The following is a 243793-nucleotide window of genomic DNA, read 5'->3' on the forward strand; positions in this document are numbered from 1 at the left end:
TGTAAGCCAGGGGTCTGAAGGACTGCTTGCAATGCAGCCAACTGAAGTTGTTCAGCCCTGCAAGATAGTTAACTGTAGATATGTAAATACAGCTCATTCTGGGATGGGGAAGGAATCTGGGGTGTGGTTATGTAAATCCAATTCAGCCAAGGCTGATGGAGGATCGGTTGTTAGAATGCATTGTAACTATTTGGGCTCTTGTGGGGTCATAAACCATGCTACCCCTAAATGTGGGAACTGTAAAATATGACACCAGTGCTTGCAGGAGAGACACTATCATTATAAGGGATCTCAGATAAACAAGCCTCCCCCTTCCAGAGTCAAGTGAACTGAGTTGGGGGGAAAGGCCTTGAGCCAGCCTGCTTCATGCCTGCCAGGTGTGAGCTGTAAGACTGGTTCAACCTGCCTTTTTTTCTCCCTCTCTCCTCCCCCATTCTAAGGATAGACCTAAAGCAAATTCCATCAGGAGTCTTTTTGTTATTCCAGTGGAAGCTGGAATCTTTTGCCAGCATAGGTGGTGGCTAAAGAGTTGAAATCACTAAGAGCTGAAGTCATTAGTTTGGCCTGGAGCCAGACCCATTGCGGCCATTGTGGGAGCAACTCTTGGGCAACCGGTAGAAGTGATGGCAGGAAGCCAGCAGAGTGGCTGGCGGGTGGCCACCAGAAGAAGCATCTGGCAGAGCAAGCGGACCACAGGAGCAGCACAAAGATGGCATGGCCTCAGGCTTAATGAGTGAAGTCATCAGGGTGATGTCAGGGTCCTCACTGACTAGACAAGAGCTGTAAGTGGAGTGTCTGAAGTGGGGTACGGAGAAAGGTTGGGTAAGTTAATGGAACCCTTACATTGTTGGACTAGTAAGCCTGAGAGACAAAGGACATTGCTCAATCTATTTGAGTTGGGACTGTTACTCGTGGGGGATTATGAACTCTGTTTGTGGTATTTTCCCAAGCTAATGCCATGTAACCTCTCTCCCTCTTTCATTAAAAGTTTCTTTTCTACACTCCGGGTACGTCTAGACTACATGCCTCTGTCGCCAGAGGCATGTAGATTAGGCTACCAGACATAGTAAAATGAAGCGGCAATTTAAATAATTGCCGCTTCATTTAAATTTACATGGCTGCCGCGCTGAGCCGACAAACAGCTGATCAAGAACAGCTGATCAGCTGTTTGTCGGCTCAGCGCGATAGTCTGGACACACGGGTGTCGACATCAAAGGTATTTGTCGACCACCCAGGTATGCCTCCTGGAATGAGGTTTACCTGGGTGGTCGACAAATACCTTCGATGTCGACACCCACGCGTCCAGACTATCGCGCTGAGCCGACAAACAGCTGATTAGCTGTTTGTCGGCTCAGCACGGCAGCCATGTAAATTTAAATGAAGCAGCGATTATGTAAATCGCCGCTTCATTTTACTATGTCTGGTAGCCTAATCTACATGCCTCTGACGACAGAGGCATGTAGTCTAGACGTACCCTTAGACTCTGTGCTTGCGAGTGGGCAAGCATTGCCTCTGCCAGAGGCGCTCAGGGGTGTGTGAATTTCCCAGATTACTGGGTGGGGGCTCGAGTCAGTTCTTTGTGAGATGGATGAAAAGAGCCTCCTAGATATTGAACCCAGCCCTGGCTGCTGCCGGCACTACCTGACAGAAGGGTTACAGTTACATTGTAGATAAATGTGGCATTTTTCCTTATCCCCCTAAAAAGATCCTGTAAAATTATTTCAAGTATAACAAAACATACCTGGACTAGCTCTGATCCAGCTACATCTGAGACTCTGGGTACATATTTGAGGTGGCTAGTCCCTCTCAAAGCTCATGCTGCCACATGTATAGTTCATTAGCTTGATCAGAATTAGTACCAATGTACCTAAGAGTACATTCTTTCCTTTGAACAATTTGCTTTTAGTTGTATTCATATTAAGGCCACTTCCTCTATTGTACCTAGTATTTCAGCAGCACTGTGAAGCAAAAGGCTTCTTGATCCTTTCATTAGAGTTGGCTTGTGGTAGTCATTTCTGAGTACTAGATATAGCTATCTTCTTAGCCTCCTATACCATACTTTTCATAGTGTGCAATTTCTGTTTCTCTGACAATTGATAGCTCATAATATATCTGAATTGACTATTTCAGCAAACACTTTGGAAGACATCTGTGACGTTTTATCATCTCCTCTGATAACTATACTATATTGAATATCCATTATGTACCAAGTATTGATTTCATGTGGTTTATTTCAGAACCATGTTTAGTCTAAATTCTGTTCTTTCCACTAATTGTGATCAAATGCCAACTATAGAATTTCCTTTAAATTAGACAGGATTAGAGATTACTCTTTCATGTCTCGTTTTGCATGCGGACTTGAAGATATCTAACTTGTCTAAGCAATTTTTAACTTGTTCTTTCCCTATTTGAGATGCTGAATCTACCCCATTTTCACCAGCATTCATTATAGTAGGTGTCCAATCACCACCAACCTTCTTGATGAAAATTGCATCTCTGCCATTTCCACATTTTTCTGTTGTTTTTCCATCTTAATTGAGGAATTGCCTTCCCCTGTCCTTGGTCTTCCTCTTACTTCTCATGTCTTTGTAGAATGTTTTCTTGTTACCCTTTATGTACCTTAGCCTTTTTAATTTTGCCTCATATGCTCATGTTGTTTGTTTATATTCATCCTTTGTAATTTGACCTAGTTTACACTTTTTGTGTGATTCTTTTTTATTTTTATATTATTCAAGATCTCCTGGTTAAGCCAAGGTGGTCTCTTGCCTTATTTTTTATCTTTCCTACTCAGTGGAATACTTTGCTCTTGTGCCCCTTAAAAATGCCTCTTTGAACAATTGCCAACTCTTCAATTGTTATTCCTCTTAGCAGGGATGGCCCATGGCTATAGGCCGACTCGGCCATTGCCTAGGGCGCTGCCTTCAACGGTGCCCAATGATGATGTCACGAGGCACCTGGGGTGCCTGATGATGTCACACCATTGACGGCCCATTGATGGCCGTGCAGGCGGGGATGCCAATCGCACGTTCCACCTGGGGCGCCAGCTGACGCAGCCTGCCTCAAGCTGCTCCTACCTCTTAGACTTGTTTCCCATGGGTTCTTACCTACTAACTCCCTAAGTTTGCTAAATTCTGCCTTCTTGAAATACATTGTCTTTCTTTTGCTGTTCTCTCTCCTACTGTACTTTAGTCACTTACTCCATGTGTAGTCCAGTTAAAAACATTAGGTGATGCTAATCAGCATGAGTAGTCCTGGTACAATCTGGTCTTCTATGGCGGAAGACATCTTTCTGTCTTTTTTTGTTGTTGTTGTTTTTGCTATTGAACCACGTAGTGAATCAGCATGGCTGCCCGCTGACCCAGAAGGGGAAGGCCTCCATAAGACCCCTTGGTGGGCATGGCCAGTGCCACCCAGCCTCTCCCCCAGGAAGCAGAAGGGTGGGGCTGGGACTAAAAGAGCAGAGCTTGAGAGCTCAGTTTGAGCCCAGAGGGCAAGCAGGGCAAACCTTCTCCCTGGCCTCCCCAGGAGGAAGGCACGACCTTCCCAACATGTGAGGGATGACTGGATAGGACCCCCGGGACCACTGCCTGACCCTGGAGTTGGGCCAATGACACTCCAAATCCCAGCAGGCACCGTGGACTGGCCGAGGGGACCGGAGCCCACACCAGGCCCTGGAAACTGGGCTGCATTGCTGGAACCAGGGAGGGATCCAGGCCCCAAGTCCATGGACACACTGCCAGCACTGGAGCTCCCAGAGGACCCCGAGAAGTCACGCCAGGTAGGGCCACAGGGGGGAATAGGAAGCAGCCCAGGGAAAGCCAACCCCACACTGGCTGAGATGGAGGTCGAGTGGGCAGCATGTTGCAACCTGGATCCCCACTAGCCCACAGACCCAGTCGGCCTGTTGCAGCCTAGATCCCCACCGACCGAATGGCCGCTCATGCTGCCACTCAGCCCTGGGCTGAGACACAGTGGAATGGGTGGGCCTGCATCCCCCTGTCACTCCGCTTGCAGTGACAGGTTCCCCCTGTAGGGGGCAAAACCCCTGCGCTTGTTGGCTCTTTGCCAAAGCTAGGAGAGCTGACCCTGACTCAGCCTGCAGACAGGCCTGAGTCTTGAACTATAGACTTATTTGTTTGTTTGCTGCCCCGCCCTGACCCAGGGCCATGGCTGCCAAACTGTATAGCTGTCTGGCTGTTTGTTGCCCATCCTGACCCAGGAACGAGAAATTCCTATTATGCCATTATTTACCTGTACTGTAGTGTCCAGGAAGTGGATTTCTCATGTGAACTGGACCAGGCTGAGGTTGACAGTGAGATGGAAGTTGTTGAAATCTTGTGGAATTCTTCAAGAGTCTCTTTTCTGTGGGTCCATATGATGAAGATGTCATCGATGTAGCGTAAGTAAAGCAGAAGTGTTGGGGGAAAGAGTTGAGGAAATGTTGTTCAAGTTCAGCCATAAAGATGTTGGCATATTGTGATGCTATATATATTGGACAAACTGGACAGTCTCTGCGGGAAAGAATCAATGGACACAAATCAGATATACGTAAAGGAAACATACAGAAACCTATAGGTGAGCACTTCAATCTTCCACATCACACTTTTCGAAAGATCTCCAAGTAGCTGTCTTGTCACAAACCAGTTCTATAAGCCAGATCCACAGGGAAGCATTGGAATTACAGTTCATCCGCAAAGTCAGTTCACATGCTAATGGACTCAATTGCAATGAAAGTTGGTTGGGACATTACCAGTTTAACAGCCATTGAAGGTGCAAACAGCTCTCTGTGTAGTATCCTTCCTGACAAGGGAGTCTATCTATTGACTTTGATTCTTATCTGCTTCAGTTTAACTACCCAATCTTCAGATACGTACTGATGCTCTCAGTCTCCAACCCCCACCCCCCCTTTTTCTTCCCTTCCCTATTTATTTTGGGTGTATACATCCTAAATTCATAATTCCGGTCAGCTGAAGAAGTGGGTTGTGCCCATGAAAGCTCATATTACCATCTACATGTTTTGTTAGTCTATAAAGTGCTACCAGACCATTTGTTTTTTTTTCCCTGTAACAGACTAACTTGGCCACCCCCTGAAGCTTCTAAACAGAATTATGTTACTCAAATGTCTTCTTCACTGAATATTTTAGGAGATGATGGGAAGAATTAAAAAAACCAACCCTATCATTTAGTAGCTTCAGGATATCTTCTGTACCAGAAAGTACATTTTTGACCTACTGCAACATAAGTAATAGCAATACAATATTATAATTTGATAAGAATTGAAACTGTACTATCTACTGCATTCACATACGTTCCATAAGAAAACATCAGAAAAGAGATCACTGCTTTAAGGAGCTTAGTCTGGAGTTATGTTAAGGTTTTCTTTAAATTGACTCTATGTAGTTACAATTTTAACACTACCGAAACCAAGCATGGTGGTATGTAATGTGAATGAGCTGGCTGAGGTGCATGGGAATCTTTCCTCTAATATGTCCTCAGCTACATATTACAGCAACACTCCCTTCAATGAAGTAGGGCATAGATTCTGGTGCAAGCCAAATTATCACTTACCATTGCTTGAGACCACCAGGAACTATTACTAGAGAGCCACACAAAGAGTTATACTAAATGCACATCCATGTGAGTCCCTTCCCTGTATGCTGAGCATCACTTTTGCCATAGGGAGACGTATTGCAGCTTCCTCCCCCATCCTTCTACCTGCAGAGATGGCACTAGCCCTTTGGAATCACATTGGTTTTGCTGAATTTGGGTGACAGATTGTAGAAAGCCATGTACAGAGAGTCCAACCCTCTGTTTACATCCCTCTCTGACACACCACAAGGAGATGCCTACTAGATGGGGGAACCAGGCCAAAATAGGCTTCATGTCTTACTCTCTAAAAACACAAACTTGAAAATACTGAAATGTCTGAAAAAGTGGGGGGTTTACTCTGAATAAAATATAATGTTCTATTCTGGGAGATGGCTTTTCCTCCGAGTGTTCCTGTTTGTCTAATGCACTTGCTGAAAGATGGGATATTATCTGCCTACACAGGAAATGCAGTAACAGTATTATTTCTCTAATTTGCATTATTCATCCAGCACAAGAAAGCTTTGCTTGTCAATAGGAAGCTCATTGAACTGGCTTGCTCAGCCTATTATTCATAAATAACACTTAAATACCTAAGCATAGAACATGGGGGTTATTAATGGCTGTTTTCTGCAACCCTCTTCCTTAATCTCTTTTATGCTTCACTCCACACAGTCCATCATACCTCTTCTCCCCTGCCCTGTTCCTCACTCATTCCCCTTCCTTTCAGATTTCGGTCCCTCTGGCTTAAACCAAAACAAAACGAAGTGGAACAAACATGACACTTAGTGTCATTGCATTGTTCCTTCCATGTATTATATGAGAACTCTTGTTTATTTGAGAGTAAGCTCTTCAGAGCAGGAGCCAAGGGCTATGAGTTCGTACAGTACCTTGCACAACAGTCTGATTCTTGATAACTTTTAACCACTACCATAATAAACATGATGATTAATAATAGTAGTTTAAAAAACAGAGCCGAAAGAATAATTACAACTTTGAGTTAACTTTTTTATAAAGAGACACTACATTTTACTTAGAGTTGGAGACTAGATTTGCCCCAATGGCTACGGAGCTGATGCATTTCCCCTGCACAAAAGGGAAGAATGCTTATAGAAGGAATGCATCTTGTTTGGAGTACCAAAACATAGTTCTGTGGAAGCTTTCTCAATGACAGTGCATGGGAGGCAGGTGCATGAATAACAGTAGCAAGCTGGGATAGGAACAGAGTCAGATGATCCATTTCTCAAAATTGTATTCCTTAAAGCTGGAGTCTGCTAGTAACTAGGTCTTCAACAGAGCACAGTAGGAACAATAACCCCTCTGGCAGGATCATGAGACTGGCACTAAGAGCTAGTTTAATGGTCCTAGCAAGCTTATGTAAGGAGGGTCTGAATCAATGCTTGCATTCCCATTCCAGCTGTCTGTAAAGGAATCCTGGGTGTGGTTATGTTCACTCAGTTTGCTTAGACCTGCTAGGTATTCAACAGCTATGTAAATACAGTTTATGCTGGACTGGGAAAGAGATCTGGGTGTGGTTATGTAAATACACTTCACTTAGGTAGGTTGCCTTCTAGATATTCAATTATTAGAATGATGTTTTGCCCATTGTAACCAGTTCGGCTATTGTGGGGCTATGAAACTGTGCTAACAGTAAAAGCAGGAATTGTAAGATATGACCACCCATGCTTGCAGTCATGGGGAAATGCACAATGCAGAAAAGTCAGACAGTTTTTAAATCAAGTAGAAGGAAAAGACCCTGTCAGTGTAAATACACTTGGATGGACAGAGGCTACTCTTTCAGAGCCTATAAACTGGGGAGGGAGTCAGCAAGCTGCATGACCTCCAGGCATGAGCTGAGAGACTGGTTCAACCTGTTTCTCCCCACTGTTTCAGTAATAGAGTTAAAGAAAGGCTCCATCAAGGGTGTCTTTTGTATGTAAATGTGATCTGGTGTATGCTGGAATCTCTTGTGGTTGGACTGTGATTTGGGCCAAGAGCTGAAATCACTGAGAGCTGAAATCACTAGGTTTGTCCCAGAGCCATATCCACCACAAGCTAGCAGAAGATGCAATGAGCAGCTAGCATGGGGCTGATGAAGAGGTGTGAGGAGTGGCTAGCAGAATGGCAGCAGCACGGGGTGACGAATGGCCAACAGAGCAGCACCAGAGAGCAGCAAGCAGGTGGATGGCGAGTGACCAATGGAGTGAGAGATGCCTTCTACCCCCACCCCCTGCCCAACTCAGAGGGGAGGTAAACCCTGCTGATGCACCTTTGAACTCTGGTCTGCCCTGACCACAGGCAGTGACTGAGTGAGGTGCAGAGAAGGGTTGGGCATGTGAAGAGGACATCTACATTGCTGGACTTGAGAGCCAGAGAGGAAAAGGACATTGTCCAACCTACCTGAGCTGGGATGTTTACTCGTGGTTTTGGGTTATGAACTCTGTGGTGTTTTTCTATGGACACTGTCTGTGGTGTTTTTTCAAATTAATACCATGTTACTTCCAGCCCCTTTTATTAAAGGTTTCTTTTCTACACTCAGACTCTGTGCTTGCAAGTGGGGAAGAATTGCCCCCCAGAGGCACCCATTGGTGTGTGAATTTCCCAGCTTACTGGGTGGGGGCTCAAGCCAGTTCAGTGTTGGATGGATGGAGAGAAACCCCCAAATACTGAACCCAGATCTGGCTGCTGTTGGTGCTACCTGGCAGAAAGGTAGTTCTGATAAATTAATAATTTATCATTAATTTTATATTTATAAACCTGGAAATCAATTGACATACTTGTAAATGTATCCTTGCTATTTTTATATTTTGACATAGTTAGAGCAGAGTAGTAAAAAACTAATTCATACAATTAAGTCTTGAAACTCTGCTGCAGAACCCCATTTATAATGCTTTTATAAGAAATTATATTCAGGAAAAATGTGTCTTGTTAACGTGTCTATGTATGCATGTGTTCAATCAGCTATTTTTTTTAGGACTTGAGAGAAGAAAGGAAATGAGGAGTCAGATCACTATATAGTAGAGTCCCGATAATCCATCCTAAATGAGACTGATAGGTGGTCGGATTAAAGAAAATGTCAGCTAATACGGAGTACAGAACATTACCTGTAGTTGATTCAGGTGCTCTGGGTGAAGGGCAGCAACACCTTGGGGATGTCCTGCTTGGAGGCTGCCGAGAAGGGCGGCAGCAGCAGGGGCAGCAGCAGCAGCGCCCGGAGCAACAGGGCAGCGAACGGGGCCATTCTCCCAGCCTGTCCCCGGGAGCTGCAGGGAGGGAAGGGGCCAGGCAGGAATCAGCCTCCTGGGAGGCGGGCGCAGGGAGGGATGGGGACGAGCCCAGCTGCACCGTGATCAAGCTGCAATTCAAGGGGTGTCAGCGGCTGGGGCAGGGGAGACTGGCCCGGTCACATGGTGGGTTACATGGCAGGCAGCCAGCAGCAGTGTGGGGTTTTAGTTTTGCTTTCAGGAGCTGCTGCTGGAGCCTCTTCATCCCGAGAGGCTGCATGCGGCATGGCAGCACGGGTTGGCTGGCCTTGGGGGCTGCATACTCACACTGCTCTAGGCTGGCTGGGGATTTCTCGCTGAACCCCAAGGTTTATCCGGCTATGTCGGATAAAGCGGAATGTTGGATAAGCGAAGGTCGGATAAGCGGGACTCTACTGTATATGTTGTTCAAATAGCAGCACGTTTTCTCATCTGTAAACTATTTACCCCTCTCTGATGAGAATACTGGTTTGATTTATGCACATCTTATGCATCCTTGGACTCCATTTTCTTCCTTTACACAAGTAAGAGTTTAAGTTGTGAAGGATCAGTTTAGTGAATAGAGTACAAGATTTGCAGTTTGGAGATGTTGGTTTTATTTATGACTGTCACCAACTTGCTATTTGACATGAGATGGGTCATTTTATCTCTCTATGTTCATTCTCCTATCTCTAAAATGGTGATAATAATAGCTATTCACCTTTTGTAAAGTGCTATTTATGGATGAAATATCGGTATACAAAAGCAAAGCATTTATCATTATTATTGGATGGTTAGACATGGAAGCTCAAGACAAACTGCTGGCCAAGAATCTTACTTTAGTTATGTGTATTATGTATCTATTATATATTTTGAAGAGTAAGTTTGTTTGTTTTTGTTTGTTTGGGGATTTGTTTGTGAAAAATAAAGGTATATTTCGCGATTACCTATAAATACCAAATTTGCATAAACAATCCTGCCACTTAATTTAACTGAATGTGCTACTTTTTGACACTGGAATATGTTGTGTGAAAGGTTTAAATATTTATTTTTGTTTTTTAGCAGAAAAAGTCATGACTATTATGATTACAGTTCATAAAAATATTTGCTAACAAGATTAAAATAGAGTTGCCTATTTAACTGTCACTTTAGTGCAAAGAACATTTTTACTATTACAAATCACAAAATAATTCAAATTAGTTACGGAAAGAGCAATGGAAACTATAAGAGTTTCTGATTCAAATGTGCTATGCATGTTGATTTATTCATTTTATTGAATAATGTTTGTTGAAATCCTACAAATTTAAAACTGTTCTTTTTACTTCCTTTTTGCAAGTACATTAATAAAAATTTCTATTACATATATTTAATTTTTTTGAATTTTCCTGTGTAATCTACATAAGATTACTTTGCCTCACCTGCTAATTGTCTATAATTTGATGTACATATGTGATTATGCAGCTCTAGTCATAATGATGTACTATATTCTGATGACATTATGCCTGTTAAGTTTCATTTGACACACATGGCAAAAATGTTTAGTGTAGATGAGCAACCTTCCTAAGTCTGTATGTACCATTTTTACTGTGGGAAGTCCCTTCTGTTAATGACACTCTGTTCTACCATGCCTTTGACTGTGGCTGTGAATATTCATATGCCCATAGATATTTGTGCTACAAAAGGGACAGAACTCATGGATTATTGATAGCCAGGTTCCTTTCAACAAGTATCTGGAAAATATAAAATGGCAAAACATGTACTGTATTCAGTTACTCTGTATGGAGGTAAGATTATTTCAATAATGGCTATAAAAACCAGCTCAAGCACATTGATAGATCCTAAACACAGCAGAATAGTGTGTGCTAAGTGTCATTTGATATTTAATAACTGTTTAGAGGAAAATACAAATTAGCCTTAAACATGTTATTCTTGCTGCAGATTATTTTTTCTGTGTCTTGTGTGGAAATGGATCTGCTTATGCCTAGTCTCAAGAAGGCACTGAATAAACTTATACCATCAAAATATAATGCATGATGTCCCAGAACACGATGGTGGCTATTAAGCAGCGACCGCTCTACTTTTTTGAGGCCCCTAGGTTATTGTCCCATTCAGAAAAATATGAAAATAAATGTAAATTAGATGCTGACTCATCCAGTGTAGAATTCCATGAAATATCTGTGCCTGGCAGGTGTGTCAGTGTCCTGAAAGTGTAGTACATAATCTAATGGACAGTGGAGCACGTTCCCAGTTTCTTTAGTTTCTGACTAAAGGCAAGTGACATGTTAATATTAACAGGAGAGCACTACTGGCATGTATTCTGTCCACTCTTCTAGAAGTTCTTCAAATGGGGGACTTATTCTCCCTTCATCCTTCTGTAAAATCCAATTTACAGCAAATAATGTGGCCAGTAGTTGAAGCATTTAATGTGGTGGTGGAGTGAAGCACGAGTGCCAATGGGCCGGGAAGGTGTTTGAACAGACAGATTGGTCTGATGTACTATACACTAAAGGAGCATGGGAGTTATGGAGGTATCAAGGAAGCTACCGCTTCCCGCAGCTCTCATTGACAAAAAACAGCAAACAGTGCCAATGGGAGATGCAAATGGGCATCCTTGCAGACAGATAGGTAAATATAACATCCTGCAGCCTGCTAGAGGCCAATCCTGGCAAACCGCATCCGGCTTCGTGCCGCTTATTGCCCACCTGTGTCCTAGACACACTGACATGGTCTGCTAGAAACAATTGGGTAATAAAGATGAAGGAAAGAATTTTATTTTGTAATCTCAAATTGAAAGTTTCCCTTTTTCTATTCATCCTGTGATGCAAGGATAGATATGAGCAGAAAGAACATTCACACCCCAAAGTATAGATCTTATTTTTTGTTGATATCTATAGATAAAGAATTTGACTGGTCTTTATATGCTTTGCAGTGCCAGTGTTGAAGTAGTGATAGAAATGTAGCCGTGTTAGTCTGGGGTAGTTGAAGCAAAATGCAGGACAATGTAGCACTTTAAAGACTAACAAGATGGTTTATTAGATGATGAGCTTTCGTGGGCCAGACCCACTTCCTCAGATCAAAACAGTGTTGAAGTAGGCATATTTGGATTAAATAAAAGGATTAATCTGATCACCTTTTTCTTCCAGCAGTTGAATTCTCTGCAGATCTATGGCATTGTTGCTTGAGGATATTGTGTTACCTTTGGACATCAGAGGAGGAAACTAAAGCCTTGAGAATCTTTAGGGCAGGAAGTTTTTGAGAGTTTTTACTCAAGACAGCATAGCCCAGGGCACAGTCCACGAGGGTTCCAAAGGCAGATGAAGATGTGGGTACGTGCGGAGATGGGGAGGGGAGAGGGAGAGGAGTGAGTGAAAGAATGGTTTGCAAAAGAGGGAAAAGTACAGTAATCAGTAAGGCAATTAGCTATATGTTAGCAGACCTCTGATAGTTCTTTCTCCTGGAAAGGCTATTAGTTTTTTTTCCTAATGGTCCATTAAGCCCCTATGTAATTCTGAAGCCTTACATTAAGGTCTCTTCTTCTATCTCATTTACTTCCAGTCCTCCTTTTTCCGGAATGGCTTTCCACAGATGAATGATTTTATACCTTCAAAATTTTAACCCTGTTGTTCTGTGTCATCTTAAATTTTTGTTTCTTGTTCATTCACCTCTTGTCATGCACTTCCCAGTGATCCCAATCAAAGCTTTTTACATACTAAACTAAAGCAGCAAATTACTTTTATTTGTTTAAAACAGCTCTTGCACGTTCATGATCAAGACTGGATGAGCTTTCATGGGCCAGACCCACTTCCTCAGATCAAATTGTGGAAGAAAATAGGCATGACCATATATACCAAAGGGATACAATCAAAAAAAGTCAACTTATGGTCATGCCTATTTTCTTCCACAATTTGATCTGAGGAAGTGGGTCTGGCCCACGAAAGCTCATCACCTAATAAACCATCTTGTTAGTCTTTAAAGTGCTACATAGTCCTGTGTTTTGTTTCAACTAGACTAGACTAACACGGCTACATCTCTATTATGATCAAGAGTAACTTTCACAAATGATCCAAAGTCATCCTTATAACAAGCAGTTGGTCTTTCCAGTATATATACTTGCTCTGGTTGCATTAGTCATACAAATTATCAGATCACTGTCATAAACTAGAAGAACAATGCTATCATCAGCTCCTAGTATTCTATTACTGAAATTGGTAATTAAATTTTTGATCTTCTTATGTGATAGGGGTTCTCTATAGAATTTACAGAATCTTACCATTCTCATTCAGAATAGTAATAGAGATGTAGCCATGTTAGTCTGATCTTGCTGAAACATAAGAAAGGACTATGCAGCACTTTAAAAATTATCTTGTTAGTCTTTAAAGTGCTGCATAGTCCTTTCTTTTGTTTCATTCTCATTCAGTTACTCATGCCAGGGAAATAAATTCCCAAACATCTAGAAATCTGAGTCAAAAAGTGATTGGCTTTTTAAAAGTGCAGAATGATAAAACTATTGATAAAACATTTGCAACAAAGTTGCTGAAATTCTTATCCAAGAAACAAATTAAACCACAGAAAAATTGAGTAGCATTAAGGGTGCATCTACACAGCAGCGCTAGCTCGAAATAAGCTACGCAACTTGAGCTACGCAAATTGTGTAGCTTATTTCAAGCTTATTTTGAGAGTTTATTTTGAAATTTTTGCTATCTATACAGTGCCAAATTTCTACATAGACCACTATTCCAACATGTCCCTTAATCCTCGTGGAACGAGGTTTACCAGGACATCAGAATAACAAGTCTTTTATTTCAATTGCATTTCGAAATAATAGGCATGCTGTTAAGACATGGAAAACTCTATTTTGGGATACCGGACATATCCTGAAATCGTGCTGCTGTCTAGACGTACCCTAACTGAGCACACTATAGCTATGGGAATTAATGACAAAAATCTAACTACTAAAAAGATAATTATTCGATGTTTTCCCCTCTTGATTTTAAAAAGAAAAATTGTTCAGCTCTTGATACTAACAAAACCATGACTTTTTTTCCTATTTTTAATACACTATTCCGTGTTATATTGCTAAACACTTGTTTAAAAAATAATCACTCTTAGTTTTGCTATTATATAGCATTTTTTGAAGTTAGCATACATTCTGGTAATTAGGCCACCTTGGCTGTACGTCTGGTCTGAAAAATATAAGGGGGCTTAATTTTAAACAAGGAGACAATTCTCCACACACAGCCAATTATTCTTTTCATCTGCCTAAAATCTAAGTACCAACATGTAGAAAAGGTAAATTATAATATAACATAACCTATGATTTTCTTCAGACAATAGAATGTGACGAAGGGGCTTTTGTTGGGAATACAAAAACATTAGCATACTTCTGTTTGTCATTTGATTATTTACTTGATTAAATCAGTTGAACTTTATTTTACAACATGAAAAATGTATGCCCTTTACTTTATTTACCATGGAGTTTGTTTTTCCAAGCACATCATTAAAAATAACTTTCTGCGCAGACAGAAGCACTGAATATAACACAGTGCAGTCTAGGTAAAGGCCCATCAACAGATTAACTGTAGATTATCTGGATTATATGATTACCGCTGTGAAATGTAGGTGTGTTACAAGTTAAAAATTAATTAGATATTACAAAATCTATTATTAAATAACTGTTATCCTACTTTTTTAAACTTGGAAAGCGTTTTAATGATTGTATAGTTAACAGAATGAAGAGTAAAAAGACTAAACACAAATGCTTAGATTTTAAAAAATACACTGAGTGCACTAAATACTGCTTGAGAAGTTTTGTTGTTGTTACTTGATTCATTTTCAAATGAATTTCAAATATGTCTGTCCGTAACTACTTTCCCCTCCTCTGACATTCCACCAGTTTTGATAAAGCTGACTGCACATATATTTGGCAAGCTAGTCTTGCTTTTTCAGTGATATGTTACAAATATAGGTCCATATGCTGCCTTCCACTATATGAATGGAATGATAGCCAAATGCAATACGATGGATCAAAACCGAGAGCAGTGAGGCCATAGTTTTCTCATGAGATTGGGACTTCACTGCTTTGAAGAGGGGAAAGCAGTCCCACTTCATGGTATACTCCCCAGCAGATCTGCAAGGCTAATTTAATACTTGGCACAAGCAACAGGTGCCCTGTGTAGCTGTAAAATCCCCCACTGGGGAGACGTATGCAGGAGATGTGACTGATGAAGCTGAGAAGGAGGACAAGTGGGAGCTGTGTGGAGACTGAGACCCCAAGTGCATGTTTTTTGCCTCCTGTAGGCATGCCAGTCTTCAGGATTACAACATCACTACTAGCATCATCATGTCCTGAAAAGAGACCAGAAATGTGCAGAAAAATAGCCTGTGCGCACAAGTGGTCAGTGTTGAGCTGTTTACCCTGGAGTCATTGCCGCTTGAGAGTGACCAATTGCATATGTTGACATAAAAATTACAAATGAAAGATCAAACTTTGCTCATGTAAACTCATATGAGAAACAGTGATGACCACTTACAATAAAAATGAGAGAATTTGATCCAAATAATGAAACATAAAGCATATTTGAAAATCAGGCCTTCATGTTAACTGCTTTTGAATTAAAGGGTTTGTGTTTCTTCTGCTACTGATAATGGCATATTCTCCATGAACTACTGTTAGCAATGTTAACATTTTCAAGGAAAACACATTCTATGGAATTTATGACGTGGAAAGTTGAAGACAATTTTCAATTCACCTTTAAAAGACTTTTATTTGTGAAGCCTACATATGCTGTTAGTGATTTAAGATTTCAACCAGCTGATTTTTAAAGCAAGTTGATTCATTTTTAAACATTTGACTATTGATATTTCTGTGTCTTTTAAAATTATATGCTGCCTGGTGGGTTATTGCAAAATACACTTCTGCAGGCAGCAGTTCCATTATTCAGTTAACAGACAGTTCAGCATGGATGGGGAAAAGAATATTGGATGATTCAAGCACCAAGAATAATCTGTTCAACTAGCAGTTATGTTGAATGATAATGGCATTAGTTCCAACCTGAGGAAATATCCGTTGTTTATTACTTAAGATAAGAGCCTAATATTACAAAGGGCTGAGAGCCCTCAACCTTGGTCAACTCAATGCCTTGCAAGATGGAGCTGCAACTTTTCAGTTATTAAGCATACAAAACGCCCACTGACTTAAATGGCCATTATTGAGCCTATATCTGCAACATTGTAGCCTATTGTGAGAAATACTAAGTATTTACCTTCAATCCCCATTTACTTTGAAGAAAGTTGGGGCACTCAGCAGATTGCAGGTGTCTGGACCCTATGTGTATCTAAAGACTATAGTGTCTGTCCTTAATTAGCGTATTGGTCATTGTGTGTTTCATTTTATACTGGGAGAAAAGCAGTCATTCTTTTACAAATATTAAATACTAATTAGTGGAAATGAAGGTTTTAGAGTTAGAGATGACTTTTAACTATCTTGTTTGCCACTTTGATCAGTTTTAACCAAAATAAAATATAAATAATTGTAAACCTCAGATTTTCTCAGTCATCCTTTAGTTGTAACTATGTATAGAAGTACTGGTATGTTATGACACCAGCATATATGTCTCTAGGATTTATTATTAGGCTCATGTCTGCTCTTTTAGGGATTTCATCCAAGAGATTCTTCAACACAGTGTCTTGGAATGTCTCCCTTGTGGGAGTTCAGATGCAGTGAGCTGCATCAGCAAATAGCTGACACTCAGCAAGGGAGCAACTGTTACATTCCAGCATAGTTTGATTTAGTGCAGAATTTTATACATGTATTCTGCTGTAACCCTTCTATTTCCATTGTATTACATTATTCAGATTTAAAAGCAATTCTGCAGAGGTTTAGAGATTGCTGGAATTTTATATTGCAAATATTACACATCTCAGTGGTGATGTAATATCTTTTGTATAGAGAACAACCCCTAGAAGCTCCATTTAAAAAAATTACTGTTTTTCCTGTAACTGTTGAGCACGAAACATCATGGTTATTGAAGCTGAAAAGATTTTTTGATCAGATTTACAGAAAAAGCAGTCTAAGTTCTGTGCACTCACACTTATAAGTATAATTGTGGCAATTATATGTGTAATAATTTGCAAGCCAGGTAAATGTGTAGGCAAATAGCCAGCCAGGCACCCAACCCTTTATTTGCATGCAAAAAGGTAATTGTGTGTGACCAGTGTAACGGTGTAACTATGAAAAAGTTCATTAAAATAAAAGTGTTGCCTGAAGCTCTTGTTTTTGGCAGATCAATATATAGTCACTATATAAAAATCAGATGTGGGGGTTGTGTGTGAGTACATTGCTAATTCACAGCAGTCAAATCTCATTAAACTGATCTTTATTTGGGAGGGAGGGAATGTATATCGACTGCCTTAATAGAAGGACAAAGAGGTAATACTTTATGGCTGTGTCTACATTGCAGGCTTCTTGTGCAAGAATGGCTATTCTTGCGCAAATACTTGCCGAGCGTCTACACTGCATGTTCTTGCACCAGTAAATTTACAGTATAGCGTCGGAAAACAGGGCTTCTTGCACGAGAGCTCTGATGCTCCGTATCAGGAAGAAGTCTTTTTGCACAAGCATTCTTGCTCAAGAAGGCAGTGGGGACAGGCAACCAAGAGTTTTTCCGCAAGAACTGGCCTCCGCAAGAACTGGAAAAAAACTCAACTGGACGCTTGGATGCTCCATACTCACAACTCCTTACTTCCTGGTAGCTGGACTCCCCCACCCCCCGCCCCTTAAAGTCACACACAGCCTGCAAATGTCGCATGGCAGCAGCACCACAGCCAGCAGCTCCAACATGTGGCTCTTCCCTGCTGCACCCAGGAGCCCAGATATCTGCTCCACAGGCACCCTGTGAGCCAGCACCCTCCTCCCAGCAGCCACCCCAGGGCTCCCAGCAGGCCCAGCACCAAACAACATGCTCCTTGCTGGTCCCGGGCTGAGGTGGAAGCCCTGTTGGACTTGTGGGCAGAAGAGGAAGCCCTCCATGACCCCTGTGCCCATTGCTGCAACACGGACATTTTCAGCCACATGGCCCAGATGCTCTTAGACCAGGGACATCTGGCCCAACTCTTGAACAGGTCCGGGCCAAGGTCAAGGAGCTGCGCCTGGGCTATGTCTGGGCCACCGAGGGTGGGGGGGCAGAAGCCAACACCTGCTCCCACTACAACTGCCTCCATGCCATCTTCGGTGAGACAGCAGTCCCAGGACCCTTGGTGCCAGTGGACACTGGCCTGCGCCCCTCAGTGACCAGGCCACTTGACGTGGAGGAGGAGGGTGACCTGCCCATCGGGTCCGGGTCCAAGGATGAGGGTGATGACCACAGCAGCACTGTCACCCTGGACCTGGAGCCAGTGCTTAGCAGCCAGGACATCTCCCGGGCTTCATCAGAGTCCGGCGATGGATCCTCTGGTGAGTGTTGCACTTCTCACTCAAAGGGCTGGAGGAGCTGGGTGCCCAGCGGGGCGAGGGAGGGAGTGTCACTCAGGCAGTTCGAGCTGCACGCTGTGCAGCAGTACGCAGCATGTTCAACCTCGTGCAGCCTGACTGTGTGGCATGTGGACGTGGCAGGCAGCTCCAGGGCACACCTGGACCCTACTGCTTGCACACATCCTGCCCGGGGGAGGGGGGCAGAATGTAGGCTGGAAGCAGCCAAGGCCCCAAGAGCTCAGGCCAGACCCCACACCTCTCAATGGTGCCACCCACAGACAGCATGCAGCCATGCCTGGCTGTGCGACACAACAGCTGCTCCTGGGAAAACTGCAGTGAGCCGGCCCTATGAGCATGGCCCCCATGGAGCCCCTCGGTTGCTCCCGGCCCGTAGGCTGCCCCAGAGGGAAGGCCCTCACTGCAGCCACACACTTCCCTGGGCTACTTGTGAGAGGGCTGGCAGGAGGGGGAGTGGGGAAGCAGCCAGCCTGGGCCTATGGCCACTTGAGTTTTGCTGCAAGGATGGTACACTCCCCAGTCGCCCCGTCTTTGTCTCCGAGGACATCAATTGACAGGGGTCCGAGACCCCAGACCTTGTCTGCCACACTTGCTCCCAGGCAATGTGGAGATGCTATAGTCATGTTTGCATACACATCAATGGCTCACAGACAGTAACAAGAGTCGAAGTCATGTGCTCTACCTTGGGGAGGGAGTGTGCACAGTGCAATGCAGACATACATAAGAACATAAGAATGGCCATACTGGGTCAGACCAAAGGTCCATCTAGCCCAGTATCCTGTCTGCCAACAGGGACCAGCTGCATGAGGTGCCCGGGGGGGGGGGGGGTGGACCAAAGACACTGATCAAGTGATTTGTCTCCTGCCATCCATCTCCGGCCTTTAACAAAAAGAGGCCAGGGACACCATTCCTTACCCCCTAACTAATAGCCTTTTATGGGCCTAACCTCCATGAATGTATCAAGCTCTTTTTTTAACTCTGTTATAGTCCTAGCCTTCACAGCCTCCCCTGGTAAGGAGTTCCACAGGTTGACACACCACATGCCAAGTGGCCAAGACACAGACAAGGGGTCTTCATTCACACTCTCTCACAAGGGTTACAATCTATGGAGGATCACTTTAATCCAGGGAGTCCTTTATGAGAACATACACATGGGATCGAATGGGCCCAAGCCACAGTTGTGTGGTGTCACCTGGGGCGGAGGGCATGGGGTTCAGGGACAATGTGGGCAGGGCTGCCTGACTGCCTCATCATTTTCTCTGTAGCAGGACCACCTAGGAGCAAGGGACCCTCCAGCCCTGCAGCAGCGGCACCACCAACCAACCACCCAGGCACAGTCCAGTGGGCCAAGCAGTGGAACCAGCTACTCTGATGGCACATCCAGGCCATTGAAAGGATTGAGGCGGCGGTCAGCAGAAAGATTGAGGCTGACCTGGAGTGGCGGCAGCAGGTGTGAGGGCAGGAGCCACCCCTCCCAGCAATAGCTCCCCTCCCAGTTCAGAGCCCCCTCTCACTGCCCACCCTTCTTCCCTATTGCACATAAAAATAAAATGTTCCTCTTGTTTGAACAAAAAACCTGTTTTGTTTATTGGGAGGGGAGGGGAGGAGGGGGGTGGGGTGGGAAGGAAGGGTTGGGGATGGGAGGGAGATGTAGATGGGAGACAGAAGTGACCCTACTGTGGGGCCTGGGAGAACATGTCCTTCAGGGCTTTCCGGATGTGCACCTCATCATGGTGCGCCTGGCGGCTTTGCGGGGCTGTTCAAACACCCGGCTCTCAGCTGCCATCCACGCCAGGAGGAAGGCTTCCCCCTTCTGCTCCACTATGATGTGGAGCACACAACATGCTGCCATAACCTCAGAAATGTTCTGCTCATCCATCTTGAGACGGGTGAGCGGACAATGGAAGTGTGTTTTCAGCCATCCAAAGGTGCACTTAATCTGGTTGCAGGCCTGGTTCAGGTGCTGATTGAAAAGTTCCCGGCGGGGGTCCATCCGTCCAGTGTATGGTCGCATCAACCAAGGCATGAGGGGTTAGGCCATGTATTCCACAATGCAGAGAGACATGTGGACGTCCCCAACTGTAATTTCCCACTAGGGGAAGAAAGTGCCTGCCTCCATCCTGCGATACAGGCTTGAGTTATGGAGGATGCGGGCATCATGTGCCATGCCGGACCACCCCACATAAATGTCTGTGAGGTGGCCACAGTGGTCCAGGAGGACCTGGAGAACCATGGAGAAGTACCCCTTTCAGTTTATGAAATGGGCTGCTCAATGTTCTGGGGCATGGATGGGGATGTGGGTCACATCCACTGCTCTCCCGCAGTTGGGGAACCCCAGGGCAGCGAAGCCAGCCACTGTTGTGTCCATGTCCCGCAGGCAGATGACCCTCTGGAGCAGGATGTCATTGATGGCACGGACAACCTGCAAAAGGGCACACAAACATGAGGAATGCACCGAATGAGCCAGGGTAGGTGCATGAGACCTTGGGGGGGTGCCTGTCCTGCTGTGATGCCCTCTGCTGCCCTCTGCCCCGAAACACACCAGGGCCGCCTCAACCCAGAGGGCCCCCCCATACCAACAGGCCTGTGTGAGGGAGGGATGGCACAAGCCCCTGGGTGACAGGGCTTCCCCCACTTCCCACACTCCCCGAGTATGGAGTCTTCCCTTCCCCTGGGCAGGGAGTGCAGCACCCTCCCAGGACTTACCTGCATCAACAGAGCACCGACTGTGGACCTGCCAACCCCAAACTGGTGTGCCACCGAGTGGTAGCTGTCCGGGGTGGCCAGCTTCCATAGGGCGACGGCGACTCTCTTGTTCACAGGGATGGCGGACCACAGCTGTGTGGCACGTCTCAGAAGTGCAGGGGTGAGCCAGGGACACAGCTCCAGGAACATCTGCTTTCGCATCCTGAAGTTCCGGAACCACTGCTGGTCATCCCATTGATCCAGGACCAGTCTGTTCCACCAGTCAGTACTGGTATCCAGTCTCCAATATTGCCTCTTCACGGTCGGGTGGGGATGCCACAGGGATGCCACGTCATCCAGGGAGAGGGAGTCCAGAGCAAGCTGCATGTTGAGCTCCTGCAGGAGTAGTGCAGCAGCTGCAGGCACTCCAAAATGGTCGGGTGGGGCCAGAGCAGGCACAGGGCCACCCCTGGCTACATGGCACAGCAAGGAGAAGGCAAAATGCACAAAAGGCACTAGAGCACAAAGCGGTGGTGTCCAATAAGGCAGAGGGCAACCAACTAGCACTGCTACAGCTTTCAGTCCCTACAAGAAGTCCCAAAGCACACAGCAGGAGGGAAATGGCTGTCCAGAGAGATCCCTTTAAGCACACGTCTCAAAGGAGCTCCAGCCCCCACTCCTGGAAAGTCCTGGTGCCCTTTTGCCCTCTCCAAAGTAGTTCTGGGGAGAAGTCTTTGTGCAAGAGCGTCCCATCCATGTGGACACTCTCTTGCGCAAAAGCGCATGGCTTTTGCGATGCACTTTGACCAGTGTGGATGCGCTCTTGCACAAGACCTTTTGCACAAAATGGTTCTTGCACAAGAAGCCTGCAGTGTAGACGTAGCCTACATGTATTACTAGTGGTAATGCCTTCAGTGTTGAAAAGGAAGAATTAATAGCCAGAAGTTAGTTCAAGCGAAAAAGAATAATAGCTCACATTAGCTTGTTTCACCTAAATATTAACAGCCAGTTGAGTGTGTGTGTGGGGGGGGTTCCACTCAACTGGCTGACAATAATGTTTAGGTGAAACAAGCTAAATACATTTGTGACATTTAAGAAGAAAGGAAGGATTATTAATTTCATGGTTAAAGCACATCTTGGAGTCAGAAGATGTGACTGCTTTTCCTGGCTCTGCATCCAAGTTTCTGTATGACCTTAAATAAGTCATTTAGGTTGGGCTCCATCAGTGGATTTAAGTGCTGAGTGACACTGCAATTAACATAGATGCCTGGAAAAATCACAGGAACAATGTTGTGATCCACAAAGCCAAGTAAGCCACCTAGGTTCCCTATACAATACATGTGGGGGGGAGAGAAGAATCTAAAGGTATGTCTACACTTGCAGGTAGATCATCACTGCTGCAATCAATGCAGCGAGTGTTGATTTAGCATGTTTGGTGAAGACATGCTAAATCAATGGGGAGAACACTTTTTACCTCCCTGAGAAGCATAAGGGAAGCTGATAAGAGAGCCTCTCCCGTTGATACAGTGCATTTGTTACCCTGGGACGCAGTAACGATTAATTTAGAATTTAATATTGGACACGCCCTGACTTATATTAGAGATGGTAACTGTCCCAAATCCCAGAAGCCAGGATCGCCTGAGGCCGATTGCTCGTGGCCGAATCTGTCACCGGCGCGTGGTTTTCCAAACAAAAGGAACTTCGAGTCTTAATTTGGGGCCAAACCATATATTGTAAGGTTAAAATACAGAACAATTGTAAATTTAAAATAGAGAACAGCATGTAACAATTTAATACCTAAATCCCAGGAAATAAAGCAGACGGTGAAGACCCCTAGGCACAATAGGGTTACACTTTACACACGCTCTCGTGGCCTAAGGCAGAGGAGGTGCTCACGACCTCAATGCCGTAGCTAATTGGAAGCCGTGGCAGAGGAACTGTGAGGAGATCCCACGATGTCACAGGATCTGGCCTTCTAGTCGGGCAGCGGGTGAGGAATGGACTATGGATCAAAGGCCTTCCGCTCCTTGATGGTAGCTCAATGGGTTGTAGCCTGTAATCCCCGGGAATTCTCCACAGGTAATAGGCAAACCCAAAATACCCAGCACACTCACACCAACCTTACACCGTCCAGGCTCACGCTATCACTCTCTCTCTCTCTCTCATTCACCCTACCATTCATACTACAACAGAGGGACATACACAGAACCGCACGTACTGGAACCCAGGTAGGAAAAAAAAAGGAACCCCCAACTGCCACTGAATTGGGGTATTTTTAGCTCTCTCCAGTGGGAAGATTCCAAAGGTGCTGAGTGCACTCTTTTGCGGGTGGGGTGCATAACATTCTGAACCGTGTGCAGCTATTTGGTCCCGAGTGCAAAGAATTAGAATGGGGTGCAGAGCACTAGTACCATGTGCAACTAGGGAAAAGGCGGGAACCCCTCCCCCCCCTTATGGCAGGCTTCCTTAGTTCGAATTAGCATTCATAGTTCGATTCACTGCCTTAGTTGGGTCAGGACAGCACTCATAGCACTACACCTTCCCATCCGCACAATCAATAAACATATAACATACAAACTGAGGTAACACATTGTTGTCACCATGGAAAGTGGATCTAACAATGTCAACTTCAGTGACATTATTCAAATGTACTTGAAGTTATGTAAGTTAGATTGATTTATTTCAGTAGTGTAGACCAGTCCGAAGACACTGATCCACAAAAGCCATCATGCAGGGAGCCTCCTAAACAAGCCAACAGGATATGGTAAGGAGAAGGGGACGGAGGGGAGGTGTGCTAAGCCCTTTGTCTCTCAGAGAGAGGTGCCTAGCTCTTATTAATGATCTACAAATGGGCAGCTGCAACCCTATACCTAGACTTTAGTAAGGCATTTGATACGGTCTCGCATGATATTCTTATTGATAAACTAGGCAAATATAACTTAGATAGGGCCACGATAAGGTGGGTGCATAATTGGCTGGATAACCGTAGTCAGAGAGTTGTTGTTAACGGTTCTAAATCCTGCTGGAAAGGGATAACAAGTGGAGTTCCTCAAGGGTCTGTTTTGGGACCCGTACTATTCAATATCTTCATCAATGATGTAGATATTGGGATAGAGAGTACTCTTATTAAGTTTGCAGATGATACCAAACTGGGTGGGGTTGCGACTTCTTTGGAGGATAGGGACATAATTCAAAATGACCTTAGCAAGTTAGAGAAATGGTCAGAGGTAAACAGGATGAGGTTTAATAAAGAGAAATGCAAAGTGCTCCACTTAGGAAGGAACAATCAGTTCCATACATACAAGATGGGAAGCGACTGTCTAGGAAGGAGCATGGCGGAAAGGGATCTAGGGGTCATAGTGGACCACAAGTTGAATATGAGTCAACAGTGTGATGCTGTTGCAAAAAAAGCAAATATGATTCTAGGTTGTATCAACAGGTGTGTTGTAAGCAAAACTCGTGAAGTCATTCTGCCGCTCTACTCTGCACTAGTTAGGCCTCAGCTGGAGTACTGTGTCCAGTTCTGGGCGCCACATTTCAAGAAAGATGTGGAGAAATTGGAAAGGGTACAGAGAAGAGCGACAAGAATGATTAAAGGTCTAGAGAACATGACCTATGAAGCCAGGCTTCATGAACTGGGCTTGTTTAGTTTGGAAAAAAGAAGATTAAGGGGGGACATGATAGCGGTTTTCAAATATCTAAAAGGGTGTCACAAGGAGGAAGGCGAAAATTTGTTCCTCTTGGTTTCTGAGGACAGGACAAGGAGTAATGGGCTTAAAGTGCAGCAGGGGAGGTTTAGATTGGACATTAGGAAAAAATTCCTAACTGTCAGGGTGGTCAAATATTGGAATAAATTGCCAAGGGAGGTGGTGGAATCTCCCTCTCTGGAGATATTTAAGAACAGGTTAGATAGACATCTGTCAGGGATGGTGTAGGTGGAGCTTGGTCCTGCCTTGAGGGCGGGGGGCTGGACTCGATGACCTCTCGAGGTCCCTTCCAGTCCTATTATTCTATGATTCTATGATTCTAGAGCAGACAGCTTAGACAAGTCGGGCATTTCTTTGGTGAGAATGAGGTAGGCAGGTGCCTTGGCACACACAGAGGCTGTGTCTAGACTACATCTCTCTGTCAACAGAGAGATGTAGATTAGGTATGTTGAAATTGCTAAAGAGGCAGGGATTTAAATATCCTGTGCTTCGTTAGCATAAACATGGCCGTCGCTTTTTTCGAAACAGAACTTTTTCCCAAACAAAATGGTAATCTTTGGAAAAATAAACCCTTTTTGAAAGATCCTGTAAACCTCATCTTTTGAGGAATACAGGATCTTGCAAGCGTAACTGCAAACATGCTCTTTCCCTTCTTTGTTAGGTGGATCCCATCTCTTCCTAGCAATCCTTGTGCCCAGAACAGCATCCCATGGTTGAAGAAACCAAAGCCCTCTCTCGGACACCACCTGCGCAACCACACATTCATTTCCATGATTCAACTATCCCTACCTGGACCTTTTCTTTCAACAGGGAGGATAGAGGAGAACACCATTTGTGCTTCATAATCCTTGATCCTTCTTCGCAGTGCTACATAATCTTCAGTGACCTCCTCAAGGTCATTCTTGGCTGTATCATTAGTTCCTACATGGAGAAGTAGGAAGGGGTAGTGATCCGAAGGTTTGGTCTGTCTGGGAAGAGTCTGTCACATCCTGCATTCTAACTCCTGGTGAGCAGCGCACTTCTTGAGATTCTCAGTCTGGATGGCACAGATGACTCTGTCCCTCTTAGGAGGGAGTCCCTGACTGCCACCACCCATCTTCTCTTGTAGGTGGTGGTCGTGGAACCCCCATTCTAGGACCGTGCATCCCATGCCTTCCAGTCAATGGAGTCTTCTTTGGATCCCTTCCCTGAGAGGTCTCTGCCAAAGTATTCTCCACCATTGTCTCAAAGCCTTGCCTCTAATCCAATCAGCCCCTGAAGGCCTACCTGGAACAAAGCACTCCCAATTCACACTTTTCAAATTTTTCAAACTGCCTCTCTTTTCAAACTGCTAAACACATAGTCAAACAAATGTTCACAGACACTTTCCCAATTACCTCTCCCTTTCTCTCTAACAATCTGAAGAATGAAGAAAGCAGTACTGGACTGAAAGGAGTTCAGTCAGTAAGACTGATGTGATGTGTCGTGACAGACACCTTTGATTTGAATTCTCTTTAACTTGTTCAATTAGTCATTAGTTGTGACTTCCTTCTATGTTCTTGTAACCAATTCTGACTTTTAGGCCTCACACCTGTAATAATTGAATCTATTTTTCTGTGCTTAGTAAACTATTTTTACTGTTTTAGCTAAACCAGTGTGTTTGGACTGAAGTGTTTGGGAAGCTTGATTTGAGATAAGATTGGTTCATATTTTCTATTATTTATTGACTTTATATGAGCTTACATTGTCCAGGAGAGTGCTGGGTAGTACAAGGTGAAAATTTCAGGGAAAAGTCTGGGATTATGTGTTTCCTGGTGTTGCCCTGTATTATAAATAATTCATGAGTGCCTGGCTATAGCACGCATACAGTACAACTGGGAGTCATTAAATACTGTAGGCTGTGTTTGAGTGGAGCAGGAGTGGTTGCTCACACAGCAAAGCAATGTAAAAAGCACCCCTTGTTGGAAAATTGAGGGGACACAACCATTCATCGTGCCAGATTATACCCTGGGTAGCATCACAAACTTTCTATAGTTTTTTGGCCGCAGTATCATATTGTGAACAATGAGTTGAACGTGCTCCAAATGACATCCACATTTTTCAGAACACTGCTTTCTTAGGATAAAGTCCCTAGTCCTGAAAGTATAGCCTACATACTTTGTTTCTTAAAATTGTTATTAATGGTATGGAAGAAAACAAGATCACTGATAACGATTGCAGATAATGCACTCTTCCTACCCAATACACAGGCCAATAATGATGTGGGTCATCGTGTTTACCGTTTTTTAAAATTGTTAGAACATTAGCTACTGTCCAGTTGTCTGAACCCTCCCCGGCACTCCAAGACTTACTGAAAATCAACATTGATGGTCCAGTGAGCTCCCAAGCCAGCTCTCTTTAAAACTCTTGGCTGCAAGTTAACTGGACCTGCTGATTTTAAAGATGTCTAACCCCTTAGCAACTTCTGCTTAACATCATCTAGAGATACTAATGGAATGATGAAAATATACAGAATTTTTATACAGCAGATATATTTATTTGAATTGTCTGTCTTTGCTGCATTATTATTTATAATTCTACCATTTCCATCTAGTAATGGACCAACACCATTAGGGGACCGTAAAATCTGTGTAAGTAGTGCATAGAATCAAGAGTAATTTGAAATGCCTTTATAATGGAGAGAGAATAGATATAAAAACCACATGTGACACAATGCAGGGCACTGCTAAACAAGGACTTAATTTCAGCTCAGTTTCACTTCTCCTTGTACAAATGTTCAGAGAGGGCCTGGTTGAAAGGGTAGAGAGGAAAGGCTTTTTCCCCCAGATACTTTGTATTGCATCTTTTCTTGCTTATATTATCTTATTTTGACTTCACAAAAGCTAGACCCTAATTTAAAATCTTTGCTGTGTCTGTTTTTCTGGGTGTGTTTAATTCTGTCAGTTTATACTACAATATATCAATGGCGGAGGTTCACCTGAGCTCCTTAGTAACAAGAGTCATTCTTTTAACAGGGCTCTGTAAAGGATCATCCAAGATTGCATTTAAAAATAGATTGTTTATAGACCTTTTGCTTGTAAAGATACACACTTATTGCTAAGATTGAAAGAAAGAAGTAGCTGAATGTGGTCCAAAGACCCCCTAAATGCCAGTTGGCCAGAAGGTATATACATTCAGAATCACCAAAGAATGTTCTGTGGGATCTTAAATGAAAGTAAGGTCATGCTATTCCTAATATTGTTGTGTAATGTATGTGTACAAATACTTTGTAAGGAGTTGAGTATGTACAATTTAAATGTTTTAAGTCTCTGTACCAAGGCAGAGTTGACAAACAGGTTTTCGGTCACACAAAAGATGTTTGTTCACCTGTAAATATATGTACCTGTTCAGGATGTCAATTAAGAATTGTCAGCTAATATAATGGGTCAAAATCAACAAGGCAACAGCACACAGGAAAATAAACCACAGGGGGTTTTCCTGACTTTGAGCTCAAACAATCAGTTTTGGGGATATAAGTGCAAGCCAAAAAGACACCCTGTATCCTGCACTTTGGAAGTAAATGGACAGTGCATTTACATTCATGAAAACAGGATCTCTGTCTACTTTAGAGTAAGACACTGCAAAAGACCTTAGGTAAGAAAGGACTGCTTTTAGACAGGAGGTTAACTTATTATGATTTTGTTTTATATGTAAACCCTTCGTTTCAATATTAAAGAAATAGTAAGCATAATAGACTCTTGTATGAACTTTTTGTTTTCCCTATAGATATATTTTACTCTTTCTCTCTCTCTCTGTCTGTGTGTGTGTGGGAGGGGGAGAGGTATTAAGCAAGAGTATGATTCTCAATTAAATCATATAGGTTGGTTTATACACTGTACCCTTGGGGACAGAAGACTTGGTATTTCTGTAAATGTTCAGTGGAGAAAGAAATGGACACAACAGGGGAATGAATGCTTTAAAGAAACTCAGGGACTATCAGCAAAATAAGATTTGCATAGCCCAAAAAAGAGTGCTGGATTACTAGAACAGCTGCTGGTATTAGCAAGCTGACACTTAGGGCTTATCTCTATGTACAGGGAGATCAACACCACGAAGATTGATCTCCTGGAGTCCAGTAAGCAGGACTAAATCGACTGTTGATGGCACCCCCATCAACTCCGATACTCCACTGGGTCCTGATGTGTATGGGAAGTTGACAGGAGAGTTTTCCCCATCAACCTTCCACAGTGGGGACACTGCAGAAACTTGGCCTATGGTCATTCGCATAGCTGAAGCTTAGTATCTTAGGGCTGACTTTCTCCCTTAATGTAGATCTGGCCTTAGTTGAGTACAAGCAAGTCTCTCTTGCAGGGTGGAGGGGTGGGCTAACAATGTTCTGGGTACCACAAGAACTATCACACTAGTTTCATTCCTCATGAGACACAATCCTTGCCACAGTTCCTTGGGCTGTAGAGTGCAGGGTACACCACTGATGAAGGAATATGCTGTCCTTGAAAAACTAAACTAGGGGCACAGTCTAGTGCACAATGATGGGATAGTACCATGGTCCCATGTCTTCCCCTCTTCCAACTTTCAGGTCACTTGTACCATGGGTTAGTTCTGAGAAGTAGTAGGCTACCTAGTGCCCCAAGCACAGTGACATACAAACGGGTTGGGAGAGACTATGCTGTCCACATCCCCTTCATTCACACAGTGGGACCAAGTTATGTCTGATCCTAAACTACTATTATATCGTAGCTTTCATGCTACGGTAAGGAAGCTGAGAGGGTCTGTTCAACAAAAATAATCTCCAAGGGCTTTAAGCTAACACAGGCACAATGCCTTTGGGGCCATCTGGGAGAGTCCAGACTAAATGTGAGAATAGGACTGCATCACTATTTAACAGGGTTCAGTGCAGAATCCCCAAATTCATATATGATCTTACTCCAAATTTGGGAGCATTTGGATCCATGGTTTTATTTCAGGACCATCTCTATTTATAATTGTTTTAACTAAGAAAGGTTGACAAATGCCATTTTAAAGATGTATTCTTATAAAGAATGTTTACAGCCTGTACTGGCATGCTTTTCAGGGATAGGTGTCATTTGATAAATCAACAATACCTAAATAAAGATAAGCCTAATTACTCTTTTTTTCAAGCTAATCAGTGTTCTGTATGCCTAAAATGCTCACCATTTCATGCTCTGCTTTGAAATCAATTTTGAATTGGCTATGAATACTGCCCATTTTCATTGGGAGGAATAGTAGAAGATAGGTTGTTTTAAAAATTCTATTTAGGGAGCTTTTTAGGAGGAAGCTTGATCTATCATAGACACCTTTAGGGTAAAAAAACCTAGCTTCCCCTTTGGAGGACCCTTTTAAAACTGAAACAGAGTGCTTTCTATTAAATATTTTACCTTGGCATTATGACTGAATGGAAAGTCTGTCGTACCAAGAAGTATTTCATCTCTTTATTAGGGAAACTTCATTCCTCAGCTTCGGGAGTTTTGTTATTGGATTCCAGATTTCACTTGTAGAGTTTAGCAGTAACTACATTATAATTTAATATTACATTAAATTTATATTTAGTTGGGGTTAGTCCTGACTAGATAACCTCCAGAAGTCTCTTCCAAACTTAATATGCTATGATTCACCATAAATCTTCTATAGAAATGGCTTTATATATTGCAAGTTGTCATGGTTTATTGTAAATTCTAATTGTAAATTGTGTATGTTTTATTTTGTACTTGTAAGGAAAAATCTTTTATCTGCAACACTGAAGTATTTTGTCGACAGTTTTAATAGTTTGTGGTATCTACTTCTGTCATGCTATTTTTTAGCCTATAATAGTATTAAGAAATTATTTATCAGATATATATAACAAGGAATCAATTTGTCTATTTTTGTATGGCAATGACTATGCACTTTGGGACTAACTGGATTAGTAATCATATTTTTCCTCATACACATAGTCTGAACAATCACACTCAAATGAAATCCAATCTTGATAAAAAATTATAACTCTAACTGAGATGATTATATATTGAAAGAGTTTGGTAAAAAATGTTTTAACATGTATCTGACCTGAGAAGAAAAATTGGGTCCAATATGTAGAAAAAACACTGTGTTTTTATTAATGTAGCCCCTTTCTGGGGCATCCAGATCCTTAAGTGAGTTAGAGTGCCTTATTCTTGCCTTTTCAAAAATGTATACCCCAAATTAGTTGGGGTATACAACTTAAATGTATACCCCAAATTAAAAAACATAGTAGGAGACCTAAAAAAGAGTCACCGTGGCTTAACCACCATGTAAAAGAAGCAGTGAGGGACAAAAAGTCATCTTTCAAGAAATGGAAGTCCAATCCCAGTGAGATAAATAGAAAGGAACATAAACACTGTCAAATTAAATATAAAACTATAATAAGAAAAGCAAAAAAAGATTTTGAGGAACAGCTACCCAAAAACTCAAAAAACAATAGCAAAATGTTTTTTAAGTACATTAGAAGCAGGAAGCCTGCTAAAAAACCAGTGGGTCCCCTAAACAATCAAGATACAAAAGGAGCAATCAAGATGATAAAGCCATTGCGAAGAAGCTAAATGATTTCTTTGCATCAGTCTTCACGGCTGAGGATGTTGGGGAGATTCACAAACCTGCACCGTTCTTTGTGGGAGATGAATCTGAGGAACTGTCCTGGATTGAAGTGTCATTAGAAGACGTTTTGGAACAAATAGAAAAACTTAACGTTAATAAATCACCAGGACTGGATGGCATTCACCCAAGGGTTCTAAAAGAACTCAAATGGGAAATTGCAAAACTGTTAACTGTGGTTTGTAACGTATACTTTAAATCAGCTTCCGTACCTACTGACTGGAAGATAGCTAACATGACATCAATATTTAAAAAGGGCTCTAGAGGTGATCCCAGCAATTACAGACCGGTAAGTCTAACGTCGGTACCGGGCAAATTAGTCGAAACAATATTTAAGAATAAAATTGTTAGGCACGTAGAAGAACATAATTTTGGGGGCAAAAGTCAACATGGTTTCTGTAAAGGGAAATCATGACATACTAATCTATTAGAGTTCTTTGAAGGGGTTAACAAACATGTGGACAAGGAGGATCCAGTAGATATAGTATACTTAGATTTTCAGAAAGCCTTTGACAAAGTCTCTCACCAAAGGCTCTTGTGTAAATTACATTGTCATGGGATAAGAGGGAAGGTCCTTTAATGGATTGAGAACTGGTTAAAAGACAGGAAACAAAGGGTAGGAATAAATGGTAAATTCTCAGAATGGAGAGGGGTAACTAGTGGTGTCCCCCAAGGGTCAGTCCTAGGACCAATCCTATTCAACTTATTCATAAATAATCTAGAGAAAGGGGCAAGTAGTGAGATAGTAAAGTTTGCGGATGATACTAAACTGTTCAAGATTGTCAAGACAGAAGCAGACTGTGAAGAACTTCAAAAAGATCTCACAAAACATTGGGCAACAAAATGGCAAATGAAATTCAATGTGGATAAGTGTAAAGTAATGCACGTTGGAAAAAATAACCCCAACTATACATATAGTATGATGTGGGCTAATTTGGCTGTGACAAATTCAGGAAAGAGATCTTGCAGTTATCGTGGATAGTTCTCTGAAAATGTCCACACAGTGTGCTGCGGCGGTCAAAAAGGCAAATAGAATATTAGAAATGATTAAGAAAGGGATAGAAAATAAGACCCAGAATATCTTACTGCCCTTGTATAAAACTATGGTACGCCCACATCTTGAGTACTGTGTACAGATGTGGTCTCCTCACCCCAAAAAAGATATTTTGGCCTTGGAAAGGGTTCAGAAAAGGGCAACTAAAATGATTAGGGATTTGGAACAGGTCCCATATGAGGAGAGGCTAAAGAGACTGGGACTTTTCAGTTTGGAAAAGAGGAGACTGAGGGGGGATATGATAGAGGTCTATAAAATCAAGAGTGGGGTGGAGAGGGCGAATAAAGAAAAGTTATTCATTAGTTCCCATAATATAAGGACTAGAGGACACCAAATGAAATTAATGGGTAGTAGGTTTAAAACTAATAAGTGAACGTTCTTCTTCACACAGTGCATAGTCAACCTGTGGAACTCCTTGCCAGATGAGGCTGTGAAGGCTAGAACTATAACAGACTTTAAAGAGAAGCTAGATAAATTCATGGAGGTTAGGTACATAAAAGGCTATTAGCCAGGGGGTAGGAATGGTGTCCCTGGCCTCTGTTTGTCAGAGGCTGGAGACGGATGGCACAAGAGAAATCGCTTGATCATTGTCTTCGTTCCAGCCCCTTCAGGCACCTGGCGCTGGCCACTGTTGGCAGACAGGCTACTGGGCTAGATGGACCTTTGGTCTGACCCAGTATAGCCTTTCGTATGTTCTTATGTTCAAGGGTTTGGTGACACATATTAGGACAGTAGAGGGCTGAGGGAATGAGGAGTCAGGGCAGGGGACTGGGCATGGGGGTTGGGGCAGGTAGGGCGAGGGGAGTTAAGGAACCAGGCAGAGGAATGGGGGTGGGGATTAGGGAAGGGGGCTGAGGGATATAGGAGTGAGTGTGGTGGAAGGGCAACAGCACCATTTTGGGGTGGGGGGGTGGATGGCTGTAGCCACAAATACTGGGTTGCTGCTGCTCTTCTAATGATGATGATGATGATCAGACAGCAAGGTTGGGTGATGTATCCTCTGCCCCTCCTCTGGGCAGCCAGGAGCAAGACGAAGGCACAAATGCTGCACACTTTCCCCTCCCTAATAGTCAGGGGAAGAAAAGCAACAGAGTTCATGCTGCTACAGCCCACCCCCTCCTCCCTCTGCTTAAAGGTTGCAGGGTAGGGGGGATGTCTAGGGATATGGGTAGCTCTGAATTTGGGGGAGCGGCCCACACCCCAGCTATCCCGTTTTAACCTGACTGATTGCCTATTGCTTAGCAAGGCAGCTTGAAGGAGAGACCCAGGAGTCAGGCTGGAGCAGCTGCAGCAGAGCACCCTCCCAACTTCTCTGGATTCGACTGCCCTATGGCTGTGGGCATGCGCAGCATGTCCTGCATGCTCCTTTGTTTTGCGCCTGGGGCAAAATGGCTGTGGCTGCTCCTGATTCTCTTCAGGTGTTCAGATCCAATTCCCTGAAGCCAACTTCCCCCCCCCCCCCCCCATGTCATCATTAACCCACTCACACATTAGGGCAGTGCCTGTCATATGCATGCTTTTTATAATGTGCAGTTGGTCACCTAGGCATGCCAGTCATGTACTGGTCCCTACTCTCCTTCCCCTTTAAAGTGCATCTCACATGTCTAGGTGAGCCCAGCCACGAGCCAGGCCTGCAATGGGTTGTTCTGTTTGTCAGTTAGGCTCATGGTCCAGCCTCCATAGTCTGTATCTTTCCCTCAAATACAGGTGAGGCAAATAGTCTCTGTTGCAATACCAGTATTTGCCCCATGTCAGCTGCTTCTCTGAAACCCCCAGACTTGCAATGTACTTGCATTAGGGAAAAAATTGATACATTCCTATCTTAAAAGGAACCCTAAACTACTACATTAGAATATTGTTGTCCCTTCTAGCCTGGCTAGCTAGCCAAAAATGTGTGGTCTTACAAGTTGTGCCAGGTAGGAGGAGAAGTTGATGATGGAGTCACTCTTATTTGTTCGCACATTTGTTGTAAAGTTGTTCTTCCTTGAACACAAGAGTCATCAAACAAGTTAGGATGGAATCTTTGAAGTGTAGCAAAAAAACTATTAATCAGCACGAAAGCATCTTGTCCATATGCTTTTTCTGCAGCTTCCCTTCTCTGTGTGCTTCTTTCTTGTCTTTCCTCCCACCTCTCCGCCCCATATGTACACCAGTGTCTCTTGTAAGCTGAATGAATGGGTGGCCACCTGGGAAAGATGTAAATGTCACGTAGCTGATTAGCAGAACACTCAGAACCAGCAGCATTTGTTTCTACTAGTGGCGCATATCAGCACATGCCTTGGTGCACATAACATTTATTCTGCAGTTGAATGGAAAAAATTAGAGGGAACACTTATGTACACCCCATTCCAATAATATGAAGACCTCCACCCACATAGCTCACATTTCTAAATGGCCTTAGATGTGCCTTTGTTTTTGGTGGTAACATTTGCCTAGGCTTTGATTTGGGGACTTGTATTATTTCCTTAAGAAACTTAACTGTTTGTACTATTGTAAAAGGCACTCAAGGTATTCCCTTGTCATGTCATCCTAGGGTCACCTTCACCAGCAGGTCTCAGGGGGTCAGGAGGATGGCACAGGAGGTGTAGCACATGCTCCACTCAAAGCTGGTCCAGCTCTGAAGAAAAGTGACAAAAGCAGTCATCCCAGGAGACACTGTATATGAAGCCTAGCCCTAATCTCTGGGCCAACACCGAAAGGTCTCAGTTCAGATGACGGCAATGAGCTTCAAGCAAGGCCATCTGTGGCCTAGACAGTGGGCACTTTCCTGCAGGGGCATGGACGTCCCAGCGGAGCCTCGCTACTCCCACATCCCAGGGACAATCAGGCATGAGAAGGTGCCAGCCTGGCCAGGAGCTTGTGGGCAAGAGGGGGGAACATGCTGGCTCAGTTTCCCTCTGTGCCACGCCCATGCTGGGTCCAGCAGTGGTGGTGTCCCACAGGGAGAGAACTGCTATCCCTGCCCACTGGAGGTATTTGGAAGTGGTATTTGTGAGCGGCAAACGCTGCTTGCTGGGAATGGTGCTACTGGGTTCCCCTCCATTTCCTTCCCCTAGCAGGTACCCATGCAGCAGGTCAGTATCCTCTACTTCACCGCTCTTGACCGGGAGTGGATGCTGCCCTGAGACCATGGGCATGAACCTGTGCCATGTGCCATTTTTCCAAAAAAACTTCCACACTGCAATCACGTTCTTTCAAAAGGAAATCAAAAGAATGCAGGGATTCTTCCGACATTGGTAAACCTTTCTCTACGAGGAAGAAGCCTTTTTTCTGAAAGAGTTCTTTCACAAAAAGGCGTGTGCAGATGGGGAAGAGGAAAGAGGAAAAAGCACAGGTGCCCTGGTGGCCACTCCTCCCATAGTAATCACAGCTTAAATGTGAGATAGCGTCCATTCAGTGTGGACGCTATCTGTCGAAAAAGCAGATCACTTTTTCAATGTGTTTTGGCAGTGTGGACACTCTTTCAGAAGAAGTTTTTTCGGAAGATCTCTTTCAGAAAAGCTCCTTCCAAAAGGATCCTGCAGTCTAGACATAGCCTGAGTGATCTTCTATTCCCAGCCTACTCCTTGTCCATGGAGGAATGCTGGAATAACTTATATACTGTAGGTGCTGCTGAGAGACATTGAACCAAACTGTAAACCTTGTATATAATGGAAACTACTTCAAACCAGAAGATGCAACAGCACCCCTAGAATCCTTAGTTAAAGCATCTATGCTCTCCCTGAACTTTTATCTATTCTCCTCTCAATCTTCAAAACACCCACCTTTCCTGATTCTTTTTCTCCATTATGGCCTCTTTATCCCTTCTTGGATCTTAATCCTCTGAATCTACTGTCTTGACTTCCCCACTATTTTATTGATTTCTGTACTGGTCACCCCTCTTTCAGCCCTGCTGCCCTAGGAGAGAAGATCTAGATAAGATAAAGGGATCATCAGGGGTACTACTCAAGTGAGTGCATTCTCACAGCTGCAGCTCCCCCTGAAAATAATAGAAGGGACCATCAGGATTGCTAATGGATTTGGCTCCTACTTTGCTATTGCTGCTTTTCTCTCTGAGAAGCAGAGAACAAGGGATTTTCAGAGTCTGCCTGTGATTGTTGTACTTGGGTAATGGCAGAGGTTGGGAATTTGCATTCAGTAAATGGGCTTTGTGCTAGTTAAAGACCTCATTACTGTGAGTTGAGCTGGCCTTCCCTACCTTTCTCTTTGTCTCCATCTCTGACACATTATTAATCCTGTTCTGCTCACAAAGGAGGGTTTTATACATATTCTAGAACTGAGTGGTGGTAGTAGCCACTATTAGAGATTGTTAGGAGAATTGATTAGATTCCTTCAGTAACTAGAACCAATGGGAAACAATTATATGTATTCAACTAGAATTTCCAGGATATATGGTGCCTCCTAGACAATTACATCTAAAAAGCTGCCTAGTTCATTTATACCTGCAACTAGACCTGCCAACAGAGATAGCAAAGGGGGCAGTTGCCTTGGGGTCTGGTGATTCAAAGGGGCCCTGAGCTCCTGTGGTACTGGCAGCAGCTGGAGCACTGGGCCCCTATGCATTGCTGGTGGAGCGCTACTCCTCATGGCTCTGAGGGTTGGGGGGAATTTGCCGCAATCCTGTATTTTAAATTAACAACTAAACTGTACTTAAAAAATACAAACTTAAGTATTGGACATTGTACTTTGTTTTTTACATGTGCAATTCGGCACTTATTGCATAATACAGCAATCCATACTTTAAAACCAAAAGAGCGTATCGTACAGTTAAATTAAAACACAAAGCCACTTTTTTTTGAGCGATATTATAGGGTTACCAGGCAGTCTTAAAAAAACCCAGACACACTTCAAAGGGGAGGGAGAAGGGACCGGCCGGGAGGGGAGCGGAGCTGGCCAGGAGGAAGGATGGATGCTCTTGCGCAAGAAAGCTATGATGACCATTCACAGAATGGCCATCAAAGCACCCGTGCTTTTTCCGACAGGGGTTTCTTGCGCAAGAAACCCCTGTGGAGTGTCCACATTGGCCTTTTTCTACAAGAGTTGTCACGCAAAAAGGAATTCCTCATGGGGAGAGTGTCGTGTGGTTCGATTTATTTTAGATCCAAGGGAAACCAGTACACTTCAGAGCTACTTAACCACTTTCTTATTTATTGCAAGCTTTAAGCAGTTAATACAGTTACAAGCCTTTAGAACAATTACTATACAATTTAAACCTTAAATACTATAACTTCTAAAGCAAATAATACAGTGCAAAGCAATGCAAAAACAGTTACTAAAAGATCTACTATATACAATAATAAAGCCTAATTCACTTAGGATATGTCTACACTTGCACCCTTTTTTATCACCCTTTTGCACAGCTGTTCTTGTGCAAGAGGCCAGTGTAGACAGGTAACATGAATTTCTTGCGTAAGAAAGCCCTATGGTTAAAATAACCATCAGAGCTTTCTTGCGTAAGAGAGCATCTACACTGGCATTGATGCTCTTGCACAAAAGCACATACCTTGCGCAAAAGCACATGCCAATGTAGATGCTCTCTTCTGGAAGAGTTTTTGCACAAGAACTCTTCCGCAAAAGAGTTCTTGCACAAGAAGCTGCCAGTGTAGATGTCAAATACTCTGACGCTCCCACTCAGGGATAAGCCCTCTTGTGGAAGTATTCTTGTGCAAGAGGGCCAGTGTAGATGGCAACATTAATTTCTTGCACAAGAAAGCCCGATGGCTAAAATGGCCATCGGAGCTTTCTTGCACAAGAGAGCATCTACACTGACACAGATGCTTTTGCGCAAAAGCAAATCTTTTGCGCAAAGGCACATGCCAGTATAGACGCTCTCTGGCGCAAATACTTTTAATGGAAAAACTTTTCCGTTAAAAGTATTTGCGCAAAATCATGCCAGTGTAGATGCAGCCCATGAGGAGTCTTTTTGCTAGTCCAGTGGAAGCTGGAATCCTTTGCCAGTCTAGGTGGTGGCTAAAGAATTAAAATCACTAAGAGCTGAAATCACTGGTTTGGCTGGGAGCCAGACCCATTGCAGCCAGTGAAGTGGTGGCGGCCAGCAGAATGGCTGGTGGGAACCACTGGCAGGCGGTTGGTAGGAGTGGTGCCAGGCGACCAGCGGACCATCCGGTAGAGTGGAACGAGACAGTTGGTGGAGCATGGCGGAGTGGCTCGCGTTAAAGACTGCAGCAGAACCCTATGGAGAGGTGGGGCCATCAGGCTTGGACCATGTAAGTTGCCCCCTATCTATCTCCCCACCCCCATTTCTACCCAGGTTGGGAGGTAAAACCCTGCGGGTGAACTTTTCGACTCTGGGTGGCACTGACCAGGGACAGAGACTTTTGGGGTGTCGAACTTTGGGACTTCGGGTGATTCTTGGCTGGAGGGAGGGGGGAGTTAGCTCATGTTTGGGCTTTGAACTCTGTTTGTAGTATTTTCCTAAGTTAATGCAGTATGACTTCTCTCTCTGTTTCATTAAATGTTTCTTTCCTACATTCAGACTCTGTGCTTGCAAGTGGGGAAGCATTGCCTCTCAGAGGCACCCAGGGGTGTGTGAATTTCCCAGGTTACTGGGTAGGGGCTCGAGCCGGTTCTGTGTGAGATAGACCCCTAGATATTGAACCCGGCACTGGCTGCTGCCTACCCGGCAGAAGGGTTACACGCATAAAAGTGCTGCATGGAGATTTTATGTGTGTTGAGGAAAGGAGGATTTACTATAGGTATAACTGTGTGGAACCATGTATTAGAATTGAGCAATGGCTGAGACAATGAGGGAGCTGTGATAGGAATGTATGTGGCTGCCTTTATTGGGCCAGGGGAAATAGGACTATATGTGCAGTGCACTGTCAGAGCACGGTGACTTAGGTGTGGGGACACTGTTGAAAGGAGTTCAAATCACTTTAAGAAACAGAAGCTTGTGGATGGAGGTGTTGCAATATTACCATCCCATGGCTACATCTAGATTGCATCCCTTTTTTGTAAAAGGGATGCAAATTAGACGTATCGCAATTGCTAATGAAGCGGGGATTTAAATCTCCTCCGCTTCATTAGCATAAAAATGGCTGCCGCTTACACTGTCTCCTTAAAAGCCTCCCTACAGCTACTCGGGAACAAATCCACACAGAAACACCTTCTGACCGCCGACCAGGATTGTTCTATCTGCTTCCCAAGATCCATAAAGCTGGACACCCCAGACGTCCCATCATCTCTGGTATCTGCACACTCGCTACTGGTTTATCCAGCTATGTAGACTCTCTTCTCAAACCCTACGCAACCAATACCCCCAGCTATCTCCGAGATACTACTGACTTCCTAAAGAAACTACAAAACATTGATAACCTCCCCAATAACACCATCCCTGCCACCTTGGATGTAGAAGCTCTATACACCAACATCCCACATGAAGACGGATTACAAGCAATTAGAAACACTATCCCAGAGGACACCACTGCCAATCTGATACCAGACCTATGTAACTTTGTTCTCACCCACAATTATTTCCAGTTTGAGAACAACTAATACCTCCAGATCAGCGGCACAGCCATGGGTACACACATGGCCCCACAGTATGCTAATATCATTATGGCTGACCTAGAACAACGTTTCCTCAACTCCCGTCCTCTTTTACCCCTTCTCTACAGGGGTAAGACTTAAACCTTCTCTACAGGTTTAAGACTGAAATACGCTTTCAGTCTTAACTCTTGGACACATGGCCAAGAAACACTGGAGACATTTCACAGAGATTTTAACAACCTACAACCCACCATCAATCTCAGCCTGGACCATTCTACACAAGAGATCCATTTCCTGGACACGACAGTACAAATTAGCAATGGAAAATTAGACACCACTCTCTACAGAAAACCCATTGACTCATACAGTTACTTACATGCCTCCAGTTCCCATCCAGAACACACAATACGATCCATCATCTACAGCCAAGCCCTTCGATACAACCGCATCTGCTCTAATCCCACTGACAGAGACCAGAAACTTCAGGATCTCTACCAAGCATTTATAAACCTCATCTACCCACCCGGAGAAATAAAAAAGCAAATTGAAAGAGCCAGACGAATACCTAGAACCCAACTACTTCAAGACAGACCAAAGAAAACCAACAATAGAACACCACTTGTCATCACCTACAGCCCCCAATTTAAACCTGTCCAACACATTATCAATAAACTACAGCCTATACTGGAACAGGATACTAAACTCCAAGAGGCTCTGGGAGACAGACCCATAGTCTCCTATAGACAATCACCTAACCTCAAGATGATTCTTACCAACAACCACAGGACATACCACACTAACATCAACCCTGGTACCTTCCCTTGCAACAAACCCCGTTGCCAGCTTTGTCCACATAGTCACTCTGCTGATACCATTATTGGACCCAACCAAGTTATAAGATCAAGAACACATATTCCTGCGCATCCAGAAATATAATTTATGCAATCATGTGCCAAAAGTGTCCGTCCGCTATGTACATTGGACAAACGTCTCAGACACTTCGCCCAAGGATCAATGCCCACAAAACAGATATCAGACAGGATCACAAAGAAAAAACAGTTTCTTGCCATTTCAACCAGAAAGGACATTGTCTCAACAACTTGATTACCTGCATCCTTCTTCAAAGACCTTTTAAGACTTCACTTCAAAGAGAATCCTCTGAACTGTCATTCATGCTTAAATTCGACACTTTACATGCAAATTTGAATAAAGACGCTAATTATCTTACCTATTACAAAGATAGCTTCCCCAATTATCACCTCTAATATCATTAGCTCACAGACATTTACCTCCCCCCCTTCCCTTTCCCCTCCATACCCCTTCTGTTCTGAAATTTGATTTGTCCTTTTTATATGTGTTAATTTTTTAATATTGTATCCTTTGGTATATATGGTTGTGACAATTTTCTTCCACTATTTGATCTGAGGAAGTGGATCTGGCCCACGAAAGCTCATCACCTAATAAACCATCTTGTTAGTCTTTAAAGTGCTACATAGTCCTGTTTTTGTTTCAGCTGCACCAGACTAACACAGCTACATTTCTACCACTATTCCACATGAAGCTGGGTCCTTAAGAAACAGACCATGTTATATTGCAAGACTCATAATAAAATCTCAAGAGGTGGAACCAATCCAGGAATGTGGGAACCTCTTAGAATGGTGTTTGGAAGAAAGGGAAGCTTTGTAAAAGAGGACTGTTTGCATGTGGGACTCAAGGGGCCTGGGCTGATATTGACTGGGAGATAGTGGACTTGGTGTATGGAGATGCTCAGTGAGGGGGGTACTTAGCAGGGAGGGAAGAGACTGGGAGTGGGCTGTGTTTGTGACTGTGTAGGGCCTGGCAGGCAGGGGAGTGTGTGCTTGTGACTGTGCTGTGGGTGGGAGACAAAGGAGCAGGCTGTGTGTGTTTATGACTGCAGGGCCTGGGAGCCAGGACTCGGTGTGTGCGCCGGGCCTGGGAGCCTATGGAGTGCCTACTGGTGTCTCTGAGGGAAGGAGGCAGAGGCTAGAGTTAGGGAATGGGGCTGGGGCGGGGCAGCCATTTCACTTTCATCTCCATCACACACCCAGGCCACATGGCGCCGCGGGAGCCGCCGTTGCCAGGGTTACAGGCCTGTAGAGCCCCAGCGTGCCGGGCCCCGCCCCCCAATCCCGCCCCCGGACCAATGGGACGGGCGGTGGCGGCGAATCCTGGTTCCCTTTGTTCAGCCATTTCAGGGGTTGGAGCCGCGTTGTCTTGCCGGGCGCCGAGACGCAGCGGCAGAGGACGGGCCGCTCCCGTCCCTCGCCACTCGCCTGCCGCCGGGCTCTGGGATGGTGTGGGTAGGTGTCTGAGCGCCGGGGGCGGGCGGGGCGAGGGGCGGCGGCAGTGCAGACACGCCCGCGATCCTGCCTCCTCGAGGCATCAGGGGTGAGTAGCTCTAGTGTCCGCAAGGCTGGGGCGGGGAGCCCCTACTCTGGGCTCAGGCACCGCGCTGGTTAACGGCACTGACGCGGTGTCTTTGCTCCAGGAGGCTGGGGGCCCTACAGGGCTGGGGCTGTGTGCTAAGAGCCTGCCATCGCGATGCTGCAGCCCAGGTTGATGTCATGCCCAGGCTACAAATGTAACCTGCAGAGTCAAGAAACGAAAGTTTCCTTTGTAGCGTAGACTTTGCCGTATTTTCTTTTGCCTTGCTCCCTTCATGGTGCCTGTCAGTGTCTCCCCTGCTATCTACATTTGGTTGTGTGGATATTTTGTTTTCCATGGGAGAAAAGCTAAAGGGGCAAGTATTAGGGATGTAGCTATATTAGTCTGTATCTGCAAAAACAATTAGGAGTCCTGTGGCACCTTAAAGACTGACGTTTATTAAGGTATAAGCTTTCGTGGGCACAAACATCTGACAAAGTGGGTCTTTGTCCACGAAAGCTTATGCTCCAATAAATCTGTTAGTCTATAAGGTGCCACAGGACTTCTTGTTGTTTATTCAGATTCAGAGTAACAGGGCTACCCCTCTGACACTTGTTTCAAAGGTGCCATAAGACTTAGTTGTTTTTTAACGGGCAGAAAAATCCATCACTGATTTAGGTATGTATTCAGCAGGCTTTGCTCATAGAACTTGTAAATCCTTTGCACTAATGGAATAGTGGAAATACAGAGGACTGGAAGGCTTTTTGGTTTGGTACTAAGTGGCTTGCTCCATTTGTAATCACTACTGCTTCTTGCTCTGAAGGTATTAATATCTCGAATTCACAATCTTTAGTTTCAGGAGTGGAATTGGGAAATTGCACACACAATGCTGTATATTTTTGTACATGAATAGACTATATTATCTAACCGTGCAGGTTGCAGTTTAAGGAATTTTCATTGCACATTCTTCCTTATAACTTTGCCTATTTAATTTTTTATCTAGTGCTTATCTTCATTGTGTTTGAGCACTTTACCAATATTACTCTGTGCTCAAGGATACACAGGCAGCCTGTGGCAGAACAGAATTAAACCCAAAGCCCTTGTCCACTCTTTTAACCACAGTTTAAAAAATTGGCAAAACATGTTCTATTGATGAAAACTCTTTCTGCATACCATATTAGAAATTGACAGCTATTTTTGAGTTATGCTTGGGAGCATGGTGGTGATGGGGAGTCATATGTTTTTACAATAAGAGCAAACTCCTTTTTGTAAGTATGTGTTGTTTATAAAATGGCTGGAAAGTGGACATCTTTTCCCCCAAATTAATCAGTAGACCAAACTCAAAAATATTTAAACACAAAGAGTAATTATTGGCATTATGAGCATGTGAAATTGATTAGAAATCAGTTATTTTCATCTTTTAGTTTAGAAGTTGTGGCTAGCATGAATATTGATTTAAGAATCAAATTCAACCATCACATATATGCAGAGTTCTTAACTTCCAACTCTAGTCTTGAACCTGGACTGCAGCTGGATTGTATTTGACATAGCCTGAGGGAAAGTGACTTTATGGTATCTTGGCTTGAGGGGAGTGAGCTGAATGTGTTTATTTTCCTGCTTCTCAGTTGGGAGGCCCCATCTATGAGGGTTTTTTTCCCCCTGCAACTCAATTGGTGGCCAGGTGAGTGAGTGTGGCACCCGACTGATATTTTGGTGTCCCCCTACCCAAAAAGGTTCTCCACCCCTTTAATGTAGTCAGTTGCTGTGTCTCTTTGTGGAGGGAGCTGTCCAGCAGCCCTGAATAACTTGAGTACCATGTAATTTGGGGATGCTTCCACCTTTCCTATATCTCTGTCTTCCCAATCATGCCCCTGGTGTACCCTAATGCTAGGGCTACAAGGAGAGGTAACATAAACTACATTATACCGTTTCTGCACCACTGAGGAATCCTTCCAGAGCTAGTGTACAGCAACTGCAGTGGAGGCCAAAATCCAGGCCACTCTGTCTGCATTGAGCTTTTACTCTAAAATCCCCCATAGGTGCAACTTCACTAATGTAGTCTTGATGTTGAGGAGCTACACAACAGAAAGGTAAAAATGTTAGCAGCTGATGTGCACTAACTTTATCATCAGTATAGCTTTTCCAGTGGTAGCGCAACAGTGAGAGATTGAGAATATAGCTATTTAATTAAAGCTTGGTGAAGACAAGGCCCAGGAGCCCAATTCATGCATCTGAAAGAAACATTTTGCTATAACTCTGTCTTGTCACTCTGCCCCCAGATAGTGATTATGTATTAAATTAATCCACTCTTGCAGATTGTCTGGGCAGGTAAAAATTAAAATACATCTAAAAACAGTATAATACTTCGCCCACTGATTACTCGTCTCACTGTGGAAAATTTTGAGTATTGTGCATGAAATATTTTATTGACTCATTTATCCTCACAGACAAGTAGAAAATGGCATATTTTAATGAGGCAGAGAAGTAAATTAGTACAGAACACTATCAGCATTTTTTTCCTAAACCAGACTCAGTGTCAGTGTTGCCTATAATTTAATGTATTGTTGAAATAAATTTATAACCTACTATAGATTGGATGTTTCTGAAGCTGAGAGACTGAGGCTACGTCTAGACTGCATCCCTCTGTCAACACAGGGATGCAAATCAAGCACGCCCAAATTGCTAATGAAGCGGGGATGTAAATATCCCATGCTTCATTAGCATAAACATGGCTGCTGCTTTTTTTCAAAACAGCTTTTTAAAAATAAAATGGCAGTCTAGATGCGGATCTGTTGAAAAATAAACCCTTTTTCGAAAGATCCCTTATCCTTCAAAAATGAGGTTTACAGGATCTTTCGAAAAAGGGTTTATTTTTCAACAGAGCCACGTCTAGACTGCCTTTTTTTTTTCTTTCGAAAAAGCTCCGTTTTGAAAAAAAGCGGTGGCCATGTTTATGCTAATGAAGTATGGGATATTTAAATCCTCACTTCATTAGCAATTTCGACATGCCTAATCTACATCTCTGTCAACAGAGAGGTATAGTCTAGACACCACCTGAGTCTAGATTTTGTACTTGTAAAATCTGACACATGGCATATGATTTAAAACCTTTATATAAAAGTGCATTATGTTGGAGTATATTATGGAAGCATAGGGTGCATCTGCACTGCAAGGTTTAACTCAAAATAAATTACCAAATTGAGCTATGTCAATTGCATATCTTATTTTGAAATAGCTTACAGGCAGTCCCCGACTTACGCAGATCCGACTTATGTCAGATCCGCACTTACGAACAGGGCTTTTCTCGCCCCGGAGCTCGCGGGCGGCGGGTCACCACCGGTGTCCTCCAGGGTGAGAAAAGCTTCTCCCGGTCTCCCTGGTCTGCTGGGGGGGTCCAGCAAAGCCGCTGGACCCCCCCCAGCAGACCAGGGACACCCGAGCAAAGCCGCCCAGGCAGCGGGACCCCCGCCGCCTGGGCGGCTTTGCTCCTGTCCCCCTGCTCTGCTGGGGGAGTCCAAAGCCGCTGGACCCCCCCAGCAGACCAGAGACACCCGAGCAAAGCCGCCTTCAAAGTAGGAATAAGAGATCCTCCAGAAAAGGGCTTTATTCAGGAGGATCGCGCCAGTCTAGACACTTTTTTCCGGCTTTTCCCCAAGCCGGAAAAAAAGCGGCGGCCATGTTTATTTAAATCCCCCGCGATTTCCCTATTCTAAAGTTGGAAATTAACATGCCTCTTCCGGAGAAGGGGCCAATGTAGACGTAGCCGTTGTGTGAATGCAGTGATGGAAGAAGGTTTTCTTTCTCTGTAGGATGACTACCTCATCTAGTGATGGTAGTTAGGTCAACAGAAACATTATTCTCTCCATCTACTGTAGTTTCTACACTGCAGAGTTAGGTTGGATTTTTTCATGCTTCTGAGCACCAAAGATGTATTGAACAGGACTTATTTAGGTGTAAGAGTGGCTTATATCCATTTAGCTTAAGTCAAATCCTTACTCACTAAAGCAGGGGTGGGCAAGAGGCTGCCAGTAGGCTGAATCTGGCCCGCCAAGTCACCGGATCTGGCCAGTGATTGCCTCGCTGGGACCCTTAAGCACAGCGGCAACCACTTTAAATGTAGTTGCTCTATTCTGGGAGTGAGGAGGGAGGCTATATACTCTGTCCAGCCCCTCAGCAAAATCTCTCAGCTCCCATTAGCCAGTTTCCAACCAAGAGCAGCTGAGAGATTTTGCTGACGGCAGGGGCAGCCAATGAAGCCTCCTCCGTCTCTCCCCCTCCCCTTTACCCTACCTGGAACAGAGCCACATGGAGCAGCTTATGACTGTAGCCTTCAAGTTCCTGCAGGGTTGCTTACTGGAAGCTATCTAGGTAAGCGCCTCCCAGCCAGAGCCTGCCTCTGGCACCCCCACCCTCTCTCTCTCTTCCCAACTACCTCCCCTAGGCCACCACCCAAATCCTCTGTATGCCTTTCCCCCAGGTCACAACCCCCTCCCAGAACCTGAACCCTCTCCTACATCTTTTCCCCAGGCCAAAATCCTCTCTGGCACCCATACTCCCTCCTTGACCCTACACCCCATTTCCCTGCTCTAAGACATCACCCAAACCCCCTTCACCCAGGTCACAACTCCCTCCCAGATCCTACACCCTTTCCTAGAGCTCCTCTCCCAGGTCAGAATCTCTCCTGCACCCATACTCCCTCCTGGACTCTGCACCAGATCACAACCCGCTCCTTCACCAAAACTCCCTCTCAGATGCCACACCCCCTCTTACACCCTATTCTCCTACCCCACACTCCCTTCTGCACCCAACCTCTGTCCCAGATTCCACACCTCAGTAGAAATGTGGCACTTGACCATTAGCCAAAATCTTGGAGTGGCCCCCCCATTAAAAATTATTGCCCACCCCTGCACTAAAGCTAAATGAGTATAAACTCTTAAACTGAAATGACTGTCTACACAGGTCTTTGCACCCATTTAACCAAGTTGATTTTTAAATAGATTTAAGTTAAACCAATGCAACTTGCTGGTGTAGACAAGCTGTAAAGTGCATGAGAGGAAACCAGGAGTGACTCCAGTGAATTTCACTGGGTTACAGAATAGGTATGTGAACGTGTAGCTGTTTACACGATTAACTGCTGTAGCTCTTCATTGAAAGAGCTTGGGAATTGGCGGGTAGACACATTGGCTTAGTCCCAGCTCATGCTGGGTCTGGCAGTTAGTCCCACTGTGGCTCTGCATTTAAAGTCTTTGGAAGCTGGTGGGCAGGCATGCTGACCCAGTCCCAGCTCATGCCAGGTCCTGGCAGCTACCCCTGCTTCAGCTCTGCATTTATAGTCTTTTGGGAGCCAGCCAGCATGCCTGCTCACTGACTTTACGGAGTGTTAAAGTTGATTTTGGTACTCCTGCTCATCAAGAGGAGCAGTGGTAAATTTGACCTTGCAGAGTAGGGATGTAAAAATGCCTGAAAAATAGTAAACATGTAAGCAATTAAGTTTAAATTGGTTACATGGTTAAACAAGCTTCATAGACTGCCAGCCTCATGAGCTCTTGGTGCTGCCAGCCTCAGGGACTTCTGGGCTTGCAGGCTGTCATACCCACCGGCTTCACTGGATCCTGGCCTCGTGAGCTCCTGGTGTTGCTGGCCTCATGGGCTGCTGGCCACACTAGCTTTGTGGGCTGCTAGCGCTGTGAGCTCCCAGCTTTGTGGGCTGCCAGCCTTGCTGGCCCCACCCAGAGCTTAACTATTACCTGGAACCGATAAGCAGGGCATGACAATTAAGGCAATCTGCTCACCTGTAGCAAGTAGATTTTAGCTCTGCGCATGGTCAGCGTGCGGTTCTGCACAGCTGGCGAGCAGGGCTCACTGCCGCTTGGTGAGCCCTGCCGATAAGCATTAACTTATCGGTTACCAGGTTAACCAGTTAAACTCTTAACACCTCTATTGCATAGTCGACTTTAGGGTAGTACAATTGCAGTGCTATGAAAGTTGACATTCTTGGACTCCACGAGATGTTCCACAGTGCCCTAAAGTGACTGCTCTAGCCAGCGCTTTCAACTCTGCTGCTCTCCAGGTGCTCAGGAAAAGACTCAGGAAAATCTGAATTCCATTTTCCGTTTAACCAGCATGGTGAGTAGAGCAGACAGCACACCTGACCACAAATGCCCAGGTTCACAAACTAGCTACAGAATGAAGTGTGCAGGAAATCCTGGACCTGAATGCTGTGTGGGGATTTGTTCAGTCAAAACTACGAAACAGCAGAAGAAGCACTGATATCTATGACAAGATCGCACTGGGCATGGTGGAAAAAGGATATGCCAGGGATACTCAGCAATGCTATGGGAAAATAAAGGAACTCAGGCAAGGATACCAGAAGACAATGGATGCAAATGGACAATCTGGGTCAGCACCGCAAACATGCCACTTCTATGGACAGGTATATAGGATTCTAGGGGAAGACCCAGCCAATGTCCCAGTCCTGTCTGTGGATTGCTTCCAAGAGATTCTTCAGGCAGCTTCAGACAACAGTGGGAAGGACTTTGTGGATGAAGAAATGGAGGAGGAGGAGGAGGAGAACGGTCATCAGGTGAGCGGAGCATCCAGTCTCACCAACAGCCAGGACCTTTTTATAACTTTGGAGACAATTCCCTCCTCCCACGACGTGTCGCTGCTGGCCTCTGATCGTGGGGAGGGCACTACTGGTGAGTTCACATTTTTAATCATGCTACAAGTGGGTTAAGGAAATTGGGTGTGATCTGTGGTGGCCACTCTTCCTATATAGAGGGAACTCCCAGAACAGTTTGTTAATGTGTCTGGATTCAGAGCGGGAATCATCCCTGCACATGTCCATAAAGTTCATAGAAGAATTGTTTCACTCTTTTCTCAAGGTTTCTGGAGAGGTCTGTCTTATTCTGTCCCCCATGGTAGGACACCTTTCCACACCAAGCCAGCAGTAAGTGATCTGGCATCATTGCAGCTCACAGTCCAGGTTTCTGGCCACATTCAGTCAATATCCATTATCGTTCTGTGTGATTTGGAGAAGACTGATATTGCACCTGACAACCTGGATGAAGCAGGCGAAGCTATTAACTGATACCACTGAGGCAGTACACCTCCATTTGCTCATCCCCAACAAAGCATGATTTGCTGACTGCGTGAGCCCCTGCCCAGCCACTGCACTTGAACCCCCGCCACACCCACTGGCAGACTCCTGTGGGAAGGAAAGTTGCATTCTCCCAGTAAATGGTGGGTACTGAACACACAGCCATCATGTGATCCGCTGCCCTGCTGCCACATCTGGCCCCTCTCTCCACAGCAGGGTCCTGTGGGAAGGAAAAGTTGCACTCTCCTTGCAAATGGGGGGGGGGCGAACGCATGGTGACCACATGAGCCCCTGCTGTATCTGGCACTTCTCCCCTGGTACAGTACCTCAGAACCGTGGCCTCCCTTTGTAAACAAAGATGATTGCCTGGCTGTGGTAGCTGCCATTTGCAGCCACCCTGCTGTACATACTTTCAAAGTGGAAGCAAAAGAGCGAACCCCAATCTGGTCCTTATCATACCTGCCACTATATTAAATCCAGCTGCTGCTCCCTTAAGATGAGCATGATATACCTGCTGCCTATTGAGTGCTTAAAAACATAACTTAGGCATTATACATAACACATGCCTATTGTGTCGGACAGATATTCTTTCATCATAAGAGATTAGCTTCTGTGCTCTACAATGTACATTATCTAAAGTCTGCTCTTCACTTTTTCTGTGTTCTTCCATGTATCTACTCTAAAAGTCTGCCCTTCATGTCTTTAGTTACAGTGCGTGCAACAGTGATTCTGTTGTTCACTCCTCCAGCTGTTCAGCTATCACAGATCAGATGGTGGAAAAAAATGTATTTAGGATGACATATTCAATGAGAAAATGGAATCTGCCTGCATGGACAGGGCGCAATTAAGTGTGTAGAAGAGAATGATGCTGCAGGAGATGCAAATGGAGCATGAGGAGAGGCGAATGTGCAGTAATGTGAAGCCAAGACTCAGGAGGAGATCTTGAGCTTTTGGGGCAGCAAACAGAGTTGCTAACATTCCTGGAGAGGCACAAGAGATGCATATGGAGCACAGAGCCCTCCTTCACACAGTGCTGACCAGCCTGCCCACCTCACTAATTTCCATAGTCTCCCCTCACAGGCAACCTAGAATGAGGGCGGGGGCGGAGGAGAGTCAAGGGCGGGCTTCCATTCAACTCTTAGTGGTGTCTCCAGGAACAGAAGGCTGCTGTTCTCACATCTGATTCCAAAATCTGATGGAGTGGGTTTTACCCACAAAAGCTTATGCTCAAATAAATCTATTAGTCTTTAAGGTGCCTCAGGAGTCCACATTGTTTTGCAGATACAGGCTAACACGGCTACCCCTCGGAGACTAATTCCCACACCTGTGATGCCCTTGTGGTTTTATGTACTCTTTGGCAAGGTGGTCAGGTGCCAAAATAGGGATATGCATTCCATCTATCACCCCACTGCAGTTAGCATACCCCTTCACTATGTCCTGCACATTTCCTATAGTTACTAGCCTTCATAGTAGACAGGTTTGATTGCCTTCGCTTCTTGGCTCACAGCAGCCACCACTGTAGATTTACTCACTCCAAATCGATTCCCAAGTGACTGGTAGTTGTCTGGTGTTGCAAGCTTCCATAGGGCTATTGCCACTTGCTTCTCCACTGTCAGAGTGGGTCTCATTCTGGTTTTGCTCCACTTCAGGGCAGGAGAAAGCATTTTGCAAAGTTCCATGAAAGTGGCTTTACACACATAGACCACTGGTGGTCACCCCACAGTTGTGTAACTATGCAGTCTCACCAGTCTGTGCTTGTTTCACAGCACCAAAACTGGTGTTCCATTTTGTCAAATTGAATTGACTAGCTACCAGCATCTTCCAATTGCTCCACTCAAGACTTATACATGTCTGTGTTCATGCCCTCCTCACATTCTTCCTTGCTACTGTGGCTCCTGGCTAGGCTCTGGACCAAGGGTGGGCAGTAATTTTTGAAGGCGGGCCACTTCACAAATTTCTGAAGTGCTTACAAGCTGCCTGGAAGGGGTGGGGCCTCAGGTGGAAGGGCTATTCCATTGTAACATGGTTATCCTTCCTTCCAGGCACTGCATGAGAGACAGGTTACAGAAAGGGTAAGTAACAGCAGCAGAACCATTTGTGTACAAGGGAGTGAAGACTTCAGGAAGATGCATTTCCTGCTTGTGGTGGGGAGGGGTCAAGTTGGAGAGGAGCATGCATTCATTGGGTCAGGGGCATGACTGGGTAGACATGCCTAAGCAGGGCTGGTGGACCCAGCTCTTTCTCTCTCTCTGTGTGTGTGTGTGTGTGTGTGTGTGTGTGTGTGTGTGTGTGTGTGTGTGTGTGTGTGTGTGTGTGTGTGTGTGTGTGTGTGTGAGAGCGCAGTTGGTTCAATATGCAGATTGTAGAATGTGATATGTCTTAATGTCTAAATGACTACTGTCTACTAACTCCTACTAACAACACGTCTTTTTCTGTTTAAAAAACCCCCTAGGAAATTCAATGGAAAAAAGCTACGTTATCAGAAAGTCAGAGTTGCTGGGTAATATGTTGTCCCCTTGCAGAATGCTGAGTTGAGGAAAACTAGGAACTATACAGCTAAGGTAGCCCTGGCATCCTTAACTCTTCCCTGTCTCATCAATGTCCCAGCTAACCATTAACACACATACCTTTATCCCACAGTTGCTGAAATGTACAGGCTCTTCACATCCTTTTATGACCTATTCACTCTCATGTATCTGATTCTATATAATATTATCAAAGGACAAAAATGGAGGGGGGAGAAAACATGTTGCACACCATCTTCCTTCTGCCAGCAGTGCCTGAATATCTGTAGAGCACATATTCATACTGGCTATTAGCACTATAAGATTTGGAAGTGTTCGTATCCTGGCATACACTCTCATGCTTTGCCAACTACCCAGAAAAAATACCAAATGTACAGGTTAAGAACCATTTTACAGTCTTTTATAGATCCCTTGTCCTGAAGGTATGTCTACATTTGAGTTGGGAGGTGTGATTCCCAGCTTGTGTAGATGGATCTGTTTAGCTTGACTTGAACTAGCATGATAAAAATAGCTACACAGAGTAGCATGGGCAGCAGCTCAAGCTAGGGATGTTAAATTTAGTTTAATCAACTAATTGACTAGTTGATGGAATTTCTATTGACTAGTTGATTAGTTGATAAGCTGGGGAGCCACAGCGGGGTTAGATCCCAGCCCCTGCTGCAGCCCAGCCAATAGGCTCTTAATACATTGAAAAGGCTGGTGCGCAGCGTGGGGGATCCGGCATGAGCCGGGAATCAGCTGTCTTGCTCATGCTGGGCCCCCCTCTCCCCCCCCCCCCCCCCGCTGCACTTCTGCTTTTATAATATATGAAGAAACAGCAGGCTCTTAATACATTTAAAAAGCAGAGGCACAACATCCTGGGCCTGGCATGAGCCGGGAATCAGCTGATTCCTGGCTTGCACCTGGTCCCCGCTATCCCGCTGCCTCCCTTGTCCCCCGAAGAGACGGTGCTTGGGGTAACCAGCTTTTAGGCCAGCTCCCCCCAGCACCAGCTCCTGCTTCCGACTAGTCAAGGGACTTGTCGACTGTGTGATCAGCTTATGCTTATCGGATAGTTGACTAGTCAACTAGTTGCTTACATCCCTATCTCAGGCTAGCTATCCAATTACATATACAAGGATTCCAGGCAAGTTTGTACTCAGGTAGCATGCTTGAGCTGCTGCCCATGCTACCCTGGCTGAGCTGCTAGTTTTAGTGTGTTAGTGGTACTAGCTCTGCTCAAGCTATGTCTACATGAGCTGGTAATCACACCTCCCAGCTCAAATGTAGATATACCATTACTCACAGGATACCATCTCAACCTATATTTTCACTTAACTATTATTAAAGCATTAGAATCTTCTTTTACTCTTCCTCACTGCTGACAGTATGCTTCATAATAAAAGACCTATCTCTTGACAAAACTTAAACAGTTTTTTATAGAAATGTTGTGTACTGCATCCTGTAGGGATACATGCACTGCTTCTCTTTCCTCACCCAGGAGAGGATGCAAAACATAGATCCTCATATCACAATCACAGCTTTATCTCACATGTTAAGTAACCCACAGATCTTGGAAACACATTGCTGCTATGCAGAGCTAACTACTGCCTCCACCATTCAATTCAGCTCTGCCTCATTCTAACAACAACTAGCCCATTAGCCCGTCATAAGACGGGATTTTCAGGTCTCTCCTTCATGTCGGTCTTCTCTCCTGAGCCTCCAGTCTCTCGCTCCATGTGTGTTTTTTCTCTCTCTCTCCTCCTCCTCCTGCCTCCCCTTCCCTCCCTCTCTGTATATTTCTTTCTCTTCTCCTCCCCCTCCTGCCTCTCCCTCGGGGACCGCGGAGTCCAAACGGTCACTTGCACCACTTGCTCCCATGCGGTGGCCTGGCTGAGCGTGTACGTCAGCGCCCCAGCCCCCTTCGCCTCCCACCGTGGTACTCGGCTGACTTCTGCATCACTCAGCCAGGTCACTGCGGGGGAGCAAACAGAGCAAGTGGCCGTTTGGGCTCCCCCGCGGCAGCCCAGCTGAGTGGCACAGAAATCAGCTGAACGCCACGGCGGGAGGAGAAGGGGGGTGGGTCGGGGCAGTGACGTACAGGACCAGGCCCCGCCCCCTGGCCAAATATGTCACCACCCAGCCTCCTTTCCCCTTCCCCATGCTGTGCTGCATGGGGACCGTGGCGCCCAAATGGCTACTTGCGCCGCTTGCTCCCCCACGGCAGCCTGGCTGAGCGGTGCAGAAGTCAGCTGAGCACCACAGCGGGAGGAGAAGGATTTGACTCAGGCAACAGCACCGCCCAGAGGAAACAGCCAGGGAGGCAACAGCACCGCCCAGAGGGAACAGCCAGGGAGACAACAGCACCGCCCAGAGGGAACAGCCAGCAGAGTCACAGACATTGGGTTACTATATATATATATATATATATATATATATATATATATATATATACATCAGTGGTCCCCAACACGGCGCCATGGTGCCCGGGAGGGCATTTGTGTGCGCCTGCCAAGTGCTCGGGGCTAGCCGGCCCCGGGCACGCAGCGATTTGGCTGCCCGTGCCTCCGGTGTGCAGCGCATGGGGAGCACCGGTCCTGGGTGCACAGCAAATTGGCCGCACAGCAATAGGGGGTGCCGGCTCTGGGCGCGCGGCTCCAGAGGGTGCTGGCCCCAGGCTTGCGGCGAATGGGCGGCCCCGCCCGTGGCCACACAGCACATGGGGTTGCTGGCCCCAGGCACGTGGCTCATGGAGGTGTGGTTTATGCGCGGCCCCGTCCCCGGGCGCACGAGTGTCCCCGCCCTCTGGCGCCCAGCCGGCGAACGGCCCCGCCCCCTGACGCCCGGCAGCTCCAAATGGTTGGGGACCACTGATCTATATGGATAGTCTACCAGGAGCATAGACAAACAAATGCTTAAACTGCTCCCACATTTGTAATTATAACTGGGGAATCATTGCTAACAGAGCCCCACAGGGCTTATTTAACATTTTTATCAATACCTGGAAGAGAACATATTTCAGCTTGTTACTGATAACTAGCCAATTAGCCCACCATAAGATGGAATTTTCAGATCTCTCCTCCAAGTCGGTCTTCTCTCCTGAACCTCTAGTCTCTCGCTCCATCTCATAGACTTTAAGGTCAGAAGGGACCATTATGATCATCTAGTCTGACCCCCTGCACAGTGCAGGCCACAGAATCTCACCCACCCCTCCTAGAATAATCCTCTCACCTATATCTCAGATATTGAAGCCTTCAAATACTTTGAAGACCCCAAGATGCAGAGAATCCTCCAGCTGTGATCTGTACCCCATGCTACAGAGGAAGGCAAAAAACCTCCAGGGCCTCTGCCAATCTACCCTGGAGGAAAATTCCTTCCTGATTCCAAATATGGCGATCAGCTAAACCCTGAGCATGTGGGCAAGACTCACCAGCCAGACACCCAGAAAGTTCTCTATAGTAACTCCTATCATCCCTCCGTTGACCTATTTACCACTGATAATGAATGGTCAATTAGTTACCAAGATCATGTTATCTCATCAAACCATCCCCTTCATAAACCCATCTAATCTTGAAACCAGATAGATCTTTTGCCCCCACTACTTCCCTTGGAAGGCCATTCCAGAACCTCACTCCTCTAGTGGTTAGAAACCTTCGTCTAATCTCAAGTCTAAACTTCCTACTAGCCAACTTATATCCATTTGTTCTTGTGTCCACATTGGTATTAAGCTTAAATAATTCCTCTCCCTCCCTGGTATTTATCCCTCTAATATATTTAAAGAGTGCAATCATGTCCCCCCTCAGCCTTCTTTTGGTTAAAGTAAACAAGCCAAGCTCCTTGAGTCTCCTTTCATAAGACAGGTTTTCCATTCCTCGGATCATCCCAGTGGCCCTTCTTTATACCTGTTCCAGTTTGAATTCATCCTTCTTAAACATGGGAGACCAGAACTGCACACAGGATTCCAAATGGGGTCTCACCAATGCCTTGTATAATGGCACTAACACCTCCTTATCCCTACTGGAAATACCTCACCTAATACATCCCAAGACCGTATTAGCCTTTTTCACAGCCATGTCACAATGGCGGCTCATAGTCATTCTATAGTCAACCAGGACTCCAAGGTCTTTCTCCCCCGTTACTTCCAACTGATGTGTCCCCAGCTTATAAATAAAATTCTTGTTATTAATCCCTAAATGCATAACCTTACATTTTTCACTATTAAATTTCATCCTATTGCTATCACTCCAATTTACAAGATCATCCAGATCTTCCTGTATGATATCCCGATCCTTTTCTGAATTGGCAATAGCTCCCAACTTTGTGTCATCCGCAAATTTTATCAGGACACTTCCACTTTTGGTGCCAAGGTCAGCGATAAAAAGATTAAATAAAATTGGCCCCAAAACTGATCCCTGAGGAACTCCGCTAGTAACCTTCCTCCAACCTGACAGTTCACCTTTCAATATGACCCGCTGTAGTCTCCCCTTTAACCAGTTGCTTATCCACCTCTCAACTTTCATATTAATCCCTATCTTTTCCAATTTAACCAATAATTCCCCAGGTGGTACTGTATCAAATGCCTTACTAAAGTCGAGGTAGATTAGATCCACTGCATTTCCTTTATCTAAAAAATTTGTTACTTTCTCAAAAAAGGAGATCAGGTTGGTTTGGCACGATCTATCTTTTGTAAAACCATGTTGTAATTTGTCCCAATTGCCATTAGCCTCAATGTCTCTAACTACTTTCTCCTTCAAATTTTTTTCCAGAATCTTACATACTACAGATGACAAACTAACAGGCCTATAGTTACCCGGGTCGCTTTTTTTCCCTTTCTTAAAAATAGGAACTATATTAGCAATTCTCCAGTCAAATGGTACAACCCCTGAGTTTAGAGATTTATTAAAAATTTTTGCTAATGGACTTGCAAGTTCATGTGCCAGTTCCTTTAATATTCTTGGATGAAGATTATCTGGGCCCCCGATTTACTCCCATTAAGCTGTTCAAGTTTGGCTTTTACCTCGGATATGGCAATATCTACCTCCATATCTTTAGTCCCATTTGTTATGTTACCATTATCCCTAAGCTCTTCATTAGCCTCATTAAAGACTGAAGCAAAGTATTTATTTAAATATTGGGCCATTCCTAGATTATCCTTAACCTCTACTCCATCCTTAGTAATTAGTGGTCCTACTTCTTTTTTTGTTTGTTTTTTTCCTATTTATATGGCTATAAAACCTTTTACTATTGGTTTTAATTCCCTTTGCAAGGTCCAACTCTACCTGACTTTTAGCCTCTCTCACGTTGTCCCTACATGCTCTAACCTCAATAATGTAGCTTTCTTTACTGATCCCTCCCATTTTCCACTCCTTATATGCTTTCTGCTTTTTCTTAATCACCTCTCTGAGATGCTTGGTCTAACACACCTGCCTATAATTTTTTTCCCTTTTCTTGGAATACAGGCTTCTGACAGTTTCTGCAACTTTAACTTAAAATAATTCCAAGCCTCCTCCACTTCAAGATCCATAATTTCTTTAGTCCGATCAACTTCCCTAACTAATTTCCTTCATTTATTAAAGTTAGCCCTTTTGAAATCTCTCTCTCTCTCTCTCTCTCTCTCTTAGTTCTCTTCCACCTTCTGCCTCTCTCTCCGTCTCTCTCTTTCTCTTCTCCCCTTCCTGCCTCTTGCTCTCTCCTCTGTCTCCATTGGGGATGCACACTCATCCAGGTCCCGCCCCATGGCCATGTATGTCACCAACCCGCCCCCCTTCGCCTCCTGCTGTGGCTCTTGGCTGACTTCTGCGCCGCTCAGCCGGGCCGCTGCGTGGGAGCAAGCAGCGCAAACGGCCTCTCTCTCTCTCCAACTGCCTCACCCTCTCTCTCTCTCTCTCAGCTCTCGTCTGCCTCCTGCCTCTCTCTCCCCTTCTCTCTTTCTCTTCTCCCCCTGTGTTTCTCTTCTCCTCCTGCTGTGTCTCTCTTACTCTCTCTCTCTCTCGCTGTCCTCCACTTCCTCCGTTCTCCTCTCTGTCTCTTTTGCATCCGCTCTACTTTCCTCCTTTTGAATCCGGCGCCCTTTCCTGATGTCAGAGATGCACGCTCGTCAAGGCCCCGCCCCCTGGCTGTTCCCTCTGGGCAGCGCTGTTGGCTCCTGCCGTGGCGCTTGGCTGACGTCTGCGCTGCTCAGCCGGGCCACCATGTGGGAGTAAGCAGTGTAAGTGGCCGTTTGGGGTTCGCGCTCCCCATGCAGCACCCATGGAGTGCGGACCCCAAATGGCCGCTTGCGCTGCTTGCTCCTGGACGGTGGCCCGGCTGAGCAGTGCAGAAGTCAGCCAAGCACCATGGCGGGAGGCAACAGCGCCGCCCGGAGGGAACAGCCAGCATTTCAGCATTACAGAGTCACAGATATTGGGCTGCTATATATATATATATATAATGTGATACCTTCTGTAATAAAATCCTTGTAATTTATGTAATGTTCACAATTCTGCATTGAAATCATGCATATTGGATCCTTAAGGTACATATGCAGCTCTTCCCTTTGCTCACACTGGTGGATACAAAAGATGGATTTTTCTTATATAATAATCACAGTTCTGTGTCACAGTTCAAAGCAGAGGTGACGTGGGGTGGGGCATGTGGGGTCATGTGTCCTCCCAATTCTGTCCTATTTCTAGCTGCTAGAGAGTTTGCAAGGTGGAATCAGTGCAGTCCAGGAGTCTGAGCAGAACGGGCTAAGTCCTGGCGCTTTCCATAGAGGGACCAACCAGCTGGGCAGCACATTGGGGCGAGGCAGGGCTGTTAGAGCAGGAAATGGTAGCAGGCATAGCAGGGCTGTTCCTAATGTATTGCAGCAGGGAGCTGGGGGGAACCAGCAGATCCATTCCCAATTTCTCTGAAACAACCACCATCCCCAGAGCCCAGCCAGAGGTGGCTCAGCTGAGGAGGGCACCTTCTGTTGGAGGAACGGGTGCTGCATGTGGCTTCTACCTCAGGTATAAAACCTAGGGTGGAACAGCCCCACACTCACTGGAGTCAGGGCCTGGGCCTATTGGGGTAGCAGAGGGGCAAAAAGGGCTTTAACTTCTGCCCGGGACTGTGCTTGGGAGTCAGTTTGTTTGGGTCAGGAACAAGCTGGAATTTGCTTCTCAATTACTACACTTATCTGAGAGGTGGAGAGGCTGCCCATCTGGCACTGCATGTGGCTCCACATGCTTTAGGCATACGTAGAGCTTGCCTTCTCCTGGGCAACACCCTATGTAGAAGGATCTCAAGTTTTCCTAGGTGCTAAGGGCAGCAGGGAAGGAAAGCTGCAGATGTGCCTAGTGTTCCTACCAGGAACTAGTTCTCCACACTGCTGAGAGCAGGATGTGACCCGTTGGGTTGTGAGGCAAAGTGGAGAGGGGACTTATGAGACGGAGAACTGGGGGGAGGAGGTAGCAAGGAGGGGAGCATGCAAGGGGCCAATGTGTGGGCAGCTAAGGTTGGTCAGGTGGCCTCCACTATAAACTGTTACAAATTGTCTGCTTCATACAGACATTGAAATAGGCCTTGCTGTTACCTATTAAACATTTAATATGTAAATAGTGAAAACAATTATATTAAATTGTCATTTCTGTTTACAAACATTTATCCATTCAGTGAGCTCTGTTTATTTTGGGGGCAGGGAAACCATTATTATTTAAAATCCTCTGCATATTCAGTTTGTGTTTCATTATTTATTACTTTTTTGTGGCATTCTTCTCACTTATGGAATTTGGACTAAACTAATTCATAACTGAACCAAATAAATGCACAATAGAATTTTTATAGTGAACAATATAAACAAAAACCTATATTAAAATATTTAAGAGTCTAACAGAAAATATTTGGAACTCACAGTTCAAAGTAGGGATGACAATTTTTTACAAATGATTGTCACTATTTGACAATCTGATTCATTTTGTACGACATATATTCATATGTGATTAAACATTATCTTTAAACTAAAATAACTGCTAACTGGATGAATGGGTAGCACTAGGAAGGTTTGTTCATTTTAGTTGAAGCTGCATCAGCTCCCAGTTTGTATATTGAATGTTTGCATTAGTGTAGAAACAATGATTTAGTTGTGTTGATGCAATCTCCTAATACATAATAAAGTTCTGGTCCAGGACTAAGGCTCTTAGGGTATGTCTACACTACAGAGTTAGTTCGAACTAACGGATGTTAGTTCGAACTAACTTTCATAGGCGCTACACTAGCGCTCCGCTAGTTCGAACTTAATTCGAACTAGCGGAGCGCTTAGTTCGAACTAGGAAAACCTCATTTTACAAGGATTAAGCCTAGTTCGAATTAAGGGGTGTGTAGCCCCTTAATTTGAACTAGTGGGAGGCTAGCCCTCCCCAGGTTTTCCTGGTGGCGACTCTGGCCAACACCAGGGAAACTCTATTGCCCCCCTCCCGGCCCCGGACCCCTTAAAGGGGCACGGGCTGGCTACAGTGCCCGTGCCAGGTGCAAGCCTGCCAGCACCCAGCCAGCAGACCCTGCACCTGGCACGGCTCGAGCCAGCCACCCGATGCCCCCCAGCCCTCCCACTCTTCCCGGGACCAGGCTGGCGGCTCCCGGGAGCTTGCCCGAGACCGCAAGAGGCGGGCACCCGCCTGGGCTAGTGCAGACATCGTGGACCTCGTCCACGATCTCCGCACTAGGCACAGGAAAGTGGCCGTCTAGGGCAGGAGACCTGCCGGCCTGGCCACCCAGGAGCAGGTGTGCATGAAAATCAAGGGGGTCCACTGAGACCCCCAACCCTGAGCCCTGAGCTTACAATGGCCGTCCTGGGTCAGACCAAAGGTCCATCTAGCCCAGTAGCCGGTCTGCCGACAGCGGCCAACCCTAGGGACCCTGGAGGGGATGGACCGAAGACAGTGACCAAGCCATTTGTCTCGTGCCATCCCTCTCCAGCCTTCCACAAACCTTGGGCAGGGACACCACTCCTACCCCCTGGCTAATAGCACTCCATGGACCCAACCTCCATGACTTGATCTCACTTCCCTTTAAACTCTGTTCTAGTTGTAGCCTTCACAGCCTCCTGCAGCAAGGAGTTCCACAGGTTGACTCTTTGCTTTGTGAAGAACAACTTTCTGTTACTAGTTTGAAACCTGCTACCCATTCCTTTCCTTTGGTGTCCTCTAGTCCTTCTTTATGGGAACTAATGAAGAACTTTTCTGTATGCACCCTCTCCACCCAACTCCTGCTTTTAGAGACCTCTATCCTGTCCCCCCTCCATCTCCTCTTTTCTAAGCTGAAAAGACCCAGTCTCTTTAGCCTCTCTTCATATGGGACCTGTTCCCAACCCCTGATCATTGTAGTTGCCCTCCCCTCTCCCACCCTCTCTCTTCCCCTCTCCCACCTCCTTTTCCCAGTCTCCCCCAGTTTTGTTCAATAAAGACAGATTCCATTTTTGAACACAATTATCCTTTATTTTGTACATCAAGAAAAGGGGCTAGGGAAGGGTAAGTGGAAGGAGATGAGGGAAGAATGGGGTACGAGCCCCCGATGGGGAGGACTGGGCTGGCTCTGCAGGCTTCTGGGGGTGGAAGCTCTCCTGCAGCCCCCAATTGCCCCCTCTCCCCAGATGGCAGCCTGCGGCAAGTGCAGCCAGTCTGATGGCTGAGTGGTGTGATGTGCCCAGTGTGGGCACTCCGGGCACTCCAAGCCAGGACTGGTTTGCAAGCAGGGCACCCCTGAGAACTGTCTGTCCAGGGTGGGGGTCGGGTCCCTTTAAGCACAGCCCTCAGCTAGCCTGAGACAGCATCTCCACGCTCTAAGTCCTCCTCTGATGCCCTGCCGGCACTGTTTCCGGCCATCCTTAAGCCCGGTTCAGGGTCCACTTAATGTGGACATGCTAGTTCGAATTAGCAAAACGCTAATTCGAACTAGTTTTTGAATTAGTTCTGTATTAGCGCTGTAGTGTAGACGTACCCTTAGAGATTACAGTAATATAAAAATCGTAAGAATTAGAGTATAAATACACAAGAATAAAAAAAGATTTAGACCAACACTTGTGCAGCACATCTGTGCAACACATCTATAAGTTTTTACTGATACACTTACATTGGTGTGGCTCTTCTGTTGTAAAACACACACATACACGCACACGGTGGCATACATTAAAAAAATTTAACATCACAGGTTTTTTTAATTACTTCCCACACACAATTGTCTTTTACCAAATACTGCATGTAAATATATTCCACTAGAATTATCCAGTGATCTCTGAGGTCTCTTAGCTTCAGAGGAAATTCTATGCAAATCTACTAACAAATCTTCATAACTCTGTGAATAATTTACTCTTAGCTTTTGCAGTTTCTGATGGTTGCTTTTATTGTAACAACTTGAATAATTATTCAATAGAAAGTGCTATACTTATCCTTATTCTGATGTTCAAATGTCATTTCTGAGAGTAATTAGAGTGAGAGAGTATCATTGAATGGAAAAAAATTGAGGAAGAATGCTTGAAATAGAAATATATTTTGGTGAAAATGTATTTGTGGCAATACATTTAAAGTGTCAATTTTCTATTAGATATTCTGCATGCATCTGTTCACTGAAATAATTATTACTATTGAAAGTGTGCTGATTTTCTCATTAGTCAGATTAAGCACTAAGATTTTATTGTTTCTTTCAGCAGAGACACTGAAAACAGGAAATCTTAGTGAATTTTAATTTCTAATGATAATTTTATTTTACACTGTACACTTGTATTATTCATAGTGCTTCCCTCTGTACTTGCATAGTATTGTTTTGATTCTAATTTTTATATTACATTTTTGAATTTGCAAAGTGCTGCAACTCTTTGCCTTAGTTCCTTCTTATGCTCACAGCAACAAGATGGAACTAGCAGCATTCATTTGCTATCCCTTAGAATTTTTTCTCCTCTAACGTAGCTAGTTAGGACTAAATTCCTTTCTGTTATTCTTGATTTCTTATTTTTTCCAGGCAAACCGTTTTTAAAGACAAACAAAAAACTCTCCAACTTTTCTTTTTCCTTTGGCACTCAATGCCTTTTCCTGCACTGAATGATGGGCTCAAACTCTGATTCAGGCTTTAAACCTTGCTCATCCTGTAATGATTTAATTTATCTGAGCAACAAACAGCTGCTGTTTAGTCTGCCTTGGTAAAAGCCACATTCCAAATTGGTGCTAAACATGCAAATCTTTCTCTGGCTGGACACAGAAAGCCAGGAACAGAAGTCCATGAAAGTCCTTGGGGGGAGAAATAGCTCAGTGGTTTGAGCATTGGTTTGCTAAACCCAGGGTTGTGAGTTCAATCCTTGAGGAGACCATTTGGGGCAAAAATCTGTCAGGGATGGTACTTGGTCCTGCTGTGAAGGCAGGGGACTGGACTCAATTCAATTACCTTTCAAGGTCCCTTCCATTTCTATGAGATAGGTAATCCTATCTGAACCTGTATCTCCTTGAACAGTCCATGTGGATCACTTTGGACCTCAAAGAGAGAGGATTGTTTTCTACAGTAGATCCAGTGTCTAAGTCCTCCTCTTCTGCAAGTGCCCCTGCCAGCTGGTATTCAATCTCCAAGATCAGTATCAACAAAAGATCATTAGTGTCAGGAAGGGATCCAGCAGTAGAGTTCCTAGCACCAGCACAGATGACCATTATCTATAGAGCCTCTTCTTCAAGGCAAGAGAGGCCCAAACATAGGGATAGACATGGCTTCTGGTCTGTGCTTCAGTCTTGAAAGAAAATTCTGTGATTCTCTTCTGTCATTGTACTTCTGGAACTACCACTCATAACTGATACGAATGCAAACTAGGGTAGCTTCCCCTGGGTCTGAGGAGCCCCATAGCAGCAGGCAGCAGGTCTGTGCTCTGCCCATTTCACTCTTTGCATCTTGGTACCACCTGCCACAGGTTACACCATGCTCCAACAACTGCAGGTTCCCTGCTGGTGCTCACTGATCCAATAATAGCACAGATCTTTGGCTGATTCCCTAGCACACCCTAGTAGTAATCAGAGCACCCTCCCGCTTTCTCAGGGTGGTGAAAGCCTTAGGCATGCTACCAAAGTCTGCACTGCTAGATCTTGGACAAAGCCATTTCTTCAACCCCAGTACTGTTGACTGATTTATAAACATTTCAAGAGTGTTCTTCATAATTTGTGAAATTCTTGATATTGAGACACTTGTCAGAGGCAAAACTCACTAGCTTTTGATATTCTGCACTTACTTGCTCCTCTCAGGAAAGTGTTGGCATTCTAGATCCAGCTACGATCCTGTGCAGACATTAGGTACTGTACTGCTCAATGGCCAAAAGTGCAGAGAAACATTACCAGGAATCCCTCAGGGAGTTGACAAGCTTTATATTCACCCACCAACCTGGGGTTCCTTGGTTCCTATACATACCTATCTCTGCTGTGCATACATAATCTAAGCAGGCAAAGAGCACTCTCAAAGATAAAGACCTGCCCCCGAGAAACTGAGTTATTTGGGAGAAAGGCCTGCTTTTTCAGCATCACTGCAGCTGTGAACCACAAGTTACTAGGTTCTCCTTGCAAAACATTGTCAAGACTGTTACCCACTCTGGCACTCCCAAGTGCAGAAGGTGGGGACCTGGAAGAGATTTTAAAAGCTACCTTGTCACTAAATGCTTGTGTTGAAACTCAACACACACCCTGATTCACCCATGGTGAAAACCACCCAGACTGGCATCCAGCCTAGCTTCCACCATGCCTGGCACACTGCCTGGCACCCTTCCTGACATCAATCCTCCCTGCACACCACCTTGCCTGGCACCCAACCTGGCACTCATCCATCTTGGCATACATCCTGTCACCAAACCAGCCTGCCACCCGGCCCGTCATCCCCTGTATGGCACTCCCAATCTAGCACAGCTGGCACCTAACCTGGCATCTAGCCTGGCACCCTCCAAATCTGGTACCCCCCCATCTGGCAGCCCCTGGCTAGTTCCCAACTGAGCACCCACCCAACCTTGCACCCTCCCGTCTTGGCACCTTCCCAATCTGGCACCATGCTTGGCAATTATCCATTCAGCCATCACACCTGGGACCCACAGTCTGCCACCCACCCTGCCATTACTGGCACCCAGCCCAGCCTAGCACCTGCCTGGTCCTGAGAAATAGGAGGCTCACAAAGGTACACCCCTCCCTGGTAGGTGCTGCGTTGAATCGCTCCCTGCAGGTGCCAAATTCGGGAGGACAGCTGCACCACGGGTTCAGTTCCATCCCCGGCATATGGGGCAGCTGCTGGCCACATGGCCCTGCCTCAGGAACAGCCAAGCAGCTGGCACACAGCCCTGGATCCAGCTTCAGCCATTCCCCAAGGCTAAGCAGTGACCAGGGCTGCATGGTGGCTGCTTGGCTGCTCCTGGGCCAGGCTTTGGTGCAGCTGTCCCTGGAGCTGGGGTACACCCTTGCCCTGGCCCCTGGAGCAGCCATGCTACAGACCAAGCTCCATCTCCTGCAACTGCCCACCACGCAGCCCACCCGAGGAACAACTGGGCAGCAGCTCCAACCGTAGGGAAGTGTGGCAGGTAGTTGCCCCCTGCGTCGAGGCTGGAACTGGGGCCATGGAGTGGCTGCTGCACTGCGCCCCCAGCTCCAGCTCTGGCAGCCGCCATACGGCCTGCCCTAGCTATAGCTCCAGCTCTGGGGAACGGCTGGAGCTGGGGCCAGGGCCACGTATGTGGGCTGCCCAGATGCTCTCCAGGCAGGGCCGCGTGGCGGGTGGCTGCCCGCCCTGTGTGCCAGGGCTGGAGCCAGCACCCCGACTTCAGCCCTGACACATGGGGCAGCTGTCCACCACTTGGCTCCACCCCTGGAGCAGTTGAGCAGCCACCACTCAGCCCTGGCTCCCCCACTCTCCTACAAGCCTTCCATCAGCAGCTTATCTTCCAGGTCCGAGGAAGGTGAATGCTGCCACGCAGGTCTGATGAGGAGGTGGGCAGGATTAAAATTCTTTGTGTGCGCCTGTGCAGGCACGCACCCTAGAGGGAATTTAGCCTTCCTCCCCTATCATAACAAACATTAGAAAGGTGTCTCTTCATATACAGATTTCCACATGACGCCATAAAGGAGCTGCAATATAGCATTAAGGAAGGCCAGCTAGTAGCCAAGATGTCATTACAAGCAACCATGGACACCTTAGACACAGCAGCCAGATCTGTGGCCAATGGCCACAAGTTTAGTGCATCTATGATGAGCTGCAGAACACTACTGAGGTCTTGCCCTTTGAGGGAACATAACTATTCAGCAAATGTACCAACACCTTGAATTACCTCCAGAAATTTCAGGGATACCCTATACTCCTTAACCATAGGCACATCAGCCCTAAACTGCAAGCCTTTTAGGTATCAAGGACAATCTAGTCAGAAGATGTCTACCTACTCACATCTGATGAATACTAAACTAGGAAGAAGCCTAGATATTCCAGAAAAAGACTGTCTCCTTTCTTGACCAAGGATGTGTTCATACCTGTTTCTAGGCAGCATTTTTTATATGAGGGTTAAGACCAATACTGTAACCTCTCAAGAGCCAATCTGTTTTGAATGCTGCCTTGTCCCTTTCCATCAAATGGACAGATGGCTGGATATGTATGTAGATATGCTGGTCTATGCCAGTCAGTTTCACTTAGACCCTATTCACACTTTTTCTGACCTCCTTCAAGAGTCCTTCTCACAAAAGGTGATTAAAAGAAGTAGCTTTTCCATTTTGACTGGGAGCCATAGAAGAGTACCTCTGGGAGTAAATAAAAGAGGATTCTACTTTCTTTGTCTCAAATAGCAACACCTTCTTCCAATGAACCTGAAAGGAGAGGTTAAGATATGCTTTTGAGCTGCAGGACACATACTTTCATATCCCACAGGCAGTATCTGTGATTTTGAGTGGGGCCCCAATCAGTAGCAACACAAAGACTTGCATTCTCTCCACAGTACTGAGAGCCTTGACAAAAAGCATAGCAGTAGTAGCAGCACATCTGAGAAGAAAAGACATCTATGTCTATTCATATGTGGATGATTGCCTATCAGACACATACTTGTATAAAATATTATATAGTCAATGGGCCAAAGAGTAAAAGAGAGTGAAAATGAGAAGGTAGCTCAGTGGTTAGGGTAGTGACGTGGATAGGAGAAACACTTGAGTTCCAGTTTCTTATCCAGTGACTATCAGGGTGGCTAAAAATCAATTACTTAAAAAAAACCCCAGACTTTATTTTTTATTTTTTTAATCAATAAAATACTAAATCTCTTTCATGTAAGCAATAAGTTATAATTAAATCTCATCACAACATGCTAAACCTACACTTGGTGTCTCTCAAAAATGAATTAACGTCTCTAGTAAGTTCAGCCTATCTACCAGCTCTTGCCTCTTGAAAATTCTGGGCTTTCATTATCTGTTTCTCAAGCAAACTACACTTACATGTGCAAATAAAGACACGGTTTGGACAAGATTGTATTTGTTCTCTGCTTAGGTTGTGGAGGAGCTGGGCCAACCACAACAGAGGAGTTAGTTAAGACATTGTCTCAAAGACAAAGAGACAATATATAGGAAAGGATGGGGACAACATAAAAAGGAACAATGGAGTGGACTAAAAACAAAAAGAGAAGACATTATTCAGCACACACACAGCTTCCTATGTTCCCACACACTTTTGCCACAGAAAAACTGTCATGGCTTCTTGGTGTAAGAGAGACACTATCTGGGAATATTTTGAAGAAATTCCTGGGTAAAAAAGGAAAACGTGTCAATTGTAAGCAATGCAAGAAGATAAGGCATAGTCTAATTGCTAGAATAAAACATCATAGGGAAAACTGCTTATTGGGAGAAAATAATGTGGATGAAGACGGGGCTATGTCTAAAGAACAATGTGGATCAGTTGGTTAATAAATTAAATATTTCATTTTGCAATGCAACCATTCTTCAAGATTCTCTCTATGCCTTTTAGTATAACTTTGTGTAAGTGGAGTCGACTCACTGCCACAACACTTCTTGCTGGTCACATTGGGGTGTAACGTTGACTGTTGGGTGTGCCATTTTCTGGCTGGTGTCTCACCCCTCATCACTCCACTTTCTCTCATGTCCCAGTGGACTTGCATCTAGGGATGTGAACGACTAGTTGACTTTGATAAGCAAAAGCTTATCAAAGAGTCAACACACTAGTAGACTAGTCACTTCCCCCCCCACCCTTGCTGCCTCTTTGAGAAAGAGGCAGCAAGGGGACAGAGAGAAGGGGGTGCTTCAAAGTGGCAGCACCACATGGAGCCTGGGGTCTGTCGCTTTGAAATGCTGCGTGCAGCCCGGGGTCCTCAGCTGGCCTGGGCTGCACATGCCGTTTCAAAGTGGCAGTGCTGTGTGGAGCCCAGGGTCTGCTGCTCTGAAATGCCATGTGCAGCCGGCACGCAGTGTTTCAAAGAGGCAACACTGCGTGGAACCCAGGTTCAGCTGGGGACTAAGAGTTCCCCACTGGTCCTGTGCTCCTCGCAGCGCTTTCACTTTGGGGCTGTTGCTACACTTCAAAAGCAGAGATGCCCTTATTGACTAATCAAATAGACTATTTAATTAGCCAGTTAATCAAAATTTTACATCGTGACCTGCATCACTCCCTGGACTGCGGTGTCCTTTTCAGGGCACTGCCCTCCAACAGTGCCCACCACTGTGTTCTCTCCCCGTCCCAGGGTGTATTGGTAATCTTCAATCCCACTCCTGGCACCATAGACAACTGCAGCCAAAGTCTAGCCCCTCGCCTTGGGCAAACCACAGTTTACAAAGGCCATGCTTTGTGGTGGCTAGATGTGGTGCAAGAAAGAAGCAGGGGATATAGGCCCACTACCCTACCCAGGGACCCTCTGGTGGCAGCCTTATCCTGCCTTCATTTATTCCCCCTTTACTGCTCATTCTCACTGGATCATTTTCCCATGACCTTTGCACCTGGTAGGTACCAGTCCAGAGCCCCGCTCTCTGTTCCTTTAAACCTGCCCAGCATTGCTACCCCTAAGGTACTTCACCCATCGAACCATTCCTGTACCCTCCCTAGTCAGGACCCAATTACCCCCTGCTTTCCTGACCAGCTCCTTATGAATGGGGCTGTCCCAGCAAGCCACCCTCTGATTGGCTCCCTATAAGCCCTTTGCTGATTGCTTGTTATGTTATGCAGGCACTCACTAGCCTGTTTTAATCCCATCCAGCCAGAGTGTGGCAACTGTCCCACTACAGTATGATTTAATAAATAAGTTTCCATGCTGTTTGCTATGTTGGATGTTGCTAGAAAAAAAAGTTTAGCTTAGCTAGAGTTGCCTGTGGTCATCATTTTCTTTTTTTATATTACATAATACAACCCCTTATTTTGGAACATTAGGCCACAGATCATAATGGTGATTCTAGAAGTCTGTTCCCTGTTTTATTTCAGTTTAACTCAGCTTTCCCAAGGGAACCTCATTTTGTACTTGTTTTCTTTAATAAAAAAAAAAGCCAGTGAGTTCAATGTGGCTTACACCAGAATTCCATGCACTGTAAGGGCATTCAGTCTTCTTTGGTAATTTGAAATTGGATCTCCATTCTTGCTGAAGAAAATGTAAACGATTAACTGAATAATGGAGTGAACATAACAGCCATACTGGGTCAGATCACAGGTTCATCTAGCCCAGTATCCTGTCTTCCAACAGTGGCCAATGCCAGATGCCCCAGAGGGAGTAAACAGAACAGGTAATCATCACGTCATCCCTCTCCTGTCATCCATTTTCCATCTCTGACAAACAGAGCTTAGGGACACCATTTCTATCCATCCTGGCTAATAGTCATTGATGGACCTAACCTCCATGAATTTATCTAGCTCTTTTTTGAACCCTGTTAAAGTCAAAGTGAGAAGGACAACTATTCAAAATAATTTTTGAATTTTGTTTTAGGATTCCTTTTACGCGTAAGAGACTTTGACTTTATATGCAACAACTTCAGAGTCATCTGTGGGCACTTTTAGCAGCAGTGTTGCAACTAAATATATTTCAGACAACAAAGTATTAGTAGTAAGCAAAAGATTTAAATCATCCTGTAAAATCACCACCATGAATAGGCTTGTAGTGACGACCAACAAATACCAAGATGACGCCATAGGTTCATTTTTGTCATTAATTCTTCTTTTTGCATTTTTAACAATAAACACCTTCATTGACATGGTGAGTCCTTATGACCAGACTACACTCCACCTAATAGAGCAGACAGTGGTGGAAAGTTGCTCAGTACAGTGGCTGAAAAGGAACTTCAACTGTGTGCAACAAATATGGAAGGAAGAATTCCCAATTTAAGCCTCAATGGTGGAGCAGTGTACACAATGATACAGTAATGTGTCTTTGTGACAACAGAAGATGGAGTTGCATATTTTTCTGAAACTATAGATATATCAGGAAATGCCCACACCATGGAATATTTCAAAGAAGCAACAGTGAAAGCTGTAACAATCATGAAAAAAAAAATCAACTGTTACATGCACTGTTTTGTCAGCGAATGCTGCAAGTACGGCCAAGATGAGAAGATACTTAGAAGAAGAAAGGGAAGGGTGCTCATTAATAAAATATCATAGAATCATAGAACGCTAGAACTGGAAAGGACCTTAAGTGGGTCATTGAGACCAGTCATCTGCCCTCATGGCAGGACCCAGTACCATCTAGAGCTGTGGTTCTCAAACTTTTCGGCATCATGCCCCCCTTTTGATTTTTGAGAAACCTTCATGCCCTCTGTAGCGGTGTACCCATCCCGCCACAGCGCCACCTGCTGTTGGCTCGGGGAATTAGATCTGCCGACAGGTGGTGGGATCCCCTTTCAGGACCCTGCCCTCCGGCAGTGCCCACAAGAGCTTGAGCTCCTCCCCCTTCCGGGGGTGGTTTGTAATAGGCCAGTAGGCCTTCAGAAGGCGGTACCCCCGTCTCCGGCATGGGGTGATACGCCTGTCTCAGCGCACTACCGTGCCTTACAATCGTCCAGGCCAGTGAGTTTATTCCCGACCTTGCCTCAGGTCGGGACAAGAGGTAATCGTTCGCGCGCCCGGCCTTACTTCAGGTCCAGGCCGCATAGGACTAAGTTTACCACTTGCAAGTCTATTATCACCCAGTTCTGGGTAGGGCAACCGTTCGAGTCCCGTTCTTTAAAAGCTCCCGCCTGACACACGGCCGGTCCCCAACGTATTATAGGTAAGCCCAAGCCCTCGAGCAGGGCGGGCAACCAATCCAGTCTATAAGGCCTGGCCCTCGAGCAGGGTGGGGTAGCAAATGGCAGCCAAGCCCTGAGGCCAAGTGTGGCTGCAAACAAACACAAGTTTGTCGAAGCTCCTCATTCAGGAGCGGGGCCGGTAGGGCACCTGCAGCAGCGGTGAGGGGGAGACTGCCACCCCATTAGTGGATGGCAGGGGGGGCGCAGGCCCACCCACCTCACTGCACCCCGGCCCAGGGGCCCTGAATGCAGCAGTGCCACTGCGACTGGCTCAGCAGGGCTCCAGTCCGTAACTTGCTGGCCTAGGGCTGCTCTCAGCCCATGCTACCCCCTGGGCCACTTCTCATCTCCCCCTTTCCAGCTACCTGTTTTTTCAGCAGGCTAGGGAGCCGAGGTCAGTGTAGTCTAAGCACAGTCTGGGCGGCCCAATCCAGGCTTCAGTGGGTGGGAACCCTGCAACGTCCGGCAGGTCGGCAAGGCCCCAGGGTCCCGGCAGGCATCGGGGTTTGAGCCTGTCCGCCAACTCTGGCAAGCCCTCGGGGTCCCCGTCAGTCTGTAGGTCCTCTACCTCTGGCAGGACCTTAGGGTCTCCGATTGTCCACAGGCCTTGGGCTTACGCAGGACCTCCGTTCTAGGCAGGTCCTCCAGTTCACCAGGTACCAGCAGAGCCCCGGGGTCCTCTGAGTCAGAGGGTAGCTCTGCTGGCTGGGTTGGCCAGGCCTCAGCAGCCCTAGCCGGGCCGTCTTCCCTGGCTGCGTGGAAGGCAGCTGTGGCAGCCCCAGCCAGGCCTCAGCCTCCAGGTCAGGGAGCTCAGGACAGGCCTCTGTCTCCCTCAGAGGCTGGGCCCTGACTGCTCTCAGCCAGGCTTTTTATAATCCTAGCCCCGCCCCTTGCCTTCCGGTCAGGTGACTGGGCGGGGCTATACTGCCCCCAAGATGGCTTCCGGAGGGGTATTTTCTCCCTTCCGGTAGTGGGGGCGGTCTCTACCCCACTATACCCCCTTACCTCTTCTTTACCATCATCCATCCTTTTAACAAAAAATTCAATTTGTAATTTAAAATAAAAAATAAACACAAAAACTTGGTATAAAAATTATTTAAAATTAAAAATATGTACAAATAGTTTTTCTTGGCACAAAAATTTAATAAAAATGTAATTTAACATAAGAAATAGCAGAAACAAATTAAATTTAATGTGAAAGATGATGCTGCATTTTCTTCATGAGTTGGGAAATCCTAGGTTTGAAAGATGAAAGTGCGCAATGGAAATAGTTTTTGACATCCAGTCGATTTCTTTGTTTTGTTTTTAATATGACTAAACTTTAAAAGCTTTTTTCACAGAGGTACGTTGATGAAAATAGAAGAATAATACATAGCACTTCTTCTCCAACTTTCAAGTACATTGGGAAATATTTTATCCAAAATTCCTCCTAGCTTGTGTTTTAGAAATTATCTTTTGCATTTGAATCATATTTTATTTCGAGTGCTTGTTCTTGCAATACTTCTGGCAATGAATTGACATCAATGTTGAATGGATTGCATACTAATTTATAAATGGGATTGCCAGAAAAGTTGTCTGGAAAATAGCGGATGAATTCGTCAGTAAGGTAGTCCAGGTGAAACACAATTTTGTTCTTCACATCCTCTTTATAAACTTCTTGGAAACCTTCATTTTCAGCAAGTGATGAAAATGTCGGAAAAAAAGAAAAGTTGGGCCTCTGAGTTTGTGTTCGACATTTCCAAAGCTGCATTTTTTCTGTAAATGCTTTGATGGCATTGTGGTGTGCTATAATGTTTACAGCATTGTTTCCTTGCAGCTTCAAATTGAGGTTGTTCAAAGATTCAAAAATATCCATGAGGTATACCAGTGAAAGTTGAAACGTCTGGTCCACAAATGCGTGATATAACTCTTCTTTCTTCTGTTGTTTGAGGAAAATTTCCACTTGGTCTTTCAGTTCGAATAATCTCGAAAGCACGTTACTTTTGGAAAGCCATCGTACTTCCGTGTGAAACAAAAGAGTTTTATGATCCGCTCCCAAATCCGTGCAAAGAGCATCAAAAAGTCTCATATTTAAAGAACTGTTCTTCACAAAATTGACAACTTTGATGGCCAAATTCAATGAGTCATGTAGGTTATCCAGAAGGGTTTTAGCAGCCAACACTAGTCTGTGTATGACGCAGTGAGTTGTGGTTACGGCTGGATTTTTTTCTTTCACTGATGTCACAAATCCAGAGCGAGAGCCAACCATTGCTGGAGCACCGTCTGTGTATACACCAATCAGTTTTTCCCATGAAAGTCTATTTTCTTCAAAAAAGTCGGAAATCGTTTTCATAATATCAGAAGCCTTTGATGTTACAAAAAAGCAGTTCTTCTTTCACTGTTCTATTGTTAATTAATCGAACGTCGACAAGCAACTGACAGCATTGTTCTACGTCAGTGGTATCATCACCCTGAATAGTGAAAAAAGGAGAAGCTAACACTGCCTCCACAACTTGAAGTTTAAGATCTTTCGCCAGCTCATCGATGCGACGTTTCACGGAATTGTCAGAAAGCAAAATTCCCGATAGTTTTTTCTTGCTTTCGACACCAAGGACAATATCAGCTGCTTTCAACAAGCAAGGCTTCACAAGAGTTTCTCTGATTATGTGCGCTTTCTTGGCTTTAGCGATGAGCAATGACAGTTCGTAAGATGCTTCTACCGCTTTGGCCAACACTTCATGAAAAGCTACCGTAGCGTTTCAAATGTTGAAGTTTAGCAGCAAAAAAACTCTTTTGATTTCTCTGTCAAAGCGCTGTGGTTCTTTGTCAAGTGTCACTCAAGGCGACTAGGTCTCAAGGCGTCATTGCTAAGAACTGTGTGGCATACTACACATTGAGGATGATCGATTCCGTTTTTTTCCTTGACAGTGAAGTCATACTTAATGTAGTCTTCATCATACTTCCTTTTCTTAATCACCGCCATAATATATGAATGTAAAAAAACCTATAAAAATAATTTTCCCGATTAGAATAAATTTAATGGATGCAAGTTACTTTGATAAGTTATTGCAAATGTTTATTTACTACTACTATTACGTATGGACACGTGCTGCCTTATATATACCGCACCATCAGTAACTGCACAAGACTGGCTACCTACTCCCATGACAGAACAGTCCCAAACACTCCCACAAGCATGCTAGAAAGTTTGAAAAAGTTCCATTGCCTTCTACATCGTTCTTTGGTCTCTCCACCAACTGAACCAGTACCCCTACATGTCGAAAGACAATATATATATACAGGTCTTGACAAACAGTGGCGAAAGCCACTTGCCAGCCCCGCATTGCGCATGCACAAGAACCGCATTGCGCATGCGCGTGCAGCCAATGAATGGGGCGCGCGGCTGAAATCTACTCGCCACAGGCGAGTAGATTGTATAGTTTGTTGATCCCAGCAGATATATATATTCACATTTCATGGTACGAAATTTGAAAATTAAAATTTTTTTAAGGTAGTGTCTCCAATCTTTTTACACCCAAGATCACTTTTTAAATGTCAGGACAAGCCCTCAGATCCCACCCCTTTCTAGAGGTCCCACTCTCTCCATTTCCATCCTCTTCATCATTTGCTGTCCCCAGCCCTTACGCATTCTCCCTGGGTTGAGACAGGATGTGCGGGCTCTGGGGTGGGAATGAGGGATTTGGGTGTGTGAAGAGGTGAAAGATGCAAGCTCTGGGAGGGAATTAGGGTGCAGGAAGAGGTGGAGAAGAGGCTTCTAGCTCAGGGAGGGGGCTCTAGGCTGGAGAGTGTTGGGGTCAGGTGGAGGGTTGGGGTGCTGAGCAAACCATAGGCTTGTGGATGTGAGGATGCAGGAGTCCAGGTTGGGGTATATGAGGAGCTCAGGGCAGGGATTTGGGAGTATGATGGGCTTCAGGTTGGGAGTATGATGGGTTCAGGACACACATTTGCAGTGTGTGGATTGTGCAGTAGTGTTGTGTTAGAAGACTGGGGATGTAAGACGCTCAGGACAGGGGGTTCCATTGTATGATAGGCTCAGGATTGAGGTGTGTATGGGGATACAGAAGTGTTATGATGCTGTGGCCCAATGGGGCCTTGTTGGCCAGGCTTAATTTTTAAATAAAATATGTCCAGCACAAATGTTTCAGCCTTGTCTTTATTTATGGGAGGAGTGGGGAACCTATTTTGGGTCAGAGGTCACTGACCCACAGAAAAATAAGTCAGGAAACACACAAGTGAAATGTAAAAAAAACCCCAAACCCTCCTAGCCCCCCCAAAGCCCACTGATGTGGCCTCAACTGAGACACCTCCCTCCCCTGGGACCCCAGACCCATGGGGGGAGGGTAGGTAGGACTGAGGTTCAAGGCATCAGGCCAGATTAATTCTTCTGGGGTTCGAGAGTTAGTGGAATTTGTGGGCCCCTCTACACTCTGAGGTGGGGCCAAAAATGAGGGATCCAGTATGTGGGACAGAGCTGCCAGTCAGTGAGATAGAGATGGGGTGCAGAATCTGGGTGGAAAATTGGCTACAGCAGCAAGCTGGGGGTAGGTGTCTGGCCAGGAGGTAGGTGGTAGGAGCAGGGTCCTGGTGGGGCCCTGAGTAGGGGGTGGGGCAGGTGGGGCCCTGGGCAGGGTACTCGTGGGAGTCTGGACAGAGGGGCATGGTACTTGTGGGGGTCTGGGCAGGGGTAGCAGGATATTTGTGGGGATCTTGGTAGGGGGGACGTGGTATTCCTGGGGGTCTGGACAGGGGGGCATGGTACTCGTGGGGGTCTGGGCAGGGAACTTGTGGAGGTCTGGATAGGAGGGCAGGGTACTTGTGGGGGTCTGGGCGAGGGGAGAGGACAGCTAAGTTGGTACCTGGGGGTCCCGCAACCAGGTCCGGCATCTGAGAAAGCACGTTTGGCGCTTGTTCCCAGGGCTGCTTCCTTTGAGCTAGCAGCTATTTGCAATTCTGTCCCCATTCGAGCCTTTAATCAATGATTATTCAAGGAGCCGAGCTCCAGGGCCCCTATTGTCCAGGGGAAATGAGCACCTTTTCAAAGTCAGCTCCAAATTAGCACCTTTTCAGAGTGGCTCTGGGGCTTGTCTGTAGCCTCAGAGAGCAGGAGGGAGACAGACCTGGGGAAGCCACCGCGCAAAACTTAACAGTTAAAGATGAACTCTGGATGAGGTAATGCCAGTGCGGGCTCTTTCTTGAGGAGAGCGGAGGTCTGGGTCACCTTGTACCCCCCCTGGAATTTCTTCATGCCTCCCAGTTTGGGAACCTATGATCCCTGATAGATGTCTATCTAACCTGCTCTTAAATATCTCCAGAGATGGAGATTCCACAACTTCCCTAGACAACTTATTCCAGTGTTTAACTACCCGGACAGGAAGTTTTTTCTAATGTCCAACCTAAATCCCCCTTGCTGGAGTTAAGCCCACTGCTTCTTGTTATATCAGCAGAGGCCAAGGAAAAGAATTATTCTCCCTACTCCTTGTGACACTCTTTTAGATATTTGAAAACTGCTATCATGTCCCCCCTCAGTCTTCTCTTTTCTAAGTTAAACAAACCTAATTCTTTCAGTCTTCTCTCACAGGTCATGTTTTCTAGACCTTTAATAATATTGGTTGCTCTTCTCTGGACCTTCTCCAATTTCTCCACATCTTTCTTGAAATGTGGTGCCCAGAACTGGACACAATACTCCAATTGAGGCTTAATCAGGGCAAAGTAGAGTGGAAGAATGACTTATTGAGTCTAGCTCAGAACACACCTGTTAATGTATCCCAGAATCATGTTTGCTTTTTTTGCAACAGTGTCACACTGTTGACTCATATTTAGCTTGTGATCCACTATAACCCCTAGATGCCTTTCTGCAGTACTCCTTCCTAGACAATCGCTTCCCATTCTGTATGTGTGAGACTGATTGTTCCTTCCTAAGTGGAGTACTATGGCCGCAGTGCCCATTTAATGCATCTTTTAGTCAAAGACTCAAGTATGTTTTCTCCAGAAATAAAAGAAAATGTTGTTGAAGTCACCAAATACTTCCATAACAACTGTTTTGGTTCAGCTTCACTGAAAAGAGCAGGAGGATCCAAACTAATTTTCCCTCAAGATGTTCAATGGCATCCTGTGGTAGATTGTTTTGAACAATTAAGAACTGTCCCATTCTCATAAAACTTTGTGAAAGAAACAGTGATTAAATAGATGGAAGTTTTTCACTCAAAGTAACATTGGATTAAAGAGGAATGTAGAGGACACGCTCAGTATACTGAAGCCTATAGCCATAGCCATAAATAAACTTCAGAAAAATTGCTGTTACATTGCTGTTGCTGTCAACATTTGGAAGGCACCTCAAGAGACATTGATGAAAGAAATACCTCATCAGAAAGTTAAACTGTGGGCAATAAAGAAGTGAATGTACCAAACATTAACTGCATCTCATTTTCTTGTGAAAATTCTTAACCCCAGTTAGGTAGAGGCCTAACTTCTGAATATAATGCTGCTGCTATGGCATCTCAAAATCACTCCTCAGTTATGCCAGTCATAGTAAATGTTAGGGCTGGAGCAAAACCATTTAATCAGTACGGGCTCGTCTACACTGGCCCCTTTTCCGGAAGGGGCATGTAAATTTCAGCAGTCGTCGTAGGGAAATCCGCGGGGGATTTAAATATCCCCCGCGGCATTTAAATAAAAATGTCCGCCGTTTTTTTCCGGCTTTTAAAAAAGCCGGAAAAGAGCGTCTAGACTGGCTCCGATCCTCCGGAAAAAGTGCCCTTTTCCGGAGGCTCTTATTCTTACTTTGAAAAAGCGGCGGACATTTTTATTTAAATGCCGCGGGGGATATTTAAATCCCCCGCGGATTTCCCTACGACGACTGCTGAAATTTACATGCCCCTTCCGGAAAAGGGGCCAGTGTAGACGTAGCCTACATGTTTACTGATGATGTTTTGAACAAAGTCACTCGCCTGAATTGGTGGAATTCATTAGACAGGCACTTTGAAACAATTAAGCCAACTTTTTACAGCAGTAGCTTCTTCTGCAGGCACAGAAAACATATTTTCATTGTTTAGTATTATTCACTCAAAGCTAAGAAATTGATTGGAAGTTGAAAAAAGCAGGAAAACACCAATTTCTGTTTGTCTATGAATCAAAATGACAGTGGGATGGAGAAAATGAGAGTGAGTTGTAGAAGTTTTAAGGACATGGTACATTTAGTGTTGTGATGACTTGTCTGTGAGAGTTAATAAAATTTGAAAATTTAAAAAAGAAAGTTTAAGGACAGCTAATAGCTGGCACCTCAGGAAATTGCTGCGATTGCAAATGTGAAACATTTCTGTAACATTTAAGATTTAGTTTAATAAAATGTAAGTGCTATTGTGTTTGTGTGTGTGATTTAGTTCTTACCATTCCTAATGTATTGCTGCTGCACCTGCAGTTTGACACAGCTATTAAGTATTATGTACTATTTCCTAAATTAATATAAATCAAGTTATCTAAAAAATCACACAAAGTATACAATCCTAGAAGTTGTAAAATGCTATACTGAGTTGTAAATTAAAATGTTTCAGTGATCAAATTTGCACCATTGTTTAAGAAATATGTAAAATTCTAAAAGAAGCTACTTTTAAATCCATGATTGAACCACTAAGTAGGTTAAAATGTTCCCCTATTCAATCATGGATTTAAAAGTAGCCATTTTTTCTATGAAGGAATTTCCCTACCCAATTACAGAGAGAGACTGAAGAACTGGAATTCATCTACAAAATTGACATTGTTATCTTGGGCTTGAATAAATACATAAATTGGTTAATGCACTACAAAGCCAATTTCCCCTGCCTTTGAAATCCACATTTTCACATGAAAAGCTATGAATGGGACACATCCAGCCCACTTAATTAGCTTAACACAGGTCCTACAATTGACAGATACTTCTTTTGCTGTCCTCTATATAAAAGATTATGTTATTTCCACTCCCAACTCATCTGATGAAGTGGGTCTTACCCATGAAAGCTCATGATATTATATATTTTTGTTAATCTCTAAGATGCCATAGGACTACTCATTGTTTTTAAAGTTACAGACTAACACAATTACCCCTCTGAGACTTTTAAACTTTCAGGTGACATCAGTGTTATTACTATTTATGTTCCAGTCTATGTCATTCAGTGAGAAAATATTCTCACTTTTTGGACTACAGGTTGAACCTCTTTAAACTGGGACCCCTCTGGTCTGGCAACATCTGTGGTTCGGCAGGTGGAGGTGGAGGGCTGGTGGCTGGGAGCCCTATGGCTGGCAGGGCAGTGGGCTGCTGGCAGTGAGTTGCCAGAAGGGTGGGAGCTTGCTGCATCCCAGCAGGGCTGCCTGGATGGGCTATGAAGCCCAGTGGGGCCAGCAGAGTAGCAGGATTGGCAGGAGGCTCCAGCTGGCAGCTGGGCCAGGTCTGGGGAGGCTGGGGGAAGGGGGCCAGAAATGACCTCCCCATGTCCTGCAAAATCCCTCAGCCAGGACCTGTCAGGTTCTGAAGGTGCTGGACCAGGCAGGTCCAACCTGTACTGCTATTTCTGTCTTATGTTTCATTTCCATTTCCATCCTCTTCTCTGTTTCTCTCCTCTCTTCATCTGCATTTCTTCTCATGCACGAAATCCTAGTCGGTTTCACTCTCACCACATATTATACAGTGATCAGCTATGAAATTAGTGTAACTATTAAAATGTAAAATCTCCTAGTTAAGATTTAAAATTAACACTTCAATACCATCAAAAAGGGATGGAGATCATTCACACCACTTCTGACCTTTGAGTTTAACTCAGTTATACTCAATTGACTTTTGGATGGCTGACATTAGTACTCCTGAGAGAATTCTGTGACAAAGTATTCTGCAAACAATATGGTAAAGTTAGGGCTGTTGATTAATTACCATTGTGATGTGATTAATTCAAAGAATTGTGATTATAAATTAATTGCTGTTTTAATTTCACTGTTAAACGGCAGAATATCAATTAAAATTTATTAAATATTTTGAAGCTTTTCTACATTTTTCCATATTAATTTCAATTACAACACAGAATACAAAGTGTAGATTACTCACTTTGTATTATTTTTATTACAAATATTTGCAGTGTAAAATTAATAAAACAAATAGTATTTTTCAGTTCACCTCATATAAGTATTGTAGGGAAATCTCCTTATTATGAAAATTTTGTTACATTGCTGAACTCAAAAACAAAACAATGTAAAACTTTACAGCTTAGAAGTACACTCATTCCTACTTCTCATTCTGCTAATTGCTAAGATAAGTCTGTTTACATTTAAGAGAGGTAATGCTGTTTGCTTCTTATTTACAAGCCTCTCCTGAAAGGGAGAACTGGCATTTGCAAGACATTTTGTAACCAGCATTGCAAGTTATCTGTGTGCCAGACTTGATAAACATTGATTTGTCTTTTCATGCCACCATTCCAGAAGACATGCTTCCATGCGGATAATGGGTTCTGCTGCATGGAAATGGGAGATCACCCTGAAGCTCCCACACAGACAAGGAGTTAAGGATTAGGCTGTACCCAATCCTGACACAGCACAAGAGTGGGCCTACCCCAGAAACACCTCAAGTTCCCGAACTTTTGCATCAGATGCACCAGGCATGGGCGAGCAGGCAGGTTCAGCTTAGCAGAATCCGAGAGAGGAGGGACTTAGCATGGGGGGAATCAAAGTGTAGCGTGAGTGGGTTCTGCGAGGTAATCTGGGTGGGGGTGGCTCAGTTATGGGAGGGATCTGGATGCAAGGGGCTCATTGGGGGTACAGGAGCTGACTCCATAGGTGCAACTCCCCCTGGTTGTTTAGTTAATGACATATGTTAAATTGACAGAAGTGCTAGTGTAGGTACAGCCTGTGAGTCTTTAGAATTTGGGCGACGTAAATACATAAAGTGGGTTAGATCTTGCATGCCCACTAGGTATTTGACACTTCACTACTAAAATATGTGTCCCTGTGTTCTGGGAGAATATGTTTAGATGATTAGTTTAGGATTCCTGTTTCACTGATGTAGCAAAATATCTTCAGTCTTGGTTCTACAGAAATAAAATCAGAACAGGAGTTTCTGGAGGGAGGGAGAGAGAGGAATAATTTGTTTGTGAAGGTTGCTGAAATTTAAGATTAATGATGGAAGCCATTGTGCCAACCAGCAAGAATAATTCTAGAGGGAAGTTGTTAAAGAATCTGGTTTGGAGGAGGGAAACCTAGGATCCAATTCCTCTACTCCATTATCTAGCACCAGTAGAACGACTTCAACAGGAGAGATGGAAGGAACGTCTTCCCGCATTAGAGTATTCCATAGCTAAATGTTTAGAGCAGGGGTGGGAAACCTTTTTTAGGTCAGGGACTGCTGACCCACAGAAAAATTACTTGGGGGCTGCACACAATTGAGAAGCACAAAAATCCCCTCTCACTGACATGGTCCCTGAATAAGAAGAAAGACACTCCCTACATTCCCCTTGCACATCAGAGCCTAGGGGATCGCAGGCTGGTAGATTCTGTATGCTCCAGCCCAGTGCTGGGGAGAGGGAAGCCCTGAGTTTCGGGGGGCTGGATTCAGGCAAGCCGAGGACAGCATCAGGTCCCCGGATTCCCCACCCCTGGTTTAGCATTAGACTTTGCCCTGTTCAAATCCTCTTCCCCTCCTTGCCTGAAGAACGAATTGAACTGGGGTCTTTCATATACCAGATGAGTACTCGTATCACTGGGCTAAAAGCTACGAAGTGGATACTATCACCTGTTCCTCTTCTGACTATTTGGGTGGTGTCAGATGCCTAACATACTCTTACATGAAATGCTTCAGGTACTAGAGACACCAACTTCTTTTGTGCATCACTAAGGAGCAATAAAAATGTGTCTCTGAGAGGGGCACTTCTTAGAACCAATGTTTGCTCTTAAGTTTTTCCATCCATGCACAAAATACATTTTGATATGTGCACCAGGCAGGTGTGGAAACACATGCTGGCATTGTGGGTGTTCTGCTAATCAGCTGGGCAGTACTTAAATCTCTCCTGGATGTCTGCAAAAGCACTCTGCTTAGAGGGAAAACTGTTTAGAACCAACCCCCTTTGCATCTCCCATTGGCTTGCTTATGTGACTCCCCCACCAAGGGTCACAGCCTCAGCCTTTGGTGAATGACACCTTAGTCCCTGCTACTGTTCAGAATATACTCTCCTGTATAAATGCAGTGTTTTCAGGTATGAGGGGCAATTGCTACAGTTATTGCTCTCTCGGGTTCTGTAGTGGGAGGGGTTGCTATCGCTCTCTTGGCTGTTTGCGGTGGAATATGTATGGGGTGCTACTGAGGTGGCTATGGAAAGTGCATAATACCTCTTGATCTCAGGAGAAGAGAGGGTGCTGCACTCCCAAGTTGCTGAGAGTGGGGCATAAAATAGGCCAGACTCCCGCTGCTGGACATTGTCCGATGGATCCATTGACGCTGCTTGATAGATCATGGGGTTTAAGTCGATTGTTTTATTGATTCCCCTCACGCGGAGTGCGGGGGATGCAAACGGAACCTTTAGGGCAGTGATCACCAACCAGTAGATCGGGATCTACTGGTAGATCTTGGAACCTCTGACAGGTGATCCTGAGAGGTTTGGCCGGGAGGCTATCAAGTGCTGGCACTTCATCTTCCCCTCTCAGCAGTGCCGTGCTGCTCCTGCTTTCTGCCTTGGAGGTGCCCCTCACCCCTAGGAGTCTCCTGCTTGCCATACAGGGCACAGGAAGAAGGAGTGCTGATGTCAGGGTGTCCCTCCTTCCATCCTGCACCCCATTTCCACAGAGCAGAGGGGGGCAGGGATGGAGAGAGTTTGCTGGCTGCTTTGGGAGTGGTGCAGGATCAGGGTAGGGGTGAGCTTGTCTTAGCCCCCTGTGGTAAGCGGTGCCCAGTTGGAGCTCGCATTCCAAACCCCGTCCCAGTCCTGAACCTCTCCTGCACCCCAAGCCCGTGCCCCCAGCCTGATAAAAGGGAGTGAGAATGGGAGAGGCAGGACGGAGTGAGCGGGGGCAGGGCTTCAGAGAAGGCGTAGGAAGGAGACGGGGCAAGGGTATTTGGGTCTGAGGTAGATTCTGGATTGTGCTTAAATTCAAAAAGTGATCTGATGCTTAAAAAGGTTGGGGACCACTGCTTTAGGGTGAGGCCGGCGGGGGCAGAGGGGCCGAGCCAGTCGGGAGGGCGGTGTCGACCAGGCGGGCGCTAAGACCCGGGGGGACGTGTCGCTGTTAGGGCCAGCCTGCAAATTCGGCGTGAGTGACTCAATCAGCTACGCTCAGCGCGCGGCGGCCGGGGCGAGGAGCAGGTCGGTGCCATTCGCCTTGGCCAACGGCGGCTCTGCCGGGGGGGAGGCCGCGGCGCCGCTCGGTGCGTGCGTGCTGCGTGCGTACGTGCTGGGGTGAGAGCGGGCCGCGCGCTGGGCGCAGCCTACCGAGCGCGCAGGCCTGTAGCGCTAGTAACCGCGGCCGCCTGTTGTCTGGTTTTGCAGCGACCCAAGATGGAGTATGAGTGGAAGCCCGACGAGCAGGGGCTCCAGCAGATCCTGCAGCTACTCAAGGAGTCGCAGTCTCCGGACACCACCACGCAGAGGGCCGTGCAACAAGTATCCTTGGCCGGGGCCGGGTCGCCGGGGCCTACCGCGGGACTGGGGTCGCTGCCTACCGCGCGGGGCCCGAGCCAGGCAGGCGCAGTAGGACGCTGCTTGCAGACTCCATGGGTTCCGGCTCCGCTTCCTCTCAGTGCGGGGGTGGGGGAAACGGGCAGGAGGCTGCTTGGGCAGCTGAGGCGCGAGGGGGCGGCGAAACTCGTGAGGAAGAGGAGAGGGAGCGGTGACGTCTCCGGGTTTCAGGCCTCGCTTAGTGGGGAGGGGGCTACGGCTGGGCTGTGCCCGAGGGAGCCGCCGCAGCGGTGCGAGCGGCTGGAGAGGCCAGCGAGCCGGTGGCGCTTTTGGCCCAGCCCCCGCCCAGGCACGGAACTGTGTGGCTGTGGCGCGGGGTTTGAACCGCCGAGAGAAGCCGTGGGCGCTAATGTTACCCGCCTCCCCCTCCTGGCCCCCGGCCCGAGCACCTGTTGCAAGCTGGGAGCTAAGTGGAGCAGCTTTTCTTTTTAAAGCTTTGGCCGGGCCACGCTGCTCTGGTGTTTGCCACTTTCCCGGGTTACCCACTCTGGGCCTCTGCCAGCGCTCTGATGCAGCAGCGCGGCCCCGGACCCGAGAGGAGTAACTCGCCTTCTCGTCTGAGCCCCACGACCGCACATAGGCTTCTTTCCAGAGAGGGCTGGGGGCAGGCTAGACACAGGGGTCTAGCTGAGAAATGCTCCTTCTCCCCCAGCCACCACTAGTGGGACTAAACTGCGTGATGGCTGTAGCCTGCTCTTTTCTCTGGAGTCATTCCTGGGAGGCCCAAGTCCCTCGTTTGAGGGCCTGTGGTACCAGCATCTCCAGGTCTTCTGTGTGTGGTGGATGGGGGGGGGGGGAGGACGGGCCCTGCTCTAGTCACGTGCTTTTATAGAGAATGGAACAAGCATAGTCTGGTGGCAGTACTAAGAACGGCCGTACTGGGTCAGACCAAAGGTCCATCTAGCCCAATAGCCTATCTGCCGACAGTGGCCAGCACCAGGTGCCCCGGAGGGGGTGGACTGAAGACAATGATCAAGTGATTTGTCTTGTGCTATCCTTCTCCAGCCTCTGACAGAGGCCAGGGACACCATTTCTGTCCCCTGGCTAATAGCCTTTTATCGACCTAATCTCCATGAAATTATCTAGCTCAGTGGTCCCCAACGCGGTGCCCGCGGGCGCCATGGCGCCCGCCCGGGCATTTGTGTGCATCCGCCGACAACCTGGGCCGGCCCCACCCCTGGTGCGCGACACGCACCGGTGCCTGGTGTGCAGCGCTCGGGCGGCCCCAGCCCTGGGGCACATGCCGGCGCTGGGTGCAAGGGCATCCCCGCCCCCCGCCCCCCCCCGGGCACGTGAGTGGCCCCCCCGGGCGTGTGAATGGCCCCGCCCCCCCGGGTGCAGGGCGCGTGAGTGGTTACATCAGGTTATGGAGAGCAATGAATGCTCATGAAATTGGAGTTGGGCTGTGTGAGGCGATATGGGCTCTGGGGTGGGGTCAGAAATGAGTTCATAGAGTTGCGGGGGAGGGTGGCTCCAGGCTGGGGAAGGGAGTTGGAGTGCAGGGGGTGGGTGAAGGGTCTGACTGGGGGTGTGGGATTTGGCGGGTTCAGGGATGAAAGGTTTGTGGTGCAAGAAGGGGACTCTGGGCTGAGATTGAGGGGTTTTGAGGATGAGAAGGGGCTCTTGGTTAGGGCAGATGGCTGGAGTGTGTGTGTGTGAGGGCTCTGGGTTGGGACTGAAGGGTTCAGAGGGTGGTGGTATGGGGACCAAGGCTAAGATGGGGGTGGGAGCCTTGAGACAGGCTCTGAGCTGCACTGACCACCTCAAGAAGTTGCCAGAAGCAGTGGTGCGTCCCCCTTCCAGCAGTCTGGTATGCTGGAACATGCTGCTGCTTCTGGGAGCTGCATAGTGCAGGGCAAGCCCCAGACTCTGTAGGCCAGATAAAACAGCTCGTGCACCAGATGTGGTGTAATTTGCCCCCCCCCCCTGCTAGACAGATGTGACATTCTTGATACTTTCAGGGAACCAGATTTAACTCCCATCCTCCTCACTTTCTCCCCACCTCCCCAAAAAAGGTGGCTACCTCAAGGCTTTTTGGTCCAATTAAAAATACTTCTAATTTTATTTATAATTTAAATACATGTAAATTTTCAGGTGCTCAGTCCCTTTGTGAACTCTTATGACTTTTAAATTAAAGTTAAGATTTTGTCAGAGATTTCTTTGAGAAAAAGGGCAGGTTACAGGCAGTAAAGAGAAATTGATGGAAGCCCATGATCTGTCTTGACTTTTACTAAGAATATGCACAATAAAATGGGGAGCACTGCTGCAGATTTACCACACCACCCACAGTGGCAGGGCTACTGTGGGGGCTTGCTCCAAGGTCTGGCGTCTCCCTGCCACCTGGCTGGAATCTTTGGAGTACCTCTATTTCCAGCTGCCACAGGCAGTGGAAAGAAGACCTGCAGCTCCAAACCACCCGGGGCTGAAGGCACCAAGGTTGGTGGAAGTCATGGATTATGTGACATTTGTGAAAAACATTGTAGCTTTATTTGACTGCATTTTTCCTATTTTGTTTCTGCCCTTTTGCTGTGGGGGAAACAGCTATTCACAAATGTGAAACTGCATTTGACTATTCTGCATTTGACAGCACTCAGAGCATAATGAATTGTAATCTTTTAATTTAAAATAGGGAATATTTAATCTTTCAGTTACAGTAATTCTTAGTTGTAACAATATTTTAAAACAATTTAAATCTTCTTTGATTAAATAGGATGTTTTAGATGATTAAAAGGATACTGTCTTCAACTTGTCTCAATTTCTAAATTTAAGGTTTTTTACTAAAAACCCTCTCCCCAAAGAAGTCTGATAGTTTGTAGGAATATGCTTACATTTTTTGTGTAATGTTCTTAAACTGTTGTGTTGGTGAGTGACATCTTAAAAAAAAAAAATGAAATGAATAGAAGCTAAATAAACAAAAGTGGAACTGCTTTGTGTAATATTATAGTTCAAAATGAGAAATGCTAAGTAATTACTATTAATAGTGATAACTGAATTATGATTTAACTAGCCAAGATATTAAAGCATATTTTTAACTTTGTCATTCCAGATGTTTGATTAAGGATGTTTAATTAAAGGGACCTTTCATATGCTGAATGCTATGAATATGAAGATAAGAAAGCTAGCTAGTGTAGTACTTGTTTAATATTTTTTCATTTAGATTTCATTTTTTTTATTCAGGTTACTTCAAATGGCATTAGTAGCTGTTTGTTTTGTGGTGACACTCCAGCATATGCCATACTTTAAATATATACTCTGCTGGTGGTGGCTTAAATGGTGGGTTTTTACTGTTTTTATTAAATAATGCAGGTTTTGAAAAACTACTTAATATAACTTGCAGGAAAGTGCTATACAGGCAGTCCCCGAGTTATGCGGATCCGACTTATGTCGGATCTGCAGTTACGAACGGGGCTTTTCTCGCCCCAGAGGACGGGAGCAGCGGGACGCCCAGATGCGCCGCAGTCTGCCGCCCCCGTCCTCCAGGGCAAGAAAAGCTGCTCCCCGTCTCCCTGGTCTGCAGGGAGATGGGGAGCAAAGCCTTGGAGCACGCCCGCAGGGGACAGCTCAAGCGCGCCCGGGCTGTCCCGCTGCGGGCGTGCTCCAAGGCTTTGCTCCCCGTCTCCCTGGTCTGACCCCAGCTGCTCTGCCCCAGGCATCCCCAAGTCAGCCACTGCTGAAACTGACCAGCGCTGACTACAGGAAGCCCGAGGCAGAGTTGCTCTGCCCCGGGCTTCCTGGAATCAGCCGCTGATCAGTTTCAGCAGCAGCTGACTTGGGGACGCTTGGGGTTCTTAAGTTGAATCTGTATGTAAGTCAGAACTGGCAGTCAGTTTCAGCAGCGGCTGAATCTGGACACCAGTTCCGACTTACATACAGATTCAACTTAAGAACAAACCTACAGTCCCTATCTTGTACGTAACCCGGGGACTGCCTGTATAGCAAAAATGCCACTTGATAAATTCATGGGCCTGCTTCAGCAAGTAGCTGTGATTGTTGTGCTATCAGAGAATGGTACTTAGTAAGATGTCCCAATGGGACCTGAGCCAGCTGCTACAAACTTAAGGCATTTACAATTAATTGATTTTGTTTCTTATTAATATGGGCTGATTTTGTTCCCTTGTGTTGCAAACACATAAAACTCAAATTTTAAAAACATATAAAGGTAGTAGGCTTGAAATGATCTTAAAAGCGTGTCCCTCCATCTCTCCGAGAGGGGGGAGGGGCAGCAGCCGCAGAAGTGTAACCCCAGGCCCAAGTGAGGAATCACCTGATTCCTGGTTCGTGCCCGGGCCCCTCCCCCACAACATGCTTGTGCTTTTTAAATGTATTAAGAGCCTGGTGGAAGGGAGTCCCCAGCTGATCCCGGGCTCCATGTGGTGCGACTGCTTTGAAACTCCAGGAGCAAGTTCCCACAGTGCTTCGAAGCCCAGGGTCAGTGGGGAGTCCCCAGATGACCCTGGGTTCCATGTTGCACTTTCACCTTTAAAGTATAGCAACAGGCCTAGGGCTACTTCTACACTTCAAAGGCGGAGATGCCTTGTCGAATAGTTGATGCAAAATACATCGACTATTCGATTAGTTAGTTACCCACAATTTAACATTCCTAGCTCGGTAACAGTTGTCTGTTAGGCATGTAATCTTGGTCATTTCGAAATTTTGCGTCATAATTGATATTTTTAATATATTATTTAAATACTGGAGGTAGCAGCATGGTAATGTTGTGCACTTGCCACTTGAGATATTTTTAAAGGACTACTAGGGGGCGGTGCCCCCTGCTTGGTACACTCACCAACTCCCCTATTGTCGGGGTAGGCGGCCCCGGCCTCCTGTATTGTCGTTTCCCCCTCCTCCTCCCTGGCCACCAGGGAGGGCCAGGGCCACAACAGCCCTGGCCTCTCGACCACCCCTCTGGCTGCCAGAGAGGGGAGGGCCAGTGGTTGCATCAGGCCCCCTCCGCACTGGCTGCCAGGGCAAGGCCTGCTCTACCTCCAATCTCTAGGGAAGGCCAGGGCTGTGCCAGACCCAGCTACTAGGAAGGGCTGTGGGCTGCGTCAGCCCTGGCCACTTGGCTCCCCCTCTCCATACTTCTCCCTCATCACAGGTAGTCCCGGACCCCCACCCCTCCCCCTCATTGCAGCCCTGGCCTCTCATCTCCTTCCCCATGTCTCCTTCCAGCCAGGCCCAGCCTTCCCTCCCTGATTGCAGCTATGGCCCCTTGTGCTGCCCCTTCCCCTCACCCACTCTAGCCACAGCCAGCCTCAGGGAACCCCACCCCAATCACAGCTCTAGCCCCTGCCTCTCTCCCCCCCCCCCCCCCGCCTGGTTGCAGCCAGCCCTGGCTTCTTGGCTCCCCTCTGGCTGCTGGAGGAGGGCTGTGGACAGCAGGGGCAAGGATTGCAGTTCCTTGTTGTGCTCAGGGCCCTGATACTTAGGCTCCATGAGGTGCTTCCACTTGGAAATGTACAAGGGCCTCTTCTCAAGGTGGAATGTGCTAGTCCTTATCAACTAATCAAAATTTAACGTCCTTAATTTTAATGGTGAAATATTTTTCATTTGTACTGAAAAACAATATTAGACATGCTTTAGTGTCTTACTGAGTGGCAGTTCAATGGCGTGCTTAAAGTTGGTGCAGATAATACTTTAAATTCTTAACCACAAATAGTACAAAAGTCTGTATCTGAAATCTTACTGATCACGCAAGAGTTGCATTTTCGTATTTCCACACCTTATTTGCTCTGTTTGATTCTGCATAAAAATGTTGTGTTTCTGTATCAAAATTGCTGGAAACTGATTTCAATTTTTTTAATTCTCTGCATTACAAGCTATACTAGCTATTTCATAGATTCCAAGGCCAGAAGGAATCATTGTGGCCATCCTGTATGACCTCCTGTGTAGATCTCCCCCAAAATAATTCCTAAATCATATCTTAGAAAAATACAGGCCGTCCTCACTAAAAGTCCAAGATATGTTCCAAAAAACTTGGACTTACAGTGAAACAAGTTAAAGCAGGGAACTTTTTCCCCCAGCTGACTTCCATTTGCACAAATGGGGGGGGGGGGGAGGGAAGGGAGGTGGCGCAGCACGAATTAAGAGCGGGGAATGGGAAGACTTATAATGCACAAGTTCTTACAAGCATTAATGATGTTAGTGCAGAACAGATGTATACTGGGGCGACCTACAGTCGGGGTCCCTGTATCTAATCTTGATTTAGAAATTGTCAGCTATCACAACCTCTGGTAAGTTCACTTAAAAAATCTGCTGCCTTTTCAGTTTGAATGTGAGTAGCTTCAGTTTCTAACCATTGGATCATGGAATACCTTTTTCTGCTAGATTGAAGAGCCCATCGTTAAAATTTGCTCCATGTATATGTACTTATAAGCAGGGGTCGACAAATTATGGAAAACCCTACTTGCCAGAGAAAAGAGGGACTTGTCACCCTCCCCCACAAAGTGTTTTTTTTTAATGGCATAAATTCCTAATAAGAATAAGAACAGTAATTACTAATAAGTTATTAATAAATATCACCCAGGTTATTAATAAATATCTTATAAACCTCTACCTTTTCTCTCTGCTGTCATGTCTCTTCCCCTTGCTCCATCAGCTCCCCTGGTGCCTGCTGCCCCCCCCCCCAACCCCTCACCCTCTGCTGTCCTGACTCCTGCCTTTCTCACTGCCCTCAGCCTTCCTGAGACCTGTCCCCCTCTGCCAGCCCTTCTCTCCGCCCTGTGCCCACTCCTCCAGTAGCCCCACTCTGATCGTGTGAGCTACCCCTCCTCATCCCCTCTCCTAAAACCTCCCTTTACACACCTGCCCTGCCTCTCTCCTCTCGTGCTGGTCCCTCCCCTGCAGGTGTCTGCCCTTCTGCTTCATCCCCAGAATCCCCTGGCACCTGTACCCTCCTGTTGCCTCCCCCTTCCCTCACTGCCCCTGCCCCCTTTGCTCTCTTTTTCCCTGATACCCACCCCCTCAACATCCTCTGTCCCTGTTCCCCTCATGCCCCTGTGCCCTCACAGATGCCTTGCTCCATCCCCGCCTTCCTCATGCTCACCCCTTCTTTCAAGCACCCTTCACTCCTGACCCACAGGGGGAGCAGGGTGCAGGGACAGCACAGAGCCAGAGGGGTGCGGTGATCAGAGGTAGCAGGGTGCGGTGGAGGCACAGGGAATAGGATGTGGGGAACGGGAGGGGCAGAGGGATCGGGGTCTAGGGGAAGTGCAGGAAACGGGCAGCACAGAGCTGGGGGGCAGGGATCGGGGGGGAGCATGGTGGGGGGGTGCGGTGGAGGCACGGAGAATGGGATGTGGGTAACAGGAGGGGCAGAGGGATCGGGGTCTAGGGGCAGTGCAGGGAACGGGCAGCACAGAGCTGGGGGGGCAGGGATCGGGGGGGCAGGGTGCGGGGTGTAAGGGCGACGCAGAGCCAAGGGGTCGCAGGGAAGAGGGAGAGCAGGGGGTCCGGGGTGCAGGAGCGGCATGGGGAATGGGCGGTGTGGAGAGAAAGCTGGGCTGGGGCCGGCGGGGCGGGCCCTGGCTGTGCTGCGTGCCGCAGTCAGCTCCCAGGGACACGCGGCCAGAGCTGAGCTGCCGTGGCCCTTTAAAATCAGCGGGGCCAGGTCACGCCAGTGTCCTGGCATCCTGTCCTTCCTCCTCGCGCCGGAGCTGCACGCAGGCAGCCCAGTAGGAAGAATAGCCACACTTCCCTCTTCCCACCGGTGCTGTGCTCCTCCGCCAGCCGGCGGATCGGATGGGGCCACGCTGCCCATAGTGCAGGCTTTGGCCAGCTTGTCACAACGGCCCACCGGGCCAGTCCGCCCCTGCATTCACCAGCTGCAGAAATCTACTCGCCATGGGCGAGCGGGCGAGTGCATTTGTTGAGCCCTGCTTATAAGACTGTGATCAAGTTACCCATTAACTTTCTAAATAGAAGAGATCTGTGTCTCTTACTGGAAGGCTTTTTTTCAAATCCTTTAATCACTGTAACGGCTCTTCTCTGAATCCTCTCTAGTTTATCAACATCCTTATTGCATTGTGGAGACCAGAATTAGACACAGTATTCCAGTAGCGGGTGCACTAGTACCAAATAGAAAGGCAAAATAACCTCTCTACTCCAAATTGAAATTCTCCTATTCCTGCATCTCATTGATCCCTTTGACCACCCAGTCACATTGGGATCTCACGTTGAGTTGATTATCTATCATGTCCCCCAAATCCTTATCAGAGTCATTGCTTCCCAGGATAGTCTTCCATCCTGTAAGTATGGCCCATATTCCTTGTTCCTATAGGTATAATTTATATTTAGACACATTAAAACATACTGTTTTCTTGTGCTCAGCTTACCAAGTGATCTAGATTGTTCGGAATTGGTGAGTGGTGAAGGTGTCCCCTTTGCTATTTACTTCTCTTCCCCCCCCCCCCCCCCATTTTGGGGTTTTTTTCTTCCAGATAATTAAGAGGAGCAAGAACAGATGTGTGGGATCCCACTAGAAACACAGCCACTCCGTGATTCTCTGTTTACAACTACATTTTGAGACCCCCCCCCCCAGTAAGCCAGCTTTCAATCCATTTTAAGTGTGCCATATTCATTTTATATTTTACTTGATTTTATTCAAAATGTCATGCAGAACTAAGTCACACACCTTATAGAAGGCTATTACATCAACACTGTTGTTTTAACCAGTCAATTTAAAAAGGATGACAGCACCTGTTTTTCATGAATAATATTCTCCTCCTTTTAATTATTAATCAATTTCATAGACCATTATCAGACGGACAAGCCTATAATTACCCAGGTCATCCTGTTTACCTTTTTAAAATATTGGCACAACATTAGCCTCATCTTCTAAAACTTTGATATCAACATTAGCAATATTTCCTCTGCCAGCTCTTGTATAACTCTTGTGTGCAAGATTTGCAGACCTACTGTCTTAAACACGATTAACTTTAATAGTTGCTCTTTAACATTCTTCTGAGATATTAGTGGAATGGAAAGAATCTTTGTTTTGAAAGGTTTGTCACTGTGAATAGAGTGCTATTTGGAATTAACAGCAATTACATGTTTAATCATTATCCTCTTTAGTGTACTCTTTGAAAAAATACACATGCTTTCCTTAACAAGCTTTTTAGAAACTGGAACAACTCAATCAGTATCCAGATTTTAACAACTACCTGATATTTGTTCTTACGAAATTGAAGTCTGAAGGTAAGCTGCTCAATTTAAAAAAACATTTTTATTTTAGGCATTATATAATGACATTGTCTAGATTTTTCAGAATGGAGGATGCATGTAGGTGCTGAGCCTGCCATCAGCTCCACAGGTAGACCTGTACACTTGTGTGGCGCTTAACTGATTGTTCAGGATGCAGGTGGGCTCAGTGGCCTGTTTACATATGGCTTGTTGTACAATCAAGGCTTTAGACTAGATTGTGTCCTAATATTCTTTTTGTTTTTGTGTGTTTTTTTTTTTTTTTCTTCTTCTGGATGTTAACATTAGTGAGTTATCAGAGTAATATTAAATCATATGATAACCTTATTGAAAGGCAGGTATTCAGAGACTAAAATTCAATTAATTTCTAACAGAATTAGACTTGTAGATTGTATGTGTCATTAAAAACCTTACACAATTTGGCATATTTAGTAGTTTCTGATGGAAAGCCAGTTTTCAGTATTAGAGATGTGTTAAAGATTTCTCTGAAATCGCCATCTACCAGAATGCTTGCTTTGAATTTTGGCTCTTCAGTGGAAAAACTATTACAATTCCATTATTTGTTAAAAGATTATTTATGCTATTGTGAATAGGTCATCAGCTGGGCATAAATACATATCTCGATATTTCAGTCAATCCTTTCTTGTGATGATGAAGAAGCTCATCATTCACTTTTTTGCATTACTCCAATTTCATACTATCAAAGATGTTCTTTGGAAGGGCTGAATTGGTATTTTACATCACATAGGCCCTGAGGCTGCCCAAAAGCCCATAGTTCTTAACAAAATCCCCTTGTCCTGCTTCAGCAGGGGTATAATTTCTTTACAAAGTCAATGGACTCTTTGTACTGATGCTGAAACTTGTGCTCTAGGAAGCTCTGGTATCTTCACTGCATCCTGTGCTTGCAGTTCCTAGAGCATTTAATATGTTTTAAGTAATATGTTTGAATGATTCTGAAATTAGTGTGTTGGAGTATTCTTCAGACTGGAAGTATGTATTCATTACAGAGGAACGTTCAGTAGCTATGCCATCCTTCCAGCCTGTTTTTATGCAGCTGGTGAAGGTGTTGGCAGATTCACCAAGCTGCTGCATGTCCTAAAGATGGTTATAAAATAATCTTTCCTCAGGATGTGGGCAGCAATCCTTTAGAGCTTGCTTTAGAGCAGGGTGGGGAACCTAAAGCCTAGAGGCCAGATGTGGGCCATGGTTTGCCTGGATCCAGCCCCTGAGGCTCAGGGTTCCTCACCCAATGTTGGGGAGCTTGTGCTGGTGATCCAGAACCCTTGCCATCCCCCACATGGGACTGGAGCATGCTAGGAATGTAATATGTAGTCAAATAACTGATAAGCAAAAGCTTATAGGTTAATGCTGTATGTAAACTATACTAATTCCCCCGCCCATCTGCAACAAATTTTTTAGCAGGCTGGCCAGCAGCCCGGCTCAGTCCTGGCTCGTGCCAGGTCTGGGACATACGCCTGCTGTGGCTCTGCATTTGAAGTGTATTAGGAGCCAGGAGTGCAGGCAGCCCAGTTCACTTCCGGCTCGTACCGAGTCTGAGAGTTCAGCCCCTCTGCTGGACAGGGGCTGCTGCTGCCCTGTGCTGCTGCCTCTGTAATAGAGGCAGCAGTGCAGGGCAACAGGCAGCCAGGTTTTTAAACTGCCTCCCCTTGAGGACCAGCTCCAACTGATACACAGGCAGCAGTGTGGAGTGGTAGGTGGCTCCTCCGGAGTGGGGCCAGAGTGCACTGGCTTCTGGCTCCACCCCAGGGACTATAGAAAAGTTGACTAACTGGTAAGAATTCATGAAGTTAATTGCCTATTCAATTAACTGATACTTAACGTCCCTAGAGCACACTATATCTACTAGCCTGGTCCCCGCTAGTCTCTGGTGTGCTAGGGGAATGTGGGAGTGTCTTTTTCCTTCTCATTCGGGGCCCATGTCAGTAAGGATTTTTCTTGCTTTTCACTTGTGTGCGGCGCCTGACTGATTTCTGTGGATTGGTGGCCCCTGACCCAAATAATGTTCCCATCCCTTACTTAGAGGAAAGAGGCCATTCTCTGCACCTCAGAATCCTCATCTGTAGCACTGAGACTTATTTAATGATCAAGTAGAGAACTGTGCCCCCTGCTTGCCGCCGCCCCCCCCCCCCCACCCCTTTCACCATTTGCTGGGGAGGGTCAGGCTGAGGCTTCAGCGTGGCAGCCCCGGCCCACTTCCACCACCACCTGCTGGGCTGAGGCCACAGTGTGGCTGCCAGCCCTGGCTCTTCCTCTTCCCCCTAGCCACCGGGCCGAGGCCATGGCATCCCCGGCTCTCTGCTTCCCCGAGCAGCAGGGTATGGGGAGAGGCCGTGCGGCTGAGGGTGGAGGTAGGGGTTAGGGTTAGGGTTACACGAATGACTCTCTTCACATCCCAGTAATGAGACTTGTAATCAACTTGAAATGCCTGCTGTCCAAACTGTCAAGATCATGGCTGCAATAAAGTTAGGGTAGGGGATCCCATACATAGGGTTTCAGTATCTGGAGTTAAGTCTTTCAAGGCATGTTGAATATGAATGTTCAAGAGATCAGTGTGACTCTACTCACCTTTACTGTCCCAAGTTCTTAGTATGCTAAGAAGTATTTCTGCTTCAATGAGTATTGGGCACCTCTGGTTTGCATAAAGAATATACAAAAATAAGCACAGAGGCACTGGGTCTTCCGACCTTTTAAGTAAGTCTTCAGGTGTTGGCATGTTCTCTACTCCATGAGACTTTGTACAGGTTGTCCTCGCTATAAGTCCAAAATACCTTCCAAAAAACATGGACTTGTAGCAAAACAACTTAAAGCGAAGAATTTTTTTCCTGGGACTGACTTCCATTTGTGCAAATTGGGGTTGGTTTTGTGTGACTTAAGAGCAGGGAATGGGAGGACTTAATAACATATCCGTTCCTACAAGCATCAACAACTGGACCCCCCTCCGAGCCACCATCCCCTTCTCCTGCACCCAAATTCCTTCTAAGTTTGCACCTCTCACCCCTTCCCACACTCAAATCCCTCATTCCCACCCCAGAGCCCACACCGCCTGTCTCAATCCAGTGAAAGTGAGTAAGGGCTGGGGACAGCAAATGATGGAGAGGAGGGCAGTGGAGAAGGCGGGGCCTCAAGGAAGGGGTCGAGGGTAGATCTTGGTTTGCCCTAACTTTTAAAAAGTGATCTTGGGTGTAAAAAGGTTAGAGATTGCTTCTGTAGGGAAAGGCATGTCTCTGTACTTTTCTGCTGCTCACTCTCCTAACTAAGGTCCTGGCAAAGCTGAGAGAGAGAAGTGTGATCTTAATAGCCTCATACTAGCTCAGATAAGTATGGTTTTCTGTACCAACGATTCCTAACTGGTGCCGAGCTGTGAACTACTGGGCACTGGGGCTAAGGTATGCTGCCCAGCACCTCCCCTCCTGCCACAGCTGTTGGGAGACGCGTGTCCTACCCTGTCTCTTAGTTAACCATTGCCAGGCAGTGGTGGGGTCTCCTTCTGGACATACAAGAGCACTTTGCTGAGCGGTGGGAGAGCCACGCAGAGCCCGGCACGACAGCCTTAGAGCAGCCAAGATCTGGGCAGCAGCTACGTGAGGGGGTGGGGCAGACATTGAATGCTCTGGGGGTAAAGCTGGTATTGGTGAGGGCTCTAAGAGGCTGACACTGGGGGTCATCGGCATGGGGAGTTGGCACTGGGGGGCTCAGGCTGGGGCTAATAGTGGGGGTGCTCAGGAGGCAGAGATAATATTGGGGGCTGGCACTGGGGAGCTGGGTGTAGTGTGGCTCTGGAAACAGGAGGCTGGCATTGAGGGGTCTGGTGGGGAGCTCTAAGGGGCAGAGGCTAAACACTGAGGTGTTTGGGAGGGGGGCTGGCACTAGGGGGTTCTGAGGGTGTGAGGCTGGCATTTGAGGGGATGCTGGGGTTTGTGGCTGGGGCTAGTAGAGGGGTGGGCAGCTCTAGGGGTTAGGCTTGGCACTGGGGGGCTCAGGAGACTGGCATATACTCTGGCCTCTAGAGCCACTGCTCTATACGTTGGGGCGGAGCAGAGTTAATTCTATCGGATTGGGAGAGAATCTACCTTGATAATCTTTCTGAACTGTAGACTTTTTTTATTTTGATTCATGATGAAAGGGTAAAGTGTGGTGTGTTACAGTAGGTAGCTCATATCATAGCATTTCAAAAGACATTATGAGAATGACCTGTAAATTCAAGAAGAAAGTTTAGTAATCAGAGTCAGGTTAGTTGTCTTCAATCACTCTCCTCACTCACCTCAAACTGCTTTACTATCTTTACCTGTCTGTATCTGCTTTGAAGACTCACTCCAGGTTCATTTTGTAAGCTTTCTAATGATTATGAATTAGTTGAGGGTAGAATGGTGTCTGCTGTCTTTTTGTCATGCTTGTACACAGCTTGATGCTTTCAAAAGCCACAGCTTGATGTAGAATACTAATGTGGACTAATGGTCTTCTTGGAACATTTGGTCCTGTGAATTTAACCTTATGTGGAAGGTCAGGTTCCAGGTAGCTTTAAACTTGATCAGATTTTACAAAGATGAAGTACTGCAAACTCACTTCTCTGGATGGTGGTGGTCCACCTTGATGAGTTTGTCATCCTGACAGCATTTTTAATATGCTTATCACATTGAAGTTCGTTTTTTATTTGCTTAATGTTAAAAGGCTCTTAGGCTTCTGTTTGAATCCATGTGGGAACCAAAGACTAATTAGAAGGAGTTGGTTAGGCTTTTAAGTTAATCCTCAAAGGTTCTGGATACTCAAAAGTTTGTGTCCTAACATAAGAATGGCCATACTGGGTCAGACCAAAGGTTCATCTAGCCCAGTATCCTGTCTGCTGACAGTGGCCAGCACCAGGTGCCCCGGAGGGAGTGGACTGAAGACAGTGATCAAGCAATTTGTCCACTACCATCCTTCTCCAGCCTTTGACAAACAGAGGCCGGGGCACCATTCCTTACCCCCTGGCTAATAGCCTTTTATGGACCTAACCTCCATGAATTTATCTAGCTCTTTTTTTAAACTGTGTTATAATCTTAGCCTTCACAACCTCCTCTGGCAAAGAGTTCCACAGGTTGACTGTGCGCTGTGTGAAGAAGAACTTTCTTTTATTAGTTTTAAACCTACTATCCATTAATTTCATTTGGTGACCTCTAGTTCTTATATCATGGGAACAAATAAATAACTTTTCTTTATTCTCCCTCTCCACACCACTCATGATTTTGTATACTTCTATCATATCTCCCCTCAGTCTCCTCTTTTCTAAACTGAAAAGTCTCAGTCTCTTTAGCCTCTCCTCATATGGGACCTGTTCCAAACTCCCTAATCATTTTAGTTGCTCTTTTCTGAACCTTTTCTAATGCCAAAATATCTTTGAGGAGAGGAGACCACATCTGTATGCAGTATTCAAGATGTGGGTTTACTATAGTTTTATATAGGGGCAGTAAGATATTCTTTGTCATCTTTTGTATCCCTTTTTTAATAATTCCTAGCATCCTATTTGCTTTTTTGACTGCCGCTGCACACTGCATGGACGTTTTCAGAGAACTATCCACAATAACTCCAAGATCTCTTTCCTGATTAGTTGTAGCTAAATTAGCCCCGTCATATTGTATGTATAGTTGGGGTTATTTTTTTTCAATGTACATTACTTTACGCTTATCCACATTAAATTTCATTTGCCATTTTGTTTCCCAATCACTCAGTTTGGTGAGATCTTTTTGAAGTTCTTCACAAATTGCTTTGGTCTTGACTATCTTGAACAGTTTAATATTGTACGCAAACTTTGCCACCTCACTGCTTACCCCTTTCTCTAGATTGTTTATGAATAAGTTGAATAGGATTGGTCTGAGGACTGACCCTTGGGGAACACCACTAGTTACCCCTCTCCATTCTGAAAATTTATTCCTACCTTTTTGTTTCCTGCCTTTAAGCCAGTTCTCAATCTATAAAAGGATCTTCCCTCTTATCCTATGACAACCTAATTTACACAAGAGCCTTTGGTGAAGGACCTTGTCAAAGGCTTTCTAGAAATCATGTATAGTATATCTACTTGATCCCCCTTGTCCACATGTCTGTTAACCCCTTCGAAGAACTCTTAAGGCTGTGTCTACATTGGCAAGATTTTGTGCAAAATCTTGCCAGCTATCTACACTGGCCGCGAGTACTTACGAAAGAACACTGACGTTCTAATGTAGGAAATCAGTGCTTCTTGTGCAAATACTCTGACTCTCCCACTCAGGGATAAGCCCTCTTGCGCAACTGTTCTTGCGCAAGAGGCCAGTGTAGACAGGCAACGTTAATTTCTTGTGTAAGAAAGCCCGATGGCTAAAATGGCCATCGGCACTTTCTTGGGCAAGAGAGTCTACACTGGCACAGATGCTTTTGTGCAAAAGCACATCTCTTGCACAAAGGCACGTACCAGTGTAGACGCTCTCTTGCGCAAATACTTTAACGCAAAAACTCTTGCGTTACAAGTATTTGCGCAAAATCATGCTAGTGTAGACGTAACCTCATAGATTAGTAAGATGTGATTTCCCTTCACAGAAACCATGTTGACTTTTGCCCAACGAATTGTTCTTCTGTGCAGCTGACAATTTCATTCTTGTTTCAACTAATTTTCCTGGTACTGACGTTAGACTTACCGGTCTGTAATTGCCAGGGTTGCCTCTAGAGCCCTTTTTTAAATATTGGCGTTGTTAGCTGTCTTTCAGTCCTTGGGTACAGAAGCTGATTTAAAGGATAGGTTACAAACCACAGCTGTTGGTTCCGCAATTTCACATTTGAGTTCTTTCAGAACCTTTGGGTGAATGCCATCTGGTCCTGGTGATTTATTACTGTTAAGTTTTTTGTTTTTTTTCAATTTGTCCCAAAACCTCCTCTAATGACACGTCAATCCGGGACAGTTCCTCAGATTCATCACCCACAAAGGAGGTGCAGGTTTGGGAATCTCCCTAACATCCTCAGGTGTGAAGACTGAAGCAAAGAAATCATTTAGTTTCGCTGCAATGGCTTTATCATCCTTGATTGCTCCTTTTGTATCTCGATTGTCCGAGGGCCCCACTGGTTTTTTAGCAGGCTTCCTGCTTCTAATGTACTTAAACATTTTGTTATTATTTTTTGAGTTTTTGGCTAGCTGTCCCTCAATCTTTTTTTATTTTTATTACATTTTTACACTTAATTTGGTAGTGTGTGTTCCTTTCTATTTACCTCACTAGGATGGGACTTCTACTTTTTAAAAGATGCCTTTTTATTTCTCACTGCTTCTTTTACATGGTTAAGCCACGGTGGCTCTTTTAGGTCTCTTACTGTGTTTTTTAATTTGGGGTATACATTTAAGTTGGGCCTCTACTATGGTGTCTTTAAAAAGTTTCCATGCAGCTTGTAGGGATGTTACTCTAGTCACTGTACCTTTTAATTTCTGTTTAACCTCCTCATTTTTGCATCATTCCCCTTTTTGAAATTAAATGCCAGTGTTGGACTGCTGAGGTGTTCTTCCCACCACAGGAATGTTAAATGTTATATTATGGTCACTATTCCCAAGTGGTCCTGTAATAGTTACCTCCTGGACCAGATCCTGCGCTACACTCGGGATTAAATCGAGAATTGCCTCGCCCCTTGTGGGTTCTTGTACTAGCTGCTCCAAGAAGCTGTCATTTAAGGTATTGAGAAATTTTATCTCTACATCTCGTCCTTAGGTGACATGTACCCAGTCAAAATGGGGATAATTAAAATCCCCCATTATTATTGATTTTTTTTTTTTTATTATTTTCATCGCCTCGCTAATCTCCCTTAGTTTTTCAACGTCACTATCACTGTCCTGGTCAGGTGGTCGATAATATATCCCTACTGCTATATTCTTATTAGAGCATGGAATTACTATCCATTGTGATTCTGTGGAACATGTTGATTCATTTAAGACTTTTACTTCATTTGATTCTACATTATCTTTCACATATAGTGCCACTCTGCCACCCGCACGACCTATTCTGTCCTTTTGAGATATTTTATATCCCGATATGATTGTGTCCCACTGATTGTCCTCATTCCCCTGACATGAAGTTTTTCCTAATATCCAGCCTAAACCTCCCATTGCTGCTTGTCCTAGCCTCAGTGGTCAAGGAGAACCATTTTTCTCCCTCCTCCTTGTAACACCAGGTTAGTTATTTGAAAACTGCTGTCATGTCCCCTCTGTCTTAGCAAACCAAACCAAATTCTTTCAGTCTTCCCTCATAGCTAATGTTTTCTAGTGTAGTGCAGGGGTTCCCAGCGTGGTGCCCGCGGGTGCCATGGTGCCCGCCAGGACATTTATGTGCGCACGTGCCAGTGTTTTAAAACAGTGGTCTCCAAAGTGGGGTGCGCGAGTCTATCAGAGGGAGCGCATGCCGCCGTGCAGCAGCTGAGAGGGGAGATGCTGGTTCGCAAGACATCCGAGGGAGTGCATGCTCAGATGTCTTGTGAACTCGTTGTGTCCCCTCTCAGCTGTTGCACGGCGGCATGCGCTCCCTCCGATCATCTTGCGCACCCCCTCTGCGCAACAGCTGAGGGGGGGGGAGACTCCAGGTTTGCAAGACATCTGAGGGAGTGCATGCAAGGCATGTTCAAACGCCCACGCTACAGCTGAGAGGGGAGACGCCCAGTGTGCTGTGACGTCATGGCCCGGCACTTTAAATTTTAAAACTACATGGCCCAGCTGCAGGTACGGCACATGGTCTGGGATCACGGAAGCAGCTGGGGCCGGGCCCAATCACAGACTCAAACTGGAAGGCAGAAGGTGGGAGTGCAGTGAAAAGTAGGGGGAAAGGGGTGGGAGAGGAAGGGGCTTGTGCTGAGGAGTGGGGGCAGGTCAGCAGAAGAAAGGGGAAGGCTCCAAGGGACAGCGTGGAGGAGAGACACATGCCAGGGGGCCAAGTGGAGACAACAAGGAAAAGGGCAGGAGGGGAGGTGTCAGTGGAAGAAGGGACAGGGTGATGCTGGGAGGAGAGAGGGTAAGGGCATTGGGGACTGAAGGGGGGGCGGTGCTGGGAGAAGGCTTGAAAGAAGGGGTGGGCATCAGGAAGGGGAGATGGAGCAAACCATGTGTGAGGGCACAGGGTCACGAGGGAAATGGGGGGGGCAGAGGATGGTGAGGGGGTGGGCATCAGGGAAAAAGAGGGCAAAGGGGATAGGGACAGGGACAGTGAGGGAATGGGGAAGCACCAGAAGGTTGCAGGGGTAAGGGAATGTGCAGGTGGCAGGGGATTCTGGGGGTGAAGCAGAAGGGCAGACACCTGCAGGGGAGGGACCAGCACCAGAGGAGAGAGGCAGGGCAAGTGTGTAGAGGGAGGTTTTAGGAGAGGGGATGAGGAGAGGTAGCTCACACGATCAGAGTGGGGCTACTGGAGGAGTGGGCACAGGGGGAGAGAAGGGCTGGTGGAGGAGGGCAGATCGCAGGAGAGCTGAGGGCATTGAGAAGGCCAGGAGTCAGAACAGCAGAGGAGGGTGAGGGGTTGCGGGGGCAGCAGGCACCAGGGGAGCTGATGGAGCAAGGGGAGGAGACATGGCAGCAGATGGTGGAAACATGATGGGGATGGGGAATGTGAAATTTAAAGGTCCCATGATTTTTTGGGGGCGGGGATAGCGTGCTTTATTTGCTCAACATTTGGACATCCCCCTTTTTTTATTAATGCAGAATTTTGTTTAAAAATGAATTACAATATAATTAAAAAAATCCAACTAAATTAAGTTTCTATTAAATTTACCCAATTCACATTTACAGGCAGTCCCCGAGTTACGCGGATCCGACTTATGTCGGATCCGCAGTTACGAACGGGGCCCTCCCTCTCCCTGGTCTGCTGGAGACCAGGGAGAGGAAGCAAAGCGGCGGAACACGCGGGCAGCGGACAGCCCAGACGCGTCTGGGCTGTCCGCTGCCCGCGTGCTCCACAGCTTTGCTCTGCTCTGCTCCCCGTCCCCCTGGTCTGCAGACCAGGGGGACGGGGAGCAAAGCAGAGCAAAGCGGCGGAACACGCGGCCAGCAGACAGCCCAGACGCGTCTGGGCTGTCCGCTGCCCGCGTGTTCCGCCGCTTTGCTCCCCGTCCCCCTGGTCTGCAGACCAGGGGGACAGGGAGCAAAGCAGAGCAAAGCCACGGAGCCCGAGGGCAGCAGGATAGCCACGGTGCGTCTGGGCTGTCCTGCTGCCCCCGTGCTCCGCGGCTTTGCTCCGGACGCCTGTGGTACAGCAGCTGGGGCGCTCCCGGTTGGTCCCATAGCGCCGCTCTGGGCGCCATTGGACCAACCCAGCAGCTGTGCCCCAGGCATCCCCAAGTCAGCAGCTGCTGAAACTGACCAGTGGCTGACTACAGGAAGCCCGTGCCCCAGGCTTCCTGGAATCAGCCGCTGATCAGTTTCAGCAGCAGCTGACTTGGGGATGCCTGGGGTTCTTAAGTTGAATCTGTATGTAAGTCAGAACTGGCCTCCAGATTCAGCCGCTGTTGAAACTGATCAGTTTCGGCAGCGGCTGAATCTGGACGCCAGTTCCGACTTACATACAGATTCAACTTAAGAACAAACCTACAGTCCCTATCTTGTACGTAACCCGGGGACTGCCTGTAATATGAAAACAGCCTTCAATTTGTGCACTTGATGCCTTTTTTCTATTTTTTTATTGAAATCCAGATACAAGTAACAATACAAATAATATTTTTTAATTAACCATAACTGGCTATTTATGTTAAAGTAAGAATAATAAATATATTTGGACTAGCAGTTCAACAGTGTTTTACTTTTTTAAAATAAGATGAAAACTGCTTATGATATTTATTTTGTAAAAACTCCTTAATTTTTCTTACAGGTAGATAAAAAAAGAGCAAATTCACATGGTAAGGTGAAAGAGTAATTGCCAAATAATTTAATATCTTTTACATGTAAAATTACCTTTTTTATCTTATGGATTCATATATTATGTTGTAATAAATATGATGATGTTTTTCATATTATTTAATGTACAAATACAAAATAATCCTTGAAAAATTGTTGGCATTCGCCACTCTCTTCTGAAAACATGAAAGTGCTATTGGCCACAAAAATGTTGGGGACCACTGGTGTAGTTGATTAACCAATAAGCAAAAGCTTATAGGTTAAGGCTATAGACTACACGCTTTGCCCGCAGACTTCCTTGCCAGGTCTGGACCCTACCCCTGGCTGTGGCTCTGAATTTAAAGTGTATTAAGGAGCCAGGTGGGCAGGCAGCCTGGCTCAGTTCCACTTACATCAGGTCTGGGAGCTCAGTTTCTCCCCCTCCCCTCCACTCCCCTCTCCCCCCCCTCCTGCAACAGGGTCTGCTGCCACTCGAGCTGCTGCTAGCCCCGCTTCGGGGGACTATAGAATAGTCGGCTAAGCGATAAGAATTCATGAAGTTAATCGACTACTCAATTAACTGATATTTAACATCCCTATCCTTTAATTTTTGCTGCTCTTCTCTGGACTTTCTCCAATTTTTCCACATCTTTCTTGAAATGTGGTGCCCAGAACTAGACACAATACTCCAACGGAGACCTAATTAGTACAGAGTAAAGCAGAAGAATGACTTCTTGTGTCTTTCTCACAACTCTCCTGTTAGTGCATCCCAGAATCCTGGTTGTATGTGGGTGGTGTGTGTGTGTTTTGTTTGTTTTTTTTTTTTTTTTTTGCAACAGTGTCACGCTGTTGATCCATACTTAGCACTGTGACCCCTAGATCCCTTTCTGCGTACTCATTCCTAGACAATCACTTCCTATTCTTTGTGTGAATCTGATTGTTTGCTAAGTGGAGTGCTTTGCATTTGTCCTTATTAAACTTCATTCTAGTTACCTCAGACCTCTCTTGTTTGTCCTGATTATTTTGAATTATGGCCCTATCCTCCTTAAGTGCTTGCAACCCCCTCCCTGCTTGGTATCATTTGAAAACTTAATAATTATACTCTCTATGCTATCATCTAAAACATTGATGAAGCTATTGAACAGGCCCAGACCCAAAACAGACCGCTACGGAACCCCACTTGTTATGCCCTTCCAGCATGATTGTGAACCATTAATAACTACTCTCTGAGAATGGTTAACCAGCCAGTTATGTACCCACTTTAAAGTAGTCCCATCTTGGTTGTATTTCGCTAGTTTATTGATAAGGTCATGCGGGACCCTGTCAAATGCTTTACTAAAGTCTAGGTATACCACATCCACCTCTTCTCCCTTATCCGAAAGACTTGTTATCCTGTCAAGGAAAGCTATCAGATTGGTTTGACATTTGACCAACCCAGTAGCACCCCAGCTGCTCTGCCCCTTACTTCCCCAAGTCAGCTGCTGCAGACTGGCTGCGGACTTCAGGAAGCCGGGGACAGAGCAGCTGGGGTGCTGCTGGGTTGGTCCCGTAGCGCCGCCCCTCACCTCTTCCCCAGGGCTTTCCCAAGTCCACTGCTGCTGAAACTGACCAGCAGCGGACTTGGGGAAGCTGGGGGCAGAGCAGCTCCAATTGTCCAGCTGGCTGGAGCACTTCGGGTTCCAGTTGGTGCCGGACTATCAGGAGTGCCGGACCACTGGATTCCGGACAATTGGAGTTTTACTGTACACCGATTTAAGCAATTTTATAGCTTAATATTTTCAGGGTCTTATTGTACACTTTTAATATGCTAGAAAATGGTGAATTATGTTTATTTATGTTAACTTCGCTCATTGGTAACTGGAATTTATTTAAATACAACAGCATAAGCATTTTATTTTTATTAAACAAAACTAACCCTTAATGCAGTATATGACCTCTTGTTCCAAATTTATAAAACTTGACCTCAAAGTTAATCACACCTCCATTCTTAAAACAGAAAAGCAGCCATTAATGCAGAGCTTAATAGAGGCTCATGTTTTCGGTGTATTTACTTTTATTTACATATTTTAAGAAATAATAAATATAGGCTTTAATAATTGTTACTTTCAGACATTAATCAGCTTTATTTTTAAAAATAAAGCTAACAAAGTAAATATCTAGGTTTAAAAATCCATTTTCAAAAAAAAACCACGAATTTTCACCCATTTTTGACTCCAGTTTGCTTGGCAGTGGCGTTAGCAAGGGTGCCGTCTAAATGGATGTTGAACTGCATTTTATATTGCTATGTTTTCTCTCTTAAAAATTAGATTGAGGGTAGGGTGCCACACTGTCTCGGGAATGTTTCTCAGACCCCCATGAAGCAGCTACAGACTTACAAATGTTACTGCTTGGATTCAGTCTTTAGAAGTGTCTCTGTTCACACTGCTTCCAAAGTGCTGAGGAGGCTGGATTCTCCCATATTTACAAGAAGTTTATTTCACCATGTCCTTATTTTTAGCCAACTTCTTATGTGAAGACTTTTTTCACTAGAGTATTTTCAGGATCTGTAGTTCTCCACATAATTCAGAGCATGTTTTCCTCCTCCTCTGAATCACTTGGGGCTGCAAGTGTATCTTCTTAAAGTACCTTAATACTTGTTTCTATTTCTTAAGTATTTTTTTTAGTTGATTGTCATCATTTGATAAATTGTCCTATATGTGGAGATTCTTGCTTCCTAGATAACTGTAGGAATGGATTGCTTTGGAGGGCAATATTTACTCCCTCTGAATGCAAGGGTGTGACAGGCAATAGGGATCTGACTCATGCTTTACTACATTAATGCTGTGGTACAGGTGAGGCTAAATATTCAGAAAACAAGGATTTCTGCTCATATTTTACCATAAAACAATAACTGTTGGGTTCTTTTTGATACCTGTTTTTAGCACTGTTTAGGATTTTCTCCACTCCTATGAGGCTGAAAGCTTACTCTTTTAAGAATTAGATTCTGGTGTATGTATTTTGAATCGGAAGGTGAAGATTTAATCAGAACAGAAATCATTGCAAGACGTGATTAAAAATAATGAGCTGGCCAAAGTACTGCTGCTCAGAAGTGTCAAAATTTTAAAAGATGAAGAGCACCGCTAGTCTTGAACTATAGAGGCTAAACAGAAGAATGAGTATTTTGTTGGAATTATACTGTCAAGCAAAAACATTATTACTTGACGTTTCCCTGTGGGAGTTGATGGTCTAGTGTCTGTTTCTGCAGTGCTAGCACAATTGTAAGACCATATGTCTTTTTTTTTTTTTTCCCCAATAAAAAAACTTCCCCCTTTTTTATTCATGTTCTCTAAGAGGCCTTATAAAGGCCACTGGCCTATAGTGCTGGAATCTGTCTGAATGGAAAATGTTTGAAATTATTTCAGTGTATGTAAATTAACATGGAAGGCTAGGGTTTTTCTGAAATTAGCCTGATCAAGATTCATGTAAGGATGAAAACAGATTTGTCCCAACTGCCTAAATATAGGAATATAACTTCAAAGAGAACATAAAACAAAGCTGGTAGGGTTCATTTGATGTTGGAATATTTAATCTGTCTGCTAATGAGTAGCAACAATTAGTTTCAAAATACTATAAACAGAATTGTTAGCTTTGTAGCAGATGTGTGGCTGTACAGCTTCTAATTCATAACTGTTTATTGCTCAATTATGCAAATTCCTGTGCTGCTCTTAATATTGGTCTTTTGCTAATCAGAATGTTTAGATTTGTATGTCTATACAATTTGTTTTTTAACCATGGGATTCTTACAGCTTGACTGCTGCCTATTTTTAATTTCTCTGTCATAGATGTTCAGCTTTTGACACTGTTCCCACCGAATTCTAGATATAAAATATTTTTCAGTTTACATAGGAATTCAACCTTTACAATCCTGATCCTACAGTGAGATTTATGCTGGAGCACAAGAGTTTGCTGTAGATAAATGCAGTACCGTGTAACTTTTGATACTTTTTTATGTTTTACCATATCCCAGACTAATAAACTTTCTGGCCTTATTCTTTCTTTAGCATAGGATATTATAATTGAGAAGAGCTGTCAAGCAATTAAAATTAATTGTGATTAAACATGCTGCTAAACAATAATAGTATACAATTTATTTAAATATTTTGGATGTTTTCTACATTTTCAAATATACTTCGATTACAACACAAATACAAGTGATCAATGTTCTTTATATTTGATTAGAAATACTTGCACTGTAAAAATCTTTTAGTTCTTCGGGGATGTCTGAGGCTGGCATTGCCTCACGGCAAGAGCCGCACTATGGGTGCTGGGCTTGCCCCAGCGCTGCAGACGGAGACTTGTCATTAGCAGTGTCCAGCCGGACCACGCATGTGCCGCAGGCTCGCGGCTTTCGCGCTCTTTCTGTCGCGCGGTCCGGCCCCTCTGCCAGTTCCTCTTCACCGCCTCAGGCTGCAGACGCTTCTAATTGCGCGCCTCAGAACTAGACTGCTTCTAGTTCTCCCTTTTGTATATAAAATTCCCTTCTCCTCCCTCTCTCCTCTTTCCCCAAAACTTAAAAAAAAAAAAAAAAAAAAAAACAACCTCTTTCTTTGTCCTTCCTCTCTTGAAAAAAACCTATTGGGAGTAAAAGCAGAAACCACTCTTACCTCCCGCTTCTCAGCTGTTCTCCTGTCAGCTTCACACTACATAGCTCCATTCACCTTTTTTTAAAAAAAAAACCAGACTGTTAAGATAAAAGAACAAAGATACCTGGGCAGAGTCGTTACCAGGCTATTAGCTTCAACAACCACCTACTGTTCGAAAACAAAAGAAAAGAGACAGCAGGTTGCCGGCAATGTCAGGGACTGGGTTTAAGAAATGCGGCTCTTGCCGTGAGGCAATGCCAGCCTCAGACAGCCTTGCAGAATGTATTCGCTGCCTGGGGGAGTCTCTCATCCCCCAAAAGTGTACCCATTGCTTAAGGCTCACCTCTAGAGCCAGGAAGGATAGGGAGAGGTGCCTCCGTATGCTCCTCTTTGACTCAGCCCTACAAACGCAGCAGGCTGACTCTAATCAGCAGCCTCATAAGCTCCGGGCTTCCTCCCCTACTGCGGGACTCCAGAAGAAAATGAGCCTGTCCCTAGCAAGATCCCTGCCAGCTGCCTTTAATGGCAGGGAGAGCCAGGCAGAGACACCTGGGACGTCTGGTATTGTAAAGCCACGTCCCCCTGCCTCTGCGGCTTCAAAGCCTAAGCGGCCACGGGAGTCTTCAAAGACGCCGGCTCCCCAGCCTGCATCAGCACAGCCGCTTCTTCCTCCTCCAGCGCTGAGCGTTGAGCCGCCGCCGAGAGCAACCTCGGATACGGCCCCGGCACCGCCCCCGAGTTACTGCGCGGTTCCGGACTACACGGTGCCGACCCGTTCCGCGGCCGGCGTGGTGCTGATCGCTCCTGCCCCGCCGCACCAGGAGCCGAGCGATTCAGCGGCCAGCGCTTCAGCGCATGCCGCAACCCAATCACTCCGGAGCCCTGCTGCTTTCTATTCCCCACGCCGCCGCAGCTGCTCCCGCTCCCGCTTTGTCTCCCCGGCACCGTACTCTCCTTTGCCGGCACTGCGATCTCCACGCCGCTCCTCTCATCGGTGCCGCTCTCCTCGCGGCTCGTCTAGACTGCCCTCCCCGTTTCTGGCTGCTGCATCTCCCCATTGCAGGCACCAGCACAGACATCTCTCTGCCTCTCCTGCCTCGTCCAGGGCATCACAATTCCGCTCCTCCTCGCCCTGCTCCTCGTACCATTATCGGTACGACAGCCGCTCCAGCTTCCATGATGACCGTTCGCCGCGCCACGGCACCTACCATCGCGACGACCGCAACTTTCGACATTCCCATAGCCGGTATTCTTACTGACCACGATCCGTCTCTGACTACGCTGCACGCAGGCGCTCTCCATCCCCGGCTCCCCTTACTCACCACTCTTCAGAGCCGGAACATACTCTCTTCGTGCACCATACCTCAGGGTCTACACATCAGCGAGGATGTCCCTCCAGATGGCCATGGACGTGGCTGATACTGCTGCTCATTCTGCCACTACGGCTATTCTTATGCGTAGAGCTTCTTTCCTCCCAAGCGGCAGGAGGAACTACAAACAAAAGTTGAGGACTTACCGTTCGACAAGGTTAAGCTCTTTGCAGAGACCATGGACGCAATCCTGCACTCCTCTAAAGACTCTCGGACAACCCTGCGAACTTTGGGGATGTATACGCCCCCCTTTAAGAGACGGCGGTACTCACCCTATCAGCGCAGATATGATTACCCCTACATTAGACACCAGTGGCAACAACAGCACCAACAACAGAGGCCTTTTGACAATCAGCTTTCTCACCAGGGGCCTCAATGACGCCGAAACCCGAACGGCAGAACGAACATGCCATCCAACAGCAAGCAACAGATTTGATGTGTTGGTCGAGGGCGAGCAAACAGCTACAGGCAGCACTGTGAATCGTTCAACCCAGCTATTCCACTACCGTCTAAGACCCTTTCTACATCAATGGGCAAAATCACCACAAACAAATGGGTCCTCGAGATCGTTCAGTTCGGCTATCCTGTCCCTCGCATAGCCGTCCCACCAACCACTCCCCCCCTCCCCACCCCGTCCCTCTTCAGGTAACCCTCTCACGAAACCCTCCTCAGATTAGAGGTCGACCGCCTTCTCTCTCTGGGTGCCATAGAGCCAGTTCCAAAGGACTTCAGGAACAGGGGCTTTTACTCTCACTATTTCCTCACCTAGAAAAGGTCCGGAGGCTGGTGCCCTATCCTAGACCTCCGTCGTCTGAACAAATATCTCAGGAAACAATGATTCAAAATGACAACACTAGCTGCCATAATCCCTATTTTAAATCCACAGGACTGGTTTGCTGCCCTCGACCTCCAGGACGCCTATTTCCATGTCCCTATTCACCCTGCTCACAGAAGGTTCTTGCGCTTCGTCGTGGCGGAGGACCATTTTCAATACAAGGTCTTCCCCTTTGGGCTATCCTCAGTCCCCAGGGTGTTCTCAAAGGTCCTATCTGTGGTCACAGCCTTTCTCCGACGCCAAGGGGTTCTCATCTTCCCTTATCTGGATGACTGCCTGCTCAAAGGTGCTTCGGCACACGAGGTCTCCCACATAGTTCACCTCATGATGCAAGTCTTTCTATTGCTCGGACTCCTCCTCAACGAGCAGAAGTCCATCTTGCATCCCACTCAGGACAAAGAGTTCATTGGGGCCCGTCTGGACTCACTCGCCGGCAGACTGTTCCTACCTTTGCAGAGGTTTCAAACCATCCAGGACCTCATTTGCACCATCACTGAGCCCCGCCGTCCAACTCATCACATGTCTCAGACTCATGGGCCACAACATATGTGGTGAAATACACCAGACTACGCCTGCGTGCCCTTCAGCACTGGCTGACCCTCGTATACCACCACACCAGATACGATCTCCACAGGCCCGTTACACCGCCACCTGGCATTCTTCAATCACTCCGATGGTGGACCAGTCACACAAACCTGCTGTCGGGCGTACCATTTCACCCGCAGCAGCCTCTCCACCAAATCACAACAGACGCCTCCCTACTAGGCTGGGGGGCCCACATGGGCTCCCTCTCAGTACAAGGCCAATGATCTCCACAAGAAGCAAGGTTACACATAAACCTCCTAGAACTTCATGCTATTTTCAATGCATGCAATCCTTCCTCGTCTACATTCACAATACCACTGTGACGATACTTACAGACAACATAGTAGCCATGTACTATGTTCGCTATGCATGGAAGCTATCCGCTTTTGGAACTGGTGCATTTGCCACGGGGTGACTCCTTTGGCATCCTACTTACTTGGCATCACAAATGTGACGGCAGACTTCCTGGGCCACGCCTTCCTCGTGACTTGGCGCAGATCCCGCCTTTATGCATTTCCCCCCATACCTCTCATTCCCAAGGTCCTTCAGAAGCTGAAGGCGAACAGGGCTACACTAATCCTCATAGCCCCAGATTGGCCTCACCAGCACTGGTTTCCATTCCTGCACCGCCTCTCTGTGCAGACACCGATCCGCCTTCTGCCTCTCCACAACCTCCTCACATAAGACCGAGGACGCCTGAAACATCCCCAGATACAAATGCTGAACCTAACAGCATGATTCCTAACTGGTTGAACCCATGTGAATTTCTCTGCTCTGCCGCAGTCCAACACGTCCTAGTACAAAGTAGACGACAAACCACGAGGAAAACCTACCTTCACAAGTGGCACAGGTACTCCTCCTGGTGTAGCTTGAACCACCACGATCCAACACGTCCGTCCATTTCCTCCGTACTGGATTATGCACTGCACCTAAAAAACAAGGGTCTTGCGCTAGCCTCCATCAGGGTGCACCTCGTAGCAATATCAGCATTCACACCACCTATAGATGGCGCTTCTATCTTCGCCCATCCTACGACTAAAAGATTTCTCAAGGGCCTTATCAACATGGACCCACCACGCAACCCAGTCCCTCCTGTGTGGAGCCTGGACGTGGTACTTGATGCCCTAATGAGGCCCCCGTTTGAGCCTCTGGTGACCGTATCCTTACAATTCCTCACTGTGAGAACGGTTTTCCTGCTCGCAATAACCTCTGCACACAGGGTTAGCGAGCTTTCCGCCATGATGGCCATCCCACCATCTTCCGTAGCGATGGAGTAGTCTTGAGATTACACTGAGGTTCCTACCCAAGATTGTCTCCAATTTCCACGTTAATGAACCAGTCATCTTGCCAACTTTTTTCCCGAAGCCCCATGCCTCGCCACAAGACGCGGCCCTACATTCCTTGGACATCCGCAGGGCCTTAGCATTCTACATAGATCGCACTAAATCGTTCAGGCTTACGGACCATTTATTCGTCTCCCTGGCGCACAAGTCAAAGGGTCAATGTCTATCTTCCCAAAGAATTTCCAATCTCGTGAATAGTGCAATCGTACGCAACGAAAGGGTTACCCCTTCTGTCCCAACCACATGCTCATTCCACTAGAGCCATGGCCGCATCTACAGCATTCCACCGAGGCATATCTCTGAAGGACATTTGCAGAACGGCGACTTGGTCCTCTCATGGGACCTTCGCTAAGCATTATTCTCTCTCTCTCTGTCACTCAGATGGGGCAGTGGCGACTGTGGCGCTCTCCACGGCGGATAAATAGGGTCTCCGTGCCCTCCTTCCGTTTTTGGCGACTACCGCTACGCAGTCACCCATAGTGGAGCACCCGCGGGGACATCCCCGAAGAAGAAAGCGAAGTTACTCACCTCCGGTGCAGTAACTGTCGTTCTTCGAGGTGGTGTCCCCGCGGGTGCTCCACTATCCGTCCTCCTGTCCGCTTCGGAGTCCTCTCTCTCTCTCTCTCTGCTCTTGTCTTTTACAGACTCCGAGGCGGTTCCGAGGAACTGGCGGAGGGGCCGGACCGCGCGACAAAGAGCGCGAAAGCTGCGAGCCTGCGGCACATGCGTGGTCCGGCTGGACACTGCTAATAACAAGTCTCCATCTGCGGCGCAGGGGCAAGCCCAGCACCCATAGTGGAGCACCCGTGGGGACACCACTTCGAAGAACGACAGTTACTGCACCGGAGGTGAGTAACTTTGCTTTTACTTAATACAAGCATGGCAGTACAATCCCTTTATAATGAAAGTTGCACTAACATGTAGAATTATGTACAAAAACATGTATAACTCAAAAATAAAACAATGGAAAACTTCAGAGCCTACATGTCTATTCAGGTTTACTGCTTGTTCATCTAATCGCTCAGGCAAACAAGTTTGGTTACAGTTTGCAATAAATAGTGATGCCTGCTTCTTGTTTACAGTGTCACCTGAATGTGAGAGCAAGTGTTTGCATGGCACTGTTGTAGTTGGTGGTGTGAAGTATTTGTATTGTCCCTTAATTCTTCAGCAACCATTCCAGAAGACATATATTCATGCTGGTGATGGGTCCCGCTCGATAACAATACAAAGCAGAGTAGAACACATGTTCATTTTCAGCATCTGAATCACATGCTGCCACCACCAGAAGGGTGACTTTTCTTTTTTGGTGGCTAAGCTTCTGAATCAGAATGTTGCTCTCTTAAGACTTCTGCAGGCATGTTCCACACCTTATCCCTTGCAGATTTTGGATGGCACTTCAGATTCTTGGGTCAAAAAGCTTTATAAATCTCACATTGGGACCTTGTCTGCATTTTGTCAAGCCTCTTCTGAAAATGTTCTTAAACATGTGCTGGGTCATCATCCAAGATTGCTATAATATGAAATTTATGGCAGAATGTGGGTAAAGCAGGAGACATACAATTCTTCCACAAGGAGTTCAGTTACAAATCTAAGTAATGCATTATTTTTTAATGAGAATTATCAGGATGGAAACATGTCCTCTGGAATGTTGGCCAAAGCACAAACATATCTGGCACCTAAATACTTTGCAGTGCTCGCCACAAAAATGCCATGTTAAACACCTGTTCTCGCTTTCAGGTGACACTGTAAATTAGCAGAGATGTGAATGTTAACTAACTAGTTAGTTGATTACGTGGCTAACCCATGAAGACTGGCCGCTCCAGCCCCTCAGGGAACCACCACAGGCAAGAAGATCCTCCAATATCCTGGCTAGAGCAGCCTCCATCTGTGGCAGGCCCAGGCGTCCCACAGGCAAGAGCTGCTCCAGCCCAAGGGTGAGCAGGGGGGGCTGCTCTAGCCAGTCTGGAGTGACGTTGTGCCCCCCCATGCACCCTTCCCTTTCATTGGCCAACTAGCCAAACAATATGGTTAACCAGCTAACTAACTAAATGGGATTTTACACACACACATACCCACCCCTCACCCTTACTGATGTGGCCTCTAAATGAGACACTTCACTCTCCTGATGCTCCAACCCCACAGGGGATGGGGGGCTGTAGGGAACAGGGAGGGATGAGGTTCAGGGCTTTCTACAGGCCAGATGAACTTTTCTGGGGTCCCAAGATTAATAGATTTTTGTGAGCTCTCCCCCCCCCCCCGCCCCTGGCTCTGGGGTGGGGCCAAAATGAGGGACTCGTGTGTGGAGGGGGCTTCTAAGGACTGGGATAGGTCTGGCGCATGCGCGGTGCGGGGTTGGCGAGTAGATCTCGCTGCGGTTTGTCGAGCCCTGCTAATTATCGTCCCAGTCTCCAAATTATCACTGTGTCCTGATACCTCGGGATTTTTCACCCTCTCCCGCTAGAGCTGTGGTCACCAGCCAGTAGATCACGAGCTACCAGTAGATCTCAGGGGCTCTAAGAGTAGCTCTTGAGCCCTCTCTGAACTGCGCGCCTGCGCAGTACATTTACATTAGATTTTCTCATTTGAGGAGCAGCTACTCACTGAGCAACAACACAGGTGAGTAGCTGTGAGGAACGGTGGGAGCTGGGAGGTCGGGAGGGCTGAACCACCCCAGCCAGCTGACTGTGGCTTTCATAGAATCATAGAATAATAGGACTGGAAGGGACCTCGAGAGGTCATCGAGTCCAGCCCCCTGCCCTCAAGGCAGGATCAAGCTCCGTCTACACCATCCCTGACAGATGTCTATCTAACCTGTTCTTAAATATCTCCAGAGAGGGAGATTCCACCACCTCCCTTGGCAATTTATTCCAATATTTGACCACCCTGACAGTTAGGAATTTTTTCCTAATGTCCAATCTAAACCTCCCCTGCTGCACTTTAAGCCCATTACTCCTTGTCCTGTCCGCAGAAACCAAGAGGAACAAATTTTCGCCTTCCTCCTTGTGACACCCTTTTAGATATTTGAAAACCGCTATCATGTCCCCCCTTAATCTTCTTTTTTCCAAACTAAACAAGCCCAGTTCATGAAGCCTGGCTTCACAGGTCATGTTCTCTAGACCTTTAATCATTCTTGTCGCTCTTCTCTGTACCCTTTCCAATTTCTCCACATCTTTCTTGAAATGTGGCGCCCAGAACTGGACACAGTACTCCAGCTGAGGCCTAACTAGTGCAGAGTAGAGCGGCAGAATGACTTCACGAGTTTTGCTTACAACACACCTGTTGATACAACCTAGAATCATATTTGCTTTTTTTGCAACAGCATCACACTGTTGACTCATATTCAACTTGTGGTCCACTATGACCCCTAGATCCCTTTCCGCTATGCTCCTTCCTAGACAGTCGCTTCCCATCTTGTATGTATGGAACAGATTGTTCCTTCCTAAGTGGAGCACTTTGCATTTCTCTTTATTAAACCTCATCCTGTTTACCTCTGACCATTTCTCTAACTTGCTAAGGTCATTTTGAATTATGTCCCTATCCTCCAAAGAAGTCGCAACCCCACCCAGTTTGGTATCATCTGCAAACTTAATAAGAGTACTCTCTATCCCAATATCTACATCATTGATGAAGATATTGAATAGTACGGGTCCCAAAACAGACCCTTGAGGAACTCCACTTGTTATCCCTTTCCAGCAGGATTTAGAACCGTTAACAACAACTCTCTGACTACGGTTATCCAGCCAATTATGCACCCACCTTATCGTGGCCCTATCTAAGTTATATTTGCCTAGTTTATCAATAAGAATATCATGCGAGACCGTATCAAATGCCTTACTAAAGTCTAGGTATATGACATCCACCACTTCTCCCTTATCCACAAGGCTCGTTATCTTATCAAAGAAAGCTATCAGATTAGTTTGGCATGACTTGTTCTTCACAAACCCATGCTGGCTATTCCCTATCACTTTATTACTTTCCAAGTGTTTGCATACGATTTCCTTAATTACCTGCTCCATTATCTTCCCTGGGACAGACGTTAAACTGACCGGTCTATAATTTCCTGGGTTGTTCTTATTCCCCTTTTTATAGATGGGCACAATATTTGCCCTTTTCCAGTCTTCTGGAATCTCCCCTGTCTGCCATGATTTTTCAAAGATCATAGCTAAAGGCTCAGATACCTCCTCTATCAGCTCCTTGAGTATCCTGGGATGCATTTCATCAGGACCTGGTGACTTGCTGACATCTAACTTTCCTAAGTGATTTTTAACTTGTTCTTTGTGTATCCTATCTTCTAAACTTACCCTCTCTCTGCTTGTATTCACTACGTTAGGCACACCTCCAGACTTCTCGGTGAAGACCGAAACAAAGAAGTCATTGAGCATCTCCGCCATTTCCAAGTTCCCTGTTACTGCTTCTCCCTCCTCGCTAAGCAGTGGGCCTACCCTGTCCTTGGTCTTCCTCTTGCTTTTAATGTATTTATAAAAGGTCTTCTTGTTTCCCTTTATGCCTGTAGCTAGTTTGATCTCATTTTGTGCCTTTGCCTTTCTAATCTTGCCCCTGCATTCCCGTGTTGCTTGCCTATATTCATCCTTTGTTAGTTGTCCTAGTTTCCATTTTTTATATGACTCCTTTTTTATTTTGAGATCATGCAAGATCTCCTTGTTAAGCCAAGCTGGTCTTTTGCCATATTTTCTATCTTTCCTACACAGCGGAATTGTTTGCTTTTGGGCCCTTAACAACGTCCCTTTGAAATACTTCCAACTCTCCTCAGTTGTTTTTCCCTTCAGTCTTGCTTCCCATGGGACCTTACCTACAAGTTCTCTGAGCTTATCAAAATCTGCCTTCCTGAAATCCATAACCTCAATTGTGCTGGTCTCCCTTCTACCTTTCCTTAAGATCATGAACTCTATTATTTCGTGATCACTGTCCCCTATACTGTCTTCCACTTTCAAGTTCTCAACTAGTTCCTCCCTATTTGTTAAAACCAAATCCAGAACAGCTTCTCCTCTGGTAGCTTTTTCAACCTTCTGAAACAGAAAGTTGTCTCCAATGCAGTCCAGAAACTTATTGGATAGCCTGTGCCTCGCTGTGTTAGTTTCCCAACATATGTCTGGATAGTTGAAGTCCCCCATCACCACCAAATCTTGGGCTTTGGATAGTTTTGTTAATTGTTTAAAAAAGGCCTCATCCACCTCTTCCACCTGGCTAGGTGGCCTGTAGTAGACTCCTAGCATGATATCACCCTCGTTTTTTACCCCTTTTAGCTTAGCTGTGTAGAGAGTCTCTGGGTTATCTCCTACGTTCATCTCCACTTCAGTCCAAGTGTGTACATTTTTAATATACAAGGCAACCCCTCCTCCCTTTTTTCCCTGTCTGTCCTTCCTGAGCAAGCCGTACCCTTCCATACCAATATTCCAATCATGCGTCCCATCCCACCAGGTTTCTGTAATACCAATGATATCATAGTTGTATTTATTGGTTAGCAATTCCAGTTCTTCCTGCTTATTACCCATACTTCTCGCATTTGTATATAGGCATCTAAGATACTGATTTGATCTTGCCTCCCTGTTGTGCCCTGACCCTCCTTTCTCCTTGCCATTATAGGCCGTAGTTCCCCCCATTTCCAACCCATCTCCCAGTCCCGCACATTCAGCACTTACCTGTGGGCTTTGCTCACCTGCCCCCGACAAACCTAGTTTAAAGCCCTCCTCACAAGGTTAGCCAGTCTGTGTCCAAACAAGGCCTTCCCGCTCCTGGAAAGGTGAACTCCATCTCCGCCAAGCAGTCCTTCCTGGAAGAGCACCCCGTGATCAAGGAAGCCGAATCCCTCCTGGCGACACCATCGTCGCAGCCATGCATTCACCTCCAGGATGCACCTCTCTCTGCCCGGGCCCCTACCTTTGACAGGAAGGATAGAAGAGAATACCACCTGCGCTCCAAACTCCTTCACCCGTACTCCCAAAGCCCTGTAGTCACACTTGATCCGCTCAGTGTCACACCTGGCAGTATCATTTGTGCCCACGTGGATGAGTAGCATGGGGTAGTAGTCAGAGGGCCGGATAATCCTCGACAATGCCTCCGTAACATCTCGGATACGGGCCCCTGGCAGACAGCATACCTCTCGAGATGAGCTGTCAGGGCGACAGATGGGTGCCTCCGTTCCCCTCAGAAGAGAGTCTCCAACCACCACTACCCTACGTTTCCTCCTCGCAGTGGTGGCAGGAGACTGCTCAACCTTGGTGGTGCAAGGCCTGGTCTCCTCCACTGTGGGGAGTGACTCCTTGTCTCCTGCTGAAAGTAAAGTGTAACGGTTATGTAACAACACAGTGGGAGGGTTAGGAGCAGGGGTGGAACACTGCCTGCTGCCGGAAGTAACCAGCTGCCAGTTCTCACCCTGCACCACTGCCTCCTCCATAAGTGGCTGGTCAACAGTCCCACATCCTAGGACAGTGACCTCCGTGGACTCCACAGGAATACTGTCCAGGAATTCCTCATGGCTTCGAATGCTCCTCAGCCTGGCCACCTCCTCCTGTAGCTCTCCCACCTGCTGCCTGAGAGATTCCACCAGCAGGCACCTTTCACAATGGTTGTCTCCCCCAGCCTGGAGATCACTCAGTGGGAATTGCAAGCCACAAATACAGCAAGACCACACCAGGACCTGGGTAGAGGCATCCATGCTCAGGTTCTCTGTCTGGATACAGGCACAGGTGGAGGAGACAGGAGAAGTACTGGCACAAGCGCTATGGGTCTTCATCACCATCAGTCACTCCCTCTGCCCAACTCCCTCTTCAACTCCCCTGTCTGCAGTCCCCTGTCCGCTTTCATCTGAAAGAGGCTTCCCCGCGCTCCAGCTGATCAGTGGCTTCTTCTCTGTGCTTGCCCACGTGGAGCTTGGTGTACCCTGGCTGAGCGTCATGGCCAGCTGGCCGGGCAGCCACTTCTCTTCCCTCCAGCCCGGCTGCCCTGCGCTCAGCCCAGGGAGGCTGCGTCTAGCTCCAGCTATGCTAGAGCAAGCTTCCTGGGCTGAGTGCAGGAACACAAATGCCCATCTGATGGACTGTATACAACTAGCAATCTCAGACTACAGCCCAGACTTCAAGACACTGGCAGATACTGTTCAGTCACAGGTGTCACACTGAGACTTTGTTATTGGAAGAAAAAATATATAATTATCAATACTTGATTTTAGATTTACAAAATAGCAGAGAACAAAATGTATAATTGTAAATGCTTCATTTGACATTTAAATAGCATGAATTAAAAACAGACCATTTATTTAATAACTATAAACATGTGATTTTAATTTTATATATTGTATAATTTAAAAATAAACTGTTTAACAGAGTATTAAAGGACTGAGGATAGCAAGTGATGGACAGGAGAATAGAGAGGGCAGGGCTTCAAGGAAAGGGCAGGGCTTCAAGGAAAGGGCGGGGCGGTAGATCTTCGCCTGTTCTGAGACTTTAAAAAGTGATCTTGGGTGTGTAAAGGTTGGAGACCACTGCGCTAGAGGCCTCTCCCCCCCACCACCCTCCCAGTCAAAGGATATCCAGGAAGTTAGAGACATTCAGTTACTCTTCCCCTCTGCATAGTTATTGGAATCCTACTTTAACGAGGACTTTTGCCCATATTGGGAGTTGTGCACTCAGTCTGTGGTACTATGCTCTCCCATATGGGCCTCCCCTATGGCCCTATTGGGTTCCTAAGGTGGCATATTGGCAGCTTTTTGGCAGCTCTCTCCTTTCCATTGCACAGGAGACCGTGGTCACAAGTTCTTCCACCAAACCCCTAAAATGAAGAGACCTTTGAAAGACAGGAAGCTAGAATGGGCAAAGAGGATATTCTTTGAGCCAGTATTTTTCTCTTAGCCTCCAGACGATGCAGTCATGCCTCTATCTACCATTATCAATGATTTTTCCTCTGTTCCAAAACCTTATGAATTGGGTGACTGACATCTTCCATATGGCCCTTGAGGATGTTAGACTTCAATCCAGCTCTTGGATGCTTTGCAGTTGGTGACACCTTTGCAGTTGGGTTGTGCTATCTATTAATGAAGAGCTCCTGGATCCAGCAAATACTGTGGCAAACTCCTGTCACCAATTTTGTAAATAGGCAGATAGGAAATAATAGTCCCACCCTGGAATTCAGAATTTGTACCCTCCTCCCAATCTAATTCCCTGCTGGTGGATGCCATAAACAAGTGGAATAAGCAGTGTTATGCCTCTTTTCCATCCCTCTTTAGGGGGGGCTTTCATAAGACTATTCTGAGACAAATACAGTCCTTCCTTTATTTAGGTGCAGTAGAGATGGTTCCATCCCCTAACAGAGGGAAAGGGCTTCACTCAAAGTATTTCCTTATGCCAAAGAAGAGGGTGGAAACTGAACTTACATCTCAGACAACCAAAGAAATTTGTGAAATCTCAAAAGTTCAAGATGGTGACTCCGGCAGCTATAATTTATTTTCAGCCCTTGACCTACATGTGTATTTCCATATAGCAATATCTTCATTTCATCATGGGCCCAGAATAATTTTCAATACCAAGTACTTCCTTTTGGCCTGAAGGGTGTTTCCAAAAATGATTTATGGGCCAGTGAGAAGTGATTTTAGTTTTTACCATATGTGGACAACTGGCTACTCCAAATGCCAGTCTTACAAAGCAATACTAACTTCCACCTAGACAGTCCTCCCTCTGTCTTCCAGGAATTGGGTCTCCAGCTAAATGTAAAGAAATGTTAACCCCTGTATGGAGAATACCATTAATGGGTGTATTTGGATTCATAGACAGGAGGGATGTTAAAATGTTTGTTTAGGTTTACATGTGAGGGGGAGGAGGGGTGGTTCTGCAGGAGCCAGTAAGCATAGGGAGGTGTCTTAAAAGCTCACTCCCCAAATGCACCCCTGCATCCCTCACTGCTGCCTCTGATGCAGAGGCAGCTGTGTGGAAGGGGGTGAGAGTAACCGTGTACATGTTCACACTTTCACAACCCTAGTTAGCAGCCAGGGCCTTCCTGCCTTATGCTCAGATGCATCATTTTGAATCTGTTTGGAACAATTCAGGGAAGCCCCTGTACTACAGAAAGGAACTGTTTTGCAGCTCCTGGGTCGTACTGCTACTAGCACTTTTATCATGCAAGATTGCACTCCTGCTACTTTCAAGGCTGCTTCAAAAGGACTTGTTTCCCAACAAAAGACAGCTTGAACAAAACAGATTACAGTTTCTCTCAAACAACCTAGATTGGTGGAAAGATGCAATGTCTGTTTGAACACCCCTTTCACCTGCCCAGTTTCAACCATAACTGGGGAGCACATTTCAACTAACTAATAACTTGGGGCAGATGGTCACCTCAGAAAAACATTTTCTTTATCAACTTGGAGCTCAGAGTGATAGGGAATTCACACTTTGAATTCAGATTCCCCATCAAGAGCAAATTCAGAATCGTGATGGACAATGTGGCTTACTGCATTCTGTTTCTTGCTACAAAACATGCAGGATTTCCTCACCCTGTGCCTGATCAAGGACATTATAAAGTTGTATGAAACTGGATTCAGATCTCAGCTATTTATCTTCTAGGAGTCCAGACTGTCAGAGCAGATGTGCTCATCTGTGGCTCCCAGAACTATGAAAGGGAATTGGACACTGAGATCCTTCATAGGATATTCCAGAGGTGAAGACTTACGGAAGTGGACCTATTCACCATATCGAGCACCAGGAAGTGCCCTTTATGCCAAGAGGCGGCCTTGATTGCCTCTTTTGGGGAGATGCCTTTCTCTTGGACAAGATCAGGGAGGGCAAGGCCATGTTATCTTCATCATACCACTTTGGTTGAGGCAGGCTTGCTATTCTTACCTGTTTCACCTGTGCCTGACTTCGGGATGTTTGTCTTATTGGGTTTGATTAACTGGTAGGGGCTGGAGCAGATCCCTGCCAGCCTGGGAAAGGGGCTACTTCAGTCCCTTGGGGTCTTCTGGTTACTGCTGCAGGGAAGCTTCCTCTCTGGGAGCAGAGCCAGCAGCAGCCCTTGCTGGCCCCACTCCCAGGGAGGAGGCTTCACTGTGGGTCCTGCAGTATAAAGCTTAATTAAGCTTTATACTGCAGAGCCCGCAGTGTGTGCAACTGTAACTGCTATGATTTTTAGCCATTACACGGTTACATTTTTAACCATATTTTTACATCCCTCGGCTGATGTTTGTTCTTCTCTCCCAGAATGTGGGATATGAGCTTCACCAGAAATTGGGGCCCTCTATCTCCAAGCATGGTTCCTAAATAGTTCATGGGATTAGAATCCATCTGCTCAACAGGCGTTCAAAAGGTATTACAAAACAGTAGGCAGATTAAGCAGCCTCGGATTAAGGATGTCATATCTCTGTCTTCATTTATTCTGGCACAAGACAGGTGCATAGCTCTTAACTAACAGGGTGTGTGTTTCCACAAGATTTGGGGTTAGGTCTAGGAATGTGAACAGCTATTTGACTATCCAATAATCAAATGATAGAAATGTAGCCGTGTTAGTCTGGTGTAGCTGAAACAAAATACAGGACTATGTAGCACTTGAAAGACTAACAAGATGGTTTATTAGGTGATAAGCTTTCGTGGGCCAGACCCACTTCCTCAGATCAAATAGTGGAAGAAAATTGTCAACCATATATACCAAAGGATACAATTAAAAAAAGTGAACACATGAAAAGGACAAATCAAATTTCAGAACAGAAGAGGGATTTGGGGGGGGGGAGTAGGTAAATGTCTGTGAGCTAATGATATTAGAGGTGATAATTGGGGAAGCTATCTTTGTAATGGGTAAGATAATTAGATTCTTTATTCAGACTCAGGTGTAAAGTGTCGAATTTAAGCGTGAATAACAGTTCAGAGGATTCTCTTTCAAGTGCGGTCTTAAGGCTTTTGAAGCAGGATATACAGGTAATTAAGTCATTGAGACAATGTCCTTTCTGGTTGAAATGGCAAACTTTTTTCTTTGTGATCCTGTCTAATATCTGTTTTGTGGGCATTGATCCTTTGGCGAAGTGTCTGAGACGTTTGTCCAATGTACATAGCAGGCGGACACTTTTGGCACATGATAGCATAAATTCTATTTCTGGATGCGCAGGAATATGTGTTCTTGATCTTATAACTCACTTGGTTAGGTCCAATAATGGTATCAGCAGAGTGAATATGTGGACAAAGCTGGCAACGGGGTTTGTTGCAAGGGAAGGTACCAGGGTTGGTATTAGTGTGGTATGTCCTGTGGTTGTTGGTAAGAATCATCTTGAGGTTAGGTGGTTGTCTATAGGAGACTATGGGTCTGTCTCCCAGAGCCCCTTGGAGTTTAGTATCCTATATCAGAAAGAGGCAGCAAGGGTGCGGGGAAGGAGGGGTTACTTCAAAGTGGCAGTGCTGCATGAAGCCTGGGGCCAGACCCTTGGCTCCACGTAGTGCTGCAGCTTTGAAACATAAGGGAGTCCGCAGCTGGCCCCAGGCTGAGCATGGTGTTTCAAAGTGGCAGTGCTATGTGGAGCCTGTGGTCAGCTGGGGACTGCTTGAGTTCCCCACTGATTCTGTGCTTCCTGCAATGCTTTTGTCTTTGAAGTTAAGCAACAGTGACACTGTTGCTACACTTCAAAGGTGGAGGTGCCCTTATTGACTAGTCGAATAGTTAATGCAAATTGCATTGACCATTTGATTAGCTGATTAAACTGAATTTAACATCCTAGTTAGGTCAGATAATCACCAGTACAACATACTTACCATGCAGACTCACCACTATGAAAAAGGTCATCTTAAAATGGCTTACGGTGGTAGCAGCCCACCAGAAATGTGACTACCTTGTCTTCTGCCTCTGGCTCATCAGGAGACACTAATGAGCCTGAAATGTATTTTTATGCCTTTTCAGTCAACTATGCTTCCTAGTGAACTATGAGAAATCAACACTTATCCCACTGCACGTGATAGATTTTATAGGGGTATTCTTCTGATTTAGAGATCAGGCATGGCTGCCTGAAAACAGAGTCCAGTTGCTGAAGGCATTTGTGCTTCAGCTAATATCAGAACAGATGACCGAATAGATGTGACTCAATGGTAGGCTACATGTTGGCCCAAATGTGATGCCACTTGCCACACTTTGAAACATAGAATTGTAGGACTGGAAGGGACCTCGAGTGGTCATCTAGTCTATTTATAGCAAGACTAAGCATTTGCTAGACCCTCCACGACAGTTTGTTTAATCTGCTTTTTAAAATCTCCAATGATAGAGATACCACAACCTCCCTTGGCAGTTTATTCAACTGCTTAGCCATCCTGGCAGGAAGATTTTTGAAATATCCAACCTAAACTGCCCTTGTGGCAAATTTAAGCCCATTGCTTTTTGTCCTATCCTCAATGCTAAAGGGAACAATTTTTCTACCTCCTCCTTGTAACAACTTTTTAGGTAATTGAAAACCCATTATGTCCCCTCTGTCTTTTCATCTCCCCACTAAACCTATCTTTTTAGTTTCCTTCTAGATCAAGTTTCCTAGACATTTAATCTCTTTTGCTGCTATTCTCTGAATTTTCTCCAGTTTGTCCACATCTTTTCTGAAATGTGGCACCCACAACTGGACACAATACTCCAGTTGAGGCCTAATCACCATGGAGTAGAACAGAAGAATTACTTCAGGTGTTGCTTACCACACTCCTGCTATTGCATCCCTGTGTGTGCTTGTTTTTCAATAGTGTTGCAGTGTTCACTCATTTACCTTGTGAGCCATTATTACCTCCCCAGTGCTGCAGAACTCCTTCCTAGACAGTCATTTCCCATTTTGTATGTGTGCAGTTGATGGCTCGTTCCTAAATGGAGTACCTTGCATTTGTTCTTATTGAATTCCATGCTATTCAGGCCACTTCTCCAGTTTGTCCAGATCATTTTGAATTTTAATCCTGTTCTCCAAAGCAATTTGCATCATCTCCCAACTTGATATGGTCCACAAACACTTTAAGTGATTCTTTATGCCATTATCTAAATCACTGATGAAGATACTGAGCAGAACTGGACTCAGAACTGATTCCTGCAGAACTCTGTGATATGCCCTTCTTGCTTGATTGTGAACCATTTATAACTACAATTTGGGAACAGTTTTCCAATCAGTTCTGTACCCACTTCATAGTAGAATCATAGAATCCTAAGGCTGGAAGAGACCTCAGGAGGTGGAGTCAAGCACCCTCCCCAAAGCAAGACCAACCCCAACTAAATCATCTTAGCCAAGATTTAAAAATCTCTAGGAATGGAGTTTCCACCACCTTCCTAGGTAACTCATTCCAGTACTTCACCAGTCTCCTTGTGAAATAGTTTTACCTCATATCCTAACTAGACCTCCCTTAACTGAAACTTGAGATTATTGCTCCTTGTTCTGCCATCTGTGACCTCTGCCATCTGCCTCGCTCCATCTTCTCTGCAACCTCCCTTCAGGAAGTTGAAGGCTGTTATCAGATCCCTCCCGCTCCCCCCACTCTTCTTTTCTTCAGACTAAATAAGCCCAAATCCCCCAGTCTCTCCTTGTAATTCAAGGGTGGCTAACCTGCGGCTCATGAGCCGCATGTGGCTCGCGAAGTAAAAAATTGCGGCTCCTGACAGAACTTGGAACCGCTCAGCTCAGCTGCTCTCATGGCCAGGCTGCTGTGAGCCACATGCGTGCTCACAGCCTGCGCCGTTCTGCTCACAGCCTCCAGCGCACTACGTCATATCCTGCAGGTGCTGGACGGGTCACACACAGCGTCCCAGACTGCATGTGCTAGCAGCCGGCTGCTGAGCGCAGGCAGCGGCTCTGGGTGCACCAGCGGCAGCTCCGGGACCAGAGCATAAGATTAGTGAGGGAGGGGGGTTGGGTTACAGTGGGGAGGGGAGGTGTCTGGCTCTGGGGGAGAGGGGTTGGGCGGGGGATGCACAGTGTGCCAGCTGCTCAGCGCACACACCCCAGCTCCTGGAGGGAGATGCATGTGACTGTAGTGGCGGCTCCACCTCCAGGACCTGAGAATTAGGTTAGAGTGGGTGGGAGGGGGTTTGTATAGAGACGGGCCGGTGCCTGGCTCTGGGTGGGGGGGATTGGGTTAGTGGGGTGTGTGCTTGGCTCTAAGGAAGGGGAGGGGGATTGTGTTGGGGAGGGGGTGTGCCTGGCTCAGGGGAGGGGGATTGGGTTGGGAGGGGGGTGCTTGGCTCTGGGGAAAGGGGGGGGAATAGGGTTAGAGCAGAGGGGTACCTGGGGGATGGGAAGAGCAGCCAGCGTGCTGCCTGAGACCTGGGATCCCCAGTTACTGGCCCCAGCTGTCTGTCCCCTCCTCCTGGCCGGACCCCTGCCCACTAGCACCCTGTCCCAGAATCCTGTCCCCTTCCCCCACCAGCACAGTTGGGGCCACATTAGTGAAGCTTGAGGGGTTTTGGAGCGGTTGTTTTTTTTGCATCTCACTTGTGTGGCCCCGACTGACTTTTCTGTGAGTCAGTGACCCCTGACTCAAAACAGGTTCCCTGCCGCTCTCATAAATAATGACAACACCGAAACATTTTGCATTTGACATATTTTATTTAAAAATTAATCCTGGCCAACAAGCCCCCAATTGAGGCCAAGCCCCCATCTGGCCACAGCATCATAACACTCCTGCACCCCCCGTCTCCAAACCTGAGCCTATCAAACACTGCAACCCCTTGTCCTGAGCCTCTTACATCCCCAAACTCCTGCACCTCACATCCCCAGTCTTCTGCCACAAACCTCCTGCAGTGTCCACACGCTGCAAATCTGTGTCCTGAGCCCCTCATACTCCCAACCTCCCTGCCCTGAGCCCCTCATGCACCCCAGCCCAAACACCTGCATCCTCATAGCCACAAGCCTGCAGCTTTCTCAGCACCCCAACCTTCCACCTGACCCCAACACTCTCCAGCCTGGAGCCATCTCCCTAAGCCAGCATCCTCTTCTCTACTTCCTCCTGCACCCATATTCCCTCCCAGAGCTTGCACCTCTCACCCCTTCTTAGTCCTTTTTTTTTTTTTTTTTTTGTTGTTGTTGTTGTTGTTGTCAGCCACAATAGCAGTGGAGACAGCGTGAAGAGCTGAGGCAAAGTTGTTGAGGCCCTCCCACCCCCAAAAAAGCCAGGGCCATGAAGACCTGGGGAAAAGTTACCCCCCTTCCCCCTTCCAAAAAAAAGCAGCCGTGCCCTGGGTTCCCCCAGTGTGGCGTGCGCTTTTTTTTTTTTCCTTCTCCTCCTCCCCTCAACAACTTTGCCTCAGCTCTTCACATGGTCTCCACTGCTATTGTGGCTCTTCATCTGGAACAGGTTGGCCACCCCTGTTGTAGATCATATGCTCCAGCCCCCTAATCATTTTGGTTTCCCTTTGCTGGATCTTCTCCTATGCATCCACATCCTTTCTATACTGGGTCCCCAGAATTAGACGCAGTAGTAGCTTTAACTAGAGTGCATAGAAGACCCTCATGATTTGCAGAATGCCTATTTGTGGTTCCACGTATTTGTGGGTTTCTCCTATCCTAGTTGGGGAAGGGGGTATTTGTGGCTCCTGATGCTCTGTGGAGAACTCAGTATTTATGGATTTTGCTATTCACAGTGGTGCTAGGAACCACAAATGGCAAGGGTTTCCTTTATTCCTTAGTTTGTTTATGAAGTCATGAAAGACATTATCAGAATCCTTAGGCTACATCAACACTAGAAACTTCATAGGGACACAGCTGTACCGCTGCAGCTATGCCTCTGTAAGGTCTCATCTGTAGCCATTCCATGCCAGCAGAAAAGAGCACTCTTGCTGTACAGGTGCTGTACAAACCAGTGTATGTGCTTACTTCTGCTGCTCTGTCTGGTTAATCCAAATCTGATGAAAAGTGTGTCAACATGTTCCACCCTTGAAAAATTGGGGCTCTTCTTTTTGTGGATCTTTGTTTAGGAAGTGATAACTTTCAGCTTCTGGTATTTCAAATTTCAAGTGTCTAGAAATTGTGTGGAACGGGTACACTTTGGTAGATGGTTTTATTATGCTTTGAACTTTAGCCTTTCATGCATATTCAAAGTGCTAAAATAGTATTGAGTTTTCATTTAAAAATGATATATTTAGGAACATTTTAACTATTGATGGGGGGCTTTTGCTTTTGGATGAGGCTTTAAGTTCTATTTTTTTTAAAGGTGATTTGGAAGGATTATTGTTAATTGCTCTTTGTGTTTATACTGCTGTATGCTTTAACCTGTGAAGTTAAACATTTATTCCTTGATGAAATCCGATTCCTATTGTGCATTGAGTGGTTGGTTGAATATTTCTGTAGAAACTTGTAAATAAGAATAGACAGGTTCTTGCCCTGACACATTTGAAATTGAAGCTGTTTTGTATAATTTAAGGGAAAACTAAATTCAAAGATGGATAAACCCAGAAAATACAAAACTGATATATGCTTTGATTCTGTATTTCTCCAAGTGGATTCATGGGGCGATAGAGACTACTTCATAGCTTTCTCTTTCTCTTTTTCTCTTTTTCTCTTTTTCTCTTTCTCTCTAATTTAAAATGTTATCTAATATGAATCCTAGTGTGAATATTGGAATACACAGGATGGTTTCCTCCATTTGGAATAGTTAAATTTGGAAAGTTTTGTATAATATTTTGTTCAGTAGTATGATGAGTATCACTTTCTCGCTGAACTTGATTGCACTTGTACTTACATCACTTCGAGTCTCTTTCTTGGCTTGCAAGACAAGGAAGAGAAACTGAATCTAGATGTCATGCAGTGGGCACCCCTACCACAAGACTGCTTAATTTAATAATTTTCAGTAGACCTGAGATTGTATTTATTTCTAATTCTGTAACTATTTCTAGTACAGTGAAAGCTTTATCTGACACTTGGTTAACTGGAAAACTGTTAATAGGCATTGCAGCACTGCTGGCTGACATTATTAGCAGGCTCCTCCTTCCCCCTCAGCCTGCCTCTGGCACTGCTGGCTGATGTCATCAACAGGGGTCGTCTTCCCCCTTAGCCTGTCTCTAGCTGCCTAACCCTTCCTTTGCGTATCCAGCAGATTCTTATAACTAGCAACTGGCATTTCCCATGAGTGTCAAATAACATAGGTTTAAATGTTGTTACCTTAACTTCACCCATGCATATTTATTACCCAATATAGCAACTATTACCTTTAAAAGCAGAACTGGAGAGACTGAAATTTAGTGGAACAAAACATTTTGTATGCAATTCTTTCTTTCCTTTGAAGGAATACATAATTCTATAAATTCAGTTAGTGAAATCTGAATGTAACTTTATTTATTGATGCAGATGAACCCACGCGGTCCCTGAGTGGTCTTATCTTGAAGAATAATGTGAAAGCGCATTTTCACAACTTTCCAAATGGAGTAACTGACTTCATCAAGAGTGAATGTCTAAACAACATTGGTGACTCTTCCCCTTTAATTAGGGCAACTGTAGGTGAGTTTCCACAGACAAATTTTGTTGTTGGTAGTGGTGGTTCGAGCTTGCTTGTTGCATATCTTACCTCTCATGTATAAATAAGGAGAATCTGAGTTACTTCTAAATCTGTAACTTACTTACGTTAGCTGCATGATCGGTCAGAGCTAAATTTAAGTGGTATGAAAACTGATATTGTCAAAACCAGTGTTTTGACCACACACGGAGAATACTGAACTGCAGCTTAACTTTACATATTGATGCAATATTTTCATTATCAGACTCCTGAGCGCACACTCGTGACTTGTTCCCTTCTTATTTAAAGCTGAATTGAATTGAGATTCAAGCTTATGCCATTTGACATGTTTCATAGTTCAAGGCCAGAAGGGACCACTAGGGAGGTCCACTGTGCATGTCAAGAGTACCCCGGTGTAAAACTGGAGTGAGCAGGGCACCACCAATGCTCAAGTCCCTTGCAATGGGCTTGGTTTGATTTTGATTAAGTGAGGGATGTCCAGATTCCAGGAGGCACGCTGCACCCCATGCTGCAGAGAAGATGAAAAATACTACTCTAAAATATCTCTTATCAGCTGCATATCGGGGGAGTGGTGGAATTACCTGAAACATGATGTTGGTTGTACTGGTTACTACTTTAATAACTCTCCCATATCTTTGCCTCTAAAACTTGAATGAGCTAGATGAATTTCCATATTCTATTTAACTTTTTCTTGACTATAGTAGTAAAACAACTTACATTAGCTGATACCTTGTAGCTGGGTCTGCACATTTTTTGTTATAGTAAATTGTATTGAGAGAATAGGGACAAATCAAGAAAAGAGCACCACTGTACTGTTGTACAAACTCACAAAAGTGACTGTTCATGTACTGAAATGCTTACAATGAAGTGGAACAAATGAAGTGGAAGGAATTTTTTTTTAGTCTAGCTTTTTTTGTAGAATGCTTGCGTAACTTATGTTTTAAATACTACTATTTCTGTTATACTCCAGTCAATAAAAAAAGTCAGCTTGATCAACTTTAATCACAATTTCCTGTCAGAGAGGGTTTCTGAAAATGGAATAGCTAGAATCCTGCATGGATACAAAATTTATATCCGTATCTGTATCTTCAAAAATGAGCTGCAGATATCTGTCTTCACTTATGTGGTTGTGATATCTGCAGGTATCTGCAAATTTGCAGGGTTCTAGATATAAAACTTCTATCTGCATTCAGATCTGCAAAAATGAGCTTTATACCAAAATATATAAAGCAGATATATGTGGATTTGCAGGGCTCTAGGAATAGTACTATTTCTGTCCTAGTTGGTGGGCTTTATTTGGAGGGTGAGGGGAAAATTCATATGTCTAATCTATGGACTGATTACTAAGGTTTATTAGATACGCAGCACATATCTCTTAAGTCCATTTTTGTATGGATTTTTTCCCTCCTCTGGCTTTTTGGGGAGAGGAATAACTGTTGCTGACTCTCTTCTACTTTCCTTCATTTTATGTAGAATTGCTTTGCTTTTATTTTTACATTTCTGTTCCGAAAAGGTAAAGGCAAGTTTCTGCAGTTCTTCTACTCTCAGGGCTTATGAATGCCTAGGATCTTCTCTGCTGGTTTTCATGAACCTCAAAGGAATAATCAGTGGAGCTGATTAAGGCATGCATTTCAGCTCTTGTGTGGCTTACTGTAACTCACATTGCACAAGAGAATCCAGTAGTTTCTTTGAAGTGGATTTGCTTGACTCCCAAAAGAACTGTAATAATGGGGTGGGACAGTGCACTATATGTAGCACTCCCACTGATACTGCTGCAGAATTAAACACTTCGGTGGTTATGAGCACCTGGGTGGTAATCACTAATTTAACAGTGTAGTTGGGACAATAAAAATAGAAGGAACTGGAAGCAAGTGGGGAAGCTTAGAAGGAAAGCTAAGAGGATGAGCCTGAAAGGCTGCATCCCACTGCAGTAATTTTGTAAACATTCACCTTGATGGAAGTATAACAACCTGATTTTTGTGTGTGACCATGAGACAGCACGAGCTGGCCAGGCAGTAAAGTATAGTAGGTGGCAAGGAGTTTGGAAATTCTTCTGGATTTATAATGTATGTTCTTCTGTGCATTGAAGGATTCTTGCAAAGATTATTGGGCACATGAGAGCTCTGAAGATGAGTGCCAGCTGTCAAGTTCTTTGTTTAGGTTAGAATGACACTCTTGAATACTGAGGTGCAAATGGTTCATGACAGGTAATCTTCAGTGCCCTCTTCAGCACCACTGTCCATCATGACCTCAACTGCTGAGTCCTACAGATTCTTGCCACTCATGAAACTGGTCTGGTACCTGCTGGGGACATTTGACAGTAGCCAAACCTTAGGAGTCCATTGCTAAGCCATCATAGTCTCTTGGGCTGCTACGTTGTCACTGAGTGACCAGGAACTTATTGTTGAGGCTTCTTTTGAGCTTACTTTCAGAGTTAGCCTCTGTTCTTCTAGCATCCACAACAATCTCTGGAACACCTTCTTTCTAAAAGAGAGGAGCAAAGAAAATTGTACCATGAAGGTGGTACCAAAGAAAAAGAGATGTTCCTGCTGTTGATTGGGTTCTTTGGTGCTGAGTTCTTCAGTACTAACCAGGCTGGAACAATGCCATCTCCTGGCACTGTAGCTCTTAGAGTACAATCAGTTGATGCTAGTTTCTTAAGAGGTGATTGTACTTGAGAATCCCTAGGGACCTTTCTGTCTGCGCCACTGTAGCCCTGGCAGGGGCAGGTGGCCCCTATCCATGCTGCAGTGGCACCTGCTGTGCCTTCCTACAATCCTAGTGAGACCCCTGCCCTGGCTGCTCAGTGCTGGGCCACCAACAGTTAAGTGGTTAAATATAATTTTAATTATTTAACCGGTTAACTGTTTTGATCAATATTTACATCTCTTAACTTACATGCAGTTGCCCCTTCTCTGAGGTTATATTGTTCTGAGACTGGCTCAGAAATTCCCTTTTGAGCAGCCTGGGATGGTAACTGAGGGCCCCATGCCAATGTTACATTGGATTTTGATTTACAGTAGCCCACCACATGTCAGGGACCCTAGTGTGATCTTATACAGGGTCATTTGCAGTTGTTAATGTGGTGTCACATAATATTTGTTTTACTTCTTTCATTGAATGTCTAGCCCCATACATCTAACCCTGGTGCTGATGGGATGCTTCATCAGCACCAACACTGTTAACAGAGCTTTCAGCATTGACTTGAGTACAAGGTGAGCTAATTTCCCAGCAGTACATTCCCCCAACTGTTACGTGGTCCTACAATAGTGACTGATGTGGGGATTGACATTTTCCATGTGAATGATGGGTATTCCCTTACTGGGGCCATCACTGTTGCCACCTGTGACTATAGACATTTTTAAGAAGCTTCACGTTCCACATGCTCCCCAATTTACCAAGAGACGCTACGGTGGTGGAACCTCCTGATTCCCTCTTGGACATACTAAAAGTCCAGGTAGGTTGTGTTTTTGTTTAAATATTTCACAAGTTATTCACTGCCTCTTTGAAACAAGGTTCTTCAGCCCTCCTGCTGGAGGTCTCCAGTACCATCACTGACCCTTGAGATACTACAGATACTTAAACACATGCCTCTTAGAATTACACCCAAAAGATATGAAGTTTCTAATGTACAGTCACTCTCTCCGAGCATAGTTGAAGCAGCCAATGCACAAACTTTTTACAATCTAACAGCTTTTGCTTTTTGTATACCTAATCATGTGACACGTAAGATGGTATAGAGCATGCAAAACCATAAACATTTGAAAAGGCAATGTGCCTGACTATTTTTAGATATTTTTTTTTTCTTGGTGGTAATGGACACACCATTAATGTCCAGAAATTCAGGTAAGCAGGGTGTTCCCTGCTTCATGCAAGCTGTTTGGTGTGTAGTCTGTCCCTCACGTACAATGTCTCCAAGCAGACCTGCTTCTGCCCTTTTAAAATCTTCAGTCCCTTTTATCAGGTGATGCTGTTGTCAGTTTACCCACATGAACACAAGTCCCTATCAGGTACACCTTATTGTCAAGGTGGCTTTTCCACATCTACAGTAGTTCTTCTGAGCAAGGACCAGTACTGTCTAGACAAATTTCCAGCAACTGAGAAATTAAGTCCTCTATCATCTGTTCTTTTGCCACCAACCTGTGGAATTTTCAACCTGACATGGAGGAAAACGGACCATAGAGCATAGAGAAGGCTCCACATTCAAAATAGGGATGTTTAAAATGTGTGTATTGGCTAACCATGTAATCCTTCAAAATTTCAGCATTTAGGTGTGGGGTAATAGCCAGTTCCCTGGGAGTTGGTGCATGCTCGGAGCTCGCTTTTAATCCAGCTCCTGTCTGCTGCTAGGGAGTCAGCTGCTGCCCTGATACATAAGCAGCACGACGGGGCGGCAGCTGGCTTCCCAGGAGCCAGGCCTTGGAGCCACATGCAATCGTTTGGGTAACTGAGCTTCTACTTCGAGCAGTGTCCCATGGGTGCTCCACTGTAGGTGTCAGGCTTGTCCTGGCACCACAGATTGGAGATCTTTTCAGCCGTAGTCCACCGGACCGCACATGCGTGAAGCGCATCTTGTGCCTTTTCGTGCCGTTTGTGCACGCCTAGTCCGGCTCTCGCCAGTTCCTCCTGACCATCCTTGGCTGCGGACGGAGTGAACACTCTCTCTTCAGATTCCTGTCTAGATTGAGAGAGAGAAATAGTTATTCAGTAGTTAGTTGTTAGTTAGTAATTACTCATAGTCTTTGTTTCACAGTTATAGTTAGATCTTATTTTAAAAAAAATCTTTTTATTGTAAATAGTATAGTTAGTATAGTCGTCTCGGACGATGAGAACAACCATGCCTGAATCACCCGGCTTTAAAAAGTGAGGTGTATGCCGGGAGGCAATGCCCGATTCCAACGGGCACACTCTCTGCATAAGGTGCCTCAGAGAAGGCTATATACCATAAAAATGTCCCCACTGCTTCAAACTTACAGCACGAGCCGGGAGAGACTGTGCAAGCCAGGAGGGACAGGAGCATCTAAAAATGCTCCTCTTTGACAGAGCATTGCAAACACACAGTAGTGACACTCGGGGCCCCCAACTGAGCACCCAACGTCTTTTAAGAAGATGAAGTAAAGACCATCCGCTTCCCGGTCTTTACCCCCTTCGCGTGTCAGCATCGGGGGCAAACCAGGCACTTTGGGCACGTCCGCTATATGCAGCCCCGAGAAGCGTAAACAGGGCCAAAGCACGTCGGCACCAAACCCCTCGATATTGGGTTCTACCATCCCAACTGTACGGCCGGTGCCCTGTTCAGCACCGACTCCACCTATGGTGGCAAGGCGCTCTCTGGTGTTGGCTGCCTCTTCCATAACCACCGCATGGACGGCACCATCTATCATTTCCGCACCGACGCCATTCGCACCGAGTGTGCACCTGGCGCCGTTGGGCGAGATGTCAGCAGGGGAACCAACCACGTATGAAGTACGACACCCTGCCACTACGAGAATCGCCACTCCGGCCTCATCCTCACTGGAGCAATTCCCGACGCATACAACCAGCCATCAAAAAGCACGTAAACTGCCTACTCTTTCTCCCAGCCTGGACCACAGGCGCTTTTTGCCACAGCCACCCTTGCCTTCTCTGCCCCATTCAAGGCATTCACCTAGGCACTCACGTAGAACTTATCGTTCTCCACAACCTCCATCTCACTACCGCTACGAATACTGACGCTCACTGGCTCCTTCTATGCATTCCAGAGGCAGGTCGAGATCTCCTAGATCATACCTTGCCGGGACACATTGTCACCATCACCACACTGCTCTCGTTCCTTGCCTGCCGAAGATCGTTTGTACCATCTTCAACAAGGCCACCAACTTCATCTGGTATTCCGCGGCCCAGCCATGTCGCACATCCAACAGCAGCAGCAACCGCCTCTTGAACAGGAAAGTCTGCAGGGTCAGTCACCCACTGACCAATCAACATATCCAGATGATGTGGTCTTCCAGGGTGACGCTTCCCCCTCAGATGACCTACATCTTTAAGAGGGTGGCTGACAATCAGTGTGCACAGCTCAGCGAAGTACAGCAAAAGCAACATCACTTGCTACGAAACCTCAAGCCAAAATTTCATTACCGCTAGATGACGCCATCCTAGAAATAGCGGATCATATATGGCAAGTACCAGCCTCGACTCCGGCTACCAACAAAGACAGACAAGAAGTACTTTGTCCCATTGAAGGGGATGGAGTGTGGTTTTTTTTTTTTTAACTCATCCGCAACCAAATTCACTGGTGGTTGATGCAGTTCAACAGAAGGCAAAGGCTCCTCAGCACAAATCCAGTGCTGCAGATAGGGACAACAAGCGCTTAGACTTGTTCGGCCGAAAGATATATTCTTTGGTGATGTTGATCTTGCGTATGGCTAATTACGCAGCACTACTTGCCAACTATAACTTCGACAGTTATGCGAAGCTCATCCCACTTCTGGAACACTTACCCGATACCAAGAGGGGTGTTCTAAAGGCAGTCGTCCAGGAGGGCTATGCAGCCTCTAGAACGGCTCTGCACATAGCCCTGGATACAGCGGACACTGCAGCGTGCACCACAGCCACCTCTGTTGTTATGCACAGAGGGTCGTGGCTGCAACAGGCATCTGTCCCCAAAGACTTCCTGTCAAAAGCTGAGGATCTCCCATTTGACAGGCAGTCTCTTTTTCCAAGAAAACAGATCAAATTCTCCACTCTGGAAAGGACTCCAGAACCTCATTTAAGACCCTGGGGATGTACACACCGCCGTGCCAGTGGAAGAGGTATACCCCATATGAAAGGCAAAGACCATTCCCCCAACAAATGCCTTCATATAGACACCAGGACCAGCAACAGAACAAACAGTGCCAACAGAGGAGATGACCCCTACCGAAAGCATCTGGCCAGCTTCAGTCGAGGGATTGAGACCCATACTGCTCAAGGACCTCACCTGTGCCGCGGACACTTTATTCCACCATCGTTTAAGGCCCTTTCTCCAACGTTGGGCCCATATTACCACCGACAGATGGGTTTTTCAAACCATCGAGCTAGGTTACACCATCTCCTTCACATCGCTACCTCCTCCTTCCCCCCCCCCCCCCTTCCAATCCCTGTTCAGGGACCCATCTCATGAACCTCTGCTGAGGCAGGAAGCAATTCGTCTACTCGCCATTGGGGCAATAGAAAGAGTCCCAGATGAATTCAGGGGCAGAGATTTTTATTCCTGGTACTTTTTAACCGAGAAAAAGTCAGGAGGTTGGAGGCCAATACTAGACCTTCGAGGTCTGAATAGATACCTTTGAAAGCCACGTTTCCGAATGGTCACCCTAGCTACAATTATCCTGGCACAGCGCAGTGGAGACTGGTTCACGTCCCTTGATCTCCAAGATGCATATTTTTATGTGGCCATCCATCCGCCCCACAGAAGATGCTTACGTTTCCAAATAAGTACAGACCATTTCCAATACATGGTCTTTTCGGTCTCTCATCGGCTCCCAGAGTTTTCTCCAAGACTCTAACAATGGTCACAGCGTACCTACGTCGTCTCGGTATAATGATGTTCCCTTACCTGGACGACTGCCTAATCAGTGCACCTTCTTCAACAGATGTGCTTCATGCCACAAACACCACGAGTGCAATTTTCGAGGCATTAGGTCTGATTCTCAATATTGCAAAATCAACTATGACGCCTCATCAATCAATACAATTCTTTGGTGCTAAGCTCGATTTGATCAAGACATGAGCCTTCTTCCCAATGATCATGTTTCAGACAATTCAAGACCTGATACAAATACTTTCTATCAGCCCCAAAACATCTGTACTGCACTGCCTGCAGCTCATGGGGCATATGGCTTCCACGACATAAGTCGCTTAACGCGAGATTACACTTTCAGTGCCTTCAACACTGGAATAGCCACAATATATACTCCAAATACTCACGACGTTCACAGGAGGGTCACAATCCCCCTTTACGTCAAACAATCACTAACTTTGGTGGACTATCCCCAAAAGTTTGATGTCCGGCATACCCTTCCACTGTCCCCAACCGACAGTGCAACTCACTACCGATGCATCACTCCTCGAATGGGGTTCCCACTTGAAACGAAAAGAGGTACAGGGCCTATGGTCCCCTGAAGAATCGTTGATGCACGTCAACTTCCTAGAACAAAGGGCGGTACACAATGCCTGCCAGCACTTTCTCCCTGTTATCCACGGCCAAGTCACACGAGTCTTTACTGACAATATGACTATGGTATATTACATAAACAGGCAGGGGGAGCTCGATCCTGATAGTTTTGCGCCAAAGCAATACGTTTGTGGAACTGGTGCAACCTCCACAAAGTCTCCCTCATTGCGAACTATCTACCCAGCCAGCAAAATTCCACGGCCAATGCACTGAGCAGACACTTCTCCCTGAATCACGAGTGAGAAGTGCATCCGGGGGTACTCTCCACCATATTCCACTTCTGGGGTTTTCCGGCAGTAGACCTGTTGGCCACATGCCTCAATGCGAAATGTCCCCAATACTGTTAGAGAGTCGGGATTGTGCGGAACTCCAAAGGGAAGGCTTTCTTGTACAGTTGGAGCCACCATCTTCTATATGCATTCCCTCCCATGCCCCTAATCCCCGGAGTCCTGGAGAAAATACTTGCAGATTGAGCTACTGTGATTCTGATAGCTCCCTTCTGGCCACAACAAACATGGTTCCCTTACCTTCATTGCATGTTGGCTCGCCCTCCATATCCTCTGTCCAGGCATCATGACCTGCTCACACAGAAACAATGCTGCTTATTTCATCCACAGATCGATTACCTTGCGTTGACAGCCTAGTACCTGGTTGGTTCCAACAAACAGAGATCTGTTCACAATCTGTTAAACATGTTCTTTTGCATAGTAGGAAATTAACCACATGTGCTACTTACCTTCATAAATGGACACGGTTTTCTTCATGGTGCTCTCACCCTTATTCCATACCTATCCATTGAATCTTGGACTACCTTGTACACCTTAAAGACTCTGGCCTTACCTGGGCTTCCATCAAGGTACACATTGCTACGATCACTACTTTCCGCCATTCAGCAGACGGATACTCAGTCTTCTCACATCCCATGACGAAGAGATTCATGAAAGGAATGACTAATCTTTTTCCACATCATACACAACCAGCAGACCCTTGGGACTTAGAATTAGTCCTTAATGCTCTGACGTGCAAGCCTTTCGAACCTCTAGCAACATGTGACCTGCACATTCTCTCTGAAGGTTATCTTCCTACTTTCAATAACCTCTGCGAGAAGAGTTGGTGAATTGGCCGCCCTATCAGCTTCACCTCCCTATACAGTGCTCACCCCTCAAAGAGCCATGTTACACCCCCAACCAAGCTTTCTCCCTAAAGTAAACTCGCAATTTCACATAAATGAACCAGTCCTCCTCATGTTCTACCCAAAACCTCATTCCTTGGCGAACAAGCACTCCGCCACACCCTAGATGTCAAGTGGGCGTTGGCTTTTTACATAGAAAGAACTGGATCCTTTTGGAAATCGAACATGCTCTTAGTATTTACTGCTGAGCGTTCTATGGGACCTCCATTGTCCGCACAACGCATTTCCTCACTCGTCATCGACTGCATAAAGAGATGTTGTTTGCTGCAAAATAGATCGCTACCACAAATGCCCAGATCTCACTGAACGCGAGCAATAGTCGCATCAACTGTCTTTCTTAAAGGCATGTCATTGAGACACATTTGCAGGGCCGCTACTCGGTCTTCGGACTTTACCTTCACAAGACGCTGTGTCATATCAAACCTTCTCATACTACATGCGGCAGTGGCATCAGTGGTGCTCTCCATGGTTACCGCATGATAGCTCCGAATCGCTCCTCTATTACAGGGGCTACTGCTGTAAATTCACCTACAGTGGAGCATCCACTGGACACTGCGTGAAGAAGTTACTCACCTTGTGCAGTAACGATGGTTCTTCGAGATGTGTCCCCCATGGGTGCTCCACGACCCGCCCTCCTCCCCTCTTTGGAGTATCTCTTATGTCTTTCAGAACAAGAGGATCAGGCGCAACTGGCAGGAGCCAGACCGCGCACACACAAACGGCACAAAAAGGCATGAGATGCGCTTTGCGCGTGCACGGTCCGGCGGACTATGGCTGAAAAGATCTCCGATCTGCAGCGCCGGGACAAGCCTGACACCTACAGTGGAGCCCCCACAGGACATGCATTTCGAAGAACCATCATTACTGCACAAGGTGAGTAACAACTTCTTATCAGTTACCCATTTAAATAGCTCTACACTTGCATCCCTAATTCAAAATGGAGTTTGCACCAGGTTCATATTCTCACATCTAATAAAATGTAGAAGCATTGCCAGTTCATGACAAATCTGAATTAACCCACCAATTTTTTAGGCTGATGGGTCTCAGTATATCCAACTTTTTTCTCCTTGTGTGACTGCTTATGTGTGAGGCCACTACATTACTGGGTGTGTCAGCAACATATCTGAAATGCAGCCAAGTTGAGCAGACTAACAGCTTCTGCAACTAGTAGTGGGAAATCAAGAACATTTATATTAAAAGGAATTCATTTTGAGTACCTTCAACCCCTCCTGCTCCTATAGATGCCTCCAGTGTGGTCTGGGAAGGGCATTGCCAAGAACTAAAAGTGCATGGCAATTGTAATACCAGGGATGCAAAGCTCCACATCTGCTTTCTGAAACTCAGGGGAGTTAGGCTCAGGTCCCAGCTGCCTCTACATCAAAACCTAGTGATACAGACCCTAATGTCCATGTAGTACATAAACAAGAAGGGAACCTGCTTTGTAACCATCTGTACAAAAGCGGAGAAACTCTGGTATCGGTGCACCAAACACCACATTTGCCCCATAGTTACATCTTGTAGAGACCAATATAGAATCCAGTCATAAAAAAGCAGGATCCAAATGATTAGGTCATGCAACCTTCTGGAGACTGGGAACCTGAAAGTGGATCTCTTTTTGCTTTCGCTTCTACCCAAAGAAACTCCCACTTGTCCCAGACAGTCCTGAGAGAATTTAGGAAATCCTCCTCCAGTTCACAAATTTATCTCCAAAAATGGAAGAATTCTACATGTGGTTTAGCAACAATAACTTTTTCTTCGAGTGCTTGCTCATGTCCATTCTGATTAGGTGTACGCGCGTCGCGTGCACGGATTCCGGAGCTTTTTTCCCTTAGCAGTATCCATAGGGCCAGCAGGGAGCCCCCTGGAGTGGTGCTGGTATACTGGTGCATATATACCCCTGCTGGCCCTCCCACCTCCTCAGTTCCTTCTTACCGCCCGTGATGGTAGCTGGAGCATGCTTCAGGCTGATAGCCTATCTCCTAGCAGCTTATTTCTTATCTGTTGTATTATAGTTCTAGTTGGAAGTTTTTATCTAGTTAAGTATTTAGTTAGATAGGGGAGCAGTGGAACCCTCCCGTGAGGGGAGGGCATGCCAGGGTCCCAGGGCTTTAAACCCTGTGCTTCCTGCTCCAAACCTATGCCCTGCGGAGATCCCCACTCCGACTGCCTAAAGCGTCTGGGTGAGGCCCATCGAGCTGAAAGCTGCTCTATCTGTAAGAGCTTTAAGCCCCGGACCAAGAAGGAGAGGGACTCCCGGCTGAAACTCCTGCTAATGGAGTCGGCACTGCAGCCTCAGAGCGAGGAGCGGCCTCACTCTGCCCGCAGCACACCGTCGGCGGCACCCCCGTCGGTCAGCACGGCACCGAGGCACAGATCGCAGTCCCTGGTGCCGAGGGCCTCCCAAGAGCTTGAGGGGACGCTCGGTAGAGAGGAGTGCCCAGAAGGTGCGCCCTAAGGAGGGGCACCTTTCTTCTAAGTCCTCCAAAAAGAGGCGTAGCCCGGACAGGGGCAAGGGCCCGGGGCAGCCCGTGGGGCTAGGAGAGGTCCGTTGGCCCTCCACCCCAGAAACTTTTGAGGCGGCCCGGGACCTCGTTCACATGGCTGTGGATGAAGGGGAGGGCCCGGTGCCGCAGGAGTGGACCGCGCCAGCACCACCCTTAAGTGCCCCCCAACAGGCTATGGCCCGGTCGTGGGACCCTCTGGGCGAAGGGCAGGCCTCGGCCCAGCAGCAGCAGATTTTCCCGGTGCTGGGAAGAACACCGGCACCAGAGCCGGGACGAACGCTGGCACCGACCCCGGGCCCCTTCCCGATGGCAGCGGCACCGGGAGCGAGTGCGCTTGCGGCGCCGATGGCACCGATGCAGGGTCCGGTGCCGCAGACGGCCCACTGGGCAGTGCAGGGCCCCGCACCGTACTATGTGCCATCTACGGTGCCGCAGCAGGTGCTCCGCACGGCACCGACGCTGATGCCTCTCCCGGCACTGATCCCTGCTTACACCTTGGGAGCGCAGCAGCAGGGCGCGGCGCCGCTGCACATGACGGCACTGGAGGGTTATGTACCTGCCTATCAGATGCAGCTGGGCATGGTACCGCCGCAGCAAGGACCTCCACTCATGCCCCCACCGGCACCACGTGTGATGCACAGGGGCAAGCCATCGGCCATGGCAGCCCAGCGAAGGGTGCAGGCTTCATCGGCCCCTCCCTGGTCAGCATCAGAGTACTCTTTGGAGTCGGAGGCCGAGTCGGTGGCATCGGCCAGGTCTTCATATAGGTCACGGCCCCGTCATAGGTCCCGCTCATAGGTCAGATCATCTCACCGGGAGCCAGTGGACCAGCAGCAGTGGCAGGGGCAACCCCAGTGGGCTTTCTGGACGCCCTGGGCATACCACCAGGCCCAGGGGCCTCCCCCTACGGGGCCGTCAGCGTGGTCGTCCTGAAGGAGTAGCACCCCGTCTGCCACCTCCTTGACAGCCCCCCCCCGCCTGGAGACAGCTCGTCTATGGTGGCGATGCCAAGACCCCCGGTTATTGGTCAGGGGCAGGGGGCTATGTCCCAGCCGGGCTCAACCTATGTGGACATCTCTGCCTGGGGGGAACCAGGGGCACAGATAGCTGAGGAAGAGGCAATTTCCTCAAGGGAGTTCTCGTCTTCACCAGACGAGGCCCTGGCCGACCCCGCGCCCCAGCCCCCGTCGATGGACTCCAGGGAGCACCAGGAGCTGCTCCGAAGGCTAGCGGTCAATCTTGCGGTCCAGCACGAGGAGGTTCACGAGGACCTAGATCCTATGGTGGACATCATAGCGGCAGCGGGCCCTGGTCGAGTGGCACTCCCACTGAATAAAACGGTGGACAAGCTGTCTAAAACTCTGTGGCAGACGCCGGCTTCTATCGCACCGACCCAGAAGGGGGTCGAGAGAAGGTACTATGTACCCCAGGAGGGGCACGAGCATCTTTTTACCCACCCGGCTCCGGGATCCATAGTGGTTCAGGCCGCTGGGCAGAAGGAGCGCCAAGGGCCTCCAGGTCCTACTCCGAAGGCGAAGGAGCCTAGGAGATTGGACCTATTTGGCCGGAAGGCCTACGCCACGGGGGGGCCTCCAGCTGCGTATAGCTAACCATCAACTGATGCTGGGGCGTTATGCTTTTAACACATGGGCGTCTCTGCAGAAATTTGCCAGCCAGCTTCCTCCCGAATCCTGCCAGGAATTCGGGGCCCTGACGGAAGAGGGACAAGCAGTGGCACGTACCTCTCTCCAGGCGGCCTTGGACGCAGCTGATTCGGCAGCCCGCGCTATGGCCACAGGGGTTGTTATGAGGTGTAGTGCCTGGCTGCAGGTGTCTGGCATCCCACCCGAGGTGCAGACCACCATTCAGGATCTGCCCTTTGAGGGGCTGGCCTTGTTTTCAGAGCAGACTGACTCCAAGCTGCATAGCTTGAAGGACTCAAGAGCGACCCTGAAGTCGCTAGGGATACATACCCTGGCGCCTCAGAGGAACTCTTTCCAGACTAGATCCTACCTTAGAAGGGTGCAAAACAATGATAGGGGTCGCAGGAAAGGCCGTAACAATAGCCGCCCTGACCTCTTCAGAGGCAGGCGTAGGGGCCCTTGGTCAGACTCCGAGAGAGGCTCAGGTCCGTCACCCGGTCACCAGACTAAGCCCTCATTTTGAAGGTACGCCAGAGAGCAGAGTACCAGTAGCACCTATCTGTCCACCCTTTGGGGACCGTCTTTCCCTCTTTTACCAGGAATGGTTAAAGATCACGTCGGACCGTTGGGTCCTAGACCTGGTGAAGCAGGGATATACTATCCCCTTCCTTACCTATCCTGCCTCCCACCCCCCATCCCCTTCCCTTTTCAGGGACCCCTCTCACAAGACACTCTTTCGCCAGGAGGTGTCCAACCTGTTGATGATAGGGGCCATAGAAAGAGTGCCCCCAGATGTAAGGGGAAAGGGTTTCTACTCCCGCTACCTCCTAGTATCCAAGGCAAAAGGGGGCATGCGTCCCATACTAGACCTCCGAAACCTGAACACCTTTATGAAGTTCAGGATGGTGATGCTAGCCTGCATCATCCCATCGCTCAGAAAGGGGGACTGGTATGCTGCTCTCGATTTAAAGGATGCGTACTTCCACATTTCAATTTTTCCAAGTCACAGAAAATTCCTACAGTTCACGGTGGGACAGGACCACTTCCAGTTTATGGTCCTCCCTTTTGGACTGTGTACAGCTCCGAGAGTCTTTACCAAATGTATGACGGTGATAGCTGCATTTCTGCGGCGGCACAGGGTCCAAGTGTTCCCATACCTGGACGACTGGCTCATAAGGGGCATGTCTCGAGAACAGGTGTTGGATCATGTCTCAAGGGCCAGGGTTTTGTTCGAGGGTCTCTGCCTCCTCATAAACGAGGCCAAATCACTGCTAGAGCCCACGCAAGTCATAGACTTTGTGGGGGCCCATCTGGACTCGCCTTTGGGCAAGGCGTCCCTAGCGAGAGACAGATTTATGACCATTCACTCTCTGGTAGTGGGGCTGCAGGAGTTCCCAGCTGCATGAGGCTCCTAGGCCATATGGCGGCGGGCACTTACGTGGTCCAACACGCCAGGCTGCGCATGCACCCATTGCAGGGGTGGCTCAAGGTAGCGCACAACCCCTTGAGGTCGCCGCTAGACACAGTAGTGACTATCTCTCAGGACATTCTTCGTTTGCTGGACTGGTGGAAGGGCGAGGTCACGGTGTGTGCGGGGGTCCGATTCACCAAGCCGTCCCCGTCAGTGCAGCTGGTCACGGATGCTTCGGACGTGGGATGGGGCGCTCACCTGGGCAACCTCAGGACGCAAGGTACGTGGCCAACAGAGGAGGCTCACCTCCATATAAATATCAAGGAGCTGCGGGCAGTCAGGTTGGCCTGCAGGGCGTTCCTTCCCCACTTACAGAACAGAGTGGTGGCGGTGCTGACAGACAACACTACGGCCATGTTCTATATCAACAAGCAGGGTGGGGCGTGTTCCTCTCCTCTGTGCCGGGAAGCCCTAGATCTATGGGAACTGCGTATAGCCCACGGTATTTTCCTGGAGGCATGTCACCTTCCGGGAACCAGGAATGGGCTAGGCTCAACCGTTCGATCCAGGCGCACGAGTGGGTGCTAAGGTGGGATGTACTTCATGGGGTCTTCCAAAGGTGGGGGTTTCCCTGCCTGGACCTGTTTGCAACTCTGAGCAACGCCAAGTGCAGGGAGTTCTGTTCGTACATGGGGCACGGTCTGGGCTCTCGGGGAGATGCACTGCAGGTCAGCTGGCCCAGGGGCCTACTCTATGCCTTCCCCCCGTTCCCTCTGATCCACGACACACTCCTCAGAGTGCAGAGGTTCAGGGCCCGGATCATCCTGATAGTGCCAGTATGGCCTTGACAGTACTGGTTCACCACCCTGCTGGATCTGACTGTGGAGGGCCCGCTCAGGCTACCCCTAGTGCCAGATCTAATCACTCAGAGCTGCGAGGCCGGGGTGGCGCTCCACCTGAGCCTTCCATCTCTCCACCTAGCAGCGTGGCTTTCAGTGACGGAGCGAGCCTGCTCCAGAGCAGTCCAGGAGGTCCTCTTAGAAAGCAGAAAGCCGTCCACTAGAGCCCTTTACAAGGCTAAGTGGAAGAGGTTTACTTCCTGGCTGGAGGGCAGGACGCTCGCTCCAGGTGAAGGGGCACTTCCGACTGTTCTGGAATTCCTTCTCCACCTACGGAAACAGGGCCTGGCCACAGCCTCCCTAAGGGTGTACCTGGCGGCCATAGCGGCATTCCACGCCGGGGGGGGGGGAAGGTCTATCTTTGCCAATCCCTTGGTTAAAAGATTTCTAAAGGGAGTCGACAGGATGATGCCATATGAGAGACCTCTGGTACCGGCTTGGGACCTTAACCTGGTCCTGTCTGCCCTTATGAAGCCCCCGTTCGAGCCCCTGGCTTCATGCTCTTTGATACATCTGTCCTATAAGGTAGCTTTCCTCGTGGCCATTACCTCGGCCAGACGGGTGTCAGAGCTTAGGGCTCTCAACTCAGAACCACCTTACACGGTGTTTTTTAAAGATAAGGTGAGGTTTCTTCCCAAGGTGGTCTCGCGCTTCCACATGTCCCAAGATATTTACCTGCCAGTGTTTTACCCCAAGCCACACACGTCGCCCAGGGAACAGGCTCTGCACTGCCTGGATATTAGGAGGGCGTTGGCTTTTTATATAGATAGGACAGGAATAGTAGTCACCTTCCGACCCCGCCTCCGGAGGGGGGACACGGCTAGGGACTCACCTAATCAGAATGGACATGAGCAAGCACTCGAAGAAGAAGAGGTTACTTACCTCGTAACTGTAGTTCTTCGAGATGTGTTGCTCATGTCCATTCTGCATCCCACCCACCTCACCGTGTCGGAAGGAGCTGGCAAGAAGGAACTGAGGGGGTGGGAGGGCCAGCAGGGGTATATATGCACCGGTATACCGGCGCCACTCCAGGGGGGCTCCCTGCTGGCCCTATGGATACTGCTAAGGGAAAAAAGCTCCAGAATCCATGCATGCGGCGCAGGTACACCTAATCAGAATGGACATGAGCAACACATCTCGAAGAACTACAGTTACGAGGTAAGTAACCTCTTCTTTCTGTCATAAGGGGGAATCCCTCCTGTATTGGACAACTCATGACCAATCCTTGAGGTATAACTAGTATATCTGTAAAATTACAACTCATGACTCTCAGCTGAGCGTGTGCAGTGCAAAATGGATTTTTTTCTCATCCTTCTATAGTCAGATTCTTAAAAGGATTTAGTAAATACTTTTCATCAGAAGAGAACGATTTCACTTCTGGGATTTATGTTTGGAGCTTGCCAACCTAATGGGGCTTCCCTTTGTACCTTTCAAGGTGCCTCCCTGATGCATCAGCAAAAAGTGTTAAAATTCCAGGGTCTGATGACATTCAGGTAAATGGACAAAACTGATGCTTAGATCTCATATTAATGCTTGTCTACTCTGGCACTATGCTGTAACTTCCTTGTTCAGGGGTATGAAAAACTACACCACTCTCTCCCCCTCGAGCTGGGAGAGCTCTCCCCCAGCACTCTTGCCATGACCACTCTTCTGTAGCAGCGCTTTAGACTTTAACATAGACAAAGCCTTAGCGTCTTGCCTGAAGTAGTGTAAGACTTTCACTCACCCTATTTAATGGCAGGAAATAATCTTCACCATCTAGATTAGTGATTCTCAAGCTGTTTACTATTGTGGGCTGCATAGCAGCTCAGTGTTATGTGGACAGCATCCAATCTCTCTAGAACTTAACCAGTATGGCCCTGAGGCTGACACATGGGCTGCAGCTATGTCCTGATAGGTCTGCAAGTAGCCTGCAGATTTGGAAACACTAGTCTAGATGTATAAAAGGCACCTGATGCCTTCACCTACAGGAAAAACAACTCCTTGTAAGTTAGTGCACTCTCTTCTTTGTGCTAACATACCCTGTGCACAGCTCAATGCAGCACAGAATATGGAAGTGTAATAGAATGTTTACAATTGCCCATGCAGCTGGCCTACCCTGAACTACTACAGCTCTCCTCCAGTCTTAATTATAGCAAAATATACACACTTTTTGGGGAATGAGGAGGTGAGATTAATGTGCAGGAATTTGTGTGCTGAGGGTAATACTCCCAAAGTTAACTTGTGTTTCCTAGACTACTTGCCATCTTTCAATTTTGTTTTGTGCCAGGCGGTCCTGTTCAACTGTATTTTCTTATGTTTTGTCTTTTTTACATTGTAAGCTTTATGACATGTACATCATCTGTCGTGCACCAAATAAGTTTGTGGGAAACGTTGTATGTCATCTTTGTATGTTTGGTAGTTTAGCAGTCTTTATTTACTTTCTCCCCATTGTTACCAATATAGTAAGTTGGGTTACGCTGGAAACTTAAAATGAATATCTTGAATGCTTTAAATCACTGCTGTAGGCACAAATTCCTTAATTGTAAAAGCACCTATAATACATTTATCTTTTGGGGATAAAAGAGAGACAAGATGCATCCTGTTTAAATGTGGCCTGAAATGCTTAAATGTGGCCTTAAACACTTAAGTCTTAGGTGCTGAATCTGTCCCGCCTCCCTCCCCCATCACTTTTTTGATATTTTTTTAATGAACTTCTCAAAGTACTCCTCATACCTCAGTTTTTCTTGGAGGTCAACTGCAAAGGCTAACAAAATATGAGGATTATGCCAGTTTTTCAAACGTTTATTAAATACCTTTATGGATCTTTTGAATAATTGTGTATTAGTTTTCTTGTTGAAAGTTCTAGAAAGTCTATCACCTGGAATGTAGCCCATAGTAATATCCAAGAACTGTGTTCCTATTCTTTCAAACGAACGTTTATGGTTTGATGATCTTAATTGGCAGAGCAGCTTGCTTCAAATACTCAGAAGTGCTAGGTTTTGAATATTTTTCTCTGTTGAGAAAAAAATTCCTCTTCTGTGGATGAGACATCTTTTGTAGGTACCTCCATGACTATGGAAAGTTTGAAATGAGTGACTTCATCTATGACCAGGATGCAGTCAGTAACTGTTGAGAGCTGGTTTTCAGCTGTTCAGATCCATCTTCTAGTACTGACAGTAGGTTCCATGGCCAGGATTCCTCTGCATGACATCTTCAGCTATTGCAAATGGAGTGTTTATATGAGCTATGAGTAGCTATGAGTTATCTCCTCTTAACCTTATTCTTTCATTGAAAAGACTAAAAAGGTACAACAGGCATGACATTCTGGTCTAAGACATCCTTAAAGGTAAAATGATAATCATGAGGTGAGTTTGACTTAGTCCCCCTTCTCAAAGTAAAAACTCTTGTATAACCGGGTATGCTGGCTCTTCAGACAGGTTCAAACTAGGATTCTATTACCTCAGTTCAGGACAAAAAAGTATTCTGGTGTTTGTAGTTCTCTGAAAGATTGGGCTCTATACACTATAGCATAGAATGCTGGGACAGTGATCTGGGCTACAGATAAATTCCCATTTCTTACAAGAAGGAACAATTTGGAAGTATTTGAAGCCTGCTGATTGTTTGAGCAAGGCCTGTAATGCAGTTTTTATCAGAAGGGAACTGTAGAAAGAATTGAAGAGGGACTGTGTTGAAGGAGACTGCAGCAGGACTGGGGAGATGGTTTCGGGGAGAGGGAGGCAGCTGGAAGGCATAGAAGAGACTAGAGAGAAGAATGAAGTGAGAAAGTTATTTCATTTTTTTGAGGGTCTTGGGGGCCTCCCCCATGCATTAGTAGTGCGGCTTAGAGGGGTTATTTAATACCCTTGCATCAGCTGTAAAGGATAAGGTGTTGGCTTTGCAAGAGGAGAATTCTTTCCTGTACTGCTGAGAAAAAGCTGTGACTGAAAGCAGAACTAATCAAAGGCTTTTTGTTGGGTTCTGAACTTTTAATCTTTTGGTAAAGGAGTATGTAGCTTGGCTATAAGACTACTGCTGTCCATATTGAATTGATGGAGCCTGTTGATTACTGAAGAAAGTAAGGCATAACTGCATCCTGACAGACAGACATCCTTTTGTCTTTCAATTTCCAGTTCTATACTGAAAGAAGGATTCTGCCAGTGCTGCAACTTAAAGGGGTGGGAAAGAAATTATTTCTGCTCCCTGCTACTGTTTGCTCTCAATTTCATAGAGAGATCTAGAATGCTAAAAGATCTTTGGCTTTCTCAGTTTCTTCATGACCAGAATAAATGAGATGGAAGCTCTTATTAAACCTTTAGAGAAGGTAAAATTCCATGAGAAGCTGAAATGTTTGGGCTATGTGAAGGTATCTACAAAGTAATTTGTGTAGTCATGCTCTTTTTGAGACCACACACAAATAGTTTGAAACCCATCTTAGCTATTTATTGTCTCCAATGAGAGGGAATAACTAAATTTACTTTTCTATAGATTACTCACTAGAGGAAGCATTGTTACTTTGTAGAAGATTATACTGCAATTCAATCCACTGTCTCTGTGATCCACTGTCTTCTGCCAGTAGCAAAATACAGGACTATGTAGCACTTTAAAGACTAACAAGATGGTTTATTAGATGATGAGCTTTCGTGGGCCAGACCCACTTCCTCAGATCAAGTAGTGGAATAAAATAGTCACAACCATATATACCAAAGGATACAATTAAAAAAAAATGAACACATATGAAAAGGACAAATCACATTTCAGAACAGAAGGGAGATGGGGGGGGGGGGGAGAAGGAAGGTAAGTTTCTGTGAATTAATTATATTAGAGGTGGGGAGAGTTAGATGTCTGTGAGCTAATGGTATTAGAGGTGATAATTGGGGGAGCTATCTTGGTAATGGGTAAGATAGAGTCTTTGTTCATTCCTTCTCGGAGAGTGTCGAATTTTAACATGAATGACAGTTCAGAGGATTCCCTTTCAAGTGCAGATGTAAAAGGTCTTTGTAGCAGAATGCAGGTGGTTAAGTCATTGAGAGAGTGTCCTTTCTGGTTGAAATGGCAAGAAACTGTTTTTTCTTTGTGATCTTGTCTATCTGTTTTGTGGGCATTAATCCTTTGGCGAAGTGTCTGAGATGTTTGTCCAATGTACATAGCAGACGGACACTTTCGGCACATGATAGCATAAATTATATTTCTGGATGCGCAGGAATATGTGTTATTGATCTTATAACTCACTTGGTTAGGTCCAATAATGGTATCAGCAGAAGGGACACTCTCTCAATGACTTAACCACCTGTATTCTGCTACAAAGACCTTTTACATCTGCACTTGAAAGGGAATCCTCTGAACTGTCATTCATGTTAAAATTCGACACTCTCCGAGAAGGAATGAACAAAAACTCTAACTATCTTACCCATTACCAAGATAGCTCCCCCAATTATCACCTCTAATACCATTAGCTCACAGACATCTAACTCTCCCCACCTCTAATATAATTAATTCAGACATTTACCTACCTTCCTTCCCCCCCCCTCCCCCCGCATCCCCTTCCTGTTCTGAAATGTGATTTGTCCTTTTCATATGTGTTCATTTTTTTAAATTGTATCCTTTGGTATATATGGTTGTGACTATTTTCTTCCACTACTTGATCTGAGGAAGTGGGTCTGGCCCACGAAAGCTCATCATCTAATAAACCATCTTGTTAGTCTTTAAAGTGCTACATAGTCCTGTATTTTGCTTCAGCTACACCAGACTAACACGGCTACATTTCTATTACTATTCTGCCAGTAGGTTAGAGGCCTTGCATGCTCACCTTGCAGATATTTTATCCAATCAGTTCATGGCTACTTTTGAGATGTGGAGGGAGGAGGCGGCATCAATTTTTTTTATTTTGAGGAGCACCTACATATAGACAGTTGCTGAACTTGCAGAGTAAAAGATCTTTTCTCCAAATAAAGTAAATATGAGAGAACTTAGCTCTGAACAGACCTTTTACTGATATTCATTCTTGAAAAATCTATAGGAAATGCAGAAGGAGATGAGACAGGTCCATAGCCATTTTTTTTCCAAAACTTTCACTACCTCAGACTACAATTTTATCCTCTAATCAGGATTTCCCTAGTCCAGCAACATCCCTGCTTCAACATCATGGGTGACCCCCATGGATGCTCTGGGGCTGGAGTGTTGCTGGACTAAAGAAAAACGGAGCCCAGGAACAGAGCCCCATGTGCCTGGAGGATGGTGGAGGGTGGGATGGCAGCCATGGAAGAGCAAACATTAACCTCCCCTGATCTAGCGAATTCCCTGGTTTGAGACCAGTCAGGTCCCAAGGGTGCTGGACCAGGAATTTCAACCTGTACTACGTGACTTCTTTCCCCAATCTGTCCAGAAAAACACAAGGAAGAGACTTCAACATTTTGTTCACGTATGCATGCAAAATGCATCAGGTGGGTGAATTTTAAAGTTCATTTGGAAAGACCACTCTGAAATGTAAATCTGTGCCCCACCTCCCTCCCCTGCAGCCCCGGGGAAATCTAGTGCTCTGCCTTAAACACAGTTCTGTGAAATAGTTGGTCATTCACTTTGTGGAGCATCTTCTTCAAACTGGGATAGCAGAGATGAACACTCACTTGATTTATGTATACAGTACCAAAATGGCCATGGGGGGGAGAGAGAAGTAAAAGCTCTTTTAAAGGTTTTTAAAGCTCTTAGAAGTGTGTGAGGATATTCAAATTCATTTTAAAGATTCCTGGAAATTGAGAACTGATTTAAAATTCAGAGCTGAAAGGCATGCTAGTTTTTGGTTTTGTTTGTCTCCTCATCTGTGTTCAAGGCTTCTTATACTAGCTGGTAATAGCAGTAGTCAGAATGCTAGTGTAGAAAAGGTAATGACAGCCAGTAGTGTTAAGTATTGTCATGTATCTCTGCATTGAGCCGTGTTGGATGGCATGGTCCGTTTAATATTGATCTCCTTTCACCCTTCTTATTTTTACTGCTTACACTCTTGCTATCGCTAGTGTGCTCAGACAATGGTGGGAAACATATGACAAAAAGCCTACTATTAGCATTCCTATACGTGGTTTCTGCTTCCTGTTGGAATTTTTTAATTTTTTTCATTCCTATGTTCATAAACCAAGTTTCTTAACTCAAGTCACAGCTTGAGTAGGTTTCTACTTTAACATTTGGTTTGAAGGAGACTTTGTGGGCTAGCAGGGTGAGGAGTGACCTAACTTTTTGTTGAGAGGATTGAACTACCTCCTTGACAACAGATAGCAACAATCAGTTGAATTCCCAGTCATTTCTGTTAGGAGAGAGGTTATATAGCAGGGGTGGGCAAGATGCTTCTCATGGGCCAGATCTGGCCCGTCAAGCCGCTGGATCTGGCCGATGGATGCCTCTCCCAGAACCCCGAGACACACAGCAGCTGCTGTGTTAAGTGCAGGGCTGCTCCGTGTGACTCTACTCTGGAAGGAGGGGGAGGCTTCGGGTCATCTTCCCCACCCCCAGCCCAATCCTCAACTCCTATTGGTGAAAACAACTGGACAGTAGGAACTGAGCCCAGCCAATATCTCCTCTCCTATTGGCCAACAGCCAGGCAATAGGAGCTGAGATTGGCCTGGGGGATGAGAGGAGTGCAAGCCCCCCCCCACCCCCCCGAGTTGAGCCATGTCAAGGGAACAGGCTGCATTTTCAATGTTCTGGGGCTGCACAAGGCAGGGAGCCCCATCTGCTTTGGGGGTGCTGCTGGCTGGGAGATGCTTAGGTAAGTGCCTCCCAGCCAAAGCTAGCCTCCCGCACCCCAACTCCCTCCCACAAGTCACTGTCAAAACCCTCTGCACCTCCCTGCTCCAGGTCACAGTTCCCTCCTAGATCTTGCACCCCTTCAGACATCCCTCCCCCAAGCTGGAATCCTCTCCCGCACCCCCACTTTCTCCCTGAGTCTACACACTGATCTGCTGATTCAGGGCACAACCCCCTCCTTCACCCAAGTTCCTTCTCAGACTGTAGTCCTTTACCCCATGTATCCTTCTGCACCCAACCTCCATCCTAGACCCCACATCTTCTCCACAGAAAAGTGTGTCCCTTGACCACTTTCCAAAATCTTGGAGTGCCCCCTTTTATTGTCCCCCACCCCCTTTATATAGTAACTTTCTTTGTTATAAAATTTCCATCCTCCATAGTTTGTCTGCTTTCAACAAAAAGTAAATTACTTAACTAAGTAGTTCTTTGAGCAGTTGTATTGGAGGGTTGGAGGTGTTTACAAAAGCTATATTCTGCTAAACCTTATTTCTTAAGAGAATCTCACTTTTTCTTCCTTTTTCTCTAACACATACAAGGTATTCTGATTACAACCATTGCCTCTAAGGGAGAATTGCAGAATTGGCCTGAACTTTTACCAAAACTTTGCAGCCTCTTGGATTCCGAAGACTACAATACCTGTGAGGTGAGGAGGAGTTTTGTTTCAAATACAAATTTAGAGTGTCATTTTATATACTAGTAGTCTAATTTTGAGTTAGTGATTTCCAACTCATTGGTTTCTGGCCAAAAAGTGCTGAGATTTTGCTAGGGGCAGGACAGTGCATGAAGCTTCCCTCCGCAGCCTCCCTTCTGCTGGCTCTTAATACATTTAAAAAGCCAAGCCACAGTGGGGTTAGCTCCTGAGGGCAGGAGCTAACCCCGCTACGGCTCCCCCGCTTATTGATTAGTCAATGGAAATTCCACCGGTGGTTTGCAACAAGGATCTAAGTGGACTGAATATGCCCTGGAAGCACGTCCTGTGGGGGATTAGCATCCAGACATTAGTTTCACAGAGGAAGTGGCTGGGCCAGTAGTTGGCTATCAGTTTCTTTTGGATTCTTGGTTCCCCTGGACAGCAGACAACTGGGTGTTCACAATGGCTTTAGTGCAGTAGAAATTATCAGAGCAGTGACTGAGCTGTCAGCAATTTGATAACTATTGTAGTTGGGCTGCAGGAGGGGCAGATCTTGAAGAGCAAGAGTAAAGGGCATGAGCTTGGGGAGTGGAGGGGGAAAGGCTGAGTAAAAACGGGGAGAGATGAGGGAAACGGAACTGGGAGAGCTAAAAAAGGGAAAGTGTGTTGGGGATCAGGTTCCCCCAAAAATATAGTTAGTCACCTTAGTAAAAAGTTTGGGAACTATTGCTCTTGAATGAATAATCAGTTGTAACTACTTATTGCCACATACTTATGCTTTAACTGAGGGATGGGCAATAATTTAAGTGGGGGGGGAGCACTCCAAGATTTTGGTAAGGAGTCAAGAGCTGCACTCTTCTTTGGGAGGGAGAGGTGTGGCATGGAGGTTGGGTATAGAAGAGAGCTCAGGGTAGGGGACTAGGGTGCATGAGTGGGTGTAGGGTCTGAGAGGGAGTTTGGGTGAAGGAGCAGGTTGTCACTTGGGACAGGAAACTGAGGTACAGAGTCTGGGGAATGGGTGCAGGAGAGGATTCTGGCCTGGGAGAAGGGTGAAGGAAGGGAGTGCAGAGTCTGGGAGGGAGTTGAGGCATGGGAGGAGTTGGAATGCCAGAGGCAGGCTCTGGCTAGGAGGCACTTATCTAAGCAGCTCCTGGTCAGCAATGCAGTTAGTCAGGCTTTCCTGGCTGCCAGCCTCTCCAAACAGCTCTGTTCCATGTGGGTCTCTGTTGCAGAGAGAAGCTTCACGCGCTGCCCTGTGCCCCCAGCAATATCTGTCCACTCGTGTGGGCTGGAAACCAGTCTCTGGGTGCTGAGAAACTGTGCTGCACCGTCCCTTCTTCCCAGCAAAGCCTCTCAGCTCCATTTGGCCTGTTTCTGGCCAAAAAGTGCTGAGATTTTTCTAGGGGCAGGACAGTGCATGAGGCTTCCCTCCGCAGCCTCCCTTCTGCTGGCTCTTAATACATTTAAAAAGCCAAGCCACAGTGGGGTTAGCTCCTGAGGGCAGGAGCTAACCCCGCTACGGCTCCCCCGCTTATTGATTAGTCAATGGAAATTCCATTGACTAGCTGATTAAACTAAATTTAACATCCCTAGTGTGAGAATAGGTTTCTAAAAATAATCTCAAAGTGACCACAAAGGGCTACAGAAGAAGGCACATGTTAAGCTTGCTTTATTAAACCTTAATTATCAGTATAAGTGTTACCTCTGTCATCTAAGTATCCTACTGCCTGATTCTCTATTACATTATTTTAGTTATTTTATATCGGATCCACAAAAGGTGTTTGAGGTGGTGTGTACAAAAAGATTCTGTAACAATTTGAGAACAATAAATGATACCCAGAATAAATCCAACAGGGATGGTCTAAGTAGGCTAACTGTCATGGTTAAATATTTTTTTTCTTATTTTCTTAATATTTTGTTGTGGATGGAGTTGAGAAACCATTTTCAAAAAATTCAAATAAATCATTTTGAGACTGGAGTTCTAGGGTTTATCATACACATTTTAAAATTAAGTATAGGTAATTTAGGAAAATTGCTATACTGGATTTAAAATTTTTAAATATAGAGGAAAGTACTTTGCTTTGGTATACATGGAGGAAAGTTTTGTTCATAACTTAAAATCTGATTTGTGCTTTAATAAAATACATTTAGTAAATAAGGCAGGAAAAACATGCAGTATAGATAAACTAGCATTGAATGAATAAAATGTCACCTGCCACTCAAATTGGTATCTTACAGATCAGATAAAAATGTAAAAATATTTGTCTGTATCTTTTCATTATGAAATTAAGTTGCAACTTATTAATGTTTGTGAGGTCATAACTTTACTTGGTTGCTAACTGGTAAAAATAGCTAGCCAGCCATGCTTAATACTAAATAGAGATATTTAGTTACTCATTAGTTTTCTTTTTTCTTTCCTTGTCCTCTTTCTTTGGGAGTGGGGGATTAACATTGTGAAGAAACTAACTTTTTTCTGAGGAAAGCAAAATTGTTTTAACAGGGTGCATTTGGAGCTCTTCAGAAAATATGTGAAGATTCTGCTGAAATCTTAGATAGCGATGTATTAGACCGACCACTCAATATTATGATCCCTAAGTTTTTACAGTTCTTCAAACACAGCAGTCCAAAAATAAGGTAGGTATGGGTGCAACAACGCAGTCTAAGATTAAAATTGATTTTGGTAATAAGAGATCTTGTGGTGGTATTTAAAATGCCTGAGTGATACTGTATGTGTGTGGATGCAAGAAAAAAAAAAAAGCATTGGGATTCCATGTTAGTGTCAATGACCTGCATGTCACTTTTTGACCAGTTAAGAAAGGGGTGTCCTCAGCCTTACTAGCAACCAAGGTTCTTAAATCAACTGTGTTCTCCAGACTTTGCTAGCAACAAGATTCAGCAGCTGAAACGTAAGTTGTTAAATCTGTTGTTAAAAGCATCAGGCAGAATAGTAGAATCCAAATCAGGCTCTCATCACTGTATTTCCTGCAGTGTGAACATGAATAAAGTAAAAAAGTAATATACATTTCTTTAGTAAAGCAAATGGGTGTAACATGTTTCTCATCAAATGGCATTTCTGACTGTTCCAGCATTTTAAAGTGTTTCTAATATTTTAAGGATATAATATTAAGAACATGCTCATTTCTTAGATGAGGTGATTATAAATTGTAGTGTGAATCTGTGTCTCTTCCTGCAAGTCCATTTGTTGAAGAACTTCTCCTAAATGGTAAGAGCTAGGGACACTAAATTTGCTATGCGGCTTTCTCTTCTAACTTAAATCAAGGTCAGGGTTTAGTTGTGCCAGGACAATTAGAAGACCAAAGAAAGGGGCTCTTTTCCATAACATGCAAAGGGAGGGAATCCTGTTCAGAGGGACATGTTATGAGTGGCCACTGGAGGCAGCAAGCCTTCAGGGGAGTGCTATCCTGTCGATTATCCACTGGGAGCAGCTGTACTACCAAGGAAGTGGCCAACGGGACTGGGGCTCTGCCATTTTGCCTGCTAGAACACCAGTAAGTAGCCTCCCTGCCCAAAACCCTTCTCCCAGCCCTTGGCCGCAATGCCGGCAGGAGGGTGCAAGGGAGAGAACAGGCCCCTGGAGGTTGGGGGGGGGGGAGGGGAAGGACAGAGAACAGGCCCCTGGCAGCCTCGGGGCAGGCTGAGAACAGATCTCTGTAAGTCTGCTAGTACTAATATTTTTTTTTAAATCCAGTGGGCTGGGAAAAAAAAATCTATATAGTGGATAACTACAAAAGATAACTGTGAGGTGGTGATGGTCATAAAATTAAACATTTTACAGTGTAATACAACAGTTTGTTACATGTACAGTCATTGTATGTGAGAAGAAGTTACTATGATATTTATGAAGTTTATTTCTGGGCACCATATAAGTTAGAAGCTATTGCTCACATGGCAAAAATTCTAAAGAAGAACAAAAGAGCAGGTTGCTGAGGAGATATAGTGATATGAATATAGTTTGAAATCACCGGTGGAACAGGGTTAAAGATAGTGAAGGAAGAGGTATCACAGTAGAAATTAAAATTCATGATAGTGAAATCTTAGTCTGTGGAATAGATTCCCAAGAAAAAGTGGTAAAGGTTTTTGCCACTGAGACTTCTGAAACTAGTAAACACAGCTTTAGAAAATATAATGTAAGGAATAATTCTGAGCTTGATCTAATCTAATACTATACAAAATGGGGAAAATACTTTCCTCTGAAAAGAACAAACTCTCCTTACTTTGTCACAATGCTTTTTTTCCCCTGTTAAAATAAAGGTTAGGAGGCAGAAGAAGAGGGGGAGGGGGGAAACCCACCCCATGGAAGGAGAACTTACTGAACAGCCACAATAGCACATGGTCATTCTTGTTCAGTGATGTCGACATTTATTTTAAACGCTTATGGGAAATGTATTCTCTTAAATGAGCTATAAAGTTTCTGCATGTCTCCCAAAACAGCCTAAACAGGATGCAAGTTTAATATTTAAAGAAAAGACAATACTTGAAAACAATTTCAGACTGATGTTCTGGACAAACATGGAATCCAATTGTTTTTACAAGAAATACTATTTTTATGCAACTATGTGGTAGAAAAAAAATACTTCCACAATCTTTTATACAATTAGGAAGTTAGGGATGGAAGAAATGTATTGGATTCAGTCTTCTGTTGCTTTGTAGAAGACAACCCTACATTAACATATTTTATTAGTGTTTTGTGCAGTGTATTTCTGTTGGTCTTTCTCTCCTTGCCATATTTTTTACTATGTTTAGATTAATTGGTATGGTTTTAGAATGAAATTAAATCTGGATCTGTTTCATTTAATAAAAAAAGCACACTATCATTGTTTTAGCTTTAAATTTTTAATTTTCAATTTGTCCATTTTTTTTGAGTCTGAGATTTGGAAAAGTTGGGCCTGCAATCTCTACAGTCTAGTTCCACTGAAAATAAACAATATTGAAAAAATAATTCTGTTTGATAAAGAGGAGGCAGATACATTATAAACATCAGTACATAGAGTGCATGGGACTACTAGTTTCAGATGAGTCAACATGAATAAGATCCTTCTGTTGGAAATTACAGTATTTTCAGAGCTGCCATATTCTACAATTCCAGCAAATAATTTGATTCTCGTGTTTTCATATCTCTAATCATGCATTTTCTTAATTGTCTTAGTCTCAGTATAGCATAAGGAACTCTACAAAATGCTTCCAGATCCTTCAAAATCTTGACTAATTTAGGCATGTATGTGGACTGGAAAGGGCTCAGTGATAGCAGATGATGAGGTCATTGTGTCTCAGAACGGAGGAGCCAAATTTGAAAGTGGCTTTCACTCTGTTATAGTGCATAAAGTTATCAGTCTGGAAGGGTGGTCAGTGAATTTGTTCTGTGCCTCTGCTAGACCAAAACCTTTGTGCCAGTGTGCCAAATCTGTTCTGCCTCATTTGCCTGTCCTTCTGTATTCTAGTACTGCCTATTTGCCTGCTGGCTTTTACAGAAGAGGAACGAGGATTTAATTGTGCTTTTAACTGAGCCTTGCGCCTTTTAACTGAGTAATTGATTTTTTTTTTTAAAGCAGCATTTAATCTATAGTTGCGAAATTGTATTATGTTTTCCTGAGGTTTTCCTTTGGAAAAGAAGAAAAAATTAAATACATCCATGTAGTTCGGAAATACTTTCTTGATCTGCACATTTGGGTTGCTCCTCTTTACTTCTGATAAGTGCTGTTAGATATTATAGTGTGTGTCTTCACTTTGTTTTCCTCTCCCCAATTTTTTTATGATGGTATGCAGTTTAACCAAAGTTTCTGATGATGAATTTTTCCATCAGTTTTAAATATATGCTTTTCCTACTTCTAGGTCCCATGCTATTGCATGCGTCAATCAGTTTATCATCAGTAGGACCCAGGCTCTCATGTTACACATTGATTCTTTTATTGAGGTGGGTGAGTTTTTCTAAATTTTATATTTTTTGAATTAGCAAGAGCTTAAAATACTGAAACAAAAAAATCTGTTTTTTCTGTAAAAGGAGCTGCATGCAGGAATGATACAGAATGAGTTTAGTTCACGTATCCAGGACTTGGTCCTATACTTAATTACATTAATAAATTTTAAATTTGATTTTTTTCTCTGGCTGAGGAATGGTTAAAAATAAGATCTCCCCACCCCTTTGCATGTTTTGCTTTGCTAAATATTTAAATATTTAAACCTACAGCCCTGAGGGCTGGATCAGGCCCCTGGTTTGCCTGGATCCAGCCTCCACCCCAAGGCACAAGCTCCCCCTACCAAAGCATTGAAGAGCCCACACCAGCATTCTAGCCTTTGCCCCTCCCCCATATTTCCACCTGTGGGCTGGTGCACCAGCTCCTTGATGTCGGGGAAGTAAGGATGTTAAATATTGGTGGTGGTGGTGGTGGTGGTTGTTCGTCCATCGTGGTCGATGAAGACCTCAGCACCACTAAGTGCTTTAAGACTGGATACAGTGTGTCCGAAGATGACTTATCAGGCCAATTCGGGCACCAAATGTCCTGGAACATGTCGGGCAGACGTGTAGGCATTGCAATCGTTGCACTGGTAACTTTGGACTTGCGCAGCACACGCTTGTGTTGCACTTCAGAGATGCGCCTTGTTTCAAGAGCTTGGCATCCCTTGTGGATGAGACTGCACCAGGCAGGGCGGTTGTGTGCCAGCGATTCCCAGTGGTTGTATCAATTCCGAACGACTTCAGGGAGGCCTTGAGTGCGTCTTTGTAACATTTCCTCTGTCCACCATGTGAGCGTTTACCAGTAGAGAGTTCCCCAAAAAGGAGCTGCTTAGGTATACATTCGTCCGGCATACGAATGACATGACCTGCCCATCTAGTCTGTGCACTCCTCAGCAGAGTGTGGACTGATGGTAAACTTGCTCTAGAGAGAACCTCAGTGTCTGGTATTTTGTCTTGCCACCTGATGCGTAATATTCTGCGAAGACCAGTCATGTGGAAGTGATTAAGCTGTCTTGCGTGCCTTCGATACACAGTCCACGTTTCACAGGCATACAGGAGGGTGGTGAGTACCACGGCTCTGTAGACCTTCAGTTTTGTTGCTTGGCTGATTCCTCGACGTTCCCATACAGTGGGGCGCAGTCTACCAAAAGCAGAACTTGCCTTTGCTATTCTGCATGTGACTTCTATGTCAATGTTAGCTGCATGGGAAAGAGTGCTGCCAAGGTAAGTGAACTGGTCCACTGCCTGTAGCATCTGCCCTGTGACTGTGATTGTGGGTTCTGTGTATGGTGCATAAGGGACAGGCTGATTCATGACTTCAGTCTTTCTGCTGTTAATGGTGAGTCCAAAGTTGTCACAAGCTGTGCAGAACTTGTCCACACTAACTTGCATCTCTGCTTCAGAGCCAGCATACAAGGCGCAATTATCGGCAAACAAGAAGTCTCTCAGAACAGTCTCTTTCACTTTGGTGATAGCCTGAAGTCTCTTCAGGTTGAAAAGATTCCCGTCCACTCTGTACTTAAGGCTGATTCCAGCAACACTGTCCTGGAAGGCATCATTCAGCATTGCAGTAAACATGATGCTGAACAGTGTAGGTGCGAGTACACAGCCCTGTTTAACGCCACTGGTGACTGGGAATGCCTTAGAAGATTCTCCACCGTCTAGCACTTTGGCCATCATGCCATCATGAAACTGGCGTACCATCTGAATGAATTTGTGGGGGCAGCCAAACTTTGACATGATCCTCCACAGACCTTGTCGGCTGACAGTGTTGAAGGCTTTCGTGAGGTCAACAAAGGTTATGTAAAGATCACGATTCTGCTCCTGACACTTCTCCTGAAGTTGGCACGCAGCAAAGATCATGTCAATAGTCCCGCGGCCCTTACGAAAGCCACATTGTGACTCCGGCAGGAGGCCACGCTCCAGATGAGTGACCAGATGATTTAACATCTTGCAAGAATTTTACCTGCGATGGAAAGCAGCCAAATTCCCCGATGATTGTTTAAGGTCCAACGGTTAATTCCCCGATGATTGTTTAAGGTCCAAATATTGGTTAATTGACTAGTCGATAGGCACTTCCGTATTCCCCCTACGAAATGTACAAGAGCCCCCCTCCGGGGCTCTTGTACATTTCAGAGGAGGAATGTGGAACTCTGCATGCTGACTCTGGGCTGTACGCAGTGTTCCAGCTTTGAAATGTACAAGAGTCCCCAGTGGGGGCTCTTGTGCATTTCAAATCTGCAGCACAGCACGGAGCCCGGGATCATCTGGGGACTCAGTCCCCTGCTGACCCTAGGCTCCATGCTGCACTGCAGATTTGAAATGCTGTGCAGAGCCAAGGTCAGCTGGGGAGTCCCCAGCTGTTCCCAGGCTCCCTGCAGCATTTCAGTGAAACCGGGATCAGCTGGGGAGTACCCAGCTGAGCCTTGGTTCTACACAGCATTTCCCCAGAACCCAGGGTCATCTGGGGCCTCCCCAGCTGATTCCAGGTTTTGCAGAAATGCCGCAGAGCCGGGCTTCACAGCACCACTTTGAAACACTGCCTTAGCATTTCAAAGAGGCAGCCCCACACAGCTGAGCCTGGACTCAGTTGTGAGACATTGCCTCTTTGAAGTACCACGCCCCCCCCCTCCCCCGCCCCCCGTCGCCCTTTGCTGCCTCTGATAGAGGCAGCACAGGCAGTGGAGAATCAACTAGTCGACTTATCTGATAAGCTTTTACAGAGAAGAAGCCCTAAGCCTCGTAGGCCAGAGTCAGGCAAGCCAGAACTGGGTCTGATCCACAGATCTGCATGTTGCTGCTCCCCCTTCCTCCAGTTAGTGCAGTAAAGTGCTGCCTAAAGGCTTTTCCTCCACCAAATCTACTAGCCCGGGCCCCCCTTGGCTCTGGTATGCCAGGGGAATGTTGGGCATGTGTCTTTTGGCTTCTCACTTGGGCCATGTCAGTGAGTTTCCCAACCTCTGATTTAAAGTCTAGTGGAGTAACACGCTGCACTAGAAAAGCCAGTGGTGTATGAGAGGGATGCCTATTGTACAGTACTGATGTCTCAGAGCTGGCAATTGCTTAGAACCCTGCAGAGCCTGGGAAAGAGCAGATTCTTCAAGTGCTGTCCCTGTGGGTGCTCCACTGTCAGGTATTTTGGCATCACAGGTTGGACTTTTCAATAGCAGTAGTCAGTTGGGCCACACATGCACAGTAGGTTTGCCCATTAGCGCCTCACGCACATGACCTAACCCTCCTCAGTTGCTTTACCACCCTCAGTTGCAGATGGAGCTCAGCTTCTCTCCTCAGCATTAGGGCCTGCTTAATCAGAAAACACAGTTGTTTAGCTTGGTGTTTTTTCTCTTGGTTTCTTAATTTCCCCTTTTATTCCCTTTTGGGGAGAGGGTAAGAGAAAAAAACCATACTGGGGTTTAAAAAGAGCAACATGTGTTGTGATGCCATGCCTGTTTCAGACAGGCACTCATTCTGCAGTTGCTGTCCGGGAGAGACCCTCCCATTCCCCAGAAATACACCCATTGTTGCAGTCCCACTGCCAGAGCCTGAAGGGACAGATAGCTCAGGCTCCAGATGCTGCTTTTTGACAGTTGCTCCAGCTCTCATAGCCTCAGAGCTTTTAAAACCCCAGCCTGAGAGGTTCCAATCAAGGCAGCCAGGAAACAGGCTGACTGAGGGCTGAAGCAACTGGATGGGGAATGGGAACATTACTCAGGTCTCTAAACAACAGTGTTTGAGGATTTGGTTGAGGGTCTGTCCAACCTCCCTCATGTCTGTGACCTTGCAGCAGTACCATCTTTTCATCCTCTGGTTATACACCCATTGGTGGTAGAAGGTGTATAAAAGATTGATGGGTACTAGAGATCATCTGTATGGGATATGTCATCTCTCTTACTTCCCTCCCTTCAACCTCACCACCTATCTAGTCCCTCTTCAGGGTCCCCTCCCACAAGCATCTTTTGTGCCACAGGAGCCACCAGGCTCTTACTACATTTAAAAGGCAGAGCCGCAGCTGTCTGGGACTGGGTGCTGGGTCCCCCACTGCGCCTTTGCGCTCCCCAGCTCCCCCCTGCACTGGCTCCAGTTCTCCTCCTTTCTGCCAAAGGTATCCATGGTCTTCTTCCACATCAGTAAACTCATTTTGCCGACCTTTTACCCAAAACCACACACTTCCCCCCAAGAAGGCCAGTCTTCACACCCTGAATGTGTGCCAAGCCCTTGCCTTCTATATCAATAGAACCAAAGGCTTCCGCAGATCACAGTGTCTCTTCATATCAATCACGGAATGTTCCAAGGGCATGCCCATCTCTACCCACTTATCTCCAACTGGATATCCTCCTGCTTAGTTCAGTGCTACTCCCTACAGGATAAGCTTCTTCCAATTTGTCTGAGAGCACACTCCACCTGCGCCATGGCAATGTCTATGGCCTTCCTCTGCAACACTTCACTCAAGGACATCTGTTGTGCTGCCACATGGTCATCCGACCATATCTTTGCAAAACATTGCCATTTTATCCAGACCACTGTCTGATACTTCACTGGTGAGAGTAGTCCTGTCTTTTGCCTCTAAACTGTAACTCCGAAGCCCACCTTCCTCAATGGACGCTGCTTTGTAGTTGCCCGCAGTGGAGCATGCACAGGGACAGCACTCAAAAGAAGAGGAAGTTACTCACCCTATGCAGTAATGGTGGTTCTTCAAGATGTGTCCCTGTGAGTGCTCCATGACCCACTCTCCTTCCCTCCCTTCTATGCCTGTTTACTCAGGCATAGAGAAGGAACTAAGGAGGATTGGGCCACGTGTGCAAGGCTCGAAGGTGCAAATATGACAAGGCTCCTACTGCACATGCGTGGCCCAATCGACTATTGCTACTGCAAATTCCAGTCTGCAGTGCCAGGACAACCCGACACCTAGGGTACATCTACACTACATGGCTCCGTCGACGGAGCCATGTAGATTTGTTTATTGGGCAAAGGGAAATGAAGCGGCAATTTAAATAATCACCGCTTCATTTAAATTTACATGGCTGCCGCGCTGAGCCAACAAACAGCTGATCAGCTTTTTGTCGGCTCAGAGCGGCAGCCATGTAAATTTAAATGAAGCGGTGATTAAATTGCCGCATTTCCCTTTGCCTATAACCCTAATCTCCATCGACGTAGCCATGTAGTCTAGACACAGCCCTACAGTGGAGCACCAGCAGGCAGACACACGTCAAGAAATTGTCGTTACTGCACAGGGTGAGCAACTTCCTCTTCGTTATTCTGCTGTGGTGTGCCTCTGAACCTGTCATCTGCATCCTTTGTCCATGCAATTTTCAAATCTGGCATGATGAAGGTGGCTTTGGGAAGCTGTAAAACTAGTTTTGCAGTCTTCAACAGTGCTCCCCAGTGTCTGGTGTGTAGGTGGAAAAAGTCAGAAACTTTAGCTTCTTACTGGCAGCTCCTTCAGTCTAGGGGCATGGCTTGTTTCGTGCTTTCCACCCTTCACCTTTTTTAAAAATCCACTGTATTTGATGCCAAAATTGTCCTGTGATCCAAAACCCTTAACCATTTGTGATTGCAAAGAATTCTGGAGTATGGTGGGTTGCTCAATGATTTTTGCCAATCATTTTATGAGTCATAAACCAAATTAACCACTAAAACCACTGTAATAGAGACTGAATATTTGTGGGAGGAGGGATACGCTTTTCTGCTTTATGGTCAGTTAGATTGCATTATGGACAATATTTTCAAATTATGAACAAAATCAAGAACTACTGTCTAATCTCTGTGCATAATAGATTTGTATGGCCTAAGGTTAAGGTGGAAAGCATGAAGCAAGCAGTGCCCCTTTCTGTCTTTCTACCTATCCATCACACACTGGGGGAGCACTGTTGAAGACTACAAAACTGGTTTTACAACCTCTGAAAGCCACTTTCCTCACTCAAGATTTGAACAATGCATGGACAAAGGATGCTGTGGATATAGGTTCATAGGAAGACACCATAGCAGACTACGGAAGGAACAATCTGCTCTTCCCCAGCTTCTGCAGGGTTTTAGGCAACTGCCAGTTCTGAGACATTGGTACTATTCAATAGGCAACTCCATTATGTGCCACTGGCTTTTCTAGTGTAGTGTGTTACTACACTAGGTTTTAAATGTTTAGCAAAGCCTGACAAAATATTTAGCAACCCTACCTGTTGGAATACATTTGTTTTATCTTATTTTAACCACTCAGCCAGAGAAAAATACAAATTTAAAATTAATTTAGCCTTTCTTTTTAACTGTTAAATTGAAGGTAAGTTTCTAGCTTTGTTTTCAATTAAAGGAAAAAGTACATAATTCCAGGAAGAAATAGCATATAGTGCCTATGTTTTACTCCAGTCCTAGCCATATCCCTATAAAATGTTACATAGAATCTGTACAGTATTGTATACATTTCAGGTAACTATAAAGGAACATTTATTCCATTCACTGAATGGTATTGTTGAGCACACAGAAATGTGCACTTGCATGATGCTTGCTTGATGATTGTAAATTAAATGTAAAATATTGGGACTTGAAGAGTATTAATTTTTTCTCGCAGAATCTCTTTGCGTTGGCTGGAGATGAGGAGCCTGAAGTACGCAAAAATGTGTGTCGGGCTTTGGTGATGTTGCTGGAAGTTCGGATGGATCGTCTGCTTCCTCATATGATTAGTATAGTGGAGGTAATTGTTTCCTAAATTGCATGCACAACAAATGTTTTAAAATAGTGGTCACCAACTGGTCGATTGTGGTACTCCTAAGTGTAGATCGCCGTAGCCAGCTGGTCGGGCAGCTGCCTCTTTGATCTAGCCCAACTGGAGCATGGCACAACCTTAGCAGGCTGAATGCCACGGCCAGCTGAGCTGGAGCAAGGAGGGGCAGCTGCCCAGCCAGCTGGCCATGGATTTAAACCACTGAGGCTGCGCCGTGCTCCAGCTGGGTTGGAACAAAGAGGGGAAGCCACTCTCCGTTAACTTGCCGGATGGGATGTCTGTGGGAAAGGCACGCGTGTGTACCTCTGAGTGCATCCCTGGCTCTTGTCTCCTGCTTCAGGAGGGGGCAGAGCTAGAGCTGCTCTGTAGAGCCAGGGTTGTGCAGTATGCACACATGGTGTGCCAGCGACTGGGCTATGTTGCACTATTCTCCCTGAGCTGTGTGTGTGGTCAGGGAGCCCCTTCCCCAGCACCCCACTGTACCTGGCCCAGCTGGAACTAGCCCTGGGCTGGGCAGGGAAGAGACGATGCCCCTCTTCCACCCAGCGCTACTCTGGAAGGCAGCAAGTCCCTGTCTGTGAGTGCACTGGGGGGCATAAGGATGTGGGGGCAGGATGGGAGGGGGCAGGGGTTGCATTGAGGGCTGTGGAGCGATGCTGGGGACAGAATCATGGGGCTAAGGGAAGCAAGGTTGATGCAGAAGGAAGATTTGACGGGCGTGGGTACAATTTTACTTTGCAAAAGTGTAATTATGTAGTTAATGGTGAATTTCCATTAGCAACAGGTAGTCCACGGAAAGTTTTGGGGAGGGCAGGGCTTCAAGAAAGGGGTGGGGTCTCAGTGAAGGGATGGGGTACATCTTGGCTTTCCCTGATATTTAAAAAATTATCTTGGATGTAAAAAGGTTGGTGATCACTGCATTATAATAATAGTTGTAACATCTGTGTCTTTCAGTTGTGTGAAATGCAAATTTTGCATTTGTGTATCTTTTTTTTCTTGACGGATAGGCTATTTTTAGCAACTGTAAAAGTATCTTCGGGTTGACTAGCTGATTTGTGTGTGAGACACTTGGTCCAAATGATACACTTTACTGACCTTAATTTGAGGGGAAAATGTATTCCAATCTGAATTATAAGCCAGAAGTGTTTATGCATGTGTTTGGGGGGAAAGGAGGGAGAAGATGGGCAAAGGAGGGCATCTTAAATGAATGAAATGTCAGTGTAATATTTCATACAGATAACTGGGCGTGGGGGTGGGGGGAGGTGAAGTCCTCCATAGGTTTACTTCTGGTGTCCAACACTAGCCATTAAGCACGTGTGGCTATTTGACTGGTTGAGTGTGGCTAGTTTGCTACTACAGAACTGGTTGGACATCATGGGGTTCACATTATCTGAACATTTGCAAAAAGAAAGTCTCTGGGGATGAGACTGTGGCAGAGCCATGTCCATCATTTGCTTTGTGAGGTTTACTGCCATCAGTACAGTACTGGGGAAGTAGATGCTTGTTTGCAGCAACATTTTGTGAGAACTGCTGCTTAGGAGTAACACTTTTTTTTCCTGAACACTGAGTTCTCCATGTGCTTACAGCAAAATAGCAGCAGCATAAGAACAACTGTTGTAACATTGTGATACGTATTTGGTATCCTGAGAGTTGCTGACCACAACTGAGGACTTGTCCTGTGGGCTTACCTGTTGAGTGGACACTCTGCTCTGCACTTCCTGGTGGACTCCAAAACTACCTTGTGCTGTCTGAGAGAGTTAATTTTTCTGCCCCAGCTAAGACAATTTACAGTCAGATGGCGTATCATACCAAGAAAAAGCCTGAGAGATAACTCTGTTGCTAGTCTTCCTCTTCACAGCAACACTCGCTACTCCTTAGACACAATAGGACATTTGACAAGACTTTGAAGAACCATGTCAGACCCAGTTTTGAGAACATCATCTTTTAAAGCCACATCTTCCATTCCTCTGGTTGTGATTTTCCTTGATGTGAGATATTTGAGTGTTGTTCTTTGAAGAGTGTCCCTGTGGGTGCTCCACTTTAGGTGCGCCAGCGCCACTGTGCCCATGGTCTGCAGATTTTTAGTAGCAGTGCTCCTGGTTGGCTGTGCACGTGGAGCACTGGTGCATGATGGTCGGAACGGTCATCCCGCGCACACAGCCAACTGCTGCCTCATTTCTTCTATGCTGCCGGATTAGGTCACATAGAGCAGTTGTGCTCTCTCTCCCCTCATATCTATTAGGTTTACATACATGGCTATTCTTTAGGTTACTCTGTAGTTTTAGTGTTACTATCATCGTCACTGACAGTTTCATTTAAAAAAAAATAGAGGACCTCAGAGAACAAAGACTTAAGGGGAGGGAAGTGTCTCTTCCCTCCCCCCCCCCTCCATAGTAGCCACACACTTCGACCTCACAGCAAGCTCTGAATGATCAGCTGAAGCTTAAAAAAAATGGCGACGCTCCTTGTCGGAACATACTTAAAACCTGGGGATCCAAGCAACGCAACTCCTGTAAGATGTCTGTTTCAATGTAGGATGGCCATTCTTGCTGCGTCCACTGCCTGGGGCAAGAGCATAACACGTGGCAGTGTGCTCACTGTCTGAAGCTCTCTATCAAGACAAGGAAAGCCAGAGAGCTCTAAAATAAAAAGGATGCAGCTGGATAAGACCACCACAACTGCTGAACAAAGAGGCAGAGAATCGCTGCTGCCCTTCCCCCCCCCCCTTCCACAAGGAAGTCCCCTGAGAATGCTCACCTAAATAGGGCTAATACCCTGATAAGCCCCAGGAACAGGACAGGCAGAAGCCAAAGAAACAGTCCCATTCCTCAGTGGACTGTGGTTCCCCACTGAGGAAGCACTCTGGGGGCAGCAATCTTATCCCTGCGCCAGCCACAGCCAAACCGTAGGATAAACTGAAGGGAAATGGGGCCAGCACACATAAGAGCCAGGACCCCAAAGAGAAGGGGTGACCTTCCCTCTCTTAAGCCAGATGTAGGAGCAGAGCAAACTAGCTCTGCACTGGCAAAGCTGTAGGCAGCAACACCAACAAAATCACGCTCTGCACCCACACTGTGGAGCGCAGGGCAAAGCCAAAAGCGCTAATATGCACAAAAGATACTCGACCCCGACAAGAGCATCAGTACTAGCATTGAGCTGATCCCCATTACATACACGAGGTGGCGCAGCACACACAAGGACTCCATCTGCCTCCCCCACCTCAGCTGCTTCAATTAATGTCTGCAGAAGAGCTGAGGGTGAGATCAACACCAGGCATGCCGCTGTTTGGGACAGATGTTACCCCAAACAACTCTAGACAGCCTGTTATCTTCTCCAGCCTCGATTTCTCAATTCACTGATGACGAAGCTGACCCCAGACAGGAATACACGCCTACAGCCTCATCACCCAAACCTCCTCATCTACAGCACTGGCAACAGCCACAGTGGCTCCCACCACCAATACTGCCCAACTGGCCCTATTGGGATCTCTGGGCAGCATATTGACTACAACAGCCCAGCACATCACGGGCTCCTAGCATTCACCCTCCTTCCTCATGGCCCTCCTTCCTCATGGCCACCTGACTGCTCTGTCTTCTCGGAGGAAGAGGTGAATGTCACTGTCATCCCAGGGAAAGGACTTGGAACACTGTGTTGGAGGTCCATGTATTCCTCATCCAGACATAGGAGTGAGAAAATCAGTCCCATTTCAAATTCTTCAATAGCTTACTTGATGGTTAATGCTAGTAAATTTGAGAAGAGCAGTGTTCCAAGTCCTTTCCCTGGGATGACACTGGATACAGATGCAAACAGGATTGGACTGTGTCTCCCTCAAGATGATGGGAATGTGGCCTCAGGATGATTTGAGTACACTTGAACGTCCTGGAACTGGGGGACATCGGTTTAGCCTGTATATCATTCCTGTCTGTTCTTGAGACTCTGCAGTGCAATTCCTGATGGACATTGTGTGGGCAAAATGCTTGATCATCATGTTTTTGCCAGAGAACTTTCAAGTTCTAATGGCGCTATCAGCGTGGGGTGACTACATTGGTGTTCTCCATCTTCCTGGAGTCAGCTGTAACCTATCAAGCTTCCTGAGCAGAATTGTAACTTTTGCTCATGGATGTGAGACTCTCACCATAGACTTGATCATCAGAGAAGACAACACTAAACACAGATCTAAACCAAACACCTTCCTCCTTCATTTGCTTCGATGACTTTTATATGCTTTTCCCCCAGTTTCCTTGATCCTCAGAATATTATCAGAGATCAGATGGAAAAAGAATTTGATGATAGCTCTGTACTGCCTAAGACAATTTTAGCTATAGGACCTATTACAAATGTTCAGAAGGCATTTCATATATCTTCTGGCTAACATAGAGATAAAATATCAAATCTGTCAGCTATTGTACCAAGAGCTGAGCAACAATGATCTAGACTGATGCCTTCAAATTGAAGATTTTTTTTATACAAACAGGAACCTTCCACCAGGAAGATGTACACCTCAGAGTAGAAAAACTTTCATGTGTGTTACTGAGAATAGCACTGATGCAATGAAGGTTCTGATATTGATACTATCATGCTCATGAATCACATGGTATATTAGCATTTAACTCCCTTAAGGTTCATCATGCCATACTATTTCTGTGTAATACTCCAGTACAGCTATACTCTAGATGTGCTTTGGATGTCACTGGGTGTAAGACATCTAGACTACGTTTTACTTTCTAGAGACGATATGCAAATTTGGTGGTAATTTGCATATCTTCTGATAGCTTTTTCAAAAGAGGTTTTTTGAGAAACCAAGCAGTCTAGATGATGTTCTTTTGTGACCCAAAAGGCCTTCAGCCAGGGACCTGTCTTCCACGTCCTCCTTCTAGAGCTTTTTAAGCTTCCCTTTAGATAGTTGTTGTAGGATGGTGCACTGTGCATTACTTTTCTTTTGGCCATTATCTCAGTCAATGAATTCTAAGCTCTTACAAGCTGGTTGCCTTCACATTGTTACTGTGGAAAAATATATGGAGATACACCTATCTCATAGAACTGGAAGGGACATGGAGAGGTCATTGTGTCCAGTCCCCTGCCCTCACGGCAGGACCAAGTACCATCCCTGACAAATTTGCCCCAGATCTCTAAATGGTCCCCTCAAGGACTGAGCTCACAACCCTGGGTTTAGCAGGCCAATGCTCAAACCACTGAGCTATCCCTCCCCCTGATGAGTTTGAGGAAACTGCACCCTATCCTAGGAGGAATTCTGAAACCCATTTGACACAATATATGATAGTACAAGTCTTCGCTTCTTTCTTCAAGTGTTGCTACATGAAGAAACTGAGTTCTGTGGCTGTTTTAAAGACCTTTCTCTATGCTTCACCGGACCATATCTTTTTGGTACTCTCCTCTCTCTCTGACTATATCATAGATTCATAGGGCTGAAAGAGACCTCAGGAGGTTGGGTCCAGCCCCCCCTACCCAAGGCAGGACCAATCCCAACTAAATCAACCCAGCCAGGTCTTTGTCAAGCCAAGACTTTAAAAACCTCTAGGGATAGAGATCTACCCATCCCCCTATGTAACCCATTCCAATACCTCACCATTCTCTTGGTGAAATAGTTTTTTCTAATATCCAACCTGGACCTCCCCCACTGTAATTTGAGACCATTGCTCCTTGTTCTGGCATCTGTCACTACTGAGAACAGTCTTTCCATCCTCTTTGGAACCTTCCTTCAGGAAGTTGAAGGTTGCTATCAAATCCCCCCTCACTCTTCTCTTCTGTAGACTAAATAAGCCCAAATCCCTCAGCCTCTCCTCGTAGGTCATGTGCTCCAGCCCCCTAATCATTTTGATGGTTCTCTGCTGGACCCTCTCCAGTGCATCCATTCTATAGTGGGGGGCCCAGAACAGGACACAGTACTCCAGATGTGTTCTCACCAGTGCAGAATAAAGGGGAATAATCACTTCTCTAGATCTGCTGGAAATACTCCTCCTAATGCACCCTAATATTCCATTAGGCTCCTTGGCTACAAGGGCACACAGTTGACTCCTATCCAGCTTCTCATCCGCTGTAATCCCCAGGTCCTTTTCTGCCAAACTGCTACTTAGTCAGTCCCCAGACTCTTAACAATGCTTGGAATGCTTCTGTGCCAAGTGCAAGACTCAGCACTTGTTCTTGTTGAACTTCATCAGATTTCTTTTGGCCCAATCCTCTAATCTGCCTAGGTCACACTGGACCCTGTGACTGCCCTCCAACGTATCTACCTCTCCCCCTAGCTTAGTGTCATCTGCAAACTTGCTGAGGGTGCAATCCATCCCCTCATCCAGGTCATTAATAAAGATTTTGAACAAAACTGACCCTAGAACTGATCCTTGGGGCACTCTGCTTGAAACCGACTGCCAACTTGACATTGAGCCGTTGATCACTACCTGTTGGGCCTGACAATCTAGCCAGCTTTCTATCCCCCCTACAGTCCATTAATCCAATATATATTTCCTTAACTTGCTGCCAAGAATATTGTGTGAGACCGTATCAAAAGGTTTGCTAAAGTCAAGATATATCACATCCACTGATTTCCCCATGTCAACAGAGCCAGTTACCTTCTCATAGAAGCTAATCAGGTTGGTCAAGCATGACTTGTCCTTAGTGAATGCATGTTGACTATTCCTGATCACTTCTCCTCTTCCAAGTGCTTCAAAATGGGTTCCTTGAGGATCCCCTCCATGACTTTTCCGGGGACTGAGGTAAGGCTGATGGGTCTGTATTTCCCTGAATTGTCCGTCTTTCCTTTTTTAAAAGATGGGTATTACATTTGCCGTTTTCCAATCATCCGGGATCTCTCCCGATCGCCGCGAGTTTTCAAGGATAATGGCCAAAGGCTCTGCAATGACATCTGCCAACTCCCTCAGTACCCTCGGATGCATTAAATCTGGGCCCATTGATTTGTGTACGTCTAGCTTTTCTAAATAGTTCTTAACTTGTTCTTCCTCCACCGAGGGCTACCCACCTCCTTCCCATACTGCGCTGCTTAGTGCAATAGTCTGGGAGCTGACCTTGTCTGTGAAGACAGAGGCAAAGAAAGCATCGAGTACTTCAGTTTTTCCCACATCATCTATCACTAGGTTACCCCCCTCATCCAAAGGCCTCATTCCTTCCCTGATCATCCATTTATTCCTAACATGCCTGTAGAAACCTTCATTGTTACCCTTCACATCCCTTGCCAGCTGCAATTCCAGTGTGCTTTCGCCTTGCTGATTGCTCCCCTGCGTTCTTGAGCCATATATTTATACTCCTCCCTAGTCATCTGTCCAAGTTTACACTTCTTATAAGCTTCCTTTTTGTGTTTAAGCTCACCAAGGATTTCCCTGGTAAGCTAATCTGGTTTACTCCTCTTTCTGTGCATCAGGATGGTTTCATTCTGTGCCTTTAAGGTTTCTTTAAAATACTGCCAGCTTTCCTGGACTCCTTCCCCTTCATGTTAGCATCCCAGGGGATCCTGCCCATCAGTTCTCTGAGGAAGTCAAAGTCTGCTTTTCTGAAGTCCAGGGTGTGTACTTTGCTACCCTCTTTTCTTCCTTTTTTCAGGATCCTGAATTCGACCATCTCATGATCACTGCTTCCCAAGTTGCCATCCACATCTACTTCCCCTACTAGTTCTTCCCTGTTTGTGAACAGCAGGTAAAGCAGTGCATGACCCCTGGTTGGTTCCTTCAGAACTTGTACCAAGAAGTTATCCCCAATATTCTCCAAAAATGTCCTGGATTGTCTGTTTACTGCTGTGTTGGTCTCCCAAGAAATGTTAGGGTGTTTAAACTCCCCCATGAGAACCAGTGCCTGTGATCTGAAAGCTTCTCTTAGTTGTCTGAAGAAAGCCTCGTCTACCTCATCCCCTTGATCTGGTGGTCTGTAGCAGAGACCACCCACAACATCTCCCCTATTGCTCCTGCCTCTAAACTTAACTCAAAGATTCTCAACGGGTTTTTCCCCCTCTATATACTGGAGCTCTGAGCAATCATACTGCTTTCTTACATACAATGCAACTCCTCCTTTTCTTCCTTGCCTGTTGTGCCTGAACAGTTTATACCCTCCCATGACAGTGCTCCAGTCATGAGTCATCCCACCAAGTCTGTTATTCCAATCAAATTATAGTTCTTTAACTGTGCCAGGGCTTCTAAGTCTTCCATATCACTGTAATGAAAAGTCATACTAACTCCTTGAAGATAACTTCAAAGTAAATCAGTTTCAAAGTACCTCCCTAGACACTAATTAGTAAATACCCATCTTATGCACCTATTGAATACTTATCCAAGTGTACAAATCCACATAGCAGTGCTCAAAGGAGAAAATGTGGCTTTGCAGAATGGTGAACCATGAAATAACTTTATGTAGGGTGGCTTATTGATAATATAAAAATCAAAATTTTATTTGCATCTCAAAAGCTATAGGAACGTGAACATCATAACCCTTTCAGGTAGAGTGTTCTATAATTAGCAGCCAGATTTCAAGGAAATTCTTGACGTGAGTCCTAAGTCTTGTTCTAAGATCACTATTACTTCTGTGAAACAGTTTTCTTGAGGGCCTCAGTTGCAAGTGGTCGTATGTGGTGTCTTTGTGTGTATCATAGCTTAGTGGGGCCAATACCACTGCTGCATCATCAATTTATTCTATTATGAAAGCCTTCATCCCTTTCCTCTGCTGTACCCAGGGATGGCTGGGCTGCAACTGCACTAGCCCAGGTTCTTTCACCTTCCCCTCACTAGCCTGGGACCCCTTCTCCCTCTCTCTTCCTCCCCCCCTCCCCCCCACCCAAACTCTACTCTCTCCCTTCCTCTCCACACCAGCTGCAGTGCATGCCATGCCTGGCTCTAACCCCAGTGGCCAGGGAGGCATAGGCAGGCAGGCCTGCCTGCCTGCCCCTTGAGGGGCACAGTGAGGCGCGCAGGTAGTGCCATGTGTACGTGGTGCTCTGGGGCACTGCAGCCTGCTGATTAAAGCAGCAGTGTGGGGGCCGGTGTCCCAACCTCTCCCCCATGCAGTCCTGCCTGCGCCGCTCACTGTCCTAGCCCTGCCCACAGAGCCAAGGGCCTGCCCATCCACCTGCCACAATTGGAAGGGAAGGAACAGACAGGCTGGTACAGCTGTTCCCCTGGGTGGCTCGGGGGTGCTCTAGCAGCAGCGGCAAATGCAGCCGCTGGGGAGTGGGTGAGTTTCTTTGGGGGTAGCCAGACTCCAGGCGGTTGGGCACCATTCTCCAGCCCCCCAAGAGACTGGCAGCAGGGGAGCCTGCTGCTGGCACACATACCTGGCTTGGAGCCCTGCTACCAGCTCCTGTTCCCAGACTGCTGTCCCAAGCACCACACCCTTCCACCCCTGGGCTGTCATGGCTGTGATGTGGGGTCTGCCGTTTACTGTACCATGTTTCTTGGCATTGAAAGCCCTGTGCCATGGGGGTGGAGGAAGGGGAGTAAGGGCATGGTTTAAAATAGCAATTCCCAGTGGAGGGGAAGCAGTGACATCATGGTCAAGCTGGGAGGGGGGGCAGGGTGGAGACTGAGTAATATGGTGATGTCACTCTGTCCAGAGAGAGAGAGAGAGAGATTCTTCTCATGTCCTTGGCTGTCAAGTTCAGTGTAGTGGAATATGTGCTGTGATCCAAGGAACTTGCACTTGTTAAGAAAACTATGGCAAGAGCCATTGGTGGGGGAAAAACAAAATAAAATGTTAGGCACCTTGCTATGGCAAAACAGCAGATGCCATTTTCTTTAGGAAAATATTCCAAATTACATAACTGAAATTGTATTCAGATTCCCTGCTGGTTCATGTCTTTGTAGATCTATAGTTTTAAGTTGTGTGTTCACACTTTGAAGGTTATACTTGCAGCCGAAAGGCTGGAAACAGATTTGCTTCAACGAAAGCTCAGATTCTTGACCACAGTTCTGTAGCAATAGCATAAAATCCATGACCAATTCTGTAGTTGTGGAATACCCAAAATGCTGAAGTGTACTCCCTTCTGCTCACATTTTAGAGCTGGGCAGTGGCATAAGATCTTACTTTTTTACGGCTGTATGGTATAGTAAACCAGGGGATTTTTTTTTGAGTTTTCCAAGTTGGATTATGGCTTCAGCTATAAGAGCCAGAATGAAAGGATGCAATGATTGCAGAGCTTGAAGGAGACTAGAGATAGAGGCTTGAATGAATATTGTACTTCTGCATTACAAGTAGCATAACAATGGCATGAACAGTATAGTATGCAAGAAGAGGTGGTGTGTTTTGGCTTAGCTCAATACTCCATGATCATTGTTTTTTATCGGACTCTCATGGATTTGAGATGGTCTTTCAAAGTGTTGCTCTTGGTGGCAATACAATTATAATTTCCACTGTTTATTTTTATTGTATTCACTGTCATGTATTTCTGGTGATGATGGGTTATGATCATATTATTTTTAAAATATTTTGTGCTTCTTAGTAAAGATTATGGAAAATAAGGTTTTTAAGGTATTAAAATGATATGAAAGCACCTGCCTCTGTACAGGCCTATTGGAAGGGCCCAATGATTCAGAGGGGCCCAGAACACCTGGCTTATGGTACTGCAGTAGCTGCACTCCTGTGCCTCTGAGTTGCTGCCAGGGAGCTGGAGCACTTCTCCACAGGGCTCTGAGGGCAGAGGAAAGGGGAGAGGTGTTGTAGTCCGAGCAGTGCTAAGGACTGACTGCACTCATCCCTGCCCTTCTGCTCAAGACCCTGCCCCCTTCCAGGGGCAGAGTCACCCCCACTCCCCACACCTTGCCCCAGTGCCCATGGTGATTATCAACCCTGCTGCCTCCATATATTTGAAAAGTAACGTGTAGCTGCATTTTCAATTGGCTGCTGGTGGAGAGACTTCTCCTGTCCCATTCTCCTCCTCCCTCCCCCCCTTCACCAAAAAGGAGGGCGAGGCAGCTGTTAAAAATCCCAAGTGTTTGACAAGTGAAGAACTTAAAATTCTTAGGCCCTGTATAGTGTTCAGAAGAGATGTTCACGTGTACTGTTTACATGATTAAACGATGAGTCCAAACTTATCAGTTAATCCTAATGGGGGGGGTGTCTCTTGCGCTCACGTGCTACCTCTGTATCATAGGCTATGGGGAGATGGTGCTCATGGGAAGCCAGCTTTTAAGCCAGCTCCCTGCGGATACCGACTCTAGCAGAGCTGCCTGCCCCCTGCACTGCTGCCTCTTTATCAGAGGCAGTGGGGGTGTGAGTGTGTGGAAGCAGGAGCTAATGCTCCCTGGAAGCACCTGCTCCTGCCTGCCCCCCTGCATCTAAAAGTGCAACCGCTAAAAATTTCAAGGATTACACACACAAATACACAATTTTTAATATTCCCAGTGTTAAGTGGAATGAAGTTATCTTTACCTTAGGACAGTGGTCACCAACCAGTAGATCTGGATCTACCAGTAGATCTTGGAGCCTCTGACAGGTGATCTTGACTGGTTTGGCCAGGAAGCTATCAACCGCTGGTACTTCAGTTTCCTCTCAACCCACTGTCCTGCTGCTCCTGTCCTCCGCCTAGGAGCTTCCCCACAGGAGCCTCCTGCTTGCTGTGCAGGGTGTGAGAGGGAGAAGGGGTATATGTACTAATGTCAGGGTATCCCTCCTCCCTGCCACTCCTGTACCCTGTCTCCACACCGAGAGAAGGGCATGGAGGGAGCTTGACAATGAAAATCTCTGTCACACTGACACTGTACGTGTTCATGTCTGTCAGTATCTCAAACACACACTGTCCTTCCCTCGCATCTCTCGACCCAACACACACGTGGGTCTTGTTACTTCTGTTACTACTTGCAAAGTGTGGTATTTTTGCTTTTTGACTGGTCTGTGCATTTCATAATTTTCATTTCTCTTACATTTAAATTTCATTCTTTGAGTAGTGAGTTCTAAAATGCCTAACCCATCGTGGCTGGAGTCTGTCTGGGTTAAACAGTGCCCAGCCAGATGCTGCTTCCTGAACCCCTGTCCCAGCCCTGAGCTGCCTCCTACACCCAACCTCCTGCCCCAGACATGAGTCCCCCTGCAGCCAAACTTTCCAAGACTTTGCATCCTGAAACCCCTCATGGACCCCAATCCCCCAACCTAGGCTAAGCCCAGAGCCCCTCCCACATTCCAATCCCATTGGCTCAAGACCAGAGCCTGCACCCCTACCCCAGCCTGGTTAAAGTGAATGAGGGGTAGGGGATGAAAGAGGAGTGAGTGAGCTGGGTGAAGTTTTGGAGAAGGGCTGGAGGAGGGGTGGGGCCTCAAAGAAGGGGTGGGAAGGAAGCCAGGAAAGGGTATTTGGGTTTGAGGTAGATCTTACATTGCACTTAAATTGAAAAAGTGATGTTGTGGTTTAAAAAGGTTGGAGACCACTGCCTTAGGGATATAATCAGAGTGGCAGTCTTTTGCAGCTGTATCTACATCCAAAAAAGGCACTTGTAAAAAAATGATTTTCATAATGGCAAACTTTAATTGTAAACTACTGACACGTTGTGACTTAACTTTGATAGAATTCTAAGTGTCCAAAAGAACCTAAGCAATTAAAATAATAATTTCTTTCCATATTGTGTAGTACATGCTTCAGAGGACCCAGGACCAAGATGAAAATGTGGCTTTGGAGGCGTGCGAGTTTTGGCTGACTTTGGCTGAGCAGCCAATTTGTAAAGATGTGTTATGTCGGCATCTTACTAAGTAAGTTTCAAACAGAGTGAAGCATATTCTGTTGAGAGACTATGGGTTGTAAATTAGTCCCCTTGGTCTTGAATTCTTTCTTAAATCTGTCCTGTAAAAAAGTTTAGGAAGTACTTAGGAGAAATTCCAGATATCTGATGGTTCCAGTTGTTTGTGTTTTTTGTGTAGTCTACAAATGGTGAATGATGGTATTGACAGCTTTTTTTTGTGCATGGAGATGGGAATTGTTGAGCTAATAAGTGTCCACACACTTGGACCTTTCTTTCTGTATATAAAGAACAGGGTGGGATGATTTTAAATCACTGGAATTTAAAAATAAAATTAGATTGAGGCTCTGTAAAAACTACTTACAATTTATTTCAAATATAGCTTTTTTGGAAAAGCATTTATAACTAGGGATGTTAAAATGAGATTATTTCCCTAATTGAATAGTCACTAGATTTTGTCAACTGTTCGATTAGTTGATAGTGGTAAACAGTTGCGTCGCTCAGTTTGGCTCATGCTGATTCATAGCAAAACCTCCCCATCCGCGTCTCTGCATTGTAAAGCCTAGGGAGGCCGATGTGCAAAGTTGCTAGCTTGGCCCCTGCTCCGCATGTGTCATTCATGACAACGCTCTCACTCTCATACTCATAAAGCCCAGGGAAGCTGGCACGTGAAGTCTTTGAATGCTGGCTTCCCTGGGCTTTACATGGCAGAGCTGCGGCAGGGGGAAAGTGATTAGTTGATGGTGCTAATTGATAAGCTTCTGCTTATCGATTAGTCGACTGTTTGATTAGACACTAACATCCCTATTTATAACATGCTTTACACATTCTAAAATGCTACAGTTAGTAAGGTATCTTATTAGAATCTAAAACACAGGCAAAAAATCAAAATATTTGAAACGTAAGGTTCTGATCTGGCAAATGCTCTTCAGTGTATAATATTCACATGAAAAGTCCCACTGATTTTATTGGGACTGCTTGTGCTTAGAGTTAAGCAGATGCACAAGTGTTGTATGTTTAGGGGCTAAAATTATAACTTCATTAAAATAAAAAAGAGCCCTGCTAAGTTTTATCCAATCTGCTAAATAATGTAGGTTTAACTTATTACATTTTGAAGTACTTTTGCTTTTCTATCTTCACATTGCATCTGTGTTTTTGAATGTTCCTTGAAGTGTTGATGGTTAATACTGACTTAAAAGTTGCAGTCCAAATGTAGATTTGAAGCAGATAATTTAATTCAGTAGCTGTAAAGGTGAATATCAAATTTTTAACTACATGTTTCCTTTTAACATTGGGGTGTTCCTTGCAATGTTGTACACTTGCATTTTTGTTCAGCAGTTAGTCCTCTTTAAAGGGGAAACTTTGAGAACGTAATTCTCTTGGTGCTTGAAAATCCTAGGGCTATAATAAAAACTTAAAGGTTTTTATTATACAAGATTGGCATATTACTCCATTAGACAATCCAAAAAATTTTATGAAACACTGCACCTTCTGTGTAGGTGTACTGAACCAGTTGCTATGGAGCCTATCACCTTTTCCTACCTTGTTTCCTCAAAGGTTTTTGTTTTTCTGTCAGGTTACTTACTGTATAGTTTTAGGTATTCATCAGCTTTATACCATGGTAATGATTCTCAAGAAATTCTAATGTATACCAAACACCAATTTATGTACTTTTCTCAGTTAAACTGATTTGGATTTATTTGGGTAGGGGAAAATTCTTACCTGAATGATTTAATTTGTGATGGTGGAATGCTACTTTGAAGCTCTTATATTAAAACTGCATTCATTTTCAGTTACAAAGCATGTATACGGACTGATTCTCCTACTGATGCACATTCAGTCCTCATTGACTTCAATAATAGTCAGATCTAGCTTATATTTTTATGGATTGGGTTGCTGTTTGTAATTGACTTGATTTTACAATCCACTCGAAGAAATTAAAGACGTTATAGCTTTACACATAAAGGGAAATTTTGGCAAGGCTGTGATCAGTAGGCATTCATGAGGATCTTAGAGTAGTCTCCCTTTTGATGAAACATCTTCCTGAGACCTGCAGGCTCCAAGTCACATCCTGGACATCAGATTTGATTGCGCGGAGAGCCCTAGCAACTGTCATTGCTGCTGTGGTTAGCAGGGTCAGAACTGTCCAGGGCATCAAAAAAGAGATTCCATTTCCTATGATTGTATAAAAGAAGGCAAAGTCACTCTTTTGGTTTGAATTGAGGCCCTGTGTACCAGCAGTATTGGTGAGCTCCTCTCTCATCTGGTATCAACACCCTGGCAACAGCTAGAAAAATCACCCTACATACCTAAAAGCTATCTGTTAAACTACAGCAGCATCTAAGTCAATACTGAACACAATGCTTCCCAAGCACCATGACTTTTAAGGTTAAGCAAATATAGTCATCAGCCACATCTTCTGCAAGCAGCAGTAAAGGCGCACAGATTGTGCTTTAGTACCACTTCCAGGATCACCCAGTGTTTTAACTTCTGAAGATTATGTTGAGTCCCTGGTACGATCCAAACTCCTTTTCCCCAAGGATGTTTGGATCCTGGAAGGATCTGCATCTATTTTGCTCAGGAGTACCAGCAGGAAATTTATCTGGTATCAGTTTTCTTCCTGTTAATGTCTCTGTTCCTCTTGGACCTCCCAAGGAAGAAGACTGTTGGAAGATAAGGATGTAAGCGACTGTCTCATGTAAATGTATGCTTATCAACTAGTCTCTCCCTCCAAGAGCTGGTGCTGGAGGGAGCCGTCTTAAAAGCCAGTTTCTCCCCATCATCGTCTCTGTGGCGGAGCAGGGGCTCAGCAGGGAACTAGTGGCACTTCCACCTTTGAAGTGTAGCATGAGCAGGGCTGAGCCATTTCAAAGGCAGAGGTGCCCTTATCGACTAATAAAATAGTTGATGCAAATTGAAACAACTATTTGATTAGTTGATTAATCTAAATTTAACATCATTATTGGAAGACATAACACTTTGCAAACCTTGCTAGGAGATCCTTCTGGTCCAACCTCAGTGGACTAATGGAGGCAGGAGATATAACCCCTCGTAATATCAGGGATGATCAAACTTGTTCCATTAGACTTTGTTGAGAGAGGATTCTATTTCTGATATTTCTTTCATCCCTGAAAAAGAGAGAGGATGGAGACCAGTGATGTTCAAGGGGTTTTTTTGCTGCAACTTGATGAGGAGATGCCCTGGTCATCTCTTGGTCTCATGTATTACAGTATCCTTTTTCTCGTGAAGCCTTTATTGCTCAACGTTCAAAACAAATAGAAACAGGAGAAATGAATAAATACCCTCATGGATGAAACAGGCATGGTTCCCTGAGCTGATGTGCATGTCTTGACAGCCTCCTGCAGTGGGTCTCTTCATGCAGGAGTCCGGATCCATCATCCAACTTAACCTCTCTCTGAGCTTCTCAAGATTTGGCTGTTAAATGGCGCTCTGGTGTAGAATAAGACTGCTTCCTGGAGATACAAAGAGTACTGCATAATGTTAGAAAACCCATGGCAAGGAAAACTGCCTGCAGAAGTGGAAATGATTACAGGCTTGGTGCAGCCACCAATCTATACTACTTTTCAAGTCCTAATAATACACTTACTAAATTTTAAAAACCTCAGAATTATTGCTGAGCTCAATTAAGATTCTCCTAGTTTATCAGTCTTCTCCACCCACCCCTACACCCAATCACAATGAGGTTTATTGAATGTATTTTCAGTCTTTTTCCTCTTGTCAAATTGAGACATGTTTATATGGATGTCCAACAATTTCCACAATGCTTAGGAAAACCACATTGGAATCTATGGGAAACTTTTCTTTCCTTTGCCCATCAGAATCTTGTTCTTGGGAGCCAGCATCTCAGCCAGGAGTGTAGGTGAGCTAGGAACCTGTTGGTTTGTCCCACCATGCACAGTATTCTATCTCAGTAATGTGACACTGTCTGCTCGCTTGCTTCATAAGGAAATCGGAAAATTCATCTGCTGGCATTTTATTCAAACTTCCCTCTTTAAAAGGAGTAGTGCCATATCCTGAACATATGAACAGCTCTCCGTTTTTACCCTGACATGACAAAGTTCTATATGACTCCTAGGCTTTCCATCTTGATCACAAAATAAATGAAAGGGTATTTGATTTCTCACAAGACTTAACCTGTTTTAAAGCTTCAGGTATTTGCCCCTGAAATAGGATGATTGCCTGTTTCTCCAGGACTCAGTCGGCCTCAGTTAGGCATTATAAATAAGGCAACAATCTCAAGCTAAGCCTACTCTAGAGGGGAAGGTTGAACTAAGGAACACAACTTCAGCTACATAAATAGCATATCTGGAGTCAGTGTACCACAGTGTACCTTAGTCAGTGTACCTTACTTATCGTGGCATCACCACTGTAGGGGGGGAGTGTTTCAATCCATTGGAGTACCAGTGTTAATGGAAGTGTGATCAGTGGTTGATTTAGCAGGTCTGAACCTGGGGATATTGATCTCCCAATAAGTGTTGACAAGGCCTTGGGTAACTGCAAAAGAGCCTGCTAGTCTTCAGGAGGCATATTTTTCCATCACTGCTGCTTCTGAAACAGATCAGGCTTCTGTTGGTGCTGATCTACTGTCCATTTTGAATCTGTCTCTTCTGCACCATCCTCTGTAATTGTGACAGTTCTCTGGAAGTAGAAAGGAACACTATTTGAATAAGGTGGAGGCTATTTATCTTGTACAGTAATTGGAGTTATCTGAAATATGTGTCCCTCGTATGCTGTGCTACTTGTCGTTCTGCTTCAGTCTCCTCTGGATTTCTGTGGTTAAGAAACTGGAGTTGTGCAGGGCTGCCTAAAGTGCAGGTACAGATTTGTGGACAGTGCCAAGAGTGCACAGGGGGATGCCAACATTACAGGGACACCTTTCTTGAGCTATGTAAGCTGTCTATTCATGGTGACAATAGTTCTGAAAAGGTTACACATTTGTTTGAAATTGCAGTAAAGCTACACGAACAAAGAGGAATGGAAGGAATTAGTATAGATAAGTTGTTTTGTAAGTAGGGCTAATGCAGGTGACATTATGCACACCTCAGGCCAATTACAGATCTTCATATTCTTAACTGTAATGAGGCAGGGCCCAAAGCTTGAGATGGGATACAGTGTTAGTGATCCTTCCATGCAGACCATGTTCTCATTGTGAAGGTCATATTGTGGGTTGGGTTATCAAGGTGATGGTTTTGGTTTCTTTTGGAAAGATACATGTAGGAGATTCCTTGACTAAGGAGGAGTGGAGTGACTAATCTGTTGAGTGGTTGTATGAATAGGGGGAGCTGGACAAGTGGGTACCACCTTAATACTTTTCCATCTGTTCTAAAGATTAGGTAAAACTGTGTGTGCAACACTTGATGGGAGCTTTCCACAAGCACTTAAGACCATTAATTTTATAATACTGAAAATACTCAACTTTCAATTAACATGATTTTGACAAATGCATAACATGATTAAAACTAAATTGTTAAACTTTTCTCATCCATACGCTATATTAACTTCACTTAAATTAAAATTTGAAACTTTCCTTTGTAGGTTGATACCTGTGTTAGTAAATGGTATGAAGTATTCAGAAATAGATATTATTCTGCTGAAGGTAAGCAACAATTTCACTTAACTTCTTAAGGAATGTGTTCATTTAACTATTCACTTCTAAATTATTGTGCAGGGGCATTACCTAGAAGAAATGGCTTATACAATATGGAATTTAGCTAAGAAACTGTTCTTATTAATTCATTCTGCCACGCAACTAGAATTACTGTATAATAAAAAGGAATTCTCTATCTCTTTTCCTCCTTCCCTCTCCTGTCATGTTTCTGTAAGAATGATAGATAAGCCTGCAGAAATAATGAGTGGCTTTTTTGGTCAGTGGGCTAGCCCTGAGGTGGCTGTGAATCTGAAGAAGTTATCAGTGTTTGCTCAAACATATTACCCTCTATATTTGTTGCCTTTAAAATATCTTGGCTGCACTGTCTCATAACCTGATAACATAACTTGGAAACACATTTATTGTTTCATTTTTTAACAGGGGGATGTTGAAGAAGATGAAGCTATTCCAGATAGTGAACAGGATATAAGGCCTCGTTTTCATCGTTCACGGACAGTGGCTCAGCAGCATGAAGAAGATGGTATTGAGCAAGATGATGACGATGATGATGAGCTTGATGACGACGACACTATTTCTGACTGGAATTTAAGTAAGTCAAACTGCAGGTTGAATCTTTGTGGTCCAGGGCTCTCTGGTCCAGTAACATCTGTGGTCCAGTAGGACTATGGTTGTTGCTTGATCAGAGAGCCCCAGCTACAGAGATTGCCAGTGGCTGGAGCAAGGCCAGCAGCTGGGGCAAGGAGCCCTGCAAGGTGGCCGCAGGGAGCCCTGCTGGACAGAGTGAAGCTGGTAGTTCGTAGATAAGCCCTGCCGGTGGCGCAGGGGCAGCTCATTGCGGAACTACAGGCAGGAGGGGAACCCTGGGTGAGTCCAATGCCTGATCTTTCCTGGTCTGGGAAAATCCCTTGTTCGGGACCATTCAGGTCCCGAGGGTGCAGTAGGCACCATGGCCAACTATTAATGCTTCTTGAGGAAAATTATTGGTTTTTCACTATTACATAAATATAAACTAGAACACTGTACATCATTTACATGTTTCCTTTCCATTTTAATGTAAACAGATGGTGAACCAGTTAAAGTGTTGTGGCCCAACTTCAAGATACAGCCCAGGATTTGAGTACCGTTGGGCTAGGCCATAGCTGAACTCAGATTGAGCCAGGTTGGGCAGGGTTGGCTGGTGTCATCTGCTGCTTCTTGCTGAGCTGGCTCTGGTTGCTCATCCAGGTGGCATTTGTCACCCACGCCATAAGTGATGTGCCTTCCCCTGTCCTACCATTCACTGGGATAGGAATTATCCACTGCCTCTGGGATAGGCCTGGCCTGCAAACCCACCATGGGGAGCCACAAGCAAGAGTGCCCACTTCAAGTGCCTGCTCATGTCCATTTCTTTATAGGTGTGCGTGCTTGCCACGTGCACTGGTGTCAGAAGTTTTTTACCCTAGAAGAACACGTAGAGGAGCGCTTGTAGTGATTCCTGTAGTGGGGACTCTAGCATGGTATAAGAGGCGCTGCCCTCTCTACCCACTGTGCTCTTTGCCGCCTTAACAGTTCATCACAACAGCTCTGCTGCAGCGTTGACTGTTGCTTCTCCCTGTTGTTAGTCTTCATAGTTCACCCTTAATATTGCTTTGAGTAGTTGGTACCCTTAGGGGCATGCCTCAATCTTTGAGGTTTAAACCTTGTATTTATGCAAAATCATCTGCGCCTGTGTCTGTGACCTGCATAGAAGCTGCCTGCACTGTCTCATTGAGGCTCAGATCAGCAACAGGTGCTAAAATCTGCAAGTCCTTTAAACCTAGGACTAAAAAGGAGCAGGACATTTGACTTCCAAGCGCTCCTTATGGAGTCAGCCCTTAGCCAGGTACTGAGGGATCAGTGTAGGGTGCACAAATGGCACTGCCTGCTAGTCGGCACCACTTCCACTCCCCAGCACTGGCAAAAGAGCCAAAAAGGAAGACAGGATTATACTTGCCCAATAAAAAAGGGGACACTGACAGAGGAGCGCAGACCTGGATCAGGCAGCTCACAGTGTCTGTTGAGCTTGTGGCCCCTGACTCCGACAGAGCAGAGCAGCTTATTCGATTCCATTCTCTGAACAGTGGAACTTTGTCACATTTGGGTCCCTTCCAGGCTGGGGCCCTGCAGGCCATGCAGGAGATACTGTCATTGCTGGTACCAGCATCCCAGGCCTCTACATACCGTGGAAACCCGTGCTCAATATGGCAGGACCCCTCCGTGTTGGCACTGGATGCTGGACAGGCAAGGGTTCAGGCACTACTCTCTGGCCCGAGATTGCCAGAACGCTGCCAGAGACAGGCCAATCAATCCCAATCAGGCTATTGGATTGAATCCTATGGCACACAGGTTCACCAGCAGAGGAGTTCAGACTTTCGGAGGTACACGTTTGCTGCTCCAAATGAGAACATCAGTGCTAAGGGTCCGTAACCTTGGCAGCATCAAGCAGCCTCTCTGTATGAGTGGAGCAGCCTTATTCAAGGGTGCCCCTTTCCTCAGCTGTTGCCCAGATATGGGCACTGCTCACGGTCTGTGTCCAGGTTCCAATTTGTGCTCAGGGCACTGTTCCAGAAGTGGTGGGCATAGATTACTCGCCATAGGCCAATGCAGATCTGCCACCCAAAGTCCAAGTAGGGGCAGCCAGCTTCAACGGTGTTCAGGTCTTTGCTGCTGGTTTGGCACCTCTCCCAATGCACATCCATAGCCTTATGTTAGCAAAGCAGCAGGTACATAGTTTCCAGCCTTTGTTTGGTGCTGGACTCCTTGCTGGTAGCAGAACAACCCCTACTGGTGGGACCTCCAGCATTGCTGGCACCTCAATTGGTGCATTAGCAACAAGGCCCATGAAAAGCCCCATGGTACCACTATCTCTACCTTAGCCTATCCCGCATGACCAGTCAGTAGCTGGAGTCTTAGACAAACATGCAGTGTTCACACTGTGACCTAGCATGGACCAGTCTGGAGCGGACTCTCCACCAGCCCCTCAAACTCAGCACTGGTACCCACAGAGCCAAGCATGGCATTGGAAGCAGGACCATCTTCCTCCTCATCTCGTGAGGCAATCGTGGGACCTCCCTCTTCTGTGCCTCAGACTTAAAAGGGTGGCCTGCAACCTCAACTTGAGGACAGAGGAGCTCTAGGAGCCCTCTGATACGCTGTTTAACATGTGCTAGGCTGCACCACTAGCCAGAGGAGCACTGCTCCTCCACGATAGGGTGACCTGCCTATCACAAGCCCTGTACCAAACTTCATCCTCACAACTCCTATCTCTAAGCAAGCAGAATGTAAATATTTTGTCCTGTCCAAGGATCACGAATACCTCTACTCCTACCCAGCACCCAAATCCTTGGTATTGGAGGCTGTGAATCACAGGTAGGGCCACAGGGAGGCTGCAGTGATCCCTAAAAGTAGACCCCCAGATACTGGACTTACTAGGTAGGAAAATGTATTTGTCTTACAGTTTTCAGCTGAGTCTCGCAAACAATCAGGCTCTCTTGGAGAGGTATAACTAATGTCAAAACACAATTGAATTCGAGACTTCCCTCCCAGAGGTGGTCCTGTCAGAATTCAGAGACAAGAGTTTCTACTCCTAGTACTTCCTGATCCACAAGGCAAAAGTGGGGCTCAGAACCATACTTGACCTATGAGACCTCTATCTATTATGGCTGAAGGTTCCACATGGTTTTCCTTTCCTCTATCATTCCTTCCTTGGATTTCAGAGACTTCTATGCCACCCTCAGATTTCAGAGACTTCTATGCCACCCTCTTCTTTCAGGACATGTGCTTTCACACAACCATTTTCGTGGGCCACAGACCTTTTCTCCTCTTCATGGTTGGTCAGGACCACTACCAATTTGGCCTCTCAGCAGCATCAGGGCAGAGGTGTCCAGATTTATCCATACTTCAACTACCGGCTGGTCACGGGCACCTCCAGGTCTCAGGTACAGGGTCATGTTACCCTCTTCCTGTCCATGTGAAGAGTCTTGGGACTTCTGATGAACCAAAAAAAAGTCCATGATAGTACCAATATAGAAAATAGAATTCAGAGGAGCAGTACAGGATTCTGAGAGCACCAGGGCCTCCCTCCCCACGGAATGGATTCCAGGCTCTGGCGGACCTCATTGGGGACTCTTTTGACTATCAAAATGTGCCTACACCTCTTGGGGCACATGGAGGCATGTACTTATGATACCAGACTCCACATGCATCCCCTGCAGACGTCTGGCATGTCACCTTATAGGCCAAAAACTGTCTGGACAAGGTCCTCTCTGATCCAGATCCCTCCCAGATCAGTAGTAAATGATTCCCAGGAATGTACTCATTGGTGTCCTGTTCCAGAGCTCACCTTCTGGGCTCATATCAGGGTGGGCTCCATATCAGGGTCATTGGACCTTGGCTGATGGGCTGCAGGACAATGGGCTGTGTTTTGCCTGCCCCTGCCAGTTGAGGATAAGCAGGAGCTCCCAATTTACTTTCTTTGTACTATTCAACATTGTGAATCTCTCTACCATTACCTTTTATCAAAACTAATTCATCCCAGTCATTTCAATCTCTCTTTTATATGGAAATTTTTCCATACCTTCATTTTTGTTTTTGAACTTCTACTGAAAGGACTGACTGAAGGATTACTCATTGTGATACACCAAAAGTACTATGATTTGGTGTATATATTAGGGCTGTTAAAATGTGATAACTAAATCTATGACTATTTGATTAGGGAAGTAAACTATTCAATTAGTCAACAATGGTAGGCAGTTGTGGTGCTCAGTTTGGCTCATGCCAATTCACAGCAAAACTTCTCCAGCTGCAGCTCTGCATTGTTAGGCCCAGGGAAGCTGGTGTGCGAAGTCGCTAGCATGGGTCCCTACTCCACAGGTCTCTTTTCATTCATTGGACCTCACACAATGTCACACACGTGGAGCAGGGACCATGCTAGCAACTTCGCATGCCGGCTTCCCTGGGCTTTACCATGCAGAGCTGCAGGGAATATTGCCAGGCCCAAGTATTAAAACCATGAAGCAGACTCCAAAAAGATTATTTTAGAAAATGACTCTTTTGGTTTATTTTCAGTCTGGTGTTTGAATTTTAAAACTCATATTGTAAGGTTTTTGTGTGTCTCCCTCTCCCCTACCATCCCTGAGAGCTAGGTATTTTTAAATTCAAGATGAGTTCATCAGGTAACAAGCTGATTCTAAACTTAGTGTTGCTCTGTTTTGGGATTGCGTAATGCAAGCTATTTTGTGAAATGGAATTTTGCTTTCTCCCTGCAACTTATCCAAAAGTGTATAATCTCTTGTTCTGTGTTTTATTTATTTGATCTTGAGTAGAAAGATCTCTCCATCCATGGCTATGTAGCCTATACATGCAGTGTGTCTGTTTTCCCCTGGATTTTGATTTGTGGTTCCATTTATGCACTACAGGTTAAACTTCTAAGTACGGGCCTCTCTGGTCTGGTGCCAGACAACAGATATTGCTGGTCCAAAGAGCCCCAGCAGCTGGGAGTGGAGTCCAGGCAGGTGCAGGAGTGCAGCCCTTGCCGAGTAGGCGGTATCGGGCCAGGCAGGGTCAGGAGTGCAGCCCTGGCTGAGCAGGCGGCAGCAAGGAGTTCCGCACGTTCTCCCCTCTCTCCTCCACACACTCTCTCCTCTTCCCCCCCCCCCCCTCCACCGGCAGGTGGCCAGGGTGAAGTGGGGCTTTCAGCCAGGAGCCGGGCTGAAATGGGGCTCTCAGCCAGGAGAGGAGCCTTTATCTCCCCATGTCCAGCAAGCTCCCTGATTCCAGGCTGCTCAGGTCCCGAGGTGCGAGATCAAGGAGGTCCAAACTGTACAATGAAACAATTCCTTTTACACTGCGCCCACACACACGTTGCCCTAAAATGTTTGTGAAGCTAAGATAGTTTGAAATGGAGACATAATGTAGTAACTAGTATTGTAATATATTCAGATTTATTTTAATTCTCAGGAAAGTGTTCTGCTGCTGCACTGGATGTCCTTGCAAATGTATTTCGTGATGAACTTCTGCCACACATTTTGCCCCTTTTGAAAGAGTTGTTGTTTCATCCAGAATGGGTGGTCAAAGAATCAGGTATCCTGGTTCTAGGAGCAATTGCGGAAGGTAAGATAAATTTGCACTCATGCGAGTGTAATTAACTTAAACTTAATACTTCTCCATTAAATCTCTTTAAATATGTGGTATGTCACTCTCATATGGTCATTTTAAATAAAGAAAAAGCCACATTGGATATTTTTGTTTAAATTAGACATTTAAAGATAAACCTGTTTTAAATTCAAATTATAGCATCTTATATTAACACCTAAGAGTATTATTTATTTGACTTGTTTAAATTAAAAAAAAAAAAAAAAAAACTGTTTGCTGCCAAGTTCTAAAGAAAGTCCAGACCACTAAACTGGTGAATATCATAGGCTAAGCACCTGAAGGCAAAGCTATTAGAAGTGCTAAACCAACTTTTGATGGCAGTAGCCTTTTCTGCAGAGAATATTGTCATTGCTTCAGTTTATCAGCTAGTTCGTTAAAATAAGTTAATGAACCACCAGGAATAGAAAAAGTAGGAAAAATTTTCTGATTTTCTGTTTTTGTTTTTTAAATCTGACTAAAACTTAAGTGTTAGAGGGTGATGCATGCTAGTTCTAAAATCTTGAAATTCTGACAAATCAGTTTAGTATAGATAATTGCCTTGTTTAATCAGTTTTAGACAGATTATTTACCAAAACACAATTTTATCTGAAAAGAAAGTTTTAACTAAGAATTTGAAAATGCTGTTCTACACATTTTTTTATTTTTCCATCCAAATAAAGCTTGATGCAAATCACAAGTAATTGTCATTTAATAAATGCATAATTTATCATTTTCTAACAATGAAAATACTAAGTCTATAATAATACAGCTTATGTTTCTTCAGTATGTGCTTCTGTTAGCAAAAAGAAAAACTATAGTTAATGTGAAATGATATATAAATTGCTAATCAACACATGGTTAATTATTACAGAATAATGAAAGTTAGGAAGTACATTGGATATTGTTTCCTGGTTGCTGACTTGATCATAAATAAAATAGCAGGGTACACTGATTAAATTCAAGTTATGTGGATTCTGTTGCTCCATTAATTTTTGTCTTTTAGGTAACATTATTTATAAAGAGGCCTAATGACAATGTTTAGAAAAAACTTATAACCTGATAGCAATCTACTACAATACTGTAGACTTGATGGTTCATATAAAAATTAGAAAAGCTGGGAGGTTTGATAGAGGCTTAAATAATGATGGATGATATGGAAGAAGTGAATAAGGGAGTGTTTACTCCTTCACATAACATATGAGCCACGGGTTACTCAATAAAATTAAAAGGCAGCAGAATTAAAAGAAAAGGGAGTCCTTCATACAACACATAGTCAACCTATGGAACTCATTGCCAGGAGATGTAGTGAAGACCAAAAGTATAACTGGGTTCCAAAAAGATAAAGGTCATGGGCGATAAGTCCATCAATAACTATTATCCCTGGACCATCTTGGCTCCCACTCCATGTTGTGAGTGTCCCTAGCCCAGAAGCTGGTACAGGACAGGTGGACAGGGTGGAACACTTGAGGTTTGGGTTTTTTTGGGGGGGGGAGGCAGGGAGAAAGGCTGTTCCATTTATGCCTTCTGAAGCACCTGGCATTGGCTACTGTCAGAAGATGGGGTACTGAGTTAGATGGACCATAGGTCTGACCCAGTATAACTATATTTTGTTCTTAATTTTTGTTTTGAAAACTGTATTTGTAACAAATCTTTTTCTTTTTGAATACTAGGTCTGCAAGTTAGGAATACTGACAAATTCTTAACTTAATTTCTGTAGAACTGGAGGACAATTGTAGAAGCATGTGTTTGCCCTTAATATTGCGGGGGAGGAGGGTTGAAAAAATTGAACCAAAAACGCTAAACAAAATAAGCTACTATGAGAGTTAGCTTCTCATTGTCTGAAAAGTTTGAGTTGATTATGCCTTGCTTTGTATATTTCAGTTGACAGTTCAATTTGGCCAGCTCTTTGCGAAGATTGGAATCTTTCCCCCTCTGATTTGAGCTGTTTTAGTCTATAACTTTGAAAACGAAAGGTCCTGTAGCACCTTAGAAATTAATTTCATCTGATTAAATGGGTTTTACCCACAAAAGTGCATGATTGTAAATATTTTGTTAGTCTCTAAGGTGCCTATCTGATTTGATTACTTTTTCAGGTTTAAGCCTTAGGAAAGCTTATTAGTATTCCCAAGTGTTTAGTAGTCCAGTATCTTTGGGCTATAAAGTACTAGTGTATCTGTGTTGTCAAAACTTTGTTCTTCGAGTGCTTCCTCATGTTGATTCCATTCTAGTTGTATGCACCATCAGAGATTTTTGCCTTAGCGGTATCTGTAGTGTTGACTGTGGCACCTACTTGAGTGCCATGCTCAGGCCTTGGTATATTAGGTGCTGCCAGTCCTCTGCCCTCTCAGTTCCTTCTTAACAATGGTGGTTAGTTGGAGTACCTTTCCCTTACCCAGCAAGTTAGTCTATTTCAGTCTTTGAGCCTTAAGGGCTTGTAAATAGCATGGGTGGGTACAATTTTTTTTTAACAGTAGTTAGTAAATAATAAGAGTCCTAGTGGGGACTTTGCCCTAGGTAGAGCATTCCAGTCTCTGCTCTGATTGCAACATGCCTATACCTATTCGTGAACCTGATAGCAGGTACTTCCCATTCTGGGGACAATTGCATATGAAGGACAAGTATCACATCTGCAAGAACTTTTATCCCAGAACTCAGAGTGAGAGACACATCTGTTTGAGAGTGCCTCTCATGGAGGCTGCTCTTCACTTGGTGTCTGAGCCTTACTGGCTGGACTCTTCCACTAGCACTTCTGCCTTAGTGTGCAGTGCACCCTGGAACAAGGCTTCCCCTTGCATCACTCCCCATCTCTGGTGCCCAAGAAGAGCAACTCCTTAACATCAAGCAAGAAAGACAAAGGACTCAGATTAGGTCACTAGCCCACAACAAATGGAGCCCACAGTCAGATAGGGACTTCACTCTGAAGGATCTGCCACTGACTCCAGAAAGCAGTAGGAGACTCCACTGGTAGCAGTGCTGACACCTTCCAAGACTCGGCCAGCTCCTAGAGAGCACAGGCCTCTACCAGTGCCACTACCAGTCTCCATCTTCTGTGGGACATCTTAGGTCACCAGCACCCTCTTGATGTTAGTTGCCTAGAAGAAGGTGTTGGTCATTTTATCTCCATCACTGATCATCATCCTGTCTGGGATCTGTGCTGAGGAGACAGCTGTGTCCCAGAAGGAGTGGTCTCTATGGTACTGAGCCGTGTACTTGAGGCACAGATCTCGTGCAATGTTGGTTAGCTGTCAAACACAAGCTTTGTTGGCCCCTCCTTGGACACTGGGCGCTGATTCTTCATCATACAGCTGGGATGGTGGAAGAGGTCCCTGAAAGTGAAAGGGGGCATAAGATTTATTCTGGACCTGCAGCACTTCAACTCCTTCAGAAAGTTAGTTCCTCATGGTGTCCCTAGCTTTTATCTGCCCCTTCCAGGGTCCCAGAGATATACTCTGCTTTCAACCTGAAGGGCACTTATTTCCATATATCTGTCTTCCAAGGTCACAAATGATTCCTTGATTTTTTTTCTAAGGTGTGTGGGCACTGATCTTGATCTTGATTCAAGGTGTTGCTCTTTGGTAAGATGAATGGCACCATTCTGAGATGCTTACCTGAGGTGTTGATGGGTTCAGGTCTATCCATAACTTGACGATTAGCTCATCGAAGGCAGATCTCAGGAATAGATGCCGAGGAGCCTTGATCTGGTTCCTTCCATCTGCTGCGACCTTAGCCTGTTGATAAAAGAAATCCACCTTATGGCTAGTGAAATGAATAGAGTTCATTGGGGTGGCTCTCAACACCATATGAACTAGAGGCTTCCTTCTCGTGGATGGTTTTCAGGACATGTTGGACTTGATCTCCTGTGTGAAAAACTACTTGCTCGCAACTGCTTGTGATTGTTAGACTACATGTACTTACGTTGTCCAGCATGCACAGCTCCATCTAGTCACTCTGAGCATTTTTGGCCTCTGTCTACATCCCCAACATATTTGTATATAGATTGGATAGTCAAGGTGTCAGTTCACATCTCTTCATCCCTGAGTTGGTGATTGATCCCTAAATCGCTGTTTTAGGGAGTTCCTTTTGTGGTCTTATGACTGTTACTGAGCCTGGTTTCCAACACTTCAGACCTAGACAGAGGAACCCACCTGGATGAACTCAGTATGCAAGGTCACTGATTGCAGAATAAACTGTTCCTTCATATAAACATCAGGGAGCTCAAAGTGGTTTGACTGACCTGCCAGGTTTTCCTGTCCCACATGAAGAGAAAGTTGGTGCAGGTCCTGACAGAAAATTCAGGGAGGTAGTGTTCTCCATAGTCCTCCTGGTCAAGAGTAGGGGCTCAGGTAGAGACATGCAAGAGAGATCTGGTGGTGTATGCTACCTGCAAAGATGGTGTCTTTGGCTTCCTTGACCACAGGATGCTGTTCCAGAAAGAAGGACTGCTAAGCAGAGATAGGGTACACCTGTTGAGAAAGGGGAAGAGCATATTTGGATGATGCATATAGGCTAACTTAGGAGTGCTTTAAACTAAGTTTGAAGGAGGTAGGGGACCAAAGCCCACAGGTAAGTCAAACATGAAGACCTGGGAGAAGGGTCAGAAATTGGAGGGAACATGGGCTCTAATAGAAGGGTTAAAGGAGAGAGAAGACAGAATTGAGGGGTGAAATGAAATCAGTATCTTAGATGTCTGTATAATAATGTGAGACACATGAGGAATAAGCAAGAACTCAATGTTAGTAAATAATAAATTGTATCATAGTATTTGTCACAGACATAGTGGCATAATACGTGTGACTGGAATGTTGGTATAGAAAGGTACAGCTTTCTCAGGAAAGACAGGTAAGAAAAAAGGAAGAGATGTTGCCTTATATTTTAAAAATATGTATACTTGGCCTGAAGTTGACATGGACCTAGGAAACAAACTCTGTAAAAGTTTCTGGGTAAGAATAAAGGGGGTAAAAAGCCAGAGGTGATGTCATAGTAGGGATCTACTCCAGATTGTTGAACCAGAAAGATGTGCATGAGGCTTTTTTAAAACTAAAAACATTATCCAAAATAACAGGACTTGGCAGTGATGGGGGACTGCAAATATCTAGGCATCTACTGGGAAAATAATACAGCCAGGCACAGATTATCCAACAAGTTCTTGGAATGTATTGGAGATAACTTTATATTTCAGAAGGTGGAGAAAGTTATTACGGGAAAAGCTGTTCTAGATTTGATTTTAAGAAATAGGGAAGAATTGGTTGAGAATTTGAAAGTGGAAGGCAGCTTTGGTGAAAGTGATCATAAAATGAGAGTTCAAGATTCTAAGGAATGGTAGGAGGGAAAGCAACAAAATAAAGATAGTAGATTTCAAGAAGGCCCATTGATAAACTCAGGCAGTTGGTAGGCAAGGTCCCACGTGATGCAAGACTAAGGGTACGTCTAGACTACATGCCTCTGTCGCCAGAGGCATGCAGATTAGGCTACCAGACATAGTAAAATGAAGCGGCGATTTAAATAATCGCCGCTTCATTTACATTTACATGGCTGCCGCGCTGAGCCGACAAACGGCTGATCGGCTGTTTCTCGGCTCAGCGCGATAGTCTGGACGCGCGGGTGTCGACATCAAAGGTATTTGTCGACCACCCAGGTATGTCGACCACCACCTGGGAGGCATACCTGAGTGGTCGACAAATACCTTTGATGTCGACACCCACGCGTCCAGACTATCGCGCTGAGCCGACAAACAGCCGATCAGCCGTTTGTCGGCTCAGCGCGGCAGCCATGTAAATGTAAATGAAGCGGCGATTATTTAAATCGCCGCTTCATTTTACTATGTCTGGTAGCCTAATCTGCATGCCTCTGGCGACAGAGGCATGTAGTCTAGACGTACCCTAATAGAAGAAGAAGAAAAAACCCTGAAGACAGATGGCAATCTTCCAAACAGACACTATTAAGGGTGCTAGAGCAAACGAGTATTCTGCATAGGAAAGATCAGAAGGATGACAAGAGACCACATTGGCTTAACCAGGAGATCTTCAATGATATAAAAATAAAAATCCTACAAAGAAGAAACTAAGCCAAATTACAAAGGATGAATAGAAACAAATAACGTGAGTATGTAGGGGCAAAATTAGTAAGGCCAAGGCACAAAAGCTCAGACTAGCTAGAGACTAAAGGGCAACAAGAAAATGTTCTACAAATACAGTAGAAGAAAGATGACCACAAAGGACAAATTGGAACAAATTGATAAACTTAACAGTAACAAGTCACCAGAACCATATGGCATTCATCTAAGAGTTCTGAAAAGTCAAATATGAAAATGCAGAACTATTAACTGTGGTTTGTAACCTATCCTTAAAATCAGCTTCTGTACCTAATGACTGGAAGATAGCTAATTCAACTCCAATATTTTAAAAGGGCTCTATAGGTGATCCAGGCAATTAGACTGGTAAGTCTAATGTCAGTACTGGGCAAATTAGTTGAAACTATAGTAAAGAATAAAATTCAGACACACAGATTAACATAATTTGTTGGAGGAAGTCAACATGGTGTCTGTAAAGGGAAATCATGCCTTACTAATCTGCTAGAGTTCTTTGAGGGGGTCAACAAACATGTGGAGAAGGGGGATCCAGTGGATTTAGTATACTTAGATTTCTAGAAAGCCTTCTACAAGGTCCCTCACCAAAGGCCCTTGAATAAAGTAACCTATCTTGGGATAAGAGGGAAGGTCCTTTAATGGATTGATAACTGGTTAAAAGACAGGAAATACAGGGTAGGAATAAATGGTAAGTTTTCAAAATGGAGAGGTAACTAGTGGGGTCCCCCAACGGTCTATCCTGAGACCCATCCTATTCAACTTATTTATAAAAGATCTAGAGAGAGGGGTAAACAGTGAGGTGGCAAAATTTGCAGTTGATACCAAACGGCTCAAGATAGTTAAGACCAAAGCAGACTGTGAAGAGTTTCAAAAATATCTCACCAAACTAAGTGATTGTGAACAAAATGGCAAAATATAGGATTGTAATTCAAAATGGTCTGGAGAAGCTGAAGCAATGGTCTTAGGTGAATAGAATGAAATTCAATACCAAAAAAAGGGTGGCAAACATTCTGGGATGTATTAAGGAAGTAACACAAGAAGTAATTCTTCTGCTCTACTGCTGCTGATTAGGCCTCAACTGGAGTATTATGCCCAGTTCTAGGCACTACATTACAGGAAATGTTGGGGCATTTGGGAAAAGTCCAGAGAGAAGCAACAAAACTCTTTGAAGCTCTAGAAAACATGACATATGAGGGGAAGATTGAAAGAATTGGGTTTGTTTAGTTTCGAAAAGGGAGGACAGAGGGGACACAATAGCTTTTAAGTACCTCAAAGATTGTTAGGAGGAGGCGGAAAACTTATTCTCCTTAACCACCCTGCTACAGCTTCCTCTCTGGTCAGACTTGCGGTCCCAGAACCATGGTATTAGAATGGGATTGACATGAATAAGCACTTGAAGAAAAACTGGCTACATGTTGTTGGTAACTGTTCAAAATGTGCTGCTCATGTCCATTCCATTACTCAGCCTGCATGCCGTCCGTCTCCTGGGGGTTGATGGCAAGAAGGAAGTGAGAGGGCATACGTCTGGTGGCACCTAATATACTGAGGCATGAGTGTGACAGTCAAGAGGGCACCACAGGCAACCCTGTGGATATTAATAAGGGTTAGAATGGAATGGACATGATCAACACATCTCGAAGAACAACAATTAGAAAAGGTAGGTAACAGTGTTTTCCACATTAAACATTTAGCTTAGCCTGAAATTAATAGCTTTTTTGGACCATTTGTGACCATTCTTTCTTTTTCAATTAAACTCAAAGAAAATTTGAAAACTCGACTGACAAAAATCACTGGAGGAGATATGACTGGTTCCAAGCAGGTTGTCCCTGACTGAGCTCCTTGATTCACTATCCTGGCTCCCACCCACTTTGTAATACTGTGGCAAGCTGCAGACATGCTCTTTCTTTTACTCATATACAGCTGGGGACATACCCCTCTGTAGTGACATGTAAGCAGGCTTTCTGACTGGTCTCTGCATGGGAAGGCTCTACAGCTAGGGTAGTTTACCCTTAGGAGGGTAAAATCAAATTTATCCATCTTGTGTAGCACAAAGATCTACAGTTCAAGCTTATTAAAATTTGCCCCCTCCCTCAATGTGGAGAGGAATATACACAGTTTTCTGACCCTACGTTAGGACTTCCATACACTGGTTTTAGACAAATAAAAAATAAATGTATTAACTACAAGAGAGATTTTAAGCGCTTTAGAGGGGTAGTAAATAAATCAAAACAGATTAACGATTGATCACAGTCTAAATATTCTAAAGAGATTGGGTGTGAGGTAGCAAATTCTCATCCTAATTGTTTAGGCAGTTTTCAGAGATTCTTGGGCCAGCGGCACTTGACTGCAGCTTAAAAACTCAGTATTCCTTTTGCAGGCTAGAAATACCTCTAGCCTGGGTTCAGCCCTTCTCCCATGTTCAGATCTTACTCCTCAATAGGGCTATCTCCACCCCCTTTAGCCCTCATTATATTTCCCTGGGTCTATGTCCTATTGAAGCTATTCTCTTCCATTTAAATACTTAAATGTAAATTGGGCCAGAGTCAGAGAGAGTGACCATCATCTAGTGGTCTCCTATTTATTTATTTTAGATTAAACTATTTGAGGAATTCATGTCAATTTCACAAACAGGTTTTAGTCAATGCTGAAATGCAGTTTTGGTAAATAAACTATTTGTCCAGAATTTTCACCCAATTCTGAGTTGTATTGTCTAACAACAACTTTTTTTAATATGTGTATCTCTTTTTGTCAAGAGTGTCTTGGATAAATGCCTACTCCATTCATTCATCATTCCTTTTTTGTACAGCATGTTGTGGCATTGATCTTGTCTACTCCCTATGGAGGGAGTAGTACACCCTAGCTCCCCCTAACACAGGAAACTGGCAGTATTAATGATAAAGAGCCTCAGGGAAACCACAGCCCATATTCTAAAAACTGATTAGCGTCTGTGTTTTATCAAACAGAAGTGAGCTAATGCAAACTAATTTTATTAAGCAGATGTGTTGGTATGCTAAGAGTAGTTTTACAAAGGCTTTTGAATACCATGGGAACTGTGGAAGATACTGCTAACTTTGGGTAAAAATGGATTAATTAGTTGCAAAAAGTAATAAATTGTTGTGGTATAGATAGCAAGACCTTTCAGGGATCAAAATGAAGTCGGTAAACTTATTTGCTTGATAAGTTTGACTGCATATTGATAAAATGTAGTCTCTTTGGCATCTTTCACAATGTCTCGGTAAGAGGAAGTATTAAGCCAGTTACTTTAAGCCTTTCTAACAGCAGTATTTTATATTACATATTTTTGTGTTTGTAGGTTGCATGCAGGGTATGATTCCATATCTTCCTGAACTAATCCCTCACCTTGTTCAGTGCCTCTCTGATAAAAAGGCTCTTGTGCGCTCCATTACATGCTGGACTCTTAGTCGCTATGCACACTGGGTAGTTAGTCAACCCCCAGACACGTACTTGAAGCCATTAATGACAGAGTTGCTAAAACGTATCCTTGATAGCAACAAGAGAGTACAAGAAGCTGCCTGCAGGTAAGTCCAAGCCAAAACAGAAAATTGTCTGCTGTATTTGGTTTATATAGAATAAATACTATACATTTTTAATATAATCTAAATTATTTTAAACATATTTTCTCTGTATAATAAACTTTACCTCAGATGTGTTAGGGTTTGAAAGTCTTTCTTGGTGATTTTAGTTCATTAAGTGATGTCCAGTTTGATTTCTAAATGTGTTTGATTACTTCACTAAAGAACTTTATTACAAGGGAAAGTCTGTCTGCAGTACCTGATTTTCAATGTTACATAGTAATTTCGATGTTGCCTTAAAAGTGAAGACTAACTTTGTTACAGATTTGAGTTCTTGCATGTGCAAGATCTGTGACAATAAAAATGGAAGACTACTGATGCTATAATAGAATTATGTAAATAGGTTTAACTTAGGAAATTGTGGGTCACAACTCTTGCAGGAAGGAGCCAGGATGGGAGGTCTTGAGAGGGTGTGTAATAATGTAACTTGATTTTTAAAAACTAAAAATTATGCCTCAAAATGGGCAACTTTGTATAAGTTTTTGCACTCAGGCCTATACTGAAACTGGTTTCCCTAGCAAGGATCCAGAGCCCCATTGTGCTAGGCTCTATTCTTGTGCAAAAGTGCTTACTGTTGCAACATAGACAATGGTAAACAGACACAACATATTATAGCAAAATATTTACAAGTACAAAACTTGTTAAATATTTTTTCTTTTTATCTCCCAAAACCTAGCCATTTATTCAGCCAACTTGATCTGGTGCTTATTTAAAATACTCTCTCCCTGCCCTCCTTCAGGGATAGCTTTCCATTCTTTATAGGAGAAGGAACTTCCTGACCTCAGAATGTCCACTTCATAAGCCCTTAACACACAAACACACCATAAAGTACAAGTAACCCCAAATTGGCAATGATAAAATGTACAGTTAATTAGAGCTCAGATGCCTGTAATCTGTGAGGACCAAGGGCAGTAATAAAGGCTTAACTGGGAAAGCTGGATGATTTCATGGAATCAGACAGTGGAAAGTTGTCCTAATGATGGTTTGCAAGTAAAAATATAAACCAGCATGGTCTTACATAGATTGAGCCTATGGTGGAAAAATCTGTTCCCTCTGCTCTCCACATCTGTGGTTTTTTTTTTTTTTTTTTTTTAATATCCATTTTGTTTTTTATCATGAGCTCTTGGGGACAGGGACTGCCTCATCATTAGATTTAGAAACAGTGGGGCACAGTGGACTAGGGGCGTCTAGATACTGGTACATGACAAATAAATACACCATTATGTATCTGCATTAATGAACAGTTTTCACATAATTTCTGTTGCTTCAGTTAACTTATTGTAGCTAAATTTGTAATAGTACTTCTAGTTTTCCTCATATGTATGGTAGGCTTTAAGAGAATGTGTCTGATGTTTATGTTCTCCAGAGTTGTTAAAATTGGGTCAGCTGAAACTTTTGGTTGAAAGATTTGTTTTTGTAGATATCAATTTTAGAAACACATTTCAAAATAATTTTTAAGGGGCAGACAGACTGTTTGTTTATCTAAGGATAAGTCTGCACTTAGGAATGGTAGTATGTTTCCCAGTTTGAGGTATACACTAGTTATCGTTGAGCTAGTCTGCTAAAAACAGTGTATCTGGGATAATGGAAGGACCTAGCTGCCCCAATGTGCACCCATCAGAGATGCTAGGTATATGGGTTGATTAGCCTCTCCAGATGCTTTCACTGTTGTGGCAACATTAATCTTTTTTTTTTTTTTTCCACACTAGTCCTTATTTAATTAATTAGGGGGGAGTATATAATTTTAAGCGGGAAATCATATCTACACCCTAAATGGAAATAGTACCTTGTTAATTATATTGACTTAACAATTGATCTTTTTGTTTTGCTTCTTAGTGCCTTTGCTACTCTGGAAGAGGAGGCTTGTACAGAGCTTGTTCCTTACCTAGCATATATACTTGACACTCTAGTCTTTGCATTTAGTAAATACCAGCATAAAAATCTTCTCATCCTTTATGATGCCATAGGAACTTTAGCAGATTCTGTAGGACATCATCTAAACAAACCAGTAAGTATCATTTATATTATGTATAGACTACTGTCATAGTGGAATAGTACATTGTGAATAGCCTACACTACAGTGCATAAGATCTTAAAGTAAATTTTTATTGAAATCTGTATAATCAAAAAAAATCCAGACCTTTCTTTGACACCGCTTAAAGGAGTCACTTGGATTACTGAGTTGGCTATATTGAATTTTTTTAACTTTGGAACAGGACCTTTGGAACAAGATCTTTGGAACGACTTTTGTGTCATTCAACCCCTCTCCCCTATTTGAATCCTTTGTTTTTGTTTAAAAAAAAAAATCAGATCAGATCCCTATACAACTGCAACTCCTATTGTACTACTTTTGAGTAGGTGGGGACCTTAATGAGAATCTTGACATATTAAACCATACTCTGCATTGTGCTTAGCCTGCATTCTTTTAAAACATCAATCAGTAACATAGACCATAGAACACTAGAACTGGAAGAGATCTTAAGAGGTCATCAAATCCAGTCCCCTGCCCTCACAGCAGGATGAAGCATCATCTAGATCATCGGTTCCCAAACTCAGGGGTAGGAAGAAATTCCAAGGGGGCCACAAGGCAACACAGCCCCCTACCCCTCCCCACCCCAAGAAAGAGCCCACGCTGTCACTACATCCTGCAAAAATGCAGATAGCACCAACTTCCTGCGGCATGGAGGTTGGGGGAGGAGAGTCCAGAGCCGGTGTCTCAGGAAGCACATCCGCTACTTCCCCTCCTCCAAACAGCTGGTGTGTTTCCTGGAACACTGGGTCTGTCATGTTGCCGGGGTCTTCCTTCCCCCTGCTTCCTGCTTGCGCGTGGGATAGGGGAGGGGAGTAGGAGTCCCGGGACCGTGCCAGCTCCAACTGCTCAAGCAGCATGTGGCTGCCATGGGGAGCGGAGGAGCAGGGTGTGTTGCCTGAGCAGTTGGAGCTGGCGCGGTCCCAGGACTCATACCCTCCTCCCCCACATGCAGGAAGGAAGCAGGGTGAGGGAAGTCCCCAGTGGCGCAACAGACCCGTCTTTTCAAGAAACGCGCCAGCTGTTTGGGGAGGGAGAAAGCAGAGCCGTGGGACCCCCCACAGGGGAAACCTGGACCTGGCTCAGAGCCGTGGGATCCGCAGGTACCAGCTGAGCTGTCTATCGTTGTCGGCCCCTCCTTCCCACCGGTCCAGGGTCCCACAAGTGCCCTGCCGCCATCCCCTGTTTTCCACACAGATTTTACACCCCATCCATATCCCACTCACTGGCACACTGGATCACTCGTGTTTGGCCTCACCTCAGAGTGTAGAGGGGCCCACAAATTCCACTACCCCTAGAGCCCCAGAAGATGTTTCATTTGGACAACTGGGTCTCTTGCGTTTCTTTGTTGCACTATTTGCATTTTGCATGCATGCCTGTCTTACTCAAGATAGAGGAACTTCATTAAAATATTCCCAAACTGGGTCTCTTACAGCCTGCTGCCATTATAGGTTTTTCCTTCTAGTGAGAGAATGATATGGTAGATCTCAAAATCAATGAAGGCTACGCTCAGAAAGACCTCAAGACTTTTCTGCCTGTCCCTCTCGTCTCACATTGATATCCAGACTTCTTCTCCTTCTCCAGATCTACTTTGTCCCAACAATTCATTGAACTTTTTGAAACTTTGTACTTTTTAGAGAGATAAGGGTTTGTCTTTGTCTACACAAATTTGCGGAGGGGAAAATAGGGTTGAGGTCTGTTATTTCTTACCTCTATATATTTATTTAAAATATTTTTGCTATTAACAAGCATGTTATCTCTGGAGACACATATCCACAGTTTGATAACTGAAAAACTAAGCATATCCACTAGACTGAGTACTGAGTCCCAGAAATATTAATTTAAATAATCTGTATAGAAGTCTCTGGAACCCCAGAGTGGGCAAGATAGAGTCGGGGGGGAGGGGCAGCAGACCAGGGAGACGCGAAGCAGCTTTTCTCGCCCTGGAGGACGCGGGCAGCGGGACCGCTGCGTGTCTGGGTGGTCCCGCCATCCGCGTCCTCCGGGGCGAGAAAAGCCCCGTTCGTAAGTACAGATCCGACGTAAATCGGATCCGCGTAACTCAGGGACTGCCTGTATATAGTGGTTAAAAAACAAGCTTTATTAATACATTGATTCAAAATATCTGATCTAAGAAATCTCAAACTGTGAACTCATTATGAAATGTTATTAATAGTCATGCAGGAGAGAGAGTTGTTTACATTTGCTACCACCATTGATGGACCTTTTTTGTAAAAGAGAAAATGTGAAATGTTAATGATCAGGGCTGAGGTAGAAAGCTTTGGGTATTTTGGAATTAACAAACAATATTTTTCCTCACTATAAATAGGAATATATTCAGATGCTAATGCCTCCACTAATCCAAAAATGGAACATGTTAAAGGATGAGGATAAAGATCTCTTCCCTTTGTTAGAGGTAAATGTTACAAAGTTTTTTTTTCTTCTTTTTCTAACTTGATTTTGTATTATAGGAATGTTAAATTTAGATTAATCAGCTAATCGAATAGTCAATGCAATTTGCATCCACTATTCGATTAGTTGGTAAGGGCACCTCTGCCTTTGAAGTGTAGCAACAGTCCTGTTGCTACACTTTAAAGGTGAAAGTGCTGTGGGGAACTCCCCAGCTGGCTCCAGTCTGCATGTGGCATTTCAAAGCAGCAGCGCCCCATGGAGCGCAGGGTCTGGTCCTGGGCTCCATGCAGTGCTGCTGCTTGGAGGCACCCCCTCTTCTCTGCCCCCTCTGCCTCTTTCTGATAAAGGCAGCAAGGGGGGGAAACGGATAGTCGACTAGTCATTCACATCTCTATTGTATTATACATGTGTCTTTAATATAAAGCAGTCTTGATTTTACTGTGAAAATCTTTTAAGGATCTGAATTATGATTTTGCATAAACTCCTACAAGAATGATTCCCTCTATTGAAAATACTTCATATTGGGGATGACTGTAAAGATTAAGCATAGTATTAAAATGTTAATTATGTAAAAAGCCATTTCTGCATAACTTCTTAATTTCGGCTGGAAAGAGCTAATCTTCCCCTTTCTGTGATTAAAAAGAGAACCATTTAGGAATCTCTCCTCCCAGGGCAAAGATTTTAGGTAAGTTTTGTTGAGGTCCTTATGTGCTTCTCATCACATTTTATTGCCCATCTTTTATTCCCATAATTTTGCTCTCATAGCACAGCCTTGGAGGTGTTCCCAGTGGGACACTGTCAGCCATTCCCTGTGTACTGAATATTCCCTTTCAAAACCTGGCACACTCCTATTCCCAGGTTTTCCATAGTGGCAGCATGTTATAATATTGTCTGAAATAGCATCTACCCAAAATGTTGGGAGGGGAGGGGGGTTCTTTTCTCTTTACATTGAAGTAAGACCTAGTGAAAGAAAAAGTGTGTTTTCTTCATCATGCATATATTGCTTTTTTATTCTAGTGCCTGTCTTCGGTTGCCACTGCCTTGCAATCTGGCTTCCTTCCATACTGTGAACCTGTGTATCAGCGTTGTGTAAACCTGGTACAGAAGACTCTTGCACAAGCCATGGTATTTTTCTGTTGTTATTCCTGGGATTTGTAGATGTGTTTAGTATGTGACTGCGTTTGTATTACAGTGGGATTTATAGCATACCCATCAACAACATCTGGCTGACGTTACAAAACATAAACCAATTCTTGATTTGCATGCATAGCATAGAGATAATTAATGTGTTACATTGAAGGGGGGTTTTAACCAGTGTTTTATTACAGTTGCATAATGCTCAGCCAGACCAATATGAGGCACCAGATAAAGACTTCATGATTGTGGCTCTTGATTTACTCAGTGGCTTAGCTGAAGGACTTGGAGGAAACATTGAACAGCTAGTGGCTCGTAGTAATATCTTGACACTAATGTACCAATGTATGCAGGTGAGAAGATTTTTTTTTTTTTTTTTAAATCCTGGGATATTTTTAAAATAAGTGTAGTGGTAATTGACTTTTTCTTCTACTTTTGGCTTTTTTATTTTCTTTTGGTTTGTAGGATAAAATGCCAGAAGTACGACAGAGCTCTTTTGCCTTGCTAGGTGACCTGACAAAGGCATGTTTTCAGCATGTTAAGCCTTGCATAGGTATGTTTCTTTTTTATATAATAGTTCTCATGAAATAAAGAAAAATAAGGTGGTATCTTCATCATGAAACAGATTGATTCTCCTGGTGGTTAAAAAGTCTGCCTGTTGTGAGAAATGGGCAGTTATCAGTTACTAGACCAGGAGTAGGGAACCTTTTTTCAGTTGAGGGCTGCTGGCCCACACAAAATCAAGTGGTGGCCACACACAAGTGAGAAGCTACAAAACCCTCACTAACATGGTCCCTGACTGAGAAGCAGAAAGACATTCCTCTCACACACCAGAACCTAGGTGGGCCCAAGCTGGTAGATATTATGTGCTCCAGCCCTACAGGGTTATGGTGGGAGGCAGGAGGAGCTGGCATGCCAGCATGGGCTCCCCAATGCTAGGGGGGAGCCAACAAGCCTCGGACTGTATTCAGGCAAACCAAGGGCTGCATCTGGCCCCCAGGTCTTAGGTTCTCCACCCCGTACTAGACAATTGCTCTATTATTCAGTGCCCCTCAATAGGGAGTGAGAGCTGTTAGGGTAGGAGGAGATGTCTGGGTTCACAGAAGCCATCCTGTGAGTCAGGAGTGGGCAAGATAGGGTCTGTGGGCCCAATCCAGCCCACGGCTGCCCAGCCGCTCTCCCACCCCTAGGCCAATCGAGACTTGGGAACAGGAGAGCCCACAAAGTCTCCTCCCCCTGCCATGGGCACACGGCACCAGAGGGAACTGCCAGCTGTTAAAAATGGCTAGCAGTTCCCTCTAGGTGCCACACACCCCTGGAAGGGTGGGGAGGGCAAGAGACTTTGTGTACTCCCCGCCCCAAGGCCCTGATTGGCCTAGGGACAGGGGAGGGTGCAAAGTCTCTTCCACTTCCTCCTTCTCTGCCTCCTCTTTTCCCCCTCTCTCCGCCCCAGTACTGGCTGCCCTGTAGGAAATGACCCACTTCTGCCTGAGGCCCCATCCCTTCAAAGGTAGCCCACAACCACTGCCAAAACTTGTGAAGTGGCCCCCCTGCAAAAATTATTACCCAGCCCTGCTCTGACTGAATTAAGCATACCTGGACAGGCTGGTGCAAAATTGTTTTCACTACCTTGTACCAACAATAACATGGCTATATTTGTTTAGATTACTCTTTATAAAGACACTGCATTTTCCTTTTTTCTTAAATTTAAATTGTGGTAGTGAGTTTCTCCAGACAGATTTCATATCATGTTCAGGTACCTTTATAGCTTTGATTAAGGATGTTAAGAGGCAGGTAATTGGCTAATCATGTAGTCGATACAATTTCGATTGACTACACGATTAGTCAATAAGTGAACGCATTCCGTCCCAAGCTTGCACCAGATCCAGGAGCTACCTCCGCTGCAGCTCTGCTGTTTAAATGTAGTAGGATATGGGCACGCAGGACCACTGTGGCTCTGCATTTTAAATGTAGTAAGATCCAGTCTGGCTCTTACTACATTTAAAATGCAGAGCCTCAGCAGTGGGTAGCTACCGAACCAGGCACGAGCTGGGACTTAGCCAGACTTGCTCTGCCATGGCTTGCGCCAGGTTCAGCAGGCCCAGTCCAGAGGGACACACCCCTCTCCCCACTGTGAACAGGGGTTGCCACCTTGAAGCAACTCCTGTTGGCGACAGCTCAGGCTGACCCACAAACACAGGCTGTTCTGGCAGCAGCTCCCGTCCAGATACAGGAGCAGCAAGGGGGTGGGCGGGAAGTGTGAGTAGTTACCTACTCGCTTACATCCCTATCTTTGATCTGGCATATTCAGACTGTTTTTATAACAAGCTACTTTCTGTTGCAAATGGAAAAGCTAATAAATTTTTCCCCCTTATTTACTGCCTATCTGCACATAATAATTGAAAATGTGAAAAGCGTAGCCAAGAGCTTACTTTCTTTCTCAGCAAAAAGGCTATAGCATCCATTATAGAGAGGCCTATAGCTTTCCTCCTAATGATTACTGGACTGATTTGGGAATTCTTTAAAATTTGCATTTGTTTTTGTCAAATCAAACTGATATTGTGTGGCTTCATGACCTACTTATTTAAGGCACTAGTTGCAAAATGATTGTTCCTAACTCTTGTCTGTTCTGCGTGAGGCATTTACATATTTTTAGATTGAGAACTCATTTACTGATAACTTCTTGTAGTGCGGGTGGGGAAGCTTTTCTGCACACTGTCAGTTTACAATGTTTTCTTTCTAGCTGATTTCATGCCAATTTTGGGAACCAACCTAAACCCTGAGTTCATTTCTGTGTGCAACAATGCTACATGGGCAATTGGAGAAATCTCCATTCAAATGGGTAAGAACTGACTTTTTAGAGCGTGCATGTTTACAGTGTAAAATATTTAAAGGTGTATTCTTTGTTAAATAATGACAAATGGAAGTTTTGATTCTGAGTTAGTGCTATACATAAAGATCTATTTAGATAAATAATTTTAAGTTGTTTTCATCTGAATTTTTGTTTTTGGCTATTTTAGGTATAGAGATGCAGCCATATATTCCTATGGTGTTGCACCAGCTTGTAGAAATCATTAACAGACCCAACACACCAAAGACGTTGTTAGAGAACACAGGTACCCTATAAATGAAATGTTTGTGGTGAAGGGAATTATGCCATTGTCTTGCTTAGAGAACAAAAACACCCCACAGTCTTTAAAAATTGCTTAGGCAAATGAAATCAGAGCTGATATATTTACAGCATGAAAGCAGCTCTGTTCTGCAGAGGTGTGTACAAGTCTCAGTTCTGCATGAACCAGCTGTCATATTTAGCTTGTTAAGATTGTTGCTTTTTATATCCATTTTATAAATAGCTTTGTTAGACTCTGAAAGAATTGGAGGCTTTCTTTTACACTACTTTAGATACATATTATATGTAAATTCACATGCACATATGTCTGACTTTCAAAAGCTTGAAAACATAATTGGGATATGTGAAAATCAGCCAGGAAATTTAAGATCTGGAATAAGAAAAACAAAAGGCAACAATGGATGCACCAAATAATAGAATTCTGTTTTAGTGTAGTGATTGCATTAAAAATTTTTGATCTGTAGTAGTAACATTACTGCAATAAAATTAAAGTGTGTAATGTTGTTTATAGTGCCTGACATTTTTTTATTAGAAATTATGAAAACTACTCCAGTCATGATATGTACTATTTATAGTCTGGCCAATGACAGTGGCCTTCATATTGGGAGGTGCTAGCAAGTGCCTTATTAAACATGCACTTCTGAGGCTTGTTCCTTTTGTATTTTTAAAGAGCATGTTCTGATATGAAGAGCACCTTCCATACTCTAGAAAATTTTAAGTGTGACTTGAATTAGTTTAATTTTAGTATGTCAATTTTTTTCTTGACATTTTCTTAGAGTCCTCTCTAATTTTTGCTGTTACTCATTTTCTTTTTAATTAGCAAAACCATAGTTCCTCAAGTATTGTCCCTATATGTGCTTCATTTCTTATGTACATGTGCCCCACATGCCTTTGAGCTGAGATTTTTCATTAGTAGTGTCTGTTTGGTCTGCACATAAATTCTGGTGATAGTCTCATGACCACCAAAGCTACATCAGGTTGAGAGAAACTGCCTTCAGCTTCTTATCAACTGTTTGTTTCAGCCTGAGATGGAGTTTGTCTGCATTTTGTGTGCTTCAGCTGATTGCTGAGTTTGTACATAGTTATATCTTAGTTTGTTAGTAGTAGTGGTTATTGAAAGATTGTTTATTTTCTCTGAGGGAATGGCCTGGTGAAGAGCATGCATGTCTTAAGTTATTTCAGTGTTGTCTTGTGTAGAGAGGCTGTCTGAGTCAGCAATGGACAGTCTAAATCAGGGGAGGGCAAGAGGCGGCTAGCCCTGCTGGGACCTTTAAGCACCATGCACCTGCAGCCGCTTCAAATGTGGATGCTTTATGCTCTGTTGTTCCCCCCCCCCCCCCCCGGAAAAATCTCTCAGCTCCCATTGGCCAGTTTCCAGCCAGTAGGAGCTGAGAAATTTTGCTGAGGCAGGGGCAGCCAAAGAAGCCTCCTCCCATCTCTCCCTCCTCGCTCAGACTTCCATCTCTCCCCCCGCCTAGAGCAGAGCCACGTAGAGCAGTTTGCGACTGCAGCTCAGGTTTCTGCAGAGCTGCTGGCTGGGAGCTGCCTAGATAAGTGCCTCCTAGCCAGAGCCTGCCTCTAGCTCCCACCCTCTCACCACCACCACCCCCAACTGCTTGCCCCAGGCCACCAGCCAAACCCTCTATATCCCTTTCTCCCAGATCACAACCTCCTTCACTTCCCTCGTACACGCCTTCCCTAGTCCAGAAGCTCCTCCTGCACTCATACTCCCTTCCTGACCCTACATCCCACTCCTCTGCCCCAGGTCACCATCCAAATCCTCTGCACCTCCTTCTCCGAGGTCACAGTTCCCTCCCAGACTCTACACCGCCTCCAAGAGGCCCTTCCCCCAGACCCGTCCTGCACCTATACCCTTTCTGAATTCTGTACCCCAAACCTGTCTCAGATCACAACCCCCTTCTTCACCTAAACTCCCTCTTAGACTCCACACCCCTTCCTGCATATTTGTCAGCATATTTCAGATTTGGGGATTTCCATATATAAACCTCATTGCCACAGTGACAAACAAAAATGTCATCTGTTGTGTTCAAGGTGTGTTGGAAGAGGGGAAAGTTTAGGTTACAATTCCTTGAGGAGAGCCTTTCTTTTTATGTGGATGAAGAAGCTGTTTTATGTTTCCCCCACCACCTATTATTGTCAAAGCAGTGAACAAAAGCAGACAGGACAATACCAGAATTATGCTAATAGCTCTGTTGTGGTTGAAGCAGGTATGATTTCCTTACCTGTTTTGCCTTGCTCTCCAGTGATAAATCTTCTAATCAGTCCTCAGATCCTATTCCAGGGCTCCAGTTGACGGCTGCATCTCCAACTAAATATTCCCTGACTCAAAGGCATGGCTCCTCAATAGTTGCCAGGTGTAGGTTTAGTGAGCAGAGGTATAATAGCTATATTAAATAGTAGGAAAGCTTACAACTGAAATATTCACCTTTAACAGTGGAGAAGATTTAGTTGCTTGTGTGAATTCCTGAATGTTGTCATTGGATCTGTCTTGATTCTGCTTGTTCGGGATGATTTGCTGCAACTAAAGAAAACAGGATCATTGCTTAGTTCTGTTTTTTTATACTGCTTTTTCATACCATTGTTTAGGAATTCTTGCTCTTTGCTTACCTTACAATCATTAAGCTCATGAAAGTTCTGGGTAATCTCTTCTGATCGGTGAATGTCCCATCCCAGTTTGGGACCTTAATGTGGTATTTTAAGATTCATGAAATCATCTTAGTGGCCATTCCATCAGCTTGCAGAAATTGATGCCTAAATGGCCGACCCTCTGTTCACAATATCCTGCAAACTTCCTTAGAACCACACTCTAAGCTTTTCCTAAAGCATCTTCTGAATCATTTATCTACCAGTTTTCTTTCCAAAATCACATTATTCCAATGTGGAGGCCACCTTCCATATTCTAGATGTAAGGGAGGGCATTAGCTTTCTAGCTTGATAGGATTAATAATTTTGTATATCTTCTAGCTGTTTCTTTTTGTTGAGGGAGAGCTCCAAAGCTGCTGCAATTTCTACCTAAGGATTGTCAAAATAGTCTTCAGGGTGTATTATATTTTGTTCGTGCTGGCAGCATTATACTTCCTCTTAGGATTTTTGCTCATTTGACAAGGTCATAATGTACGTCTGTTATGGCTCTACTTCATATTACGCATGTAAGCGACTAGTCAACTATCTGATAAGCAAAAGCTTATCGGAGAGTCGACTAATCCCTCAACTGATCACTTCCCCCACCTTGCTGCCTCTTAAAAGACGGTTCTCTCCCCCCTCCCTCCCCATACTGTCTCCATGAGGGGTAGCGGGGACCAGGCTCGCACTGGGTCCTCCACTCGTGTGCTTTAGCCTTTTAAATATATTAAGAGCCTGTTGGCTCTTAATATGTTTAAAAGGCAAAGCCATATGCCACCAAATCTCCAGGTAGTGCAGACCAGGAAGCTCAGAAGGGCTAGCTGGAGGGAGGCTAGCCCCCCAGCCTTTTCCATGGTCCTAGAGTGGAGCCCCCGCCACTTTGCTTAGGAGGACACCTGACTTCACCTCCTTTGTTAATGCCCATCAGACACTTTCTTCTTCACACTGAGTTTCATTCTTTTACACTTAAATAAAGTAAGTTGTAAGTAAAAAATTAGTGTTACAAATTTTGTAAGTGTTCACAGCTGTTTGCAGTATTAATTGCCTTTTAAGATAACTGGATACATGATTATCCAAACCTTAAGTGAAATTACCTTGTCTAAAGAACATATATGAATCTTTTTACAATAGATGAGGTAATTCCATTAATATGGTAGAAATGTGGCCCATGACCACTTAACAAAACTCATGAAGTGGCCCCCTGAAAAAATTGCCTTAGTCCCTGTAGATCTGATGCAATAGTTGACAGTGAAGTTCCTTTGTGTTGGACTCTATTCCAAAGCTCATTCCTCCTTATAGGGATACTGCTTAGGAATTCCCCAAGTGGTGCACCTATAGGGGCACTATTCAAGATGAGAACAATTAATCTGTGTGGTAAGTGCAGTTCTTTGAGATTTGTCATCCTGTAGGTGCTCCACTATTTTGCCTTCCTTACCATTTGCTTGAGTTTCCTTCTGAGACTCATTTGTGGAGAAGGAATTGTTGGTAGTTTGACTGCTCAGTTTGATGGAGCTTTGGTGTGGGGCATGTGGATGGCAGGTCAAATGGACATAGTTAATGAAAATTTATCAAAAGCACGTGAGGTGCATGCACACTTGAATTGGAGTACCCATAGAGACATGTACTTTGAACTAGATACCGCACAGGGTGAGTAACCTCTTTCTTGGACAAACATCACAAGCTGATGTCCTTGATATCACAAGTACAGGACTGCACTGTACAATGAGAAGAGAAATGGAAGATGTTTTATTGTGTGTGCCATCTTCAGTATTTTGTGAAACTAAATGTTAAAAATGTTTTCAAAATTAGTGTGGAAGGTGAACTTTAAGAAGGACTAGCTGGTGGTTTGGCATGTTACAGATACTACTTTTATTAGACACCATTTTTGAGCAGCTATGTAGATTGCCAAATGGGAATATTAACGAGTGAATCTGTTTTTCTTTCAGTAATTAATATAGTAATTGACATGTGTCCAGTGCTCAAATGTTTGCTTCTATTACTGTTGCAGATACTATAGAAGTATCCCATACTGAATTTTTGTTGTTTACTCCTGAATAGTTAACTTAAATGTAGATACATAACTGCAAATAAATGTTGAATGTAGCGTACTTACAATAAGTTTGTTGTAGGATATAGCCCTACAAACTATAGGCTCTAGAATATTTTTTCTATTTAGCCTAATATTTAGCATAATAAGCTGCTACCAAAATATTTACATTTCACTGGTGTACATTGTATCACTGTGATTCTGTTTCACTTTGCTTCTCCTTGAAAAATATAACAGGCACATTAAGTAAGAAATTATTGCATAGGATAACTGGTATAGTTTTCAGCCTCCACAAAAATATTTCTCCTTGTATGGGTTTCTGCAATGTGGAAGATGAGTGGACTTTTATCAAATAGGTCTTTTTAAAAAAACTTGCAATATAAACATTTAACTGCCTGTATTTGTGATATAAAAATGTTATGTATATTATAATTGGCACTGTTGTGAGACTGCACTTACAGTTTATTCAGCAGAAAATTGTGCATGCGATGGATATTGCAGATTGTATAAAAAGTATTGTGACCACTATGCGTTAATAATAATTGGTCACATAACCAAAGTGAATTTCAAAAAGCTAGCATATCCTACACCAAACTTGACTGGAGAAAGCGTCATCTGCTTTATTGCATGTTCCATGGGAGTGCTCACAAATGCCTGTTTAACTAGAGTGTTGCATAGTATGTGTCTTGAACATAGGTTTCCTTTCTCTGCTTCATATGAATCTGCTGGATTTCAGTATTATTCATGTAGTTTGCTTCAAATAATCTTTAAACATTATTTCCCACCCTCTCCTTTTTCTGAAAGATTAATCTTCTGTGACTTGAGTGAACACCAATAAAATATTCTTGTGTGATCACTTTGCCTTTTGTTCTGCCCCTTCAATGAAGGCACTAAGCAATTTGTTCAGTCAGAAATACTAATGGAATAAACATCTTTTTGTGCTAATACCTTTGTGCCAGAAGTCAGATTTTCCCAGGAGAAATTCTCTTGCATTCGGTAGATGTGATTTAGAGCCCATTTCACTGATAATCTCTAAATATTAATGAGCTATTTACCTGGTGTGAGTTAATTTAGAGAAAATTGTTGCTTAAAATCATGAAGAAATTGGATATATGAAGTCTTTAGCAAGACAAGGGCTTATATATTAATATTTTAGTAGTAGATGAAAAAACATTCACTGGAACCACATTCTCTGGGTTTAATTTCAATGTAATGAGAACTTTAATTTTGGAATTCAAGTAGTGCAAGCTTAAATCAAAGCAACTCAAATTATAGTATATTCAGCTTATATTATAAATTGAAAATACTTAGTACCTTTTTATCAAGAGCATTAAAAATACATGTAAGTAGCTAGTTTATTACTAGCTCTGTAATCTTGTTACGTAGAAGTTAGATCTAAAGAGGGCAAAGTCAAAATCTCTGTTCAAATAGCCTTTGGATTTTAAATTGTGTTTTTGGTGTTCTCTCATTTACTTAATTATTTTTTAATCCCCAAGAATATGCCATATATGTTGCTGCCCCTTATTTTTAGGGGTGGTAATAAACAGCACTAGTGAAATCTTATGTTTATTATCATACACAGATTCTGTTGGTTTCTGTTTCTGAGTTATTTGTTGTTTTTTCTTTATTTTTTCTCCTTCCCCCTCATTTGCTCATGTCTTGGTTGGCGTTTGGTGGTGTATAACCGTGATTGCGTTACCTTAGCAATAACAATTGGTCGTCTTGGTTACGTTTGTCCTCAAGAGGTGGCCCCCATGCTACAGCAGTTTATAAGACCCTGGTGTGTATTATTCAATCTTTTTTTTTAATTCATTTTTCTTCACTTTCTTTCTTCCTTCTCTCTATCTCACTTTTAGATATATTTTCAGTTGGTTACAAAATCACAATCCTTAATCATTGCCAACCATGTGACTAATCTTGTCCTATCAGGTTTGTGAGTTTTTTAGTAGCACCGTCATGTACATTTTATGTTGTGGCTAACGACTAATTGATGCATGGGATAAGATTGTCACATGCTTGCTGTGTTAATAAGCTTGATTATGAAAGAGCATTTTAAAATCCATCAGAATGATAATATGCATGCAAGTACTGTAAAAGTTAAATTGTGCATTACACTACTTTAAAAAAGTCAGATTTGAATTCCTGTAAGGCATACATGTTTATAGATTTGTTATGAATAAAATAGTTTGCTTGCTTCTGTAAAAGTTAAATAACTGTTCTGTAAGTGGTATCTGATAGACTATACGGCCACAGTTTGAAGTATGTGTTCTGCTTCTAATAATAGCTCTTACCAGTACTGTGGATAAACATTTTAGTGGTATTTAATGGAATACAGATCACACATTTTAGAAGTTATTACTGTACATGGTGCAGCATTTACAATTCAGAATTCTAAAAAATGTAAAAGTTAGATATCAAACTTTTGAAGTTAAATTCAAATGAAACTAACCATAAAAAGAGACTCCGAAATCTTTATTTCAAGTGTTCTGAAAACTATTCTAGGAAGATCTCCTCAGTGTGACTCTTACTCCATCAAATACTGTCACCTGGTTAATTAAATTAAATTAAATTAAAATGGATTCTGTTGCCTGACTGCCTGGTTCTCCCATTTACTAGGTGTACCTCTCTGCGGAACATAAGGGACAATGAGGAAAAGGATTCAGCTTTCCGTGGGATTTGTACCATGATCACAGTCAACCCTAGTGGAGTAGTCCAAGTAAGATATTTGCATAGGCATTTGATTTTTGTTCTGACACTCATTCTAAAATTGAGTAGAAATAACGGTACAAAAGAAAGAGCTTCCTTTAAAAGAAGTGAAGCATGTTGGTTTCTCTCTACAATTGGTAGTAACATTAAAAGAACAATTTGCTGGTGTAAAGTAGTGTATGTCCATTGATAGGAAGACTATTAAAACATTGCATCAGTGGAGGATTGACTTGTTTTCCCTCCTGTGTGGGGGTTGGGGGGGTCTGGGGGTGTGTGTGTGTGTGTGTGTGTGTGTGTGTGTGTGTGTGTGTGTGTGTGTGTGTGTGTGTGTGTGTGTGTGACAGAGAGAGAGAGAAAAATTGTTTAGGTATTTTATTTCACTCCTTACAAAAAAGTAGCACGTTTACAAAGGGATTGTATATTATCGGCTGTTTTCATATCCAATTAAAAATATATTCTATTCCTAAATCTCAACATTTCACTTCAAAGTGTACAAAGTATGTCTTACATTTGAAAAGATGTAAACTGACTCCTTAACCTAAAACGTTGTTTGTACAATTGGAAAAATAAACAGCTATGTAACTCTTCAAAAACATGTGTGTTGCTGTTAGCCTGGCCATACTGAAGCTATAATCATTCAATTCATTCATTTCAGTCTGTCATTAATTTCTTTTGAAAACAGCTTCAAAATCTGAAAAGATGACAGTTGATTAATATAATTGTATAACTGTGTGAGTGTGTGTATGTGTATTAGGGGTGTTGCCACTTGCTGCTCCTCAACTGCTGCCTCTGATACAGAGGCAGCAGTGTGGAGCAGCCACATGGGAGCTGGTCCATGAGAGGAGCCATCAGCACTGGGTAGCAGCATCCCCTGTCTAGGGGGAGATCTGAGCTCCTGGACCCAGAGTGAGCCAGAACTGGGCCTGCCTTCCTGTCTCCTAATATGCTTTAAATGCAGAGCCGCAGCCAGGGTAGGTCCTGGACCCAATGCAAACAGGTACTGAGCCATGCTGCTGTCCAGCCTAATAAATATATTTGAAATTAATGTGCAAAAGTGACTACAGACACCGATGAAATGTCAGAATAAATTGCATGTCGTTACATCTTTGCAGAATTAATTCCCTTTAAGAATGATTTAGTATGCTCAATTTTATAATAGTGTGAGTGTGCAGTATTCACTTCAGATTTTCTCTATTTTTCTTATGGGCATAGGGAACATAGAAACATGTATCTAACCTAGATATTGCAATAAATGACTGCCACTGTCCACTTTATCTTAAAGGTATACCACAATGAATAAAGTTGATTCTTTTAACTTTTTTTTATTTTTACCAAGTTTTGTCAGGGTTTCGGTATCTCAGCAACGGACATGGTTATGCTATAATTACTGCTTCAGATTAAAAATCCATTTTGTTAATGGTTCATATTTTTTAAATTTGTATTGCTAGAATATCTTTTGATTACTTGGCAGTTTTTCTTTAATCACACTTCAGCCTAATGTTCCTTTTATTTAGAAACCACTTAATGTTTGGATTAGAGTAAAATACTGAGTGTCAGATCTGGAGTATAGTCTGGTTCTGACAGATCAGTTGTGTGCTCCTGTTCAAATTGCTTTATCTCTGTGCTTTAGATCCACCCTTTGTCAAACGGGAATAAAACCTGCCCTTCCTGCCTCAGGGATATGTGCTATGAGGTTAAATGTGTGTGACGTGCTTCCATATCTTCTTAGTTTGTGTATTGTTTTGTAACCATTATAGTGTAGCATACAGGTTTTATTGGCTTAAGTTTGCTATGTTTGTAACTTTCAAGTAGTGAAGTCCATGAATGAGTAATGCAGATCATCACAAACCAGTACCAGCAGACTCTATAATGCATTTGGTTAGTCTTACACTTTGCAAAACAAACCAAGAACCCTTGTAAAAATATCTGAATTGAAAAATAATGTTATGGATGCATTTTAATCTCTCTGTCTCTAAAGCCAGGTTAGCTAAGTACTGGGTCAAAATGTACAGATTTCATGATGGGAGATGCATTAAATTGCAGAAACCTCTTTAAGTAGCACTTCATTGCATAGTGACATGACTTTTAAATCTCAAATTGTCATCTTTCAGAACTAGAAACAAAGGCTGTGGTTCTAAAACGTTAATGTAATTAGCTATATTTTCAATGTGGTGGGTACCCAGCATTTTCCTGTGACTTAAATGGAATCTGCTGGGTGCTCAGATACCATGGTGATAAAGTAATTTATGAAAAAGTACATGGAAGAACATAAGTGCTGAATCTCTCAGATGGACTTTATCAGCAGGTTGATGCACTATTATTAGCCAAAATAATTTGCAAGAACACAGCTCTTTAAAGCCAACCTGTCAGTAGTCTGTTGTGCTGTTACTCATTCTGTTGTAACCATTTTCATGGAGAATGAGGGGTTACAGCTTTCTCTTAAGGTAAATATTTGAAAGCTGTGCACAGTTGATATATTGGACAGATGGAAGGGAGTCAGCCAAGATGCATGATGAATTGTATTTGCTACCTGAATATCATAGTTACTTTTTTGGTAGACTAGATGGGAAAATTGTAGTCAAAGCAGTTTTCTGTTGGAAAATGCAATTTTGACTAAATTCAAATTGTTGGGTAAATTATGTTTATTATTAAAAAATTTTGGAAAGGCTCAAAAATAAAAACACCCTTCAAATACAACTTTTTAGAGTTTGTTTGGAAATTATTTTTTGTTACCAAAGTAATCAAGTATAGAGAATTAGTAAAAGAAACAAAATTTCCAAATTTAAAGAAAGAAAATGTTTGTTAACTTGAAACAGAAAAATTCAGAATTTCATTTGAGGCTTTTTTCTTCAGAATATCGAAAACTTTTGTGGGATACAACTATCTACTTTTTGGTTGCACGTAACTGTTTGAAATACATTTTTTAAGGAATTAGTTTTAATCATAGCCAATAAGGGTCAGTAAAATCCTTTCTTAAGGTTCCAGAATAATGAAATTTTGTTTTCTTACTCCTTTTTGATGAATACAGGGGTAAAGACTGCACATCAGTTGATACTCTGGAGAAAATTTGTAATGGTTTTTACATATGTCATAAACCATTTCTAAAAGACAATCTACTTAACTTTTACATTTTTGCTGCAGAAGATTTATAAAGAGGTCTGTTTTAGTTACTGTAATCTGATAGAAGGTTGGCTATGCAGTGAATTAAATATAAAAATTTGAAAACTTGGGATGATGTAATTGTAGCCTGTTAACATCCATCTAGCTCACATGATTATCTAAAATCCAATTAAATAAAATTTTTGGGATTGAAGCTGAAGGGCACTTGGGAGAAAATTATTACAGTAAACTTCCGATAATCCGGCACCTTTAGGACCCAGGGGGTGCTGGATTATCAGATATGACGGACTATCAGAAGGGGGGGTTATGAGGGGTCTGGAGTGGGGTGGGAGGGGATGCCACCCCAGACCCCTCATAGCCCCCCCTTACGATAGTCAGGCTCTGCCCGAGGAGTCCCTGATTCAGCCGCTGCTGGTCAGTTTCAGCAGCAGCTGATTCCGTGATGCCTGCAATAGAGCAGCTGGGGTGCTGCCGGGTTGGTCCCGCAGCGCCGAGGGGCGGCGCTACGGCACCAACCCAGCAGCACCCCAGCTGCTCTTGGGGATGCCTGGGGCAGAGCAGCTGGGGTCCTGCCGGGTTGGTCTCGCAGCGCCGTCCTTTGGCGCTGTGGGACCAACCCGGCAGCACTCCAGCTGCTCTGCCCCAGGCGTCCCCAAGAGCAGCTGGGGTGCTGCCTGGTTGGTCCCGCAGCCCCGAGGGGCAGCGCTACCAGACCAACCCGGCAGCACCCCAGCTGCTCTGCTCCCGGCTTCCCCGATTCAGCTGCTGGTCACTTTCAGCAGCAGCTGAATGGGGGAAGCCTGTCCGGCTGCCCCAGCACTTCCGGGTTCCTGATGGTGCCGGACCATCAGGAGTCCCGGAGCATTGGATGCCGGACTAATGGAGTTTTACTGTACAAGAAGCTAGAAGGTAGCAAACATCCAGCTAAGAAAAAGTATTTTTGTTGGTAATATTCTAAAATGCTGAGTTTTTACTTTTAGTTGTCCGTCTATACTGGCATAGCGTACATCAATGGATTATAAAATGGAGCCAGTCGTTATCTCACCGTATAGCTATAGTAACTAATACAGCATTTGAAATCTGACTTGGAAATGTACTAAGTTGCCCCACTTTCATGTTGGCTCCTTCACTTCATTTCATTTCTTCCTTAGTGCCTGTGCTTCCACCTCCCCCCCCCCCCCCCCGTTATGCTTTCATTGATTGTGATATTTGAAGATTTGTTATCACATAGCTTCAAAAGAGGTGAAAGGGAAAAAATTGGAAGGAAAGGAAAGTTTTCTTTATTTAACCTGTATGTAGTTGTCTTGTCTTGTCTTCCTTTGTTCCTGAAATGTCATATATATTAATTTAATATGAAAAGGAATGTTGTTTATGGCTGGGCAGAGGAATAAGCCACCAGAACAGATGAACTCAGGATGCAGGACTTTTGGGGAGTAGTTTGGATTATGATACTCGTGGGTTAGAAGAACTTAATATGGGCTGTATTGACTTTACCCTGGCTCTCCTGAAAGAAGTACTTAGTCTCTTAATGGAGGTGTTCAATCTTAAGGGCTTTCAGATTGCACTTTATACAAATAATAAATTCATTTGAGAGTAAATCTGCAATAAAATAGAAGTATGTGTGGATTGAAGGTCAGGTTCCTACAACATTTACAAATTAAGGAAGCAGTTTGTCATATTGATTTCCTTAACTTATGGATTGGAATAATTCAAATAGAATTTCTAACCTTATGTAATGTTTAATATTATAGGACTTTATATTTTTTTGTGATGCTGTTGCGTCGTGGATTAGCCCAAAAGATGATCTCCGAGACATGTTCTGTAAGGTAATATTTCTAATTTAATAGAAAAGTTAAAGTTTACCCTTGACTACTTCACCATTACTACTACTTGTGACACAACTACTTTACCTGTGACCCATAACCTTTTTACTTTGGTTTATTGTATTTGAGGACAAAAGAATACAGTGTCCTGATATGAGTTTGGATTTTAGATAAAATCTCACCAGAGCAAATATTGATGACTTGAAAATATTCCAAATTTGCCGAAAGGGAGATGTTTAAATGGGTAGTGAGTAAGGCCCACTACAAATCCTAGATACCTCTTGTGGGATTCAACTATGGAAATGTGGAACCACGCATCCTTCAAGTCGTAGACATCATGACGATTCCCTGGATCCAGGGATAGAGGATGGCAGCCAAAGAGACCATATGAAACTCTAGTTTCTTTATGAACCTGTTGAAGTTGTTCATGTCTAGGATGGGTGGAACCAACAACTGAGAGCTATGCCTGGTCTCCACAAACAGGAAAGTCTTTGGTGCCACGAAATGATGGAGGGAAGGAGCCTCACCGATAGTGGTGATGTTAGCTCGGCCCCTCTAGTACTGGTATAACATGCTTTTAGAGCTGTCAGTGAGCACCCCAATTACTCTATCATAGAATCATAGAATAATAGGACTGGAAGGGACCTCAAGAGGTCATCGAGTCCAGCCCCCGCCCTCAAGGCAGGACCAAGCTCAGTCTACACCATCCCTGACAGATGTCTATCTAACCTGTTCTTAAATATCTCCAGAGAGGGAGATTCCACCACCTCCCTTGGCAATTTATTCCAATATTTGACCACCCTGACAGTTAGGAATTTTTTCCTAATGTCCAATCTAAACCTCCCCTGCTGCACTTTAAGCCCATTACTCCTTGTCCTGTCCTCAGAAACCAAGAGGAACAAATTTTCTCCTTCCTCCATGTGACACCCTTTTAGATATTTGAAAACCGCTATCATGTCCCCCCTTAATCTTCTTTTTTCCAAACTAAACAAGCCCAGTTCATGAAGCCTGGCTTCATAGGTCATGTTCTCTAGACCTTTAATCATTCTTGTCGCTCTTCTCTGTACCCTTTCCAATTTCTCCACATCTTTCTTGAAATGTGGCACCCAGAACTGGACACAGTACTCCAGCTGAGGCCTAACTAGTGCAGAGTAGAGCGGCAGAATGACTTCACGAGTTTTGCTTACAACACACCTGTTGATACAACCTAGAATCATATTTGCTTTTTTTGCAACAGCATCACACTGTTGACTCATATTCAACTTGTGGTCCACTATGACCCCTAGATCCCTTTCTGCCATGCTCCTTCGTAGACAGTCGCTTCCCATCTTGTATGTATGGAACTGATTGTTCCTTCCTAAGTGGAGCACTTTGCATTTCTCTTTATTAAACCTCATCCTGTTTACCTCTGACCATTTCTCTAACTTGCTAAGGTCATTTTGAATTATGTCCTTATCCTCCAAAGAAGTCGCAACCCCACCCAGTTTGGTATCATCTGCAAACTTAATAAGCGTACTCTCTATCCCAATATCTACATCATTGATGAAGATATTGAACAGTACGGGTCCTAAAACAGACCCTTGAGGAACTCCACTTGTTATCCCTTTCCAGCAGGATTTAGCACCGTTAACAACAACTCTCTGACTACGGTTATCCAGCCAATTATGCACCCACCTTATCGTGGCCCTATCTAAGTTATATTTGCCTACTTTATCAATAAGAATATCATGCGAGACCGTATCAAATGCCTTACTAAAGTCTAGGTATATGACATCCACCGCTTCTCCCTTATCCACAAGGCTTGTTATCTTATCAAAGAAAGCTATCAGATTAGTTTGGCATGACTTGTTCTTCACAAACCCATGCTGGCTATTCCCTATCACTTTATTACCTTCCAAGTGTTTGCATATGATTTCTATCTTTAGTTCTGGATCTGATCAGCCAGCTCCAGCATCCCAATCTTGACGCTCTACGCTTTATGGCTTGCAAGTTGCATGGTTAAACCTTGTTTAGCCCACATGTTCAGGTACTGTTAGGAAGGTTCTCCTTGACATAAGAAATTATTCACCCAGGCAACTCTCTTGGCCAAGTGGAAGAGATTCTCAGTCTGGGTTTTGCAGCGTGATACTTCTCCAGAGCAATCAATACCTTTTATATTGGGCTATCTGCTACATGTAAAACAGAAGGCTTGTCAGTCTCAACAGGTTCATCTAGCTGCCATTTCAGCATTCTACTCAGGCGTGGCCGTTGGCTCAGTCTTCAGTAACCTGGTGATAGGTTTTCTTAAAGGACTGGTCAGGTTATACCAGGGGTGGGCAAGATACGGTCTTCAGCCTGGGTCTAACCATCTTCTCCTGCCATGACCCTTAGGTACAAGTAGCTCCACACCTGCTTAAAACAAATGTCTGCTTCATATGGCTTTCTGCACTGTGTTTGGGGGAAAGGCTTGTGCAGTGCTCCTGCCCCAGCACAATCTGAGCTTCTATTGACCAGAAATCAGCCAGTGGGAGCTGAGAGATTGTGCTGGGGTCAGGGGCAGCATTCAAGGCCTCTACTTCCTCTCCCACACATGGTGCAAAGATCCACATGGAACAGCCAGCCACTTTGAGCCTGGGGCTGCGACAGGCAGGGAGACTGCTTAAGGCACCTGCTGGACTTGGCAGCTCCCTGCTAATAGATAAGCAGCTCCTGGTCAGAGCCTGCGTCTGGCACCCCAGCCCCTCCTGCATCCCAACTGCCTGCCCCATGTCATCACCCAAACCTTCTGCATCCCTGCCCCAGGTCACAGTTCCCTCCCAGATCCTGCACTCCCTTCTACACCCTCTCAGGCTAATATCCTTTCCTACAGCCATACCCCCTCCCAGATGCTGCACTGCAATACCCTGCCCCAGGTCATAACTCCCTCCTTCACCCAAACTCCCTCTCAGATGCTACACCGTCTCCTACACTCCAGTCCCCTACCCCAAGCTCCCTTCTGCACCCAACCTCCATCCTACCTCCCCTACTCCCTCCATAGAAAAGTACAACCCTTGACCGCTTACCATAATCTTGAGGTGGCTCTCCCCATCACCGATTATTGCCCACCTCTGTGTTACACTCAAATTCGGCAGCCAGTCTTGGCTTCTAACCTTAATCTGGTGCTTTTGAGGCTAATGGGCTCTCCATTTGAGCCCTTAGTGACATGCTCATTACTCTGTTAAGGAAGGTGGCTTTCCTTGTCACAATAACTTCAGCTAGAAGGTGTCCAAGTTCAAAACTTCACATTGGGGCCTCTTTATACCATCTTTTATAGAGACAAAAGTCCAGCTTCAGTTGCACCCAGCTTTTCTCACTAAAGTCACCTCTCAATTTCATACCAATTAAGACATTTTTCTTAGTCTTTTTCCCTAGGGGTATGTCTAGGCTACAGGCTTCGTTTGAAATAAGATTTTTCAGAAGAGATCTTCTGAAAAAATGTCTTCCAAAAGAGCGCGTCCACACTGCTAAAGCGCATCGGAAAAGTGATCTGCTTTTTCGAAAGATAGCATCCATTCAGTTTGACGCTATTTCACATTTAAGCTGTGATTAATATGGATGGAGTGGCAACCAGGGTATTTGCACTTTTTTCCTGGAGGCCTCTTCCATGTCCATGCATGCCTTTTTCCGAAAAAGCTCTTTTGGAAAGGCATTCTTCCTCGTAGAATGAGGTTTACCAGTGTCGGAAAAACTCCTCCATTCTTTCAATTTTCTTTCAAATGAACGCAACAGCAGTGTGGGTGTAAGAAGTTTTTTTGGAAAAACTACTGTTTTTCCGAAAACCTTCCTGCAGTCTGGACACATCTCAAGAAGATTTATTTCAAAAGCTGGGAGCAAAGGCTCCACTCCCTGGACATTTGCCATGAATTGGCCATTTCTTTTCTCTCAGGAGTGGTAAAGAAAAGTTGTTTGCCGGATATAGAAGTCTTAAATAAGCAAGGCTTGGCTTACCCTGAGCAAACTAATGTTTCCCAAAACTATTAAAAGCCTTTGCATTCCCTAAAGAGTCCTGCATGTTAGGAGCCTCAGCTAAGACCTTGAAGTGTTCTATTGCATTCATTGTTGACTAGAGATGAAAGTATCTCCCACCAAATAAGAAAAAAATCCTGTAAAATTGGACTCTCTAAAAGTAGATAAAGCTCATATTTCAACCATTGTATTTGTGGATGTGCTGCACCAAGACTTTAAGTTCCTAAATGTCATATCTGGAAAAATGGATCCAGGAGTTCCACGAGAGAGTACTTGGGATTAATTGGATTTTCTGTGCACTTCAGTTATTGCTATGTCTCCTGCTTTCTTTTTAGTATCAGTTTCTGGTTTTAGTTAAAGCCACTGTCTGTCCCTTGCGTCTCAGCCTTTACCTAGTTTGAGGCACACTCTGAGTTCCAGCTTCTGAACTAGCTGCTCTCCCTGAGGAAACGGTTTCAAGTTAGGCTTCCTTTATGTTCTCTAGTTTGTCCCTGTGGGTTTGTCTGCACGTAAGGCAGTGGAGCTGAACCAATGGTCCTTAATGAAGATGATGCCTATCGTGTGAGAAACACCTGTTGATATAGTACTGTCTATTGAATCATTCACAGGCAGGTGGCTATACCAACATAAATTGGTGTTGCAAACCAAACCTGAATTTTCTAAATCTTTAAAATCTTTTGTTTTAATTTCTGCAAGGAGGGTCCAGTGAGTCTGTTGTTTAGACACTTGACAGCTACTAAATCTTTCATGATAGGAGGAGAATCCTTAACATTTCTTTTCCTTTCCAATAGCTGAGTAAGTACCTCTGGAATGCTTTAGGCCAGGGTTTCCCAACCTATGAGTCGCAACCCAAAGATGGGTCACCATTACATTTCAAAAGGGTCACCAAGTGTCTCCCCAGGTGGCTCTGCCTCCCTTCCTCCCCCCGTTTTTGAATTGCCTTGGGTCACCAAGTCTTCCTGAATTGTCAGAATGGGTCCTCATCTGGAAAAGGTTGGGAACCGCTGTTCTAGGCCATCAGTAAGAATCCTTTTTTCTAACATGGGTGATTGACCCAAGGAAAACATCAATTGGAGGCTACAAACAAGTAAAAAGTGATTTAATTTAGGGGGTTTTGGGTTCAAAAAACCACCCATGCCCTAGGCAATAAAGTGCTAAAATTTGACTTTGAAAGAACTTATTTCTTCTTCAAGTGTTTGCTCATGTCCATTCAACTTAGGAGTGTGTGCTCACCAGAAGATTTTCACTTAGCAGTATCCATAAGGTATCCGGCTCAGGCACCACTGGAGTGGCGCACATATACCATGCTGTAGAAGGCACATCTGGCCCACTCCACCCTCAGTTCCTTCCTTCTAGTTGACTGTGCTTGGAACCTTCTCACCTCAGCATTAGCTGTTGTACGTTACCCAGTTGCTGGATTCTGTTTCTTTTCTGTCCTGGAAGGTGACCTTCCTGGTAGTGCTTGTTTGGTAGGAAGATCCCCAATTTGCATGCCTTGACTTTGGAGCCCCCTGCACACTGTTTTCTTTAAAGAAAAGTTCCACCAGTGACCAAACCCCACCTTCTTACCTACCGTGGTCTCAGCCTTCCACATGGGTCAGGATTTCTACTCACCGAAAACTCATGCTACCAACTAAGTGAGATGCCGGCACATCCTGGACATTCACAGGGCCCTCGCTTTATACATAGACAGGACAAGACATTCCAAAAGTCATTCCATCTCTGTCGCATATGCTGAGAGAATGGAGGGGCTCCTGGTATACACAAGATCTCCAATTGGATTACCTCACGCATTCAGACATGCTGTCAGAGGGTGTGCAGCTGTCCCCTCTCATCAGGACCCACTCAAGCAGACAACAAGCCTCCTCTGCATCCTTCCTCACCAGTGTTCCTATCCAGGAAATTTGCAAGGCTGTGACTTAGTCCTCGGTGCACACTTTGATGCATCAAGCCCCAGAGGATGTGGCCTTCAGAAGAGCTATGTTGCAGTTCAGCATGCCAGTGAACTCCTCCCACATCCAGAGACACTGCTTGCAGTCACCTACCTTAAGTGGACATGAGCAAGCAATTGAAAAAAAGTTACTTCTTCTTCAGTAAATGGTGGTGTTCAAGATATGATGCTCATGTCCATTCAACATCCACCCTCATTCCCCACTATTGGAGTTCTTCAGCAAGAGGGAACTGAGTGTGGAGGGGGCTGGAGATACCCTATATACTGTGGGATGTGTCCACCAGTCAAGGGGGAGGGGGGGGTGTCTTTCCTATGGATACTGCTAAGGGAAAGTCTTCCAACACCGGTGCATGTGGTGAGCACACGCATCTACATTGAATGGACATGAGCAATACCTCTCAAAGAACACCAGTTACAGAATAGAAAACTCTTTATCTTCTGTTCCCTATTTATATATGGTGTTAGAAGAATACCAGTAGACCCTAACTCTTTTGTTATAAAACCTTTATTCAGGTGTTGTATTTGGAGGAGAGGACCATGTATCCTTTGAATGTTAGGGACCTTTCTGTTCATAATATAACCATCTCCAGGAGATAGAAATGAGAAGTCTCAATAAGATGCAGATCTACTCCTGGAACTGCCAGATAGAATTTGAGAAGACTTAAATGCCTACTTCAGGTTGTAATTGCAGGTTGCTTCCTTAATCAATTTAAAGGAAATGTAGGTACATTAATATGAAGTATTACTTGGCAGAATTTAAAATTTGTGTTTATAAATCAGTGGTTTAGAATGACCCTCACCAATATATTTTTAGATTAATCCCTTTTAGGTATAGTAAATATTTCACTAACTACACTTCATAAAAGTTCAGTTATTTTATTTTCACTTAGAAGTTTATTTTCGTTTAGAAGTAAGAGTGATCACTAAAATTCCTTTATTTCTTAGTGCTATGGAAATTTCATCTGGAGATTTTAGTGATTCAGGCTGAGATCAACACTTCCTAGTTCAAAACTCTTAACAAAATTTGGTTCCGTTTTCTGCATGATATGTAGCTGATGAGCATCTGACTGCAAGTGTTTGACTGTTATACTGAAAACTCAGAATAACCTGAGATTTAAAAAAAAAAAAAATTCTGCCTACAGATCCTTCATGGATTTAAAAATCAAGTTGGGGATGAAAATTGGAGGCGTTTCTCTGACCAGTTTCCTCTTCCCTTAAAAGAGCGTCTTGCAGCTTACTATGGAGTTTAACCTCATGCGTTTGAGCTGCAGTCTCATAATTAGGGGTAAGTACAAAAATACATTGAAGTTTGTTAACTTTATAAAACAAGTGTTCTCCAAGTCCATTTTGGATTATAAATGGTCTTTATAGTATATACAGCGACAGTTTATATTTGTGACTTTTTCTATGGGTCTATCTGTCCATCTGTGCAAGAACTCCTTCAATGGTAAGAATTAAGATCACCAAATTTGGTATGCAGCTTCCTCTTATCATAATTTAAAGCAAGGTAAGCATTTGGTTGTACCAGGGCAGTGGCATGTGTCCAGAATGGGATTGCTTCTCATAATATACAGATGAGACAGAATCACTAGCCTCCTGCACCCCAGATCTCCTTCATGGGCAAGGGGAATCAAGCTCCTCCTCTCCCTCAGTTTGTATGGGAACATTGCTGGCTATTCCCCTTCATTAGGGAGCAAGGGGAAAGTGCAGTAGTTTGCTGCATTCCTCACTCTGGCTGGGAAACACGGAGCAAATGAACCTGGCCCTGGCAAGGGACATGCACACCTCCGTTGGCTTTGTTTGCTGGACCTGCAGCGGCCATGGAGAGGCGCTTCTCACCTGGCTGCAAGCTGCTGTGGTGAAAGGGGGTTGGGGTAGTCCCTTTGCCTCAGGGGCAGTCTGCATACTGAACCCCTCATCCCCAGCCCCACCCCAGCATCATAATGTAAACGAAGCATGTACATTTTCAGTCTTTTCCAAACAACAAATGTTAATTAAGGACCTGAGTGATGCCAAGTAAATACTCTAGTGTTCCTACTCATTTTCTTTTTGCACCATTATTTTTTAATGTATGTTTTGACTCTACCTGAATATTATTTGTGGTATGTGTTGAAATAGTTGTTGCTGGACTCCTTTTGTAGTGTAAGGTCAGACTCAGTTGCTTTGATATTTTTCTACCACTTCCTGTATTTATTTAGGGGTCACTGTTGAGCTTCTACAACAGTGGTTCCTGACTGATGCTGGGCCATGAACCACTGGCTGCTGGACCATGTCCGGGCTTTTATAATTCACTCGGTGGCCCAGTCTGCTCCCCCTTTTCCTGTTCCTAGGATTCTCTTCTCCCTGTGCCCAGTGTAGGGTTGGCTTCTCTGCATGACACTGACTTGAAACAGGGGAGACACTGCCCAAGCCAAGGGGCTGTAGGGCCCCCAGGGGTAGGGCCTGCTGGGTGGCAGGTTGCTTGCTAGGATCCAGAAACAGCAGGCAGGGGCCCTGGGCTTGACCTCTGAAGCAGGAAGTGACTCACAGCTACTGCTCGCAGTAACTCTGGGTCTAGGATCCATGCTGGGTCCCCAAGTCCCAGCAGAGGCTGCTGCTGGGCCCACAGAGCCCAGGCTGTAGCAGGAAGGAAGAATCTCTAGCAGGACTAGTCCTGCCATTCCCCAGGAGCCTCTCTGAGGGCACTACCCCCAGCCTGGCCAGCCCCTGCCCTGCTCAGCGCTTGGGGGGCAAGTAAGAGAGACCCTCCCTCTGTTCCCCCTTGGAGCAGTGCCCCAGGCCTGCAGGGGGAGAGTTTGGTCCCGGGCTGCTCCCAGCATGTGTGGGGCAGGGAGAGCCAGCCCTGGGGGGGGTCGCCAGGGGTAACAGGGATATGTGAGGCAGGGGGAAGGAGAGGGATGCAGGAGATGCTGATGGGATGTTGTGGAGATTCAGGGGAGACTTATAGGGCAGATAGGAGCAGGGGTGCAATGGACGGGAAACTCTGAGGGAAGGGGTCACTGGGAGGGAAAGGGGGATGCAGGGAGGTAGTCCAAATGGGAAACTGTGGGAGCAAGAGCATCCTGCCTTGGGAAGAGGGAGGCACAGGGTAGGGGTTGTACAGAAGGAGATGGGAGAAGATACAGTGGCAGCTCTCCCACTCCATAGGGCAGCAAGGGAGGGCAGAGGTGACTGGAAGTAGCACTTGGAGGCATCAGCTCCTATGCTCCTGACAAAATTTCCGTTGTTAAATAGGGTTCCCCACATGCCCCCTGCCCCTGTGGATGCCTCCTGTTCCTTCCCTCCCTCTGGAGGTACCAGTTGCCCCTGTGGGAGTGGCTGCCCCACCCAGCAGCCAGAAGGGAATTCTTTCTGTGAATTTCTTTTAGTGTTGTAGATCTCTGCAAACTCTGATCTGTTACAACATGTATTGTGTGCATGCAGATGCAGTGTAAAATAACATGTAACCTCTTGAAATTAATTCTTATAATAAATGTTCAAAAAATGTTACTGGTCCGCCAAAAGATTATGAATGGGTTTGATGAATTGCAGCATAAAAAAGTTTGGAAACCACTGTTCTACAAGACCTTATTTGCACCTGTACCAGTAGAGTCACTACAAAATCTCATGTTTGTAATCCAAACAAGCTTCCCAGAACAGAACTGTGTACATGCCAAGGGAATAAGGACTGAGATAACCCACATGCTCTTGACAGAAATCATGATGAACAAGATCATGTTGTTGACTAGAAATATTACCAGTGCTACTACATTTCCATGATACCTATACAAAATTTCTCAATTTTATGTCTTGAAATAATACATGTCATTGCACTAACAAATGCATATGATGGGAATCTCCATCACTGAAGATATTTAAGAGCAGGCTAGATAGTCATCTGTCGGGGATGATGTAGATGGTGCTTGGTCCTGCCATGAGGGCAGAAGACTGGAATTGATGACACCTCAAGGTGCCTTCCAAGTTCTTGTTTTTTATGATTCTTCTTTGAGTGCTCCACTGTAGATGTCAGGTTATCCCAATGCCACAGGTCAGAGATTTTTTTGAGCAGTAGTTGGCCGGGTAATGTATGCACTGTAGGCACCTCAGACGTTTGCGCCTTAATGGATTACATGTGTGGCTGTGCCCTCCTCAGTTCCTTTTCTACCGCCCCTAGCTGCAGATGGATCTTCATAGCACTGCATCCTTGCCATGTTAGAGAAGAGAAAAAATAGTTAATTCCTCTAGTTATTAGTTTTCTTCAGTAGTTGGTTAGTTTCTCATTCTTCAAAAATAAAGTGTGTATCATGTGCGTGTGTGTACACACACACGCACGCGCGCTAAACATACACACAATTAGAGAGAGTGAGAGAACAGAGCTAAAAGATGCAAGAACAATGGTTGGCATGAGGCTGTGTTGCCATCAAGACTTCCCACCATTATGCCAAGTTTAAGAAGTGTGACACGTTGTGACCCTGGCCCAGTGTCCGATGGCCACTCTTCTTGCGTGAGGTGTCTGGGAGATACCCACATTCTCATCAAATGCTCAGACTGTTCAGCTTTATTGCTAGGGCCAGGTATGATTGCATTCTTCCTGAAGATGATGATACTTGGCTCTGAAGAGACCTGTCAAGACCCTCAGGCTCCCCCTAAAGACAAGCCTAAGCCTTCTAAGGCCCCAAGGAAATAGTCCAGCACTCATCCTGCACTGGATTCTCAAAAGGGGAGAGTTTCCCTGGTCAAGTCTCTCCCAGCAATGCTGACATCCTGCCATTATTAAAGGAGAAGCCTCTGACACAGTGCCAGCACAGGCTGTGTCCATTACCAACCAGGACCACAAGCGTGCTGCCTCTGGACTGGCACCACCCTCTTTGGCACAGGATTTGGCGCTGAAAATATCTCCTGCCTAGATACTTCCTCAATCAGTGCTGCGTCACCACCCAACACACAGTCCTAAACATGATACCTATTCAACCACAGGACTGCAGTACCTCCCCACAACAGATGAAGATGGCACCACTACAACCATCCTACTATCGAAATACTGCCCCGTCTTGGACACAGCTCTTGCTGCTCTTCAACACCAACTGATTTCCCATGCTGTCTCTGGCTGAGCCTCCTATGTTACCAGCCCTTTCTAACTATAATGACTACGAAATGAACAAGCAGATTCTCATCACAACATTCCTCTCCTCTCCAACTCATGTATGGCTTCCATGGCAGTCACAGACCATTAAACCACAACTGTACCCTCAGTAGTATGGTCAGCCTTGTCCATATCTTCTCCCCCTATCCCATGCAGTGGCCACTATGGGATCCTTGTGCTCACTGCAGAGATCAATATTCAGGCCCCTCATTCCAGCCATGTGCCCCCTGACAGCTTTGCCATCAGCGCGTAGCATCCCTTCTTCCCAAGCCCAGGAAAATGAAGCCCCTAACAAGGAGGGTAACCACAAGCCAGGAGATAACTCTTCCAGATTCTCCAGTCTGCTTGAGCCACCCAAATTAGCATTGCCCATAGATGAGGCTATTATGGAGTTATCAGATGACATGTGACAATACCAGCTTCTGTCACTCTTACTAGTAAGCAGGCCCATGGAAAATACTTGAGCTGGAACAAAGACATGGACTTCTTGCTTTCTCACCCCCAGCCTAATTATCTAGTAGTTGATACTGTCTGCCATTGCAACAAGCAACCTCAATTTAAGTCTGACCCACATAAGGAGAATGAAGTAAATGTGGAGGCATTATAGGGAGTGGACTTGTTGGTATACTTTTTTAAAAGCAGGCAGATTTTGTTGTTTTCCTGACTTAGAACAAAATTTATAATATAGTCTTGCAGCACTTTAGAGACCAACAAAAAATATAGATGGTATCATGGGCTTTTGTGTGAAGTGGTTGTGCCCAGGAAAGCTGATACCATCTACATTTTTTGTTAGTCTCCAAGGGTACATCTAAACCAAACCCCTGTCAGCAGGGGGATGTAAATTAGACACATCGAAAGCACAAATGAAGCAGGGATTTAAATATCCTGCGCTTAATTTGCATAACAGCGGCCACTGCTTCTTTTCACAGCGAAGCTTTTTAAAAAAAAAAACCACAGCAGTTTAGATGGGGCATTTTCAACAGAAATGCCCCATTTCGAAAGGTCCTGTACTCCTCAAAAAAATGAGTACAGGATTTTTCGAAACGGCATTTCTGTCGAAAATGCACCATCTAAACAGCCATTTTTTCTGAAAAGCCCCCTTTCAAAAAGAAGCAGCGGCTGCCATTATGAAAATGAAGCTCAGGATATTTAACTCCCCGCTTCATTTGCACTTTCGATTTGTCTAATTTATATCCTCTGCTGACGGGTGTAGTTTAGACACACCCTAAGGTGCTGCAAGACTGTTGGTCTGTAACTGAAAAAACTTAGAAAATAACACCTATCCTCTGAAACTATGAAAATGTATTGTGTGTGTTTATATATTAAGGTTGTTGAAATCTGAATGCTGTATCTATTTAAAAAATAGTGGAAGTTTACCATAAAATGTGTGTTTATTTTTGACCTTGCATACCTTAGTAAATTTAATTCTGTTTCTAAACACTTAATTGTGCTATTTTTCTTTTACAGGTCCTTCAGTCTAGGCGACTATGAGGGAGCCTCTGCACCCAGGGAAAATGTTACCCTTTACTGGGGGGAAGGGTAAACCAGTAGGGAATACAGTACAATCCCAAGCCTACTGGGAGGGGCGGGAGGGAGGTGTTGCCGTCACTGTATTAAGTCGATGTTGGGAAACGTTTTAACATCTGGAGCCTTTGTGGGTGGAAATCTGTCTCCTGTTACAACTCTGCACTGGATGTGAAGAAGCAAAAAAGAGAACCTATTCACAAAACAGCACATTCTGGAATATTGTGGGGAAAACAAGAACCATATAATTGAACCATAGTGATACGTAAAAAGGAAAACTATTTTGCGCACAATAAAGTAAACCTAAGAATGGGGGCGGGGGTTTATAAACAGCAAAGGCTTTTTGTTAAGTAAGGGTTTTCTCATTATTTCATCCTACTTGATGGGATTCCTAGGTATTTGCATGTTAATGAAGAACTACACAAATGAAGTTAGTACAGTTAAAATGCAGCTTGCTACCTGTATTAGGAACTGGCACCTGCAGTGTACAATATAGAAACCCCATAATAAAGGTTAACTTTAACAAAATGAAGCAACTTGCAAGATGCCAAATGAGTCACTCCTTTCATTTTTGGGGGTGGGGGAGGGGCATTTCCAAGGAAAGATTGACATCTTAATTTTACATTAAAAACTTTAAAGTAGTAGATATGATTTGATGGTTGTACTTCATTAGATTTAATTTCTAGAGTAAGGCATTATTCTTAACGTGCAGTTTAAGGTTCAGGCATGCATTCTGGCTCATAGTAATCAGAAGTAATTTAAATTAGTGGGAAAGTAGCATGCTTGCATCAATCACATAGAGTGAGATTGGTATACTTTTACTTATGTTGCGCCAGTTTTGTGTTGCAGTTTACCAATTTAATATGGCCCTGCATTTAAAATTCCTTTTTTTAAATTGTGGATTTTATTTTTATTAAGAATATAGATAATAAAGTAATGTAGTTTACAATTAGGCCTTGAAATACCTTTTAGGATCTGTTAAGAATAAGATTGATATTGTATTGTGTGTAACCAGCACAATGTGGAAAGCTGATATAGCTGTGCAAAATATTTGCCTCTGTGCTGTCAGTGTGATGTGCTTTCTGCATGGTTATATACTACTAGTGATTTTATCAGAACTTCTTCTAAAAATGAGTTATGTGGTAAGAAGACCTGTTAAAGGGTGCATAAATGTTAGTTGGCAAGTAAAGACAATTGTAGAAGTTGATGACATGATTGCTATATTTCATTGTTTATTTCCACTCAACATATTACCTTTTTTGTTCAAAGCATGATCTTTAAGAGATGTTTAAGTTAATGGATGTAATGCAGGGTATCTACACTGTATCGGCGCATGTTGGTGGCCCTTTGTGTCGTAGTTAAGTGCACAAGGGTGCAGGTTAAAAGCTACAGAGTGAAAGTTTGTTTGGATCCTCTTCATTTCATTTGTTTGGCTTTTCTGTTGTTTTTCTCTACTTACGTGTATTCCTGTGAATAAATCCTTGTTAAGTTAACCCTTTACTTTTCCTTCCATGTGTATTTTCTTATGTACTGTGAATGTGAAAACCTAACTGGTACACTTGATCTTGTGTCCATCTGAAAGTGCAAGTCTTTATTAATTTAGAATGCCTAAAGAGTATCCCATGATGATAATGGAAAATGGAGAGATTTTAACTCTGCTGGTCAGAGGTGAAGCCGCACCTTTCCATTTTTCAAGTGCTGCATAATTAATCTATAAAACAAAATTAAGCCATAACAGCCTTTTTATAGTTTTAGTTTCTTACTGTTGCATTGCAGAATGAATACTGGATAACAGTTTTTGTAAGAACTTAATCTTCTTTGCATGGTTCTATTCTTTAAGAATGTTTGAATAATTTAGCCATTGCACAGAAGTTTGAGCTGTGTGAGATATGTAATAAATGCTGTTTAAAGAGGTTTTTTAATGCATGGTAGCATGCACAAGTTTTACACATTCCTTTTTTTTGTGGGGGGGGCTTTTCAAAATTATAGTAGATTATAGTTGCTTGAAGATAGTTTTGGCATGTACTGACTAAAGTCAGTAATGCCTAGTACTTATTCCTTTTTATTTAATCAGAATTGCATGTGATAATTTGCTTTCAAATTTAATTACTTTTTTAGAATCTACAACTCTTCCTTAGCTATTAATTCTAAAGTCAGGGGGTAATAGGTTTCTTTGACTAAAAATATGTCCGACTATTAAAATATGAGGTAGGATGCTTCAACTCAAGTTTGTTTTAATTTCTTTTATCAGTTAAATATTTGGCAACAGTTTCTGGAAAAAAAATTACAGCCTTTTCAAATTAAAAAAATGTATATAATAGAAAAACCTACTTTATAGTGTAGTGTTTGGATTTTATTTAAATTTAGCTGTAAAAGTTGCAGCAACCCCACTAACTGGAGAAAAAAATCAGTCAAATTAGCCCTTAATATCCACTTATGTGTATATATTAAATGAGCATCTGTAAATGTGACTGTTTACAGATGTGAACTGGTATAGCAGTAAGGAATATAATCAAAACCAATACAAATTAAACAATATTGCCATAATTATATTACTTTATAAATCCTCTGATATATTTTAAGGCAAATTAAACGATATTCTTGATGCATAATAGTATAGGCATTTGCAGAAGACGTAAGTTATAACTTGAGGTAAGAAAAGTTCTGATTCAGCATTAATCATTGTAATTCAAATTGTTGCATCATGGGATATATAAAAAGCATCTTAATTCTTGTGGTGTAGTTTTGACAGTTTTTGAATGTCGACTGAATGTTTATACCAATAGAATTGTGCGTTTGTCTTTGTTACATTCCAGTGTTTCTGCATCTTGGCATGCTAAAAGCACGGCTTAATTCATCTGCTCCTTACACACTGAATAAAGTGCTGTTAGTGTGCGAAACTACAGAAATAGCCGCTGCTAAGTGATATGTAGATTTTCTACTTGAATATTTTTGTTGTAGGAACCTCAGGAGGGTCAGTGTTTACTGTTTTTTATATGCCTTGTTTTTCCTGTTTGAGTTTCCCTTTTTGAAGGATTCTAACAGTGAACAAAAGCTGCTGATCAACCTAAGTTGGTAACAGAAAGTGTTTTTAAAATTTTAAATGCATCATCTTGGCGGTTCTAAATTACAGTTAAGTTAGTCTTCAAGTTCAGAACCACGGTTCTTCATTTTTATGAATTCAGAAAACAAGTATTTTCATTAAAAAAAAAAATTTGTAGGCTATTTCATGACTTTAGGCAATGTAAGTAAAAATGATCAATTTTGTAAATTTTTTGAACCTTGATTATTTTCTAAATCAGTATGTAGATAATTAAAATCATAATAAACTAATTACTATGTTTTCAGTTTATTGCTACTTATTAGAGGTTATACCCACAAGATCACTTTTAAAAGAATGGGTTTAAAATGTATAGCCATTATGATTTTTTAAAGTAGCAAACAATCTTGACACACACTGTGATTTTTAACTTTCTTTAGCATTGTTCTGAATTACTTAAGCTGCATATATGTATAATCATATGTATATTTTTTTAAATTTTAAATGGCTTTCTTCAATTGAAACTCATTGCTACTCAGAGATGAAATATTCAGATGCTAGTTTTATCTCAGGTGAATGCACTTGTACCCTTTTTGTTCGCAACATATGTATAAAATACATCTTAATTATATCAGTTTATGTATTTCATAAATGTCTAAACTCTTACAATCTAAATTAACCTGCTATAGAATAACAATGACTTTTTTCACATAAGCCACCTATTTTATTCATATTGAATGTATTAACAGATAAAGGTGCAAAACAATCTTCCTTGAAGATTGCATCCACGCATAACAGCAACTAAAATACTTAAATAGTGCTTTAAATACAGCATTGCATAGGAATTTTTTTCAAATGTTTTAAAAAATTATAACTTGGCATTAACGGCTTCTCAATATTCTTTTTATGCAAGTTGATGGACCTTTAAAATATTGTATAGAATCTACAGACTAACTTTTTTTACTGTAGTCTTAGGTAAAGGTTCAGCTCTATAATGAAATGGCTGCTGTAAACTACATAGCAGCAGTAAAGTTAAGTTAGACACTGATGCTGTTGGCATACAACAGTTAGCTTACATATTGCCAATAATATGTAATTAATAGCTAATCTTGGGTACTCATTTGAGACACTAGTTGTAGGTATATATGTATATTCTCCAGTATGACTGCTATCTGTCAGCTTACTAGACAGCCTCCTTCAATACAAAAACATTGTCTGTAGATGGTTCTTTTTATGCTTAATTATTGGAGATAAATCAGTTATTTTAAATGAAAACTGTAGTAAGTACATTGTGGCTTGCCTTTCCAACATGTGTTATGCTAAAATAATAAGATACTTACAAATTTGAATGTATTCATGAAAGAGGAGGTTAAAATGTGTGTATAAAAAGACAATTTAAAGGCTTAAAGTGAAGTCTCTTTTCTGCAAGCTGATATCATTGAGCTACTTTATCCTTAAATACCTTTCTATGGGTGAGCAACAAAACTGGGAAAACCTGGGTGACTTTTGTGTGGGCAATGATTGGACAACACTGTGTATTAGTTGTAGAAATTTCCTGTTGTTAATAGGACATTATTTCATAAGGAAAAAGAGGTGGATATGTTGTAACTGACCTTACTTAATACCAAAATTTCTAAAACTGTTAAGATTGGATGCAGTAAATAAAATAGATTAGAATTAGCAAAATGACTGGATCTTTCTGCTGACAACTTAGGTTGTATGAGTTTTGCTTGGAAGCTTTAAATCTGATGTTTCTTGTACCTGCCATGTTAGAATGTTTCCTTCAAACATATCCTCCTGCAATCTCTCAAGCTGTACTAAATTGAGTGATATTTCTTGAAGTCTGCCTCTGTACTAACAGAACTTCATTTTAAATAGAATATGGTTTTAATTTTTGATAAGCTGCTGAATTTTAAAGAGTTTTTGGGGCCACCAAATATTTTGGATCATGCAGAGAATATATATTGTACTGTAGTAATTTTGTATTTACATTTGTATGATGTGACATAATAGATGTGAATGTTAATCACTGCTTGACTATGTTAATAAAGTTGTTTAAATATAGATGTTGCACTCTGATTTTTAATGGAAGATAATTTCATGTCCAGACATACTCTTTGTACTTATTTAGTAGTGCGCTCTTGTGATTCAGCTCTGTTCTGTAGGCTGTTACACCTGCTAGTTTTGAAATGAACAAGCTTTCTCTTTATTTGAAAGAAAATGATCTGTGGCTTAAGACTTGTAATCCAATTAACTTAGTTCTAGGTGCTTCACATTTTATTGTTATTTTGTAAATATATTTCTTCAAGCAAAAGAATGTACCTATATTGAAATAAACCTATATTTGGTGATGCATCTAACTCTTGCCACTGGGGAATGGAACACTGACTGCATTCAGTATCCTTTAAACAGCCATAACTTCAAAATATTTAATGTTCTAGAATTTTTATTTACCCCACAACACTGATAAATTGGAATAGAAATAAGGCTTTGAAAACCACAAAACTTCTGGGTTTTTTTAAATTGTTGCATTAAAAAGAATTGCTATGGTCTCATAGTTTAATATCAGATCCTCAAGTATTGTAAATCTGCTTAGCTTCACTGACTTTGGTGAAGCTATGCCAATTTATACCACCAGAGGTCTTAGTTTTCTGCAAACCTGGGATATGAAAGTGTAAAATGGACAGTGGTAGAATTGTGGACACAATCCATGTACAATACTGTTAATTTGACTATCCAGTATTCAAAATTGACCTAACTTGGTCAAAAAATCAACATATGTGCATAGTTTTCCTCTACAATTAGTCAGACTTTTTTTGTTAAAACACTTTTCAGTATATTTTGCTGAATAAAAAATTGCATGCATAGGACTGGAATCATTTTTATTGTATATACACCATTTATACTTTAGAATGACTGTCAGGTCCAATTATTAACGTTTTGTTTAAGATTTCACAAAGACCCTATTAGATGAGTCTAACTTGTTCTACATTTGAAACAAATACAATGTATAAAATGTGAGAACTGTGTTTACTGGAAGCCACATTGAAAACAATGCATAAAAAATTAGTTACATCTTGCACCTTTTACCCTACTTCAGTTCTGTTGGATAGATGCTAACTAGAGTTGCAGAGTTATACATTTAGGATTCTATACTATTTGATGGATTTGTATTCTGTTTCTGTTCCTGCACTATTACTCATAAGAACATAATAATGGCCGTACTGGGTCAGACCAAAGGTCCATCTAGCCCAGTAGCCTGTCTGCTGACAGTGGCCAGCACCGGGTGCCCCAGAGGGGGTGGACCAAAGACAATGGTCTCCTACCATCCTTCTCCAGCCTCTGACAGAGGCCAGGGACAACATTTCTATCCCCTGGCTAATAGCCTTTTATGGACCTAACCTCCATGAAATTATCTAGCTTCTCTTTAAACTCTGTCATAGTCCTAGCCTTCACAGCCTCCTCTGGCAAGGAGTTCCACAGGTTGACTACGTGCTGTGTGAAGAAGAACTTTCTTTTATTAGTTTTAAACCTGCTACCCATTACCTTCATTTTGTGTCCTCTAGTTCTTCTATTATGGGAACTAATAAATAACTTTTCTTTATTCACCCTCTCCATTCCACGGCTATGTCTACGCTGGCAGCTTCTTGCGCCAGAAATATGCAAATGAGGCTAAAGCATGTAATATCACTGAGCCTCATTTGCATACCTAATGAGCCGCCATTTTTTTCAGAAGGGGCTCTTGCACCAGAAGGATGTCTACACTGCCCCTTCTTGCGCAAGAAAAACCTTGCGCAATGCTGCTACGCTGATTATTTTCAGTAATAACGGCATTGCGCAAGAAAGTTTTTCTTGCGCAAGAAGGGGCAGTGTATATGCTCCTTCTGACGCAAGAGCCTCTTCTGAAAAAAATGGCGGCTCATTAGGTATGCAAATGAGGCATGATGATATTCCATGCTTAGCATCATTTGCATATATCTTGAGTAAGAAGCTGCAAGTGTAGATATAGCCCACAAGTTATTCAGTTGTAACATAATATTAATTGCTAATGATTAATCACTTAGCAATTATTACATAGCACACTAGCATGGTTCATTTATTATTAAATTAAAGTTTTGGAGACAGTTATTTCTGAGGTGAAGCTTTAGAAATGGGTAACATTTGCAGTAAATAGATGGGATTTTTAGATACTTTCAGAGCAACCTGACACAGAATACTTGGCTAATTAGTATATGAAGCATAGTTATTCCCTTCAAATCAACCCTCCTTCTCTTAGTTGCTGAGAGTCCCAACATAAAACAATTTATTTCAAAGGTTTCATGCAGTTTGCTGAAAATATAAATAGGTGATCTAGTTCTAGGTTTTATCTCCCCATGTGCATCTATAAGATACCCATCACTTTGGTTTCTAGGAGCTAGCTACTACTTACCTGCCTCTTAATGGGCTGAATAGTGACTTGTTCCTTTGTACTAAAATGTAGGATGCTTAGAGGTCTCATGGGATCAGAAAACAGTAAGAATTTTAGTTGGACAGTAGACTTAATGAGAGAAGAGAGGGTCCAGTGATTAGGACCCTAGTTTATAATTTGGGACAGGAGATTTGGATTCAGTTACCTTCTCTAACATATTTGAGTGACCACTGGCAAGTTAATTTCTCTGTGCTAGTTTCCCATCTGTAAACAAGTAGAAAATACTTTCCTACCTCACAGGATGTTGTGGGGATAAATACATTAAAGATTGTGAAGTGCTTTGAGTGCAGAAGAAAACTTCTACCTAAGAGTTAAGTACTATTTTTAGGCATCCATCTAAAATGTGGATCTCTACAATACCTGTTTTCTCTTTTTCCAAAAATATGGTAAGTAGATCCATGGCTCAGTTTGTGGCAATCAGATGTTTAGGCCCAATGGACATGATTTAACTGGTTTACACGTCTCCAAATTACTATCAATACTAATCTGTTTTATAGTCATCATTCAACATCCAGCCTTATCCAGGGTTGTTTGAGGTGATGAGGGCTCTGCAAAATCCTCTTTACATCAGCTGTAGCTAGGGGCAGAAGAGCATGTCCAGACTGTGTGTAGTTTGAATGTAGTGGAGATCAAGATAAGAACTTACTAATTTTTATGAAAACCCAGTGCATTACCTCATCTATCATTGTTTCCTGTCATGTAGCCTCTTGAGGGTAATTTGACAGTAGCTTTCCTTGTGCCCTACACTCTCATGCTCCATCCCATCCTACCACATCCTCCTTCAAGCCACTTGGAAATTCCAGTCTTTACTATATATACAACTAGAATTGTTTCCAAGCCTACAACTTCCATCTTGATTACTCTAACTTCATGCAATATATTGGTCTGCTTTGTTAGGCTTCTTTCCAATCTTCTACAACAATAAAATATTTCTTAAACTGTGCTTTTAATTTTTAAAAAGCACTGAATAAATCTTTGCTGAATGACTATGTAATCTTATTGATGTTCATCCATTCTCATTTGTTACCTTCTTATTGCATCAAAATTAAATTGGTGTCTAGGGTAGGGAGCAAGTCATCTTATTTGTACTAGGAGGTGCCTAGGCCACTATAAAATGTCATGGTAGTGGTATGCCATGAACCAAAATACATACATTTGCAGAACTGAGGAACAATAATTTAGATGTGGGTTGGTACCAATATTAGAGGAATGTTTACAATTCTAGGCAACCATCTACCTGAATTAACCCCAGCATTCTGATTTGACTACAAGCTTCTGAACTCATTCATATGCCCTTCCTTCTTTAGAGTTTATATCTTGTAAACATTTTGGTCTCTACAATTTAATTTAGGATATTTTTCATACTCTAAACAGGAAGCAGGCTTAAATTCTCTAATTACTGTGTAATTTTCATTATTTCTATAACTCTCCACTTGAAATGTTCTCAATATACATCTTTCTTATACCTGTTACGTATAACTTCTTGGTAAGTTTAGGTATGCTTTCTATACTGATCAAAATCTATCCAGTCACTACATTCCTGTTCCACCGTGTATACTATGAGGACGATGCAA

General features: G+C 44.6%; 1 protein-coding gene and 1 long non-coding RNA gene across 4 annotated transcripts; both read left to right on the forward strand.

Annotated features, from left to right (window-relative positions):
* Positions 1 to 42051: 42051 nt before the first annotated feature.
* On the forward strand, positions 42052 to 239815 carry TNPO1 (transportin 1). 3 transcript variants are annotated; one of them, XM_006124293.5, is made up of 25 exons: positions 42052 to 42197; positions 83567 to 83680; positions 92875 to 92950; positions 129848 to 129997; positions 154169 to 154275; positions 156764 to 156897; positions 160114 to 160195; positions 166797 to 166919; positions 179524 to 179642; positions 185186 to 185246; positions 185679 to 185847; positions 191235 to 191387; positions 200807 to 201032; positions 202923 to 203094; positions 205445 to 205531; positions 206545 to 206652; positions 206856 to 207014; positions 207127 to 207214; positions 209405 to 209503; positions 209682 to 209777; positions 216186 to 216261; positions 217098 to 217197; positions 222059 to 222133; positions 229208 to 229350; positions 234655 to 239815. In XM_006124293.5, exons 1-24 carry the CDS (start codon positions 42189 to 42191, stop codon positions 229313 to 229315), a joined length of 2691 nt encoding a protein of 896 aa, XP_006124355.1. In that variant the 5' UTR covers positions 42052 to 42188; the 3' UTR covers positions 229316 to 229350; positions 234655 to 239815. The 3 variants fall into 3 exon arrangements, with proteins under 3 accessions (XP_006124355.1, XP_025041062.1, XP_006124356.1); XM_025185277.3 differs by lacking the exon at positions 42052 to 42197 and adding an exon at positions 42267 to 42285; XM_006124294.5 differs by lacking the exon at positions 42052 to 42197 and adding an exon at positions 83255 to 83383.
* On the forward strand, positions 160206 to 162760 carry LOC149524177 (uncharacterized). The gene is made up of 2 exons (XR_016349921.1): positions 160206 to 162244; positions 162278 to 162760. It is a non-coding gene; the product is annotated as an uncharacterized LOC149524177 (long non-coding RNA).
* Positions 239816 to 243793: the final 3978 nt, after the last annotated feature.

Source organism: Pelodiscus sinensis, chromosome 6 (genome assembly GCF_052426305.1).
Source record: "Pelodiscus sinensis isolate ZL-2025 chromosome 6, ASM5242630v1, whole genome shotgun sequence".
Classification (NCBI taxonomy): domain Eukaryota; kingdom Metazoa; phylum Chordata; order Testudines; family Trionychidae; genus Pelodiscus; species Pelodiscus sinensis.

Coding starts and splice junctions, on each gene's coding strand:
- TNPO1 (XM_006124293.5), top strand. Junction 185,247..185,678: donor TAGATATTATTCTGCTGAAG/GTAAGCAACAAT, acceptor ATTTTTTAACAG/GGGGATGTTGAAGAAGATGA. Junction 217,198..222,058: donor ACCCTAGTGGAGTAGTCCAA/GTAAGATATTTG, acceptor TTAATATTATAG/GACTTTATATTTTTTTGTGA.